General features: G+C 40.6%; 5 protein-coding genes across 7 annotated transcripts in view; 2 read left to right on the forward strand and 3 right to left on the reverse strand.

Moving 5' to 3' along the window:
• The window catches only part of IPP (intracisternal A particle-promoted polypeptide), a 20,656-nt gene extending 4,996 nt beyond the window's left edge, over positions 1–15,660 (reverse strand). Inside the window, exons 1-6 of the mRNA XM_016199270.2 lie at positions 15,096–15,660; positions 10,842–11,273; positions 8,232–8,387; positions 6,881–7,048; positions 2,359–2,496; positions 1,625–1,747 (exon numbers count right to left, since the gene is read on the reverse strand). Coding sequence (XP_016054756.1) covers positions 1,625–1,747; positions 2,359–2,496; positions 6,881–7,048; positions 8,232–8,387; positions 10,842–11,273; positions 15,096–15,387 — 1,309 coding nt within the window. The 5' untranslated portion in view covers positions 15,388–15,660. The remainder of the gene's footprint in view (positions 1–1,624; positions 1,748–2,358; positions 2,497–6,880; positions 7,049–8,231; positions 8,388–10,841; positions 11,274–15,095) is intronic.
• A 23,010-nt stretch (positions 15,661–38,670) lies between these two features.
• MAST2 (microtubule associated serine/threonine kinase 2) lies at positions 38,671–167,866 on the forward strand. Of its 3 annotated transcripts, XM_087820403.1 has the most exons (31): positions 38,671–38,934; positions 52,238–52,385; positions 56,558–56,700; positions 86,967–86,998; positions 107,951–108,145; positions 133,325–133,416; positions 138,080–138,155; positions 140,757–140,777; positions 142,328–142,406; positions 145,231–145,385; positions 146,835–146,910; positions 148,300–148,509; positions 153,135–153,236; positions 155,420–155,552; positions 156,377–156,438; positions 156,697–156,782; positions 157,247–157,455; positions 158,462–158,600; positions 160,422–160,554; positions 161,338–161,503; positions 162,065–162,166; positions 162,351–162,473; positions 162,650–162,759; positions 163,128–163,282; positions 163,511–163,794; positions 163,902–164,096; positions 164,543–164,769; positions 164,926–165,048; positions 165,483–165,619; positions 165,758–165,963; positions 166,268–167,866. In XM_087820403.1, exons 1-31 carry the CDS (start codon positions 38,755–38,757, stop codon positions 167,734–167,736), a joined length of 5,568 nt encoding a protein of 1,855 aa, XP_087676529.1. In that variant the 5' UTR covers positions 38,671–38,754; the 3' UTR covers positions 167,737–167,866. The 3 variants fall into 3 exon arrangements, with proteins under 3 accessions (XP_087676529.1, XP_016054757.1, XP_016054759.1); XM_016199271.2 differs by lacking the exon at positions 107,951–108,145 and having other exon boundaries at positions 38,673–38,934; positions 166,268–167,864; XM_016199273.2 differs by lacking the exons at positions 107,951–108,145; positions 140,757–140,777 and having other exon boundaries at positions 38,674–38,934; positions 166,268–167,864.
• A 4,253-nt stretch (positions 167,867–172,119) lies between these two features.
• Positions 172,120–236,500, reverse strand: PIK3R3 (phosphoinositide-3-kinase regulatory subunit 3). The gene is made up of 10 exons (XM_016199275.2): positions 235,688–236,500; positions 209,258–209,366; positions 207,328–207,426; positions 199,788–199,968; positions 198,956–199,081; positions 192,006–192,148; positions 189,200–189,376; positions 182,365–182,439; positions 181,766–181,936; positions 172,120–175,868 (listed from the first exon to the last, which is right to left on the reverse strand). The coding sequence occupies exons 1-10, from the start codon at positions 235,791–235,793 to the stop codon at positions 175,670–175,672; spliced, it is 1,386 nt and encodes a 461-aa protein (XP_016054761.2). The 5' UTR covers positions 235,794–236,500; the 3' UTR covers positions 172,120–175,669.
• A 32,267-nt stretch (positions 236,501–268,767) lies between these two features.
• On the reverse strand, positions 268,768–269,340 carry P3R3URF (PIK3R3 upstream open reading frame). The gene is made up of 2 exons (XM_087820404.1): positions 269,097–269,340; positions 268,768–268,811 (listed from the first exon to the last, which is right to left on the reverse strand). Exons 1-2 carry the CDS (start codon positions 269,338–269,340, stop codon positions 268,768–268,770), a joined length of 288 nt encoding a protein of 95 aa, XP_087676530.1.
• A 3,121-nt stretch (positions 269,341–272,461) lies between these two features.
• Positions 272,462–277,173, forward strand: TSPAN1 (tetraspanin 1). Its single transcript, XM_087820851.1, has 8 exons — positions 272,462–272,556; positions 272,987–273,051; positions 275,628–275,834; positions 276,034–276,108; positions 276,225–276,323; positions 276,404–276,559; positions 276,664–276,747; positions 276,935–277,173. Exons 2-8 carry the CDS (start codon positions 272,995–272,997, stop codon positions 276,980–276,982), a joined length of 726 nt encoding a protein of 241 aa, XP_087676977.1. The 5' UTR covers positions 272,462–272,556; positions 272,987–272,994; the 3' UTR covers positions 276,983–277,173.
• The last annotated feature ends 533 nt before the right edge of the window (positions 277,174–277,706 follow it).

Consider the following 277,706-nt stretch of genomic DNA (forward strand, 5'->3'; position numbering starts at 1 on the left):
TGGCTAGATTAAGATATCAGATCAATCACTGGAGTACATCAAAATGTTATTCACAGAGAGTTTACATTTGATTGAAGAGTTTTTTACATTTGATTGAAACTAATGGTTTTGACAATCTACAATTATTTTTGAGTGCCCAGTTTCTCATGTTCCAAAGTGAGGAGTTATAGGTTATAGCATTTTAAGAAATGTGAGCTAAATGTTGATAAACTTGGGTTCTAGCTCCAGCTATGCCAATAACCAGCTCTGAGAAGGGACAACTCACAATCTTCCTAATCTTTAGCTTCCTCATTTATAAATAAGGGGGTTGAAGTTGATAATCTCCAAGATGCCTCTTTAGCTCTATGATTTTAGATGGGAAGATAAAAATAATAAATATAAAACAGCTAGAGAACATTATAATATTAAATAATAGAATATAGTCTGCACCACGTAATTGGAACATTTAAATGTTAGTGGAAATCTGAGAAAGTACTCACAAAGCAAGAAGAGCTTGAGCTGGGAACAAAGCAGGTTGAGTTGTCATATAACAATGGGCAGACTGCTTCCTACTCTGCAGGTACATATAAATTTGCTCTCCAACTCTGGACAGAGAATCAGGTTTTATTTGACAGTGCTTACTACCTCTCAGGATATAGAAGACAATTAAAATAATGTCTGTACACCATTTTAATACTCAGTACAACATTTTTCAAATCTATCACAGCATTATATTTTGTGTGGACTGAATAACAGTGTAGTCTGTAAAAAAAACTCTGAAGAATGCCCTGGCTGCTGTGGCTCACTGGTTAGAGAGTCCGTTCAGCAAAAGGTCTCGGGTTTGATTCCCAGGCAAAGGCACGAACCTGGGTTGCATGTTTGATCCCCCTCCCCGGTCAGAGCACGTTCAGGAGGCAACCAATCAATGTGTCTCTCACATTGATGTTTCTTTCTCTCCCCTCCCTCCCTTCCACTCTCTCTAAAAAAAATCAATGGAAAAAATATCCTCAGGTGAGGATTAAAAAGTAGTAATAAAAACAAACAAAAAAAACACTGAAGAAGCCTATAAGAAAGGACTGTGAAGACTGTTTTTGATTCTCTATCTACTTAGAAATACTTACTAAGGCTTCATGGGAGGCAAAATAACAATAAAGAATGACATTTTAAATGCTTATTTTGCCTATCTGGAATTTTAAACTCTAGCTTTGTTTATTTTGGGGGGGGGGGAATAGATTATTTTGACAATACAGAAATAAAGAAAAAAGAAATTAAAAGATGTAAGAGGTTAAAAGCAGAACTTCTATACTGTTAATCACTTAATACTAACAAACATAAAATAATATACATTTGTGCAAATAAAGCCTCAAGCTCAGTTTTTATATTTTTTCAAGAAAAAAAATTTTTTTAAATATGTCTTTATTGATTTCAGAGAGAGGAAGGGAGAGGGAGAGAGAGAGAGAAGCATCAATGATGAGAGAGTCTGATCGGCTGCCTCCCGCATGCACTGGACTGGGGATCTGGCTCGCAACCCAGACATGTGCCCTGACCGGGAAATCAAACCGCGATCTCCTGGATCCTAGGATGATGCTCAACCGCTGAGCCATGCCCAGCTGGGCCCAAGAAAAATATTTTATACAGCAATTACCTTGCATTTCACAACAGCCAAAGTAGTAACGTGACATAGCCATATTGCCAACTACTTCCCATTTATTTTCATCAGGATCAAATCGTTCAATGGTGTTCCCTATCTCAGCTCCAACCCATCCACCTGTAACCAAACAGAAAAAAGTTATGTCTGGGATAAAGGAATCTTATTTATCAAAAACACCTTAGAAAACATCTAATCTGACAACTTCATATTATGGATGGTTATCATATGGAACAGAGGGGCTATCTGTCCAAGATCACACGAAAAGTTAGAAACTGACAGTGAGTAGAACTCGTATCTTTCAACTCTCTGCCTATTTTCAACTAGAGGTTTAAAATAAAACAAAAACTTTAACGTATTGCATAGGAAATTTGGTATTTTGCAAAATTATCTTTTGAAAAAACTTCTGCATATTTAGAATGCTTATAACTAATCATGAGATTTAACTATCAGCTAAAGTGCTTCACTTGACATTTCATCTATATTTTATCTCCATCTCTTTCTAAGAACTCCACATGTGACAATATTCCCCAAGTAATAATATTTTAAGAATAAGAATTTATATCACTTCTCGGCCTTTTGGCTAAGATCAAGTGTAGTAAGAATAAGAATTTATAAAGCTGAAAGGATCCAAGTTTCTCATGGGAGGGAAGGAAAATTTCTAAAGTAATCAGAATCTGACTAAGAATTTAAATAATATTAGATATCCTTAAATTAGACAGCATAATTACCCAAAGCATAGATAGCTCCATAACACACACACACTCCCAAGCCACAGCGGGGGTGATTCATTGAAGCTACAGTTGTCCACTGTTTAGTAACTGGATCATAGCATTCAGTACAGTCAAAAATCATTGAATCTTTTTCACCTGAGTTAAATAAAAGGGGCACATATGAGGAGGTTTAGTAATGCCAATAGCCTAGAACCATAATACAATATTCAGTAGCATTCCATGTTGTCAGAAATTCAACTATTATGTCTGATTTTATACTATTTATTAAAATTCATTTGCCCAGCAAATGTTAATTTGAAATCATAGCACTATACCATTTAGTATAGTCCATTTAATGAAGTAATGACTCAATTTTCTTTCTTTTTTAAAATTTTTACTATTTCTTATTATCTATTTCTAATTCTACCACCCAAACAATCCACGTAATTTGCATTTTGACACTTGTAAAATTTGAGTTTTAATAAAATCCTTATCTAGCAACAAACAGAAAGTAATGTAATTTAAAAAGATATCACTTAAAATAAAACTTAAATATACTATACCTAGGAGTAAACCTAATTAAAGATTGTTTAAGACCTCTATGTTTAAAATTTATAAACTTTATATAGATAAAGTTTTAAATTAAGGAATATCTAAATAAATGAAGAAATGTATCATCTTCATGAATTAGAAGAGTCAATGTAAAGATGATTATCCCCAAACTGATTTATAGATATAATACAATCCCAATTTTTTTAAAAAACCTTTTTTATTATGTTACACTTAACACAACATAAAATTTACTGTCTTAACCATTTTTAAGTTTACAGTTCAGTAATGTTAAACACATTCATACTGTTGTGCAGCCATCACAACCATCCATCCCCAAACTCTTTTCATCTTATCAAACTGAAACCCTATACCCCATTTTCCCCTCCCCAAGCCCCTGGCAATCACCATTACACTTTATGATTTTGACTATTCTAAGTACCTCAAATAAATGGACTCATACAGGATTATTTTAAAAAATAAACTGATTCTAAAATTTATATGGAAAGTACAAAAGGGCCTAAAATAGGCAAGCAGTCCCAGAAAATGAGAAACTGCTCTATCAGATAAGCTTATTAGACTTAAACAGAGCTATAGTAATTAAGATAGGGATAGACAAGGAGACCAATGGAACAGAAAAGAAATCTAGATACAGATTCATGCATATGTAAGACATATGACATGACAGTTTGTACTACATAGCAGTGTGGAAAGAAAAGTTTTTTTTATGCTAGGATAATTGGTTTATCTATATGGTGGTGGTGGGGAAATAAAACTGGTTCCCTACTCATACTAATCATAAAAACTAATTCCAGGTAGATTAGACATAAATATAAATGGAAAAGCCATAATTTTTAGAAAGCAGTAAAGGTTTATATCCTCATGACTTTGGAGTAGGTAAAGATTTCTTTAAAGAGGTACAAGAGCCCTAGCCAATCTGGCTTAGTGGTTAGAGTGTCGGCCCTTGGACTGAAGGGTCCCACGCTGGATTCTGGCCAAGGGCATGTACCTCGGTTGCAGGCTCCATCCCTGGCCCCCTTCAAGGTGTGTGCGGGAGGCAACCAATCTATGTGTCTCTCTCACATCCATGTTTCTCCCCTGCTGAAAAGCAATGGAAAAAAATAACCTTGGGTGAGGATTTAAAAAAAAGGGAGGTTACGAGAAACACTAACCATAAAGGGAAAAAAATAGTAGAGTTGGCTACATTAAAATTAAAGGTATTTGATTATCAAAAGATACCATAAAGCCCAGCCGGGCATGGCTCAGCAGTTAAGCGTAGGCCTAGGATCCGGGAGATCGCTGTTCGATTCCCGGTCAGGGCACATGCCTGGGTTGCGGCTTGATCCCCAGTCGGGGGGCGTGCAGGAGGCAGCGGATCAATGACTCATCATTGATGTTTCTATCTCTCTCTCTCCCTCTCCCTTCCTCTCTCTGAAATCAATAAAGACATATTTAAAAAAAACACACAAAACCATAAAAAGCCCTGGCTGGTATGGCTTAGGTTGGCTGGAGCATCCTCCTGTGCACCGAGAGGTTGCCTTATCTAAGTTGTGGCTTTGATTCCCTGTGGGGGCACGAAGAGGAGGTGGTCAATCGATGTTTCATACATCGATGTTTCTCTCTCTCTCTCTCTCCCTTCCCCCTTCTCTAAAACCAGTAAAAACATATCCTTGGGTGAGGACTAAAAAACAAAAAGAGATACCATAAAAAGAGTGAAAGGTGAAGCAGCAGAGTAGGAAAGATATTTGCAGCACATGTAACTTTTATGAGGGCGTAGAATCCTAGATTCAAAACTCTTATTGTGCAAAAAAGAGTTAACATAGCAGGCCTGAGACTGCCTATCCTTAGAAAGGCTTGCTTTGCAAGGATGACCCTTGGCTGGAGTCTGGGAACGTGGTTAGTAAACAGTGCTCTACAGTGATATAAAAATTTTCCCTAAGTGATGAGTGGCTTTTTGCAGTGATGAAAATGTTCTGAAATTAATGGTGATGGTTGTACAACTTTGTGAATATACTAAAAAACACTGAACTGTATCCTCTATTGGGGGGAGAGGAGGAACCTTTTTTCTGCCAAGGGCCATTTGGGTATTTGTAACATCATTCACCGGCTATACAAAATTATCAACTTAAAAATTAGCCTGCTATATTTGGTCAAATGTTTAATTAACTCACCACTAACGTGATGGCTGGAATTGTTTCTCTTTGGTGAGGCCTTGGCAGGGCCAGACCAAATGATTTCAAGGGTCATATATGGCCTGTGGGCCAGATGTTCCCCACCCCTGCAAATAGTGAATGTTATGGTATGTGAATTATAAATCAATTTTTTAAAATAGTATTTACAGCCCTGGTCAGTGTGGTTCAGTTGGCTGGAGAATCGTCCCATGCACTGAAAGGTAGAGGGTTTGATTCCCCGTCAGACACATACCCAGGTTGTGGGTTCCATCCATCCCCACTGGTCAGGGCACGTACAGGAGGCAACTGATTGATGTTTCTCTGTTACATCGATGTTTCTCTCTCTCTTCCTCTCCCTTCTCTCTAAAATCAATAAAAACATATCCTCGGGTAAGGGTTTAAAAAAAAGAAAGAAAGAAATAGTATTTAGAAATTTAACCCAGATATGTATGTATCTAGGAGGAAGTAAACTAAACTATGGTATAGTTATAGTACGTGTTATTTTTATTTTCTTTTTATATGCTTTGGTTTCAGCAAAATTTTCTACAACAAACCTGAATGACTTTAATAATAAAATTATTTAAAAATTTTTATATTAAGGAATATCTTAAGATACCATTATTAGTATTAATAATAGCTAGTAGTCACAGCATTTTTGAAGAGCACCCATAAATACTTCCGTGGCATCAAAAAAGAAGATACATATATATGCAAATGTCATATGGCACACTGTGACCCTAGGTTAAACAGGAGAATTCATGCAATGAAACTATCTGCAATTGCCAAAATGTACACTAAAAAAAAACTATTAGAATTCTAGTCAAAGATTATATAGAATTATGGACTTTATGCTGTCAAAGTTATTGCCTAAAATTCCAATTTCTTTGTTGGGATTTTCAGATATACCATGAGATTTACTGATTTAATGAAGTTCTTGAGTGCTAATTATGTTCTTTCCAAAGGATAAATAAACATAAAATATTCCCTATATCTCTCTTATTTTATTTTATTATTATTATTTTTAAATGTATCTTTATTGATTTCAGAGAAAGGAAAGGAAAGGGAGAAAGAGAGATAGAAACATCAATGATGAGAGAGTCATTTATTGAGCCCGCAACCCGGGCATGTGCCCTGACTGGGAATCAAACCCCGATCGCCTGGATCCTAGGTCGACGCTCAACCGCTGAGCTATGCTCGGCTGGGCCCTATATCTCTCTTATTTTAAACTGACAGTATCATAGTCAGAAAATAATAAAAAATTTTTGATATACAACTGTTAGTTTTTTATACTAACCCACAGAAATAAAGAAAAAAGATCAGTTGTAAGGGTTAGAGATGGTCCACCTTGGTCTGTTGCTATATAAACAAATTATCCAAAAGTAAATATTGATATTAAAAGTATTACCCAGCCTTGGCTGGGTAGCTAGGTTGGTTAGAGTATTGTCCCAATATGCCCAGGTTGCAGGTTTGATCCTCAGTCAGGACACATACAAGAATCAACCAAGGAATGCATAAATAAGAGGAACAACAAATTGATGTTTCTCTCTCTCTCTCTCAAAATCAACAAAAAACACACACAACAAAACACCAAACCTAAGTATTCTGCCTTGTGATAAATCACAGTATCCCTCTGGTCTGAAATATTCAATATCTTGTGTTTCTTTTTTCTTTCTTTCATTCATTTATTCAGTAAATATTTACTAAGCATAACTGTATCTATGTATACCCCATAGTACCTCACAATATTTATAAGGCATATAATAATTCAGCCAACTTATAGCTAGAGATTAATAAGGGAAATAAGGCATTTTCATCATTACCTCCAATAGCGTAAACCATTCCTCCCAGAACTGCTACTCCCAGCCCACATCGAGCCTGATGAAGTGAGGATACAGTGGTCCAGTACTGGCTAAAGGTGTCAAAACGTTCTACACAGCTGAGGGCTCTGCTATCACTCCAACGACCACCCTGCAACCGAGTATATCCACCTGAGCAAAGAAAGGAAAAGAACACAGCAAATCCTTTACCGCTAAATATGGAAATGGTAGTAAGGAGAAAAATCTAGCCCTCTAGGTCTAGACATTCAGTTTAACTATTTCATAGCAAGAAATAAATGCTTTAGAGCCTGCCATATATACATATATTGTTCTTAAATGTGCCAAGTCCTGAAAGATTATGCCTTAAATAAAATGAGTTAACCACAATGTTCTACTACCTGGTCTCGGTTATAATAGAATATTAGATAAAACATAAATATAGGAGCTGACTATCTGTCTAGTTAAAAAGTTTCATTATGACTTCTATTAGTGTCTCTTTCAATTAAAAATAGTGAGTTGAAATTCGGGTTTTGACTGCACATCTAATCACTGAAAAAGTTTATAGCATGCACTCGAAAAATACATATTTATATATCATAGCACGCATAAAGTTATACATATTATTATATACATATAAATTATACAGAATGTTTGTATGTAAATTATATTATCTATATAAGTCTAGGCAATCTGTCAATATATATATATATCAAATATTGATAAGGTTTAATGCTTTTCAAAATAGCATTAAAAAAAGAGGTTTTAATATGTTCATCTGATATGCCTATGGGTTATCCTGTACATCCACACTTTGGAGACCACTGGTTCCTGTCATCCCTAATGACCATCTAAGACACTGAATAGTTAATATTTTTGAGGTTTATTTTCCTTATTTTTCACTAGAATTCAAATTTTCAACTTTTAAAGTAAAATTTCTTTAGTCAGCTAATGACAATAATTGAGTAATCTAAGAACTCAAAGCTTTAGATCACAGAATAACAGATGTCAAATAAGTAGCTATTTTATTTTTAGATGTGTTCACTGTATTATATAACCACAATTTAAAAATCTGTAGCCTGTATGTAAAATTAAATATATCTATTTGACACACCTGAATATTCTGACATGTATAATAAGAACAAAATATTAAAAAGTTTTGGTACTGAAAATAAAGATAACTTCTATTACTTTTTAAAAGGTTCTCACCTATAGTGTATTACAGAATTGTACACCTGAAACCTTTTTAATTTTATTAACCAATGTCACCCCAATAAAATCAATTTAAAAAAAGAAAGATAAATAAATAAATAAATAAATAAATAAATAAATAAATAAATAAATGAAAGGTTCTGACCTACTGCATATAGGTACTTCCTTGCTTTCTTCCGAGGTCGAACCTTAGATGTCTGCATAAAACTACAAAACTTGCTCTCTTTGGGAGATTTGCACACCTCACAATATTCTTTCAAAAGTGTTTGCAATGCAACACGAAGATTAAAATCAGATACTCCTAAAGCAATGTTTAAAAGATAATGTTTAATCAACTTTTAAATAACATTGAAAAGACATGCTTACATAAAGATAAAACACATTTAACAATAAAAAAATTAAAACTCATCAAACAATGGTGTTTATTTCCTAGAATAGCAAGTATTATTTTTCTCATTGCTACTAAAAAATGTACTTTCCTGCCCAGCCGGCGTGGCTCAGCAGTTGAGCATCAGCCTATGATCCAGGACATCGAGGTTTGTTCGATTTTCAGTCAGGGCACATGCCCGGGTTTCGGATTCGATCCCCAGTGGGGGGCATGCAGGAGGCAGCCAATTGATGACTCTCTCATCACTGATGTTTCTAACTCTCTCTCCTTCTTCCCTCCTCTCTCTGAAATCAATAAAGATATATACAAATATATATAAATATATTTTCCTTAAATCAAAGATTTTTAAAAATATGCTCATAGTTGGTTAGAACATCATCCCTATACGTCAAGGTTTCAAGTTCAATTCCAGGTCAGGGCACATACAAGAATCAACTAAAGAATGCATAAATAAGTGGAACAACAAATCGGTGTTTTTCTTTTTAATATGTTTTTTTATTCATTTTTTTTAGAGAGAGAGGAAAGGAGGGGGGGGAGAGAGAGAGACATAGTTGTGTGAGAGAAATATGGATTGGCTGCATCCTGCAAACACCCTGGCCGGGGATCAAACCAGAAACCTGGGCATGTGCCCTGACCAGGAATCGAACCTGTGACCTTTTGGTGCACAGGATGATACGCAACCAACTGAGCCACACCATCCGGGGCACAAATCGATGTTTCTTTCTCTTTCTTTCTCTCTCTCTCCCCCCTCTTTTTCTCTCCCCTTTCTAAAGTCAATCAATAATTTAAAAAAATATATATGCTTCACAATAGGGAATTTTTAAATATATGTAGTATGAGGATTTCTCAATAAAGATGGCAAGGTGAAACAGGATCACAATTATCTAACAAAATGAAAATAAAATAAAGTAGCCCAAAGTTCTATACATACAACCTAATAACAAAGGGATATAAAATTATGTCATAAACTTTAAAAAATGTTAAAGCAAGAAACAGAAGATTCATTGGGATAAGGTCCATTTCCTAAAAAGACTTTGAGCATGACTGGGTAGGTTGTTCCTGCTCAAGAGTACTTAGTTGAGACGGTGAACTGGGGATAAAGTCAACCTGTATCCTACCTGGCAAGCTCTAAGATCCCCTAAAAGGGCACTATTTTCAAATGTGCACAAAGGCCCCATATATGCTTGCAAGGGACTGTCTCCTAGGCTTGTCCCTACATCCCAGAAGCAATATTAAGAAAAGGTCACTAGCAAAATCTTGAGAATTCTTACTAATAACTAATATTTGGAGAGAGGTAGAAAGAAGTCAAACTGAGAAGTCAAAGCACAAAACCATTAAAAGGAAAATCCCTTAAAGGACCATCAGTAAAAATAGAGAGGATCACCAGGGTTTGCCATCTAAGAGAGCACATTGCTAGCCAAAGTCTATGTGAGATACTTCCTTGGCTGTGTTAAGTAGGTCCTGACATAAGATCAATATTAGGATCTCATAAGGGAGAGCTCAGAGCCCAGGTCCCTAAGGAAGGAGCTCAGCCTTAACAAATCTCTATTCTTCTACCACCCTCAGACCTTAGGCTAGAAAGAAGTGGTGAGAACACAACACATAGCTCTCACGTTTTAGATGGGAGAACAAAGTAGTTAAACTAAGGTAGAGAGGGTGCCAAGGAGAATCAGCTCTTACATTATTTATAATTTACTCACATCCTAAAGTTTCAGGGCAGGACAAGAACAAAAACTTCAAATCTTGAAACTAGGTCTAAAGTAGTTTTAAAAAATAAATTGAAATATTATCATTTTTCTGATATAAAGTATCAGAAAAGTATATTCACAGAAGTGAATATACAGAAAAAGTATATTTTTTATACTATGGTGAAAAGTATTTGCAAAGTTTAGAACCTAAAGATGATTCAAAGGATACTTAGGAGCTATGATATCCTATCAATATAACATTTATTTTATAATGAGAGGACTTGCAGGATTTATTGAGCTTTGGTTCTGTTTTTAGCGTATGCATTTTCCTCAAATGTTAGGTTTTGCTGACTTTTTAAAAGCAACGAGGGAATTTTACACTGAAATAATTAGTACTGCCAAAAATAGCAGTATTTTAGCTCAGTCAGTAATTTTATCTATAACTCTCATCTCCATTAGTACTTAATCTCAAGAAAGGTACATAAGGATTTTATTAACATAAAGGCAGAAATATGGAAATACAACTGTCTTCCCACAGAAACAAAAGTCTGTATCTTGCATACAGTAATCATTCAATAAATGTCTGCTATGGAACTGAAAAATAAAAACACAATCACATTTCAAACAGAGAAAAAGCCACTGGATAATTAAGTGACTAGTTTGATATGCAACAAATTACCTTCTATGTACTTTAAAAGCCTCTGAGGAGGTAATAAAGGAAATCGAATTGGGTCTAGCACTTCCACCACGTATTTTTTTCTCTTTGCCAGATCTTTGAGAATCCACTGCATTGCAGCTAAGAAGACCTGGTATTCGTCCTCAATGCTAAGCTCTTCACTTCGCAAAATTTTTATCAACTGATCTTTTGTAAGTGCCAGGAACTCTTCCCCACTCTGAACCTCCAAGAAATGGACATGAATGTAGTTTTCTGTGAATTCCAAAAGATCGTGGCAGGCAATTTGCTCAGAGAACTGAAAGATCCCAATGCAGTTCAGTGGGTCAATTTGTCCTTTCAGAAAAGCACAGCAGAGATTAACAACTTCAGTCAACTGTAGCATGTCAGCTGCCACAATCAACTCCTGGACATTATTCACTCCCATGTTCACTACGCCTAGGGAAACAGGGAAACAAACAACCAGTACAGTAAATTAAAAACAAGCATTATATTTGATTCCACTAATAGCTAAGTAAAAGGCAACAAAGGATTTGTAGAAAGGGCACAAAACTTAAAATTATAAAGATACAGAACATTTATAGAACACTTACAATGAACCAGACATAGCATTAATTGCTTTATACATTCATTTAGCCCTGACTACAACCCCATATCGTTTTTAATTTTTATTTTATTAAGAAAACAGAATCATCAACAATAAAGATAAATTAAAAAAAGAAAACAGAATGAGAAAGTTTAAGTAACTTGTCCTCAAATCACACAGTTAAGTGAGTTGCGGGTAGAGATTGACACCAAAGTCCATGCTTTTAACATAAGGCTATATGCATCTAACAAACATTTACTTAGGCAATGGGGAAGGTAAGACAGAGTCTCTATCTTCAATTATGATAAAGTACCATACAGGTGTTAATTTCAATATTAGGTATAACCCAGAGTCTATAACATATGAGAAGTTATTAATATTTAACATCTAAGTAACTATATATACCACTCTCTTTCCAGAGGGCTTCACTTTTATATATTTACATAGGGACTTTGGGAGGACATCAAATAGTCAATTATATTTAAAAAGAAAAAGAACACACTATAATTCTCCTTCCTAATAAGGATAAACTCTCCATTCCGTTTTATACTTTCCCTTTATCCCTTTTATCTCCATTTACTCCCACTAAACTATTTGTCTAAAGTTTGTATTCCCAATTTGATTTATAAAGTCTGTTGGGGCAAGCCTTCCCCCTTAAGTATTCCCAATGCCTAGCACACACTAGGTGCTAAAAAAAATTGTTTTAAATGAATGAATGGTCAAAGAGATTATGGTGAGAGGAAGAATATAGCTTGTTGAACGCAAACAGGGGTTTTTCCCCAAGTATAAGAAATGTAATCCACCATGGGAGTAAATGGTAGTGGCTTCAGAGAAAATGGAAATAAAACATACTTGAATAAAATGAGAACTCACTGCAAACTTGGAGAAAATAAAGATCATGGGTTATGATTTAAGGGAGCTGAATGATTGCTACTGAATAATGCCAAGAGTTACGTCAGAGTAATAAGCCCTCCAACTTAATAAGCCTTTATAGATTACAAAAAGTACTTTTACATTTATTAAAATTTATCTCATTTAACCTTCACATGTATTATAAACTGCTACTATCCCCAATTTACAATAAGGAAAATGAGGGTCCTACAAGCTCATTTCTATTTTGTAAACACCTCATCTGCATTACTGAGAAAACTCTATAAAGGCAGAGGCCATGCCTGTCTTGTTTACTTCATACCCCTAGTGCCTAGCTCAAAAAGTATTCATAAATATCTGTTGAAAGAATGAATGAATAATTTATTAAAGTTAAATGAATTGCCTTGTATCACATAGCTAATGAGTGTCAGAGCTAGATCACAAACCCAGGTCATTTGATTCTAAGTGAAGTGCGTAACAACCTAAGGTGAGAAATATCTGTTAAGACCTATTAGAATTGTGAATGATTAATAAAAAATGCACAGATAAGTCCAAAGGAGAGATGAACAGAATAACAGGTTTTGTTGCCCTCACATCTCCAAACAAGGAAATGCTATTACAATGAATCAAAGAACATGTTTTTTTTTAAAAAAATTAATTGTAAAGACTACAAAGTTCCCTGACCAAATACATAACCAAAATTCATTTTCATCTTTACTAACAGAATGTTGACTTTGCTATGAGTGGCAACTGTGGCCAGCTAAATATTACATTTCTTAGCCTCCCTTTGCAGATAGAGGTGAATTTTTGACTGAGTTTGGCCAACAGGATAATAGGTAGCAGTTATTGGGTAGGGTTACCAGAAAAGCTTAAAAAGAGGATAGACTCAGCTGACAGGCTCTTTTCCCTTTCCTCCTTCCTGCTTCCACTGGCTGGAGTTCAGTGATCATGATATTACAGGCTACAAACTCTAGATGGTGGAACAAAATGTTGCAAGAATAATGGAGTACTAATGACATCATGAAGCCACTATACCAGCCTTGGAATTACTATGGATTCATTTTTGTGGAAAAATAAACTTCTATCTTGTTAAGCCACCTTATATCTTTTACTAGCAGCCAAATATTGTTCTTAACTATATACCAGTTTTAGCGTTAAATGTCAACATTGTACAATGTTATTTCCCCCTTGATATGCTCAGTACCTTTTATTTCTCTGGGTTTTACCACTTTTTTATTTCTAATAGTACTAATCACCAGCAACATGGTAATGATGCCATGAACATTCTCTTTCACTAAATATCTCTTCCTGCTACTATCAGACACCGGAGGCAGAGTAGACAGTTTGTGGCAATTCTTCTGTTTTTATGTAGTTCAACACTAATTCCACTGGATTAATCTGTGTTAATTTCTACTTTGCAAATATGAGAAGCAAGGGTATTTATGAAGCAATTTTCAGCTCGCACAAGTCATTTAGAAAAGTGAGATCAAGAACCTCAAAATGTTAATTTGTACATTAGCCAATAGGCAGAGCTGCACTGCTTTCAGTAGATAAAAGAATCATTTTTACAATCTTCCAATTAAGAGATATTTTTCTGGCTCGGCTGGCATGGCTCAGTGGTTGAGCATCAACCTATGAACCGGGTCATGGTTCGATTCCAGGTCAGGGCACATGCTGGGGTTGTGGGCTCGATCCCCAGTGGGGGGCATGCTGGAGGCAGCTGATCAATGACTCTCATCATTGATGTTTCTATCTCTCTCTCCTCTCCCTTCCTCTCTCTGAAATCAATAAATAAAATAATTTTAAAAGTTATTTTTCTGAAATTTCTCAAAAAGGAATATGAAGCAACGTAAAAAAGTTAGTTTTTGTTATTTTCCAGGTTTAAATATGATACGTTAAATAAGCAACACTTATCATCTCCTCAAAGGAGAGCATAGTGTATTCTCAAAAGTAGACCAAACAGTCTTTGTTTTCAATTTTTTTTTCCTGATTATAAGAGTAATATGTATTCACTACAGAAAAAACTTTAAGGCAGAAAAGTACAAAAATGAGTATGAAAATCACACATACTTTTCCCATATACATACACTATTAACACTTTATTATATTTCTTCCAAATAGCTTTTCCATGTGTATTTATTTGTTACATATCATATAAGATTAAAACTTTTTATATAGGTTGTATGTGGATTTTCTAGTATCATTAAAACTCTTTGAAAACACTTTAAAAGTAAGTTTTGATTAAAATAATACATGTTGATTATGACATTTTGAGGGGAAAACAGAAAAAAAGGGAAGAATAAGAATCGTTCATATTCCATCATCTAGAGGTAAACAGCAATATTTTGGTCTTTTCCCTGTGCACAAGTACACACAATGATTTTTTAAAAACAAAATTGAGGTGATTTATATGCAGATTTTCTTCATTTAATATATTGCAAACATTCTTCCATGACAGTATATATTTAAATCATTTGTGAGATTTTAAAATATCCCATTATGTATATGTACCATAATTAACTATGTAACCTACTGAGGGACAATGAGATTGTATTCAATTATATACTATTATAAATAATGTTACAATAAATGTCTGGTCCATAAATGTTTGCCTGTATCACTAATTAGTTCCTTAGTATTCCTAGAAAAGGAACACAGGGTCAAAAGATATGAACTTTCCAAAGGTTCATAATAATAAATTGTCAAATTACTTTCCATATAAGTCAGATCAATTTATATTTCCATAGCAGTACATGAGTGATTACATCATTCTTCACTTAAAGCTACAAACTCACTTAACATACCTGTGTAAATGAAATCTAGAAGTATTCGAAATATTCCGGCTTCAATTCCTAGAATCTGTACAACATCTTTTGAGGACTCTTTCATTCCTCCAGTGAACAAAGCTGCAAAGTAAGGACTACTGGCAGCCAGAACCAGCCGATGAACTTTAAAAATTTCCTCCCCAACTTGTAGCTGTACATCACAGAAATGCTGTCCACTCCTCATTTTATTGATCTGGGCCAAGATGAGTTGGGCATGTTTATCTGATGAAAAAGGACTATCGCCAGCCTTGGGACAGCCCTCATTAGCCATGATGATGATAAATTAATTTAAAGGACTGCTGCCCATAATCTGGTCCTCCCCTAAAAAACAAAACAGAAAGAGACTGAACAACATATTTTTGAGTTTAACATGTCTTTTATTCACATACATATGAAACATTCCCTATCCTCAAGGAGCTTACAATCTACTTGGGGACATAAAACACACATGAAACAAATAAGAACTAAACTGTGTGGTACCATTCCGAGGGTTTCAGAGAAGGAAATAAGTAATGGGCTCTGAAAAAATTGAAGGACACTTTACAGGAGAAACGGGACCTGAACTGGATACTGAAAGATAATGAGGAGAGGGCATTAGCCCTTCTGGGTGGAGTAAATAAGGAGAGGCACAAAGGAAGACAAAAACTTTTGAACACTGCAGTAAGGAAACACACACTGCAGCCACAATGAACTTTCAAAAAACCAACTGGGTGCCCTAGCAGGTTTGGCCTGGGGACTGAAGGGTCCAGGGTTCGATCCCAGCCAAGGGCACATACACCATTTGTGGGCTCCATCCCCGGCCCTGGTTGAGGCGTGTGCAGGAGGCAACCAGTCGATGTATCTCTCTCACATCCATGTTTCTATCTCTTTCCCTTCCACTTTCTCTGAAAAGCAGTGGAAAAAAGAAAAAAGCAATTGTGATCAGGGCAACTGTTTGCTTAGAATCCTTCAACTTGTACATTTCCTTTAGCACACAAAGCCTTCCAATCTCACCTCTGACTACCTATCCAGTCCTATCTCCTATACTCCTCTTTGAACTTATTAGGCCAACAAAACCTAATGATTTGCAGTTCTCTAAAAGTGACTTTCATGGCATCCTTCCATGCCTTTTCCTTCTGGACCTTTGTTATAATCAAGACTGTTCAAGTAGAATTTCCTTCAGGAACTCTTCCCTGTTACTCTTTTCTCTGGGTGGGGTGCTCACGCTAAGCCTACCTACTTTATAACCTATATCACACTCTATGTTGTCAGACACTCTATCATCCTACTCCCTACTTTTTCTCTCTCTCTGAAAGTTCCTTGAAAGACAGCCCCTTAGAAGGAGGGACTATCTTTCATAGCTATAGCACAAGAATCTAACATATATTAGGTTTTCAAGTGTTTGTAAAATGAATGAGTACAGTGAGAAATAACAATAGCTTTGTTACTAGGTTGTTTTAGTATAACTCTGATAGCTTTTCCACACAGTCAACTGTAATTCTCACAATAATTAAGAGGCTGGAAGAAAAAGATACCGTTATTCAAAATGAGAGAGGGGGAAAGTTTCCCAAGGACACAGTGCTTACTCTAAAAAATCCTGGGCTCTTCCCACCATATCACATGCATAGGAGTAATTACACCAGGTTATAGAGAAACCCAAGCACAGAAATTTGGACCCGAGCTCTTATAGGTTCATCAAGAGTAAACATAACATCTCAAAACTGTTATCTGAGCCTTCAGGGGGATAAGTCAAGTCCTGAAACGCAGCCTTTCAGCTTCAACAGTGAGAATCAAAGATATAAACCCAAGTTACTTTTTGAATAAAGAAAGCATGTAATTCAGTAATATAAGAGATAAGGTGATAAAACACCGGGGAAATCTAAGATGACTAAGGTTTTGTAATTAAGGCTGACAGGAACAGACTGGCAGGAATGGTGTGGGCTGATGTTAGAAAAAAGTGGTTAAGTCTATAGCATTCAAACTTATCAAAGTAAAATAACTAAGCTGACTATCATGATTATCTAGGAATTAACTTGCTGAGAAATTTGATCGAGAAGTTAATAAGGCGGCTGCTAAAACTTCACATCAGCATCTACAGAATGTCAATATATTACATTACTGGCATAAAAAAGCAAACACTGTATTTGTCTCTACACAGAAATTTGACCTGCAGATATTATTTATTAAACAAGACCTGGCTATAAAGCTTCATTCTGTTTTAGATTTCTTCCTGTCAGTAGATTTTGGACCCCGGTGGTTTAATTACAAGGGACCTTCAAGGCATCGAGCGCAGCCACTGGCTAAAACGTTGCCTCTTGCTACTACGCGTTCACTAACTATCCACCGACTCTGGTAGCAGACACCAGATATCCTAATCTATTACCAAGCTTCTTAGAAACTGCTGATACTACCAGCAGTGTACTTCATTCCGAAAGGCGCAGGTGGTGTGAGCGCTTTTGCGCAGGGAAAGGTCCTAATTCCGGGACACTGCACAGGGAAGTGAAGAGAGGGGCATCCAGAGTCACAGGCAGATTATTAGGAAACGGTGGAGCAGCCCGGAGAAAGTAAAAAAAGACCTAAGTTTGGTGGCCTTGAAAAGCACGAAGCTGCTTCTGCAAAAGGTGTCAGAAAGAATCCCAGGCCGAGCAAGCGTCAAAACAAACAAAACCACGAGGCTCTTGGCGCTTGACCTGGAGTTGCCCGCGAGCTGCTGCGACCCTGAAGGCGGATAAACATGCCGCCGCTACCGAAGCGGCGGGCAAGGCATCTCGGGCCTGGGGAGAGCAGTCTGGCCCGGGGCTGGGCCTGCGGATTCCCCAGCGGCGGCCGGGAGCGGAGCGGATCCGACGAGGCTCCGGTGAGGGCGAAAACACTTGGAGTAGCGGAGGCACGCCTTAGCGGCGGGAGGAAACCCTGTTGCAGAGGATCCTCTCTTTCTCCTCCTCAGGGGTCCCGAGAGCCGGGAGAGGCCTGGAGGAAATCCCCAACCCCGTCCTAGACGCACCCGGGACGCAGGCCCTCCTTACCCGCCGCTTCCCCTTCCCGCCGGCGCCCGCTCAGGCTGTGCGCGCGCAGTCGCGACCAGCAGCGCACGGAGGGGGCGGGGGAAACCCTGCGCCCGTGACGAGGCCGGGGGTGGTGCCTGGGCCGGGCGGCCTGCGGAGGGCAGGAGGCGAGGCCTGACGGGGTGAAGCGGCCCTCTCGCTCTGGGCCTGCCCCGGCCGGGTCCGCGCGTGCGCTGTGCTCGTCTGCTCGCGGGTAGCGACCCCTGCTGGTGTAGCGCTGCTGCGGTCCCAGGGCTAGTGCCTGGTTCCTCGCGTCGCGAGCCCTCCAGCGGCAAGCCTGTGGGGCTTGGCCGGCTCTCCCTCTGCGCTCCACGGACGCTCTCTCCATTCTTGTGGCATCCAAGGCAGCCAGCGAAGCCCAGTGCCAAGGAAAGACAGACGAACATCCAGCAAGTCGCTTCTAATCTTTTTTTTTTTACTTTATTTTATTATTATTTTTTTAAATATATCTTTGTTGATTTCAGAGAGAGGAAAGGAGAGGGAGGGAGAGAGAGAGAAACATGGATGATGAGAGAGTCATTGATCGGCTGCCCAGCCCGCAACTGGGGCATGTGCCCTGACTGGGAATCAAACCCTGATCGCCTGGATCCTAGGTCAGTGCTTAACCGCTGAGCCACGCCCAGCCGGGCTACTTTATTTTTTATTGAAATGTAATGGACACATAACAGACTCGTTTCAGGTGCACAACGTAATGATGTGATATTTGTAGCGTCTCTGTTATTAACCATTCACTATGACCATTTTCTGTGTCTGCCTGATTGACCCCGGCACTGCGAATGGATGTCTCCTTGGAGGAAAGGGAGAACTCAAAATGCCCGGTTCTTGTCACTGTAGAGCCTCCTATGTCACATTAGTGGCTTTCAAACTTTTTGATCCCCAGCCCACAGTGAACAAAAACATTCTACATCAAACCCAATACCACACATGCATGTATATAAATGAATATGCCTGAAACAAAAACTTCACAAAAAAAATTTTTTTTCAATTACAGTTTACATTCAATATTATTTTGTAATACCAGGTGTACAGCATACTGGTTAGACAATCATGCACTTTAAACACAGTGGTCCCTGGGCGATATTTCAAGTACCCCCCTGGCATTATACATAGTTACTAACAATATTATTGACTATATTCACAAAACTGTATACTTACTACCAGCAATACACTAAATTTCTACTTCTTCATTTTGGTTGCATTATGAAAAAAATGCTAAAAAGGGACCCATTGTCAGGAAAAAATGTCAAAGACTTGGAAATGAGTGAAAGAGATTGCTGGGTTGGCGTTAAGGTTAGGGTTAGCCCTTTCAGTGTAAGGCCAGGCATTGTCTAGCAGAAGCTGGTCCCTATCCATAGGGACCTCTGACTTCCTATTGACTAAGCTATTTTACAAGCAAATTGATAGTTAAAATAATTCTTGTCCAATCTGTAGAAAAGATACCCCAAAACATTACATTATATTGACCTATAGGATATTAAACCACTTTCACCTCTCTTAGCAAATTCATACAACATTCCTGTAATATTTTCTGGCTCCCTCATTAATTAATAAGATAAACAATGTTTTGACATGTGTCTATTTTATATTTCTATGGGAGTCATGCTTTTACCTTTCAGAAAATTATACTTTAGCACCACTAAAATTAATTTCACAATCTACTATTGGATTGCATTCAGCATGTTGAAAACCTGTGCTTTAGAGTATATACCTAAATTACTGAAATATACTGTATGTGCATCTTCAATTTCACCAGAAAATACGTCTTTTCCAAACTCTTTGTTCCAATTTACATTCCTGCATTGAATAAGAGCTCTCTTATTCCACATCCTTGCCAACACTTAATATTGTTACTGAAAAGGGAACCTGGTCCTGAGCAGATCTGCCTAAGGCCTGGCCAGTAGTGTGTGGGTTTTTGACTTCGTGCAAGAGAGATTTCACAGTACGAGTCCTGGTGAATTTTAGAGGTTGTTTATTAAAGCTGGGACAGTGAAACAAGAAAGGGCTGGGAAATGAGCCTAGCCTGGTCTACTTTGGCTCACTAAGAAGTCAGAGAAAAGGGGCCTTGGGGACAGGTTCAGGAGGGTTGTCAGGGATAAACCATCACTGCCCATTGCTGCCCTGGTTGCAAGTCTCGTGGGGTTCCTTAGAGTTTAGGAGATGCATGCCTATCGGGTAAGAAGGGGTAGGGGGAGGCGTGGGTGTGCTCTTGGGAGAGAGAGCTCAAGCTGAGCCTTCATTTTGGGTTTTATTTTATTTTTTAATTTTTATTTCTTTATTTTTAAATATCTATTGATTTCAGAGAGAGGAAAGGAGAGGGAGCCAGAGAGATAGAAACATCAATGATGAGGGTCACTGATCGAGCCTGCAACCCGGGCATGTGCCCTGACCGGGAATCAAACCCCGATCGCCTGGATCCTAGGCTGACGCTCAGCCGCTGAGCCACACCCGGCCGGGCTTGGGTTTTATTTTTTAAAGACTGGTCATTTGGGGAGGTCTTAGGGGAGGATCTCAGTAGAATATTCATCAGCTTTATGCTAATATATCAAAATGAGGCTTATTCTCTTAACTTCATCTGTCCTTGGGTGTGGTCAGCAAATGACACTAATTGGATTTTTGCTATCTCCCTCTAGTAGGGTGATTTAAGCTATTTACCCTCTGGTTGGGGAGGAGAAGTACAAACCATTTACTCTTAAATGTCCTTGGTTTAGGGAAGATAGGATTTACTAGATGGCTGCAAACTGCTGTTTAATTATCTCTTAGTTTCCCTATTCTGTTTGTCCTGGCTTACTGGCCTATCTCAATATTGCCAGATGTTTCAATTTTGTATAACCTGGTAACTGTAAAGTGGCATTTCATTTAAAAAATAATTTACATTCCCTTGCCTGGCCAGGCGTGGCTCAGCGGTTAAGCATCGGCCTAGGATCCAGGCGATCAGGGTTCGATTCCCGGTCAGGGCACATACCCGGTTGAGGGTTTGATCAGTGACTCTCTCCTCATTGATGTTTCTGTCTCTCTCTCTCCCTCTCCTTTCCTCTCTCTGAAATCAATAAAGATATATTTAAAAATAAATAAATAAATAATTTACATTCCCGTTTATTAATGAGATCAGTTGCTATGGACTGAATTGTGTTCCCTCAAATTTGTATGTTGAAGGCCTATCCCCCAGTGTGATGATACCTGGATGGGGCCCTCATGATGAATTAGTGCCCTTATAAGAAGAGATGCCTGCATTTTCACCAAGATGGTGATGAAAGCAAAGAAGGAAGCCCCTGCCCTTCCCAAAGCCTAAGCCAAAGCAAAGGCTTTGAAGGCAAAGAAAGCAGTGCTGAGAGTCGTTCACAGCAACAAAAAAAGATCAGCATATCACCCACCTTCCAATGGCTGAAGACACTGCAGCTCTAAAGGCAGCCTAAATATCCTTGGAAGAGCACCCCCAGGAGAAATAAGCTTGACCACTACGCCATTATAAAGTTCCCCCTGGCTACCAAGTCAGCCATGAAGAAGATAGAAGACAACAATACACTTGTGTTAATTGTGGATATCAAGGCCAATAAGCACCAGAACAGGCTGTGAAGAAGCTCTATGACATTGATGTGAACCAAGGTCAACGCCCCCATCAGGCTTGATGGAGAGAAGGCACATGTTCGACCGGCTCCTGACTATGATGCTTTGGATATTGCCAACAAAACTGGAATCATCTAACCTGAGTTCAGCTGGCTAATTCTAAATATAAAAATTTTACACTGTAAGAAAAAGAAGAGATGCCTGAAAGCTTGCGCTCTGTCTCTCTATTTCTCCCTCCTCCTGTCCCCACCCTATACACGAAGGAGAGGTCCTGTGTGCCCACAGGGAGATTATGACTGCCTACAAACCAAGAGAGAAGCCTCAAATGAAACCTACCTTGCCAGCACCTTGAGCTTGGACTTCCCAACTTCCAGAACTGTGAGAAAATGTGTTGTTTAAGTGACTCAGTCTATGGTACTTTGTTATGGCAGTCCAATTTGACTAATACACAACCCAATTCAGTTTCTTTTTTTGAAAAATGGCTATTCATGTCTTTTGCCCATTTTTCTATTGAATTTTTAATTTTTATTGATTTATAGGAAGTTTTTAATTATATGTGTTGCCAGTGTTTTCTTCCAATTTGAGCAAATCATACATCTGGTAGGGGGCTTATATCTAGAATATATAAAGAATGCTTACAACTAGAAAACAAAACAAAACAAATAACCCAATTTTAAAATGGGCAAAAGTCAACAATCATAAATCATGTTGATAGTTTGTACTTGACATAAGGTGATGAAAATGGCACTTTACCTCTGTGATCTTCTTCCCCAGATTCCACAACCCCAATCTAATTATGAAAAACATTCCAGACAAATTCCAATAAAGGGGCATCCTGCAAAATACCTGATGAGTACTCCTCAAAACTCTTATGGCCATTGAAAACAAGGAAAGTCTAAGTAATTGTCACAGCCTAAGAAAACCTGACAACTAAATGTAATATTGTATTCTGGACGCTATCCTGGAGCAGAAAAAAGACATTAGGTAAAAATTAAGAAACTATAAAAAACTATGGAATTTAGTTCATAATATTTCAGTATTAGTTCATTAATTATAAAAAATTTACCATACTTTCTCTCTCATCAATGTTTCTCTCTTTTTCTATCTCTCTCCCACCCATCCTCTCTCTCTCAAATCAATACAAACATATTTTTTAAAAAGTACCGCCCGGCCGGGCGTGGCTCAGCAGTTGAGCATCAACCTAGGATCCAAGAGATCGAGGTTCAATTCCCGGTCAGGGTACATGCGGGCTCAATACCCAATGGCTCTCTCATCATTGATGTTTCTATCTCTCTTTCTCTCTCCCCCCTTTTTTCCTCTCTCTGAAATCAATAAAGATATATTAAAAAATAGAAATAATAAATAAATAATAAATAAATAAAAGTACCATACTAATGTAAAATGTTAATAATAGGGGAAATTGAGTGCTGGGTATATGGGAACTCTCTGTTCTGTCTTCCAATTTTTTTGGTGTAATTCTAAATCTGTTCTAAAAATATAGTCTATTTTTTTTTTAATGAGCAAAGGATTTGATTTTACATTCCCCAAGGGAGATCTACAAATGGCAAATAAGCACATGAAAATATGCCCAATATCATTAGTCATTGGAGAAATGGAAATCAAAGCTATAAGAAGATAGTATTTCACACCCACTAAGCTGGCTAAAATTTAAAAAAGATAGATAATAGCAAGTGTTGGAATCAGCTATTTCTCCATAGAGTTCTAGATGTTATAGGTGGAAGTGGAGTTCTTGGGGTGCCACAGGGAAAAGAATTTCCTGAGGCCCCCATGGGAGGATGGGGTTTTGTGGAAAGCTTTATTGATGATGTAAAATGAAGGGAGTTCCCCTCCGAGGTCCCATCTCTGTCTCACCATGGAAGAAGTCCAATCTTGTCTTCAGCAGGGATAGAATTAAGGTTACTGCCCCAAATTTCTGTTCCATGTTGAAGTCCTGTCCAGTCGAGCATCTGGCTAGCTTAACTTGTGTTCCCAGTTGCAGTCCATTGTATGTGGGGTAGATGGGCCATGCAACTGCTTCAGGCCACATAGCTATGGAGAGAAAACAGGCAAGCACATGGGCACGAGAGGCAAGAGCAGAAGAGAGAGGAAAATCTTTGTCCAGAGATTTTACCCTTCCAAGATTTTGTGCACTTGCAATGGCTCCACCTTCCTAGCCAGTGATCCTTTTTCTCACACTGGACTGAAAGGCAAACACACCTTCCCTACGTCACCCTGACTTCACTGTGCTCCCATCCACCCTACCCTTTGTTTGACTCCCTCCTCCAGTGATCTGCAGGGAATGGCCTGGTGGTTCCCTGGGGAGTGTGAAGCTGCCCAGATGACCATGCTTATAATATCTGACTCTCCCTTTGCTCTCTTGCTTTATTAATATTAATAAAGTAGCTAATTACAATGATACATATATGCTTTTATTTTTAAAGATCTAATTGGCTTTATTCAACAATTTATGAAACATGAAGCAGGTGCTTCCTAATGGGAAATGGTATTTAGAGATCAAATCTGGACGCCAGAGGGAGCTAACTGCTACTGGGTTAGACCATACATCATTTTTAAAATGATTCTGAGTTGTTAGTAGTATATGGTTTGGATAATATCACTGTTTTCCTTGGAAGGTTATGTTAAAGACTAGAGAATGGAGACTTTCTAATTAAGCAATCTGTTTTACAATGAAATAGGCTAAATTTATTAATCAGAAGCTCACTATTGTTTGTTTTTCTTTTTTCTTTCTTTTTCATTTCTCCTGAGAAATAATAGTTTGGGTAGGAAATAAGGAGTAGGAAAGAAAGATGGTTTGATAAAAGAGCCAGCTTTTAGGTTTGAACAGAAAAAAATTTTTTGTAGAATTATCAGAGGCAGAGACAAAACAGAATTTTTTATATTTGCCAAAGAAATATGTAGCTCTGAAATGCAGAAGAGATAGAAAACAATGCAGTGGTTCCTTAAATGCAGTGGTTATGGAAGAAAAGGAGTGTCTGCAAATTATATGAAGTACCTACTGCTTCTTTTTGGTGCCCAGCCCAGAAGTGCTCCATTGTTTTGCAGTCACAGTATTTACTAATTTGGCAAGCAAGTCAACAGAGAATCAAAGGATAAGTAAAGTAGCTTGTTTACATATCAGAAGAGAACTGACCTCAAAGTTCACAGTTCACCATTGTCCTTAATTCCCTCAAAACTTAGAACTTCTTGAATGTTTGTTGAGGACTACTTTGCATCTAAAACATGTGTTGGTTTTGACCTTTATCTAATACTCACGACTTTATTTTGGTTAAGAGAAGTAAGGTGAATGCTGGCTGGACATCTTGTGATCTGGATTAAATTTCCTCTAGGGGTCAGTTTCAGGGCTTCCAGGAGTTGGGTTTAGTCAGAGAATCACACCTCAAACAGGATGTTTTTCCAACTGGGTCTTTTTTCACAAAGTACTTTTCAAAGACAATTGCTTATTTCAAAGGCAGTAGTTTTCAACCTTGGCTGCTCATTAGAATCACCTGAAGAGTTTTTAAAACAATACTATGCCTAACCCCCAGAGATGCTGATTAAATTGGCTTGGGGTGGGGCATAGTCTTCTTATGTTCTGAACATTCCCTAGGTGATTCTAATATGCGGCTAAGGATGAGAACCACTCTTCTAAATAGAGTGAAAAACTTGAAGGCTTTTGGGTTTTTTAAAAACAAAGGTGGTTTTGATAAAAGGACAAAATAAGGTATACATAGAGGACAGTATATTCCAAACAGTTTGATTATATACCCCATCAGTAAAATATTTTAAATGCCTTCCAAATATATGTATATTTATTTTTGTGTAAATTATATATAACACAAACTATAAAATTAAAAGATGATATAAATATGACATAAACAATACTTCTAAATTAGTTTTTATTTTGCCCGGCCGGTGTGGCTCAGTTGGTTTAGTGTCTTCCGGTGCATCAGGAGGTCACCAGTTTGATTCCTGGTCAGGGCACATGCCGGAGTTGCAGGCTTGATCCTCAGTGAGGGGCGTGCAGGAGGCAGCTGATCGATGTTCCTTTCTCATCAGTGTTTCTCTCTCTCACTCTCCCTTTCTCTCTCTGAAATCAATACATATTAAAATTTTTAAAAATAGTTTTTATTTTACTTTTAATGGTATAAAAAGCCCTTTTACTTTTTTCTATTGAGAAGCAATGGGACAGAATAGTCTTTATTCTTCTTAAATATCTTGTAAAACAGTAATTCGAAGATCTAGTTGTAGCTTTAATTCATTTCTATGCTTGATTTAATGGATATTATAGTTTAAAAATATAATTCAGAAAAATTCCATGAGTCCTTTCAGTCCTGACACTAAAAAATGTGAATCACTAACAGTATTAGCTAGCTATTGCTGTGTAGCAATAATAGCATGAACTTAGTGGCCTGAAACAACACACATTTATTATCTTGGAGCCTCAGAGAATCAGGAATCTGGCCATGGCTTAGTTGGATCCTCTGCTTCAGGGTTTCCCAAAGTTATTATCAACTAGTTTACCGAGGCTGCCATCTCATCCGAGACTCAACTGGGTAAGAATTTGCTCCCAAGCTCACCTGGTTGTTAGCAGTATTCAGTTCCTCAGCTACTAGATTGAGGGTGTCTCTTTCTTGCTGGCTGTCAACAGGAGGCTACCCTCAGCTCTGCAAGGTGTCCTTCTTTATTTGGTAGCTTACAACATGGCAGCTTTTTTCTTCCAATCTAGAAGAGGAGAAACAGGTTCTCCTAGCAAGATAGTTAAATCTTATGTAATATAATCACATACAGATAACCACATACATACAGCCACCTTTGTTGTATTCTGTTGTTTAGAATCAAGTCACAAGTCTCATACATTCTAAGAGAAGGGGCCACATAAGGTAGTGAACACTAAGAGGTCCTCACCCTGGATCATGAATCTGTCCACCACACTAATTAAACACCTAAATACATAAATGAAGGAGGGAAAAGGGAAAACTATTTTTCATAGTAATAGGCCAACTAAAAAATGTAGAAGGGATGATAGTCAGGAAATCACTATTTTCAACCATCATGGCAATAGATAATATAAATAAAAATAATCAACAGATGCTAAAACCATTGAATAAAAATATGTTGGAGAACAGAATATTTACATAATCTCAAAGTGTCTCCTCATAGACTTTTGCTTCCAACCATAATTTACTCTTCAGCATAAAACATCTAAAAGTTTAGACAAAATATTTGAAACAATACTTTTCAGATGTTGGAAAACAGGCAGACAAGAGAGTGATCTTTGAGAGAAGGGAAACAAATGAGGTGAGCCCTGTAATTACCCCAGTTTACTGCATGGAGAGATTTTCCTGCTACAGTTCAAGGAGGGAGAACTCAGAGTCCGGCATTCTCTGAGTTCAGAGAATGTTGAGAGCTTGAAGAGGCTAAGGTGGAATTTGCAGGCTAAAGTATCAGAGAGGAGAGAGAGCACTTTGCAGATCTTTAGAAGATTGCCCTCACATCTTCATCTGGGTACTGATCAGTACATGTGTGTAAGAAAACATTCCAAGCCTTGGGAAGATAGGTGGAAAAATCCTGGTCTCACATAGGCTGGAAACATTGTATGTTTCTAAGAGCCAGAGTAGGTCATCAGATAGAGTAATGCTTCAGTTGTATAGCAAAATTATCAATAGACTAAAAGCTGTTCTGGTCATACCTACTAAATCTTAAAAGTAAGCCTTGAAAGAGTCAAACAGTTTTTTGAAACAAAACTCAAGAATATTTACAGAAATACAAAAATATCCAGTACCCAACAATTGACAAAGTAAGGCATCCAATAAAAATTATCAGTTATGCAAAGAATATAAACTATGATGAGAAAAATCAATCAGTAGACAACAGATCTAGAAATGACATAGATGATAGAATTAATAGACAAGGACATTAAAATTATTTTAACCACATTTCATATGTTCAAAAAGGTAGAAGGAAGCAGCATGAGCATGTTAAACAGAAACATGGAAGATATAAGAAGCCCCAAATAAAACTTCCAGAGGCAAAAAATAAAATAAAATAATGAAATGAAAAATACATTGGATGGGAATAACAGCAGATTAGATATTGCAGATCAGTTAACCTGAAGACATAACAAGAGAGCCTGGCTGGGCATGGCTCAGCGGTTGAGCATTGACTTAGGATCCAGGAGATTGCAGTTCGGTTCGATTCCGGTCAGGGCATATGCCTGGGTTGCGGGCTCATCCCCATTTAGGGGTGTGCAGGAGGCAGCTAATCAATGACTCTAATCATTGATGTTTCGATCTCTCCCCTTCTTCTTTCCTCTCTCTGAAATCAATAAAGACATATTAAAAAAAAAAAAAAAAGGCATAACAAGAGAAACTAACCAAAATGAAATATATAGAGAAAAAAGACTGGAAAAATAATGGCCAGAAGCACAAGTTGGAACTCACAAGGATGGAGTGAAACCTGTGTCAGTTCTCATCGTCTCTGACCTTGATGGCATGTGTATCCTGCAGAAGTTTTGAACAATACTATCAACAAACTTGACCTAATTGACACTTATATAACTCTATACTCAGAATAGATATTGTTTTCAAATGAACATAGAACATTTACCAAGATAGACTATGAGACATTCTGCTCCCAGGTTCCCTCTATCCCAGTTCATACAGGGTTCCCTGGGTGAATTGGCAGGAAAAGCATCATGTGGCAGAGCTGAGGACCTTGTGTGCTTGAAGGCAAAAAGGTTCTTGGGTTTTATAGGGCCTAATGAAGTGGACCCTTATTTTTCCAGGGGCCTCTACAATATATATCTCCAGGAAGGGAGCACTGAAGAGACCAATTTAGGAAAGGAAACAGAAGAGAGATACTTTTCTGGCTTTGGAGTCAGACAAACCTGAATTGCAGTTCTAGATGTGTCACTAACCAGTTATATGACCACAGGAAAATTACTTAACCTCTAAACTTACATCACTTCATCTATAAAATGCATATGACAATGTCCCCAAAGGGCCCATATGAGGCTCAAATAAGATAATACAGTTAAAGGGCTTCATAAACTATTTGTCCCTGTGCAAACACACGCCATTGTTATTGTGAGGATGATTGCTTCCTGTATGGCCAAAGTGGCTAGTGGATTTCCTGCACATGGAGCATGCATCTGCTCAGACTCTGGCTGCTGTGTTGGGTCCCAGGGAAGCCAAGCTGAATTTCCGCCTTCATCCAGTTTCTTTTGTAACTTGGCCCTGCTTCAGCTTGGGCTGGCACTGAACAGGGACTGTTCAGGAAGTTCTGCCTGGCCAATCTGGGCCTCCTAAGATAAGGGGTTGGAAAAATCATTATCTGGATCCAGTATATCAGAGAAAAGGACTTCTCAGTTCTTGTGTCTTGGCTCCAGTTTTTGAGCTGCCCCATCCCACTCCTGTCCTTACCTTTTTCTGCTTTCTGTTTCTGTCCCTGCTCCCCCCTGCTCATGCTCATAGATGTGCTTCTGGCCAGGGCTGTGCCTGGCTGAACCATCAATCATCTATTTAGCTCACCACCCACCCAGTCTCTTTGCAGCTGGCCCCAAGAGTAAGGGCTGCTTGAATAATTTGCCTCTCTCTTTTCCCCACAGATTCAGGATTACAAGGCAGCTTTAAAGGAGAGACTTACTGGGCTTGGTGCAAGTTGCAGAGGAAAAGAGGGCAATATTGATACTTCCCCTCAATCCCCACAGATTGACACACATGCCCTTAAACATGCACACTCTAACATGTACACATTCTACATGTATATTATGGATATACACAGAGACATGCATACTGATGTCATTACACACACACATGCACAAATACACACTGACACAAATACCTTAGATCAGAAGGTTTATATGGGGTAGGAAAAGTGATTGGCTCTGATTCTCTTTTACTCCCCAAAGTCTGAGACAGACAAGTAAAAACTTTTTTTTTTTTTTAAATATATCTTTATTGATTTCAGAGAGGGAGAGAGGGAGAGAGATAGAAACGTCAATGATGAGAGAGTCATTGATCGAGCCTGCAACCCGGCCATGTGCCCTGACTGGGGATCGAATCCCGATCGCCTGGATCCTAGGTCGATGCTCAACCGCTGAGCCACACCCGGCCTGGCAGACAAGTGAAAACTTTACGTAAAGAAGGACTCGGAATTCTGAGAGATGTGCCCTTTCTGTCTTTGATGACCCATTTCATTGGCTGAGACCACAAAAGTAACAAAAGTTGCCTTGTATTGAATGCGCTTCTGTGTTCAGTACTGCCTTCGCCCCTTCGTATATGCCATCTCATGGAATCTTACCGCAGCTCTATGCACCCAGAATATTCTAGGCCTCACCAGAATATGGGATTAAAAGAAGTCATCTTAATATTAATGTCCAGTCACAGTGGTGCTTGGCCCTCATTTGCTATGCAGGACCTTAGTGCCCCTCAAAAGTCTCCCCATTTATTCTAAGGAATACTCAGAGGCATCTCGTAGGAATTGAGAGAAAATCGTTTATACTCTTATGCTCCAGGCATCTCTTCAAGGAGCCTTCCCATTGTTTGGCACCCTCCACCAGAATTCTCCAGCAGGCATAGGCATCCTCCACCTCTGGCCTTGCCACTGTAGTTTGTAGTAGAGAAGGGGAAAGAAGGGAATTATCAGCTCCCTAATTTGTCACTAGGGTCACAAAGCTTCTTCAAGTCTGCCCCAAGTCTCACAAAGATTTTATGCACGACATGCTCCAGCCCTTTTGTAGCAGATGCTGTTGGTACCCTGCCTTTACCCCCTGGGCCTTAAGTACTCACTAACAAACTGCCATCTGCCTGCATCTGCATCTCTTTGCCTGAAGGTCACTCAGTCCAGCTTTGTGGTAGACTGTATGTGCAGTGACAAAGATGGTGATGGAGGGAATTAATATCCCCTGGAGCAGTTCTCAACCAATGACTGATGGGAATTGGTATATAATGTGTGTGTGTGTGTGTGTGTGTACCCCAGTTCCTCACCCTGGACATGGGATAACTCTGAGCCCTGTATTCTACATAATTTCCCACAATTTCTCTATGGGATTAAGTTCCAGTCACCTATAGTGATAGCTGGTTTGGTAACTTGTTCTTTATTGACCTCCTTCCCTTGCTTTTCTCACTCCTCACTTCCCTGCTAGTGTTTCCTATACCACTTAATAAACTACTTGCTCTTGAATCCTTGTGTCAGGGTCTGTTTCCAGGGGAATTCAAAGTAAGGCACCCATTCTCCAAGGAGACATCAGTCCCTCTGGCATTATCTGTCTCCTCTTAGCCTGCCCGAGGCTGGCTGGTCTGCAGAGTTTCCATCTTCTGGACACTGGAGTGATTATGACTTTCCAAACTTGCTGCTTCTATCAAATTACCTATTTTATTAATACAGCATATAATTCCAATTTATCTATAAGCAATAGAGACTTACGCAAGATGAGGTCTCAATCATATGTCTAGTTTTCCTTTCTTGGTCCAGCCTCTTTACCAGCTCTGCATACAATGGCTTCTGAGTATGTAAGAGGCTACTCTGGCTACTTCCTTTGCCTTGCCTGCAGGTTTATCTCAGTTTCCCCTCACTATCACTGACCAAATGCCTGGATTTTCTAAGCAAAGCTGCAACTGGCTCAGCATTTTTGCCTATTTTGCTTTTCATCCCAAGGCTTTTGGGAAAACTTTACATGAAGATTACAGAATAATCTTTTGTACTCTTTTTTAAAATATGTATTTTTATTGATTTCAGAGAGATGAAGGGAGAGAGAGAGAGAAAGAAACATCAATGATGAGAGAGAGTCATTGATTGGCTGCCTCCTGCACTCACCTGCTGGGGATCGTGCCCTGACCTGGAATCAAACCGTGATCTCCTGGATCATAGGTCAATGCTCAACTGCTGAGCCACGCCAGCTGGGCAATCTTTTCTACTCATAAGCTTTCTACAGGTTGAAGGTTTCACCCTAGAAGACATGGTTGGTCAACTAGTGCTATTTGTGTTCCTGTCACACACATAGCAGGGGCAGGCTTGAGAGTTCACACTGAGTTCTGGAGAGATACTAGAGAGTGCTCTATGCCCCATTTAAAAGCACCTGAGACCTTTTAACTCTTATCAGTTGGTTATTACTCAGAATGTATTGTGGCTGAGGAGTGGCTTACTCTAGCCTGGGGAAACTGAGTTTATCACTTTCCCTGACAACAGAACAGAGTAGAGATGAGGAAGCCCAGGGGACTATTTCTTTGGCTTTACTAAGAAACCATAGTTCTCAGAGGTGCCCTTGAGCAGTTTACCTTGCTATTGGGCCTATGTTGCTATTACCGCTGTTGCTAAGTTATAAAGAAAATCACAAACTGCCTGGATAGCTGGTGAGGTGAGAACATTCACCTTTGGGCCAAGGTACAAGCTGAGCACAAATGTGTACCTGTTTGAAGTCAGTTATATTCCATTTCCAGAAAAAAGCATAGCCATATTTTTTCAAAGTTCCCAAATGTTCAGATAGGTCTATTTATTTGATTGAAAAAAATGTCCTATATATTTTTGTGACTGAATCATACAGGGGCACTTAGAAACCACACCTGGTAAGTCACACCTGCTTTGTTGAGTGCTCTGCAGACCTGGGGATTCAGGAAGAGCCTGAAAGGACTCAAAAGAAAGCTTCCTCTGGTCAGGTTGACATCTGTTGATTTAACCCCCTGCTGGTCTTCTAGTCTTAAGTTTTTAAGGTGCCCAGCATTGTCCTGGTACATAGCAGGTATTTAATAAATTATTTTTGAAGGAATGGATGAAGAAATTTCAATAACAAGTCTCTTTTAGAAAGTGAGTGAAGCTGGGCCAGTGTGGCTCAGTGGTTGAGCACTGACCTATGATCCAGGAGATCGAGGTTCCATTCCCAGTCAGGGCACATGCCCAGTGGGGGGCATGCAGGAGGCAGCTGATCAATGACTCCCTCTCATCCTTGATGTTTCTGTTTCTCCCCCTTCCTCTCTCTGAAATCAATAAAGACATATTTAATAAATAAATAAATAAATAATAAATAAATAAATAAGTGAGTGAAGAAAATGGCTAGAGGAGGAGTGAGTTCAAAAGTCAAGTCATCATTTAGTGAAGGAGGACTAGGAATTAAGTAGGACAAAAAAAATGGGGCGTGACTGTGTTTTGGTCTCAAAACAACCCCAGTTGCTTGGGGACTGATATGGATTCTGCCTGGACCTGAAACTTCTTATCTGAAGACCTAGTAGTGGGAGAAGTTTCACCCAGATGCGCTGACTATTCAGTTCTCTGCATTATTTCAGACCAGGCCCAGTATTCAACACTTGGCTAAAGAGGCATGTTCTCTCTCAACCAGAAAGCTGAGAAGGCCTCTTAAGAGTTTTACTTCATCCCCTCAGGGCACAAGAAGGCAGTCATTACACTGCAGTGTTAGAGGAAAGGCTCCCAAGGCAGACAATTGCTCCAATACTTTTTAGCCCTGGTAACTAAGGCTGTTGGCTGTCCAGCATACTTTTCTTTCTTTTTTTAAAAAAAAAATTATTATTTATTTATTTCAGAGAAGAATAGAATTCTTTTATGATGGCAGATAACATTTTACTTAATTTGGGTTTAAAAAAATTAGTGTTGCCCTAGCCAGTTTGGCTCCTTGTTTAGAGTGTCAGCCCATGGAGTAAAGAGTCCTGAGTTCGATTTTGGCCAAGAGCACATGCCTCAGTTGTAGGCTCGATCCCCAGCCCCAGTCGGGGCTCATGTGGGAGGCAACCAATGGATGTATCTCTCTCACATTGATGTTTCTCTCTTTCTCTTTCTTCCACTCTTCCAGAAAAGCAATGGAAAAAATATCCTCCAGTGAGGATTAAAAAAAAAAAAAAAGTGTTTTCTATCATCACATAAATTGCAAATGTTGATCTGTGACACAAGCCTAACAAAAACGGCAGCAAGCCAGATTTGGCCTGTGGTCTGTAGTTTGCCAACTTATGGCCTAATGTCTGAAGTCTATATTCTGAAACTTGGTATTCAAAGGGTTTCCAAGATTCACTTACTGCCTTTTCCCTCTATATTTCTTACTATTTCTATTCACATGCTGCACTAGTGAAAGTAAAATACTTACCATTCACTATAAACCACCTGCATTTCCCAAGTCCACTCCTTTGTTCATGCTGTTCCATCTATGATTTCTCAACATCAAAATAGTTCAAGGTTCTGTACAAATGGCATCTCCTTCCTGAGATGTTTCCTGAACCTATAGCTAGAATTGATCCTTTCTTCCTTTGAATCCTCGTAGAACAAGCGTTGCCTATTTCTGATCACTTGTACAATATTTTGTTTCTTATACTGGACTCTCAGATCCTTGACCCTAGGCAAGTATCATGTCTAGTTCATTTTTGTGTCTCCCTCAGGATATAGCATGAACGGACATTCAACAGATTATAGAATTTATGATTGAATACTGAGGGAGAATGATTCATATTAGGGGAGAGAGCCTACCCTCTGGGATTCCATAGAAAAACTATGTAGAAAAACTCCCATCTAACTCGCTGCTCCAGGAATTCTTTAGTCTCAGTGTTCTCCTTTCTTGTCCTTTGATGGATGATTGTGTGGAATTAATTCTCATGGTTTATTTAACACTATTTAGGTTAACCCGTCAGGGTCTAGTCAGAGAAACAGAGCCCATGCCAGTAACTAAATAGAGGGAATTTAATACAGGGAACTAGTTACAAATAGGTTGGAAGTGAAACAGGGGTTGGGGAAACAACTCAGAAATCAGCAACAGCAGGAGACTTCTACCACCCCTAGGCTGGAGAATCAGAGGAAGAGGTGGTGTTAACAGAGACGATGAGCTGGGACCACTCAGTGGGAACTGAAACCATAGAAGGAAGGACTGCCCTGTGGAAGCTGAGAGAGGGAGGAAGGGACTGGTGAAACCTGGAACCATGGGAAAGACACAGCCAATGTTGGAGATGCTGCCTGAAGCAGACTCCCCAATATCCGTCCCATTAACTGAAAGTAACCAGGTTAGGAAACTTTAGAAATATAACTAGCATGAGTTAATCCCCTGCAAGCTAGGGCAAAATAGAGAAGGGGCAAAACATGGATCTGAGACTAGCACAATTAATAATGGCTGAAGTTTACAAAGATGTCCCAAGTCTATTAAAATTTAAAAAAATCTAACCTCAAAATTATAAAACTTTATTTTTTATTGATTTCAGAGAGAGGAAGGGAGAGGGAGAGAGATAGAAACATCAATGATGAGAGAGTCATTGATCAACTGCCTTCTGCACCCCCTGCTGAGGATCGAGCCCCAACCCGAGGCATGTGCCCTAACTGGGAATTAAACCTCTGTCTCCTGGGTCATAGGTTGATGTACAAATGCTGAGCCACATTGGCCAGGCACAAAATTATAAAACTTTAACAACAAAAATATAAGTGTCAGTGTCAAATGGATTTTCTTATTTTATTTGCCATTGATTACTATCATTTATTTTTAATTTAATTTTTATTTTTTGATACTCACCTGAGGGTAAGTTTTTATTTATTTGAGAGAGAGAGAAACAGAAACATCAATGTGAGTGAGCAACATCAATCGGTTGCCTCACTCCGACCGGGGATGGAACCCACAACCTAGGTATGTGTCCTGACTGGGAATTGAAGCTGCAAGCTTTTGGTATATGGAAGGGTATTCTAACTAACTGAGCCACCTGGCCGTGGCAAGGTATGTACTTTTTTTAAAAAATTTTTTATTTCAGAGAGGAATGGAGAGGGAGGAAGAGATAGAAACATCAATGATGAAAGAGTCATTGATCGGCTGCCTCCTGCACGCCCCCTACCGAGGATGGAGCCCAAAACCCGGGCATGTGCCCTGACCAGGAATCCAGCCTCGATCTCCTGGATCCTGGGTTGATGCTCAACAGCTGAGCCACAATGGCCAGGCCTTCTTTTTTCTTTTTTTAATCTTCTTTTTTTTTAATCCTCACCTGAGGATATCTTTTCCATTGCTTTTCAGGGAGAGTGGGAGAGAAAAAGAGAGAAACATTGATGTGGGAGAGACACATCAATTGGTTGCTTCCTGCAGGTGCCCCAACTGGGCCAGGGATTGAGCCAGCAACCGAGGTACTTGCCCTTGGCTGAAATTGAACCCTGGACACTTCAGCCCATGGGCCAATGCTCTAACCACTGAGCCAAATCAGCTAGGGCAAGACTTTCTGATAATATGATCTGAGGGACCTGAGTGGCTAACTAGAAAAAAGAAAAGTGATGTGATCACATTTATATTCTAAGATTATGAAACTGTTTATATTAGTTATACATCTAAATACTGGTTGGTAGCTCTCAGTTCTGAGCTCTAAATCAATTTAATCAATAGTTCACTGAACATAATCTCCTTTATACTTCTCCTTCCTTGTTCCCTATTTCAGTTACCCAAGTCAGAAACTTGGAAATCATTCTCGAGTCTTTTCTTTCCCTCCACCCAGATGCAGACAACAGGTCCTATTTTTACTTCTGAGTCTCTCTAAAATCTATCTTTCTTCCATCATCACTATCACTTTGGTAATACTTGCTATCACTTGTCTCCCAGATAATTGTAATATCCTCCTTTTTTTTTTTTTTTTTTTTGAGAGAGAGAGAGAGGGAGAGAGAAACATCTATGGGTTGCCTCCTGTACGTGCCCCGACCAGGGATTGAACCTGAAACCTGGGTATGTGCCCAGACTGGGAATCAACCCGAGACCCTTCTGGTGCATGGGAACAAAGCTCCAACCAATTGAGCAGTAACAAGCCACACCAGCCAGGGCTGTACTATCCTCCTAATATGCATAGGATTTACTAGTGGAATGGATATGACATGAGAAAGAGAAGACACAGGGTCATTCTGAGGTTTTGGCCTGAGCAACTGGAAAAAAAAAAAAAAAGGGCTTGTCATTTATTAAACTGAGGAAGAAGGGATAAGAGTGGATTCAGGCCAGACTGTGTCACATGGCCATCTCTGACTGGTGAGAGGCTGAGAAAGTAAGTATCTGGCTGTATTTGTTTTCTAGTCTTGTGTAATAAATTACCACAAACTTATCAGTTTAAATTAACACACGCTTATCTTACAGTTTCTGTGGATCAAGAGTCCAGGTATGGCTGGGCTATGTTCTTACCAGGAGAACCATCTGTTTCCAAGCTCACTCAGGTTGTTGGCAGAATTAATTTCTTTATGGTTGTAGAACTTAGCACTTTGGGTTTTTTTCCTTTTTTTTTTTTTTCTGGCTCTTAGACCAGAGGCTGCCCCTAGCTCCTAGAGATTGCCTGATATTTCCTGCCACACGGACCTCTCCATAGGCAGTTCAGAACATGGTATCTCGCTTCTTCAAGGCCATTAGGAGAGTGAATCTGTTAACAAGACAGAATCTCATATAATGTAATTTAATCAGGGAGTGATATCACACCACCTTTGCTATATATTCTATTGCCTGTGTAGGCTCCAGTATATGGCAGACCTTGATTTGAATCCTGGCCTTGAACTTAGCTGTATCATAGCATATTATGTAACTTGAGCCTCAGTTTCCTCAACTGTAAATTGGAAAGAACACAACTTACCTCTTTAAAAATTTTTCATTGATTGAATTTTTTAATAAGAGAGAGAGGAAAGGAGAGAGAGAAAGATTTGTTGTTCTGCTTATTTATACATTTATTGGTTGCTTCTTGTATGTGCCCTGACTGGGGATCGAACTCTGCAGCCTTAGTGTATCAGAGCACAACTTACCTCTTGTTTGCATATGTGTGAATTGAATGCACGGTGTCTATAGGTCCAGTAGGCACTCTATAATGTTAGCTATTTTTATTTTTCAGAAAGGGTTCAGGGAGGAGGCCCAGGAAAAATGGGTGCAGCCTTCAGGGAAAAAATTGTGGTCAAGTCAAAAGAGGGAAAAATACAACCTTGTGGCAGACTTGCTGAAGCCAGAAGGAGGACGCCAGACAGTGCAGATCTACACAGATCTACAGCCACGTTGCTGAGCCGATGAGTCACTGGAAGTGACAGGCCAGGCTCCTCAGGCCACAGCTGCACTGGCTGTGGCCAGGCTGGACTGGGTTATAACATGATGACTTCATTGTCACTGGGGAATCATGGGAATCATTCCGGAAACCTTTTTGTCCTCCCCTTTCCCCAGAAGGAATCCATCCCGTCTTCCTCTTTTTTGGGACTTTGCACACCGTCTTACTTTCTGGAAGCAGCAGGAAACAATGGAAAGGGACATAAAAGCCAGAATTTGGGTCCTGCCTAATTTGTTCACTGATTTGCACAGCGCTAGTCACTTCACCTCAGTCCTCTTATCAGTAACATGAGAATGAGCAGCCCTGCCTCCAAAGTGTGATGTGAAGATTAGGTGACAGTGCACGTTCAACAAAAAAGGCATGCATTAGTATTTTATTAATTCGCTGTATATTTTTGACTCCTTCCTGCTCTTGGTCCCTCTTCCCATAGTTCCTTGAAGACAGACACTCATCAGTTCTAATTCATTTTTGGATCTCTACCGCTTACCTTGGCCGAGCACACATTTTTATGAATGGATGAATGGAAGAATCAATGAATGTCTGCAGCCGCAGTTGCACGCCGGGAGCCCCGCCCCCTTCCGCTCTCCCCACTACAGAGAGGGGCCACGGGCGGGTCTCTCGCGACCGTTCGCCGGCGCGTGCGCGGGAGACCGCGCGCGGCCAGTGGTGGCGGGCCCGCTCCCCGTGCGCGCGCGCCAGGGGAAGGGAGGGGCGGGGCCCGGCCGGAGGCGGGCGGGCGCGCTGCTGGCTATAGAGCCGGCGGCGACGGTGGCGGGTGGCCGGCTGAACGCGTGCTGGGTGGGAGAAAAAGAGGCGGCGGCGATGCTGTCTCCTCCGTGACGAGCGCCGGAAGGGCCCCAGGAAGCGCGGAGGAGCTGCGAGCTGGGGTCGGTGGCCTCGGGCGTCCGCCGGGCCATGGTGGCTGCGGGCGGTGGTTGGCGCGGCAGCGCTGCGGCCCGGAGCTGTGCGGGGCCGGGACAGTCGCGGCGCTGACGCCCGCGGGGCCCAGGCGCAGATATGAAGCGGAGCCGCTGCCGCGACCGACCTCAGCAGCCGCTGCCGGCAGTCCGCGGGGAGGATGGGGCTCAGCGGGCGTCCGAGCTGCCCCAGTCCCTGCCCCCGCGCCGGCGAGCGCCTCCCGGGAGGCAGCGACTGGAGGAACGGACCGGGCCCACGGGGCCTGAGGTCAAGGAGCAGGTAGGGAGTAGGGAAAGGATGGAGGGAAAGGATGGAGGGGGAGCCTGAATGGGAGCTGTGGGGGAGGGGGATCTCCGGCGGGAAGACAAGCTAGGGCATTTGAGGGGTGGGGACTGAGTAGTTCCGCTGGAGGAATGGGAGGTCTGGAGAGGCAGAGAAATGGGGAGTGGAGAAGTGGAAGTGATGGCCAGGTTGAATGAGAAATGGGGGGCGTAGGGGGATGAAAGAATGGTCCTATGGGCGTTTGTTCAGGGGTTCTGGATGGGAAGAAGCTACACTGGAGTGTGAGCTGGGAGTAAATGCACTGCAAGTAGGCTTACTGAAGGGGTATGGAGGAGTTACCTAGGGAGGTCAACAGTATAAGGTAGGGAAACTCAATATTAAGTAGTAAGTGTTATCCTATTTCTTAGAGACTGACTGTCTTGACAGGTATAAAAACGGATGTTATTCCTAAGCATTCTCTGGTTTGGTCATCATTATAGTCTTGTAGGAGTGTGTTTAGAACCATTTCTCAAGTTCTCTTCAGTAACGATCTATTTCACGAGAAAGCACTTTTTTAAAACACCCGCATGTGTGCAATTCGAAGCCCAATGTTGTGAACAGGGAATTCATAGATATAGGCTCTGCCTTCTAGGAGTTTTCCACTGACAACGTCTTGATGGGAAAACACGGAAAGCAGTGAAAAAATATTCATGGAGTTTCTGAATGACAGGATGTGTTTATATAATTTATTAATCAAGTGTAGGTGAAATTAGAAGTAGGGGTTAAAGGTCAGTTTTATCAGGGAGAAGTTGTCACTAGTAGATGTAGGAAGTTCAGTAAAAGGAGACTGTGGTTTTTGATCTTGTGGGATTTGCAGAAAAAGGTTCTGTAATGAACTCTAGTGACAGCTTTCCTTTTGCACTCGAGATCCTAGTGACTTCATCTTTGAGCCTTTCAAGACTTCTATTAGGTTTCCTGCCTCTTTCCCATCAGTTAAATAAGTATTTTCCTGAGACACCATTCCTTATATAGTTTCAGTGATACACATGCTAGCACTTGGATTTTCCCCCTTTTTGTTCTTTTACCTTTTGTTCTCCACCCAGCTCTGAGCAGACTGCACCATCGGCTGTCTCTGCCCTTGCTTTTCAGGCCACTGAGCATTGTCCTATTGCTGTAATTTCCCCCATCGTCCTTGCTTTTCATATTTTCTGCAGTACCTATTTGGAACTTTAAAAATGTATTTAAAGCTCAGATCCTTTCCTTACTCAATTTACCTGGTCCAGTTGACCATTGCATGCTTCACTATAGAGTTCAAGGTTACTTGATTTTCTTTCTTTATATCAGGATTTCTGTGTTCGTTCATCCTTTGCTTCAGTCTCAGAGAAAAGTATTCCTCCTCCTCTCTGAGGCTAATCCCTCTATGTTCTTGATTTCATCCCATCTCATTTGCCCTTGTTATGTATGTTATTTTCTCTTTGTCTTAAACCTCAAATAAAAACAAAACAACACAGTTTTCCTGAATTGTGTAACCTACCTAAGCTACTTTGTTATCTCTTCTTTGCTCCACCAGCCACCTACTTGAAAAATGGGTCAGCTTCCTCACCTTGTGTACATCTCTCATATTATGCTTTGGTTCCTGCACTTAAACTCTCCCAAAACTGATGTCTTCAAGGTCACCAATAACTGTATATGTTTTTATTTTTTTATTGAGGTGTGACTTAAATACAAATCAAAGGTTCATTCAGCCAATGAATTTTTACAGGACAGATATACTCATTCGACCACTACTTAGTTAAAAATGTAGGACATTATTAGTACCCTAGAACCCTCCTCCAAAGGTAACTACTTTCCCAACCTCCATCACCATGGATTAGTTTTGCCTGTTTTTGAGCTTCATATAAATGGAACCATACAGTTTGTACTCTTTTGTGATTAGATTCTTTCATTCAAATCATGTTTGTGAGATCCATCTATGTTGTTGCTTGTGGAAATAGTTGGTTCTTTTTCATCACTGTATAGTTTTCCATTGTGTGAATGTACCATGATGGATACTAAAATGTCTTTTGAAATTAAAAAATAATGCGTGGCTACTTGTGAAAAGTTTTTATTGTGAAAGAATTACACAGAGAGATATGTAATAGTTTCACAAACCTTTGAATGATTAAATCCGATAGTCTTCCCATAGTCCTTATGCTCTCTGGCCTCTGTGACCTATTTGTCACTATTGACCGCATGTTCCTTCTTGATTATTTTCTTTTGTCATAATATGCATTCCACTTCTATTTGTCTGACTGCTTCCTGTGTGTCTTTTTTTGTTTTCTTTTCCTGCCCCCTAAATGTTCCTCGGGGATATGTTTTCCGTCCTTAGTTCTTTCCTTAATTGTACTCTGTTTCTTAGTGGGCTTCCCTATTTGTGGCAGGTTCTTAGGATGTGGAACAAGGGTCTATGGCCCCCTTTATTCATGGCATTGTGTCACAGAATCTTCTTGTAGAGTGATGAGTGTCTAGCCCTTAGCTGTACGTTTCCATTTCTGTGCTTAATGTTTCCATCATAGACTTTAAGCATTTGTGATCTTAACATTTGTGATTTTTATAATTTGATAGTGTCTTTGTAAGTCCATAACTTATAATTATTTGATTTTGGACAGGTAAAATTTCAGTTGTATGTGTTAGAGGCTGGATGGATTCCATTCATTCAGAGAGTAAGAGCCTAGCTGAACAACAAGCATTCACTTTTCACAAATGACTTTGTTCTCCATTTCTCATGACATGGAGAAATGCTTGTTATACTTTATACTATGCTGATATTTAGGAATAAAGTTCTGAACAGGATGCAGGATTTGGATCTCTAGAAGGTCAGTGGCTTACTGTATCATTAAAATACAATCTGTTATTTCTCCTTTGAAATGTGCTTTTCCTGTGTCTTTTCTTTGTTTTGTCATCAAACTTGAAATTGTTTCCAGGGTCTTTGACTTTTCCTTCTCCCTTAATGCCCTTATCCAGGCTCTGCCTAGTCTACCTTCATGACGTCTTTCAAATCTTTACTCTCACTGTCATCACCTTAATTCAGAATTTATAAACTTTTGTCTTGCTTGTTGTAATACCTCAACTGAATTTCTTGGGTTTTAGGAAAAAAACTTCTTTTAACCTCTAATTTATTCTGCATTCTGTTGAAAAAAAAAAATAGAACTCATTGCCTCCCTGAGTTCCAGTGATAAATATTTATTAGATAGATCATTTCATTTCTTTTTCTTTTTTCTTTTTAAAAATATCTTTATTGATTTCAGAGAGAGGAAAGGAGAGGGAGAGAGAGAGATAGAAACATCAAGGATGAGAGAGTCATTGATCGAGCCCGCAACCCGGGCATGTGCCCTGACCGGGAATCTAACCCTGATCGCCTGGATCCTAGGTCGACGCTCAACCGCTGAGCCACGCCTGGCACGGCTCATTTCATTTCTTTATCTTAAGAAACCTTCATTAACTTAATACCCATAGAATAAAGTCTGAAGAGCTTGGCATTCAAGGTCTACTTTGATACTTAGCATTTAAAAAAAAAATTTTTTTTTTAAGAAGAATCAGAGTTAGATGCCCCTTCTCTTAGTTCCCAAGGCTTAGTTTTGCTTCCATTGTTGCATATATACAAATTGTCCTATCTCTCTCTCAGGCCAGACTGCTTCATTTACTGTTGCATACCTAAGCCTAGTATTGTATTTGAAACATAGTTATTAGTCTGAATATTTATTAGAAACATCCATATGTGCTGGTGCTTGAAATAGGATATTTGCTCAACGAATGTCCTAACTGGTTGTCAGTCTCTCATCAGAGAAAAAACTCCCCAGAGGCTGTCTTAATCATTATTGTATCCTATGTCTTTAGTGTTTTAACTGCTATGTAATGGGTAGTCAGTAAATATTTGTTTATTGCTAGGTGCTTTATATATTTATTTTTATTAATCATCTGTCTGAAAAGCTCTTCTCTGCCTCTGCCCATTAAAATTCTATTCAAACTTCCAGGCCTAACTCAAATGTCACAGAAACTATTCTGAGAAGTTTTTATTTTTTATTTTTATGTGGGATCCTAAGAGGATCTTTGATTGGGCTTCAGTACATTTGTGAATCTTCTGAAATTACAATTCTCAAAATTCCATGAAACAAAAAGTGAAAACTTGGGTTCTATGAGATTAAATAAAATAATGATTAGAAAGCACATAGTAGATAGGTACTTAAATATTCTCATTTCATTTTTTCTATAACACATTGTTTTATCTATTCCTCAGTATATAGTAGGTTCTAAATAAATATTTGCTGAATGAACGGATAAATGAACCAATGTTTTAGCACTTTTGTCCTTCTGTATTTATTTTATATATTTCATTTCTGCTTTTAAGTTATAAATTATTGAGGGTAGGAATTGTATCATAATTTTATTTTTTAAAATATACCTTTATTGCCTGGCCAGGCGTGGCTCAGCGGTTGAGCGTCAACCTAAGACCCAGGCGATCGGGGTTTGATTCCTGGTTAGGGCACATGCCTGGGTTGTGGGCTAGGCAGCCAATCAATGAGTCTCTCATCATTGATGTTTCTCTCTCTCTCTCTCTCCCTCTCCTTGCCTCTCTCTGAAATCAATAAAGGTATATTTAAAAAAATAAAATAAAATATACCTTTATTGATTTCAGTGAGGAAGGGAGAGGGAGAGCGAGAGAAACATTAATGATGAGAGAGTCGTCATTGGTCGCCTGCCTCCTGCATGCCCCTGACTGGGGATCTAGCCCTCAACCAAGACATGTGCCCTGACCAAGAATCGAACCTTGATCTCCTGGATCCTAGGTCGATGCTCAACCACTGAACCATGTCCGGCCGGGCTGTATCATCATTTTATTTACCATAATGTATAGTCAAGGGCTTTGCTCACAATAGATGCTAATAAGTAATTATTTATTGAAGGAAGAGAAAAATTGAATATTTTGGATTTGAGTGATTGGGGTAATAATGGTACTATGATAGAAACAGAGAAGTAAAGGAAATGAGACATTTTTTGAAGATGGAGGAAGGTGGAATTCAATTTTAGTTCCTAGAATTTTCTCAGCACCATTGAGAAATTTTCAAAATTATTTTCATGGAAATCAGTACCATCTCATTATTTATTCTTTAGTACTAAATAAAAGGGTAATAAATAGGGGAGCAGAATGGTCTTAACTTGTGTTTTAGCTTGATTACCCTGGCAGTTGTATGGGGGATAGAATGTAGGACATGGTGGTTGAAACATGGCATTTGAGAATTCTTCTAAGTTTTCAATAGAGAAAGTTTATTAGCCTTCCCCCCCCCCTCTTATCCAGAAGTAATATGGGTAAGGGTCAGCTCCTGAAAACCTATTAGCTTGGGAAGATTTTATTTTATTTTTTGTCTTTATAGTTATCAGTATTAAGCATAATAATTTTTTAAAAAAAATTATCTTTATTCTTAAAAATATTACAGATGTCCCCGTTTTTCCCCATTCACCCCATCCACCCTGCACCCCCCCCCCCCCCGCCCCAGGCCTTCATCACACTATTGTCTGTGTCCATGGGTTATGCATATAAGTCTATAGATTCTTTAGTTAATCTCTTCCCACCCCCACCTTCCCTCTGAGATTCATCCGTCTGTTCCATGCTTCTATGTCACTGAATCAATTTTGTTCATCAGTTTATTATGTTCTTTAGATTCCACATATAAGTGATATCATATGATATTTGTCTTCCTCTGCCTGGCTTATTTTGCTTACTCTAGGTCCATTCATACTGTCCCAAAGGGTACGAGATCTTTCTTCTTTACAGCTGCGTAGTATTCCATGGTGTAAATGCCCCACAGCTTTTTTATCCACTCATCTACTGATGGGCACTTGGGCTGTTTCCAAATCTTAGCTATTGTAAATTGCATTGCTATGAACATAGATGGGGTGCATATATTCTTTCTGATTAGGGGAAGATTTGATTTAATCAAGGGTACTGGGAGCAGACAGCCTGGGATGGTTGAAGCAGGTTGTACAATGTTTGTTCCCTGATGAGGGTAGGACACATCTGTTTACAGAGTTTTCCCATCTTTGTTCTACTGGATGCCCCTTAGCCTAAGATCAACTTAAATGCTTTTCCACTAGTTACTGATGGTGACTTATAGTCAGGACTATCAGAGGCAGCCAAATACTGCAATCAGTATAGTTCCTTCATTGCTGCTCTTAGTTGCTATATGGTTCTCTGCTAAATTTGCTACCTAGCTTTGTACTTTCTTCGTGAAATCCCTATTGTACCTTGGTTATTACTTTTCTTCAGGAGGTGTTGGTTGTTTTTCATCATTAATATACATACTTGGGATTCCAAAGGGGTTGAAAACTGGGGTTGTTGGAGCAAGGGCTAGCTACCCCTGGGGGAAGAGGAAAAGTCCTCACGGAAGAGCAGAGGCTAGCCTGTTGGGAGTAAAGGCTTACATGTAATGCATTGTTAGTGAGATATATATATATATATACACACACACACACACACACATATAAATAAATAAATAAATATATTTTAAATATACCTTTTATTGATTTCAGAGAGAGGAGGAGAGAGAATTGAAACATCAATGATGAGAGAGTCATTAATTGGCTGCCTCCTGCACCCCCCCGACTGGGGATCGGGCCCGCAACCCGGGCATGTGCCCTGGCTGGGAATCTAACCTCGATCTCCTGGATCCTAGGTCAATGCTCAAGCACTGAGTCACGCCTGGCCGGGTAGTGAGACATATTTGACAACTTTTTTTCTTAACATTGTACCTCATTTTAATTCCCAAAAACTGTTTCCTTTTCTCAGTGCTATAATCATGTAAAAGTCTCCTATTTCTATTTTGGTTGCCCACCCCCACTCCACCCCACCTCCCACTACCCCACCCTCCATTCCCCCTCTCCCATGGTATTTTGCACCTAGCAAGATCAGTCAGTATCACCCTGTAAAAGCTTAAATCAGAGTTTGTCACCAACCCCTACTAAAAACTCTACAGTGGCTTTCCATCACAGTTTAGATAAGAATCCAAAGTGCTTGCTTTGTCCTCTAAGATTCTACATGATCTGCCTTTTGGCCTTCTCAAACCTCATTTCCTTCCACTCTTCTTGTTCATTGAGCTCTAGTCACACTGGCTGCCTTGATAGTCTCCAAGTATATTAAGTATGTTCCCGCATACGTAAATTAAAAAAATTATTATTTGAGGACTTCTACACTTCGTAGTTTTTTCTACCTGAGATGTTCTTTTTCCAAATCATACATATATGATGTATACACACACACACACACGTATGTATATATATGTGGCTGGCTTCCTCATTTTATTTAGGTCTCTGTCCAGATATCACATCCTCATAGAGGCCTTACTTGACCAGTTTAAAGTAACACTCTTAGTTATTCCTTCTCTTTAGTCACCTGTTAATGTCACATATTTGTTGTTTATTGTCATTATTCCACAGTGGAATATATGGTTCGTGAGGGGAGGAATTTGGGTTTGCTTTTCTCACTGCTATATCTTCAGTTTCTAGGATTGTATATAGAAGGTTCTAAATAGATACTTCTGCGTGAATGTATAGTGATTAAGATTGAGTCCTTCTGTAACTTAAAATTCCAACTCTGTGACCTGAGGCAAGTTACTTAAGTTTTCTAAGCCTCAATTATTCCACATAGATTATAATAGAGATAATATTATTACCTATTTCATAGGGTTATTGTGAGGATTTAATAAATTAATCCATGTAAAACACTTATTACAAAGCCTGATACCAAGAAATGCTCAATAATGGTCAATTATCATATTAAAAATTAAAAAAAATTTTTTTAATCCTCACCAGAGGATATTTTTTCTATTGCTTTTAGAGAGAGTGGAAAGGGGAGAGAGAGAGAAACATCAATGTGAGAGAAACACATTGATTGGTTGCCTCCCGTACACGCCCTGACCAGGGCGGTAGATCCAGCCTGCAGCTGAGGTACATGCCCTTGACCGGAATGGAACATGAGACCCTTCAGTCCTTGGGCCCACACTCTAACCACTGAGCCAAACCTGCCAGTGCTAGTTATCATATTTTAAAGGTACATGTACAGAATGTATGAAATAGAGTTCATATTTTTTAGTGTTCCTATCTGCTTTTAAAAAGAAATATAATAGAAAATGATACGTATTGACCTTTATTTTGTGAGTGTTATCAAACTGTTCTTTTACTTTGTTCAGCTTAAAAAGGAGGCTTTAATTTGTACATTTTTCCCTTTAGGGAAACTTTTATGGATTTTTTTAATTCAGTAACTGGTTTAGAAGATAGTATAGTCTCCCTAGGTTTTAGAATGTAATTAAGAATAAACTCGGGCCAAGGAGACCACATTTTAAAATTCTGTGGTATTTTAGTTGTGCCAACTTTAATGTAGCAGTACTTCCCACCAGTGGATCTGAGCAGCAGACGCACAAATCCTTTAACTCTTAGTTTGTTGGAGATTAACAAGCCACATAGTTTCTGTGCCTATATTTCAGCAAAGCAAAGGTAACATAGTAATATTAGATCTTCTAATTTTCATGACAATTTGAGACCTTTAGGGATATTTTTAAAAGTAGAGTTTAGAACTAATATTTAGCCTGGCCAGCATGGCTCAATGGTTGGGCGTTAATCCATCAACCAGGAGATCATGGTTTGATTCCTGGTCAGGGTACATATCCGGGTTCCAGGCTTGATCCCCAGTGGGGGGCATGCAGGAGGCAGCTGATCAGTGACTCTCATCATGTTTCTCTCTCTCCCTCTTCCCACTCTCTCTGAAATCAATAAAAACACATTAAAAAAGAAAAAAGAAATAACATTTAAAAAAAATTCCTTAAGTTATTTCAGAGGTGTGATACCCAGATGATTTTGTTCAGGTGACTCAGGAATAGCTGAGCCTTGTCTTTGACTAGTAAGAGAAAGGGACATTTTATTACTAGCTCTAATGCTAGTAGTCTTTTATATTAAAGAATATAGTTGCTGTAACAGATCCATTCAAAAGAACCCAGACTAATGGAGGCTCTAATATGTTCTACACATGCTTCCACATGGGAGGTTTTGATGGCCAGGTCTGGAAATGGCTTAATCACTTCCCCCATATTCCATTGCCAGAATTCAATCACAGGGCCATGCCTAACTGCTAGAGGGCTGGGAAATATCTAGATTGTGCCCAGGAGGAAGGCGAATCATGTTTGGTCAGTATCTAGCTAGTTCCTACCACTGAGCTCAAACCCCAGGGTAGCCCTCAGCTAGAACTATGTAGAAATCCTCCTATTTTGTGTATGCACAGTCTGTTACCATAGTTTCCTTTCATTCCTAGTAGGGCCACAGAGTTTTGAGTAATAACCATTTTGAATGCAAGTAAGTAAAGGCCTTTCCCCAAGAAAGCTAATATGGAAAAGCTTGTTTTCCTCTGTCTGCTGAGGTCTCTGGCAATCCCCATGCTCCTTCAGGTCTTGGTGGCTAGTGAGAACTCTCCCTTAGGCTTTTTTCACTTTGTCAGTCCAGCCATGTGGAAGAGGGAAAAAGCCAGAAGGCAGCGATAGAGATGCCAGAGAGAAAAGTGACTGTATCTTAGCTCTTCTCAATTTGACAGACTCCTAGAAGGAAGTGTGGCCCTAGGGAAGCCCACCTCCACATGTGCTTTGACTTTTAAAATACAGGAAAATACACTTAACATAAAATTTACTATTAGTGACATTTAGTACTTCACATATTGTGCAACCATCAACCATGATCTAGTTTCAGAACATTCACATCACCCAAGAAGGAAATCTCGTATCCAATAAGTAGTAATTCCCCATTTCTTTTTTCCTCCAGTTCCTGGCAACCATTAATCTGTTTTCTGTTGCTATGGACTCTGGACATTTCATATAAATGGAATCATACAATATGTGGCTTTTTATGTCTGGCATCTTTCACTTAGCATACTGGTTTAGCATACAAATACCCACATTGTGGCATATATCAGTACTTTATTTCTTTTCATGGCTGAGTAATATTCTGTTGCATGGATATACCACATTTTGTTTATCCAGTCATCAGTTGATGGGTATTTGGGTTGTTTCTACCTTTAGGTGATTGGGATAGTGCTGCTATGAACATTTGTGTACGAGTTTTTTTTGTTTTGTTTTAAATCCTCACCAGAGGATATTTTTTCCATTGCTTTTCAGATGGGGGGCGGCGGGGAGACATCGATGTGAGGGAGACACATTGACTGGTTGCCTCTCCCATGCACCCCGACCAGGGCTGGGGATCGAGCCTGCAACCGAGGTATGTGCCCTTGGCCGAAATCAAACCCAGGACCCTTCAGTTCACAGGTTGACGCTCTAACCACTGAGCCAAACCAGCCAGGGCTGTGTACAATTTTTTGTTCTAACACCTGTTTTTAATTTTTTTGTTTTTATATATATAAAAGAGTGGAATTGCTGGATCATATGGTAATTCTGTGTTTAAGTTTTTGAGAAACTGCCAAACTGTTTTCCTAGGTGAATGTACCGTTTTAACACTCCCACCAGCAATGTAGGGAGGGTTCCGGTTTGTCCATGACCTTGCTAACACTTGTTATTTTCCTTTTTTTAAATGTATCTTTATTGATTTCAGTGAGAAAGAGAGAGGGAGAGAGAGTTGAAACATCAATGATGAGAGAGTTGTCATTGATCGGCTGCCTTCTGCATGCCCCCTACTGGGGATGGAGCCCGCAACCCCGGGCATGTGCCCTGACCGCCTCCTGGATCCTAGGTTGATGCTCAACTGCTGAGCCACGCCCAGCTGGGCTATTTTCCATTTTTAAAAAAAGATATTTTTATTGATTTTTTTTAGAGAGAGAGGAAGGGAGACAGAGAGAGAGAAACATTGATGAGAGAACAAAACATTGATTGGAATTGAACCAGCGACCTTTCTGTGCACAGGAAGACGCCCAACCAACTGAGCCACACCCACCAAGGCTCTTTTCCATTTTTAAAAAATGATAGCCAATGGGGTGGAGCGGGTCACTGGGGAGAAAAAAGGACATCTGTAATATTTTAAACAATAATAAAAAAAAATAAAAATAAAAAAAATGCTAGCCATTCTAGCAGGTGTAGATATCTCATTGTGCTTTTTTTTTTTTTAAATGTTTCTCTTTCATTGGTGTTTCTATATCTGTCCCCCTCCCTTCCCCTCTCTCTCAAACTCAATAAAAACATTAAAAAAAAAAAAAAGGCATGACTTGCTTTGACATTTCCTTTCCATATTCTGGCTTCTTTTCTTTGGTATGTTATGATAGGGAATAGGAAGATTGGAAAGGATATGACTTTCTCTTTATTGGTGCTGATCTAATTTGCTATTGGTGGTTGTTTCTTTTCTGGCTAAGACTAATTGTTCATCCATCCAGTGTAGCAGTCATCAGTCAAGTGCTGGTTCTCTCATGGGATGGAACCTTTCCCTCTCTGTATTACCTTCATGTAGGGTATTACTTCAGCTTGTTATCATCCAAGACCTTCTCATTTTCCTCTACCCAAATTTTCTTGCTGGGGGTGTTGCCTCTGTGAGTGGCTACCCATTTTTGGTGGGTTACTGCATTAGTGCCCAAACCCTGCTTCCATCCATGGTTTCATTTTGATGCATAGTACTATTTCTTCCTTGACACACCATATAGTGGGAATATAGGCTGCCCCCCTTGCTGCCTTCTCTTTTTGCATTAACTGCTGCTTTCAATTCTCCTTTCTTCCTGCTCACATCGATTGTTTTAGTGATACAGTGCCTAAATATCCCCATTTATCCTTTTATCCATTTGCTATCAATTAAAAAATACTTTGCTTTCAATTCTCCTTTCTTCCTGCTCACATCGATTGTTTTAGTGATACAGTGCCTAAATATCCCCATTTATCCTTTTATCCATTTGCTATCAATTAAAAAATACTTTTTCTTCTCTCGTTATTTTTCATCATCAATTTCACTCTTTTCGTTTTGCTTGGGTATTTGTAAATTATTTTGTGGATAGCCACCACCAACCGTATTAGTATTTTCCCATGTTTGTGAACCGACTAATCACTAAAACCCACTAAAAGCCCTTGGAGGGCTTTTAAAAAATTTTTTCTCAAGGAGGTAGGCATTTTTCCATTTCCCCCCCTGTGGCTTTTATTTATTATTGTTTAAGTCTTATTTGTTTAATCCTCACCCGAGGATATGTTTCTAATGATTTTAGAGGGAGAGGAAGGGAGAGGGGCAGAGAGAAAGAGAAACATCGATGTGAGAGAGGAACATGTATCAGTTGCCTCCTGCATGCACCCCAACCAGGGATCAAACCTGCAACCTGGGTATGTGCTCTCACCAGGAATCGAACCCGTGACACTACTGTGCACAGACCACACTCCAACCAACTGAGCCACACTGGCCGGGGCTCCCTGTGGCTTTTAGTATTGCCATGGTACCATTTACTTAAGTCCTGTTTTTCAAATGACTGGTAACATAGATTTCAGTTATCTCTCCTTATGCTTCTCATTTTGTCTTAGTACTTTCTAGGTCAGTTTGATGTGCTACTTACCTTGTTTATTTTAGCTTACATCATTGAAATATAAAAGATTTGCCTCATTTTCCTTAGTTTGTTTCAAAATAGTTTCTCATTTAATGCTGTTGTTAGTTAGATGGGGTTGCTTCAGAACATCGGAGTCTTGATATGTTGGACACTTTACTGAGTAAGGAGGAAGAGGTATTGGGATGGAATGGGATGGGCTAGACTAAAGGCCAAGAGGAGGCACTATCAATGTTTCATATTGTCTGTATTTTCTTCATAGTACTTTATACTTTTTCATTGAAAGCATGTATTTAGCTCCTATTACAGACATGTAAAGAAAGCTCTAAGCTTTATTTTAGCATTAATTGAATGCTGGAGGTGTTTCTAACTTTGTATAATGGGTAAAGGAAGGCTTGTTATTCATGATTTTTTTAAAAACTGAAAAAAACAAAACTGCAAAAGGTTTTTCTTTACTGGATAGAGGAAGAATGTGAATAAAAGGAGAAAAGTAAATCAACAACTAGATGTGTACTTATTATGAATAATATATCTTATCAAAATGTCTTATCATCTTGTGAGTCTCCTCTATTTTTTTGTTTGAGATTTTATGATCAATGTCCCACATCCTTCATAGCATACCCAAACAGCTTTTACTAAGAAATATGTTTCTGACTTTATTGAGCAGGAAATATAAGATGTTGGCACTTTTTAACTATAATGAATATTGTAGAGATGTTTAATATGAAGTTCTTAGACACTTCCAGAAAAGACATTAAAGACTTATGTTTTACTTTTTTCTCTTTGAAGGATGTGATACCTGGACTTAGTCCCCTGCTCTTCAGGAAGCTCAGTAATCCTGACATATATCCATCCACTGGAAAAGCTAAACTTCAACGACAACTTAGTCAGGATGACTGTAAGTTACGGAAAGGAAGCCTGGCCAGTTCTTTGTCAGGTAAGTATCTAATTTTGTTTAAGAAATATGGGACTGTGTTGTCAATATTTAAAAGTATACCAACTGAATTGGCATCTTGACAGCTTCTTCTCTGGTGGTAGTTTTGTATAGAGCACTTATGGCTAAGGCTGTCTTCCTTTTTTTTACTACTTCCTCATGACATCTCTGAACACTAACCTCCTGAACCTGCTAGTATTTCTTGGTTGACCACTATCACTGGTTATTTCCTTTCAGTCTGATTTTTGCTCTCTGCTTAATCCTATAGACTTTACATCCTTTTCTTCTTTTGATTTCCCCCCCATTTTGAAAACCCATTCTAGTGCCCATAGTGTCTTCACCCCTTTTCCATTGAAAAGTTAAAAAATTCAAGGAGAAAAAAATTATACAAGGAAGTCATGGTCCAAATAGGAAGCAATTACAATGTGACATAATTTTAAGCAATCAATAGAGTATGAAAAAAAATCCATGTGACCCCTGCTAAAAATATTAGATCAGTAGAGATGAAAATATAATCTGTGGCCTAAGAGTTAAATACTTGTCAACTACTTTTTATTTTTGTCCCTTTTCAGGGCTATTTCCTTGGATTTATCTTCTCATTCTTCTACTGAAATTTTTATTTTGTCAGAGAGCCATTTCTTGTTTAATTTTTTTTGTAGCATTCTGCTCTTCTTTTAATGATATGTTTATCTTCTAATTGTCTATGAGTAAATAGATTTTTGATTTTTGAATTAAAACCTTTCTTTTTAAGTTTTCTTTTGTTTATGAATCAACACTTTTTCTTTTGAGGCCCTAAAAACCAGAATCCATTGCTTTGCTCTGTGATGCTATAACTTTTGTATCCTGTGAGGCAGTGGCCTGGCTACTGGGTGGTACAATGTGGGACTGTGGTTATTTTTGACCTGTTTATAGATTTTCAGTTAATCTGATTTCAGCCTTATGTCTTACTTTATGTCCTTTTATGTATCTTGCATTTCTGAGCATTGAACTTATCTGAGATTTTGCAGGGCAGCCTGATACCCCATTTAACTGCAACCTCCTCTATGCTTATTATACCTTGTGTCTTTCTTTACCCAGTTCCATTGGTTATGATTCACCTACTTTAGATTTTTCCAACAATAATTTGTTCATCCCCTCAAGTCTTTCTCTCTTTCTCTTTCTCTTACATTTGCTTATTTATTTTATTTCTTTATTCTTATTTTAGTGGAGTTTTCTGGGGGACAAAAGATAAAAAAGTATGTGCTCAGTCAGCCATCTTTAACTGGGAATATTTTATATAATAGCCTCTTGAATCATTATAAGAATATTAAATAGAATTAAAAAAATTTTCCCCCTGAATTATTTGTTTCTAAAGCGCCGCTTGCTTCATTTGTACATATTGTTGCTTCTGTTTTATGTTGTTTTCCTCAAAATTTTGGGAATTCTTAATACACTCTAAGCCCTGACTAGTATATGTTCTAATGGGTATCTTCTGCAGTTGTGTAAGCTGCTTTCGCCAGCAGGCCTTTATTTTGAAGAGAGATAGAAATATGATACTAGCCTTTGTATATATGGATAGGTAGCAAACTACCTTTCCTTTAGAATATATAGACGAGGAGTAGGCAGATCATCTGGAGAGCTTGGCAACATTTGCAGAAGGAAGGAAAGAAGGCAGGCAGGCTCTACTCTGGGCTTATGGAAGTTTTGAGTAGAGTACCATTATTATTATTTCGTGTGTGGAGGGTTTTATGGAAAAAACTCTTCCCTCCCCCCCATTTATACATTTATTTTCTTCTCTCGCCTAATTGCCTTTGAACAAAGCTCTTTCTCGTTTTCAATAGGCACACTTCTAGAATTTCCCTATTAAGCATCACACAGGCTTTTGGAGTAAGATAAGTTTTATCAGGTTAGGAATCTTGACTCCCTGCAATTTTAGCAAATGCCATTTTAGCACTATAGGGAGATTATGTAATTTTTGAGATTAATTGTAAATATTCTCAATGTATTTTTTTTTTTTTTAATTCTCACCCGAGGATATTTTTTCCATTGCTTTTCACAGAAAGAGGAAGGGGGAGAGAGAGAAAGAGAGAGAGAGACACATCGATTGGTTGCACACGTACCCTGACTGGTCCGTGGCCAGGGATGGAGCCTGCACCTGAGGTACATGCCCTTGGCTGGAATCGAACCCAGGACCCTTCAGCCCACAGGCTGACACTCCAACCACTAGCTTTGGAGATAGATTCATTGAATACCATAATAGTTCCTGGACCTACTAACTGTGTGACCTTGGGCAAATAACAGCATGTACTTTGTAAGGCTATTATCAATAGTCTATGTTTCTGCATGTTCTGCAGTGTATTTACATAAATATCCAGATAATTTTCCTTTGTGTGAATGCCTAGGCACTGAGCCTCCTTTTCAGTCACCCTTTGGGAAAGAGGCTGTGGGAGAAAGGGAAAAGTCCTTAATCTTTACTTTCTTCTTTTTCCCTTCCTCCAAACCACTCCATTATATTTAAATACATTTAAAACTTTTTATAAAATATATACAATCTTTTATTTTAAAAATAAAAAATGGGATCATATGCTACATACTTTCTGCTTTTTTCACTCATCAGGAACTGTTGAACATTTTTCTCTTTAAAAGAGAAAAGTTTCTTTTGATTTCAGAGAAGGGAGAGGGAGTGATAGAAACATCATTGATGAGAGAGTCATTGATTGGCTCCCTCCTGCACCCCCCCCCTCACAGGGGGATTGAGCCCGCAACCCGGGCAAAGGCCCTGACCGGGAATCAAACCATGACCTACCTCCTGGTTCATAGGTCCACACTCAACCACTGAGCCACACCAGCCAGGCAAACATTTTTCTCTTGACTACATGTTGAGCTGCTTTATTATTTTTACTGGGTTTAATATTTCATTATGTAAAGATGTTATAATTTCTTTAACTTGTAATGAACACATTTCTAATTTTATTGTGGTGAGAATCACTAAGATGAACATTCTGGTCTATAATTGTTTTTTGTCTTTATACTGCATTTCTATAAGTGGAGTGCTGGGTCCAGACATATTCAAATAAAAATTTTTATAAGTTTTGCTAAATTGCCCTCCAAATAATTTGCGTCACATTTTGTTTGCAATAAAAAAGTATGTAGTAGAAAGACCAAAACCAAACCTTTTTTTGCTTATATGTGTGTGTGTATATAAAATATATCTTTATTGATTTCAGAGAAAGAGAGAGGGAGAGAGAGAGATAGAAACATCAGTGATGAGAGAGTCGTCATTGATTGGCTGCCTCCTGCACGCCCCCGACTGGGGATTGAGCCCGCAACCCGGGCATGTGCCCTGATTGGGAATCGAACCGAGATCTCCTGGATCCTAGGTTGACACTCAGCTGCTGAGCCATGCCCAGCTGGGCTCTTTTGCTTATATTTTTATTGTAGTGGGTAGTTCCATGATGAATAAGATTTTGCCAGAAAGAGGAAGTGTTTCCAAGTGAATTGGGTGATCAAGATAAAGCCAGGTCAGGAAGATATCTTGGATTTATGGAGGATCCTGTTAGTATTTTAAAAGTTTGGTTTAATCCTTTAAATAGTAGAGAGTCTTTAGAAGTTTTTAAGGAAGGGAATAACATGACCACATTTGTTTTGGTTAGATCACTACCAGCAATGTGAACACTGGTGTGAATGAAGAGATTGAAATGAGAGCTGTATCTCAATTAGAAAGTCACTGCAGCTCTAGATAGTCTTTATTAAGTGACTTTCTTGTAGTCTTTCAGTGGGATTAAGGTAGTCAGTCCTGGCTGAACACATGGAGCCTTGCAAGAGCAGTATAGATTCAGTGTTTGTCTTCTGGGAAACTAAGGGCCAAACTTGTCTAGGAGACTCTTTCTACTCCATTCATGTTGCATTGAGTTGGTGAGAAGCTAAGTAAGATGGAAGAGACTGGAAAACTCCTAGCCTGCTAGGTCAGGTCTCAGGGTGGTGGGTAGGGGATGGCATGGTGGTGGATATTAAATAGTTCAGTATTTCATTTGGAATTTTCACCGCCAAGATATTTGGAATTTTTAAAGGGCTACAGATTCTGAAATGGATATGGAGGAACTTTTTTTGGCTCAATGTACTTTTGTCCACTTGATATCATTGTATTTTTCATTAAGAAATAATTACAGGTGTTTTTCTAAACCTTGTCTTTGAAGGTAAGCAGCTGCTCCCCTTGTCAAGCAGTGTACATAGCAGTGTGGGACAGGCAACTTGGCAATCTTCAGGAGAAGCATCAAACCTTGTTCGAATGAGGAACCAGTCCCTTGGACAGTCTGCACCTTCTCTTACTGCTGGCTTGGTAAGTGTTAATAAAGCTGGTCCCTTGCTTTATGAATAAATCCTTGATTGTCATTTGTCATTGCCACATTTATTGTTTTCCTTTTTAGGATTTGGGTAGTTTAATTTCTCAGAGAAGAGAAAAAGAATGGAATTTAATTGAATATATTCTGATTGTTTTCTTATACTGTCACCGATACTAATTATGTACTGAGAATTATGAAAAAGATTTAGTAAGAAGTGAGGGTTCTCAGCCCCACACTAGGCTTCCCAGCCCAGGGTTCCAGTGCCAAGAAGAGAAGTCCCCATATCTTCTGGCTGTTAAAACTAGCAGGGATTGTTGCTGAGTGAGATGGGGGGCTCCTGGAGTCCCAGGTGTTCCTCTTAAAGACCTCTTAAAGAAGACTTACTTGGACTCACTCCCTCTGAGCTCCAGTGCTGAGGCAGCAGCTTGAAACGCACCAGGGAAATACGGGAACTGAATTGTCTGGCATCAGGGTGAGAGCTGGAGGGGCAGCTTTCTCCTAGACAGAAGTGCTGGCAGAGGCCCCTGTTCCTTTTCTGAGCCCTCCCCCCCACAGACCCATCAGGCAGGAGCCATAGATGAGTCTCCATCCACCTAGCTGTCATTGTTCGTTCAGCTCTGGTGATTCCCAGAGCCCCCACCCCACCCGACTTTCGGGTCCACCCAAGTTGTTTCCAGTGGCTTTTCCATACTATGACCTGCCTTGGTTCATGCTTCAGACCTACCTAAAATTTCTCTAACAAGCAGCATCTGGCCTCAGTGTGCCTCATACCTCTTGCTAAGTGGCCCCAGGCCTGGCACTAGTGGCAGCTGGCCTTGGTTCGCAGCTTACCCTCTCCTGGACTCCTCCAAACCCAAAGAGGCCTAAACTAAGACACATCATAATTAAAATGCTAAAGATTAAAGACAGAGAGAATCTTAAAAGCAGCAAGAGAAAAGCAGTTGGTTACCTAGAAGGGAGCTCCCATAAGACTGTCAGCTGATTTTTCAACAGAAGCTTTGCAGGCCAGAAGGGATTGGCAAGAACTATTCAAAGTGATGAAAAGCAAGGACCCACAACCAAGATTACCCAGTAAAGGTACCATTTAGAATTGAAGGAAATATAAGTGGCTCCCCATACAAAAAAAAGCTAAAGGAGTTTACCACCAAACTAGTATTACATGAAATGTTAAAGGGTCTTTAAGAAGAAAAGAAGGGCCTGCCGTCCTGGCTCAGTGGTTGAGCATTGACCCATGAACCAGGAGGTCGCTTTTTGATTTCTGCTTGGGGCACATGCCTAGGTTTCGGGCTTGATCCCCAGTGGGGAGTGTGCAGGAAGCAGCCAATCAATGACTCTCTCATTGATATTTCTATCTCTCCCTCTCACTTCCTCTCTCTGAAATCAATTACATTTTTTTAAAAAAAAGAAAAAAGATATGAACAATAAAATGTCAGTAAGTATACATCTATTAACAACAGTGCACAAAATAAACAGATAAGCAGAACAGAAACAGATTTCATAGATACAGAAAATATTTTGATAGTTGCCAGATGGGATGGGGGTTGGGGTCATGGGTGAAAAAGGTGAAGGGATTAAGAATTACAAATTGGTAGTTACAGAACAGTCACAGGGATGTAAAGTACAGTATAGGAAATATAGTCAATAATATTGTAATAAATGTGTGGTGTCAGGTGAGTATGAGATTTATTGAGGTGATCACATAGTAAGTTATATGATGTCTAATCACTGGGTTGTATACCTGAAACTAACATAATATTGTATGTCACTGTAATTGTAAAATAAAAAATTAAAGTAGCCCGGCCAGGCGTGGCTCTGCGGTTAAGCGTTGACCTAGGATCCAGGTGATCTGGGTTCGATTCCCGGTCAGGGCACATGCCCGGGTTGCGTGCTCGATCAATGACTCTCATCCTTGATGTTTCTATCTCTTTCTCTCCCTCTCCTTTCCTCTCTTTGAAATCAATATATATTAAAAAAAATAAAATAAAACAAAATTCTTTTGTTTGTCCTTTTGTTGTTCAGTTGTAAGAGTCCTTTATTCTTGATACTAGACCCTTATCAGATATATGATTTGCAAATGTTCTTTTCATTCTGTGTCTTTTCACTTTCGTCTGTCCTTTGATATATAACATTTTTGAAGAAGTCAAATTTATATATTTTTTTCTTTTGTTGCTTATGCTTTTGGTCTCAGATTTAAGAATTCATTGCCAGATAATAGGTCAGGAAGATTTACCCCTATGCTTTCTACTATGAGTTTTATGGTTTTAGCTCATATATTTACTTCACTGATCCATTTTGAGTTAATTTTTGTATTTGGTTTGAAGTAGGGGGTCCAGATTCATTCTTTTGCATGTGGGTATCCATTTGTTGTATTCTTTTAAGAGTTAGAAATAGATATCTGGCCCTGGCCAGTGTGACTCAGTGGTTGGAGCATCAGCCTACGCACCAAAGGGTCTTGGGTTTGATTTCTAGTCAAGGGCACATACCTGGGTTGCAGGTTTAGTCCCTAGCTCTGGTTGGGGTGCATGGGGGCGGGAACTAATTGATGTTTCCCTCCCCTCCCCTCCCTTCCCCTCCTCCCTTCCACTCTCTAAAAAAAATATCAATGGGAAAATATCCTCTGGTGAGGATTAACAAGGAAAAAAAGAAAAAGGAAGTAATAGACATCTGGAGTAAAGGATATCGGTTTTAGAACTATAGGGATTAGGAAACTTGATTAAAGACGGAAGAAAATGCAGAGAATGAAAAGGAATGTAGGGAAGCATGAAAAATTTATATGTGAAAGGGCAAATAGTACAAGATAGTGAAGTATTCAACTTAGTAAGAATTTTAGGAGTTTCTATTAAGTCCATTCACTGCCTATTAACTTGAGAATTGCTGCACTTTCCACTCTTCTTTTTTGTAAGAGGAACATAGTTTTAAAGCCACCTAGTGTCTTTTCAAAGGTATGAGAGTAATGTTTCATAAGAGATTTTAAAATAAAAAGTTTGGAGAGTCATGAGATTGAACAGGCTGTTAGCAGCCTAGTTGTTTATTCTCAAGATAATTTAAAAAAAAAATTTTTTTTAAAAATATATCTTGATTGATTTCAGGGAAAGGAAGGGAGAGGGAGAGAGAGAAAGAGATAGAAACATCAATGATGAGAGTCGTCATTGATTGGCTGTCTCTTGCATGCCCCTGACTGGGGATCGATCCTGCAACCTGGATATGTGCCCTGACTGGAAATTGAACCGCAATCTCCTGGATCCTAGGTCGGTGCTCAACCGCTGAGCCATGCCCCGGCCGGGCTGGCTATATTTATTGATAATTTTTTAAACTGTTCAGATACTGAGGATTTCGGGATTACATATAAGGAGAGTTTTACTTGGTTCTTATTACATAAAAATTTCTCTGTAAGTTGAAAAGAATTTTTGTTCTGTGTGCAAATAAAAATGAAAATACAAATGATTTTATTCCACATATTAGGGTCCTGGCAAGAAACAGAACAGATAAGTTAGGAGCTTATAATAAAGGGATATGGGTAGAGTATAGTGAAATGGGAACATACCCATAGTACCTTCTGCTTAATAATAACTTGTTATTACCTAGTGTTGAAGAAAGGATGAAAAGAGGAAGTGATGCTTGGAACTTGGGAGACAAAAGGGGCTGTGTGTAGAAGACAGCCTGACGATTGATATGACTTGTGGTAGTGGGATGCAGCCAGCCTAACATGATCCAGCAGGGACCAACCAAGGAGAATAAATTGTCCCCGACACACTCCCTTACCTTTTCTTTCTGTGATCTCCTGCTGGTGCTACCTATTGGTTGAACCCATCTAGACAGTAGTGGGCAGGGGAATCTGTGGATGTAGGTCATAATGATACTGCAGTTTGAGGTACAAGGGATGATCTGTAAGGGCAAGTAGGTAATATCCTGTACATACTGTAAGTTTTTTAAATATTGAGCTTATTTATATATAGTTTTGATTATGAATTTATGTTAAATTATATTACAGATTTGGTCAAAGCATTGCTAATTTTTTCGTAAACCTATTTTTGAGATTACTTCACCCCAGAAACCATTTCTTGTAGTTCTGAAATTCTGTTATTCCAGTTTTCTGGCTCATTAAATTATGTGTAAATACAGCATTTACTGTACCTTAATTTAAAATTTGTATATATAAAATACAAGTTAAAGTTCTTTTAGAAAACAAGATAGATAGCAAATAGTTATTCTGTAAGCTTTATATTTAATAATTCTGTGTTGTTTTTTTAAATTTTATTGATTGATTTTGAGAGAGAGAAACATTGATTTGTTGTTCTGCTTATTTATGCATTCATTGGTTGGTTCTTGTATGTGCCCTGACCAGGTATCGAACCCAAAACCTGGGCATATAGGGACTACGCTCTTAACCAACTGAGTTATCTGACCAGGGCTTAATAATTCTGTTTTCAAGTGGGAAATCAAAGTGCTTGATATGACTCTCTTAGAATCTGGTATGGAATTATATATATTGTTCCTTTTGAATAGATTGTCCTGGTCAATTCTCTGTATCTTTTAAGATCCAGATCAATGATTTCCTTTGTTGAGAAGAATTGTATGACTCCCCCATCCTTATCAGAGTTGTTTAACCTTATTCATACACAGTTAAAACCTCCTACAACTTTTATTACTATATATAGGTAGTAGACTCCAAGAGCGTGAATGAAGATTAAGAGTGCTTAAACCAGTTCCCACCATTACAAGATGCATTACCTTGGACAAATTACTTAACTTCTCTATAACTCTTTCCTTCTTTGTAAAATGGGAATAAAAATATCTAAAGTATTACTCTCCTTTTGTTTTAAGTAGTAAATGAATTTGTATATGTAAAATTCTTGGTACATAGTAAACTCTAATAAATATTAGGTGATAATATTATTATTATGTACATTCTTTTGTCATCTCCTAGTCTTTGAGCACTTGTTTCTCTTTACTCTTGGATTCCAGTGCATAGCACAATGCATAACATGTAGTGGGTTCTCTGTAAACATTTGCAAAATGAATTGGTTTTGAGTGTTCTGATATCCTTGTTCCTTTAACATTTAATCTCTAAATTCCTGGATAACTATTTTACTGTAAGAGTTATGAAGAGTGTTTTCAAAGATCTCTCTATGGTAACATCTCTCTCTTTTTGTTCTCATAGGGTTAGTATTTGCAAAAATTTGCTGGGAATCTTGGTAGAAGATCCCTTCCATCACTAGATTATAGGCTTCTTGATAGCAATAGCAAAGTTTCTTGCAAAATTGTCCTCCCTATTGCTGCTTTTAAGATTCTCTCTTTGTCTTTAACCTTTGCCATTTTAATTATGATGTGTCTTGGTATGGGCCTCTTTGGATTCGTTTTGTTTGGGACTCTCTGCACTTCCTGGGCTTGTGTGTGCTTTTTCCTTCACCAGGTTAGGGAAGATTTCAGTCATTATTTCTTCAAATAGGTTCTTAATACCTTGCTTTCTTCTCCTTGTGGTACCCCTATGATTCGGGTGTTATTACACTTGCTGTTGTCCCAGACGCCCCTTAAACTGTCTTCATTTTTCTAAAATTATTTTTTCTTTTTGCTGCCCTGATTGGATGTTTTCTGCTATCTTGTCTTCCAAAGTGCTGACTCGATCTTCTGTTTCATCTAATCTGCTGTTAATTCCTTTTAGTGTATACTTTATTTCAGATATTGTATTTTTTATTTCTGACTTTTTTTATTTATGGTTATTATGTCCTTTTTTATGCTTACTATCTCTTTGTTTAAGTTCTGTTGAATTCATTCGTTCGCTAAGTTCCTTGAGCATTCTTATAACCATTGTTTTGAACTCTGTATCTGGAATTACTTGCCTCCATTTCATTTAATTTTTTTTCTGAGCATTTCTCCTGTTCTTTTATTTGGGGGCATGTTATTTGGGCTGCCTCTCTGTATTTGTTTCTGTGTATTAGGTAAATCTGCTGTGCTCCCAGTCTTGGTATGATGGCCTTATGTAGTAGGTGTCTTGTGGAGCTTAGTGGCATAGTTTCCCTGATCACTTGAGCTAGGTGCTCCAGGAATGTCCCTTGTGTGGGTTATGTGAACCCTCCTGTTGTAGTTGAGTCTTGATTGTTGTTGGCCCATCTGTGGGTGGGGTTGACCCTTGTGCTGGTTGACTATAAGGATTGACCCTGACCACAGTGTAGGAGCTACTGTATAGGGGTCGATCCCATGAAGTGGAATTTGCCCGGTCAGGGTCTGGTGCCTGCTGAGAGCTCCCTTTGGGTGTGCTTCTTGTGGAGCTAATTGGTTGGGGCTCTGATGTGGTCTGAACCCCACCACCAGGTGTGTTGGTTCTGGGGCCTCTTGGGAGGGATTCCAGTGCAGGTCAGTGTAAGGTTCTGCCTGTGACCATCCCTGGGCTACCTGTTCGGAGATGCAGAGTGATCCACAGTTTATGGCTTCCTCTGCAGGACCTAGGTGTGCATGGAAGGGGCCAAGTTGTGCACCAAGCCTGGCTTCTACCAGTATTGAGTCTGGGGTTGGTCAGCAAAAGGCTCAAGGCACTCCCAACAAGACTTGCCTCTACCTGTTGGCTGCCTGTTAGGCTCAGCCACTAAAAGAGCCTCTGGCGGTATATGAGTTACGTGAGGCAGGTTCTCAGTGAGTCACCAGGTAAGGTGAGTGGTGTTCACCAGGTTGATATAGATTCAAACTTGGTGTTAGTGCTGGGCCTGAGGCCACTCAGCAAAAGTCTCAGGGTACACTGAGGTCAGCCACCCCCTTGCCTTTGGACCTTTGCAATGGGGTGGGGTCTCAGTGAGTCATCAGAGTGAGGCTAGTAGAGTTCATCAAGCTAAAACACATTAAGATTTGACTGTGTGGAGGGAGGGCTCTGCATAGGATTGGTGGCGCCAGTCAGGGTGTGTGGGGGCAGGGAATGGCCCTCACCCTAGAACCACTCCACTCAGTCTCTCCCTGTGTGTCTCTGACACCCCCTGAGTCTGTCCAGATCTCCTTAAGAGCCTTCCAGGAAAGACTGGGCAGTGAGCCCAGGCTGGCTGCAGCTAGCTGATTCCTCTGCAGGGTGCAAGCTTGGCAGCATGGCCCACAGGGAGTCAGGAGTATGGGGCTAGTACATCTCCCTAGGTTGATGCTCTATGGAAGGGGTTCTTGACCCAGGAAAGATGGCATGTGTGGGTGGTGCAGGAGAAGGACTCAACACAGGGACATGGGCAGCTGTCCCTCCAGCCCTCTCCCAAAGGCTGCACAACCCAATCTCTCTCTGTATGACTCCAGTTCGCTCTGAGCTACTGTCCCTCTGCCGGAGGCCAGGGTCTGTGCACCGAAATGAGATTTTATGCACTGGCCCTATAAAAGGGCGCCTGGGTTTCTCACAATCTCTTGTCTCACCCTGGCAGATGGAATCCCTGCTGATTTTCATAGCCAGATGTTTGTGAGCTCTGCTTCCCAGCACTGGTGCTCTGGGCAACCCAGTATGGTGTTGAGATCCCTCGCTCCTAAGGGAGTGGACCCCTGCAATTGAGATACTCCTTCCGGGTTCTGAACTGCCGCACATGGGTGTGGGGCTCGCCCTTTCTATCAGTCTTGACGTGGCTGCTTCTGTATGTCCTTAATTATAAGATTTCTCTTTAGCTAGTTTTCAGTTGGTTATTCAGGTTGATTGTTCTATAAGTTAGTTGTAATTCCAATTTGGTCCTGGGAGGGGTCGAGTGTAACTTCCATCTACTCCCCCCGCCATCTTGGTTCCTCTTTCTCCTATGTTTTCTTATAATCATTTTATAGTTTTTAATTTTTCACTGAAATCCATGATTCATTTTTGAATTTTTGTATATGGTGTGAGGTGCAGGTTGGACTGCTTGATTACTTAATTGATTGATTAATCTTATTTATGGATGTCCAGTGCAGTTTTTTGAAAGGTCTGTCCTTTATTGAATTGCTTTTACACTTTTGTAAAAAATAAATAGGTCATATTTGTATGGGTCTATTTCTGTGTTCTATATTCTGTTTCATTGATCTGTAGGACTGTCTCAGAGTAAGTTTGTTTATGTCAACAAAAAGTTTTTCTAGAATTTTGATAGGAGTTGCATTAAACCTATAGATAAGTTTTGGGAGAATTGGTAGTTTTACTGTCTTAGTCTTCTAACCCATTAATACAGTGTGTCTCTCTGTTTATTTAGATCTTCTTTGTTTTCTTTAATCAGCATTTTGTAATTTTCAGCATACATATTTTGAGAATGTATACCTGAGTATTTAATTTCCTTGTATTTTCATACTTCTTGACAGGAGCAATCTTAGTCGCTCAGCTTTCATAATTTATTTCAAGTGGAGCTGAAAATTAAGAGAGATCAAATGGAAAAAAAAGTGAGCTGAAACCCTTTTTTGTGATTGTAAATGGTATTATTGTATTTTATATTTTAGTGTCTACATGTTTGTTTCTAGTATATAAGAATACTGTTGATTTTGAGCATTGGTCTATTATCTTGTGAACTCGTCAAACTCACTTACTAGTTTAGGAGTTTTTTGTAGGTTCTTTGAGATTTTCTACATGTCATCCATGTCATCTTCAAATAGGACAGTTTTGTGTCTTCAGTCTATATGCCTTTTATATCTTTTTCTTACCTTATTCATCTGGCTAGGACTTAGTTATTTTAAATACTGAATTTTTGTTCTGGTAGTGATGACTTCATGATCCTAATTTGGGCCTAGCAATGCTGGTTGCACTCACTTTATTCCTTTACATGATAAACAAACCAAGGTAAGCACAATGAGAAAATTAACTTTTATTACAAACTAAGTCCTGAAGGAAGTCTCTGAGGGGCATTTTCACTAAGCCTGTCACAGTCACTGCATATGACATTTTATGCAGCGCAAAGCACAGAACCTGGAATCTCTGCGATTCATGGTGAGTCATTCTCAAATAGTCTTATTAACACCAAATTAATGGATAGTAGAGAAGCTGATGAAATTGTTCTACTCATTCTTTCTGGGACAAGAAACCCTCCCCCATCTGTTCTCTAGAAAGCTGCATGTTCTAGCAGAAACATGAGTTTAAGTTCCTGCAATTTCTGAGCAGGTTACGTGCTTCTTGGGTCCTAATTTACCCAGTTATAAAATAAGGCATTTCAGCTAAATTATCACATCGTTTATAAATCAAGTTTATTTGAAGGAGGATTCAGTGTGAACTATTAGGGTAATTTTTCTTATTAGTCCATATGTGTAAACCCTTCCCTTCTTGACTGCTGTTTTTACTAACCTCCTAATTATCCCTCCCCTTTTATGGTAGGTACTGTCATCAGGCATAAGTCTTCCTACTCCTCTCAACTCTTGCCATTATCTTTATTGTCTTTATCTTCAGCAACCATTGCGGATCTTCCTAATATCCTGACATCACAGTTACTTGGCCTCATCATCATTTCTAGTCCACTCAAGCACCCACTTTAGGACCATACTCTGACATCCTCACCCTCCCTAAAATCATAATGCTGGATAACTTCCTTACTACAACTTGATAGGCTTTTAGCTCCCTCATTTAGTTATTCTTAAAATATACCAGTTCTTAGGCTTATCAGCACTTCTATTGATCCTAATTTCTTTCTTTTTTTAAAATTTATCTTCATTGTTAAAGTATTACAGATATCCCTCTTTTATCCCTTCCACCTCCCATCCATGCCTCCCTCCCCAGGCCTTCACCACACTATTGTCTATGTCCATGGGTTATGCATATATGCATATAAGTTCTTTGATTAATTTCTCCCCACCGACCCCCCCCTTTCCCTCTGAGATTTGTCAGTCTGTTCCATGCTTCTGTGTCTCTGGATCTGTTTCATTCGTTAGATTTTAAATATAAGTGAGAACATAAAAAACTGAATCAGGAAGAATCAGAAAACCTGAATAGGTTTTTTAATCTTTCCTCCCTTTTTAGATTAGATTCCATGGTCCATTCACTCTTTAACTCTTTAGTTAATGTTACAATCTTTTTCCCCATTTTTTGTCAATCCATCTGGTAAATATTTATAGGAATCTTTTGCCTTTGTGTTAGTGTAGTCTACTGAAGAAAGCCACACATGGAGCAGATTGGTGGCACCATAAAATTATGATGAATAATGTCAGCCAGTCCTCAAGATTGCTTGCCAGTTGTACTTGAATTATCTCACCCTGTTCTCTACATTTTGTTTCAAATTTTCTTTGACCTTCTCAAATCTCCAATCTCTTTGCTCTCTCCTGATTTCCTTATTTCACAGAGAAAATAGCTATAATTTGGAGATGTTTTTAGATTTTTTACCATTAAAGTTACAGATATTTTGTTTCCTATACCCACTTTTCTTCTATAATGGAAGAAATAGTTGTCCTCCTATCTCTGTTCATGCTTGGAATCCCATCCATTTATTTTCAAGAATAACTTTTTTGGGGGCAGAAATTTGGCTGTGAAGGATAGAGAAGAGTTAAGTGGAAGCTGGAAGAGATGTCTAGATTTGCCATCTTTATTTCCTCATCTTCTTATCCTGCAACCCACTGCAGTTGCCCTTCTGCTGCTATTACCCATCTACCCCTGAAACTGTTCTTACCAAGGGCACCAGTGACTTCCAAGTCAGTAAATTCAAGAGTGTTGTTTGATGATGGGTCTCTTGGCATCATTTGTTACTGTTCAGCCTTTCCCGAACACTCTTTTCTTGGCTTCTTTAATGGCATTCACAGTCTTTATTTTCCTCTTACCTCTATGGTTACTCGTCTTTAGTAACCTGCAATTTAATTAGTATTTATAAATATTTTAATATTAAAAATAAAGGTTTTTTTAGAGAGAAGAATGCAAAATTTGTATGAATTTTAAGAATAAAACATGAGGCCTTAAAGAAACCAGATTGTGGCAGGAAATTTTGGGCAGGGTGCATACTTTGTCATTAGAGGTATTGAAAAAGGTTAAGAAGCATTGATGTATGTTGTTTAAGATGGATGATTGTATCCCTGTTTAATTACAAAGAATATGAGATGGAGATGGATGGGATGTGTTCAGGAAACAGTGCATTGTTCTTTCTCATTGGAAAGCTAAGGTTACACTAAGGTAGTAGTGGATATGAAATCTGTTGTTTCCATGTTAGGGGATGCTTTGAATGTCAAGAGGAGGAGTTTCCTTTTTTTTTAACCTCATTTTTTTTTAGTGAGGACTGGTTGAAGATTTTTAAGCTGTGTATACTTTAGGTAAGGAAGACTGTCTAGACCAAGGGCTGATAGATCGTATAGTATTAGTTTCAGTGACCAGATGACACTTTCATTAGAAGCCTTTTTTGTAGATTTCCCCTTGTAATGAATTGAGCCAACTTTGACACTCCTTTAGCACTTTGTTATACTTTTCACATTGTATCATAATTACATTTTTGCATTTGGCTTTCCCATTGAATTTGAGCTCTTCTAGAATAGAATTAAATTATTAGTTTATGGGTAATTTTAATCTTGGTAATTTTTCCCCATGCCCGTCTTATTGCTTGGCATAATAAATTATACCTGAATTAGTAAATGAATGGAGAGTTTGAATTATGAATTGCTGGTCTGAATAGTTTATCAGAATGTACCATGTATATTTCCACAAGGATGAATGGATTAGAGGCTCACTCCTACTTCCTCTCTGCTGATGAATATATGTATTTTTCAGTTAGTTAATACAATCTTTTGATAGAGAGGTTCTATAGCTTTAAAAACCTGTGACTTTGCAGACACTCATATAGTGGATAGCACACCCTATGCAAATAAGCTGTCTCTTCAGGTCTTATGTTTGTTTTCCCCATGGACATAATCCAGCTGTTAGTTGTTTAAAGCAGCAGATGGAAAGAGTCCATGGAGATGTGGATTTATTAGCTCTCACAATGAAAGACCATACTGGTTATGTTAAGGATTAGAAGTTTTTTTGCTGAATGAACGGGAGATGGATCCTGCTTTCTGTGCTATTTTCAGCAATGTGGCTAGCTCTTGTGACTAAGTCAGCTGTAAGACCAGAAAAAGATTTTGTAAATAGACCTTCATTTAAGCCCCAGACTGTTGGTACAGCTGCCATAATTATAAGAGGGGCAGCTTTTCCTCCTCGTTAGATGCAGACTGAATCCATTCTATAGTTATTGCTATATTTATTCCTAGGAGTGTATAACAACAGCCTGATTCAGGGTGCTTTATGTGTACCTTTATTTCTCAAATTAGGAAATTTGGATTAATATCTCTTGAAATCCTTCAGTGAGTGCATAATTTATAATATGTTGTATAATTTGGAGAACAACAATTGTAAATTGGTAGGTAATGTGTTCCTAAAAATACAGTGCTGCCTTTGCTAACAATTTTTTTTACTGTGACTCATTAGAAAAATCACCAACTTTCCTCACTTTCCTCCTGTCTTTACTAGGATTCTGGTGATTACTATAGAATTGGAAAGTTTAAAACATTGCTTTTGGAGCATTTAAATGACAAAATCATATCATGAGAGCTAACCTTTCACTCTTGAGCTCTAAAAAAAATTTGTTTTAAGTTATAAATTAAGAGATTAGAAGCATCTTTAAATTTGGCAGCCAGTCAGCAAAGAAATGATTCTGAGATTATTAAAGCCTGGGTAAAACTAGACTTTTCTATTCCATGCTGTGTCCTTTTAGAAGTCTGATGGAATGGGGAGCTTTTCCTGTGACAGTACTGCCAGCAATGAATAGATGAGTGAATTCGTCCATGCTCAGAGCTCACCACATATGTACTAGCCCCCTCCAGACATAAAAGAGCAGGGGAGCAGACCTTAGCAGTGATCTAAGCTTCTGAAGAAAGAGGCTTTCGTGATTGTCCAAGAAGTGAAGAACAGCGCATCTAGAGATAAAGAAACAAAAGAGCCTGTGACAGTATCGAAAGAATCTGACATTTGCTTTGTCTGTACAAAGGATGAAAGGAATTTTGCCGACTTAGTCAAAACAATAACGGGTTTTATATCAGCCTAAGCCTAAAATACAGGCATCAGAATATGTTTTTCTTTGTATTTCTGAAGAATTGTTACCTTTTTAAAAACATGGGGAGTGGTTTTGTTTTTGGAAAGGAAAACGTGACATGGATTTTATAAGCTTAGTAGCCGTAGGTGGAGACTCTCTTGTTTTGTTTGTCAAATCTTTTTAATAAGCAGTGAAGTCTGGATATCAAAGGTTGGAATTTTTTTTGAACCTTTGTCCTTTTCTTGGTACTTCAGATATTTTCAACCAGAGGGGTATGTATGGAAAAGAAAAACAAATATGAAATATTTTCCCCAGTTTTGGTGGTGATTCCGATGAGATCTGTCTATACTGCTGTGAAGAAAGACGTGGCACTGATGTGAGGCAGTGATTGTCTACTCACGCTGAACTGAGAGAACTGGTTTAGTGGAGCGGTAGTTAGTGGGCACAGCATGGAGACTGGGATTGATTGTTTGCCTCCTTACCCAGCAGTAAGCAAGTAGTAACTAGTAGTTGACTGTTTGGGGAGTGGCTTTTTTTTGTCTGATATCTATTATGGATGATTCCAGTATTCTACGAAGGAGAGGGTTACAGGTGAGTAACAGAGTCTTTTTACTGATCTCCTTCCTCTGAGTGTCTTTTGAAAATATACTAAACAGATTGCTTCAATTTTATTTTATTTATTTGAAGCAGGGTAGTATGCCACTAAGTTCTTTATTCCATCATGTATAGTTGTAATTAGAAAAATTGTTTAAGATCTTTCTACTTTGATAGAAAAAAATGCTGCTTGGGCTTACTGACATTATATTAAGTGATTGGAGCAATTAAATCAGATGTGTGCTGGATGCGACCCTAATTTTGGATAGCAGACATTACTGTTGGCAGATTGTTTATAGTAAACAATGTTTTTAGTAAACATTCTGTTCCTGACCACTGTGCCTTTCTCTCCATTTTGCCCCTCTTAATTGACATATATGTGTAATGTATGTTTGACTCTACACAGTTTTAAGAACTTTTCTAAATTATCACTGCATGCAGATGTACATACAGTAGAGCCCTATATAATAGCCATATATCTGACACTTGTTTCGGAAGCCTTCCCCTTAAGTCTTGGGTAATCTGGCATAGGAAAAGGTAAGTAAGATACAACAATGAAGGGGAAAATGGAGAGGATGATAGGCAATCTTCAGCTGAATTTTAATGAATGCCCTTAGCACTGAAAGAATGCACACCACAATCCTCTTAAGTTTGATCATTAATTTTTTCATACTTTGTAAAGTAGATCATCCCATTTTAGTCTTATTAATTAAGACGAAGCAAACTTTATTTAGTCCATCATTGAATGTTTTAAGGATTGGCATAATGAAGCTTTCAGTATAAAACAATCCCCTGTAATGAAATGTACCTATTTCTTTTGTTTTTACTTTGTTTGATATTTGTAAAGCACTTTTTTTTTTTGTACAAAGCACCTAGGGTCTTTTTAATGATCATGAATTAATATTGTTTTGGTTTCTTTAAAGTGTTAAAGAAAATGTATAGGATTGGTAGTTGTTATTATTATCATCATTACTTGTGCTTCTTATTAATAGCATTGTAACCATTCAGAGTCCACTGAGAACACTCACTGAGTTCAGCAGTTGTTCATTATGACCAGGCTTTAAAAGTTAATGCCTTATTTTTAATTTTTATTTTTTTAATTGAATTTAGAAAGAGAGGAAGGGAGAGGGATAGAAACATCGATTGGCTGCCTCCTGCATGCCCCCCACCAGGGCCTGAGCCGCAACCCTGGCATGTGCCCTGACTGGGAATCAAACCAGCATCCTTTCGGCTTATGGGTTGATGCTCAACCACGGAGCTACACCACCTGGGCATTAATACCTTATTTTAATTTCTTATGTTGGTTGGTTCAGTTAAGATGTGTCAATTGACTTCTTAGGATTTTGAGAAGTATTTATAAAGTATTCAGAAGATCTCTAATAAATAGTGATGTATGTTCAAGTAGCTTTTTAAAAATGGTTGGCTTTGTAAGCACATTTAATGCATTGCCTCTTTATATCTTTATTTCTCTTTCAGATGCTAGGATTCAGAAAGGGAATCCTATTTGTTAAATGGGAGTATTTTCACTTATTGTTCCTGTTTTGTGTTAAATCAATTATTTTCTCCTGTGTACTGAATCAGTCTCCAGTATCTGCTACCCTGTTTACTGATGCCCTTCCTCTGAGTCTTTGTTTCTATCTAACAGGAATTCCAAATTGCAGATTACATAGCACTGGAGGGTATTTTTCTACCACTTCCTTTTCCCCCTCTTTATTACTTTAAAGTTTATTCTCCAGAAGATTGCATTGGAACGTTCTGAAATAGAAGTAATGTTTGAAAAACAGCAGTTTAGGTTGTTTGTTTTAAATAGGTAACTTATAATGTAAAACTTTAAAAGTTAGTTTTAGATTTATGTCCATAAACACACAAAAACGAAAGTGTACCAGTGGTACAGGTAATCTGCTGGGTAACTTCATATTAGAAGATGAAAATCCAATGAGATGTTTGGGCTTCAATAACTGCTTTTTGGTGAGGTGGACTTCCTCATAGTTTTCCAGAAAATCAGCCAAGAAACAACCTACTTTGACTCTCCAACCTTTTTTTTTTTTAAATCTTTACCTGAGGGCATTTTTTCCATTGTTTTTTCAGAGAGTGGAAGGAAGAGAGAGAGGGAGGGAGGGAGAAACATCGATGTGAGAGAGACACATTGATTGGTTGCCTCCCACACATGCCCCAACCAGGGCTGGGGATTGAACCTGCAATCCAGATACTCTCCCTTGGCGAGAATTGAATCCAGGACCCTTCAGTCATGGGCTGATGCTCTAAAGACTGAGCCAAACTGGCTGGGGCGACCTTCCAACTTTCTTTGCCAGGTTTCCTGGGAGGTAGCAGTATAGTATATAATGCATTTATTGTATCCTACATTGCTAGGCTATAGTTTTCATTTAGTCATCATGACATTGATACCAACTATAGTATTGTCTGGATTTTCAAGTGCAGATAATTTTAAAGAAGGAACAGAAGATTGGTTCAGATTATAGCTCTGCCATATTCTAGCCATATAACCATGGCCAGATTTTGAAAAACTCAATGCTTTCCCTTCTATATTCCACTGTCATGTTGAGAGTACACTATAGAGGTAAGGGCTGCAGCAGGAAGACCAGTTATGAGACTGTTGTGATAAAAGAGGCAAAAAGATGTAATGGATGGAGGGGGTGATAGCAGTGGAGGTGGTGGGGGATTTTCTGATTGGTCATTTTTTTTAGATATGTGAAGCTCAGTAACTTCCTTAGGGACAGACAACTTGTAAGTGGCTGGGCTAGGTGTATAGGTTAGGATACTCTGAACTGAAACAGAAAACTTGACTTTGAGTAATTTAAGTATTAAGGGAGTGTATTGACTTAAAATATGGAAAGAGTTTGGGTGAGTTTCAGACTTGGGTAATCTAGTGTCTTTTGCTCAGCTTCTCTGCTCTGTGTATTGGCTTCATTCTCAAGTTGGCTTCTTACTTACTAGAAAAAAAAGCTGTAGTGGTTTCATCCTGCATGGTCACACACTATAGCATCTGGGAGATTATGTATGAGCATCTTTCTTTTAAACTAGAGCAGCCTCCCTTCTTTGTAGGATTTGACATTGTTTCACATGAAGAGAAGTTCTGGTTTGGGTCTTCCTTATGGTTAAAAATGGACTCTCATCCTACTGCTAGTTTTGGAGCATCGCCAGTGAGAGATTTTTGAAGTTGAAGTTCCTTGTGAATAGAAGAAGGCACTTTTATATTTGCCTTATTTCCCAATCAACTTTATGGGAGGTGATTTTATTTAACTTTGAAAGGTCAAATGATTAGCCACAATAAACAAATTTTTATTATCTACTCTCTTGGTGCTATCATTTTCACATTAAGTATTTACCCATAAGGCAGACACAGTAATCAGTTTTCATTGTACGGAGAACCCAGTTTCCCAGGTTCTGAATTGAGAATATTTGTTATTCTCATAAAATTATTGCTCTCAGGAGAATTGTGTAGTGTTTCTTACCTCTTTTATTGCCTTTGATGTTCAAAAATGAGAGTACTTAAAGTGCCATTGTTCAGGGATACTTAATTATTTTGGAGAACATATGACAACATAATGCATGTTGGGAAGCATTATTGTTGATAAAAATTTCTTGAATTTTTTTTTTTAAACCTCACCTGATATGTTAATTGATTTTAGAGAGAGAGGAAGGGGGAGAGAGAGAGAGAAAGAGAGACAGAAACATCAACCTGCAACCTAGGTATGTGCCCTGCCTGGGAATCAAACCTGTAACCTTTTTGGTGTATGGGTCAGTGCTCCAACCAATTGAGCTGCCAGGCCCGAGCTGGAATTTTTTTTTTTTAGTCCTCACCTGAAGGTATTTTTTCCATTGCTTTTCAGAGAGAGTGGAAAGGAGGGAGAGAGGGAGAGCGAGAGAGAGAAACATTGATATGAGAGATACACACTGATTGGTTGCCTCCCACACGCACCCTGACATAGCCTGTGACCAAGGTACGTGCCCTTGGCCTGAATTGTACCCAGGACCCTTCGGTCTGAGGGCTGATGCTCTAACCACTGAGCCAAACCGGCCAGGCCTGGAATTTTTTTATTTTGAAAATGACTATCCTAATAAATTATGATCATCATACAAAATGTAATTCAGTTTAGACTTTAGCCCTTAAAAGCAAAATCTTTAAGAACCAGCCGTAGTCCAGCTGGGCATGGCTCAGTGGTTGAGCATCGACCTTGGATCCAGGGGATCGTGGTTCGATTCCCGGTCAGGGCACATGCCTGGGTTGCAGGCTCGATCCCCAGTTGGGGGCGTGCAGGAGGCAGCCGATCAATGACAACTCACTCATCATTGATGTTTCTATCTCTCTCTCCCCCTCTCCCTTCCTCTCTCTGAAATCAACAAAATATATTTAAAAAAATAAATAAATAAAAGATGATGAAATTGTAACCTAATAATTTCCTTCTGATGTTCTAAATTTCGTGCGGTTTTTTTGAGGGAAGTTTGATAAAAGTCAAGAAAACTTGCAATTTGTACTCACCAGTCCTTAGTACCACTGAATATTTTCATGTCAGTAAATTAGATAGCTTTGAAAATTGAATGATTTATTTTATCTGTGTTCCTCTTCTTTTTCCTTTGTTTCATATATTCCTATTCTATGTTATAGCCACTCAGGACTTTTGCTTTTTTGTTTATTTTTAATTTTTATTTTGTTAATCCTCACCCAAGGATATTTTCCCCCCATTGCTTTTCAGAGAGAGAGAGAGAGGGAGAAGGGATGGGGGGGAGAAACATGGATGTAAGAAAGACATATAGATTGGTTGCTTCCTGCACGTACCCTGCCTGGCTGGGATTGAACCTACAACTCAGACATGTGCCCTTGAGTGGGAATTGAACCCATGACTCTTTGGTAAGAGGGCTGATACTCTAACCACCAAGCCACACCGACCAGGGCAGTTTACTAGTTTTCTTTCTCAGTATTTCTTTTTGAGTCTTGGGCTTTATTTTTGGAATCAATTTTCTTTTCCCTAAAGTATATCATTTAGACATTCTTTTAGCATAGGTATGTTGGTAGCAAATGCGTATGTTTATTTAAATGTTATTATTTTGCCTTTGATCTTGAAAGATAGTTTGTATAGGTACACAATTTTAGTTGATAGTCATTTTCTTTCACACTTTGTACATATTATTTAGCTATCTTTTGGTTTCCATCATTGAGAAACATATTGCCACTCTAACTGTCATTACTTCAAAGGTTTATGGATCTTATCTGGCTCTGAAGATTTTTTTGTAGTTGGTGTTTTTCAGTATTACTATCATTTACATGGTCTGGATTTTTAAAAAATTAATCCTTAGGGTACATTGTGCTTCTTCTAAATGTCTATTCATTTCTATTGTTTAATTTTGGAAATTTCTTAGCCATTATTAAAATATTGTAATTTCTTCATTTACTTTTTGCTTTCTGGGACTTAAATTAGACATACGTTGAACGGAAGTGTTAGATACAAAAGAGTATATACTGTATATTCAATGTAAAGAAAATGCCAAAACAGCAAAACTGATCAATAAAGTTAGAAATCAAGATGGTTTTCGGGGGGGAGGGGTGTGTGTGTCATAGGTACAAGTTCTGTATCCAGTTTTTCAGTGGAAGGGGGGGCATGAGAATGCTTCTAGGTTGATGGTAATATTCATTTTTTAAAAATCTGCCTGTTGGTTGGTTACACTGGTGTGTTCAGTTTTTGAGTTGTATGCTATGTGTACTTTCCTGTATTTATATTGTATTTTAATAAATAGTTAAATATATTTGTTTTCTTTTACTCAGTGGAACACTGAAGTACAGGTTGGTTTTGTCATTAGTACTGTATTTCAATAAAGAGTTAAATATATTTTTCTCTTTTTACTCAGTGAGACACTGAAGTACAGGATGGTATTGTCATTGGCAGTAGATTCTGAGTGGGCCCTAGAATGCTGTTCTGCACCCCTATTCTCACCCCAGGCAGTTACGTATGTTAGTCACACTTTATGTGTTTAATTACAAGTTCTGTAAAGAAATATCCAGTTTTTCAGTGGTGGAGAATGCCTTTTTCTCCCCACTTGATTTTAAATTCTTCATTCACTTCCAGTGGAATGTAAGGTTGAGTTATATTTCTTGGAGCTTGTTAATTTCCTTCTCTGGGAAGAGTGCTGCTACTGCAATGGAAGAAGAATGAATAAATGAGTTAATGAATGAATGAATATGAGTGAGAATTTAAGTAGAAAGTGTGAGAGAGACTCAGGGAGGGAGCTGCCTCAGGCAGAGACAGCTTTGACCCACAGTCATCTCCATGCTGGTGACTATTGATATAAAGGACAAACATCAGCCTTGTGACTCTTGGCTTGCATATTTATTTGTGGGGGTAGTGGTTTCTGCCTTTGAACACTTGGCCTTTGTCTTCTCTTGGGAAATATTTTATGAGTTTAGTCATTGTGAATAATGAGTAATGCACATATATAGACAGTGATTCCCCCTGTGAACACCATCTCATTTTGTATGGAATACTTTTAGAAGTTTGCTTTGTGGATAAGTGAAAGGGAGCGAGTGGTTATTTTTCTAGAATTTAATATGTACAGCTCCTTTGCCACTTCAGAATATAATTCAAAAATTTTTATTTTGTTCATTGTAGCCAGACATTACTTTAAGCTCTTTGGGAAATAACATCTTTGGCAGGGAGTATTAAAGTTTGTCAGTTGGAGGGATCCAAAATAGTAAAATTTTAGAGACGCTAAGCAATATATTCTTGAGTTTTTTTAGGGCTAGAGTTAGTTTTTAGAGAGTAGCACCTCATGAATTAGCTTTAGAGCCTTGCACAGGCAGGTCTGATTAGAAAAATGCAACTCCTTAGTATTAATGATAATCCAAACCTTCAAACCTTAAGCTTTTTTTTGGGCAGTTTTTTTAAAGACTACTTTTTTTTTTTTAGAACAGTTTTAGCTTTGCAACAAAAATGAGAGGAAGGCACAGAGATTTCCCATGTGCCCTCTGCCTCCACACATAAATTGCCTCCCCCTTTATCAACATCACTCACCAAAATGGTACGTTTTTTACCAACGATGACCCTATATTGACACATTATTATAACCCAAAAAGTTAATAGTTTACCTTAGGGTTCACTCTTGGTGTTACATATTTTGTGGGTTTGGACAAATATATAATGACATATATTTCATCATTATAATACAGAGTATTTTCATTGCCCTAAAAATCCTCTGTGCTCTGCCTGTTCACCTCCACCTCCCCCACCCCTGGCAACCACTGATTTTTTTACTATGTTCATGGTTTTGTCTTTTCCAGAAGGTCATATAGTTTGAGTTATATGATATGTTGCTCTTTCAGATTTGCTTTTTTCATTTATTTACCTTTCTTCCATGGCTTTTCATGGCTTGATGGTTCATTTCTTTTTAGTGCTCAGTAATACTCCATTCTCTTGGTATACCACAGTTTATCTATCTGTTCACCTACTGAAGGACATCTTGGTTGCATTCCAAGTTTTCGCAATTATGAGTAAAGTTGCTATAAACACTCATTACAGATTTTTGTGTGGACATAAGTTTTTAGTTTCTTTGGGTAAATACCAAGGATTACAGTTTCTGCACCCTATGTTTAGTTTTGGGAGAAACTGCCAGACTGTTTTCCCAGGTGGCTGTACTATGTTGCATTCCTACCGGCAGTGTATGAGAGTTCCTGTTGCTTCACACCCTCCCAGCATTTGGTGGTGTCAGTGTTCTAGGTTTTGACCATTCTTACAGGTGTGTAGTGGTATCATTATTATTTCGTGGTGTGGAGCATCGCTTTATATGAGAACCTTAAGCTTTTAAATATATTTGCTTATTCTAGCCTGGGGTAACTTTTTTTTTTAATCCTTACCCAAGGATATGTTTATTGATTCCAGAGAGAGAGGGAGAGAGAAACGTCACTTGGTTGCCTCCTGTATGCACCTTGACCCAGATGGAACCCACAGCTTAGGTACGTGTCCTGACAGGGAACTGAACCTGCAACCTTTTGGTGTACGGAATGATGCTCCGACCAACGGAGCCACCTGGCCAGGGCCCTTGGAGTAATTTTTATGAGATAGGCAAAGTAGGTATTTTTGTTTCAAGGTGTGCAGATAAGAAAAATGAGATTTAGAAAGGTTTAATGACTGACCAAGATTTTATGAGCAAAGTATGTAGTAGAACTGTGTTTAAGTGTTTTTCTGACTCTTGAACTCTGAGTATTTTATATCATGTAGAAATAGCCTGTTAGGTCTACTGCAATTGAAAAATTAATTTGTTTATTTTTATTTTTATTTTTAAATTTTATTATTGTTTAAAATATTACAGAAAAATTAATTTTAAAATATCCTGTTAGTATCATTCAAACTCAAATGAGAACATGTCATTTGTGTCACAATGTATAGAATAATATACTTTTACATACATTATTTTATTTGACCTTTACAAGCACTAGAGCTAAGCGTTATGGGTAGGTGAAATCCCAGGCCACAAAAATTATATATTATTGAGCCATAACATGAACCTAGCTTTCTAAACTTCAAATTTTGTTTGCCTTCCCATGTTTCTTAGTATTATTGTACAATAAATACTCCATTCTTGGAACCTGTTCTCAAGATGACGATGTGAATTTAATGAAACAAGCAAATAGAACAAGAAGAGTGAAATACATTAGAGTTTCATGGGTGAGCCATAGCTGCATATACACTGATTTTCCCCTTGGCTCCTTACCTCAAGATAGACTAACACTCAAGTGTGAATAAATGGAGCTAACACACTATAATGCCCAGAGGAGTAGTAATGGTTCATTTGCTACATGGAAAGGGAGGTTTTTGTGCATTCCAGCAGATTTATTTGCTGCCAGAGCTGAGGAGGTACTTGTTTTTAGAGATAATGGTTGTTTTAAGGCCAGTTAGTAAATGGCATTAAAGTAGATATCTTTGGTAAGTAATGTTTTTCTCTCCTGAAAGCATTTTTACTTTTTTAATCCTTACCCAAGGGTATATTTTTATTCATTTTTTTTTAAGAGAGGAAGGGAGAAAGAGAAACATTGATGTGAGAGCGAAACATCGTACATGCCCTGACCAGGATCGAACTCACAGCTTAGGTATGTGCCCTGCTCAGGAATTAAGCCCGAAGTCTTTTGGTGTACGGTATGATACTTGAACCAACTGAGCCACCTGGCCAGGGCCTGAAAGCATTTAAAAAAAAAAAAATCACTGGGAAAAAAAAAATCACTGGAATAGCTAGCTACCAGCCAGAAGACTGTCAGTAAGTAAGTGACAGAGTATGTCCTTTCTCCAGTAAAGCCTCTTTTGCTCACCTAATTGCAGTTGACAGTTGTCATCAATGTTAACTCCCTGTTGTTAGCCTTAATGATGATAGTGATATCAGTAAGTACCATTTACTTACTTGACTGATACATTGATTTACTCATAAAATATTCATTTGATACCTACTAGATCAGGTATTGTGCTGGATGCTAGGAATGTCATTCTGAGCAAGACTGACCTCTTCTCCTCCAAGCTAACAATCAGTCTCAGAAAACAGACAATTAAGCAACTAATTACAGTCAAGAGTTGGAATTATATAGGGAAGGCTGGGGAAACTGTGTAGGGGAATCTTCCCAGAGGAAAGCTAAGGTCCAACAATATATAAAAGAGATATAGAAAAGAATTTCAGGGGGAGAGAACAACAGGTATGAAGACCTGTAGATGAGTGTGAGTATTGCATGTCTAAGGGATCAGACTACAAGACTGGAGAATTGTGTAAACGATCCTGAAGAGGTAGGCGGTAGCAGCCAGTACCTTGTAGGCTACAGAAAGGATTTTAGATTTTATTCATTGATGAGTTTTTTTGTTGTTGTTTTTTTAACATATTTTTATTGATTTCAGAGAGAGGAAAGGAGGGGGAGAGAGAGAGATAGAGACATCAATGATGAGAGAGTCATTGATCGAGCCCACAACCTGAGCATGTGCCCTGACCGGGAATCGAACCCCGATCACTTGGATTCAGGTCGACGCTCAACCGCTGAGCCACGTCTGGCCGGGCTGACGAGTTTTAAGAAGAGGAATGACCCAATTTAAAAAAGATCTTTTTGACTGCAGTGTTTGATTTATTAAATTCACAGTGTTACCTAGAAAGCAGATATTAATTACATGATATTTACATTACATAACATTAAAAGTTAAGGTGAACAAAGTTAAATTAAAAGGAGACCAATTAGGAGGATGTTACAGGATGATGCTGGCTTGGACTTGGGGACATGTTAGTGGAGATAAAGTGAAATTGATGACTAAAGATAGATATTTCGAAGGTAGACTGGTAGGGCTTGATGAGTAATTGGACGTGTAGGGTGAGAGAAAAGTGAATAATCAAGAATGACTCGGGATTTGGTGGGATTGTCACTGAAATGGAAAGCAGGAGGAGCACGACTGAGTAGAGATAAGTTGAGTATTTTAGTCGTGGTAAGGACAAGGTAGTTGTACATAAACCTATAGAGCTTAGGAGAGAGATCTGGGATGGAGATACAAATTTGGGAGTCATCTGTTAAATGTGTGAAGAGAGGAGAGTTCTAGGCAGAGCTTTAAGGACAATCAACATTTAAGGGTCCAAGGTGGTAAAGGAAGAGCCTGCAATGGTGTTTGAGTAGTATTTTCAGAGATAAGAGGAAAAACGAGAATGTGGTTTCAAGGAAAGAAGTCTTTCAAGACAGAAGAATGAATGATACTATCAGATGCTGCTGAGCTTTCAAGAAGAAAGAAATGATGGACTAAAAATGCAGTGGAGGTTCTTTACATAGAGACGATTGGTAACCTGGCAAGAATGGTTTTAACAGGGTGGTAAGATCTGGGGATACTTGGAGTGTGTTGAAAAATGAATAGAATGAGAATTTGGAGATAGGGAGTGTAGACAACTCGTTCAAGAATTGTGGCTGGGAAGAATTGGGAAGGGAAAAAGAAATGATAAGGCAGTGTTAGTAGGAGGATGTGTAATAAGGGGAAAAAATTTCCCCATATCTCAGTGTGGGATAGATTTGAATATGTTCAAAATGCTAATTGGAAGCTAATGGAAGATTGTGAAGGATATGGAGAATCGAAGGATAACTAGTATATCCTAGAAGGCTGAGCGGGACAGGCTTCACCTGATGTTGTAATGTATTGTCCGATATTACCGTCCTAGTTTCTAAGAGAAAGTGATGAGTCAGAGAATTTAGTTATTTTCCTAAATGAGATTGCTCTTAACCTCAGCCAAACTTTCTGATTATGTAGCTTTCCTCCTCAACCTGCTATGAATATTCCCTGGGAAAGGGAGGATTAGGAAATCGTTGTTACTTGGAGTACCTTTATCTGATTGGAGACCACTTCTTGTTCCACTTTGCCTTAGGCCTGCCTTTATGGTACCAGAGAACTTGGCACAGAACATATACTGATCTGGAGCCCTGGGCATCCATCTTGCAAATGCGGGCTTTTGTGTAGGTGCAAGGAATGGGTAAGGAAGTCTGAAGGGATGGATTTCCATGAATGCATTTCTGTGCCTATAAAGGGTTTCAGAGAGGGTCACATATGCATTTTATAGACGTTTTGTTTATTATTATTGCCTCTAAATATCCACCATGTTACCCATTTAAATTCTTTAAGAATCTAAAACTGTCATGTAGATTCAGAGAATATTTTCAGTTTTATATAGGTTGTTTCAGAAAGTAGAAAAAGAGGAAATACTCCCCTTGCACATTTTATGAGGATAGTATAACCATGACGCCAAAACTGATAAGGATTATTTGAGAAAAGAAAGTACATAGGCCAGTTTTACTTATTAATATAGATGCAAAAATGCAAAAAACTGCCCAGCCGGGCGTGGCTTAGCGGTTGAGCATCGACCTAGGATCCAGGCGATCAGGGTTCGATTCCCGGTCAGGGCACATGCCCGGGTTGCGGGCTCGATCAATGACTCTCTCATCATTGAGGTTTCTCTCTCTCTCTCTTCCTCTCTCTGAAATCAATAAAAAAATATATATATTAAAAAAAATTCTAAAAACCTCCAGAGCTACATGATTTTATTAAAAACTATAATATTTAAGGAAAACAACACCAACCTTATACAAACTCTTTGAGAAAATAGAGGAGGAAGGAACGCTTCTCAGCTACATTTAGGAGGCCAGTATAATTGTGATACCAAAATCTGACAAATGCAATTATAATAAAAGAAAACTAGAGTTCATTATCCCTCATGAAGATAGGTGCAAAAATTATTAATAAAGTATTAGCAAAACAAACCTAGCAACATATTTGACAAAGTTGTGTTTAACTCAGAAATGCTAGTGTTAGAAAATCAGTTACTGTAATTTACCACATTAGTGGAACAGAGGAGAGCTATATAATCCTCTCAGTATATCCAGAGAAGGTACTTGACAAAATCAATACCCATTCATAGTAAAAACTATAAACAAATTAGGAATAGGGAACTTTATCAATTTGATAAAAATATTTATGGAACATCCACAGCTAATATCATATTTAGTGGTTATTGAACTCTCTGTGATAAGATAAGAAACAGCTAAGGATGTCTACCACAGACAATCCTAGAAAGTGGAAAGAAGCAAAATACTATTCATTGAGACCATGGTTATTTTTATAGAAAAATTGTATGTAATCTATAAAACATTACAACTAGTATTGAATTTAGCAAAGTTGCGGGGTACACAGTTCAATATATAAAAATGAATTGCAGCCCTGGCTGGGTGGCTCAGTTGGTTGGAGTGTCATCCCATACACCAAAACGGTTGTGGGTTCAATTCCTGGTCAGGGCACATACCTAGGTTGCAGGTTCAATCTCTGGTCATGGTGTGTTCCTAGAGCCAACCGACCGATGTTTCTCTCTCACACTGATGTCTCTCCCCCCGCCTTCTCTCTCTAAAAATCAATGAACATGTCCTCAGGTGAGGATTAAAAAATAATGGATTGCATTTCTGTATTAAAGCAAGCAGTTGGAAAGGGAAATAAAATTTATTTATAATAGCTTCAAAAATATCTAGTTAGGCCCGGCCGGGCGTGGCTCAGCGGTTGAGCGTTGACTTAGGATCCAGGCGATCGGGGGTTTGATTCCCAGTCAGGGCACATGCCCGGGTTGCGGGCTGCAGCCAATCAATCACTCTCTTATCACTGATGTTTCTCTCTCTCCCCCTCTCCTTTCCTCTCTCTGAAATCAAGAAAGATATATTTAAAAGAAAAAAAAAAAAATCTAGTTAGGGATAAGCTTAACAGAAGAAGTGTACAATCTTTTTATTGAAAAACTATAAAACATTGTTTAGAGCAATTAAAAAGTAGATCTAAGTAAATGGAGCAATACTATGTTTAAAGATTGGAAAACTAAATATTAAAATATCATTTCTTTTCAAATTGGTGTATAATCTGGCAGGCATTTTTGGTAAAAATTAATAATCTGATTCTAAAATTTATATGGCAGTGTGAAGAATTTAGAGTACCCAAAACAATCTTGAAAAAGAAGAATAAAGTTAAAGGACTGCATGGTCTGAGTTCAATACTTAATATAAAGCTACAGAATCAAGAAAGTGTGGTGCTGGCATAGAGTGGAAAAAGAGATAAGTAACAGTGTAGCCGATAGCCCAGAAATAGCCAATTCTATTATAATTTGATTTTCAGCAAAGGTACGAAAGCCATCTGTTGAGGAGATAGTGTTTACAATGAATGGTGCTGGAATAAGTTGATAGCCATGTGAAAAAAGAACCATAATTCCATCTTACAAAATTAATTCAAATGGATCGATCATAGACCTAAACATAAAAGCTAAAATAATAAAGCTTCTAGAAATAAAATAATGGAAAATGTTTTTGTGCCCTTGGCATGGGCAGGGGTTTCTTAGATAAAGATACTGAAAATATTAACCATTAAAAAATATTTACAAATTGATTATCAAAATTAAAAACTTTTGTTCATCAATAGATAGATATTACTAATAACTTCAGTTGTCAGGCCACAGACTGGGAGAAAATATTTATCAAAGATATCTGTCAGAAGACTTGTATGTAGCATATATGACAGACTAGTACAACTCAATAATAAAAGAAATCATTTGGTCTGGCCCTGCCAAGCCCTCACCAAAGAGAAGCAGTTCCAGCCATCACATTAGGGGTGAGTTAGTTAAATGTTTGACCAAATATAGCAGGCTAATTTTTAAGCTGATAATTTTGTATGGCCCTTGAATAATGTTACAAATATGCAAATTGCCCTTGGCAGGAAAAAGGTTCCCCACCCCTGCTTTAGAGTTTTCATATTTACTGTGGCTATCATACATTTCACTACAGAAATTTTAATGTGTTTAATGTATTTTGTTGTTGCCCTAGTCTTTGTGGGGCAAAAAATATATATAATATATATAATATATATAATACATATAACAACACATGTAATATTGTATATTCTATAATATATAATATGTATATGCTATTATTTTAATACACTCCCCCAACAAATTTCAATTTCTAAAATATGACTAAATCTAAGATTTTTGTTTAAAAGAGTGTAAGTATATGTCTGTGGAGATAGTGGCAAATGCTTGTATTCTGGATGTATTTTAAAGTTAGAGCCATTTAAAATCCTGATGAATGGGGTGTGGGGTATGTGAAAAACAGAGGAGTCCAGACATCCAGAGTTTTGGTCTGAACAACCAGAAGAATACAGTCACCATCATCTGAAGTGGGAAAAGGCTGTAGATGGTCAGTTTTGGTGGAAAGAACAAGTTCAGTTTGGGGCGTGTTGGATTTGAAATTTGAGTATGTTATTAGTTATAATTAGTCAGGAGTTTGTGAGACAGGTCTGGGAAGAACTCTTACAGAATGTTGGAGGGGAGGGTAAATTGGTGCAATTTGGGGGAGCAATTTCTGATAATTTATGACTCAGCAGTTCCACATCTAGTGTATACTCCTAAGAAACCTTTTTTAAAAAAATATATGCTCATGAGATTAAATATAAGCATGTTTATAGGAGCATTATTTTGATGGAGAAGAAAAACATGGAAAGAAAATTAAGTTTCCGTTTACTGGAGAACGGGTAAATAAATATTAGCGTATTTATAGATTGTATGATTGTATTGAAGATGAATGAACTAAAGTGAAATGCAGTTCACCCTGATCAACACAGGTTTGAATTACATGGGTCCACTTATATGTGGATTTTTCCTAGTAAATATACAGTTGGCCTCTGTATCCCTGGGTTTTGCATCTGTGGATTCAACCAACTACGGATTCAACCAACTGTGATGGAAAACAGTATTTTCTATCCATGGGGATCCGTGGATATGGAGGGCTGACTGTATGCATTGTTCTATGTCATTTTATATAAGGGACTTGAGCATCCTCGGATTTTGGTATCCATGGAAAGTCCTGGAACTAACCTCCTATGTATACTGAAGAACAACTGTAAATTTTGGGGCGAGTCAGAAGTTATCCTCGGATTTTTGACTGTGGTTGGTTCCCCTAATCCCCGCTTTGTTCAGGGGTCAAGTGTACATCCACATAGGTGAATCTCCCCAATTATAATGTTGATAGATGTCAGCAGATGAACATACACACTTTGAAACTGTGTATATGTAAGTTTATTTTTATTTTTTTTAATACATTTTTATTGATTTCAGAGAGAGGAAGGGAGAGGCGGAGAGAGATAGAAACATCAGTGATGAGAGTCATTGATTGGCTGCCTCCTGTATGCCCCCTAATGGGGTTCAAGCCCGAAACCCAAGCATGTGCCCTGATGGGGAATTGAACCATGATTCCTAGATCCTAGGTCGATGCTCAATCACTGAGCAATGCTAGCCGGGCTGTATGTAATTTTAAAAAAATACTTATAATTAATGAATATATATGTAATAAAATATGACACATATGGAAAAGATAAACAAAAATTAAGAATAGTTGTTAAGCCTGGCCAGGCGTGACTCAGTGGTTGAGCATCGACCTAGGATCCAGGAGATTGAGGTTCGATTCCCAGTCAGGGCACATGCCTGGCTTGGGGGCTCGATCCTCAGTTGGGCCTGGCTTGGGGGCTCGATCCTCAGTTGGGGGTGTGCAAGAGGCAGCCAAAGAATGACTCTCTCTCACTGATGTTTCTATTGCTCTCTCTCGCTCTCCCTTCCTCTCTCTGATATCAATAAAGATATATTTTTAAAAAAGCATTAAAAAAAAATAGTTGTTAAGTGGGGGCTGGTGGGAGGTGGGACTTGATAGATTTGGAAAGCAAGCCACAGGGGCGCCAACTATTTTTGTAAGGATTCTTTCTCATGCCAGTGGTACATGTAGTCATGTCTTTGTTATATTATTTTCTGTACATATTTATTTGTATAAAATATCTTCTAATTAAAAAATAAATCTCATTTCATTCCTTTTATATCCCTGATGCTAATGGCATGAATCCTTTACAATTCATCAGCAGTTAATGGCTGGCCTAAGGAGTGCCTGGAAATCTACACTGGCGAGATGGTTCCATCTAGTGGGGAAAGTGTCGCAAGTATTCTAAGAGACATTCCTTTGGGGAAGGAAGAATAAAGAGGTGATACTTAAATTTCACTAAACTTTAAGAGACAAAGGAAAAGATTATCATTTAGATATATGTAGTCCTTGCCATTATTAAGATAATACTATAGGTCTCCTAGGACATTTAGTGCAGACCTATAGGACTTAGATGGGTCCTTTTTTCTGTCTAACATGTTTGTGTTTTATTTTTCAGAAGGAGTTGAGCCTTCCAAGAAGAGGCAGCTTGTAAGTAGATGATTATTACTATTATGGTTGTGATTATGGCTATAATCTCCTTCTTGGAAATCCCTCCTGGGGACTGTTCTTAGTATTAAATAGAGGAATCCCATTCATGAATATACTTTTTTTCCTGTGGATTCCTATCTTGGCCAGGGAAGCTGATGGGCCAATCAACTTCCCTTGCTAAGTCATTTACCCCTCTCCTCATCCCTCCCCACCCCAAGTTTACATTCTCTGTCTCAATTTTTTAATGGCATTTGAGGAAAGCTGCAGCTTAAATATCCATCACAGTCCTATACTTGTGTTTTGGGATTTACTGAGTTTTAGTAAACTCAAGCTTTTTGAGAATGTTAAAATGGAAACTCTTGGCATCTACATCTGTCCCATAACATGGTACTAGGGCAGAGTCCAACTTTTCTGACAGGTTGGGGCAAGGGCAGCAGCTAAGTTTGGGGACAGGGTTGGCATAAGTCTTTCTTTCACCCATCTGTTCTATTCTGACTTCAGGGCTAGTGAATTATCTTTGTTCCTAGATTTTAATTTCTTATATTTTCTTGGCCTGCTTTTTCTCTAAGAATTCTGTTGGTGTAGTACTTCAAATTTAGGAATCATCTAGAACAACAGCTCTCAACCTTTTTCATCTCATGGCACACATAAATTAATTACTAAAATTCTACAGCACACCAAAAAATATACTTTTTGCTGATCTGATAAAAAATAGGTATAATTTTGACTCATTTACATTGGACGGCTGTCAATTAGCTTTGTAAACAGACAAATCACTTCATCTCATTAAAGCTCAGTTCCCTTATCTATATAATGAAGGTCATGATACCAGTTTTTCTTTTTCTTAAAGCTTTTAGAATAATGGATCATTTAATATATGTGAAGTGCTTCATTTCCTATAGTTTTGCCCTAGGGTGTGTTATTTTTAGAATTCTTATAAACATATTGGGTTAAATTTGGATACATTTTATTAAGAGCCACATTTCTTTCTATAAATTTAGTTGTAGCAGTTGTTCTCAATTCTAGGTTTGCAAGTGTCCTGAGTTTTCTAGAAACTGGGCAAGGATGCTACCAGGATTCTTAATAGAGTGATACATCGGGTAGGTGTATACATAACTGAAAGGGAGTGGCTCATGTTCAGTAAATATTTGTACTTGGTCACTTTCCTACTATTTTGGGCTTTTTGTTTTCTTGTTTTTTGGTTCCCTCTATTTGGAAGTTCTCTGAGATTTGCCTTTGCTTAAGATTAGGTGAAATGAATTAAGGCCTGAGGCAAGTAGCTTCCTCCAGGAATTTGTGCTTTCAGTGAACGGAATTTGCTGAGAAAAAGGAGGAGAAGGAAGAAAGAAATCTTGTGAAAATGATTTTTATTTCAAACTGAAGGAATTATTGGGTAATTTTAGTTTTCAACTAGAGGAATCTCTTTGTCATTTTAGTGGTATCTAAAGTCATGCCTACTCTAACTGCTTTAAATATTTAATTAATAAGGATCAGAAATACTTTTTACTAAGTAACACATTTAATAAGTAACACATTTAAACAATTGATCATTCCGTAAATACACATTAATACCTATTATGTGTTGGACACTAAGTTCTTAGGTTATAAGATTCAATTAGACATATTCCTTTATTTTGAAGACTTTTAGTTAAGCAAGCCAGAAGTTCCTCAGTATAAATAATAATTTTTAAATCTTTAATATTGGAGAAGTAGAAAACGTTTTATTCTGGAAGAAAGCCACGAAACCTGTATACTAATCTAGGCTTTGCCACTAACAAGCCCTGTGTGGTTTCAACAGGAACTATCATTTCTAGGCCTGAATTGCCTCATTGTAAAATTATCTCTGTGCCTAGTCATCTCCCAAAATAATTGAAGCTCCATGGTACCTGTTTGCATATTGCTGGGCACGTCTTTGTGGGGACTGTGCAGTAGGAGGCAAAGTACAGCTTAGCATTTGCAGTAGAGAGGCCAGGAAGGTAAGAGCCACAAAGCGTAAGATATTTGAATAAGTTTAGTACTTTAAAAAGTTAGTAGTAAGTATGGAGAAACTGATGTTAATAAAACAAGTGACTTACCTTTTGCTCCATTGTTTCTTGTAGCCTAGTCTAAAAAGTTGTAAAAGTTATTATAATTATCATCTGAGTCTTGGTCAGAAGGAGAAGGGTGTTACTTATATCCCTTTTTGCTTCTGTCCCAGGTGGCTCTTGCAAAAGCAGATGCTGCTGTATGCCCATTCCAGATATAAAGGCCCATTTCCTTTGGTATATTCTCTCTAGTATACTTTATGGGCACAGATAAATTTGGGGTTTGCAGCTAGTTTGTTCTTGTCTTTTGAGAATCAGGTTCAGTTAATTAGAATAATTTTGAAAATACCTGAATGATATAAAACAAATGAAACTTAGTAATTTGGAGGCTCTCAATTGTTACACTTTTCCATGTAATATGGCAGTTGCATTAAAATGGACAGTACTCAGTAATGGAGTTCTAGATATATGTGATATCTTGGCATTATACAAAAGACATACTCTTCCATCCAACAAGTACGTGATTCCTTCAGTATCTCCAAATTGGTAAGTGGAAGTATAGCACAGAAATGAAGAGCTTTGGCTTGAGAGTCAGGCAGACCTGGATGTCAGTCTTGTCACTACCATTTTGGTAAAGCGAGTTACTGTATTTTTGTTCATCTTTTTGCTTCCATTCATTTGTTCAAATTAATCTCTCCATCCATGTATCCATCATACTATATTTATTCAGTCCTTGTTATGTTTAGGCACTATCCTAGGTACTGGAGTTACAGTAGTGTTTAAGCAGACAAAGTTCCTGCTCTCATGGAGCTTCCATGACAAAAACATACATGGTATTGAGTGATATGAAGAAAAATAAAGCCAGATAAGATATATGAGGGTATGTATTTTTGTGGGGCAGTGTTGAAATTTTAAATTGTGTTGTGTAGGAATTTTTTCATTAAGGTGATATTTGAACAGAGAACAGTGGTCTGGAAGGAGTGATGCTGATATATATAGCAAGAGCATTTCAGGTAGAGGGTACAAACAGCATGTGCTAAAGGTCCTGAGGTAAGAGCATGCTTGGCATGTTGGAGGACAACAAGGAGGCTGGGTTGACTGTTGGTGAGGGAACAGTGGGGTTGGGGTTAGTGGGGAGGGACATAGAAGAATATGAGGCAGGGGCTGGATTCTGTAATGTCTTGTAGGCCACAAAATAGACTTTATATTTTACACTGATTGGGACAGAAAGTTAGTGGGTAGTTTTAAGCCGAGAGATGATGTAATCTGTTATAATGTGTGTGCTTTTTGGGGAAGGGCAATTTGTTCTCTTCAGATATAATTCACATATCATATAATCACCTGGTAAGAGTATACAGTTCAGTAGTTTTTAGTGTATTCACAGGGTTTTACAACCATTATCACTGTCTTAATTCACAACATTTCATTACCCAAAAAGAAACCCCTTATTCACTAGCAGTCATTCTCCATTCCACACTCCTCTGGTCCCTGGTAACCACTAATCTACTTTCTGTCTTAATAGATTTGCCACTTTTGGACATTACATGCAAATGGAATTATATAATATGTGGCCTCATGTGTCTGGCTTTTTTCAGTTCATGTAATTTTTTCAGGGTTCATCCATATTTTAGCATGAATCAATACTTCGTTCCTTTTCAAGGCTAAATAATATTCATTGTATGTATGTACAAGTATCTGTTTGAGTTCCTGCTTTCAATTATTTTGCGTAGATACCTACAAGTAGAATTTTTGGATTGTATGGAAATTCTATGTTTAACTTTCTGGGGAATCACCATACTGCTTTCCATATCACCTGCACCATTTTACATTCCCACCAGCAATATTTCAGGGTTCCGGTTTTTCCACATCCTAGCCAACACTTTTTATTGTTCATTTTTTAAATAACATCCATCTTAATAGATGTGAAGTGGTATCTCATTGTGGTTTTAATTTGTGTTTTCCTAATTACTAGTATGATGAGCCTCTTTTCATATGCTTATTGGTAATTTGTAAAAATCAAGTCCTTTGCCCATTTTTGAATTGGGTTGTTTATTTTTGTTGTTTAGTTGTTGAAGTTCTTTATATATTCTGGGATATTAAACTCTTATCAGATATATGATTTGCATATATTTTCTCCCATTTTGGGGATTGTGTTTAATTATCTTGATATAGTGTCCTTGATACACAAAAGATTTTAATTTTGATGAAGTCTATTTTTGTTGGTGTTGCCTGTGCTTTTGGTCATAGCCTAGAAATCATTGCCAAATCCAGTGTCATAAAGACTTCCTATGTTTTCTTTTACGATTAAAAAAAAAAAAAAAATATATATATATATATATATTTATATATGTATATTTTTATTGATTTCAGAGAGAGGAAGGGAGAGAGGGAGAGATAGAAACAGCAATAATGAGAGAGAGTCATTGATCGGCTGCCTCCTGCATGCCTCCTACTGGGGATCGAGCCCACAACCTGGGCATGTGCCCTGACTGGGCATTTGAACCATGATCTCCTGGTTCATGGGTCGACACTCAACCACTGAGCCACGCCAGCTGGGCTGTTTTACAAGTTTTATAGTTTTAGCTCTTAACGTTTGGGTCTTTGATCCATTTTGAGTTAATTTTTGTTTATGGTTTAAGGTAAATACCTAACTTTATTCTTTTGTATATGAGAATCTAGTTTTCCCAGGACCATTTGTTGAAAAGACTGTCCTTACACCATTGAATGATCTTGACACCCTTCTCAAAAATATTTGACCACATATGTGAACCTTTATTTTGGGGCTCTCTATTTTGTTCTGTTGGTCTATATGTTTGTCCTTCTGTTTGTACCACAGTTTTGGTTACAGTAGCTTTTTACTAAGTTTTGAAATCAGGAGGTGTGAAATCAAAGTACCAACTTCGTTTTTCAAGATTGTTTTGACTATTGAGGGTCCATTGTGATTCCTGAATGTTAGAGTGAGTTTCTCTAGTTCTGCAAAAAAAACATTGTTGGGATTTTGATAGAAATTGTATTGAATTTGTAGATAATTTTGGATAATATTGTCATCTTAATGATATTAAATCTTCCAATCCATGAACATGGGATATTTCTTTTAGAAATGCTTTGTAATCTTCAGTGTATAGGTCTTTTAACCTCATTAGTTAAATTTATTTCTAAACATTTTACTCTTTATGATGCTATTATAAATGGAATTGTTTCATAAATTATTTTTGCACTGTTCATTGTTAGTGTATAGAAATGCAAATAATTTGTTGTTGTTGTTGGTTTGTATTCCACAGCTTTAATGAATTTGTTTCTTGTGGTTTTGACTTTCATTTCACTAATGACTAATGATGTTGAGAATCTTTTCATGTATACTTGTTGGCTATTTGCATATCTTCTTTGGAGAGATGTCTTCAAGTTCTTTGGCCATATTTTTAATTTATTTGTCTTTTCATTTTTGATTTAAGGGAATACTTTATATATTCTGTATTAGACCCTTATCAGGTATATGATTTGCAAATATTTTTTCCTGTTCTGTGGATTGCTGTTTCACTTTCCTGATAGTGACCTTTGATGCACAAAAGTTTGCAATTTTGGTGAAATCCAGTTTACCTGATTTTTCTTTAGTAGTGCTTTTGATATCATATCTAAGAAATCATTGCCTAATTCAAGGTCTGATTTGTTCCTGGGCCTTAATTTATAAAGGAAACTGAGTGATGACACAGAGAGGCCAATACTATTGAAAGAAGAATTTATTACTTACAATTTCCTCAAGAGAAGGTCCTGCCATGCAGGACCACATGGGGAAAGTACAAAAGATTGAGTCTGGAGGCAGAAATGAGCAAGGGGAAAACCTAAGCCTTAGAAAAGCCACAGATATTTATGGTTGGCTTTGATTACATTAGGGAAGAGACCAACTAAATTCCAACATGGGGAATGGGAACATCCAGGCCTGCAATGATAAGGGCTTTGTTGGGGCAAGTTGGTTATGAAAGTTTCTTTGGCTTGATTCATACCATTTATTTTAGATGTAGCTTCCTGAAATTAAATCATTTTCATTTTTAGAAAGCTATATCATGTTTAAACCCATCTGGATATTTTTTAACGCATTAAAAAACCTAGTCTAGAATATCAGACCTAGAGTAGTTGATAATCTTGTTGAAAGTGTAAACTGGTCTGGACTATGGAAAAGAATTGAAAGAAAATGAAGTCGTAAATCTATTGGTATTTGTTTGCCCAAGGTTTAGGAATATTGTGTTTAGCTTTTTCTCAATTGAAACAGTTCTGAATGGCTTCCCTAGGATTTTCTTGTTGTTTGTGAATTTCAGTACCAATACCTAGGCCCTACACATTTAGGGGCTCAGTATAAATAGTGTTTATGTTGCTAGTTACCCAGAAAGTTAAGTTTTTCTAATCACCTTAAGGTGATTCTCCTCATATTTCTTGAAATGCCTTTGCTTTATTTCTTTGAGGCTGTGAGCATTCAATGGAGATCAAGAATGGACTGTAGGAGTGAAAAGGTAGTTATAGCACCTGTTGTGTGTGTGTATGTGTGTGTGTGTGTGTGCGCACGCACGCATGCGCATGTGTATGCACAGGCTCACATATTGCTATTGGTAGCCTTTATTTTTAGAGTCCTTGGGGATAGTTATCCTTTTGCATTGTAGACTTACTAATTTGGGCAGTGGACTTGGACATCAGATATTAGATGAAAGTAAATGCCAGGTGCCTGCAGTGATAGGCAGTGGGCAGGGAGGAGTTCCTGGGGCTTAAGGATGTGATGTGTCAAACTTTGTCCCTGTGAAACTGACATATGAAACAGTGTCATGTACTTTCTCACTCTGATGCAACTTGATGGTATTTGCCTGGATAAATGCTTCTGGGGAATCTGCTAAAAAGAGATACCACCTGCTACACGTAGTAAATCCTTTGTGTGGTATTAGTGGTGCCTGATGCAGGGCTTTAGTTTCTCTGTAGACTTTGAAAATAAGTAAATTTTGGTACCTTTAAGGACTAGGAAGACCAGAACTGTAGCTTTGTGTTACATTTAATAGTCTTTTTTAAATTGGGCTTATATAGGAAATGATTTCACATAGGTTCTCCAGTGGGAAGGCAGGAGTTGGTAGAGAGATTGGCAGGGATGGAGCAATTGTCATCACTGATTTCCTAACAGGAACCATTTTGTTGTTAAAAATAAAAAGTATGTGGTTTATCAGTGAGCCAAAAGGATGTGAACACAAGATCTGAAAATTAAAAACCCTTGAAAGCCTGTTTTGTTACTCTTGTGTTGGGAATAGCTGCTGTTACGCCAATCACCCTCACATTTATATGTCTAGACCTCACAACTCCCAATTTATTATACTCTACTTGGATGTCTGAGACATCGCAACTTTAGCATTTATAAAACTGGTCATTGTCTTTCTTGAAAACCTACTCCTCTCTTATTCTCTAGCTTATCCTTGAGATAGAAAACAGTTGTTCTTGTTACTTTCCTTTTCTTCACACCCCCAATTCCTTTCTATTCTACCTCTCAAATCTCTCTTACTTTCCTCTTCTGCTTTCTGCCTCCACTGGTATGTTCATATAGTCCAAGCCATTGTGATCTCTTGCCTCTGCTACTACTATAACTTCCTAACTGGTCTTTCTTTGTCTGACATTGCTTACTCCCAGTCCACCCATCAGTAGTCAGAAAAGGTTTTTTAAAGTGCATATTTGATTATTAACTGTTTATTTTTTTAAACTTGTTTAGTGAATAGTTGTATTACTCATTATATCACACATGAAAGTCACAGCATGGCTCATAAAACTATCCGCACAATCTGGCTTCTATCTTTGTTTACATATTTTGCACATTATGTTTTCTGCGCCTGAGATGTTTTTCCTCCCTCTATACCTGACTAGCTCCTACTTATCCATCAAATCTCAGCTTACGTCTCACTTCCTTATGAACAGCTTTTCTGACCTCACCAAGTACCTTGCTGTCCCTAGCCTACGCTGAGTTTCCCACAGTGCACCTTCATTAAACCCTGTACTTTTCCCTCATAGCTCTTATAGCAGTTGTAAATGATTATTTGCCTGTCTCCTCCCATTGGATGGTCTGTTAGTCTGCTTGGGCTGCCATAACAAAATGCCACAGGCAGGGTGGTTTAAACAACAGAAATTTATTTTCTCATAGTTCTCTGAAAGCTAGATGTTCAAGAACAAGGTGCCAGCACGGTCAGTTTCTGGATAGGGTTTTCTTCCTGGCTTGCAGATGGTCACCTTGTCAGTGTTTGCTCACATGGGGGGGGGGGTGAGAGAGAGGGAGAGGGAGAGGGAGAAAGAAGGGGCGGAGAGAGAGGGGGAGAGAGAGAATGAATATCTTCTTTTTATAAGGCCACCAGTCCTATCAGATTAGGGCCCCACTCTTATGACCTCATTTAACCGTCATTACCTCTTAAATACCCTATCTTCAAATACAGTCTCATTTGGGGTTAGGGCTTCAACATATGAATTTTGGGAGGACACAGTTCAGTAGCAGATGGTAAGCTCCATGAAGTCAGTACTATGTTGTGTGGTACAATATTCTGTCCCTAGGGCCTCCTATAGAGCGTATCACCTAGTAGGCAATCACTTAGACAATCACTTTCTAACATTTGTGTGGCTTGGAACAAGAATACAAATGGAGTTATAAATGTTTAAGAGTTTTTAAATAAAACTAACAAACTGTAAAATAAAATATATTGTATGAATGTAAAATAAAAGATCCTCCTGATTTGAGAAGTATAGTTTCATAATAAATTAAAAAAATATGTGTAAAGCTATTTACTTAAAAAAATAAACCTGTTAAATATTTTATTTAACTCAGTATTAATACAAGCACCAGGCTAATATTGCAGGCAGTTCATAGGAGAAGGAAAGAAGCACAAATTTATATCTGATAAAGAAGTGTTGAAATAAATGGCTACACAACCTTATTTATTTTTTTTAATTGGGAGAAGGGAAGTCAGTTGAGCCTCTGCTCTACAAAATGTATTTGCCTATTGGTAGACAAGAACTATTTTGCATTGCTATCAGCTTTCTATAACTTACAGTTGTAAAATAAAGGCAATAAAAGACTAGAATCAATTAATGTATTCTTTAAATAATAATACATAGTTTTCCATCAAGAAGATTATCTCTTTTTTTGCTTATAACAAGTTTCCTTACAGTCTCTCCGACCCTTTTGATCTAAAGCAATCTCAAATACTATTCTTCATTACAAAACAAGTTTGGTTTTAAGTTTGGCCTGGTTATTTACATAAGGGTAGCAATAATGTTAATTTACCATATAGGCCTTCTTTTTTTAATATATCTTTATTGATTTCAGAGAGGAAGGGAGAGGGAGAAAGAGATAGAAACATCAATGATGAGTCATCGATCAGCTGCCTCCTGCACACCCCCTACTGGGGATCGAGCCCGTAACCTGGGCATGTGCCCTGACTGGGAGTTGAACCTTGATCTCCTGGACCCTAGGTCCATGCTCAACCACTGGACCATGCCCGGCTGGGCTAAATGTGAAAGGTTTGATGAGAGTTCATAGCAAGAATAATGCAACTAACAAGGGAATTAGGTTTCTGTGGCATGCAAAACAAGAATAATAAAAGCAATTCAAAAAAGTTTAGAAAATGTCTCTTAAGAGTAGTTCTTTTCTGATTTGTAAAACATGGATGGACATAATTTTTACAGAGAAAAACCCTTTATATAACATAATAATCTTACAGCGTAGTGCACATAACAAGAACATACCAAGACTACTAAGGATATCAAGTAAAAAGATTCAGTGATTCTACAGTAAGTTCTAGACATCTGTATTTTTGTAGAACTCCATTGGCCTAAAAGATGCTAGATTCAAATTTTAGAAGTAAGGTTGTTGCTAAGTAAGCATTTTAAATAATAACTGAAATTAAGACTGAAAACACTAAGTTATTAATTTCCTAAAATCTGGCAAAACACCATCAGGATTCGTAAACAGAAACATGGGTAACAAGGGCATTGACAAATCTCTAGGAATTTCCCATAAATTACACAGTTTCTAGAATATCTATATTAATAGCATTTTGCTTATACAAATTTAAACTGGGGAAGGCTTAGCACCTTTTCCGATTTGATAACTTTCCCCATGAAACTCATCAATAGTAAAATATCAAGTAAACTTAACTATTTCTAGCACCTCTCTAACATTGCGAAAGAACACTTTTTATGGTTTTGCCAGGGATGCTCTGGGATATCTCAAAGATAGTTTTAGGTAGTAAAAATATACTGAACATTTTATTTTACTGTTTTCTATATTTAGGACCTGATTTTGAGAAGGCAAAACTTCGGAGAGTTGTCAGTGGAAACACTTAGATAGGAATGTTGGTGTTTGAGAAACGACACCTGGTTGCTTAACCAAGGTGACAATAAAACATTTAAAACTAAACAAAAGGTAACATTTTGAATAACCACAGTTTTTAAATGAGGAACCTTTGTTTGTTTTCTTAAATAATTAAGGACATAAACAGCATAAAGCAAAGAAAATTATTCTAGTAAGACATAAAATATTTGCTATCTGGGCATATTACACAGTAATAAAAAAACCTTTACTGTTGTAGGCAAAGACAGTAAACAGTAAACCAAGGAAACTGGCCCATCAAAATTGAGCAAACTTTGCTAAGATTTTAACCAAGATTTTAAACTAAGATTTATAGCTTTTCAGACTTGTGGCATGGTATTGTTAACCATGGGAAAAATCACTTTCCAGAGTTTCATTCTTTGTTGTTCTTTTTCTGGACTTATACTTTACTTGAGGACAGTTCTTAGGGGGCCATCAAGGTTAGATTAAGTTTTCTAATAATAATAAGATGATATTAACATGCAATGCATTTATCATTGCAATCTTCAAATGAATCAATAAATAAGCATTTAAAAATGTCTCAGACCACCCAGCCAATTCCAGTCAACCTATTGAACCATAAAGTTAATAAGAGTTTTTTGAGGCATTAAGTTTTGGGATTATTTGTTACAGTAGTGTTTTAGACTGAATGTTTGTGTCCTCCCAAAGCTCCTAACTTGTGCTCGCTTCGGCAGCACATATACCAAAGCTCCTAACTTGAAGACCCACTGTTACTGGCGTTAGGGTTCTCAGGTTCTCCAAGATAGAAATCAAGAGGAAATCTCCGAGAAATTTCCAGACAGGTTTTATTAAGCTTATGCTTGAGTGCAAGAGACACAGTCCCAAGAGAAACAAGGTTTGGGGCTGCTCCTCCAACAGTTTGAGGGAGAGAGGCTTTTATTGTCAAGGGAGTGGAGGGCTCATACAAACTTTGAGTGGAGAGTGAAATTTTCCACATGGGGGTTGGAGAAGCAAATAGAAGGGAGATAAAATTCTGCAATATTTTTGAGCAGGGAGTAGAGTGGTAGTGACATTTTTGTGGTGGGCTTATCTGGTTTCTTCTGGCCATTTGGCATCCTTGAGGTCTTAGTGAGGGGTTGGCAGAGTGGTGCCAGCTCTGCTGTTTTTCTTATTCGGTGTCCTTGGGATCCTGGGCCAAGGTCTCTATTGCTGTCTCATTACCCCCCAATCTGATAGTGTTTGGAGTGGGGCCTTTGGGAGATAATTAGATTTAGATGAAGTCCTGATGGTGGGGTATCCATGATCAAATTAGGTCCTTATATGAAGAAGAGAGAGTAGATCATGAGCCTTCTCTCTCTCTCTCTCTCTCTCTCTTCCCATTCCTCTCCTTCTTTCTCTCTGCCTTGAGGGCCTAGTGAGAAGATGACCATCCGCAACCCAGTGGGCCCTCACAAGGAACCAGTTGTACTGGTATAATCTTATTAGACTCTCCAGCCTCCAGAACTGTGAGAAATAAATGTATGTTGTTTAAGCCAATAAAAAAATTTTGTTTCTATTTGTAGTACAATTATCATGGGTATTATAACCCATGGAAATAAGCTTTTTGGGGTCCTCAACTATCACCACAATCAATATATAGAATATTTTTATTATCCCAAAATATTCCTTGTGTAGTTTTGCAGTCAATTCTTCTTTTACCTCTTGGCCTTAGGCAACCATTGATCTGCTTTATGGCCCTATAAGTTACTTTTGCCTGTGGAAAACTTTCATATATGTGAAAATCATACAGTATCTACTCTTTTGTATTTGGCTTTTTTCATGTTTCAGAACTCCTGTTCACTTAATACTTAGTATTTCCTGGGGGAATATACCACTATTTGTTTGATGGATATTTGGGTGGTTTCCAGTTTTTAGCTATTATGAATAAAATTGCTATGACCATTCATGTGCAAGCTTTTTATGGATATATGTTTTCATTTCTCTTGGGTACATACCTGGAGTGTTCAGACCATAAAAACAGCATCTCAGTCATTGCTACCACCAATGGGAGTAACTTATCAGCCATAAACCTAAAATAAAACCCGATTATATAGAGGACAATTAAAGTTAGAAAAGTTAGAGAATAGTAAACTTCAGATACGCCTCTGGGAGCCAACTTCAGATCGCCACTTCAGATTTACTACTGGAAACCTGGGCAGCCCACATGAAGTGCACTTCCCTCATGTGGCTCTGTGAGGTGAATCCACTGGGCATTTTGATGGAGGACTTCCAACACTGTTTAACAGGCTATTTTCCAAAAAAGATAAAATCATGGCTGTCATCCAGATATAAATGGAAAACATTTAAAAATTAACAAAAACCTCATCCTTGATAAGGGAACCATAGATGTTACAACTAGTCATCATAAAGATAACAATTGAATTAATACTGCAACCATCTAGTAGATGTTCATCTGTTCGAACAACAAAGTAAAGGCAAATAATTCTTAAGTTATTAAAATGTCCATATATTTGAGGAGCTTTTTATTTCAGCAAAATTACTGTTGTAATCAAGATTTCTTATAAATTGTGTTATTTTATGTGAATTATATCTCAAAACTGGGGAAAAGGAATATAAAATGTGTTGTTATTTTATATTATATACATTGAAATGGATATTTTAAATATACTATCTTAAATAAAATATATTAAAATTTAAAAAATTGTTATTTTTACAATGCCAAATTAACAAACTTTCTTTTTTCTTATTTTTTAATAAGAGAACATTTAGTAAGTCACAGAGGTAGAAAAAGTAATTCCTAAAAGAAATGGGCTTAGGAAACAAGTTATAGAGGCAAAGGAAGAGCCCTTGGAGCTTGGGAGTTAGGAAGCTTAATAGTAATGTGCCTGGGGGGAGGGGAAAGGGAAAGGGAAAGTCCTAGCGTGCTTCTAGCACAAACCTTCTTGAGTCATTTTATTTCTTAGATTTAAAAATAAAGTTAAGAGCCCTGACTGGGCAGCTCAGCTGGGTAGCTTAGCTCGTCCTGATACGCCAGGGTTGCAGGTTCGATCTCTGGTCAGGGCACATACAAGAAGCAACCAATGAATGCATAAATAAGTGGAACAACAAATCAGTGTTTCTCTCCCCGCCCCCTCAAATCAATCAATAAATAAAAAATTTAAAGTAACTTATTTTTAAGTTCTGTTTAAAGGATACTTGTTTTGCTGAAGCAGTAGAAATTGGAATTGGTAAAAAAATCTTAAAGCAATACATAGATTTAGAATTGACCCATTAATTTCACACATCAAACTTTGTAATGGAGTCTCATGATAAATTGTTGTCACAGAGATATTACACAGTATTTTAATGTTATTTTACAAATTGCTATCTGCATTATCTAGGGCCATGTAATATTTTTTCAGATCATCTTTAATCTTTTCAGTGTTGGGATATTTTAAAGAAAACCAAACATAGTATATTCAACTAAACCTTAATTTGTAATGGTCCTAAAATAGTTTATAGAAATCAGTTTGGGATTATTTGTTGGTGAATCTTCTTCATAGTTGTGTATGATAAACATACTCTAAGGTGGCCCCCATACAGCCGCCTCCTCCTGGTGTTCAAACTTTTATGTAATCCTAGTCCCCTTGAATGTGGGCAGTACCTGTGACTTGTTTCTAACCAATAGAACATAGTAAAGATGATGGGGTATCAGTCCTGTGACTGTGTTATGGTATAAGATGTTTTCTAGTTATAAGTAGACTCACCGTGGAGACTAGTGGCCTGATGAAGTAGGCAGCCCATTTTGGAAAAGCCTATGTGGCAAGGAACTATGGTAGCTCTAGGAGCTGAAGATGTCTTCCAGTCCATATCCAGGAAGATCCTGAGGATACTCACAAGAGTTTTTCTCCAGCACCTTCAGACATAGCTGAGACAGTGCAGGAAGACTTGAGGACATTTTCCTAGACATCTGTGACCAGTAAGAACCTTTCACCCAGTGGAGCTATTCTAGTTACTGGGATACCACCTCAAGTTGTTCAAGTACCAGCTTTTCAGCCTTGCCCAGAATCTAAGCCTGAATCTCGAATTCCACTGCAGAGGACTCAGAGAGATCAAAGAGTTTGAGAACAAATAAATATTCCTCCCCAGAGGGAATCAAGACCACTCCTTGAGGCAAGATCAGCAAGGTGATGTTGAACCCTGAAGAATTGTGGGACAGCCTGACAGTCATCAACTCTTCATTGGCAATGTGCCCCATGAGGTGGACAAATCAGAGCTTAAAATTTCTTTCTTTCAAACAATTCTTTTTTTTCTTCTTCAGTCAAAATTATTTAAATAAGCTAAATTTAAAAATTGTGATTTCTAGATATATCTAAGTGCATATTTTTATAAAAACAAATTGTAATTTTAGTAATTGTTCAACCATCAGTATAAAAAATTGTCTTTGGCCTTACGTATGTCTAACCCTGTACATAAATACATTTATTAGTAATACAAATTCTGTAATTCTGCAAAATGTTCCTCAGCTGCCATGTGATCTGTTATGAATACTGAGCTAAATTATCAGTATCTTTAGAACCATGAATTGGAACAGAAAGAAATCACGTAAATGGATGTTTGGCTGTACTTGGAAACAGTACTTGTATTAGCCAAGAAATCTGTTACATTCATGTTAACCTGGAAGGAAGGAATTGACAGGTTAATTTTTCCTTCTGCTTACTTCTAAGACTCTGTGCTGCTCGAATAATTTATAATTTCAGACAGAGTTTTTCTGAAGTTTGCATTTTCACAATTCATGACTGTAATCTGACATGGTTGCTTTTTAAAAAAAATATGTCTTTATTGATTTCAGAGAGAGGAAGGGAGAGGGAGAGAGAGAAAGAGAAACATCAATGATGAGAGAGTCACTGATTGGCTGCCTCCTGCACGCCCCCACTGGGGATGGAGCCCTCATCCTGGGCATGTGCCCTGATCGGGAATCAAACCCCGATCGCCTGGATCCTAGGTCGATGCTCAACCGCTGAGCCACACCCGGCCGGGCTAGGGTTTCACTTTGCCAGTGCAGAATGCCAGCAAGTGACAGAGGCCACCTCATCTCTTTAATGAATTTATTTTCTTGTATTTGTGTAATTTGCAGCACCTCTAAAGTGAGAAGCCCATGGTAGAGGCTCTGAATGTGATAATACAGTCAACAAATAGTTGCATGAATGAATAAGAAAAGGTGGATGTTTTATTTGCCATACTGTAAGTTGTCACCAGGGAAATGTTAAGCTTTCCTAGTGCTGACAAAGCCACAGGAATATTGACACAAGTGGATTTTAATGACAGTAAGAGTGATATCTTCCTTGGGTCAGATGAAGGTCATAAGGTGTGACTCTCATTCTCTAAAAATCAAGCAAATATTTTCTGACTTTAGCATTATTTAAGGAGATCCATGCTCTTCCTCCTCTCCAGTTTATTATTGCAGAGCAGGCTCGAGAGAAATCCATTTGCTATGGATTCAGGGTCTTCAACCGAAAGGCATTATAGCACAGCAGTTTATAACACTGATTCTAGAGATGACTTTGATTCACCACCTTAGCTGAAGATAGGATTTAAAAGAATATAATGTGAATAGTAATAGCACATATATCATAGGGGCTGTGATGAGGACTACCTGGGTATTGTGTGTAGAGTGCTTAGTAAGTACTTATAAATGTTGGTTGCTGTTATGTTGTTGTTGCTGCCATTTTGTAGCCTGGGCTTGGGTATTAAAGAACTGGAGAATATTGAGTAGAAACTTAGGGCCCTGCCTTAACTGTGCAGCCTTAGCTTGGGATGGGGGTAAACCTGCACTGGTCTCTTAGTTGTGGGAGTGTGGACTTCGGTGACCAACCCTGATAATCATCACAAGACTTTCCCAGAGTGGGATGCAGTACTTGTTGAGAGGTGCTAGATTTCTGAGAGAGCATTTTTATTTTCATTAGGACTTGTAGAGAATAGGGGATTCTGAAATAGGAGCTGTGAGAGGCTAGTGACTGGGTCGGCACATGGAGAAAAGTGAGTGTCTAGAGCTACTAGGTAGGGTGAGTTTCTTGGGTAGTTAGAACAGTGGCTTTCAAATTTTTTAGACTGACTATGACCCTTGATAGCAAATAGACTTTACATTTTAACCCATCACATGTGTTTGCACTTGTATATTTATACGTATTTCAGTAACAGATGTTACAAACACAAATTTCACAAATGATTCTTACCCTTACTATGTGTGAAGCACTCTGATATCTTTTTTCTATTCTATTTCATTCTGTTCCTCTTTAAAGAAAATGTTGGTCCTGACTTCCTAAATTGACTTCATGACTCACTAAAGAGTTGTGACATGCAATTGAAGAAGCATTGGTTGGAGTATGAATTAATCCTTTGAATGTTACCCTAGAAAAACAATTTGACGTACTTTGTCATCTGGATGAATGAGAAAAGCCCATTATAATTGGCACGTGTTCTGAAGCAGGGGCCTGAGGCTTTTGCTTACTGTTGGTTTCCTTAGCTGTCAGTGTTTAGCTGGACAGTTTACTTGATCACTTGGCTCTTCTCTTCATGCCAGGCTGTTTCCATCAGATGGTTTCTTCCGTGTTTGGGCTTATCTCCTTTAGATTGAGAGCTAGCTCCTGGAGGGCAAGGCCTATAATAATAGCTAACAGTTCTATAGCACTTTCTCTGTGCTAGGCACTTCTCTGTGTCACATATATTAATCTTTACCACAATCTATATACTAGGTACCTTAATTATTTTCATTCTACAGGTGGGGAAACTGAAGCATACAGAAGTTAGTTAGCTTACCCTTAGAATTCTTCTGCAGCTTACCTCAGTATCTTTTGTAATATCTGCCATGTATATGATTTCATTAATAGTTCCTGAATGAATTTAAGTAGTTTCTGGGCTTATTTTCTTAACTTTCTCTGTGGCTTTTCCTCACTACAAGGTTATTCAAGTGATTAGAGAGTGGTAGAAATTGAATAGAAAACGGCTCAGAACTTTGTCTAAAGAAGGGATACAGAGTTTACTTAAATTGATCAGATTCAGAATTTGAATAATGATTATGCTTTAAGCCCTAACCTTAAGGCTCTGTCATCTTCCGCAGGCCTGGGTTTGAGAGCGAATAATGTTGCAGAAATGCCACATATCCTTAGCTCATTAACTTAATGATTTGGGATCCATAATATGCTGTCTTCCTCTCCCCTGCCTGCTGCAACAGCTGTTCTGGCCTGGCCCATGCCTCCTGAGTTAATAGTATTTCTGTCACAGGGTGAGTTTTCAAGTTGGTATGTATAGTTTCTGCCAGCATGTTCTCTGCTGCCAGGCCTCAGACTTGGAGGTTGCAGCTGATTTGTGGGGGAGGGAGTTTGGTGCTTGTTACTGAGGAGGAACAGGGTGCTCTCTGGAGCTCTGATTTGTTACAGGCTGAGTGTGAATGATGTCAAGCAGATCAGAGGACGGACAGCTGATTCATTTGGGATCTGGAACTCCTCACTCTCACCGCTGCTTCCTGGGCTCTTAGGTCTTTAGGGGGGAGGTCCTGAATATTATGTTTTTGAAGAAAAGTGCTTTAATTTTTCTCTTAATTTTGAGAAGCCCTTGTTGGCTTATAGACTGCATACCCCTTGTGTGAGAGAACTTCCTGCCAAGACTCCAGTGTGAGAGGGCAAAAGCTTGAGTAGCCAGGAAAATGATGAAACGGAGGAGAGAGAGACTGGGAGCACCATGCCTGCGGATTCAGTAAGGAGGCTGGGGTCTCTGAGTGGAAACTGCAGTTGTTAGGAAAATAATGCCAAGTAATAGATCTTCATTTACTTGGGTAAAGACTCTGCTTTGGAGATGTCTTTCAGCAAGCGGACTGAGCTGGCTTCATAAATTCAAGGTCAAAATAGTGGTCCCTGGCAGAGGCATGTGGGGTTTCTAATTCTGAAAATTGAGTTAGATGTCATTTTAGGGGTTCTTAGGTACTTGGGGAACTGGGGTAACAATGAGGATTGATTGTTTTGTTTTTATTCCTGCCTTGAAAGCAGATGTTTAAAGTTAGTGTCAAAGCTGCAAATACAAGCCCCATGAATGTGAAAAACAAATGGAAATGAAAGCATCTCCTTTGATTAGAGAGGTTATTGTACTTCTGCCCTGGCCTGTCAGCTAAAGACATCAGATCTGCCTTTGCAGATCCAAGCCTGAGTCCTTTAGGGTGTGACCTAAATTTTATTTCTGTGTTGGCCAATATAGAAATGTATTTAGGCGAGTATTTCAAAGCTGGGGAATGGAAGAACCCTTTCACCTCAGGGTATCTTTTCCAAGAGCTGCTCAGGCTTATTTAACAAAGTGCTGAGTGATTTGATCAGGAAATTGGGGAACCAGGGACAGAAGTGTCCTAGAATCCGTTCCACCTCAGTGATCTGTCTTGAACTGCCTTTGCGTAACTCACAGGGCAGAGGGAGTGCACTTTTATTCCCCTGAATGTTAGAGCTTACCCAGAGATAGCATGGCGTACTCAAATAGACAGGCTTCTTCAGTGGGCTTCCTTTGGGTCATTACTCTTCCATGTTTGGATGCTCATTAATTGAATTAATGATTCTACCAGACTTTGGAAAATCAGACTTGTTTGAAGTATATAAGGATTGGCATACAGTTGACCCTTGAACAACATGGGTTTGAACTGCCTGGGTCTCCTTATATGTGGATTTTTTTCAATAAGTACTGTAAAGGTATTTTATCTTCCTTAATAATATTTTCTTTTCTCAAGCTTACTTTATTGTCAGAATACAGTATAATACATATACAAAATATGTGCTAATTGACTATTTATATTATTTGTAAGGCTTCCTTCTAGTCAATAGCAGATATTAGTAATTAAGCTTTTGGGGAGTCAAAGTTATACACGGATTTTTGACTGCATGAGAGGTTGGTGCCCTTAATCCCACATTGTTTAAGGTTCAACTGTATTTTAAAGAAATGGTTTAATCCCATATTAAGACTAAAAAGTTTAAGACTATGAAAAAGAAGCTTTAGCAACTAAAGTGTCATTTAAAGATGACTTAACAAAATTGAAAATTTTTATTTGAGTTTGTAGTTTAAGAAAGCATAAGTGGTCAAAAACCATTTTCTCCAAATATTGGTACACTGGTATATGGTAATCATTGTATCTTTTTTAGTGACTTTGAATTTAGGTTAGGAAAATTCTCCTTGAGGATCTAGTAAATAGTTTATTAATCACTTTAACTTTTTCAAACAATCCTTTTTAGACTCTTGCCAGCCCCAGTGTATAACCAGTTTACAGAGTGGTAATTAGGAGCAAAAGGAGGTTTGGTTTGGGTTAGACTTTTTTTGTAATCCTAATTTTCTGTTCATAAAAATGGCTAAAACCTCATTTTATGTGATAAGATTTAAGTCTCCAAAATTTTGAATAAGCAGTAGTATTCAGTTTAACAAGAACTAAATGTCTTATTATATGTCCTAATTAGCTCTAGTTTACATATATATTAGGGAGCTTATTTTTGAAATAGTTCTTTAGAAAAGTGAAAATTCTTGAAGTCAGAAATTCATATTTTTACTTATAATTTAAAAAAATATGTTGAGTTTATGGAAATTTGGACATCCCTGTAATTTTAAATAGTTGTCTGTCCTCTGCTTTCCTATACTATTATATCCTCATATTGTGTACTTATCTGAGAAATATGCTGGAGACAGCTAGAGGGATAGGAAGGTAAAGATTTCCTTTGAATATATGTAATTAAACACAAGTAGCATGTTGCATAACTATATCCAAACAGTCAGCAATAACAATACAGGAAACTAACATTTTTAAACAGATCAGGTGCTTATGTGGTATTAAGGTGTTTTTTTTTTTGATCTTGGAAATAAAATATTGTAGTTTAATATGGTATTTGTATAGAAAGCCATGCGGCTTCTATAGCAAATTAAATGCTGTGAATCTGTCAATAATTTGTCATCATCTTTGGCATATCTGTCAATGATCAACAAAGTAGAAATCTATATTTACCATCTGTTTTCAGTCTAATCTTATTTACTTAATAGTTTTCATTAGCATTTAACACATCAAGATGGTTAGATTGTTTTTAGAGGGAAAAATTAACCTGGAAAATGAAACTTTAAGTAGAAGCAATTTTTATTATACAGAGTTGTGACATTATTTGATATATACTCATTAGGCAAAAATTAGCTACATAAGTTGGTGGTGTTGTAGATACAATCTAATAATTTATAAACTGTTGAGAATGTTTTATAGAAATAAACATTTCTCTAGGAAGTTTTAGTCATTGCACACAAAATATCACCTATTGCTTGCTAATTGATGAGTTGTAGTAAATTTGCAGTGTTTCCCAGAAGTAAATTCTAAATACTTTGAATACCTAAAGCTTGAGTTTTTCCGTTAAATTTTGTAGATTAAATTTTAGTCTCAATGGTCATTCTATGCCGACATTGGTACTGAGGTATGATATTTGAGAATGATTTTTGACTACTTACTTTTCTTAAGTCTCTTGCCTAAATTAACCCACTTTGAAGATGTTTCTTTTTGGTTAAAAGTGATCACTGACCTTGTTTTTTTCTACTATGGTACCTTGTCAGAATCTCTTCTTTTTGCCGAGGATCAGAAGTAAACCAGCACATGTTTTCACCCACATCGGTTCCAGCCCTGTCCCTCATTAAAGTTCCATATAGTGCTGATTGTGCTCTGGCTGCTTCTCCTCTGGCTTTTTTCCTGAACCCACAAGCCCATAGCAATCCTGGCAGTCCCTGTTCCAGCCGCCCACTGCAGTGGAGGTAAGAAACCTGCTGTGGTGTGAATGTTGGCCTGGGTGATTGCTTCCGGCCTAATAGGTAAAACCCATACCTTTCTCCTTAATAATGAGGAGAAACTGAATAAAAGTCATGGCCTTGTCACAGAGAAGGATAAAAGGAATTTCACAGATCTCTGCTCAGCATTTCAGGAGAAAGTAGGGTATCTAGTAGTTAGATAGATGCGTGCCCATCCTAACTGTGATCACCCCGTTGGGGAAATGAGGAACTAGCAAAGGACAGACTGAAAAGGAATAATAACTCTTCAGAAAGTAGAAGAACTAACAGAGAGGTATGTTGGAAGCCAATTGAAAACAATTTTCAAGATGGAAGGTACGATCTATCAATAGATATGTTAAGCTTTTTGTTAGAAAAAAAAAGTAACCTGGAAAATGAAAAGTTTAAGTAGAAGCACAACTTATACAGACTTAAGTGAGATTATTTGATATCTGTCCCATGCAAAGTACCAGTTTAATAATATGGCAAGATGATTTTACCTTGTTTACTAGATTTGTTTGTATTTCTTTAAAGCTCCTTGAATTTTGTTTTGGGATACAGTTAAATTATTTGGAAATAGCCCTGGCCTGTGTGGCTCATCGGTTGGAGTGTCATCTGTGTACCGAAAGGTTGCCAGTTCGATTCCCTGTAGGGCACATGTGTAGGTTTCAGGTTTGATACCGGGGGGTGGAGGGGTTGGGGGGTATGGGAGGCAACTGATAAATGTTTCTCTCACATAGATGTCCCCCCCCTTCTCCTCTCTCTAAAATCAGTAAAAATTTATCCTCAGGTGGGGATTAAAAAATATATATTTGGAAATAGTTTGATGTTTTTAGGGATTACTTTTAGGCTTTGTTAGTGGGCCCAGAGCAACATTTGGGGATACATTTTTCTTAATATTGAGGCAGTACTTTCTGAGTACTCTACCCGATGCCCCTGCGTTATGTTTTTTCCACTCAGACTGGTGTGAACATGATCTATTCCTGGCCCTGTGTGAGCTCTGGGAAGTGTACCACCTGCTGATTTTCTTGGATAGTTTCCTTACCCACATGCATTGATTGGTACTCAGCTGAAAACTTGAGAGGAACCCCTTGCTGAGCTCTCTCCGTATAGTCCTCTCTCTGGTTCTCTGCCTTCCAAATTCTAGCCACCTTAGCCTCCCCAAATTCTTAATTCTGTCTCCTCAACTCATGGAGACTGCTGGGCACTTTTTGGATACCCCTTTCTAGTGTTGCATCCTAGAAATGTTCTCTAATGTTAGGAATGACTTTGGGTCAATTTTAAGGCTTACTCTCTATATTAACTTTTTATGCAATGTCTAAAAACTGTTGTTTCGCATGTTTCTGTTTTTGTAGTTTTTAAGGCACTAGGGTAAACCTGGTCTCTGTTTCCCCATCATGGCAGGCGGCAGAAATCCAATATACCTAATGTTTTGAAATCATGCTTCTGTCATCAGAAGTAAGGATTGCGTCATGAGATTATTGGTTGACTGATTCACATGTTAGATAAACCTAGTAAAAACAGGACGGACTCTTTGTTTCACCTGGTTTAGTCAAGAAAAGTCAAGAAATGAAACAACAAAAGAATAAGAATAGGTAACTTTTGCTGAGCATTTACTGTGCACTAAGCATTTTTCTAAATGGTTTATATGTGTTGAAATTAATCCTTAAAATACCCTGATAAGGTGATAATACAAGTCCATTTTAGTGGTTAAGTGCATAATCCAAATAAATCTATTTTATTGCTGAAGACATTGTGATGCAGAGAGGTTCAGGAAATTATAAGCAGTAGAAACTGTCATTCAGTCCCACAGAATCTTACTTCAATGTCTGTGGTTTTAACCTCTCTGCTGTAATGTTTCTGATGAAACATGTGCTGTTGTGTATTTAGTTATTAAGTGAACAAACTCTGAGGACTTAATGGCTCCCAGGTACCATTATAAGCATTTAAAAATTTGTAGGTCATTTAGTCCTCACGCCAATTCTGTGAGGTAAGTATTATTGTAATGCTCATTTTGCAGATGAGGAAACGGGAACAGAGCAATTAAAGAAATTACTCAAGATTACACAGCTGGTAAATGGCAGAACTGGGGTTAAAACCTCGGGCAGCCTGGCTCCAGAGATCATATTCTTAACAACTATAGAGTTCTGCTTCCCATATAATATACTCCTTTATGTAATATAGTATTGTCTGAACTGAAATAATTTTGCAGCCCCAAGTCTTTTCCCAAGGTGAAATATTCATAACATTCTTTAATAAATCCCCCTATACTGGGGTTGCGAATTGGTATTTCACAGTCCATTGTCACTTCTAGGCCATTACCTTTATGTCTGCTTTTAAAGTTATTCTTCTTTTAGGCTTATGACATTTCATTTTATCCTTTATCCTGGTTCATTGCTGTCCTCCACTAACTTAGTTTTGTTTAGTGTTCACATTCAGAGTCTAGGACAGAATTAGTTTAGTGAACACAGTGATGAACCTAAATTCTATAAAATCCTTACCATGTACATGTGCCTATGGAATATTGCTGTTATTAAGCAATTGAGCAAGTGTTAAGGGACAGGAAAAGAAACATGCTTTCAGGAAATAACATGAATAGTGAAGAACTAAAAATCGCTACTGGCAATAGTGAGTTTGACCTCTATTTGCAAATAGACAGGGAACTAGGAAGACACTGCCACCTTACAGTGGCCATATTTGGATGCCTTTTATCCCCATGGAGTATAATTCCTCCCAAAGTTGGGAGGATTTGCAGCAAGAAGTCCTTTTTAGAGTGATGTCTGAATTGGAAGGGTTCTAGCTCTAGCTGACTCCCTACTGATTAGTTTACAGTGGTAACTAAAGTTAAACATGTTAATCCAACATGACTGGTGTCCTTATAAGTAGAGGGGATTAGAACACAGACACAGGGAGAAGACAGCTATTGAGAAGCCAGGTGGGAGGCCTCAGAAGAAATTATCCCTGCAGACACCTTCTAGCCTACAGAACTGCGGGGAAGAAATGTCTGTTGTTTTAGCCATCTAGTCTGTGGCAGCCCTAGGAAACTAATAGAGCTATTGAGGCTTTTGGTTGCATTCCCCCAAAGGGCTAGAAAACAGTGTCCCATTGCATGGTAATTAGAACCGCCCTGCTCAGAATGTTAACCCTCTTTGTTGACCACCTTAATGATGTGCTTAGGGCCTTACAAATTGTTGCCTATAATATTTTGTAGGACAGTCAGGACACAGTTTTAAATGATGCCCACGCTAACTCTGTACTACATTTCTGTTTGTTCCTTGATGAGAAGGGATGGGTCTGTTATATAATATGACAGGCCTTGGTGCTAGCTCGTAAGTGTCTCGAATGGGTATTGTATTAGAAAAAACTCAGTTCTCCTCTTTCTCTAGGAGGAAAACCTAGTGTTTCCCTGCTGTGTGTTTCCTTTACTTACTAACACAGAACCTTTTACTTCTGACACTTCTAGTCACGGAATGTGTGGAGGTTTTTTTACCCTACACCAAGCAATTCTCTGTGACACCAGCCGAGTGTCCTACAATTTAGCTTGATTCTAATACTGTCTGCCTAAAGATAGCGCCAGATCCCACAGGTTAAGGGTCAAGTTCCACAGAACTGCTGCCACCATACTTCAGATGCCAATTACAAGTACTGCATCCCCAGGTTACCCACAGCTTCTGTCCAATTTGGTTACAAATCAGAGGTTCTCACAACCCCCTCTTCAGGTTCAATTAATTTGCTAGAGCAGCTCACAGAATTTAGGGAAACAGTTTACCAGTTTATTAACTGATATGATAAAGGATACAAATGAACAGCTAGATGACAAGGTACATAGGGCAAGGTCTGGGAGGCTCCTGAGTGCAGGAGCTTCTGTCCCGTGGAGGGGGTGGTGGTGTCATCCTTCCATGGATGTGCTCACCAACCCCATACTATTGGGGTTTTATGGAAGCTGCTTCATGTAGGCATGACTACTTATTAACTCTCTTTCTAGCTTCTCTCCCCTCTCTGGAGAATAGGAGGGGAATGCTGAAAATTCCAAGCTTTTAATTATGGCTTGGTCTTTCTGGTGACCAGCCTCTATCCAAGAGCCATTGAAGAGCCCACCATAGTAGACAGAAGATGCTCTTACTGTTCTTATTACTTAGGATTTTACAAGGGTTTTAGGATCCCTGGATCAGGAACCTGGGAGGGGTGTGTATGAATTTATATATTCCTATTATCTCATAGGTATGATCAACCTTGAGAGCCATAGTAAATATGATTGTGATTTGGGTTGCATTAATTAACCTCTAACCATTAGTTTACTTGTACAGGCCTATTGATTGTCACTCAGACATGAGTATTACATTGTTGGCATCATACTCTTTGAAGGAGTGCTAGATGTGGTCTGTGGTGTAACTGATGTCCCTGGAGAGAGAGGAGGCAGTTATGTCACTGGCTATTCACTGGCCTGACTTTTTAGGCCTCCTGGGAATAGAATTTTGGTATTGACAGCTTTCTGGAACATACAATGGCTTAGGATTTGAATCAGTTTTGAATTGCAGTAGACTTCGTCAGACCTAAAGTAGGAGGATTTGCAGCAAGAAGTCCTTTTTAGAGTGATACCGGTATTGGAAGGGTTCTAGCTCTAGCCAACTCTCGATTGATTAGGAATTACTTTCATACAATGTCCAGCAAAAAGCTATTCATTCTTTACTTGAACATCTTTAGCAATGAGAAGTTCACTGCTGAGGTTTGCAGCCAGTACTAATTCAGCCCTCTTGTCCCCCCTGTGTCACGTGTGTGAGAGGCTTTCTGAAGACTTTTATGGCAAAGGGCAGGTGTTCCTTTGGGCCCTCTCCAAAATTAGGCAGCCCTTCAAATCCCTTTTTAGTAGTGTTAAGATTGCTTCTTGCCAAAGAGAAAACACTATTTTCATTTTACTAACACCTGCTTTTCTTGTCTATTTTTAAACAACTGCTTTTCTCTATTTTTAAAATAGTTCTTTATTTTTCAATTACAGTTGACATACAATATTGTATTAGTTTCAGGTGTATAAACCAATGATTGGACATTATATAACTTACTGAATGATCACTCCAATAAATCTAGTACCCATCTGATACCATACATAGTTATTACAATATTATTGACTATATTCCCTATGCTCTACTTTACATCTCTGTGTATATTCTGTAACTACTAATTTGTACTTCTTAATTCCTTCACCTTTTTCCCTCATTCCCCCCAACTTTTCTCCCATCTTTTGAAATCCCAGCATCCCAATCCCCCTACCATCTAGCAACCACCAGTTCTCTGTCTGTGAGTGTGTTTGTTTTGTTTGTTCATTTATTTGTTCTTTAGATTCTACATATCAGTGAAATCATGTGGTATTTGTTTTTCTCTGACTGACTTATTTCACTGATCACAGTACCTTCTAGTTCCAGCCATCCTGTCGAAAATGGTAAGATTTCATTCTTTTTATGGCTGAGTAATATTCCATTGTTTATATGTACCACAGCTTTTTAATCTACTCGTTTGTTGATGGGCACTTCGTTTGGTTGCTTCTATAGCTTGGATATTGTAAATAATGCTGTGATGAACATAGGAGTGTATATGTTCTCTCAAATTAGTGTTTTGGGTTTCTTTGGATATATACCCAGAAGTAGAATTGCTGGGTCATACGGCAGTTCCATTTTTAATTTTTTGAGGAACCTTCATACTGTTTCCCATAGAGGCTGCGCCAGTCTGCGTTCCCACCATCAGTGCACTAGGGTTCCCTTTTCTCCACATCCTCGCCAGTACTTGTCATTTGTGGATTTATTGATGACAGCCATTCTGACAGGTGTGAGGTGATACCTCATTGTGGTTAAACAACTGCTTTTCAAAGTAATTCTAAAAGAGGAACGTCTCCAGAACTTGTTCTTATCCTGGCCCTGTTGTAGGCAAATTACTTCACTTCTTTTTGCCTCAGTTTTTTACATCATTAAAATGAGGATTCAAGATTGCTGTAAAATTATTCGGAATACTCTCCAGGCTGCTGTAATAGTTATTTTACTGCTGGCTTTATTGGAAAATTCACATGTTGCTGATTCTCACACTACATTTTGCTTTCATTCATTTTCCTTTGCTGCCATAAGTTTTCCCATAGTCTTATTTTCCCCTGGAGAGCTGTAGGTCTCACTTATCATTATGCCCTGCCCAGGGAAGCTTTGTTATCGCCTGTGAAAGAGGCAGTGGCACTGTGTGCCCTCTTGTCCCCTCGCAGTTTCACTAATGGTTGCTGATGAAAACTGGCCTGTTGGAGTTCATTAGGACATGGAGTAAAATGAGCAACACCCTGAAATACATCCACTCTGTTACCTCTGCTCCCATTATTTTAAAGCAAATCCCAAACTTTGTTATTTTATTTTGTAAATATTTCAGTTTGTATCTCCGAGGGTGAGGACCCTTGAAAAACATAGGCATATTATCATTATCACACCTAAAACTAATAATTTACCAATATCATCAAATATCTAGTCAGCATTCAAATGTTTTTTTAGATGGATTTTTTGAATCAGTATTCAAACTATGCCAACACAGTTCATTTGGTTACTGTCTCTTAAGAGGGTGACAATGTTATTTATTATCTAAGTGAAGAAATTATTGATCATGAAAGGGGATTCTATTAACAATTCTACTGGGATAACAAGTATAAACCTGCATTGTCATGGACAAATTGGGATGCCTGGTCACCCTACTTTTAAGTTTTTTAAAATCTAAGTTTTCCCACCTTCTTTTTTCCCCCTTCTTGCATTTCGTTCGTTGAAGAAACTGAGTTGTTTGTCCTTGTAGACTTTTCTACAATCTGGATCATGCTGTTGCATCCTGAGAGGTTATTTAACATGTTGTTATGACCCCTATATTTTTTGTAAACTGAGGTTTTGATCTGATTCTGGTTTGATTTGGGGGCCTGGGAAGAATACCTTAATAGCTGTCAGGAAGCAGGTCAGGTCTCTCCTTTGTTGTAATAGTAGTGGCCATTGATAATCATCACCTAGATCCCTTATTTTATTAGGAGCTTACAAAAAGGGTGTTACTTCTATTCCCTTTCCACTTATTAGCTATAATACTTACACAAAGGGAATTTCCCCCTCATTATTTGTTACCCTGAGGCACAGTGAGGTACCCTTACTCTTGAGTCAACTCAGCTAAACTGTTTTTCCTAGGCCTTCAACCAGTTCCTTGGGCAGTGTTTCATACTTGCTAACTTCTACTTTGTAATAAAGATTGTTTGCCCAGAGGAGTGCAACAGGATATATATATTTGTGTGGGGGGGGTGGGGGTGGAAAGTGCTTAAGAGCCTTGGAACTTGCCATTTAAGTCATTGCTAACTGAATGATCAGCTGGGGAAAACCTTGGCTTGTCTCTTGGCTCAGTAGTAATCATCCTGGGGCACTGTATTATGTAGACTCTTGTTACCTAGATAGGAGCTCTGAGAGGTGAGAGTGGATCCAGACTGCAGGAGCCCAGCTTTTCAGGAAACCCCAAAGATAAGTGTTATTTAGTAATGTTTCTGTAGGAGGGCCTTTTGTAGCAGCTTCTCTTTCATGCCTCTGGATGCTACAGGAGGAGGAGGGGTCAGTGCTGACCCTAATTGTCTCTGGCTAGGGCCAGTCCCTTCTCTGATTTTGTAGGTTTGGGCTAGAAAGTCCTGCTGTTGAGGAACTAGCACACTGGGGAAGAGTCAGAGACACAAGTAATTTTCAACAATAGATCTTTGGCATAGGAAGATTAATTATCATTGTGTATCTCAGGATAAATGCCTAGAATCAGGTTGCTGAGTGAGAGGATAAATGTGTATGTAGTTTTATTAGTTATTGTTCAATTTCCCTCCATAGTGGTTATATCATTTTTCATTTCCGCCAGCAGTGTAAGGGAACGTCTATTTGCTCACAGTTTTGCCAACAGAATGTATTATTCAGCTTTTGAATTTTTGCCAATTCGATAGGTAGAAATGGTATCTCAGAGTAGCTAACTAAAAGTCATAATAAAATGTTTCTTAAGGATGCATTTATTTCCCAACCTTATGTGGAGGGAATTAGCTTTCCTGTCCTAGGAAATGCATCCATCCATTAGTTCAGCTGTATACTAGGCTCTGTTATCTGGAGAATAGGCCCAGTTGTCAATAGGAAAGGTCCCAGCATGTGGTGGAGAGAGAATGCTTATTTTCCAGTAAGCTTTTAGCCTTATAAATCACTTTTGTTGCAGCCATTCCCAGAACTTTTTAGATGACTGCTCTGGACTTTAAAAAATTTTTTTTCAAGACTGCAAGAATAGTTCAAAGACACCCCCTGCCCAAACCAGTGGTCAGCAAACTACAGCCCATGGGCCAGATGCAGCCTGCATGCAGCTTGTGTTTGTATAACCCATGAGCTAAAAATGGATTTTACTTTTTTTTCTTCTCAGTATTATTTTGTATTAGTTTCAGGTGTACAGCATAGTGGTTAGACAATCATATACTTTACACAGTGATTCCCCCCGATATTTTCAGTACCCACCTGGGACCATACATAGCTATTATAATGTTATTGACTGTATTCCCTATGCTGTACTTTTACATCCCCCTAACTATTTTATAACTACCAATTTGTACTTCTTAATGGATTTTACATTTTAAAGGGATCTTTAAAAAAAAATAAAACAAGGACTATGTGGCAGAGATCATATATGGCCCACAAACCCTAAAATATTTATTATCTGGTCCTTTATAGAGTTTGTCAACCCTTGCCCTAATCCATTTGAGAATCAGTTCCTAACATGATATCCCATCACTCCAGAATACTTCAGTGTGTACTTCCTACAGAGACATTTTCATAACTGTGATACAGCCACTAAAATTAGGAAATTAGTATTGATAAATAGCATCATCTAATCCACATGCTTAATTCATATTTCACTACATGTCCCAGTAATGGCTTTTATAACAAAAGGATCTAATCCAGAATTATGTGTTACAATTTAATTGTTACTTCTTTTTGTCTCCTTCAGTTTGGAACAATTCTGTAGCCTTTTCTCAAATTCTATGACCTGACACTTTTGAAAATTACAGGCCAGTTATTTGATAGGACGTCCTTCAGTTTGGGTTTGTCTGATATTTCCTCAGGATTAGATTCAGATTATGCATTGTTAGGGAGGGAAAACTTGTCCTCTACCCTCCTTAGTTCAGTATCTGGGGGCCTATGAATTAAACTAACAAAATACAGATTAACAAGAGAAAAGGCATACAATTTTTATTAATATTTACATGCATGGGAGTTCACAGAAAAGAAATGAAACTCAAAGAAGGTGGTTAAATGTGGAAGCTTATATATCCTTTCACAAAGGAAAGAGGGTTTGGGCTTGAAGGAACGATAAATTGTGGGGAAGTAACTGGGAAATAATATGGGGGAATTTAATGGAAGATAAAGGCTATTTTAGTAAGGTCTGAAAAGGTTATGGAAATGTATCAAAGGTTATGCAAGTGTATCGTAGCTTTTCTCTCTCATATATATATAGAGAGATATCGTTTTCAAAAGGAAATTTGCCTGGTTTTAGGCAGATAAAAGGAAGGACAGAGCTCATCCTGCATCTGTTCATTTTCAGTTGCCTACAGCTTAAAATAAATGCTTTTGCCAAAGTATTTATTTTGGGATGGCATATTCTGATCCCCTTCAGCCTCTTTGGCAGGAATATAACAAAAGGATGGTGTGTTCTTCTCATTGCATTCTGTTAAGTGATACAGGCTTTTATTTTATCTCATTACTGTGATGTTAACCTTGATCACTTGATTAAGATGTGTCTGCTAGGTTTCCCTGCTAGTTTCCCCTTTGTAATTAAGTGTTTTGAAGGAAGGGTCTTGAGATTATGCAACTACCCCATTCATCATCAAATTTTAACCCACTATTTTTAGCACCCATTGATATTCCTTTGCTGAGTTTTTACACTATGCTGGTTGCCAAATGGTATTTTGCTAATTCCATCATTCTTTCTGCACTCATCAGTTGGCATTGCACTTTAAGGAACAGCTTTCTCTTCTCTATTAATTTTTTTCACTTATTATATCAGCATGAATTCAATGGGCTCTTAAAATCATTATATATTTTGATGTTCGAATTGTATCATACTTTGTCAAGGGCAGTCGCTTCATCCTGGCTTCTGTGTCTTTTTTACAGTCTCCATCATTTTTGAAAATTTTCTAACTTTCTGGCCTGATAAAATGTTCCTGACTTGTTTATTTTGTACCCTCCCTTGTCCTAGCCTTCAAATTAGCCATTTCCCCAAGGAACATGGTTCCTTTTAATGGAAAATGGTATTTAAAAGCTAAGATATAGATGGTAGGCATGATTGCTGATCTTTGGGTTCACTGTTCCCAGAGAATGTATACATGTAACACACACGTATCTTTTTAAATTTCTTGATCTCTTTATATTGAAACCTATAAGCTAGCGTTTATACCTCTACTTTGAATTCGAGTTCATTTTTGTTTTTTCCATTTCCACATTTGTAACTTTCTTTGGTAATGAAAAGCCTGATTCCCAATATCCTCGATATATTTACTTATTTGATCATTTCTGTATGTAGTCAGTATCCCTTTGCAATCACTGACCTCCTATGTATTTGCCCTCCTCACCTTGCTGGGTCTCCAGTACCCCATGCCAAACTGAAACCACTGTTCTCTCAAAGCAGACGACCTCCTTCCCCCCATCAATCTCTGACATCCCATGCCAGGTGCCTTCCTTCCCTTCTTCCCCCAATCATTTGACTGTCATTGTCATCATCTAATGGCTTCTAGACTGAATTATTCAGGAGGGAAGGGGAGGAGGCGGCATTTGTAAGTCCACTAAGTACATCAGGTGCAGCCTCAGGGACCTGCATAATTTTTAAAAAATAACTTTACTGAGATATACTTTACATATTATACATTTTGCAAGTTGTTAATTATTCAATGATTTTTACTAAATTTATAAAATTGTGCAATCATCATCATAATCTAAATTTAGAACACTTCCATAATCCAAAAAGTTTCCTTGTGCCCATTTTGCAGTTAATCCTACTTTTTCTCCTAGCCTTAGGCAACCACTGATCTCCTTTTTGGCTGTGTACATTTACCATTTCTGAACATTTCATATAAATTGAATCATATACTTTGTTGCTTTTTGTTTCTAGCTTTCTTTAGCATGATGTTTTTTGAGGTTTATCCATATTGTAGCACACATCAGTAGTTCATTCCTTTTTATTGCTGAATAATGTTTCATTGTTTTGATAGACCACATTTTGTTAGTCCATTCACTAGTTAATGGACATTTGGATTGTTTCCAGTTTGGGACTATTATGAGTAAATGTTGCTGTGAACATTTACATACATGTCATTGTATGAACATATGTTTTCATTTCTCTTGGACAGAGTCCTAGGAATGGAATTGTCTTGTATGATAAATTTAATCATAAAAAGTTTACTTTTCTGTACTAGCTGTATCATTTTCTATTTCCTCCAGCAATATTTGAGGGATCATTTTTCTATACCCTCACACACACTAGTTATTCTGTCTTCTTGATTATAGCCATTCTAGTGGGTTTGTAGTGGTAGCGCATTGTGGTTTTTACTTGCGTTTCCCTACTAACCAATGATTTAAGCATCTTACCATTTTATTGTTAGCCATTTGTATATCTTCTCTGGTAGACTGTCTATTCAAATATTATGTCTATTTAAAAATTGATTCTGAGTTTTGAGGTTCTTTTCTTTTTTGTATATGACATCCATTTGTTCCAGCATAATTTGTTTAAAAGGCTATCAGCTTGTCAGTGTCTGTGAAAGAGCCCAGTGGAATTTTGATAAGGATTGCTTTAATTTATAGATCAATTTTGGGTGTGAGGGGGTTGTCACCTGGATGATATTGAGTCTTCCAATCCATGAACATGGACTGTCTTTCTATTTAGCCTTTCTTTAATTTTTCTCATTAGTATTTTATAGTTTTCACTGTACTGGTCTTACGCTTCTTTTGTTAAATTTATTCCTAAGTATTCTGTTCTTTCTAATGCTCTTGCAAGTAGAATTATTTTCTTAACTTAATTTTTGGATTGTATGTTGCTACTACATAGAAATATAGTTGGTGTGTGTATATATATATTTAGTAGTTTTAAATTTTTTCTTGAGATTTTCTACACACAGGGTCATTTTATCTGTGAATAATAACTTCTTCCTTTCTAATCTGGATGCTATTTATTTTATTATTATTATTTTTATTGCACTGGCAAGAACCTCCAGTACAGTGTTGAATAGAAGTGGCAGAAGCAGACATCCTTGCCTTGTTCCTTCTTAGGGACAAATTAAAATATGTTAGTTGTAGGGTTTTCATAGATGCCCTTTTATCAGGTTGAGGATGTTTCCATAACTGTTTCTAGTTTGTTGAGAGACTTTATTATCAATGTGTGGTGGACTTTTGTTACATGTGTTTTCTGCATTTATCGATATGATCATGTACTTTTTTTCTTTATTCTATAAATCTGGTATAATATGTATATTTATAAAGAAAATGGACCTATAATTTTCTTAAGGTGGTATCTGGCTTTGAATCAAATTTATACTAATGTCATAAAATAACTTAGGCATCTTTTCTTTTTATTCCATTTTCCAGAACTACTTTATAAGACAAGGATTACTTGTTCCTTGAAAATTTGTTAGTAACAATAACTAGAATTATTGTAATAATAATTATTGTGATGACAGGAATAGTAGTTATTGTATTTTTCAACCTGCTCATTTGCAGTTAGTACTTTTCCTCCGTAAAGCTACCTGGCTCATGGTGGGAGTGGCATGGAGATTTGTTCCAAGCGTTCCCGGTATATTAAATCTATGGTGGTACCGACACTGGCATTTAAGCTTTAGGCCTACGTTTGTTTCTTTTCATTGTAAATTGTGATTGTTGCAAGATCATGTTGCTAATGCTTTTAGGTTTGGCTGTTATAATCTACTAGGAGTTGAATCGTGCTTCCCTTGCGTTGTTGGTGGTCTTTTCTGCTATAGCACAGTAAAGGATTTGGGATTGGCCAGTGTAGAGATAATCTGTACCTCTTTAATTTTTGTCTGGATCAAGAGACTTCTTTGAGACTGCTGTGCCTTGGAGTTGGTGGTGGTGATGGTAGTCAAGATGGTCATGACTAAAGAATTTGATGAGAGCATAGTCTTTGCTGAGTCTCTGCTATAGCAGGTCTCCTCTCCAGTATTTGTGGCTATGTCAGAGTTTTGCTCCAATCCCTGGAGGAGATATTTTCTTTCTTTTTTCCAGCTTTATTGAGGTATAGTTGACATATAACATTGTGCCATGTTATATACATGTGTGATGTGATGGTTTGATACACATGTATATTGTGAAATGTTTGCCACAATAAGGTTAGTTAACACATCATTCACTTCACGTAATTACCATTTTGGTGTTCTTATCCTTGTTATGGTGAGAACATTAAAGCTCTACTCTCATAGCACCTTTCAAGTACAGCAGGTCCTTGAGCCATGTTGTTTTTTCGAGATTATCTAGGAACTTAACTCTTGTTTATATCAATTAACGTGTGGTAAATTGGTTTCATTATGTCATTTTGCTTGAAGTCACAGAATCAATGATGTAAAGTGAGGGCTTACTGTATACAATGCAGTATGGCTGACTATAGTTACCATGTAGTACATTAGATCCTTGCCTAGGGTAGTTCTTGATGTCCTATCTGTCCACTGTTTTTCCCCCGCCCTCCCCCATTTTGAGGTTATACAAAATGCCCTTGTTTTTCTGGATACTTGCCTTCTGAATCATCATAGGATAGAGCTCCACATTAAGAAAGTCCCAGGGCAAAGATAATGTAAATTCCATTAGGCTTTCAAAAAAAAAAAAAAAAGTTAGTACCTTATTGTGGCTTAGGGCAAGCTACCTAGCCTCTCTGTGCTTCAGCTTCCTTGTCTGTACACAGGGGGTAGTAATAGTACCTGCTTCATAGAGAGTGAGGCAGTATATGTAATGCTTCAAATAGTTCCCAGTGAGCACTTAATAAATATTAGCTATTATGATTATTGCTTTAAATTCTTAAATTCAGTAGACTGTGAGAAAAATTTCAATGGATCCAAATCTAAGAGAAAAAACAACACCTGACCTGTGAAAACCAGTGTTAGAACTTCCAAGAAAGGCGGCCAGGGAGGATGTGTATTAGCCTTGATGTCCACGACAAGGGAAAAGGGATAATGCCTTGGGCTTCTCTCAGGTAGGGGTACCATACTTTAGGGTAGGGTAGAATTGAGACTCCACATAAAATTAGGACCCTCAAAGGACTTTACCCTCTGTGAAGGAATGGACTAGGGAAACAGTTTACCGACTGGATGAAAAGAAGTTTTTTAGCCTCATCTGGGTTTTAAGTACGGCTCTTAGTAATAAAGAAAAAAGCCTACCTATTGGAATGATCACTTTGTAAGTTATATAAATGTCTAATCACTATGTTGTACACCTGAAACTAATATAATATTGTATGTCAACTGAAACTGAAAAAGAAAAGATATTCACATACAAAAAAAAGAAAAAGAAAAGCAAATCTTCCTTGAGAATGTTTTTAACTCTAGGTCTTTATTTAACTGAATTTGGGGCCTGGAGTTTATACTATTTGTGTAGTCTAGGAGCTGATTCTGGGCAGGTAATAGCCCTGACACATCTGACAGAAACAAATTAAAAATTTATTTTAAATAACATACCCTCAAATCAGGTAGCTCAAGATTCCCATAAATAAAGCTGGACTGAAGGTGAGTTCACAGTACAAAATTATAGACCATACAAGGAAACATTTCAGCATAAGTGAAAATGAATAGAAAGTTGAAACTGTAAGATTAGACTCTTAAGAACTTCAGAGAGTAATATTATGGATAAAGACTATTTAAAATGATTTAAAATATAAAAGAAGGAAACAAAAATGAGAGAAAAGACATATATTTAATTTTTAAAGACCAGGCATATTTGGAAAAAATGCCAGTTACACTCAATATTATTGCATCATTGAATTTGAAAACCCAACAGTTAGGTTAAATAGTAGATAAAGCTGTGGACAAAATTTGTAACATTTTATCTGGAGTGCAGCACAGAGATAAAAGGATGTAAAACATGAATGAGAGCTAAGAAATATGAAAGATACAATAATATGGTCCAACAGAATGTAGAGAAATGGGAGTGAGGCAATATTCATAAAGATAATGACTAACACCTTCCAGAATTGATTAGAAACAAACAAAATAATATCATGAAACACGACAAGTAAAAATAAATCCCCCTCTATATATATTGCAGTAAAATTGCAGAACCATAAAAAAGGCCTTAAAGGGAAGTTAGAGAACCCTCAAGAATTCACAAAAGCTGAAAGAGTTCTAATAAATGAACTCAGCAAGGGAGTTCGCCTAAGAACATTGAAACTTAGGTTCACACGAATGCACAAATATGTATAGCACCATCATTTATAGTAGCCCCCAACTATAAACAACCCACATCCCCATCAACCGATGACTAGATAAAATGTGATATATTCGCACAATAGAAAATTATTCCGCCTTAAAGATGTGAAGTACTGATAAATAATGCAACATGGGTGAACCTTGAAAACATTATGCTATATGAAAGAAGCCAGACATGCAAGGCTACATAATGAATATATGATTCCATTTCCATGAAATATTCAGAATAGGCAAATCTATAGAGACAGAAAGTATATTGGTGGTTGCCTGGGGGAAAGGGGGAGTGACTACTTACCCGTACAGGCATTCTCTTTGAGGTGGTGAAAATGTTCTGGAATTAGATAGCAGTGATGGTTGCACAGCCTTGTGAGTGTATTAAAAACCACTGAATTGGCTCTGGCAAAGTGGCTCAGTTGGTTGGAGTGTCATCCTGTACACGGAAAGTTTGCAGTATCGATCCCTGTCAGGGTGTGGGGAGGCAACTGATGGATGTCTCTGTCTCTCTCTGTTTCCCTCCCTCCCTCTCTTTAAAAAAAATCAATAAAAATATATTCTCGGGTGAGTATTAAAAAATAAAACTTTGCCTGGCCAGCATGGCTCAGTGGTTGAGCATTGATCCAGGAGATCAAGGTTCGACTCCCAGTCAGGGCACATGCCCTGGTTGTGGGCTTGATCCCCAATAGGGGGTGTGCAGGAGGCAGCCAGTCAATGACTCTCATCATTGATGTTTCTATCTCTCTCCCACTCCCTGCCCCTCTCTGAAATCAATAAAGACATATTTTAAAAAAATAAAAATAAAACCTTGAATTGTATACTTCAAAAGGTTGAATTCTTTGGTATGTGAATTATATCTAAAAAATTTAAGAAGTTATAGTGGAAAAAAAACCCACCAGAAGGTAAAGAAAAATAACTTAAAAGGAACAACAATCCTAAGAGCAAGCTCCTCAACGGCAATAATAGGAGCAATAATACAATGGAATAATATTTTTAAGGAATTAAGAAAGAAGTTATTTTTAACAAGATGCTGTGGAATTCTATACAGCAGGCCTTTGATTAATGTTTTGTTCAACACCCTTTGGCATAGTTTTGATGAGATGCCTTGGAACTTAATTCTTGTTTATATCAATTAGCCATTGGTAAAGTTGGTTCCATCATACGTCATTTTGCCCCAGCTCTAAGAACCTATTGATGGCTTTAAGCGAGGACTTACTATATCTGCTAAATTATCATTGGAAGTCAGTGAGCAAAGTAAAGATATTTTCAGACAAATGTTAAATTGAGGTTTGTCACTATCAGATTTTCACTGAAATAATTGCTAAGGGATATAGTTGAGAAAGAAAGCAGAAAGGTATTAGATCCAAGAGGGAATGCTGAGCAGAGAAATTGGGAAATATATGAGTAAATCTAAGGAAGCAATTATTGCATAGAACAATAATAATTACTAATTTGGCCATATGAAGGCAAGATAGACCTGAAATGCTGGACCACAATGACGTATATTTAGAAGGAGTGGGGGACAATTGGAGTTAGGATCTTTTAATTTTGTTCAGAAGGACAGTTGTGATGCTGGTTAATCTTAGACAAGAGTACCTGTTAAAACTTTAATAATAACTACTTTTTAAAAAAGAATAAGCCCAGCCAGGCGTGGCTCAGCAGTTGAGCGTCGACCTAGGATCCAGGCGATCGGGGTTCGATTCCCGGTCAGGGCACATGCCTGGGTTGTGCACTCAATCCCCAGTCGGGGGCCTGCAGGAGGCAGCCAATCAGTGACTCATCATTGATGTTTCTCTCTTCCTCTCCTTTCCTCTCTCTGAAATCAATAAAGATATATTTAAAAAAAGAGAGAGAGAGAATAAAGCAGTGTATAATTTCCAAACTAATGGAATGGGTTAAAAATTACTTGATTAATCCAAAGAGACCTGCCATCCAGAAAAAAAGAAGAAAGGTAGAGTAAGGGCATTTGGGGGAGAGCAGGACACAGTATTGTATAATGAAATTGGGAAGGTGACATTTAAATAAAGTCTTGAAGGAGGTGTGGGGATTTTTGCCATTGTATAGCTGAGGGAAAGACTTTCCAGGTAGAGGAAATAATTAGTGCATGGTCCTAGTAGCTAGATATGTCAATGTGAAATTAGCAGCCATTCTGGAAGGTTTGGGGCAGATAAGTGAAATCATCTGATTTATGCTTTAAAAAGTATCACTGTTGCCCGGCCGGGCGTGGCTCAGCAGTTGAGCATCGACCTAGGATCCAGGAGATGGTGGTTCGATTCTTGCCCAGATTGTGGGCTCGATCCCCAGTTGGGGGCATGCGGGAGGTGTCAGGTCAATGACAACTCTCTCATCGTTGATGTTTCAACTCTCTCCCTCTCCTTTCCTCTCTCTGAAGTCAATAAAGATATATTTTTTAAAAAAAAAGGATCATGCTTGTTCTGAGAAGAGACTGGGAATAGGAAACAGTCAACTAGAGGGACTATTTAGGAGGCTTTTAATCCAGGCAAGAGATAAATAATGGGTTTATCTTCAAACAGCACTCTTAATTGACTAAAAGAAAATGTATTTTCTCCTACTCTAGTTTCTCAGTCTTTACAGGGTCATCAACTTGGTTGCTACTCTGAAATATATCTGGAAGTGCTTGACCTTAAATTGCCCCAGATTCTTCTCTATTTCATTGATCATACTTAATGAAACAGAAATGGTTTTTTCCTCATTCTAAATTCTGAAAGGAACTAATCAAGTGCTAGCTAATTGTGAAGTGCTCAAGTTCCTAGGAGCAGCTGGACTCCTGGGATTGGGAGATTGGAGAAGCTTCAGGGATTTGCACCATGCATCCTACTCCATACCCTATACTGTGTCAGGCTAGGAAGCAGACTTCTCAGGTAAAATTATGGCCGCCCCTTAATTTAGATTTTCTGAGTACTTGCTAGTTACTGAAGGGAGGGATTTTGAAGGCTGGGAACCCTCCAAATATGGCCACACTTCACTAGTATCACAGATATGGCACAGTGTACCTTGGTCCTTGTTCCAATATCCACTGAGATGACCATGGTAAAGATGTAAAAAGGTGAAATGCCAGACCTAGCTCTGAGTGCCCAAGTGACTGGGATAGTACAGTAGTCTGCCCTTATCTGCAGTTTTGCTTTCTGCACTTTCAGTTACCCACAGTCCACCATGGCCTAAAAACATTAAGTGGAAAATTCTAGAGAGAAGCAATTCATAAATTTTAAATTGTGCACCTTTTTGAGTAGTGTGACGAAATCTTGCACTCTCTGGCTTCGTCTTGCCCAGGAATGAATCATCCCTTTGTCCAGCATATCCCCACTGTATACATTACCTGCCTATTCGCTTAATAGGTGGCTCAGTTATTAGGATTGACTGTCACTATCACAGTGCTTGTGTTCAGGTAACCCTTATTTTATTTAATAATGACCCTTTTTTTTTACACTATACTGTAAAATGTACCTTTTATTACAATATATTGTTATAATTGTTCTATTTTATAATTAGTTGTTAATCTTTTATCATCCCTAATTTATGAATTAAACTTTATCATAGGTATGTATGTATAGGACAAATCACATTGTATATAGGGTTTGGTACTATCTGCGGTTTCAGGCATCCACTGGAGATCTGGGAGGTGTCCCTGCAGATCAGAGGAGACTGCTGTATTGGGCGGCAGTCTGGTTTAACCAAAAGGCAGTCGAGGATCAACTCAGGGGGCTTCCAGGTTACCTCCCATCAGCTGAGGGTTAGTGTGCCTGACTCTGTAAACATCCAATACTTTCATCTTACTGGGGAAAAACAATTAAGACTTTTTATCTTCTGGGATCCTGGGGAAATGGCCAGTCTGGACAAATTAGCCAGTTCCTAGTTTTGGATCTCAGCTGAGTCATGGCATCTGTACTGGGGTTCCTGACCTTTTTTTCCCCTGGCAGCTGTTGCTGATTTGCCAAGTGAGATTATGTGTACCTTCATAAAAGGCATGTGGCCCAGACATTTGATCCTTCAGTGTTTTGAATTGTATTTTAAATTTTAAATAAGATCATGGCAAATGAAATTAGTATCAATTATCTGTCCCTGCAGTTCTAAGAGGTCTTTATTTCTATACACAAGGACTTTAGACATAATGGTTTGATATGCCTTACATGTGCCAGGTGTACAGGTATCCTCTTTTATTTTCATCCTGTAACAAATCATGCTCATCCATGCGTTCATTCATTTAACAAATATTTATCGGGAGCCTATCATGTGCCAGGCAGTGTTCCACATATTGAGGAATACAGCAGTAAACAAAGCGTGCACAAGCCCTTGTCCTTGTAGAATTTAGATTCTCATGGGAAGAGGGACAGCAAACAAAATGAATGTGCAAAATATATACTGTAAGGAGTGGTAAGTGCTGTGGATAAAAATATCTCCGGAAAGGGGGGTAAGAGAGTTTGAGAGACGGTTAAAATTTTAAGTAGAATGATCGGGGAAATTTGTTGAGAAGATTGTACTTGAGCAAAAACCTGATGGAGATAAGGAGCAAGCCATGAGGCTATCTGCGGGAAATACAGGCAAAGGAAATAACATTTTTAAAGGCCCTGAGGCAGCAGCATCTTGACATATTCTGAGAAAAGTAAAAAGTGTAGCTGGAGTAGAGTAAGGGAAAGAGAGAGTAGAGATCTGGACCCTGAAAAGTCTTGTATGCTCTTGTAAGAACACTGACTTTTACTCTCAGTGAGACAGGGAACATTTTAAGCAGAGAAGTGACTTTGATATTACTTACATTTAAAAAAATTTGCAACTGTGTTAAGGTATGATTGAATTATATAATAGAATGTATATGTTTAAAGCATCTGTGAAAACATGAGCACAGTCAAGATCATGAACATATCTGTAACTCCCAGAAGATTCCTAATGCCTCTTTATAATCCCTCCCCACCTCTTGTCTGGCAGCCACTAATCTGCTGTTTGTCGCTGTAGATTAGTTAGCATTTTCTTGAATTTTATATAAATGGAGTTGTTCAGAATGTGCTCTTTTATGTTTGGCTTCTTGCTTTCAGCATAATTATTTTGAGATTCATCCATTGTGTGAATCAGTAGTTATTCCTTTTTATTGCTCAGTAGAATTCCATTGTATGGATATATTATAATTTGTTTATCATTCACCTGTTAGTGAACATTTGAGGTAGTTTCTAGTTTTTAGTTGTCACAGAGTATAAACAGCATATTGTTGGGTCCTGTTACTTTATCCACTCTGATAAGCTCTGCCTTAATTGAATATGCATTTAGAGCATTTACATTTATATTTTATGTGATTAGTGGTATAATTGTGTTATTTTAATTTTTACTCACTGATTTTAGAGAAAGAGAGAGAAACATCGATTTATTGTTCCACTTACTTATGCATTTATTGGTTGCTTCTTGCATTTGACCTGACCAGAAATCGAAATTGAACCTGCAACCTTGGTGTATCAAGATAACGCTCTAACCAGCTGAGCTACCTGGCCAGGGCTGGTGTAATTGGGTTTTAACCTATTATCTTGCTATTTGTTTTCTGTTTGGTTCAACTGTACTTGTTCTCCCTTTGTTATATTTCTGCCTTCTTTTGAAATTATTATTATTATGTTTTTTATTTTTTTTAGAGACAGAGGAAGGGAAGAGAGAGAGAGAGACAGAGACATTGATATGAGAGAGAAACAGGAATCAGTTGCCTCCTGTATGCGCCCTGACCGGGGATTGAACATGCAACCTAGGTATGTGCCCTGACTGGGAATCAAACCTGCAGCCTTTTGGTGCATGGGATGATGCTCCGGCCAACCCGGCCACCTGGCCAGGGCTTGAGGATTGCCTTTAAGCTTTGTTAGGTGGGATCAAAGTAACATTTGGGACTAATTTTTCCTTGCTGCTGTCTTGTAAATTATCAGGTTTTCCCCCTCTGGTTGGTGGAAACACAAACTATTCCCCACCTTGTGTGAGCACCAGGGAAAATTCCGCCTGTTACTTTTCTTGGTATTTTCCTCAACTGGTAAGGAGGGAGGAAATACCTGTTGAGGGAAGTAGTGTGAGCCATAATGTACAGATGTCTTTGAGGTACTTTCCTCAACTCAGGGAGATTGCAAGGCTCTGTGTGGGTCACCTCCCTGTGCTATTGCTGGGAAATCTTTCCAGATAGTAAATTCAGGCAGTCCTGGGACTCACCTTGTTTGTTTCCCTTTCCTTTTTTCCCCCTCTTTCCTTTCTTAAATTTTACTATTTTTATTTTATTTATTTATTTATTTATTTATTTATTTATTTATTTATTTATTATTTATTTTTAATTGATTACAGAGTGAGGAAGGGGGGGGAGAGAGAGAGAGAGAGAGAAACATCAATGATGAGAGTCATTGATCAGCTGCCTCCTGCATGTCCCCTGCTGGAGATCAAGCCCACAACCTGGGCATGTGCCCTGACCGGGAATCGAACCAGGATTTCCTGGATCATAGGTCGATGCCATGCCAGCTGGGCTGTTTCCCTTTTCTTAGTGTTCACTGTTCTGCATTGCTTGTTGTCCAATGCCTGAAAATTGTTTCTTTTGTTTTGCCCAGCTTCCTAGTTGTATAACATGAGAGGGTAAATCTATTCCTTGTTACTTCATCATGGTTGGAAGTGGAAATCTTTCCTGATTTATATTTTAAAGGGTGTTTGTTGAGAATAGGTTATAGGGGAACAGAAGTAGAAGCAAGAATAGCAGTGAGGAAGCTATTTTAGATAAGAGGTGATGATGGCTTGGTCCAAGGGGTAGTGGTGGAAAAGTGAGAAATGATCAGACTTTGAATATATTTTAATGTTAAAGCAAACAAGATTTACGATGAATTGATATATAAAAGAATGAGAGAAGTCTAGAATGACACCTAAGGTTTATGTTATCTTCATTGTGTATTTGAGAACACAAAAGCATAAGAATTTATGAGACTTGCTCAAAGTGAAACAGCCAGTCTCAAACTCAGATCTAATTACAAAGCCCTGTTCTACTGTACTCCATTGACACAGAGACTGTGAGTAGTATAAACCACAAGTACTAAAGGAGTTCAAAGAACGGAAAGATATCTTCCTGCTTGAAGGAATAAAGGAGAATTCACACAAAAACTCATTTGAGCTCATGGTTCCTAAAGAATGGGTAGAATTTGGTAAGGAGGGAGGAAATACCTGTTGAGGGAAGTGGTGTGAGCCATAATAATAAGCTTTCCAAAGGTCAGTGTGGTTTCATATATACATCCTATAAAATTTTTAATGTTCAAAACTTAAGGGCCTAGAGTCATTCTTTTTGGTATATTTGTATCTTATTTGTTCTTAGAACAACTCTAAATAAGGATAGGTGTGCTTCTTTATAAGACAACACAAAAGATAAACCCTTACCCAAGAACCTTCACTAAGAAAAAGTGATTTTTTACAGTCGGATTGATTTGAATGGCCATGAAAAACAGTTTGAATTATATTCGAACTGTGATGGGAAGCCACTGGAGGTTTTAAGAAAGAATTCACATGATCTCATCTATGGTTTTAAAAATACTACTCTGGCTGATGGCAAAGAATAGACTGGTGGGGGCAGGGGGCGGGCAGGAAGAACCAAAGTGGAAAGATCATTCAGAAAACGTTTATAGACTTGAACCCGGGGGTAATGAGAAGTGTTTGGACTCAGCCTATATTTTAAAGGTATAATCCGCAGAACTTGCTGGTTGTTTTGGGTGTTGGTGTGAAGTAAAAAGAAAAATCAACAGTGACTCATAGGTTTTTGCCTCGCTTCTGGATGAATGGTGGTGCCATGTAATGAGATAAATACAACTTAGGGAAGAGTAGCATGTTCTAGAGGGAAATTCAAGAGCTCTGTTTTGGAAATGTTAAGTTTGAGATGCCTTTTAGACATCCAGTTGGAGATGTTAATAGACGTTTGGATATGTGCGTGTTGGAGTCAGGAGAGACAGAATTAGCAGTAATAAGCTGGATATCATCAGCATCATAGATTTAAAGCTATGAAACTGGAAAAATAATTTAGGGAATGAATATAGGGAGTGAAGAAAAGATATTTCAGATCTGAACATTAGAGTACTAAATGATTTAGAGCTCAGGAGGAGAAGGAACTAGCAAAGGAGAGTGAAAAATGAGCAGCTGGTGAGATGGGAGGAAAAGTATTATGTTCTAGAAACTAAATGAAGTATCTCAGGAAGAGTTACACAGATATTAGATTGAATGAAAGAAGCCACACACACACAAAATGCATAATTCATAATTCTACTTATAGGAAGTTCAGCAAAACAAAATTAATATATGGTGATAGAAGAAAGGGGTTGGGGGACAAGGAGTTGACAGGAAAGGGGCACATGGGTGGGAACTTTCTGGGGTAGTGGAGGTATCCTCTCTCATTTGGTGTGTTGTTTTATGGATGTGTATAATTGTTAAGGCTCATTGAACAGAACACTTAAGATCTGTATATCTTAGAAAAGGGGTTAAAACTGTCAAATGATGCTGAGAAATTACATGAGGACTGAGAATTGACTTGTCAGTGGGGACCTTGAAAACTGTAAGCTTTTTTTTGAAGATCATGTAGTAGAGAGACACTGTTGAATTAGAGAATAGAAGTCTTGGACATTTGATGGCGACTGAGGTAATGAGGGCTGCTTATGATTAGATTAGTTCTGATGGTTTCTTGGGGAAAGATACTTATCATTTCTCATCATAATCTTGTTCTTGAAATTGATCTTAATCCTTCCAGTGGTTTCTCATCACATTTCCCATAGCTCTATGACAGTCTGCCAGCCCTACAGAGTCTGGCTGTGGCCTACCCCTTAGCTTCTATAACCTACTTCTTGTCCTGTCATTCTCTCCTGCCGCCCATTTCACTTCTTTGCGATTTCTTGAACATTTTCTTTCTCTCTTTCATCATAGTACTATTCACTCCAGTTTGAGGATAGAGACTTTCTCTTCTTCCCTCTACTGTTTACCTTCTGGCACCTAGAACAGTGCCTGGTGCATAGATGTTCAGTAAATATTTGCTTGAATGAAGATAAATGGCAAGCTTCCCTAATGCCTTTAAAAGATGGGCTGACTTTCAAATAACTGTATTTTAGTAGTGGGTATAGCACAAACCAGGTTTCCATCACGATTTGGTTTTCTCCAACCACAAGAAAAAGCCTGAGGCATTAACATGTAATGGAAAACCAACTTTATAAAAGGAACTCAGGCCTGTTTTGAAATTTATGGTGAGGTGAGAATATTACTTAATTCATGGATTAAGCAATTAAAAAAATAACTTCATAGATCAAGTTAATAGTTCTGTTTTTATTGCCAGAACATTCATTTTTATGAGGTATGAGAACATTTATGACTTGTGATTTTTGTTTTCTAAATCAAATTTGCAATGATTATTCTTCATAGATAGCATTTAAGAAATGATTGTTACCTTTAGGGAGCTCCTTGTGTTTGCTTGGAAAGCAGAAGCTAAAATGGCAGTGGCAGTGGCAATGCAAAGTAAAAGTTAAAACTGACAGAAGTTACTCCAAGGTGGAACATGGTGAATTATGAAATCTCACTGGTGCAAATGGTAATTGTTAACCCAGTTTAAAACAATATACTGCTCAGCCCATGGAACGGTGTCATTCCTTTGTTCCTCAATAGCCATTCAAGGTCCCTGGGCCCATGGCATGGCCCTGTTATAACTAACATTTGTGTTTTCATTGTAGTTGTCGGACAAGTAACCGCAAGAGTTTGATTGTGACCTCTAGCACATCACCTACACTACCACGGCCGCACTCACCACTCCATGGACACACAGGTGAGTACTTGAAGGTTAAGAAAGGTGGAATGGCCCGGCGTGGCTCAGCGGTTGAGCGTCGACCTAGGATCCAGGCGATTGGGGTTCGATTCCTGGTCAGGGCACATGCCCAGTTGCGGGCTCGATCAATGACTCTCTCATCATTGATGTTTCTATCTCTCTCCCTCTCCTTTCCTCTCTCTGAAATCAGTAAAGATATATTAAAAAAAAAAGGTGGAATGAAATATGCCCAATTTCTTTCCTACGTCTCACTTTGTGCAATTCACATGACATTGTCACTTCAGTTTGCTGACTGAAGCATACAGAGCTCATGAGCATGCTTTCTGTGGGAGAATGTGTTCTGTCTGTTTTTGACTTAGTTGTTTCTTTCCTTGACTGTCCACATTTCTTTCGGTCTTGTGCTTGTTTATCTTGGGACTCAGTGTGTACTCTGGGCCACAGCCTCTGTTCTCGCGTGTTAAGAGTGTATTATGGCTCCAATTATCTGGAGCCATGTGATAAGAGCTCCATTAACATTTTGTCCTACCATGCCCAAATATTAAAGCTCACAGTGATGATTTCCTGCCTCATGGGATTTCTGATAACTTTCCCTCTGTTAGAACAGGAGTCAACAAAAATGAGAGAAGTATTTGTTTCATGGTGACACTGATTTCACATACTGGAATTGAAGCAAATGATCTCATGCATTCAGACTCTGTTTCATATGGCCTCCTCCAGACAATAGGAGGACTGATTTACTTGCCTCTGGCTGGGAAATATATAAAAATCATGAGGCAGAAGACCTCATTTGAGTTAGCCATGTATTTTGCTCTAGACATGAATCCTTGTGTCCCAGAAGAGCCAGATGAGGTGACTCAGCTTTGTTGAAAGGGGTGCTGCACTGCTATACTATTCATTGCTACACTTTTTACACTGGAAGTTCCAGATCAAGGGGTAGTGGAAATGGAGCAGGCTTGAAACCATAGAAAGCCATTCAGAACTTGCTGCCTGGGTTTGGTAAGCAGTGGGCCTTGTCTGTCTTTGGGCAATAAAAGAATACCAAGTAGTGAAACAGTCATCATGAAGCCAAATAAGACAGGTATGTTCTACTTGGGTTTGTCTCTTTGCTCACAGTTTTTTGTGTCTTTGGAGGGAGAAAGTGAGAGTGCATGTGGAGTAGTTGTTTGAGTACTGTGAGAGTCTAGTGATTCTGAAATTGGTCTTTGTCCTTGACAGAGGGTCTCACTTTACTGGGCCCAGATCCAGCTATTTAGTGTGCTCATGGCCCTTCTCCAAGAATCAGTTAAACTCTCAAACACTAACTTTTACATTAGAGGACACTACCAAGAGCACAGAGTATGTGTGTGTGGGGGCAGCCCAGGGAATTTAAGACATGCTTGGCCTTTAAAGCAAAGATCTCATTGCGCTTAGGTAGTTTCCCCCATAAAATTGACTGGGTTATACATTAGCTCAGATAGCACATTCTACCCTGGAACTTTGTAAAAACTCAGCATATATCTGACCTGGCCTTTTCATCATATAGAAGTAAATTTAGCACATCTAGACCTTGTTCCAACTGTAATGTGAGTACTGGGCAGTAATTACTACTCACTGCTCCTCTCTAAGATGATTATCTCTCTATTTAGATTCCTGGCAGTTAGGGTTTAGGACTAAATCTCCCCTTCTCGCCTGGCTGGGCATGGCTCAGTGGTTGAGCTGACCTAGGTTGAGCTGGACCTAGGATCCAGGAGATTACTGGTCAGGGCATTTGCCCGGGTTGTGGGCTCGATCCCCAGTATGGGGCATGCAGGAGGCAGCCGATCAGTGACTCTCATCATTGATGTTTCAACTGTCTCTTTCCCCCTCTCCCTTCCTCTCTGAAATCAATAAAGATATATTTAAAAAACAAACAAAGAATTAAATCGTCCCTTCTCAAGTGGCTAGGGAAAGCCATCATTGATTGAGGACATCATTAGACCTTTCGGCCTGCCTGGGTCTGTGGACTCTAGCTTTGACTTAATATCTGTAAAATGCTCAGTTACCATCATCATAAATGTTAGCTATCATTATTATCTCTCCTCAAATCACTGCAAAAAACCCAGGTGGATATCATTATATGTATCTACCATTATATTATGCAGATAGTTTCACTGTCCTAAATATTCTCTGTGCTCTGCCTACTCATCCCTCCTTTGCCCAAGCCTTGGCAACCACTAATCTTTTCACTGTCTCTATAGTTTTGCCTTTTCCAGAATGCCATATAGTAGTTGGAATCATATAGTATAGTATAGTATAGCCTTTTTGGGTTGGTTTATTTCACTTATTAATATGCATTCCTCCATGTCTTATCATGGCTTCATAGTTCATTTTCTTTTCAGCACTGTATAATATTCCATTGTCTGGATGTAACAGTTTATCCACTCACCTAGTAAAAGATATCTTGATGACTTCTAAGTTTTGGAAATTATGAAGAAAGCTGATGTAAACATCTATGTGCCGATTTTTGTGTGGACTTAATTTTCAGTACAATTGGGAAAATACCAAGGAACATGATTGCTGGATCATATGGTTAAGGGTATGTTTAGTTTTGAAAGAAACTGCTAAATAGTGTTCCAAAGTGACTGTACCATTTTATATTACTACCAGCAACAAATGAGCATTCCTGTTGTTCTACATCTTCACCTGCATTTGGTGCTGCCAGTGTTTTGGAATTTGGCCATTCTGATAGGTTTGTAGTGGTATCTGCTTGTTTCAATTTACATATCTCTAATGATGTTGGACATCTTTTCATATGCTTACTTGCCATCTGTTTTTTTTATTTTTTAAAATTATTTATTAGTTTTAGAAAGAGAGAGAGAAGGAAACATCGATTTGTTGTTACATTATTTACTTATGCATTCATTGGTTGCTCCTTGTATGTGCCCTGACCTGAGATCAAACCCGCATCCTTGGTGTGGGATGTCCACACATTGGAATGACGCTTTAACCAACTGACAACTGAGCTACCAGCTAGGGCTATGTATACCATCTTTGCAGCTATTTTCCTGTTAGTGTTAATTATATGGGACATATGTATGTTCTATTAATCCCTAGCTTTACTGTGAGCACCTGGAAGATTCCTCATATTCTACCCTCTAACCAGTACCACACCTGGTCCTTGGAAGGCCAGTCATTGTAGGAAAGTCATGTCCAGGATTTCCTTGAGGTTTTAGCTGAGTAATTTTGGGAACCAATAAAGGGCATCTACCTTTACATGTCAAGGATCAAATTGAGGATATGTGTTAGTCCGTGAGGTGACACTATTGAAAAGAGTAGAGATTTTTTTTTTAAGGCCTTGATAATTCTGAGGAGGCCTTATCCTTGTTAAGTCTTGGCTAACAAAACAACGACTCCAAATCACTTCTCTTGCACCATGGTGGCTTGTGCTAGCCAGGAGATAGAAATAGATCATAGGACATAGGCCTGATCATAGGACATAGGCCTAGATCCACAGAATGGAAAATCCGGAGTTGGTACTAGGTTGAGAGCAGATCTGCTTCAAAGGTTGTGCACTGAGGGTCCCAGTTAAGGGGATGAGTGAAAGCTGAAAATGACTCTTCCTAATTAGTTCTCCCAAAGAGAGTGCCTTTATATAATTGATACAGAGTTGCTACATAGGATTGTTGGGCATTGTTTGAGAGACTGGTTTTTCCTGGATCGTTACAGAAAAACATTAAGTGCTCCCAGACTCTGTTGGATGGAGATAATGGGAAACAATTGGGCAGCTTCATGGCACCTTGGGACATCTATATCCTTTACAGGAAACAGACTGTCGAGTTGAGCACAGAAATGAGAATGTGGACAGGGACTGGCTGAGTGGTCAGCACATCATGGAGGATGGCCTTTTGAATAGAGACACATTGTAGCTTCTGCCAGCTAGGGACTCTTGATAACCAGCCCCCAGCTGGAAGTTAGACCAGAGAAGCATAGCAGGCTTAGGTTGGAGAACTATTGTGACTAGTGCAAAGGGAAGCACACAGTTCTGTTCAAAGCTTCTGAGCTGTAGTTAGCAAGTTACAGGGGACTTGTAATTAATGTGAAAATTAATAAGGAAATGCGGGTAATGCCTACACCGTGAGGAGGTTGAGCATGCTTTGCAAACTTGGGGGCCTTGTGTATGGGCTATTTTAAAGAACGCTGCTATCCTAAGTCCTCACCTGAGAACTTCAGTTTCCTTGAAGCACACATATTTCTGGGTTAGCCCCTTGGATGCAGGGTGCAGAGATATATGTGCAAGAGGCTTTTGGACCAGGAGTGCTGTTGCCCTTTGAGAAATGTTTGAGCATTTGGCCATTCCATCTGTAGTGAATGAGTTCTTCAAGCCTTTGGAAAGTTGGGTTAACTCAACTAGGCATATTGGAACCCGAGGTGTTCCTAGGAGGGCAGGAAATTGGCAAGTTGCTGCTGGATCTAGAATGGATGTCTGGGAGACAGCGATGTCTAAAGACAACTAGGGTACAAGGGAGAAACCTCTGGGCCGCCACACTTTTACAGAGAGAGAATCATTAAACTAATGGTGGGCCTGAAAAAATAACCATATGTGCTAATTGCCAATGCTAGGGGAAGATTTCTTCCCTAAAGGTTTTCTCAACCCCCCTCAGAAGCAAACCTCACAAAATGTTTATTTTCCTTTCCCCATCCGCAGGTAACAGTCCTTTGGACAGCCCCCGGAATTTCTCTCCAAATGCACCTGCTCACTTTTCCTTTGTTCCTGCCCGTAGGTAAGTGGATAGAAAACCTCCTATGTGACTAGCATGTGTGGCACTTGCACGAACGTCAGTTAATGTCAGCTTCCTCCTTTGAGGCACTGCTCTTCCAAGTGTGTTACCTTGGGCTACCAACCACCAAAACTCTTTCCTTGCTTTCCTCACCTGGATTCAAGTTTTGCTTTCTATATGTTCTAGGTATTTGCATTTGAATGTTTGAATGGGCAAGTAGATATTAGGTATGGATTTATTTTTATAATTCTAAGCACAAGTCCCTGGTTTCCTGAAGAGTGTGTTCCAAAACATTAATTATACTCTCTATTGAGAGCTATTCCTAGCATGATCAATGAGAAAGACAATGGGCTCTTTTCCCAGGAGGACCCACAGTTCTGTTTTTACTCCTCTAACTCAGCCAGTTCCAAGGAGCTGGAAGAGGCCTTATATGCCTCCTCTCCTTGGGGATAAAGAGACTACCACATCTTCACTTACCCTCCCATTCATTTAGAAAGATTTGGTGCATTACTGAGCCATCCTTATATTCCTCCTCACATTTCAAGTCCCTGGAACTGATGTAAATTTATCTCTGGCACATGGTAGCAATCCTGACAGCTCAGCCCATTGCCAGGTGTTACCTGGTTTCTGGAGAAATACTAAGCTGACAGAAATGAGTCCATCCCATCTACATACCAAGGCTCCATATACAAATAATTTACTTTTCAGAACATTTTCTAAAATTATTTCTTGGCAGAGTTCATGTTCTTTGATTTTATTTTTTATTTTAAAAATATTCTTGGTTAGAATCAGTCTCTGACATGAAGACCTCCAGAAAAGCTTAGCTTCAGATTTGGAAAAATAACCATGTGTGTTAAACAGGTTTAATGAATAGAGAATGATGTATACAACTTGACCCAGAATTTTATACTTAGAATGTTTTTAAAAGAGATAGCAGAAAAAGAGCAGATTCCTTGAAATAGCATTAATTCACCACTCAAAGGACAACTCAGAAGCAACCTACCCCCTTCCTCTTTAGGAGTTTGTGTATCTGAAAAGACATGGATGGTTGGGAGAAGCTTGATGCCTGACTTGGGTTCCCCTTCTGACCCAGTTGCCTTATTCTGAACAAATATTATCTGAGTATAGCTCAAGGACTCATCTCTCCTATCCTGTGTAACTTCTAATTAGTTAACCGAGGATCCAGGTAGGAACACTTAACAGTAGAGGAATGTGCTATATTGGTGCATTTGTTTTCCAGCCCAGCTGGAAGGTCTTACTTATTCCAGACTTCCTGCCTTGACTGTGTGTGAACTGTAGCCTCAGATTAGGTATGAGCTGGGAGAGCAAGGCCTGTGACTGATCTCTGTAAATGTCATTGAGTCATTTCCCATTCATTCAGTAAATATTTACTGAGCACCTAGTATGCCTAGGCAGTATGCCGATACTTAGTTATATAGTGGTAGCAAAATCGACATAACCCCCACTTTCTTGAAACTTAGTAGAGTCTGTGTAGTCCTTATTCCCTTTGTAAGGAATGCTGTTCCCTCAGCATTCCTTAACTCATCCTTGTCTTTCACTTCTCATCTTAAATGTCAACTCCTCAGAGAGGCCTTCCTTAACCATGCACTTAAAGGAGCCCCCTCGTCATTCTCCATCAAATCGTCCATTTTTATTTTCAAGCTAGTACTTTTCAATACCTGATATTTTCTTATTTGCTTGTTTTCTATTTCCCCTCCACCAGAATCAAAGTCCCTTTAATAGAGATTCCTTAATATGTTGCAAACCGTGTATCCTGAAATGAGCGCTCAGTCAGTGCTCTTGATGAATGGGCAATGAACAAGCAAACAGACAAACACATAGTTAAGAACTGTGACAGGTACCGTGAAGGGAAAGAGCATGATGCTGCATGAGAGTGTAGGACGGGAACGGGGCTGGAGAATCTCTACTGGTTGGTCATCATGTAAGGCCTCTCCGGAGGACTGACTTTTCAGCCAAGACCTGAAGGATAGGAAGGAGCCTGCATGCTGGGAATGATGGTGCAGGCATGCCGACCGTTCCAGGCAGGCGGAATAGCACATTCCATTGGTGCCCTTGTACCTGCTTCATTCCCTGGGCTGTCGGAGTAGGATCAGCTATGGGGCTTTGGGTCCTAGTATTACCGCTCAGATCCCAACGGGTCTGTGCTAGGTGGCATGAAGTTTGAGTCATATGCAGGGAACATGGAACCCTGGGCTGTCCCCTTATAAGGGATACTAGGAAAAGCAGCTGGGTATTGGTGGGGGTGGGGAGGAGCATTTCAACCCTGACAAACAAAGTACTTAGGAATTGTGTTTCCTAGATTACTGAGGTCAGGCTTGAGCCTTACAGGTCATATTAGTTTGGAATATCACACACAAAAAAGATTTAATGACATGCTGAGGATAGGTCCATCAGTCCTACAATTTTATTTCAAACTACACAAGTTTCTAAACAGAAGGTAGTCCTACAATTTTATTTCAAACTACACAAGTTTCTAAACAGAAGGTTTGCCTTTACTAAGCTTGACCAAATGCCAGAGGCCAAACAGATCAGTCTCTCTGGTTCCCTTTGATTCTCACTATAATGTATGTCTTTTCACTACAGCCATGGCCACAGAGCAGACAGGTAATAGCGGATGTGATGGGGCAAGGGGCTGGGAAACTGCTATGCATGGCCAGACAAAATCGTTTTGTGCTTGGTGACAACTGGTGTGCTGAGTCTTCTCTGACTGTGGGTAGAAACATTTCACCTTTCATAACTAGCACAGAGGCCCTAAGAGAGCCCCTCTAGCTGCTGGAACCAAGGCTCAGAGCTCAGATGCTTGGAGGCAGGAATTGCTAAATAGTTGAAAGCGTCTGAGCCTAGAGACAAGTCACCCTCATTCCCACAACTTTCCTTCGTCATCCAGTGAGATGACCAGGCAGGGGAAATGAAGGCATCCTATAGTGACATTTCTTTCTGACTCTGGTGTTCCCTGCTCTTCAGTTTACAGAAAAATGGTTGTCATGCAATTGGTTTCTATTTCTAACTAAAGGAGGAAAAGTCACCTTGAAAAAGTGTACTTGATAAAGGTTTGGGAAATCCCTCCCCTAGTTAGACTAGTCCCATCTTTACTGAGCTGTTTTCCTGGAACTGATTTGCTTTCTTGTGTAGAGCTCCCAGGACCCAACAAAGAGGTTAGAAAGAACATCGTTTTGAGCAGTCTTCTGGACATTTCTATGCCTCAGAGACTAGGTTCCAGCAGAATGGCTGCCTGGGTGGCATGGAGTTTGAGTCATGTGCATGTGGCATGGAACCCTGGGCTGTCCCCTTACAGAAAGTAGTAGGAAAAGCTGCCAGGTATTGGTGAGGGTGGGGAGGAGGGCTTCAAAAGGAGAAGCCCTAGCAAGGGTGATTCTTATTTTTCATTCCTCCTCTCCCTTTCTCCCTCCACCCCTCTTAACTGTGAAGCCTGGAACAAATCACCCAAATCTGGGTGTCTTAGTGTTTTCTCTGAAGACTGAGGTTATTGACCTTAACTTATAAAGGTCTTCCATTGCTAATGTCCTAAGGTTCTGTGGGTAGCAGCAAAGAAGTTTTTCTTCAACTTCAACCAGAGCAGGCTATACCCCCAGTCTCCACAAGAACAAACACTTGTATTACCGTACATCCACAGTCCAGGAAAGAATTAATTGTTTGTGTTATTAAAGCTTCAGACCAGATACCTGCTTTTTTTTCCAAAAAAACACAACACAGCAAAGCACATTACTGTGGTTCTCTATGGTGAGAGCTTAAGGGTGCATCCCCCCAAGAGCAGCAGGAAGCCTGCCTCTAAAACCTCATGAACAGCCAAGGCTGTGCCAGTGCATTCCTGTTTCATAAGTTATTGTCACTCTTTGGCAAATATTTTCCAAGACTGGTTTTGTGGGTCCCACTGATCCTAACTAGCCTTTGACTATTAGCCATCGATTGGAGTCATGAATTCCTTTTTAGTCAGAGATGTCTGTCTTTACAGCGGAAAACACACAATAGGCCATGTAGGAGAGAGACAAGAGAGCATGTCCTGGACTAAGCAGTGCTGTCTTAAGACAAGGAAGTGAACCAACTGCCCAAAACAATGCTGATGGAAAGACAGGCAGGTCCTAAGCTTAGGGTGGGGTCCCATAGAAACTGCCTAATAGTCTTTTCTTACATAGGACTGATGGACGGCGCTGGTCTTTGGCCTCTTTACCTTCTTCCGGCTATGGAACCAACACTCCTAGCTCTACTGTCTCAGTAAGTAGCCAAATCCGTGGCTGTACTTCCTTCATCCTTAGGAAACACTTCCCTGAGTTATTGGTCTCTGTCCCTACAGTGTTACAAAGTGGTTCTCAACTTTTCCTCTAAAGCCAAACACAAAGAGGTTGCTTAGGGATGAGGTTGAATGGGGTAGAGGCTGGTGGCCCTTTACAGCCATAGCCAGATCCATTTAAAAATAAAAATGCCTGCCCTGGCTGGTGTGGCTCAGTTGGTAGAAGTCACCAATTCATACCCCAGACAAGGCACTTGCCCAGGTTGTGGGCTCTATCCCCAGTAGGGGACATGCAGGAGGCAGCTGATCCATGTTTTTCTCTCTCCCCCTCTCCCTTCTTCTCTCTCTAAAATTCATAAAAAACATATTTAAAACAAACAAACAATTTAATTTAATTAAATAAAAATCAAAAGCCTTTGGAAAGAATTAGTCAGCATGCTCTCTGGGCATCATTTATTCCTAGTGGAATCAGAGGAGGGCTTGAAGAAGGAGTTTTGCTAATGAGGCCAGGCAGTAGGGCTCCTAAGCATGGTTTCCCACTAAGAGCAGATAACCCCTTAGATGTCCCAAAGGCCTGATAAACCCTCCTCCTCCCTTTTTGCTTTTTCCTTTCAAAAAAGAAGGGAAGGATAATTATTATTTGATATTTAAATTTGATGTGTCTCAGCAAAAAAAGCTGGGTCCATCCCTAAAATTTCTTAATTATGTTTCTTTTAGAGAACTTTTTAGCCTAAAACACAACAGATGTCCTAATTGCTACTATGCACAATTAATCCTAAAATGAGTCTTCCTCATTAAGCAACTCTTAATTGAAGTAACGATGACAGGGTTGGCAAATTTTTTTTTGTAAAGGGCCAAGTAGTAAGTATTTTAGGCTTTGTAGGCCATGTAAAATCAGGCCATAGACTGGATGACCTTTTCTCCTTGTCTTCCACCATTCTTCAGGTCTTCTCAGTTTGTCTATATTCAGGAATGCCAAGCAGGTAAAAGGAGTATCATTTCCTCCCTTGACGTTGATATTACTCTTAAATTAATCTAAAGATCTCATTGGTCTTTTGGCAGCTGTTAAGCTTCAGACCTTTCCTTATTAAACACCCCTTTCCCCATAATTTTTTATAACAGATTATAAAAAATGAAAGTTGCCCGGCCAGGTGTGGCTCAGCAGTTGAGCATCGACCTAGGATCCAGGAGATTGTGGCTTGATTCCTGCTCAGGGCACATGCCAGGGTTGCAGGCTCAATCCCCAGTCAGGGGCCTGCAGGAGGCAGCCGATCAATAACTCTCTCATCATTGATGTTTTTATCTCTCTCTCTCCCTCTTCCTTTCCTCTCTCTGAAATCAATAAAGATATATTTAAAAAAACACACTGATAAAGTATCCCAATAAAATAAATTAGAGCAATGGGTTGAGTCTATTAAAATTTACTAAACAGAATATATACATATTTAATATATATGACTCCTACCTTGGGTCTAAAAGAATAATCCGTTGCCTCCCGCATGTGCCCTGACCAGGAATTAAACCCACCACCTTTTGGTGTACTGGACGATGCTCCAGCCAACTGAGCCACGCTGGCCAGGGCCAGTGTTTTCAGGTCAAATCTAATCTTTTAGAAATCTAAAAGTAATCCAGATCTAAAAGTCATTTTCTTCCCTACTAGATTTTTTTTGCCTACTGATGTCCCTAGAGTTTGGGCACAGCCTTCATAGCCTCAGCAAAGCCAATTGTCCTCTGGATAACAGCCAAAAGGAAACATTGCTGAACTGCCCCAAGGGCTCTGCCAAGGTTGTGGAAGGAAAACTTAAGGGAATATCATTTATAGCCTGGGTGTGCAAATTTCCTAAGCCAGAAAGCATGATTTATTAATTACTTGCCATTCCAACTAGCCAGAAGCTTCACTGAGGGCAAAGGCTCCATGTAGAAGAATTTTTTTTTTTTATTAAATATATCTTTATTGATTTCAGAGAGAGGAAAGAAGAGCGAGAGAGAGAGAGAGATAGAAACATCAATGATGAGAGAGTCATTGATCAAGCCCGCAACCCAGGCATGTGCCCTGACCGGGAATCAAACCCCAATCGCCTGGATCCTAGGTCAACGCTCAACCGCTGAGCCACGCCCGGCCGGGCTAGAAGAATTTTTTTAAGATTTTTTTTCTGCTTCTGTAATTTTTATTTTTTTATTTTTTGTTGTTGACAGTATTACAGATGTCCCCCAATTTTCCCCTCCTTAGCCCCCCTCCTCCCAGTCCTTGCCCCACCTCAGGCCCTCACCACATATTGTCTGTGTCCATTGGTTATGCATAGATGTATATAAGATCTTTGGTTAATCTCTTCCTGTCTCCCTAAGATTTTTATTTTTAATTGACTTTTAGAGAGGAAAGGAGAGGGAGAGAGAGAAACATTGATCCATGTCAAACCAGTAACCTTTCAGTGCATGGGACTACTATGCTCAATCAACTGAGCCACACTGGCCAGGGCAGAAGAACCTGCTTTTTGCCACCTAAAGAGGCTCGCTAGCTAGTTAAGGTGCTCTCACATCACATGACAAGTTCTAACTTGCTGCAAGGCTTGGGAAGCACTCTGATGTCTTGGCTTTCTCAGGAGGCTTTCTCAGGATTGAGGGTCTGAAGGGGTAGAGATGAACAGGATCATGAACAGTGGAGGCTAAAGGCAGCAATGGAAAAAATGCCTACTTTGGGTTGACTTTGGGTTTACATTGACTGGGAAGTCCCTTCCTTTTTCAGTTCTTCGTTCCTGGACTGCCCTTAGATGTGTCTTTAATGCTGTATTTTAATATTTTCCCCCCTAGTCATCATGCTCCTCACAGGAAAAGTTGCACCAGTTGCCCTTCCAGCCTACTGCTGATGAGCTGCACTTTTTGACGAAGCATTTCAGCACAGAGAGTGTACCAGACGAGGAGGGAAGGCAGTCCCCAGCCATGCGGCCCCGTTCCCGCAGCCTCAGGTGAGGGGTGCTCTGCTCACTGAGCCCCAGGACCTGTGGAGCCCAGCTTATTTGCACAGCACAGGAGTCAGCAAACTTATTCTATAAAGGGCAAGATAGTAAATAATTTAGGTCTTGTAGGCCATACAATCTCTATGTCAGCTATTTAAATCTGCTGTTGTAGTGTGAAAACATCCTCAGACATTACGTAAACTTTATTTACAAAAACAGGCAGTGGGCCAGAATTAGTCTTTGGGCCATAGTTCATCAACCCCTGGCTTAACACATTGATACAGCCCAAAGTGAAGTGAATCTCAAGCTTTCTGGCGTGGGTACAGCTCAGCTCACCACCCCTAGAGGTACCTATTGATGCTGTCAAGTGGTCCCCCTCTTTCTCCCTTTGAAAGTAGTTAGCAGTAGAAATGTACTTTAGAGTCCATTCAGTAAAAGGAGAGTAATAGTATCCATTCTGATGGTTACCTGGATGCAGATCCCAGAGGCCCATAGTTTATGAACTAAGCCAGCTAAAAAAGTTGCTGCTGAAGACCCTGTGGCTGAATTGGGAAAAAAGCCCACTTCAGAAGCAGAGTTAAATGTCCATCTGACTCTGTCTCATTTCCCTGAATGACCTGAGCTCATCAAACCAAACCTTAACGGCTGATTTATCTTAGATCTGTGAATTCCTTAGATTAATTGGCTCTTCTCAAAATGCCAGGTTAAAGGAAGAGGGTATAAATTAAAATGAGCATGGCTTTTAAAATGAGTATGCTATTGAATTTATTGGGATGACATTGGTTAATAAAATTATATAGGTCTCAAGTGTACAGTTCTGTAGTACATCATCTGTATATTGTATTGTTTGAAAATAAGCATGACTTTAATGACTGAGCTCAGCTTCCCAAGGTCTCTGGGAAATAAATTGGCTAATATTCAGGGTGGGGACCCAGAGGAGCAGTGCTTCCCAGGAAGAATCTGCTCAGGTAATGGTGGCACTGTGAGTGTTAGGGAGTGAGCTGGGCCAGACCATAGACTAGTTTAAGTTCAGGGATTGATGAAGATGGCTGGGACTGTAGTGCAAAGGATCAAAAATACAAATGAGTGAACGTGGAGTGTGGATCCCAGTGAAGAAGACCCAGAGAGCCCTGTTCTGGGGGAGGTCACCCTAGGAAAGCCACCAGGAGACTCAGGACTGGTCTCCTCCTTTGCAGGCCTTTTCAGGCCCTGGCAGAGGTCTTGTAAATGCCAAGCTTCTTATAGGAAGGTAGCCTAGCTCCAGATGACATCATTTTGAGCTGAACAAGGTGCACTAGCAGCTCCAGGAATAAGGAAGGTTCTGGAACTCAGCACTCACTAAGGTGGGAGTGTGGGGGTACTGGGGACAGTGGGAGTGCAGGGGTTCTGGGGATGACCATCTTTTTTCTCTCAAGTTCCATGGCACTAAAATAACACAATTGTTTCTTTCTTATTCAGTCCTGGACGTTCCCCAGTTTCCTTTGACAGTGAAATAATAATGATGAATCATGTATACAAAGAAAGATTCCCCAAGGTAAGGATCCATTTTAAAGGACACTGGTAATGCCTCTGAGGATGGCTGCCTACAGCCAGCGCCAATGGGAAGACTGGGGTGAGGGATGGAGTGCTGTTTCCAGAGATAATCAAGAAGAAGAGCAGAAAGGCACCAAAAGGAGGAGAGGATACGAGCACAAGGGCTTCCAGCATGCCGGGGAGGAGGAAGGCGCAGAGAACTATGAGTTTCGGGATTGTACTTGTAGGACCTCTATTTCCCCACTCCCCAGAGGGAAATGTCAGAAAGGAATTCCACCATGTATTAGTGGGGAAGGAAGGGACTGGAGACCTTATTTCTCACTGTGCACATCACGATCTATAAGTCAGGGTTCCCCCAGAATGGGATTTGCACTGAGAGCACTTTTGTTCATGCACATTTCATGTGCAGCCCCACTGCTGGGCACCAGGGAGCACAGACAGGTATGCTGGACTGGGGAAGTTGGCCAGAGAGAGCAAGAATGTGGGAGACAGATCTCAAGAGTTGCTTACTCATATTTGCATTTGTGTTTTCAAGTCAGAAAATGCTGAGGGAGGAAAGTAGGTTACTATCCTGAGATAGTTGAGAAATAGTCTTCCCAGCTCTGCAGTTTGGCTATAAACCTCCTTGTATGTGGACCTAGGACCCTGCTTCCCATTTGCATTTCTTTTTGAACATCACATGCCTGTACTCTCTGACCTGTCCTGAAGATGGGCCCTGTTCCTGCAGAGCACAGCCAGCTCTGTCTGCCAGAGCTAGGGCACTGCTGTAGGCTCCTGGTCCATGATAGCAGGGAGCGGGCATCCTCAGCCTCCTCCAACCTCTGTTTAGACCTCCCTGGGTCCTAAGGTCAAGTGATAAATCAAATTTTCTCTGACTTGAAGGAGTTCCCAGTTCAGAAGGTTTAGAAACCATCAGTGTCCATTCACTAAGTGTATATGGTTGAGAGGTCCTGTAGAAGCACAGAGAAAAGAAACCCCTAGTTTGCCTGAAGGAATCAGAAACTTCCCAGAGGAGAGATGATGCTTGAAATGAGATTAGAAGGAATAATAGTAGTTTGCCAGGCAGGCTTGGCAGAGTGAAAAAGCTACACACAGGAAACGGCATACTAAAGGACAGCAAACACTCCAGTGTCCTTAGAGCAAGAGAGCATGCCCACCAAGGAGTGTGCAGAGATGGACAAGGCCAGGTGAGAGAGGAATTTGATTATAATGTTTTGACTTGCTTTGAAGGCAGTCTTCTCATTTCTCCAGTCATCAGGTGCCCCAATTACAACATCAGAAAATAAGAATCACAGAGCCCATCCTTAGACTATTACTGGGTCCTTCAGGCTTAGCCTCAGCCAAGCAAGAACTAGAAGGGAAGTGTCACTTTTCCTATTTTTATTCCCAGGCCACTGCACAAATGGAAGAACGCCTGGCAGAGTTCATTTCCTCCAACACTCCGGACAGTGTGCTGCCCTTGGCAGATGGAGCCTTGAGCTTTATTCATCATCAAGTGATCGAGATGGCCCGAGATTGCCTGGATAAATCTCGAAGTGGCCTCATTACATCACAGTACTTCTACGAACTTCAAGAGAATTTAGGGAAACTTCTGCAAGATGTGAGTGTCCTTGTGCTGTGGTAGTGGATTAGTAGTTCCAAGCTAAGATTAAGGCATTAGTGGGGTTCCCAGTCTTCCCAGCCTGCTGCCACCTCCTTGCTAGTGTGCAGGACCCACCCCCAAGTGTCGTCTTGATGGACTTGGGTTCCTCCTCAATCCCCTGCAATACTGAGAAAGCCTGTTAGATACCAGAAGATCTCAGTTCTGTGTGCCCTTTCTCCTCTAATTCCAATTACTCTACCTGCGGCACCAACATTGGTAGTATTCATAAGTATTTGACTAGGAGATTTGTAACTCAAAGCCAAAATGTGGCCCCAGTGGCGGTGGGTAGCTCTCTTCTAGTAGAAATATTGGTGTAAGCAGAGCATTCAGATTGTTTCTCCTCAGCCAAGGGAAAGTAGGCTCAAGGCTTGCACTATGGGTTTATCTATTATACTTGCAGGGTAAGAAGTTCTTTAGTGGAGACTTTAGTGTTTAGAGACTTGATCTCCCCAGTGTGAAGTCTCTGGGGGGCTAAAGGTAAAGTAACCCAGAGGTGGTCAAGACCAGAGCGGACACTGAGTTCTTAACCACTGCTCCGTGCTCCACTGCTCGCTTGCCTGTTGCCTCTCCAGTAAGGTGGGCAGATGCCTTCCCACTCAGTTCACAGTTGCCCCATGTTACACCATTAGTCCAGTTTCAGTGAGAGGAGATGCGCCCCTATCCTCAGGGCTCTTCAGGTCAGTGGAGTATTTCCCAGTGTGGACCCCATTTCCCTCCTGGCCTTGCTCTGGTATAGACCAGCTGAGCTGAGAACCCCGGGGTAGTGATCAAACAGAGCTTCAGTGTATCAATCTAGAAATCAGGAGCAGGGAATTTTTTTTAAAGTGTAGGAAACAGTTGAAAGGATGACTAAAGATGATCATAATTATTGCTATCAAATATTGGAAGATTTCTCACATATAATAGGTAGCTGATTGTTCTCTGTCCCTTAAAAGGCATACTAGCCCAGTGAGCAAGAGTTACAGTGAGAAAGGTTCTGAGTTAATAGATGAGAAAGTACTTCTACAAAAATATTTTCTTCTGATTTCAAAAGAATACTTAAATCTAAACATTGTATAAATATGACCTTAGAAAACTAAAGTCTCATGAAAATCATTGGCAGCTGTTCAAGATTTGTTCCTGTTCAAGAATAACTTTCTAACAGTTCTCCAGTAGTGGAGAGGAATCAGGGATTTACGGCATCAGGTAAAGGATCAACATAGGGAGACTTCCAAGGTTGCTTGTACATCTACGGTTGATCTGAAATGCTACCTTCAGAGCCCTGCCCAAAACCTTCAGGCATTTTCCATCATCGCCCCTGGGCGTCCATTTTTTGGTGCAGTAGGAAGAGCCCTGAAAGTGGAGCCAGTGTATCTATCATCTGTTCCCTAATTTGCTAGGCCCTGGGAATGCAGAACAAGTTCAGTGCAGGTTCTAGCTCAATGAATTTGCTGGTGACTGGGGTTACAGCCCCCTCAACATGTACTTACAGTAAAACGAAGTCAGTGTGGTTGATGAGGGGAGTTCTGAGCACAGAGGAGGGTGCAGTGATGCTACGTGGAGAGCTCAGGAAAAGCTGAGTCCTGATGAGTAAGTAGGAATTCACTAGGCGAGGACACAGTATAAACAGCCTCTCAGAGGTGTAAAGGAACCTGGTACATTCCAGGAGCTGCAGATAAAGTAGTTTGGCATGAGCAAAGGGAAGGGTACCTGCAGGGCAGAGTTACAGATGAATTTGAAGAGTTAGACGGGGGTGGGGAGGCAGCAGAGCTTGAAGGGCCTTGTGAGGAGCTTAGAGTTTAACATGAAGGCAGTAGGGAATCACTGGATGCTTTTAAATTGAAAAATGACATAAGATTTAGGTTTAAAATAATAAAAATTGCTATCATTTTGAATACTTAATATCACTAGACACTACATTATCTCATTTAATTATCCAACTTAATCTTCACAAGAATACTGTAAGGAAAGTACTATTATTATTCCCTAAATCTGCAGATGAGGAAAACGAAGGTTTAAGGGACTAAGTCAACCCAAGGTAACTCATTTCCCTTTTTTTAATTAAATTATTTTTATTGCTAAGTTAACTGACAAATGTTAGAGAAATTCACTATTACTATTAAAAGGCAGAAAGCTTGGTACATACTGTTTAGGAATTGCTGCCACTCACATAACTGTTTAGATTTTATTCGGAGGTTAACAGAAAGAGGAGGCTTGCACTTAAGCTAATGATTAACACAATGTAATATTTTAAACTAGAATTTTTAAACCACTCCAAGGTAACTCATTTCTTAAGTAACAGAGCTATACCCCAAACCCAGGTTTGACTTATTGCAGAACTTAAGATCATACATTTTCAAACACTTAGTCAAAAAACATTGACTGACATCTGCTGTGTAAGAGGCACTATGCTAGGCTTAGCATGTGAGGGAAGAAACAAAGAAGACAGCTTTCAATTCACAGGCCCTACAGGGTAGCTGTGGAAGCACAACTAATTACAGGTAATGCGACAGGGCCTTGTGGTCGGAGCAAACAGCTGGGAGAACATAGAGAAGGGAGCAGTTACTGCTTGTTCTTCTTGGGGGGGTGGGGGACTTAGATGAGGCTTCACAGAGTTGATATTTGAGCTAAGTCTTGAAAGAATAAACAAGATTTCACCAAGTGCCCAGCCTCTCTTTTTATCTCATAGCTAATATTTTCCATATGGTCCTCATTTGCTGGTTTTCTTTCCTTACAGCCCGTTCACCGCTCAGCCTTCCACCTTCTACTTTCCCTTCCCGCCATTCCACTAAAACTGTTTCAGGCAGAAATCACCAAGGAACTAATTGGCCAGTTGCCAAAGCCTATGACTACTTTCAGCTCTCATCTTTCTTCACCTCTCTGCAGAACATTACACAGTGAATACCTCTCCTTAACCCCCCCACTGGTTGTCATGACCCTGTTCTCCCCAGTCTTGCAGACTTGCTGTCCCTTCACAAGTTCCTTCTCTTAAATGCGATATTCCACAGGGCACCATCCTGAGCGTCCATTCCCCTCTTTCTCTTCTTCACACTCTCCCACTCCATGGCTTCAGTTGTCACCCACATGCCGAGGACTCCCACCTATGGCCTCTTCTCCCCCTTCACCCGAGCTCCAGATCAGTGCTCCAGATGGTTAGTATTCTCCAGTTGCGAGTAATAGAAACCCAACTCAGAGTAGTTCAAGTAGAAAAGGAAACTAGTTATAAAAGGGGTGGAACATTGAAGATAGAAATGCAGCCAGGCCGTAGGAAGGGACCAGAACTAGAAGCCAGAACCTCTGAAAGCCCAGGAAGCAGTCATCCTCCTCTCATCTCTCTTTTGCTCTGTGCTTCTGTTTCTTTATCTCCTTGGTAGATGTGGCCATCCCTTTTCACTCAAGAGTAGATTATGTAGTTCTGCCACACTAATAGTAATGGCTGTCTTTCCATGCATTTTTAAATTCCTAGGAAAGTAATCCACACTGGTCAGCTATTGGATGTGGGGAGGAAGGTGAAACAACGCAATACAAATGTGGCTCCTAGAAGGCAGAACAGTTTCCATAACAAAGAGAAAGGCTCCTGGCTGAGCAAATACCCAAGAAAGTACCTGTTAGAGGCACTGCAAACTCTGCAAGTCCAAAACAGAACTTATATTTCCTATTTCATTTATGGGTTCACTGAAATTCCTCTAAAATTGTAGTTGCAGTTACCTTCTGTTCCTGCTCATCCACCTTCAGATCTACTCAGTCATCTACCTCCAAAGTGGTAGATGAAATGGCCCTAATCTATCCATTTCTCTTCATTCTTACTGCCTGAATTTATGCCTTTTTCATCTGCATTATTGCAATAGCCTGTTAATGGGCTTTCCTGCTTTCAGGCTTGCCCTCTTTAGTGCACCATTCCATTCACACTCCAGCCAGAGTGGTCTTTCTAAAACACCTATGTGGCTTGGCCAGTGTGGCTCAGGGTTAGAGCACTGCCCACCCCCTCCCTGCATGGAAGGGTCCTGGGTTCCATTCTCAGTCAAGGGCATGTACTTGGCTGCAGTACCTGGGTTGCAGGTTCAATCCCCAGCCCCAGTCAATGTGTCTCTCTCACATTGTTTCTCTCTCTCTCTCTCTCAACCCCTCTCCCCCCCCCCTTCTCTAAAAATCAATGGGAAAAAATATACTCAGGTGAGGATTAACAAAAATAACAATAAAAATAAAACACCTGTCTGGTCACATCACTCTCCTGCTTGGAAGTCTGTCTATTCCTGACAGTGTGTCTGGGGTGGAAAGTGAACATCAGTGAAGGTTCTATTGAGAGTTACCCCTTAAGCTGGCGTCTGGAGGGTAAGCAAAGCTTGTTAATGGAGGAGCAGGTAACGCAGTGTGTCTGTGTGCCATTCCTTGGTGTCACGTAGGCTTCTAAGGCTCACATGGTTCCAACAAGCCGCCTGTTCACTCTCACAGCCCACTGGCCTTCGCTGTGTTCTTTGCTTTGCAGAGCTCTCCTTACCACCAAATTGTTTCTCCCTTTAGTGTAGCTCTGCCCAGCCCAGTCCTCCTTAGCTCAACCACTCTGGGCCAGTGGATTGCTTAAGCAGCCTTTGTCTTCTCTACAGGCTCATGAGCGCTCAGAGAGTTCAGAAGTGGCTTTTGTGATGCAGCTGGTGAAAAAGCTGATGATCGTCATTGCCCGCCCAGCTCGCCTCCTGGAATGCCTGGTGAGTGGACTCCCGGAAAGTTTAGTAGGGGATGGAGAGGTGGGAGTGGGGCTATAGAGGAATATTCTGCTGTCAGCAAAACTAGTGGCACCCACTGCCATTTCTGCTGCGGAAGTCCATTTTTAAATATGATATGCAAGCATTGGGGGACCAAATGAGTTCTTTTGAGGAAAACTGGATGGTCCTGAGGGGTGTGGCAGGGAGAGGTACTAGTCTGGCCCAGCCCTACACTGAGCAGGCCTGGGTCAGTGGGGGCCTTAGGGATGAGGAACACAGGCCAGTTTTGTTTGCACAAGCTGAGTCATTTCGTCGTTCAGCAGTGCTCGACTGAGTACCTTGATGCTGGACGGTGGAGATGCAGACATAAGACCAGCAGAGTTCCTGATCCTAAGAGGCTTCCTCTGTTGTGGAGTTAGATTTAGTCTTTTAGTGCCTTAGGGATAAGGCCTGGAGACATATAAATAATAATTATGGTATTTCAAGAAGTTGCAACTGAGGCAAGCATGAGGCACAGCGGGAACATGGTAAAGAGGTGCTCCGGTCCTCCATGGGGTGGGCATTCAGTGAAAGGTCCCGGGGGGCATGAAGCTTACTCAGCAACTTGAAGATGATTGCATTGGCCAGGTAAGGGTAAGGGGCACCGAGCACAGGGTGTGTTTGAAGAACTGGTGAGGGGTTAACCTGGAAGGTTGTCCGCACAAGATCATGGAGAGTGCTGGCTTCTTGGCTCAGGAGTTTGCATTTACCTTTAAGGCCACTTGAAGCCATCAGAAAGTTTAGGTAAGAATGTGACCGTCAGATTACTTTTTCAACTACGTTTATAAAGGTGTAATTTACATAAAATGGAACCTATTCCTTTTGAGTATATAGTTAATGAGTTTTAACTGGGGCAATCACTGCCACCAGTGAGATACCATTTCTTTCACCTCAGAAAGTTTCCTCCTGTCCCTTTGCAGTCAGTCCCCTCCCACTTCCAAGCAACCACTCATCTGCTCTCTTCCACTATGGATCAGCTTGCCTTTTGCACAGTTTCATATAAATGCAATCATATAGTATGTTCTGACTTCTCTCACTAGCACAGTTTTTGGGGATTCCTAAATGTGGTTGCAGGTGTCAGTAATTGGTTCCTATTTGCTTCTGAGTAATATTCCATTAGATTTACTCCTGAGAAAGATTACTCTGGCTGCAATACAGATAGTGAATTAGAAGAGAGGACAGGATGAACCAGGGAGTGCAGAGTCACTTAAAACAGTTCAGGTGAGAGAGAGGAGTGGCCTGAACTAGGACAGTGATAGAACAGAGAAGGGCATTTCTGAGGGACACGTTCTGACTACAGGGACTGAGGAAGAATACAAAATTAAAAGGACTCCCAAGTCTGGCTCAGATTGTATCCAGGTAGATAGTGCCGTAGCTCTAAACTAGAGACCAGAAGTGAAGAAAGCAGTGGAAGCAGTGGCGAAGCAGAAGACCTCTCCCTCAAGAACATGAGTCCATGGTTAACCAGTTGGAGTCAGGCCTGGGTTTGAATGCTGGCTTTGGGTTCCTTCGTACCTCTGTGACCATGGACCAGTCAGTTCCTCTCTGTGAGCCTTCATTTCCTCTCCGAGGTCACAGGAGTGTTACCAGGGTTTAGCCCAGAGTGTGACACTTACTAGGCACTTAGTAAATGAGTATGTGCTCCATTACTATGTGCTCCATACAGACAAGGACTGCTCTGCCCTGATACCCATGGCTCGTTAGCCCCTAGCACACAGGAAGTGCTCAGTAAATAGCTGAAGGCATGCGTGCATCGCCAGGGCTGTGAGCCATAACTGAGAGTGCCAGGATTGCTGCTGTGGACACTGAGTGTGTGGACACACCAGACAGTGCCATCTGGCTGGTGGAAGGCTTTGGACCAGGTGAATAGGCTGAGCTCTTTTGAAAGCAACAGCTCTGGTTCTTGTTGCTGGGGAGACAGCTTATGCTTCGGATGTCCAATCTGGAAGTGCCCTATAAGAGAGTTTTGTCCCTACTCACCTGATCCCTGAATCATGATGTTTCTTGAGTATTCAGGGGTAGGGGTGTCCCATCTCAAAGGGAAAGTCTTCCTGTTCATCCTGTGCTGGGTGTAGGCTATAAAATCAGGGAGGCCAACAGCCTCCACTGTGGCTCTCACCATCGACTACCTCTTTCCCCTGGTACAGGAGTTTGACCCTGAAGAGTTCTACCACCTGTTGGAAGCAGCTGAGGGCCACGCCAAAGAGGGACAAGGGATTAAATGTGACATTCCCCGCTACATCATTAGCCAACTGGGCCTCACACGGGATCCCCTAGAGGGTGAGCACGCTGCCTGGTGGCTGCAGAAAGGCCCCACAGCTAACCAGCTCTTAGAGCAGGGAAACTACTTGGAGAAGAGGCTTAGCTTGGGCATGGACATGGCACAGCATTGGGGGCCTCAGGGCTATAGGAGGAATCCTGTGTCCTCTGTCACAAAATAGCCCCTCCTTCAGAATTGTTCACATCTGCCTGATAGAGCCCAACCTGGACTGCCTTGGACTTAGCCGGATTGGATTTAGAGCCAAAGGTCAAAAGAGGTCAACAACAAAAGGACCACAGTCCCATTTTCAAATTGCTCACCTTCTCTGCATGCTCACCTCTCCTGCTGCCACCTTACAAGTCCTTCTGTGTCTTTGGGGTGGTCCCAGCTCAGAGTTACAGAAGCTGATTCTCCATTCTTCGGGGGTTCCCACTGAGTCCCTGCATGAACTGTGGCTTGCACGTCCCTGGTCAGTGGTCATCCTGCCTTCCCTGCTTCCCATCCCCATCTGTAGAGCCATCTTAGCCAGCAGGATGGGGACCGATAAGCCCAGCTTTACGCCCTGTTTTCCAGCAGTTGTCCCAAGTTTTAGGGTAGCTTTATAAAATTTGCCAGGCCTTATAAATGGCACTGGGCTTCTAGAAATAGGAGTGGCAGCATTACTGGCAAACAAGTTCAAGAGCTGTGACTATACCGAGGAGAGGTGCAGGACCAATCTGCATCCCAGACTCATGCAGAAAGCATTAATGCCTCCCCTACACGCACCTGCCATGTGATAAGCGTGGACTGCCCAGATGCCTGACAGTGCCACGCACACTCTTCTGTGTCCTTGCTTTGTTTCTAGAAATGGCCCAGTTGAGCAGTTATGACAGTCCTGATACTCCAGAGACTGATGATTCAGTCGAGGTAAGATGCTGAGCTCCTGCCCCAGTCCTGGAGCCTGGGCCCGTGAAGCAAGGAGCTGTGTGTTCTCTTGACTAGAACATCTAGAGGAGGCGGATGGGGGTTGTATACATTGCCTGAGACGTCATTCAGCTCCTGGGGGAGACCGGGCAGGAGGCCACAGCAGGGCTAGGAGCTGAGCTAATGATGGGGCCATAGCTTCCCTAAACTTATGGGCCCTGAGAAGCATGCCTGCCTCTTGCCTTTTCCCTTGTCTTCCAGGGCCGTGGGGCATCTCTGACATCTAAAAAGACACCCTGTGAAGAAGACTTTGAAACCATTAAGCTCATCAGCAATGGCGCCTACGGGTAAAGGCAGGGGTCAGGGTGTGGCTGGGACTGCAGCTAAGTCAGCCCTTGGGCTCTTCCTTCCCGAAGGAAGTATATGATACCCAATCCCTGGGCAGCAGATGCCTCAGGATGGACCCTCTCTCTCCCCAGATCCTCCTGGAGGGGCAAGAGTTCAGTTTCCTCTGGCATCTGAGTATTGTTCTTCCCTCAGGCGATTCCCACACACCTCTCGGTAGCACTCCTCTCACTGAGCTATGGGGAAGGGTTGAGCTGTGTCCCTAGGACTTGGTATCTCAGGAAATTGAGGAGCTCTATGGGCAGGGGGCCCAGGTCCTTCTCATTGATAACACAGCCCTGCTTCTTTGTTCTACACATTTATAAGGCGTAAGAGGAGGCAGTTTGGCCACCCCGAGTCTGGGTGGTGGAGGGCACAGCTCAGGCGCTGTGGGTCTGTGGGGGACTGAGTGCGCTGTGTTTCCCAGGGCCGTGTTCCTGGTGCGGCACAAGTCTACCCGGCAGCGCTTTGCCATGAAGAAGATCAACAAGCAGAACCTGATCCTGCGCAATCAGATCCAGCAGGCCTTCGTGGAGCGCGACATACTGACTTTTGCTGAGAACCCCTTTGTGGTCAGCATGTTCTGCTCCTTTGAGACCAAGCGCCACCTCTGCATGGTGATGGAGTATGTTGAAGGTACTCAGGGAAAGGTGGTCTGGCATGGAGGCCAAGGCACAATCTGAGACTTAGCCCTGAGCTGGGACCAATAGCTTACATAGTGATAAAGTTTCAAGGCCCAGCTTCCCTGTCTCTTTAACATTGGTTTCTGCCTTAGGATCTCAGCCCATTTGGCTACAGTGGGCACACGGCTCCCTGCCCCTCACAGGGAAGGCTTCTGCAGCAATAGCTGCCATGAGACTGCCCATGTCTGGTGTAATGAGTGGCACTCTGGGACAGGATGTGTCAGCCTGGCAGCTATAGAATCCTTTACCCCAAAGCCTGCACAACCTCTCCTGTGGACCAGGCAGGAGCAAATGAGGTAGCAAAGCCACAAAAGCCTAGGGTTGGATGCTGGGAGGACTGCATGTGGGTCCTCAGAAGTCAGGAAAGCCATTGCCCTGGCTGATGGCTTGTGAAAGGGGTGCCCCCTAAGGACACACAAAATACTCTTGGGATGGAGCAGAAGAGCATCACGTGCAGCTGCTTGGCCGGTGGCCTGCCCTCTCCCCTTCTCACTGCTGTGTACAGCTTCCAAAGGTATTTTGCCTAAGTCTTGAAGCTGAACAAAACTCCCCTTTTAATTAGTAGGGAGTTTACAGTTACCTCACTCAGCAAATAAAGGACAGCCATCAGGAAGAAAATAAATGAGCAATGCTAAAGTGTCAACCAGATGTGTTTTCAATATACAGGATTCCCATCCTAAAATAACATAGTCCTATCTCTACAAATCAACCTACAGGCACAGAGGCCTGGATTCCTTCCCTCTCTGGCCTGAACAGTGGCCTAAATGGCCATTCTCCTGACCTCCTGCTTCCCTCCACTCTGTCTCACCCTGTGCCAACAACAGAGGGGCTAGAATCACAGTCTCTAGCACCAGTGTCTTCCAGGAGGCTGTCTCCTCTGGAGACTTAGACACTGTAAACCTGAGACCATTGAGAGCAGAGAACTGGATCCTTCCTTCATGGTGGCACCCTTGTTGCAGGAGGAGACTGTGCCACTCTGCTGAAGAACATTGGGGCCCTGCCTGTGGACATGTCGCGTCTATACTTTGCGGAAACTGTGCTAGCCCTGGAGTACTTACACAACTATGGCATCGTGCACCGTGACCTCAAGCCTGACAAGTACGCCTAGTCTCTGGGTCCCTTGTTCCAAGTTCTCCGTCTTGGGTCTCTAGATAAATGGAGGCAGACAGAGCATGTTTGAATCTATACTAAATTGGCTTCTAGGAAACAGTGGTCATGTGGGTATCCTTCTATGCCCAGTACCCTACCCCTGGTCACCTAAATGCAAAGACCATTGCCAGCAAGGTCTGGCAGAGGCACTGTAAGGCTTTGGTGACATGTAAGAGTTACTGATGAATGCCACTCAAGAAGCCAAGCAGGAACAAAAGAATCAACATATATAATAGATGGCTGAACAAGTGTTCTGACGTTTACTGACATCTACTCTGTGCCAAGCACGATATTATGGGCTATAAAATAGTCCTTGGTCTAGTGTGGGAGACAGAAATATCAGTATACAGGCTGTTTCTTGGAAGGCATTAGTCAATTGGGAAAAGGTGGGAGGAGCTTTCCAAAGCTGGGGAGTGGGATTTGCAGAGTCACACAGGTGTGACCTGTTCAGGAACAACAAATAATGCGGCTGAAGCGAGATTGTTGGTTAGTCAGAGTAATAAGAGAGAAGGCCAGAGAGATAGGCAGGAATTAGATCATCAAGGGCCTTTTTGTTAGGTTTGGTTTTATTTTAAAGGGTTCTAGAGGTCTTTGAAGAGCCTATGAACCAAAGGTGTGAAAGAATGACACACCCAGATTTTGGGTTTAGATTTGGAAGATCACTTTGTCAGTGGAAAGAGATGGTGAGACTGTTGCGGTAGACCAGGCCAAAACAGTGCTTGCACCTGAACTGTTAGGATGGATAAGAGGGGACAGTGGTGGGGAGTAGAAAGGAAGCGATAAGGTTGTGGTGGGAGTGCAGAGAGAAGTGAGAGAGCAGGAGTCTGGGATATTGTCCAGGTTTCTAGCCTGGGACTGGTGCATGGCGATAAGCCTCTGAAGTGGAAAGTGGCATTGACATTAGGCAGACCTACATTGAGGTGACCACTCGTTAACTCTGTGAGCTTGAGTCTGTGAAACCTCTCTGAGCCTCACGTTCCTCCTCTTGAAAATGGAGATAATACCTACTTCCATTGTATTAGTTACTCTGTAAGACCTTTCAGGAGCCAAAATATTTTTACAAACAATCAACAAAGTGCTTATCACAGAGCTCAATAAGTAACAGAAGTTATGCTTTTCACTGAGAAGAGGGCCAGTTAGGAAGCATGGCTTTGTTTCGGACAGGTTGAGTTTATGGTGCCTGTAAGACATCTGGGCAGTCAGTAGACATGGAGCTGCAGAAGTCAGGACCAGAGATACTGATTTGGGAATCATGGAATAAAGGGGTGGCAGGGAGCAGCTTTCACACAAAGTGAAATGGCTCAGGCAGTGTGTGAAGGGAGAGGAAAGAGACACTTCTTTGTGAGATCTGATTTCTAGTTTCTCCCAACCAACCCGCCTTCTAAGACCCACCTCGGACATGGAACAAGGGTATGTGCCCCTGAGTCTAGGGTACTGTGAGTCACCCAGGTGAGGAGAGGGGACTGGGAATGGCTATAGCCTTATGATGAGGCTCCCTCAGTGGAAGAAAGTGTTCTTTAGCTGGGGATGCCTGCCCCCAGTATGGAGTACAGTGAGGGCAGTAAACAGAAGTGGGTTGGGGGAACAGGCGAGGAGCAGGTTGTGTGTGCAGAATGCAGCACTCACAAAGCCAGAGCTGTCTATTTCTTCACGGCTCCGGCTCCCTGTTGAAGCTACCCTGCTGTGTCCCACCTTAGCCCTGTAGAAGTCTGAGTGAGAAAATCTGGCATATACTAAAATTAGCATTCTTCTGTTTCTCTGATTTCCCAGCCTCCTGATTACATCCATGGGGCACATCAAGCTCACTGACTTTGGCCTTTCTAAAATTGGCCTCATGAGCCTGACGACAAACTTATATGAGGGCCACATTGAAAAGGATGCCCGGGAGTTCCTGGATAAGCAGGTAAGGAAGGATGGTTGAGACTTTGGGGCTTGAATTCCAGGCCTCAGAATAAGGACTGGGAGCCGCATGGTTACCCTGTAGACACATGTTAGGACTGGGAGTTCCTATCTTTCTTATCTTTTGATTCCAGGGAGGCACTGAGATAGGTAGCACATTTAGGAAATAGGGTGGACCACGAGAATTATATAGTCATAAAACCCCAAATCATCTTCCTCCTCAGAGTTAGGAGAAAATAGGGCATGTAACCATTGACTCCCAGAGACTGGTATGAGGTCTGTTCTGAACCGCCCTGGCCTCAGTCAAGAGCTAGGCTCCTAGAGCTGTTGTTCTTGGCACACAGCTCCAAATTTCCACTGGGCTGTGGCCCAGCTTCTTGAGCCTAGCCTCTGGACGTTCCCTGCTCTGACACTCTAGGTTGTTACTGTTCACAAGTCCCTGTAATAGTCATATGACTGTAGGGTCTGCTCTTTGGGAGACTGGAGGGCAGAAGCCAATTGTGGGGTGGGGCCCAGAGATGCCAGAAGGAGGTGTTGAGGGATCAAGGAGTGGTGATCCCAGGCTAGAAGATGTTTTGGGTAATTAGGAGACACATCAACTCGCCCCACCAAACAGTTCCAACTCTGGTACCCTGGTTGATCTTGCTCATTAACCAAAGGTAGCTGAGTCTTTAGTCTTTATTCAGAGACTTTTTTACCCCAAAGGTGGGAACATCCCCCCCCCTCCAGCTGTCATGCCAGTAGGCTGCCTCAGGATGCTGAGCCGGCCTGGCTTCTCTGTGCCCAGGTATGCGGGACTCCGGAGTACATTGCACCCGAGGTGATTCTGCGTCAGGGCTATGGGAAGCCAGTGGACTGGTGGGCCATGGGCATAATCCTGTATGAGTTCCTGGTGGGTTGCGTCCCTTTCTTTGGAGACACTCCGGAGGAGCTCTTTGGGCAAGTGATCAGTGGTAGGTACCATCGCCCTGGCCCATGGGGAGGCAGAGTCTGGATCCACAAATATGATTTACACATGCAACTGTGACTCTTATGCCTTCTTTTCTAAGTTCATGTGTGTGTGATGGTATACTTGCCTCTTAGATGTGTGTGCACAGGCACACTCTGTGTGTCACCTGGGTCTTCTTGTTTATGCTCATGCACCCCCCATATGTACATGAGTGTTGTCTCTGTGCATATCCTGTGAGTGGGAGTTTTGTGTGGGAGTGTACAGGTGTCTGGAGAGTAAAGGCCGGGGGAGCTGGAGCTTCAGGACAGGGAAGTCACGGCTTTGCTGTGCCCACCCTGGATCTGAGAGCAAGCCGTGCTCTAGGGTGTGTGCTCCAGGAGGACTGGAATATATGGTACTTAAGGAATTGGGGTCCCAGGCTAGCTTTCAGGGGTCTTGGCTGAGCCCTTTATGCCTCCCTACCCTTATCCTCTCTGAGGACCATCTTCTCCATCTCCCACTCTGCCCACAACTTCTGAGACCCTTCTGTAGCCCACTCCTTTTCTCACCCCCAATGACCTTTCAGATGAGATTGTGTGGCCTGAGGGGGATGATGCATTGCCACCAGATGCCCAGGACCTCACCTCTAAACTGCTCCACCAGAACCCTCTGGAGAGACTGGGCACAGGTAGGACAGGCCCCACTAATCTTCCTCACCACTTGGAAGAGGGAGGAGGGAGGCTGAGTCCGTGCAACCAGGAGGGTCAGGCTTCAAGTGTGGGCAGTGGCTCTGCATCCGGAAATTCCACTGCTCCCTCTGGGCAGAAGAGCTTGGAAAGTCTGGACTCCACCCTGCTCACCCCATCCCATAGGCAGTGCCTGTGAGGTGAAGCAGCACCCATTCTTCACCGGCCTGGACTGGACAGGACTCCTTCGCCAGAAGGCTGAATTTATTCCCCAACTGGAGTCAGAGGATGATACCAGCTACTTTGACAGTAAGGCCACCGATGGGGCGGGAGGAGTAGGGCTTCCACCTGTTTTTTCAGAAACACCTGTGCACCCTGAACCTGGCACTGGGAGAGCAACTTCTCCAGGCCCTTCTGAGGTTTGTTAGAGTCAAAAGGAGGCCACCACCAGTGGCCTCTGAAGGGGTCTGTCGTGTTTGACCCAGCCCGCTCAGATCGATACCAGCACGTGGACTCCGAGGAGGAGGAGGAAGTGAGTGAAGATGGCTGCCTCGAGATCCGCCAGTTCTCTTCCTGCTCTCCCAGATTCAGCAAGGTACCACTGAGGCAGGCCCACGCTGGGGAGAGCAGGCTGGAGGATTGGGAGAAGGGGACCTGTTAAGGGATATGCCTAGGGCAGGCTGGGGGAGGAGGTGATGGGGCTACCTCAAGAAAAAGAGGAGGAAAGGCTGGGCCTGCATAGGACAGATACTTCTAGAACCACTCCAGCCTTGACATATAAGATACCAGGGGTGAGGCCAGGTGAGTCCAGTGGAATCGCTGTTTCCTTAAACATTCAATGATATGTGTAGGGGAGGGGAGGGGAGAACTGGTTCAGATTCCTGGTTTCAGGTGCAAGGATACTTTTTGCTCCTCAGGTGAGTCTGTTGGAGCCCGTCCCCAGCACGTCTTCTGTGCCCACAGGTGTACAGTAGCATGGAGCGGCTGTCACTGCTTGAGGAGCGCCGGACACCACCCCCTACTAAGCGCAGCCTGAGTGAGGAGAAGGAAGACCGCTCAGATGGCCTGGCAGGGCTCAAGGGTCGGGACCGAAGCTGGGTGATTGGCTCCCCTGAGATGTGAGCACCCAGAGTTCACCCAGAGTGGGCAGCACAGCCATCCATCAGTTGTTACAGATTATGGGCGAGATTCAGATGCTGGGGAGGAGTGCTGGTGGCAATGAAGGGGCATTCACAAGAACGGCTCCTCAGGAATGTCTGAGAAGAGTTCTGTGAGACCCTAAGGAAACCTGGGTTGGAGGAGGGAGACCACCAGAGCCATCTCACTGTAGGCCTTGTGTCTCGCAGATTGCGGAAGCGGCTGTCGGTGTCTGAGTCATCCCACACGGAAAGTGACTCAAGCCCTCCACTAACAGTGCGACGTCACTGCTCAGGCCTCCTGGACATGCCCCGCTTCCCTGAGGGCCCTGAGGAGGCTCCCAGCACCCCCAGGAGGCATCAGCAGGAGGGCATATGGCTTCTGACACCTCTGTCTGCAGAAGGGTTGTCTGGGCCTATCCGTGAACGGCCAGTGGAGCAGCAGCTGAAGGTGGATGAGGAGCCTATTGGCCAGAGCAGTGGTTCTAGTCCAGGTGTGGCCCGGCAGGTGGCCAAAGGGCCAAGCTAGACGATATTGCAGGGAGGCAGGGAGGGGAGGCTCAGCTGCATTGCAGGTCTCATTGCTCATTTGGGCCCACAGCCATGGAGACCCGAGGCCGTGGGACCCCACAGCTGGCTGAGGGAGCCACAGCCAAGGCCATCAGTGACCTGGCAGTGCGCAGGGCCCGCCACCGGCTGCTCTCTGGGGACTCTGTAGAAAAGCGCACTGCTCGCCCCATCAACAAAGTGATCAAGTCTGCCTCAGCCACAGCCCTGTCCCTCCTCATTCCTGCAGGTGAGGCCCTGGGGAACTAGGATAAAGCTCACAGGAAGGGCCTTGGAATCTCTTTGGGCCTGTGGCAGGAGTCTGCACAGGGCTGGTGTGTCTGTGCGTTGCATGTTGAGGAGCAGGTACCTGAGAGACTGTGTGTCACTGCTGTCCCTTTACTATGAAACTAGAGATCTCTAGTTTAAATATGTATGAAGAGCTTATATGGTCCCTGGTACATATAAGCAAGCACTCAGTAAATGCCAGCTGCCATTCCCCATCACCTGCTGGGGTCTGAGGCTTTGGGTACAGGAGGGGGCTTTGCTGCTTAGAGGCTGTGGGAAAGGCATACCTGGGCTCAGGCACTGTCTCTGACTACAGCTGTGTGGGATCAACAGCCTAGGCAGGGCGCTGGTCTGGGAATAAGACCAGGCCAGGGTCCCCGACCCACTAAGTCCTGGTTTCTCCTCCAGAACACCACACCTGCTCTCCGTTGGCCAGCCCCATGTCCCCACATTCCCAGTCATCTAACCCATCATCCAGGGACTCTTCTCCAAGCAGGGACTTCTTACCAGCCCTCAGCAACCCAAGGACCCCCATCATCATTCACCGAGCTGGCAAGAAGTATGGCTTCACCCTGCGGGCCATCCGTGTCTACATGGGTGACTCGGACGTCTACACTGTGCACCACATGGTGTGGGTATGTCTTGCCATGCAGACCTGTTGTCTCCCAGCTTCTTCACTTCTCCACCTTCCCCTGACTAGGGCCAGCCTGTCCCTGCCCCTGCCCCTGCCCCTACTACCCTCAGGAGCCATGCTCAGGCTCTAGGCTGAGAACTGTTCTCTCCCTGGGCAGCACGTGGAGGATGGAGGTCCAGCCAGTGAGGCGGGGCTTCGTCAGGGTGACCTCATCACTCATGTCAACGGGGAGCCTGTGCATGGGCTGGTGCACACAGAGGTGGTGGAGCTAATCCTGAAGGTTAGTGCTGGGTATGCTGCCTGCTGTGGCTGGCCCGAGCCTTGCGAGTCTGTGAGGGGAGTGGGAGAGTCGAGCACACGTACACCTGGCACTCACCGAGGACAGACGCACGTACACACAAAGCTTGGGTATGGCCATAGCAGTGAGTTCTCATTGGAAGGCAGCACCCTCACTGACCAAGGCCTGGGGATACTCCTAAGCTGTGGGTAGGATTGGCGAGCAGGACAGGTAAGCCTCTTTACCTCCACAACCCAAACCACTTGGGCTCCAGTCAGAGCCATTTGCTAACCTGTGAAGAGAGAAGACAGGGCTGTGGTTGAGACATGCTGATACAGAGACAGAGGCTAGCGCTGTGGTCTAGCCATGCCCAGGGGTAGAGGTTGGGTCAAGAATATGGTCACCTCCTTAGCCTAGGCTCATGTTCTGTTCCCCAGAGTGGAAACAAGGTGTCTATTTCAACAACTCCCCTGGAGAACACATCCATTAAAGTGGGGCCAGCTCGGAGGGGCAGCTACAAGGCCAAGATGGCCCGAAGGAGCAAGCGGAGCAGGGGCAAAGATGGGCAAGAAAGGTGAGCCAGACTTGGCCCAAGGGTCTGCTCTGAGCCAGTTTATGGTGCTATTGTGTGCTGGGGGCCTTGGCCCTGAGCCCAGTGTATGCTGTGTCCTGTGCACCAAGGCAGACAGCCTTCGGACTCTTGTCTCTGCAGCAGAAAAAGGAGCTCCCTGTTCAGGAAGATCACCAAGCAGGCATCCCTGCTCCACACCAGCCGCAGCCTCTCTTCCCTTAACCGCTCCTTGTCATCAGGGGAGAGCGGGCCAGGCTCTCCCACACACAGCCACAGCCACAGCCACAGCCTTTCCCCCCGATCTCCCACTCAGGGCTACCGGGTGACCCCTGATGCTGTGCATTCAGGTAGGAAGGGCTCCCTGCATATTGCAGAGACAACCCTGGGAGGTAGGAAAGTGCCTGGGCCCTCTCTAGTTCTCATGGGTTCTACTCTGAAACTTTCATTCAACCCACTCCCTGAAAGATCCAACAGTCTTGGGGAGATGGTGATAGGGGTGGAGGGTGACTTCATCTCCATAGCCCGGGCTCTGGTTCAGTGGTGGGGTAACCTTGATGAACCTGGGACATTCCAGAGCTCAGCCCTGCCTTGCCCCTCAGTCATTTCTAACAGCTAACATTGCTCTCTCTGCCTTTGTTTGTTTGTGCAAAGTGGCAGGGAATTCGTCACAGAGCAGCTCGCCCAGCTCCAGCGTGCCCAGCTCTCCAGCTGGCTCTGGGCATACACGGCCCAGCTCCCTCCACGGTCTGGCACCCAAGCTCCAACGGCAGTACCGCTCTCCACGGCGCAAGTCAGCAGGCAGCATCCCACTGTCACCACTGGCCCACACCCCTTCTCCACCACCAGCAGCTTCGCCCCAACGCTCCCCATCACCCCTTTCTGGCCATGGAATCCAGGCCCTCCCCACCAAGCTTCACTTGTCGCCTCCCCTAGGCAGGCAACTCTCACGGCCCAAGAGTGCGGAGCCTCCCCGCTCACCACTACTTAAGAGGGTGCAGTCAGCTGAGAAACTGGCAGCTGCACTTGCCGCTTCTGAGAAGAAGCTAGCCACTTCTCGAAAGCATAGCCTTGACCTGCCCCACCCTGAGCTAAAGAAAGAACTGCCACCCAGGGAAGTCAGTCCTCTGGAGGTAGTTGGGACCAGGAGTGTGCTGTCTGGGAAGGGAGCACTGCCAGGGAAGGGGGTGCTGCAGCCTGCTCCCTCACGAGCTCTAGGCACCCTCCGACAGGACCGGGCTGAGCGGCGAGAGTCACTGCAGAAACAGGAAGCCATCCGTGAGGTTGACTCTTCAGAGGATGACACTGACGAGGGGCCTGAGAACAGCCAAGGTGTGCAGGAGCCAAGCTTGGTACCTAACCCAGAAGTGGGCCAGGATCCGCCCCTCAGAGGAGCAGGAGAGGGTGAGAAAGAAGATGCCTTCTTGCCCAGGGACCCCAGAATGGAGGGCCCTGGTGACCCCCAGAGGAGGCTTGGGATTCCACAAGCCTTTGAGGAGGCTGCCAGCTCCTTGTCACCAGTTCCCAGCCTGGGTAGGGCTGGACCCACAGACCCCATGCCCCCTGAAGGCTGCTTGAAGGCCCAGCTCCTCCACACCCGGGCACTAACAGCACTTTGTCCCAGCTCTTCAGGACTTATCCCCACCAGTTGCCCCACTGCCTCCTCCACCTCTGGAGAGCCAGGCCCATGGTCCTGGAAGTTTCTTATTGAGGGTCCAGAGGGGGCATCCTCAAGCAGAAAGGCAACAATGGAAGGTGGGTTAGTCAGCTCCCAGGATTTGAAAGCCACAACTCCAGCCCACCCTGAGAACCTGTATCCTAGGCAGGAGGGGAAGTCATGGCCACCCAACGCCCCTGGGCTGGCCCACCAACCTTGTGAGCTTTCCAGCCAAAGCTGGCGATGGGAGCCTGAGTGTGCACAAATAGAGAAAGGGGAGCCAGCCCTGGGCATCACCAAAGTGCCTGATGCCTCAGGTAACAGGAGGCAGAATGTTCCAAGCAGAAGCTGCCCCCTCACCCACGAGCCAGGGCCCAGCCTGCTCCAAAGGGGCCGAGACCCAGGAGACCGTCACAAGCATCAGGACTTGGCATCGGCAACTGATGAGCTATTAAAGCAAACATAGCCATTGTATACCATTTGTTGCACTCAGACCTGTGTAATACATGCTCTTGGAAACCATCTTTATGTCTTTTGCTTACTTCTTTCCTTCCGTCAACACAGATGTAACTCAAGGTCCTATGTTGCTGCTGATAATAAATAAGTTTCCACTGTCAGGGGAGGGGCATCTAATCTAGCTTGGCTTCTGAGATTATGACATCTGAGCTCAAATCTGAGGGATAGGTAATAGGTAGTAGTTTGCTGGGTTAGAAGAGTAGGAATTAATGTAAGAAAGGATGTCCAAGCAGAGAGTATAGCACTTAACCATATACCTGGTATATTCAAGGAACCGAAAATAATTCATAGTGGAAATGGGCCTAGTGAGTTAGGCAAGTGTCATAACTAATGGTCTTCCAGGAGTTTAGACTTTCTGTAGGTGATGAGAAACTCAAGCAACTAATATTCCTGCTTTATAGATAAGGGAACTCAGGTTTGCAGACATTAGTAAGATCATATCTCAGGCAGAGCTAGTATTAGAACCTAGGTCTCCCTTGATTCCAGAACCCACATATATATCCCAAATTGGAATGCCTCTTAGCCAGAAAATGAGGGAAAAAGGTGGAGGGAGGCGAAGAGTTGAACTTGGTACTTGGGGGACATCCAGAAAGTAACTGGATGTATGGGTCTGGAACTCAGCAGAGGAATCTGGAGTGATGACAGAAAATTGAGAGCCATCAATGCATCAATAATGATACACAGGATCATTGAGCACAAGCTTTTAAGGCAAAGAAAGACTTAGAAGCAGCCACCAGAAGAGAATCATAAAATATGAGAGAGAAAAGTGTTTTAAAATGGGTGAAGTTACTTGGTAAAATGCTGGAAGGCCAGGTGGGATGAAAATAAGAGAACTGCCTTCTGTGTTTAGTAATAAGTCATTAATGTTTATAGCCAGTGAGCCCTTTCTGGGCTATTGTCAGGTAGGCCTCTGCACTGGAGATGGATGTTGCTGAGTGCAACTGCACTGGGTAGTGGTGTCAAAGGGAGAGGGAGCCCATCTGTGGGACCACCCTTGGAAGTCAGGAGATGGCCTAGGAGCAGGGAGAAGGGCTGTGGTGGAGTGCCAAGGCTAGAAGAGGGCCTCCAGGTGATGAACTTGTGAAAGTGCTGCCTTGCACTAATTGTCCCCAAATCCAATGCCTAGGTCCAAAGGTGAGGCATCAAGAGGCATGGAAACTGGAAAATGCCTCTGGGTCACTGGCTTGGGTACTTCAAGCACACCGCAGCTCTTGGTGGAAGGCTGTGGCCGCCAGAGGGCGTGCTCTGCCTACGTGGCAGAGCCCACAAGTGGGACATCTGGCCCTTCAGCCTTCAGGTCCCCTCTTGAACTCACTTCCTCCAGGCATTCATTGATAGCTGACCCCCTGTACTGGACGCTGGGAATAAAACTGGTTGCTTGGGGGAGCCCACCCCCTGTGTATATCAGGATCTGGTTAGAAGTACCATATCACAGGTGAAGGGGCTGGGCAGGCACATCTTGCGGCAGCTCATGAGAGGGAGGAACTGCCCCCTTAGGGGTTTGGAAATGGCAGAAGAGGAGGGTTGGAGGAGTAGGCACAGAGATGCTAAGCATCCTGTAATGCACAGGGCAAGTGCCAGTGGGGCAGTTGAGAAACTGCCAGATTAGCCTGAGGGGAGTGAGGAGTTTCTGAGAGGTAACCACAGGGAACTGGTATAATCAGACTTATGTTTTAGGAAGATCACTAGCTGCAGTACAGGGAGGTCCAAGTGAAGCAGCAGACCAGGAGGAAAATGTAGTGACCCGTTATGGTCTGAACTAGGACAACAGTGAGGTTTCCCAGGAGGGAAAGCATAGGGAGCTGGTCACAATTGTCAGCAAGTAGATGGTAATTAAAGGCATAGGAGTAGATGGGGACTGTACAGAGAATAGGTACAAAAGGAAAAGGCCCAAGACATTGGGAATAACCCAAGGGGAGGAAGCCAGTGAACAGTAAAGTGGGGAACTGGATCCTGAGCTTGGGAGAAGTCAAACCATTTTAAGAATTTTGTAATCCTAATAGCAATGGAAAGTTATTTGTTTTATATAGGTTCAGACTTGTACTTTAAAAAGACAACTCCAGTTGCTATAATGACAGTGGATTTGAGGGGGGCAAGAATGGAAGATGGGAGGGCTTCCAGTATGAAGGTTAGAGATAGTAGTGAAGGTGAAGTGGTGTCTTCGATACTTAGAAAGTAAACTTGGTATGTGGGTTTTATGTAGACATGAAGCAGAGGAAGTACCAAGAATAATGACTACATTTCTGACTTACATAAGTAGATGAATTATATATTCCATTCACTGAAATGTGAAATAACAGAAGAGAAACAGGACGAGGTGGTGACCCTGCATTCAATATGCTGAATATGAGATGTACCTCCTAGTAGAGGTCTGAGCAGGAGAAACAAAGTAGGATAAATTAGCCTAGAGATGGTAGGTGAATTCATGGATATGGACAAAACTGCCAGGGGAAGAGGCATAACTGAGAAGGCAGCAGGAGAAGTCCAGGAGAATTAAACAGATGTAGAAGGAAAACTAGATGAGTGAGTCGTCATGGAGCCAATGGGAGAGTTTTTCATGGGGAGGTCAACAGTGATGGTTATTGAAGACCATGGAGAGCAGTCTCAGGAAATGGCAGAAACTATTAAAATGCTTAAGGAGGTGAGGCAATAAAGATAAATTTAGAGTTTTTTCAGAAGGTTTGGCTTTGAAGAGGAAAAAAGAGATAAGGAAAGGAATATAGGGTTGAAGAAGTGGAGAGATATCCAATCAAGTTTTGGGGCTTTTTTCCTACACCATATACTTCGTTATATTGATGAAAAAATAAGTATGCAGTATTTTCTAAATTACATGAAACAGTTCATTGACTATTATGATTCTGTTACATTATTCTGACATATAATTTGTTTTGGACTGAAAATTCATTTTTGCTATTTTTCTTTTAAACGTGGTCATCCTTGTTCTCTTTAAAAAGTACCATTCTCCCACTTTCGGTCATCCTTGTGGAACAGGCAAATCACAAGGCCTGTCTCCCATTAGGAGCACAGTCTAGGCTGAGCCATTGCGCTGCACTCACCATGGATATACAAAACAAGCAAGTAGTACCTGAAAACACCATCTATCCTTAGTGGAGCTGTCAAAGGCTGAGTCTGGCACTTCTGGAGGCCATTTGTCCACCTGGAGGAGAGAGCCTACACTCAAAATGAAACCAAGGGTGAGCTGGCACAGCAGAGATGGAGGGACATGTGGTGCTTAGGATAACTGAGGCCCATAATCAGACTTTTCCATTTACATTAGCCAATAAAGGCCAAATACCCAGCCACGTTCAAATGTCAATGGATGATCCAACTGAGATGAAACAACAGTGAAAGAATTGATAACTGATCATGGGAGATTCCTGAGAATGTGGAAGGAAAACAGAATCAGAGGGCTACTTTTTGTAATTTAATAGGTGGGAGGGAGAGGAGTTGTGGAGACAGGTTTGTAGGTTTGGTGGTAAAAAGGTAAGGGAATTCATAACCAAGCATATTGTTTTCTCTGTAAACAAAAAGTTTGCAGTACCTGTGGGATGGAGAAGTCCTCAGTGGAAATATCCAGCCAGCAGGTGAGTACAGAAGAGAGGACTGGACTGAAGATAGGAATTTGAGAGTCCTATGTAGAGTAGGAACAACTCTTGGGATTTGGGGAAATCATCCATAGTTCCTAGCAGTGGCCTTGGGGGTGCTATGTAGCTAACATGTAGTGAGGGAAGAAGGTCATTTAGAACAAGGAAACTATTCCCCTACCTGATCTTATTTGTAATTCAGTGCACATCTGTGGGGCCTGAGAGACATGGATAACTGCAATGCTCTATGCAAGCAGAAGTCGTCACTTTTTGTTGATTATGTTTCCAATACACAGGAATCTCAACAAAGTGCCATGGCAGGAGGGTGACAAGGTCCTGGAGCAACAAGCAGACAGACTGTAAGGCTAAGCCCATTTCCCCTCCTCCAGAATAGAATGTGGAAACACTTTTATTTCTAGGCAGAAAGATGCGATGAGAATCAATAAACTGGGCTTTCTAATAGGAATGGGGTGAGGAGGAAATGGCTCTGATTTAACTTTCTCAGGATTAGTTTCTGAGTCTCCCTGTGTCCTGTGTCTGGCAGACAGGATTCTGGTATCGTACCTGTTAGGGTTGCTTCCTCTTCAGGGATAGAAGAGAGCCTCTGGTGGTCCCAGTTCAGTCCCAGGACCAATCTTTTGGTGCTCACGGGAGAGAAGGAAGTTTCAGGGCTTTTCAACATCCTAGTCCTCTTCCCCTTGTTCCCAGCCCCAAACCACCCCTCTCCATAGCACAAGGACAAAAAAAGGTACTTTATTGCAATGTCTTTATTGCATTACTGGAGCAAGTTGGTCAAACAGTCCCCTCTTGGGGAAGGTAAAAAACAAAAAGACCAAAAAGTATCTCCCCACCTTCCCCCCACCCTCCCCTACAACTGCACAGCAATGTCTGAACACATCTGGTGACAAGAACAATTTGCAAAAGTGGTCTAGGATCTACATTATGAACTGTCCCAACACAAGACATATAGTTGGCTTCCTTGTGAATCAGATATTTTTACGTAAACTACATGAATTTTTTTGACTACATCAAAGACAACAGAATAGGTTTTTCACAAGTAACAACAGGGCACCAAAGTCACATGCTGGAATTTGTAAGGAAACAAGGTTGTCACAAGTGGCTGGAGCTGGAGCAAGGCTGAGCAGTTGGCAGCAGAGGGCCCAGCTGCTTTGAGGCCACTAAAGCCTCACAGAGGACCACTCTGGAGTCTTAACTGACAAGAGACCAACTTGAAAACCAGGAATTGCCCAGATGCAATTCTTGGCCCAAGAGGACCCAGGAGGCTAGTTCCTGGCAGCAAGAAGAGACCCATGGAAGACACCACATTGGCTCTCATAAAAAGCTTCCCCAGAGCGCATGAGGCCCAAAGTAAATGGAAGGTCCCATCAGGGCTTGGAGATGAGATGGGGTATTTGGAATGAGGAGAGTATTTGGAAGTCTTCAACCTTGGCCAAATCAGTGGTAAGGACACAGCTACCAAGTAGAGGCCTGAGCCATGGCCAAGGTTTAGCATCTATGGCCAGGTGGAGATAGAGCACTGTTTTGTGATGAAAGCTCCACCTGGGATAGGCCTAGGACCTGTGTCCAGCCAGCCTCAAGCTGCTTTCACGTTGGTAGCTGGCTTCTCTAGCCAGGAAAACAATGGGCCACTCTGGTCTTGTTCTGTTTACCCTCTGCCTCAGTGAGAATGCAGTTAAGATGCTGTGAGAGAGAATACCAGGGCCCAGATCATGGGACAGGACACAGAACTAGACTCAGATGGAGGCCAAGGCTTGCTGCCAAGACCACAGAGTAAAGGAGCAGCATACTACCCCTCTGAGTGATTAGTAGACTGGTCCCTATGCCATTTCCACTGACTCACGATCAAGCAAAATCATGGCAACTAGTCAGAAAAGATACTTTTCAGCTTCTCAAATGATCCCTAGGTCTTAGTCCCCACAAAGCAACAAATTCGAGAATGAAAAACAGGAAAGAAACAAAAAGTGAAGGAATGTAGAACTAAAAAAGAGCAGCCCTTCTCCACAAGCCAGCCCAAGTGTAGATAACAAATGACGCCAGCTCTCTCCCTCCATACCCTTAATGTCTGCCTGACAGGAGCAACGCACAGCTCAACCTTACGGGTGTGTATCCTTACCCCCATTTTCATTTAAGACATTCAGAACACTAAATTTTAGTACCAGAAAGGAGGGGTTCCTTGCGCCCAATCCTGAGCATCTAATGGCATAAGCAGGTCCAACACCAGGTGCACGGCTACCCAGGTGTGCCTAGCAGCAACTAGCCTGCCATTACTCAATAAAACGTTCAGCAGGATTTCAATCTGGCAATTTGGGGAAGGGATTTACAGCTCGTTGACTATCAGTTAAGGGCTTAAGTCAGAACAGTGACACGGGGGGGTGAGGTGTTCATTTTTGTCAGCCTCACTCAATCCTGAAACTGCAGTATAACCAGGGAAAAGGCAAAGATGTGCCCTTTCCTTCCTATTCTCACTGTTAATAACAAAGTTTTTCCAAAACTTTTCATCTATGTCTAATTTCTATGTCATGGTCCATTCTAGACCCTGTCACCAAGATAAGTGTTCAGGAAAAGCAGTATTTATTTATTTCATCCCAAAAACTAGAGCTTTCCTAGCTATAAGCCTTATGTACCAAGACCCACATATTGGCTTGCGTAGCTCAGTTAGGATGCCTGACTGCACAGCTTTGGGCTCAAACAGCTGACTCACTCTGAGCCTATTATGGTTCCAGGATTGGCTCAGAGGCAGCTGAACTCTATTTGTTAAATGAGTGTTGACTGATGGGGGAGGGCATAATGGAGGTAGGAGGACATGCCTGCCTCCAACTCCACTTGCCCAGCTCCACTCAGCCGGAAGGCTTAAACCACGTGGTGCAGAAGATCCTGGCCTAAAATCAGGACAGTCTGTGCACATCATCTTAATGGCAGGATCACAAAAAGGCATAGAGAAAAGCTTCCAGATGGTTTCTACTAACAGTCTGAACTCCAAACCATCCTTTCATCTCCTTAAAAATATTTCAGAAACCACTGTATGGAAGCACATGGGTAATGTGGTATGACCCTGCCCTGGACATCAGAGCCCCTGGGTCTGTGATGTACTGAGGTCCCTGACCACAATCTGGCTCCCTTCCTGCTACAGCCTTAGCAACCTGTGTATGCCCCGAAGCCCTACCCAGCACAGGACAGGGATGAGTAATTAACCAGGTTCACTGTTTCTGCAGAGCCTTTAAACTTGGGGAAGCACATATAAGAATGTTGTTCTATATCATTATTTGGTATATCAAGCCATCTAAAAGCACTGGATTGCACCTCTTCTTTACTCATACAAACAAGTTACAAAGGTTTCAAACAACAGATCATTCTTTAGGCTAAGGAAACACCACACAAGCACCAACTTCATTTTATGATTCAAAGCTCACCATGCCCACAAAAAGAACACTATTCCTCACCTCTGAGAAACAAGGGCAGGGCAGAGGGATTACAATGACCAATTTTAGTGTTTGCTAAAACTAACAAATTCTAGCTTTCCTTTTATTTTCAAGTTTTGGTACAGAAGTGTGCATTCAGACATGAGTGCTGCCTTCTTCCATCAGACCTTAGTCTGGCAACAAACATTGTTTTGCTGGGATCAATTTGGTTTCTAAACAGCGCTTCTTTAGAGGGAGGAGCTATGAGACGCTGACACCTAAATTATGTTGGTTAAGAAATACAGGACCTTCAGTTGAAGGGTTTTTACCCCCTTAACTGAGAGTCTGTAGATGAAATCCCAAGCCTCCCAGTTTTACTTTGGTTGTCTTTTTCACCGAATGCCATTCTACCACAGAACCAAACAGCCTTCTCTTTGGGAGGAAGTTAAGAGAGACTGCCAGATCAAAACACAACTCCCCGCAGAGCCACACCCCAACAGCATTCTCAGAGTTGAAGACCCAAGGAGGACATGGACTCTTCAGAAACTTGCAGATACAAACCCCCCCCCTAAACCTAATGTGTTCTGTTGAGGGTGCATGGCTGAAAAAACAACAACAAATAACCAATGAAACAGAATTCCCAAAAAAACAACATCTGCTTCCAGCTTCCTATGCTAGTGCAGCAGCACAGCTGGGTCCCAGAGAACCTTGGGCCCCTTACGCTCCCATCCTGGCCGGCTGCTGCTCGGCCTCTCCACTTCACATTCACAGAATCACTTCTTGTGCAAAACAAGCAGTCTACGTAGAAAGAATGCCCTCATAGTCTAATAAAAACTGTAGAAAAAAATGCTAGAGAGCCACCTCTCTTCCCACTCCCTCTTTATCTGCAGAATGAGGGCATCTGTGCATGGACAGGATAGGCAAGCCTGACGTTGAGGGAGTCGTTGTGCTGAACGAGGGATGTCTGCTGGTAGTGGAGCACCAGCTCCTTCAGTGAGCTGTACAGGTTGTAGGGCTCTGCAAAGCCATAGCCCCGGGCAGTGCTGTAGATCACACAATGCTTCACTTCCCCATCGGCACTAGAAGATACAACACACACGCCATGGAATTAGGGCAAAAATAATAAATGATCAGAAGTCTGAAAGCAATTATTCTATAGAGGAGCAGAAATGTTTTGTCAACCAAGTTTGTAAAATGTCACATCCATGTGTGTCCCCCTCACTCCCTTATAGACCTGTCACAGAGATACCCTTGGTCTCCTACCAAGACCTGGTAAAGCTAAAATGGATGGCCCCATTTAATCATTCAACTCTGGATCTTCATTAGGTAAGAATACTGGACAGGGGCAGAACAAACCAAAATAAATTTTTTTAGTGTATAGTTTTTTAGAATATTCACAAGGTAGTGCAACAATCACCATCTAATTCTAGAATATTTTCATCACCCTAAAAAGAAACCATGTAGCAATTACTCTGTATTCCTCCCTTCCCCCCTGGCAACTAACCTACCTTCTGTCTCTATGGATTTGCCTATTCTGGACATTTCATATAAATGGAATCATATAATATCACACAACTTTTTGTGCCTGGCTTTCAGTCAGCACACCATTTTCAAAGCCTCCCATGTTATAGCATGTATTGGTACTTCATTTTTTCTTGTGGCTGAATAATATTCCATTGTGTGGATATCCCACATTTTGTTTATCCATTCATCAACTGACGGACACTTGGCTTGTTTCCATTTTTTGGCTATTATGAATAATGCCAAATATAATGCTCTGAACATTTGTGTATGAGTTTTGTATGGACATATATGTTCAGTTCTCTTGGACATATACCTAGGAGTGGAACTGCTAAGTCATATGGTTTAGCTTTGTGAGGAACTGCCAAACTGTTCCCCAAAATGGTTGTGCCTTTTCACTTTCCCACCAGCAGTGTAAGAGGATCCAATTTCTCCACATCCTTACCAAAACTTGTTATTGTCCATCCTTTTTATTTTATAGTCATCTTAGTGGCATCTCATTGTGGTTTTGATTTGCAGTTTCCTAATGGCTACTGATATAGAGCATCCTTTCATATGCTTATTGACCACTTACATATCTTCTTTAGAAAAATGTCTATTTAAGTCCTTTGCCCATTTTTAAATCGGGGCATTTGTCTTTTTATTAAGAGTTCTTTATGTATTAGAAAATATTCGCTTAATAGATATATGATTTCCAAGTATTTTTTCCCATTCTGTGGGTTGTCTTATCACTTTCTTGATAGTGCCCTTTGATGCAAAAAGTTTTTAATTATGGTGAAATACAATTTATCTCTTTTTCCTTTTAGTGTTTGTGCTTTGCGTATGTAAGAAACTACTGCTTAACCCAAAGTCACAAAGATTTATGCCTATGCTTTCTCCTAAGTGTTTTATACTTGTAACTTTTACATTTAGGTCTATAATCCATTTTGAGTCAAATTTTGTATATGGTGTGAGGTAGGGGTCCAACTTCATTCTTTTGATTGTGGCTCACCAGTTGTCACAACATCATGTGTTGAAATGACTATTTTTCTCCCCACTGAATGGTCTTAAAACCCTTGTTGAAAACCAACTGATCATAAATGTAAGAATTTCTTTACTCTCAATTCTGTTCACTGATCTGTATGTTTATCCTTATGTTAGTACCTCACAATTTTGATTACTATAGCTTTGTTGTAAGTTTTGAAATCAGGAAGTATACTTCAATTTTTTCTCTTATTTCAAGATTAGTTTAGCTGTTCTGGATCCCTTGCATTTTTACATGAATTTTAGGGCCTTGTTAATTTCTGCAAAAATCCAGCTGGGATTTTTGAAAGAGACTACATTGAACATGTAGACCAATTTGGGGAGTACTGACATCTAAACAATATTAAGTCTTCTGTCTATGAACACTGGATGTCTTTCCACTTTAGATCTTCTTTAAGTTCTTTCAGTGATGTTTTATAGTTTCCACTGTACAGCTCTTGTACTTCTCTTGTTTTAATCCTAGGTATTTTATAATTTTTGATGTTATTATAAATAGTGTGTCTTCTTCATTTCATTTTCAGATTGTTCATTTCTATCATATAGAAATACAACTGATTTTTGTATCCTAATCTTTTCACCTGCAACCCTGATGAGCTCATTTATTTCATTCCTTTCCAATCTGGATGCCTTTTATTTCCTTTTCTTGCCTAACTGCCCTAGCTAGAACTTTCTGTACAATGGTGATTAGAAGTGGTGAGAGCATATTTCCTTGTCTTCTTCCTGATCTTAGGGAAAAGCATTCGGTCTTTCACCATTAAGTATGACATTAGCTATGAGTTTTTCACAGATAATCCTTTATCAGGTTGAGGAGGTGCCCACCTATTCCTAGTTTGTTCAGAGTTTTTTAAAATAAAAGTTGTTGAATTTTGTCAAAGCTTTTTGAGTCTACAGAAATAACCATGCAATTTTTGTCCTTTATTTTATTAACATGTTCTATTGCATTGATTGGTTCATGTTGATCCACCCTTGCATTCCTGGGATGAATCCTACTACATTTACCTATAGTTTTGTTTTCTTGTGATAACTTTGTCTGGGTTTTGGTATAAGGGTAATATTACTCTTGTAAAATGAGTTGGGAAGTGTTCTCTCCTCTTCGATTTTTTGTCAGAGTTTGTGTTGTGTTAATTCTTTAAAAAATATTTGGTAGCCTGTCCGGGCATGGCTCAGCAGTTGAGCGTCGACCTAGGATCCAGGAGATCAGGGTTCGATACCCGGTCAGGGCACATGCCCGGGTTGTGGGCTGCAGCTGATCAACGACTCTCATCATTGATGTTTCTATCTCTCTCTCTCCCTTCCTTTCTCTGAAATCAATAAAGATATATTTTAAATAAATAAATAAATAAATAAATAAATAAATAAATAAATAATAAAATAAAATAAAATTAAATTAAATTAAAAATATTTGGTAGGCTTCACCAGTGAAGCCAACAGGGCCAGGGCTTTTCTTTGTGGATAGTTGTTGTTGTTGTTTTTTAAATTAATACTTCAATTTCTTTACTTGTTATAGTTTTCTTCAGGTTTTCTATTTCTTCTTAAGTCAGTTTTGGTAGTTTGTGTGCTTCTAGGAATTTGTCCATTTCATCTAGGTTATTTAATTTGTTGGCATATAATTGTTTTATAGTATTCCCTCATCATCTTTTTAAATTTCTGTAAGGACTACAAGTAATGTCTCCTCTTTCTTCCAGATTTTAGTAATTTGTGTCTCGTGTGTGTGTGTGTGTGACTCTAGCTAGAGGTTGTCAATTTTGTTCACCCAACTTTTGGTTTCATTGATTTTCTCAATTGTTTTCTATTCTCTATTTCATTTACTTTCATACTAATCTTTATTATTCCTTTCCTTCTGCTTGTGTGGGCTTAGTTTGCCCTTTTGTTTTTTTGTGGGTTTTTTTTTTTTTTTTTTTTAGTTTCTTAAGGTAGAAGAAGGTTAGGTTATTAATTTGAGATTTTTAATATAAATGTTTACAGTTATAAATTTCCCTCTTAGCACTGCTTTCGCTGTATTCCATAAATTTTGATATGTTGTTTGTTTTTACTCACCTCAAAGTATTTTATAATTATTTTTTGTCCACTGGTAATTTAGGAACGTGTTTACTGTCCACATTTGTGAATTTCCAAAATTTCCTTCTGTTTTTGATTTCTGATTTATTTCCATTGTGGTTAGAGAAGATATTTTGTATGATTTTTATACTTTTAAATTTATTGAGACTTGCGGTCTAACCTGTGGTCTATCCTGGATAATGTTTCATGTGCACTTGAGAAGAATATGTACTCGGATATTAAGTGGGATGTTCTAAACATGTCTGTTAGGTCTAGCTGTTTTATAGCATTGTTCAAGTCTTCTGTTTCCTTCTTCATCTATCTAGTTGTTCTATCTCTAATCAAATTTTGGATCCCAAATGGCAACAGCAGTAAGGATCACAAGTGCTCACTGCCTGATTCCCTCACCTAGTGGAATATATGTATTTGGCTGCAGGTTTTCAGCCTCAGAAGGCTGTAAAGTTAAACAATTTATTCTGAGGCCTTTTTACGATGTCATTAATAGAAATTAAAGTGGAAAAACAAAGTAGTTCCATGTCTTCACTTCCTACTACATGATAATTTTAATTTTGCTATGAGGATCTCCTTAAAAACTGAACTAATTCATATCCCTACTTCATCAAATGTCTTAAACATATTGGAGATCACTGTAGGCAGGCTTTCTGTAGCCAGAGTGGCTAGCAAACAAGTGGAAGTCTTTATGATGCCAGACTCTTTTGCTTCCAAAAATCTTCAATATGTACTCCAATTTGATACATGACTGTAGCTGGATTTAAAAGGCAAAGGAAATCCACACTGCTGTGGACTTCAGTCTGGTCAAATCTGTGGCTAAAGAAAGGAGGAAAAGAATACAGCTCCCTAAGATATTCAAGCTGCTCCTTGGTCTCCCTGGATTTATGTGAGCCACCCAATGACCTGGGTGTTATTACCTTGGGGTTATTACCTTCCTTCTTTTTATTGTTCTTAAAAGATCTCAAATCCTGCAAGAACCATCCCCTCCTGCCATTTCCATTCACATAACTTGAGCAGTCCAAGTTTCAGAGAAACGAAATATTTTTCAAGTAGCTCTCTCTTTGGAAAACAGTAATCCAATGTACTTTTCAACTCCTCCATTTCCTGCCCATTATTCATCCTTTCAAAGTCCATCTCAAATGCCACCTCTTCCACAAAACCTCCCAATCCTCTCTTTGTCCACCAGAATTAACAGTTCTTCATGTGCACACACAACTAATGATACCTATTTCACAGTGATTCTATTTTTTCTTGGATATTTAATTGTGAAATGAAGTGGTGTACAATAGGAAAATGTGGGCTTTGAAACCAGGTAAACTTGGATTCAAACTCTGACTCAATGACAGAGGTAGACCACTGAAGACAAAGTGATCATGTAAAGCACTGAGCACTCTGTTGATGAGTGTCTTTGTTTATCCTCACCATTCTGCCCTTTTTGAGGGGAAAATCATTTGGTCATCTTTGCTTGCCTTCTGCCATGTCCATCAGTAGCATCATTATCACAATAATATAGTAGACAACGTTTACTTATTATGTGCCAGCAGTAATCAAAGCACATTACATTACATATATTAACTCATTAAATACTTACAAAACCTTCAAGTAGATATTATTATCTACTTCAAGTAGATATTATTATTATCCTTATTTTACAGATAAGGAAACTGGGCAAAGAAAAGTTAAGTAACTTACCCTACGTCACACATCTGGTAAGGAGCAGAGTCAGGATATGAATCCAGTACATCTGGCACCAAAGCTTGCTCTCATAATCATCATACTAAACCTCTACTCTAAGTATAGTCTTTGTCAATGAAGAAATTTGCCTTTCTAAGGAATATACATAACACTTAGGCAAAACATGACCAACGCATGATTAGTTGCTCTCAGAATTTCACTTTCCATTAAAAGGAAAACAGACTTTTCCAAACAAAGGCATAAGATGATCTTACAGAAAACACCCAACATTTTCTATCACTACCCCAACAGAATACTATTTAAGTACAAAATTTAGATAGAGTTTTTTTCTGAAGTAAAAACAGTTCTATTTCATCAAGCCTTCCTAAATCTGACAATGAAGACCAAGTTAGGCATGTGGGAGACTACTAAAGAATTAAGTGATCTTTTCAATGGAAAAATCTCACATTACTTTTTACAAATACCTGAAATCCAATAGCAACGCTGTAGGGCCTAATCTACTTACCATTTAAATTAAATCCCCAAAATGATTTCAGATATCATTTCTCCTAAAGCAACTGTTTTCTTTATATTAATAGTCTAAGCCATGGGCCCTCATTACTTGCACCTGAACTAATTTTATGAGAGATTGATTTTCTCTTAATCAACGCAGAAGTTTTCAAAAGGTCATACTCCCAGGAAGACTTACACCACAGAGCAAGCATAACATCCTTTCTTGCTACTCTCGCGAATTAAGAATGCACCATCAGGTTTCCCATAAAGCAAGTCCTCTGCTTGTACTCGATTGATATCTTCAACAAACCAGGTTTTCTCATCATAATGGGGCAGGTTTTCATCTTCATCATTGATAAAATAGGTCCTAAAAATTAAATGTTAAAATATTATTCTAACAGTCAGGTTACTTATATCTAAAAGCAAATTTACAAATAAAAGTCTCTTCTAAATCTTTAACCATAAAATGAAAAAATGAAACTAGTGAGTTGGATGCTTTTTAACAACTTCATTACTTATTATGGTACAGAAAACACAAAATTCACATGTCTCATACAACAAGCTGACACATGGATGTCTGAATGACCAATGCTTTTGTTTCATGTGGTTTAGCAGGTGTCTGAACTCAAATGCTGATAGCATACTCTACAAAATTCAATTCAAAAGAGGAGTGAAGTTCTTGATTCAGTGTCCTCAAATGACAATGAGACGCAACATTTAGCCTGTATAAAGGCGGCCCAGGTCTGAAATATTGGGAACAAAACCCTCTGACAGAGAGGTACAGGGGGAACTTACTCATCAGCATCCTCATTCTTGATTCCTAGCCAGGCATTTAGGCGTTTCTGTCTCACTCCTTTGTGATTGAGCCATCTGCCAGAGGGAAGACACCAGTGTGAGTATCTGTGCAAACTCTGCCTGGACAAAGTAGACACATCCAAGCCAACCAAACTTCCTGAGTCTGGGAACCTCTTATTTTCCCCAATTTCACTGAGAGTGGCCAGAGATTTCCCTAAACTAGGCTTTCCATTACTTTTCCTTCAACTTTCTGCAAAAAGGCAGAAACACAAAGAACTACCTGAAATGAGACGCTTCCCTCACTTTGCATTTTCCTTTTCTAAAAGGTTTTTACCACCGCAAGCATACACATACTTACACTCAAACACAGTGGGACACATATTGCTGAAATCATCAGTTAGGTCAGTATGGTGTCACACATTTACAATCTCCACTAAGCCAGAGGACTCAATTCCTGTGTGGTCTCTACATTGAGTTTAAAATTCTAAAACAGAATTTCACGGTCTGTTTTTGCACCTAAGCAAGCCACAAGAAATTCAGGGTGGCAATCTGAGTGATTAATACAAATTTACTTCATCACCAGGCAAATCATAGTATTCTAAAATACAGCAACATTTTAAAAATTTATTTTAGCGAGAGAGAGGAAAGGAGAGTGAGAAAAAGAAACATCAATTTGTTGTTCCACTCATTTATGCATTCACTGGTTGATTCTTGTGTGTCCTCTGACCGGAGATCAAACCCACAACATTGGTGTATCTGGATGACACGCTAACCAACTGAGCTATCTGGCCAGGAAAATACAGCAACATTTTAGATGTAAAATGATATAAACCATTGAGATGGCTGATGGTCTAAAACTTGAGTGGACTATAAAAACTCTTTCATTGCCGTCCCCCAACCAGGCTCCTGATCATTCAGGTCTCATCATAAACACCATTCCTCATTACCCCAACTAAGGCAATCCCTCAGTCGCTCTCAGTATTTTATCATCTTCATAACACTTGCCTGGAATTGTTTTGTATTTTCACTTGTGTTAATGTTTGTCTTGTGGACCAAAAAGGGGCCACATACTAAACCTGACAAGTTCAGGAGAGGCCTACACGGAGGCCTTACAAACTCAGAGACCTAAAGTAACCACAGTTAACTATCCTCCTATACCCACTTATGTAAAAGTATGTGTCTGTTTGTTTGTTTTTATCCAATCCCAGGAACTGATTAGCTTTTGAAAACGACTTTGAGCCAGGTCAGCGTGGCTCAGCGGTCGAGCATCGACCTATGATCCAAGAGATCGAGGTTCAATTCTCAGTCAGGGCACATGCCCAGGTTGTAGGCTCGACCCACAGGGAATGTGCAGGAGGCAGCCAATCAATGACTCTCTCATCACTGATGTTTCTATCTCTCTCTCCCCTTTCCCTTCCTCTCTCTGAAATCAATACTTTTTTTTTTTTTTAAAAAGACTTTGAAAAAGCTCAAGTGACTTTAGTACGTCAATTCATATTTATCTAATTATTACTGAGTAATGCCTAGGTCACTCCTAAAGACAGTATATTCTAGAGGAAAAAGCTGAGGCCTAAAAATAAAAAGACCTAATGTTAGCCTAGGTAGTTAGATATTAATAAAGAGAAGAGAGCAAAATTGGCTAAGCTTAATTAGGTCAGAAACTACAGCTTCACACACTCCAGGAGATAACCATATTGCCCAACCGAGGGGATTAACACTCTTCCCTCTCCCTCCCCAAATAGGGAGGAAGGACCTGTTCTCCAATCTTCTCAGGGTACAATTGGTCCACTCGCAGGGACTGGGGGGGCAGTGCTGGAGGAATAAACAATAAAGGGGAAATTCCTCTGCAGGGCAAATGCCCAATAGAAGCCAGGATGGTGATCATAATGGGGCATGGGGCGGTGTCTAATCTGGGAAAAAGACCAGACTGGGTAGGGGGAGGACAAGCCAGTGAAGCACTGGAAAAGAGGCTGGTCAGTTTGAAATCTGGAGGTAATATAATCAAAGCTTAACAAAGGGCATTTGTTTGCCCATTTGGTCCTGCGCTCGTGCACTTTCGTGCTCCCAGCAGTCTCCCTCCATAGCAGACATGCATTCCTAGCAGCCATGGAAGCCCAAGCACGGCTCCAAGTACACCTGGCTGCAAGGGCTCCAGGCAGCTTGAAGCAGCCCAGTGCAGCAGGGAACAGAGACTAAGCTAGCCCAACGGGGACAGAAACTGAACTGGACTAAGCTGTGGCATGGACTGAACTAATGGCACAAATTTTTCTGGATCCTGACCCTTCTTCTGGGCTTGATGGAGACAAGGCTGGACTTCTTCCACAGCAGGATGGAGCTGAACCACCTGGCCATGGATGAGACACAGACTCCGGACACCTGGGGACAGTCTTTTGTGCCTGTTCCAACTTCAATAAACCTTACCACTAGGTCTCATCCTCTCATGCTTGGTCCCCAGAATGCTTTTCTCACGATTCTGCAGAAGGACCCCATTTCCACCAGCAACATCAACAATCAGTTCTCAACCTACTAATTGTGTGGTTTTGACCAACCTCTACTTATGCCTCAGTATTCTCTTCTAAAAAACAGGAAAAATACTACTCCCATAGTTAATTTACACTGAAGTTACCTTAAGAAAAACAAGAGAAAAAATAGCTGGTGTTAGTACGGCTTCACCTAGTCCCCAACCCAGCAAGTAGGAAAATAATGTATGTGTATATAGTATCCTTTCTGAAAGTCTAATTCTCCTTACAACCCTAAGAGAAAAAGACCTGTGTTTCAGTCGGAGGAAGAGAATTAAACTAGGCAGTCCCTGAGAGAGGGGAATACAAAAAAATAACCTGAAGCTGAAGCACAAGTCCTGGAGAATTCATGCTTCCCTAGAGCCTGGCTACATCATGAGATGGGTAAAGGAAAAGGTGCCCCCCATGCACCAGGCAACTTGGATGGAGGACAGGAGGTTTTAAGATGCAGAGTCTGTTGGTGGCCAATAAGGAGATCTCTGTGAGGAGCAGCTCTAAATTTCCTGGAACAGCAGTATTTAACCACATGGCAGAATCCAATGGTTAGGGGCAGAGGAAGCACCCAATGATAGCAGTGATGGGGACAAGGGGCTTTTGCTCCACTCGTTTCCTGCAGTACTTCATGATGACATTCTTATATAATCCAAGTGTGTGTGTATGTGTAGGAAGTAGGAAGAGTCCTAACCATAACTGAGATAAAATACTTTTCATATAGCCAGGCAAGTGGAAATGTGGAAGAAACTGGTTTTAATAAGAAAAAGAGGAATATAACTTGTCTTATACCAAATTTTATCAACAACTTCACACTCCCCACATAAAAATGAGATAATACATGACATTTTGAAATGAAAAAATCAGTTTTAAAAATTTTAAGTTAAGAGATAAATTAAGGAGTGATTCACTACTTAGAAAAAAACAACAACCAGACCATCACTGGTGGAAATGTAAAATAGTGCAGTCACTTTGGAAAAGTCTGCCAGTTCCTCAATTAAGCACAATAACAATATGACCCAGCAATTTGATTCCTCAGCATATACTCAGGAGAACTGAAAACATGTCCATACAAAACTTGTACACCAATGGTCAGAGCAGCATTATTCATAATAGCCTAAACTTAGAAATAACAGTTGATGAATAGTTAAATAAAATTTAGTATATTCATACAATGGAATATTATTTGACCATAAAAAGGAATGAAGTGCTGACACATGCTACATATGGATGAACCTTAAAAACATCATGCTTGCGCCCGGCCGGGCGTGGCTCAGCGGCTGAGCGTCGACCTGGGATCCAGGCAATCAGGGTTCGATTCCTGGTCAGGGCACATGCCCGGGTTGTGGGCTGCAGCCGATCAATGACTCTCTCATCATTGGTGTTTCTGCCTCTCTCTCTCCCTCTCCTTCCCTCTCTCTGAAATCAATAAAGATATTTTTTTTTTTAAAAAAACACATCATGCTTGGGGAGGGGGAAGGAACAGGGTGGAACGGGTCACTGGGGAGAAAAAGGGACATCTATAATATTTTAAACAATAATAAAACTTAAAAAACAAAAAAAGCAAAAACAAAAAAATACCCCATCATGCTGAATGAAAAAAGCTACTCCCAAAAGACTACACATTATATGATTTCATTTATATGAAATGTCCAGAAGAGGCAACAGAGACAGAAAATAGTGGTTGTTTAGGGCTGAAGGGAATAGGGTGATAGTGGGATGATAGGTGAAGGATTCATGGTTTCTTTTTGGTATAATGAAAATGTTCCAAAATTGATTATGGTGGATGGTTGCACATATCTGTGGATATGATAAAAATATTACATCATACATTTTGAAACAGGTGAACTGTATGGGATGTAAACTATATCTCAATAAAATTGTTTTAAAATAGAACATATCACCCTCCACAGAACTCCTTTTTTTTTTTTTTAAAATATATCTTTATTGATTTCAGAGAGAGGAAGGGAGAGGGGAAGAGAGAGAGATAGAAACATCAATGATGAGAGAATCATTGATCAAGCCCACAACCCAGGCATGTGCCCTGACCGGGAATCAAACCCCGATCACCCGGATCCTAGCTCAACACTCAACCGCTAAGCCACGCCCAGCCGGGCCAGAACTCCTTTAGTTGCAAACTCCCCTAGTACATATTACTCAAAACTCATCATTAATGCACCTGTATTGTTATGGTAAGTTATTCTTTATTTTGAATTTATGAATTTAGGTTTATGAATACCAAGAAAAGTGAATGGTAATCGAATTGCAAATAAACCAAATTCCATTTTTAAAAAATGAATTTTAAACGGTTTTATATTTAAGATAATTTTTATTCTATGTTTAAGAAATGAAATTCTGTATTTAAGCATTCAAGAATATCCTAGAGCCCAGCAGGGTGTGGCTCAGCAGTTGAGCATCAACCTAGGATCCAGGGGATCACGGTTCGATTCCTGGTCAGGGCACATGCCCAGGTTGTGGGCTTGATCCCCAGTTGGGGGCATGCAGGAGGCAGCCGATCAATGACGACTCTCTCATCATTGATGTTTCTATCTCTCTCTCTCCCTCTCCCTTCCTCTCTCTGAAATCAATAAAGATATATGTACAAAAAAATATATATCCTAGAAACAGTACACTGGGATTTCAGCAGAGAATCTCATAAAATCCTTGTAGGCTACGCAGTGGGAAGTCAGGGAAATGTGCACACCCAAAGAGGGCCTGATGAACTAATGACAAGCTCTAGTTGGGTACTACAGAATCCCAACCTATTCCAACTTCAAAACAGGGCCAAAGCGAGATCATACCCAGTATCATGCAGCAATGCTTATATGTAGCACGCATTTTACAACCAGTCTCCTTCAACACTGACTAGACAATTTCAGCTTTGGAACACATCCAGCCCACCACACCCAGTACTGTCTTTGTTAGAAAATCAAAGTATGGACTATGGATCACTGGACTACCCTCTCAGAAGCAACCCTTCCGAAAGAGGTAAGGGATGTCCGTGTCTCAAACATCCTAACTGTCTTCACTAGCAGGTCATGGCTTATCATCCATGATGTTATCTAAACTCTCTTTTATATTTAGCTTATTTATCTCATTAAAGGAACCTTGAAGGTCTATTTTGCCACACTTATTCATGCCCCTTGGAATGGTGCATTTCTTAATATCTCATTGCTTTCCAGTCAAAGAAGTGCTTCCATTCATTCCTTTGATCAATGGCAAAGACTTCTTGGGCATTTCCTTAGCTTCACTATGTGACCAGAACCATAAAAGTATTCCAAAAGCAGACACACCCTGATTTTAGACAACAGCATCTTCTTGCCTTATTTCCAAAGCTCTTCTGTATGCTATGTGTATTTGCTTGACGTTTTTGGAGCCGCAACAGCAAACTGAAATGATCTCTCGAGGGGAGTGTTACTAAAAACTACTCGGCATAGTGTAGTTGTAACTGTTTGCCCCTAAAACAATCACCTTAAGTTTCCCTCTACTGAAACAACAGCCACTGGTCCAACTTCTAAGCTTGTTTTATCCCTTCTCTCCCTTTCTCACACAAAGGAAGCCTGATGTCTATGGAAAACACAGTCAGAGGTCTTTACTCTGTCTTCTGCCAGGAGTTTGAATTGAGTTGTTTTGCATGCGTGAAACCCATAAACATATTTCCTAACAGTCCATTCATTACCTAGAACTAAACTTAATATATTTTCCTTTCTCATGGATTTTCTCTTTGAAGCAATCATTTGTCCTAAAAAACTAATCTGCACAATTTGTTCTGATAATATGTCTTTCAATCCATATTTGGATAATATCCCTATACCTAGCTAAATCATATAGTTTTCCATAATATTAAAAAATTAGGTTTTACTCTTCAGATCAAATTATCTTTCATGCTTGCCATGGACACATTTCTATTACTTAAATACAGAATTTCATTTATTAAATGTAAAAATCCTTTAATAGATTGTTCTATTAAGTGTACTTGCATGTGCCTATGAGGGATAATTTCCATTTCTGTGGTTCTAATATGTAACCAAAGATTCTGGTTTTTGTGTTTTAGGCAAACATTACTCTGTACTTTTTAAGCTACATCACCTTGCTCATGCCACAGCCACCCTCTGAGATTTCCAAGGCATTTGTACGAATTAAGAGTCCTACGTTGCCCCCACACATTCACTTTAGGTTAACTTTGGTGCCCCTACTACTAACAGGAATACTTTCCTACATTCTTACTGGCCATTTCTCAATTACAAATCTACCTCTTAACATTTCTAGTGCCAGCAATAATCTGGTGCTGGTGGTTCCCCCACACACAGGCCCACACTACTCACACAAGATGTTGATCACGGATCTTGCGCAGCTGGATCAGGTCAGGTTTGATACTGTTCATTTTTTTATCTATTTCCCGGTTGTCCAAAGCTTGTTTCTTCAAATCCTGCTCTAGGCGCATTTTGCTATCATGAATCTCACCCAGACGTGATTTCAATTTGTCATAATTCATCATAATTCTGTGAAAATATTTGACATATTAAGGCTAAAATAGGAACCAAGCAGAAGCATTCTACAGTGGGAGCAGAGTCCTAATATCTTAAGTGTGGTCGACATCTGCTGTTTTTTGCTGGCCCATGTCCATTCCCATTCTTCTGGTAATAGCACCCTGATGTTCCCTGTAGTAGGGGTTCCCTGCCCCCATCTCAGATTCACAGGTGAACATCCACACAACCCAGCCTGGCCAATAAAAGTATTCCATCCCATCCTGTCCATGCCCTTAGGCCACAGTGACTGGTTCTAGAATTGGAGTAATACCCAAACTGACTCAATGAGAGTCAATTCCAGGATTTTTGCTAGAACTCTTGTAAAGAGATTCTCTTTCCACTGGGATTGCTAAATTATGAATATGTATTTAATTCTAGGGACTCCCAGCTGCTATTCTGTCATCTCATAGGGAAAGCCTGCCTGAGGATGAAGCTGACACAGAGAAAAATGGAACCAAAAGACAGAGAATGAGAGAGGATCCTGATTACCTTGTTTGGGCTTTGGATCGAGCTATAATTGAACAGGTAAAGCTATATAGATGATATCAAGAGATAACACAATATAGCAATTAAGAGCAATGGCTTTGCAGTCAGCCTGCCTAAGTGTGAATCTCTGGCCTGCCACTTACTGTATGACTATGGGCAAGTTACTTAAATTCTCTGAGCCTTCATTTCCTCTTCTGTTTAAAATGGGTACTTAAATAGTACCTACTTCATACCTTGGCCAGGTGGCTCAGTGGGTTGGAGCATCATCCTGTACACCAAAAGGCTGTGGGTTCAATTCCCAATCGGGGCAAGTATGGGAGGCAACCAATCAGTGTTTCTCTCACATCGATGTTTCTCTCTGTCTCTCTCCCTTTCTCTCTAAAAATCAATAAAAATATATCCTTAGGTGAGGATTTAAAAAAAAGAGATTACGGCTGATAATCCCTCTCTCAAAAAAAAAAATAGTACCTACTTCACTGGGTTACTGTGTAAATTAAATGTGATAATATACATGAAAGGACTAAACAATGCCTGGTACATCTTCGTAAGTACTCAGCAGCTGATGGCTATAAGCTTTTCCAGCATACAGTTTTGCTGTGCTCTGAACCCTTAAGGCAACAATTGTCCACACTACTCATCATTCAATATGCAGTTTTATATTACTATTAAAATGTCATCATGTTACTTTACCTCCAATTTCAACTAAACTACAAGTTCTTGTCTATTTCTTCATTATTAATAATTGCCATTTATTGACAGCATATGCCAAGATACACTCACACACACAAACATGCCTTCCTGTATTACGAATGTGTGTGTGTATGTGTGAGAGAGAGAGAGAGAGAGAGAGAGAGAGAGAGAGACTTAACCCACATAGCATTTCAACAAGATATTATCCACAGTTTATGGAAGAGGAAACAGGCTCACAGAGCGAAGGAACTCATCCAAGGTCACACAGCTAGTAAACATTCAACCCAGAACCCAAGCCCATGGTTTTCGTATTAAGCTATTCTGCCTAACAGCACTTAGCCCTATTCTTTTGCACACAGAAGTTCACTAGCACTTTGGTGCTAACATGAGAAATAACTTTGCTTTACCCTTGCATAGGATTCATTTTTGTTTGTTATCCACTTCTTCTCTCCTCAACCCACTGTTATCTGGCTCAGTCTTCCAATATTCCACTAAATTTGCTTTGAAAAAGGCTTACAATATCCTTTGGTTGCCAGATCCAATACCTCCCATGCTGCTCATTCTCCCCGTATAATCTCATTCTTAGCATCTATCGTCACCTGCACACTTATGCCTCCCAAATCCTTCCTGTACCAAGTTCCAAATTCAACAGTCTTTCAGACAACTCCATTGGCTTCTCACAGGAACCTCAACCCTAAACTCTCCTCATACTCTCTACTTAGGTGGATAACACCATCCCTTTGTCACTCATATTCCTTAGTCCCTAGGAATAATCTTTGACTCATCCCACACCTATCATTCCTAGTCAGGCCTCAAGTCCTCAGCATCCATTAACTCCACCTCCTTTCCTGCCATTGTTCTGGTTCAGGCCCTCACCATCTTTTATCCTGATGACCACAAAGACTGCAGCCACCTGCAACAGTCAGGCTGCTCTTCCTGCCCATGGTCTTGTTCCACCTCCGATTTATTCTCAGACTGCTGCTGTTGATTTTCAGTTCAACAAGTATTCAATGAGCACCACTATGTACGCTCTGGCACCATAACAAGTGCTGTAACTATCAGGAAAATAAGCCAACATCCTTACTTTCAACAAGCTCACAGTTTAGTGAGTGGGATATTCCACAAATGTTACAGTAGGAATTGGGACCAGATATTGTAGGGGCAAGGCCAGTCTCAGGAAGATTTTTCTAGAAAAAGTCATGTCTAAACTGAGTCTTAAAGGGTGAACAAGAGTTAACACTTAGGAGGCTGGAGAAAGAATGAGGAAAAGAGGAGGTTGAATTTGGTACCATTGGTGGAAACAGCAAGTATTTCCATATGGAAGGACTGTGAAGTTTGAGGGGTAAAAGCAAACACAACAGAGATAATTGGGAAAGAAAAGACGTCTTGTCTCACTGATGTACTTGCAGGTATTAGGTAGATTTACCGTTCAATTTCCTTTTCATTTCCCTCCCTGCGAAATCGCTCAATATATTCTTTGCGATATTGTTCTTGCGTGTGACACTGCTCTTCAAATATTTTAATTGTTTCATTAAAGGCTTCAATTGCAGTCCGCTTCATCTGTATTTCCTATAGGAGAGAAAAAGAAAAGACATACACTTTATTATCTTTATTTTATTTTGTAACTTTGTTACAATTCCATGTAAGACTGAATTCAAAAGGATAAACCAGGGATTTTCATCTCATCCACACATAGACTAATTACTAAAATTTTCTGCTGATCTGACAAAAAGATAGGTATAATTTGACAGCTATCGTTGTGTTGGCTGTTGTCTTTTTTTTTTTTAATCCTTACCTGAGGACATTTTTTCCACTGCTTTTCAGAGAGACAGGGAGGGAGGGAGGGAGGGAGGGAGGGAGGGAGGGAGGGAGGAACATCAATGTAAGAGAGACACATCGATTGGTTGCCTCCTGCATGCGCCCCGACGGGGGCCAGGAATCGAGCCTGCAACCGAAGTATGTGCCCTTGGCCAGAATCGAACCTGGGACTCTTCAGTTTGCAGGCCAAGGCTCTAACCACTGAACCAAACCCGCCAGGGCTGTTGTCATTTTTTTATTTGATAATCTAAGGGAAAAGGGGTCAGTTCCCCTGACTAAATAGTCAGGTATTGCATGTTTTAACAATTCCTGTGGTACATCAGTTAAAAATCCCTGGGCTAAAACAAGACCCTTTATGTAACTCCTACCCTTATTACTTATATGCAAAATGCATCATTCAAACTCTAAAATAAAAGAAAAAGAACTATTACCTGAAATATAGCTGAGAACCACAAAAAGGCCTCTGAGTTGCTAAGAGGGATTAACCCTGAACACCCCAAAGACAAGGACGAAGTTCTGCCTTTGCACCTATTGTAGTGCTGACCCCCAAAAGGTGCTGAAGGAGTGAATGGATAGAACAGAGGAGTCCATGCACCAATGTGCAAAGCCTTATTCCCAGAAGAACCCTATAAAGTCTATTTATTCTTACTTTCTTTTTTTTCTTTTTTAAAAATATATCTTTATTGATTTCAGAGAGAGGACAGGAGAGGGAGAGAGAGCTAGAAACATCAATGATGATAGAGTCACTGATCGAGCCCGCAACCCAGGCATGTGCCCTGACCGGGAATCAAACCCCCGATCACCTGGATCCTAGGTCGATGCTCAACTGCTGAGCCACGCCCGGCCGGGCATTTTTTTTGTTAATCCTCACCTGCGGATATTTTTCCCCACTGCTTTTCAGATAGAATGGGAGGGAGGGAGTGGGAGAAATATCAATGAGAGAGAGAGAGAGAGAGAGAGATACATCAACTGGATGCCTCGCACACGCACCCTGACCTGGGGCTGGGAGCGAACCCGCAACCAAGGTACATGCCCTTGACCAGGAATCGAACCCATGATCCTTCAGTCCACAGGCTGACACTCTAACCACTTAGCTACACTGGCCAGGGCATATTCTTACTTTGAATTCTAAAGTATGTAGTTTTCAAAACAGAGTCATCAGTAGATTAATCTGATTAGAAGCAGAAAATGAAAAGGAGAAGAACAGCTGCTAACATCAGATGCAGAATAAGATGTAAAACTAAAAACTTCATAAAACAAAAGCCCAGCAGGCTAAGCCATTCAGCACTAGGGCAAGAAGTCCTACACATTTCCATGAGCTTTGTGGGTAGGATTTGTAGACTTCAGCGTCTGAATCATGATTCCCCTAAAACCTTCAAAGAAGATTAGATTTTGTTCAATTTACTTTAGAAAGTCAAGAAATATGTATAAAGGTCTAGGAAGATTACTATCCTGAATGTTTACAATTTTTAAAGTTTTGGTGTTCATGAGATAATTCCTCAACTATCCAGCACGAATTTCAACAAATAATTATTGAAAATCCACTATACAGAAAGTACCATGTGGTGATAAAGAGATTCATAAAACATGGAGCCTACCCTTTCTGGATTTGGACTACACAGGTGAAAAAGATTTCTGCCCTCTGCTAGGTTTTGTTTCATGTGGTGGTAAAGGAAATCAAGTGGGGTGAATCAGTTACTTACTCCTTCACAGAGGCTTCATGGAGAAGTCCACGTTTGAGCCACATTTTAAAGAACTGGGGTAGGGGAAAATGCAGCATCACACATAGATGGCATGGCATGGTATGTACATGAAATAATAGGGGATGTTCAGGGATGAGCAACTGTTCAGTAGGGTTGGAACATAAGGGGACTGGCTGATGAGGGGAGCTCAAACCCTTATGATGTTCCATATAATTTGAGGTTTATATCATACGTATCTCAAATAGCACTTATTGAAATGCCCATATCTAAATATTTAGCTACAAATTCTACACTCTGAAATTATAGTGGAGGGTCTTGGTTTCCTTGCAAGGTTAGAAATTACCTACAAAGCTCTGGCCCTATATCTTCAAAGAAAACACCAGTAATTTAGACTTTACTAACACTGGCTTATGTGTTGGTAGATAGGACAGCAAACGGGAAAGTATTTGATATCACTGCCCAAGCAGCCGCTCCTCGTAAACAATGCCACTATACCTACCACCAAAACTATACACCTACCTAGATCTACACGCCATCCTTCTTCCTCTTCCCTTTACCTACCTGTGCTCTGCGTCTCACCTCTTCTTCCTTTCTCAGGTACTTCCTCCGTCACATCAGCCACTCCCTCCTCTTACATCATTAACTCTCCCGGTCTAATGGTTCCTTCTCATCAACACACGAACAAGTTCTAGTTACACCACTCTGAAATAAAACCCCTAACCCTAAATTCTCTCCCAGTCACAGTTAAGCTTCTTGAAAGAGCTGTTTATATGACTGTCTCTCTTTCCTCATCTCTCATTCACACTCCAACTCACTCTGTTTTGGCTTCTGTACTCACCATTCCACAGACACTGATCCTCCGAGGTCACCAATGACCTCATTGCCAAATTCCTGTCTCTTATCCCAATCTATCACTAAGTCCTACTGCTTTTCCTCCTAATTATATGTAATCCAGATGTCAAATATCCCCACATACAGTCTATTCTCAACCTGTGCCAACTCTGACTTAGGAAACACCACCTCTTTCCCATTCTCTAGGAAGAATTCACTTACATCAAAGCAATCTAGACTTTATCTAAGATTTCATAGAAACACAAAGGAAGTCTGTAAACTTATAAACACTACTATAACACAAGGAGGTCTATAACACTTATAAACAGAGGATGTCAATTCTTTAATCTCTCTTTAACACACTGTCCCAGCACATCTCCTGTACTACTAATCACTGTCTCTCTCTCTCGCTTCCCCCACCTCCCAAAGCTTTAAGCCTCCATGGATTTCTGTGCTTGGCCCCATCGCAAGTCCTGCTCTGAATTCTCACATAGAGAAATTCAGCCCTCTTCTAGCTTCGACCTACTAGTGGCTTTTTGGTTGCCTCCATCTCCCCCCCATACCCAGCTCTCCAACCAGGGATTCCAAGTCCAGAACCTGGTCTCATATCAGCTACTCAGAACTCATACTCTGCTGTAAAATCCCCAATATTACTAAGTATGTTTGCAGCATGTGGCGCTTTCTCTGCTTTCTCCAACCATGACAGAAAGCAGAAATGAGGCTCTATACAAGCCAAAGCCACATGCAACAGCGGCCATTTTCCTTGCCTCTATTCACAGGAGGGTTAGCCCTCCCCTAGACTCCACTTCACACCGTAAGTCTGACTCCATCCCCTTGCCAAGGGTGGAGTGCTTTTGGTTCATTATCTTGCATAAATTCATTCAACAAATAATTCAACACTAACTATATGCCAGGTATTATCTGAAGTGTTCAGGATATATAAGTGAACAAGCTAAGATTTCTGCCCTCTTGAAACTTATAGTTTAGGGGATTATACAGACAATAAATAACAGGCATGATAAGTAAATAAATTACATAGTTTGTTAGAAGGTAAGAAGTGTTATGGAAAAAAAGGAAAGTAGAGTGGGAAAGGAAGGTTGGAATGTGAGTTGCAATTTTAAATAAAGTTGTCAGGTATGCCTTACTTTGATGTCAACATTTGAGGAAAGACTTGAAGGAGGTGAAGGGGTTAGTGAGGTGACTATTTGGGGCTAGGGGGATGTGTTTAAGGCAGTGCAAACACACGAAGGTAGGAAGCAGGTCTAGTATATTAAAGGTACAGCAAGGAGGCCGGTGGGGCTGGAGCACAGCAAAGAAGAGTATTTAATAAAAGAGGTCCAAGAGGAAAAGGAGCACAGATGATAGTGGGCATTATAGAAACAACTCTGGCTTTCAGTCTGTGTAAAATATGGAACCAGAGCTGAGTCTCAAACAAAGGAGTGCTGTGATCTTACCTCTGTTTTACAAGTATCATCTAACTGGGGCAGGGGAACATGGATAAGGAAAGGAAGCCCAGCTAGGAGGTTTCTGTGCTAAATCAAGGCAAGGCAAGAAATGATAGTGCCTTAGTTCAAGGTATTAGCAATGAATGTGGTGAGAAAGGGTTGAATTCTGGGCATATTCTAAAGGCAAAGTCAACAGGAATTCCTGATAGATTGGATGCAAGGTATAGCAGAAAGGATCTACTAGGATGACTTCAAGAATTTCAGCCTGAGTAAGAAGTATATGATTTCTCTCAACTGAAATGGGAAAGGCAAAGGGTAGAAGAGTCTTGAGGTGAAATAACAGGGTTCAGTTTTGGACATATTAAGTTTGAGATATCTACTAAGCATCCAAGTGAAGCTGTTGAATAGGCAGTTGGACATATGAGTCTAGAGTTAAGAGAAGTTAGAAGGACCAGAGATATGTTTGGGAGTTACTGGCATATAGATGACATGTAAAGCCATGAGATTGTTTGAAATTACCAGAAAGTAAATGAGTAACTAGAAAAGAGAAGGCGCCCTGGCCTGGTAGTTCAGTTGGTTAGAGTTGTCCTGATATACTAAGGTTGCAGGTTCGATCCCAGGTCAGGGCACATACAAGAAACAACCAATGAATGCCTAAATAAATGGAACAACAAACCGATGCTTTTTTCCTCTCTCTCCCCCCTGCCTCCCTAAATAAAGAAGACTAGAATACATTTGCGGGGGGAGGGGGGGAGAAAGAGAGAGAGAGGGGGAGAGAAGACGACCAAGGTCAAAAAGGAGAAATCAACAAAGAAGATTGAAAAGGAACAATGAAGGAGGTCCAAATCTCAGTTGCCTCTACTTATTTCCAGATCTGAAAGTTCCATTTATGGTTATTATTATGGATTCCTGTTCCACCTCTGATCTATAGAAATACTCATATTGGTTTTGTATATAGCCATGTGCTTTCAATGTTTATCATTATTAGTGGGAGATATAAGGTAAGTGCATAAAACAAACGCACAGCTTAACAAATTATTATAAAATGAACACCCGCTACCATCACCCCAGAAATTCCCTGTGCACCCTTTCTGGATCACAACTCTCTGCTTCTTCCCATTCCACCTCCCCTGCCTTGGTGGTAACACTATCCTTTATGATGATCATTTCCTTATGATTCCTTATGGTTTTACCACTTTATGTTCTCATCCAAAATAAAAAAGTTCACATCTGCCAGGTTTGTACATTTTATGAACAGACTCATATTATATGTGTACTTTTGCATTTTTTGTTCAATATTCTTTGTGAGATTAAACATAGTGTTGTATGTGGCCCTTACTATATTTGTGTAAATATATACACATAACACAATAAGTACAATGCTCACTGTATTTAACAAATATTGTCAGAGTGCTTCAAACTTTTGAAGAAGAGGGCCTCATCTCTCCTTCTGTGTTTCTGGAGTCAAGCATAGTATCATGTCTAGACCAGGTACTCAGTACGTGCCTCTGGATGGTTATATTGACCTTTGTAACCAGATGCTTTGTCTCTCTCTCTCTCACACACACACACACTCAAATATCGTTGGGGTTGCCATTATCTCCATCTTAACAGATGGGAATGTGAAACACAGAATCTCTCAAGGGACAAAAGCAATTTTTAACATAACCAGGGTTAGAAAATAAATCTCCTGAATTCTAATTCAGTTTATTTTATATATTTTAAGAAGTAACACATGTAAACGGAAAAAAAAGTCAAACAATATAAAAGAATATAGAGTAAAGAGTAAGTTTTCTTACTGCCTTAATTATCTTACCCAGAGGATATATCAGTTTTTGTCCAGAGACTTTGAGTACATATTAACATGTGTACATATATCACCCTTTACCCTCTTTCTTTTTTTAACCATAAATGACAGTATATCACATATTTTTCTATAGCTTCCTTTTTTTTTTATTTACTATCTCTTAGAAATCACTCCAAATCAGTAAATATAGACCTCCCTCACACTTTTTGATGGTTATAGAAGACTTTTTCTGCCTCCCCTGCAGGTAGTTGTGATCTGTAGCTACGTCTAGTCTAGCCAGTGGGAGGAAAATGGAAGCAGTGTGTGTTTCCCAAGTAACCTTAAAAATAGGGAACATTCCTTTTTTTCTCTTTCCTAGTCTTTCTTCCTGTTTGCAAGAATATGGTTATTATGGCTGATATTGGAATAAGCCAACTTCCACAGATAGCAAAGCATCAAGACGGAAGAACCCTAGGCCCTAATTACTGTGGAGTTGCCATAAAACCCCTCAACTGCCTACACAGAAAAATAAATTTCTATCTGAAGCCTTTGTTATTTTATTTTTTTGTCACTTGGAGTCAAATCTTATTCTAGTTAATACTAACTAATATAAAATATATCCTTGACCAATAAAAAAGTTATTAATGAATGAGAGAGGAACTTGTATCATCAAAGTCTCAAAAAGGCTATTTAAGATATTAAAACAGCTAAAGTTTGTCGGGTGAATTAAAGAAAATCTGATGTAACTGTAATGTTGAATACTTATTGGCCTAAATAATAAAAATATACTAACCTGGGATGTTCTGGTATATTCTTCATATAGCCTGTCATACTCTTTACTCTTTTCCTGATACTGAGAATGGTACTCCTGCAGTTTTTTACCTACTGCATCAATATTATCTTCTTTTACCAACTGATCCTGTGCAGGTAAACAAAAGAAGTCAAGAATGACAACAATTCTGACATGAATTTTCACATCTATTTATTTTTAAATTGTAATTTCTACTGTAAGTTTAAGCCACTGGATTAGTATCAAGCATGCAAAAGCACTAAACCCTTTTGTTAACACTAAGATCAGTCTTTCTATCACAGCAAAATATTTAATACTTTAAAAATTAAGAAATAGCCCTGGCCTGTGTGGCTCAGTGGTTAGAGCATCGGCCCATGTACCAAAGGGTTTCAGGTTCCATCCCTGGCCTTCTCAGGCATGTGAAGGAGGCAACCAATCTTGATGTGTCTCCCTCATATCGATCTTTCTCTTTCTCTCTCTCTCTTCCTTCCTTCCTCCCTCCCTCCCACTCTCTCTAAAAAACAACAACACAACAAACCAAAAACCAAATCAATGGAAAAAATATCCTCAGGTGAGGATTAACAACAACAAAAATTAAGAAATAAAGTATAAATAGAAAACATAAATGAAAGTATTTTTTATATAAAATTAATAAATACATGCAACAAGTTATTAATAGTTGTCACAAAATAAGTTCTAAAATTCTTAAATCTTCAGTAGAAAATTTTAAATGAACTAGATTTTTTTTAAACTGATAAGCCTGGTAAATTATAATCAAATAATCATGTTAAGTAATGACTTGCTGAATAGCTATCAAGAACTTGTGTGATCATACCTGTTGGTATTTGGACACTGGGTACATCAGCTTCACATCAAGTTTGGGATTGTACTGAGCAAGAGATTCATGATGATAGTGGTTAATGAGCTCCACCACAGAATTAAATGTCAGAGGGTCAGAAAAGCCATATTTACCATCTCGATGATAGATCTTTATTAACTTATTATTGCCTCCTTTCCTGTGAACAACAAGACAACCACTATAGATTTCCTCCCCAAATTCTACTGAAGTACTGCTTTCATATGAAGATATGAAAGCTTGATGTCACATAATAAACAAGTTTTATTATGTTGAGGCTGTAACAGATGAATAGACATATATAATTATGTGTGTAAAAGTATATATAATGTCATGTTATTTTTACAACTATTTCTTTCGTCTATAAATATCTTGCTTACTAAAGGCCAACATACCTATATAGCATTCAGTATCAACAAATCTGGCAAAAATAATCACTTAAGAAAAACACTATAAGTATCTTTCCCCCCCCACCCCCCGAATGAATTATATTTCTAGCTCTCCTGAACTTTAGATAAGCACAGCTAAACAGAAGAGGTCCAAGGTCTAGGCCCTGGGGTACGCCAGTGTTTAGTGGTCAGGCAGATGAGGAAGAACCAGCAAAGGAAACCAAAAGAGAGCAATTAATGAAATGAAAGGAGAACTAAGAGTGTGTTACCTTAAAAAATATTTATTTATTTATTTATTTATTTATTTATTTATTTATTTCTAAAAACAATTTTTTAAAAAGCATTTCAACAAAGAGGAAATAATCAACTAGGTAAATGTCTTGGAGCTTGACAAAGTACAGATCACTAAGTGATCTTGATAAAATGGTTTCAGTGGAAGGGTAAGGATGAGTGCCTGACTGGAACGGATTAAAGGGAATGAAAGAAGAAGAAAAAGAATGCCTATAAACAACTGTCTTGAAAAATATTGCTGTAAATAAGAGCAGGGAAATAGCTGGAAAGAGATATAGGGTCAAGGAAGTTTTCTTTATTATTCTTAAATGGGAGCCTGTAAAGCATATTTATATGCTAATGGAATGACTCAGTAGAGAGACAAAAACTGTTGATCCAGAAAAAAAGGACAAGATAATTCCCTGGGCAGTGTCCCTGAATAGATCAGAGATGGGATCCAGTCCACAAGTAGAGAGGTAGATCCTGGACAAGAGCGTGAAGAGTCAGCCTCCCACTGGAACAGGAGAAAGGCAGTCTCCACATTCAGGTGCAACTATGTCGATAGCTGTGGCATTAGGAACATAAGGAAGTTAGATCTCTTCTGACAGCTTCCATGTTTTCAGTAACAGGAAGCAACTTCTTTAATTAAAAGGGAGATGTGTTATTGATTTGAAGAGAAAAAAAAGAACACATGAAATTATGATCTAGGAAAGTGGGAGAGCAAATGGATTTTGAAAATGCAGAAAATCATCTGGACAGTACTAAAATCCTGCTTAAGATTAGTAGTCACAAATTTAATGCAAGACCAGTCAGCATGGTGTATTTTTCTTGAAATTTAGCTGTCCAGGTATAGGCAAGGAATAGACAGGGTTGAATTTACAAATGTTGGAATATAGTTAAGCAACTACAATGGAGGGAAAGCAAGTTCGTTGAGGATCTATTCACAAGGATAATTTTAACAGTGGACCACAGACTCTTAAGCAGAGAAGGAGGGGAGTGAAGCTATGAAGTATTTGAGGAATGGTGAATTTTTAATTATATGTCTCTCTCCCTCACTACAACCTTCCTGAACAGAGAACCATGATATTCCCTCTTGAACCCTAGCACCTGGCCCAATGCCTAGCATAGAGCTGATTCCTAAAGATGTTAACTATCCAGATTTTCTACAATGAACACTATTTACTGACTTTAAAAGTGGACATTGAATTGAAAAACCTCTACTTGCTCACCACCTACTCACTCCAGTGTGATTTTACTCTCATTTCTCTCACTTGAAGGTCATCAATGACTCTGACCAAATAGACTCTACTCCAGGCTCTACCCCAGGCTCAGATTCTTTGCAGTGATTGAAATTTCTACTCTCCCTTCCTTCTTCCCCTTCCCACACCCAATATCCTTCTTAATATTTCACTCTCCCATGACTTCTACGACACCACTCTTTTCTCGCAACCTCTTAGACTGCTCTTTCTTTGCTTCCTTCCTGGTTCTAATCACAGTCATTCCCCAAAAAGAATTTGCCTTCAGCCTCTACCCTTTTTCGTTCTCTGAGGTCCTTAAAATCGCATTTATTCTAGGTAGATGATACTGAATCTTTTTCTGGCCCTATACTCTCTTCTAGGTATCTTCTATACATCTGGATATATTCTAGATACATTTTTTACCTAGAAGTTCTGGAGCAGCTAAAAATCAGTATCTTTCCCAATTCCCCAGTAAAACACTGCTCCTGACAGTGTTTCCTATTTCTATAAATGGAATATTCATTCTACGCCCAGCAGGCTCAAACCACAGTCACCTTCAACTCCCTCTCAACCTCATACCTATTCTATTATCAAATCCCTTCTGCTCTTAGCTCCCCACTGCCTTACTTTGACTCAAGTCCTTTCTTAAAGCCACTATCCCAGGTATAGCGTGTTCAGTCTTTAGATCATGACATTCCCCTTGTTAAAACCCTGTATTGGTGGTGGTGTTTTTTTGCACTTAGAAATAAAATTCAAAGTCCTTACCATGGTTCATTAGGCTCTCTGCATCTGGCTTCGTCCCACTTTCAGCTTCATCCCCTACCACTCTGTGGTCACACTGTAAGCCAGCCACAGTGGTCTGTGTATTCATTGGATCTACCAAATCTTCCCAAAATCAGTGTCTTTGCACTTTCTGTTCCTTCTCCCTGGAATGCTTTTCTGGCTGGATCTTTCTAATCCTTCAGTTTTCAGAGGTCATACCCTTATAAAGGTCCTCCTTTTCAAAACTATCTTAAATTCCCTTTCCCCATATTCTCTATCACATAACCCTATGCATTCCCTATTTAGCACTTTGTAACTGTGAAATTACCTCATTTCTTTTTTATGTGTTTATTGAATCTCCCCCACCTCTGAACATAAACACTCTAGATAAGAGACCATGTCTGGCTTGTTCATCATTTCCTTTTCCTAGAGCAGTACCTATTAACACTGTGGGCACTTAATAAATATTATATGATTAAAGACTAAATCCTTGCCCAGCTGGTATAGCTAGGCAGTTGAGCATCGACCTATGATCCAGGAGATCGTGGTTCAATTCCCGGTCAGGGCACATGCCCGGGTTGCAGGCTCGATCTCTAGTTGGGGGCATGCAGGAGGCAGCCTATCAATAACTCTCATCATTGATGTTTCTATCTCTCTCTCCCTCTCCCTTCCTCTCTCTGAAATCAATAAAGACATATTTTAAAAAAAAGAAGAAGAAATCCTCTTCTGGATCACCATTATCTCTCAATTCTTAACAGTCTGAGCATATAATTTCTGTGCTGAAAAAATGCAATGGTTCCCTCTGCCTATCTACGATATTAAATACGAACTCCAAATTTTGGAATTCAAGTCCCTCTTCAACATGACCCTTTTCTAACCTTCTATCCCCCCTACCACTTTTTCCTCTTTACAAACTCTACCCACTAACCAAATGGGACCGCATCTCACAGAACAGGACTCTAGTTTCTCGCCTCCACATCTTTTTCCTATTGTCACCCAATCCTGCAACCCTCCTCCCACTTTCTACATATCCAAACCTAATCCCTTCTTCAAAATACATTGCAAATGCAATTTCTTCCATGAAGGACAGATTTCTATATTTTCTCAACAAGTTATCTCTTGCCCTCTTTTAAGCCCTCAAAGCACATTGTTTGTACTCTCCTGTTATTGTAAGTTTAATTCAAAGCCGTTTTCTTATTACCTTTACCCTCACTAGACTGTCTTCCTTGAAACAAAAGTTTTAGCTCATTGTTTGATCTTCTGCAGAGAAACTAGTACTGAGCTATGAGAATTTACTAAATTGAATTAAGACCAGCACTTTTCTGCCTAGCAAAATCTGTCAAGGCTCAGTTCAATTTTCATTTCCTCTGAGAAATCTCTTTTTCTTTCTCTCACTTATTCCTTCCTTCAAGTATTTATTGAGTACCTACTATATGTCAGACCTTGTGCTAGATACATGAAAATTTTAAAACATTCTTTGCCAATGTCCACCAACCAATGAACAAAACGTAGTATATACATACAACAGAATATTATTCAGCCTTAAAAAGGAAGAAACTTCTGACATATGCTATAACATGTATGAAACTTAAAGACCTTATTTGACATTAAATAAGCCAGACACAAGAGGATAAATACTGTATGATTCTACTTATATTAGAAATAGTCAAATTCAGAGACAGAAAGTAGAACAACAGTTACCAGGGGCTGGGAAAAGGAAAATGGGGAGAACTCTAATGTAACATAATGTAACATTTAGATACTGCATTAAGGTAGAGTATAAATGTGCCTCTCCCATTCCACCATTACACATCTAGATTATGAATTCTTGAGAGAAAAACCATGCCTTATTCATGTGATAATCCTGGCCCTAGCACAATATCCAGCAGAAAGATAACCTTATTTTAAACAATAAAATGGGCTGCCTCAAAAGGAATATGCTAGCTCCCTATGACTGAATGATCACTTGGAAGCTCAATAATGGCCCTTTCTGAAAAATGCTACGCAGAGAATTCCTACATCTGGAGAAACCCAGATGAACCAGGGAATATTAACGATCCCTTCCAGCTGTAGGTCTCTAACATAAGAATTCTCATGGTGGCCCTAGACTAGAAAGCAATAAGTGGGACCCCACAATGGTCTTTGTTTCTGAAGAGCACTGCAACTTTAGATAAGTTACATAGCTTTTGCAGGCTCTTTTCCTCATCCCCAAAATATAAAAATTGTTGCTTTTAATGAGTTGTAATTAGGAATCTACCCATTGTAAAAAAGCACCTTAGTGTAGGATTAAAACCACTTTCCAGATAAATAAGGACATTCATTCATTTAATAACTATCTATTAGGCATCTATTATCTAATGCCTATCCATTATTACACACTAATCTAGACTCTGGGGATATAGTAATGATTAATCAAAGTCCTTAATCTTAGAGAACTTAAATTTTTGTGGGGTGATATAGACAAGATGGGAGAGAAGATGAAAACAGTGAGCAGCCCACACAGAGAAGTAAATTGAGGCAATAAACATCCTTGGTTGGCTACTTTGGATTGAGTGATTAGGGAAGATCTGAAGAGGTGACATGTATTTACAGATTTGATGACAAAAAGGAACCAATTATGCAATGATCAGAAAGAACAGCTACTGCAAACAGCAGATAGAACAGCTATTGCAAAGGCCCTGAGACAAGAATAAGCATCACTTGTCTGAGCATCACTTGAAAGGCTAGTGGGGTCAAATGTAATGGATAGAGAGAATGACAAGAAATGAGGTGTAAGAAGGAGACCAATCCCAGGTCAAATAGAGTTTTGTAAGTTAGAATGAAATCCAAATTCTTTACCTTAGATGCAGTAGAGAAACTTAAAGAATTTTAAGCAAAGGAGTAATTAGACTCATATCTTAAAATGATCACTCTGGTTGCTGTGTAGAAAATGGGTCAACAGGAGTGGGGAAGATTAGCAGTTATAAGATGCTGGGAGGCCTGTTGGAGGTGACTACAAAAGATCAAGCAAGATGATAGTGGCTTAGATTTAGATGGCAGAGAAGTGTGAAGAGATTACGAATATAGATTTAAAGGTAGAGTTGGCAGGACTTGTTTAATGATGAATTGGATGTGAGGGTGAGAGAAAGAGAGGGGAAAAGGCTCGTGGCTTGAGTAACTGTAGAGATGGTGGTTCTATTTCTTAAAAAAGTAAAGACTTGAAGAAAAACAGTTTGGGTAGGGGAAACTGGGTTTGAAATAAAAAATTCTGCATTGACCATGTTAAAATTAGTATATCCACTAGTTATGTGGTGACAAAGCCAATAAGACAACTAGATATATGCATCTGGAGTTCTGAAGGTCAGAGCTGGAGATAAGGTTTATGAATCATCACTGCATAATTGTTTATTAAAACCAGGGGACAGGACAAACTTTGCCGTGGGAGAATGAATACAGAGAAGAGGAGGCTTCGTCCAGGAACACTTAACACCTTGCTGACCGGCTATTTCGAGCCAGAACTCGCCCGTGCAGCTGGCTACTTTTCCACTGTTTTAAAACTCTACATTGCTTTCAGACCTTAAAATTACTTAAAGTAATGTAAGTGCCGACACAAATTATCTCATGACCGGTCAGCAACATTCAGACACGGAAACACAAGTATACTCATGACCAGTCAGCAAGGTATTCATTTAGATATTGACTAAAGGAGTGGCATAGAACTGGGGGGGGGGAATCAAAAGAGCATGATATCACGACAGTCAAGACGATAAACTGTTTCTAGGAAGAAGTGTCTATGACTAATGCTGCTAAGAGGTCAGGCAAGGTAAGAAGAGAGAAGTGGCCGTTGGTTTAGCAGTCCCTGTAGAGTGATAAGACAGAAGCCTGAATCGAGTGAGAAAAAACTGTTTTGAATCAATGTAGAACACTGATTATTCCTCAGCACAACTGCAGTCCTAAGGTATTAACTTCTTAATGTCCTTACCAGAAACTAATATAGTGATTCCAAATTTCTAGCATAAAATATGGGATTATTTTCCTTAAAGATATTAGGATGGAAAGGCAGCTAAGAGCCAGATAAACCTGGATTTGAACCCGTCCTCTGCCACTTACTAGTTATGTGTCCTTAGGCAACTTTCTTAACCAAGTTAAGCTTCAGTTACTTCATCTATAAAATGGAAATATTAATACCTATACCTCATGAGGCTGTGAGAAATATATAAGACATTACATGTAAAATGCTTAGTACAAGGAAGTTGTTATCATTGCAGTTGTTATTATTCTTTTCTTTAGATAGTCCCTTCATAAAAAAAAAAAAAAAAAAATCACAAGACTTTATTGTAATTAGACTATTTTAATTGTTAAAATTAAATGTGGGAATATCTAAAACAGTTTTCCTAACCTTTTAAAATATATGTCCCATCTTTGTAAATATACCCACATGGACAGCATGATATAGACTGCGAATTGTTATCTTCTACATATCATCATCAGCCCAAATAAGGCTGAATTTTTAACTCTGAAGTCTGCATTAAGGAAGACAATAGGGTTATTAGAGGGGTGGATTCCCAATATATCATGAACCTTAGGCTGTGCACATGACTTCTACTTCACTCATAAGGTCAACAGTATACATCTTATTTCCTTGCATTTAAGCTTTTTCACTTTATTGCTACATAAAAACAAAAATTATCATTTTTATAAGACATTTAAATATTTAATGTATAGAAAAAGGATAGTTAGCCAAACAACTAAAAATTATGTATCTAGATTAAATTAAAATATGAAAAATGTGTAAAGATTTAAACAAAATACAGAAATGTCTGTATACCAGAAATAAATAATGCTAGTAGAACACTAACCAAAATGCTGAAAAATACTCACCGTAAAGTCAAAGTATAATCTCCCTGCATTTTTGTTGAGGCATCTCTGACCAAGAAGGTACCATCTGGCATGTCCCTTAATTTGTCATTTACCTCCTCCCTGAAGAATTACAGGAAAAATGAGAAAAGAAAAAAAAAGGCGTCATTTGTTCTGTTCACATGTTATTACTAAGGCTACTTGGGAGGTGGGTACGTCTAAGGTTATAGAATCGTGCGGCCTTCAGATGTCATTTAGTTCTTCCCCCTAGGTATGTTCATTCTGTTTTGATTTTCAGTGTTATGCAATCTAAGGAAGGGCTGTTTACTTCTTAAACTTTTCCAGATTTCAACTGTCTACAAGGGATAGTGTTGCCCTTAAACCTTTAGGGATTCCTTAGGCAGGTCTGAACTTGTAGAGTTTCAGGAAAAACCAGCAACTGTTTAGAAAGGTTATAGTTAAGCAACAATGTCAGCTGTGTGTCTCATCAAAGAGGGGGGAAATTCACTAAATTCACAATCTTTCAATATAATGTCCTCTGATATGAATTTATACTGATAACAAATTCCTCTGCAAAGCTGGTGTGGGACTTTAAGAAACAACTAGGACACTCAAAGGAAATGGCAGGACATAAAAGACCCTTGAAGTATAGAACCACAGGGTCTTAAAATATAAACTTAAATGGTAATTAAATATAATAGATCCTTTTATTGTACAATGCTAAATTAAAATTTTTCTGATAATTTTAATATAAAATATATTTTCTTCAAAAAATTAAATATAGAATTACCATATGACCTAGAAATTCTACTTCTGAGTATATAGCCAAAATAAATGAAAGCAGGGACTTGAGCATTAATACACTAATGTTCATAGCAGCATTATTCACTAGCCAAAAGCTGGAAACAATCCAAATATTCATCAAAGACAAATGTCCAGATAAGTAAGTAAATATATATTAAATGGAATATTGTTCAGCTTTAAAAAGGAAGTAAGTTCTGACACATGCTACAGCGTGGATGAACCTTGGAGATATTGCTATAGTAGTCAAATTCATAGAAACAGAAAGTAGGATGGTGGTTACCAAGGAGGGGCTGGGGAGAATAGGAGGAAAGGGGAGTCAGTGTATCATTAATGGGTACAGAGTTTCACTTTGGGAAGATGAAATAGTTCCAGAGATGAATGGTGGTGATGGGTGAACAACAATGTAAATGTACTTTATGCCACTGACCTGTACATTTAAAGATGGTTAAAATGGTAAGGAAAAGAAGAAAGGAATCAGTGCAACTTTGATAATGGGAGAGAATGGACAAGCATATTGAGGGATACAGCATCAACCTGAAACCTGAGTTGGCAGAAATGTGTAGTGCTTTTTAAAAACAAGAAAATACAATATTCAAATTTTTAAAATATATATAGTGTGTGTGTGTGTATATACCTTCTCTAGATTCAAAATTTTCCAAAACCACATTTTATTCAAAGAGAAATCTGTCCTAGAGTCCTGTTTCCCAAAATGAGGTGTGTGAAGAGTGCACCAAAATCACTTGGGGAGCTTGTTAAATACAGATTCCTGGGCCCCACCCAATTGATTCTTGCCCACATAAAGATTGTGGAACCACTGCCTTAGAGACCAAAGGTAAGGAAAATTAAATACCTATAAGTAACTTTTATCCTAAAACATGTGTAACTATCTTAAGAGTATGTATCATTTATTCAGAAATCTATCACCAATACAGTATTAAAAGTAAAATCACACCCATAATTTAAAGACTTTCTTGTCACTTTTTTTTTTGTGGGAAGAAAAGCATTTAGAAACTTTTGAAATGTTCTCACACAATCTCTTAAATGGTAATCTTTAAAAGACAACCGATGGGATATTAAAATCTTTTAACTACTAATTCTCAAAAATGATTTTTTTAAAAACTGTATTCAATTATAATAACATTCTAATTACCTTGAAATATCCCCCCAGTACCATTCTGCATCCTGAAGAGAAACAGAACTGTCCTTCAGTCCATTTGTAACAGGTGAAGTCATTGGCTTAGGTGGCTTTGGTGGAAGAGCTGGAAGAGAAATGAATATTGTTTTGTAGATGTAAATTATCATTTGTTTTCTAATTTCCTCAGTCAGGAATCGCCCACTAAGATTCAAATAATTATAAATCAAATTGTGTTATTTTACATTAAATCTTTTCATTTCTAAATATATTTTTATATAAGGGAGAGGGAGGGAGAGAGAGACATTGATATGAGAGAGAAACATCAATTGGTTGCCTCCCACACACACTCCAATCTGGGTATGTGTCCTGACTGGGAATCGAACTGGCAACCTTTCAGTGCATGGGATGACACTCAACCAACTCAGCCACACAGGCCAGGGTTTACATTAAATCTTAAACATTCGCCCAACCAGCCCAGTTCAATGGTTGACAGTCCATCTATGAACCAGAAGGTCATGGTTCGATTCCTGGTCAGGGCACATGCCCAGGGTTGCAGGCTCAATCTTGCAGGAGGCAGCCAATCAATGACTCTCTTTCATCACTGATGTTTCTCCCTCTCCCTTCCTCTTTCTGAAATCAATAAAAACATATTTTTAAAAAAATCTAAAACATTAGCCAAAAAAAATCCTTTTAGAACTATACCAACAATTGCCTGAAAAGTGAAAACTTCAAACTATTTGGGGCTCTTCCCTTCCTATTTTTTTAATTTAGTTTTTATTTTAAAATTACAGTTGACATAGAATATTATATTAGTTTCATGTGTACAGCCCCATGATTAGACATTTATGTAACTTATGAAGTGATCACCCCAATAAATATAGTACCCATCTGACACCATATATAGTTATTACAATATTATTGACTATATTCCCTATGCTTTACATCCCCATGACTATTCGGTAAGTACCAATTTGTACTTCTAAATCCCTTCACTTTTTCCACCCATCTCTCCAACCCCTCTCCCACCTGGCAACCATCAAAATGTTCTCTGTATCTATGAGGCTGCTTCTGTTCTGTTTCTTTTTAAATTCCACATGTAAGTGAAATATCTGGCATTTGTCCTTCTCGGACTTATTTCACTCAGCACAATACCCTCTAGATCCATCCATGTTGTCACAGATGGCAATATTTCATTCTTTTTCATGGCTGAGTCATATTCTATCATATACATGCATCACTTCTTCTTTATCCATTCACCTATTGATGAACACTTAGGTTGCTTCTATATCTTGGCTATTGCAAATAACGCTGCAATAAACATACAGATGTGCATATCTTCTTGATTTAGCGTTTTGGGTTTCTTGAGAGAAATATCCAGAAATGGAGTTGCTGGGTCCTTCTTTGTCTCTTGTTGTAGCCTTTGTTTTAAAGTCTATTTTGTTTGGCCCTGGCCCAGGTAGCTCACTGGATTGTAGCATGGTCCCAAAGAGCCAGGGTTCGGGGTTCAATCTCCGGTCAGGGCACATAGAAGAATCAACCAATGAATGCATAAATAAGTGAAACAACAAATTGATGTCTCTCTCTCTCCGCTCTTTCTTTATTTCTCTAAAAAAATCAAGCAAATTAAAACAAATTTTTTGAGTCTTTTTTTTATCTGGGTTAAGTACTGCTACATAAGCTTTTTATTTTGTTTTGTTTCCATTTTCATATCTTTTTCCACTCCTTTACTTTCAGTCTGTGTGTGGCTTTTGATCTGAAGTGAGTTTCTAGTAGACAGCATATGAAAGGTTCTTGTTTTGTTATCCATTCAGCCACCATATATGTCTTTTGATTGGAGCATTTAATCCATTTGCATTTAAAGTAACTGTTGATAGATACATAACTATTGCCATCTTTTTTTTCTGTTTTATTTTTATTTTTAAAGAAGAGCCTTTAACATTTCTTGTGATACTGGTGTGGTGGTGATAAGCTCCCTTAGCTTTTTCTTGTCTGGGAAACTCTTCATCTGTCCTTTGATTCTAAATGATAGCTTTGCTGGGTAATCTTGTAGGTTTTTGCTTTTCATCACTTTGAATATTTTGTGTCAATCCCATCTGGCCAACAAAGTTTCTGTTGAGAAATCAGCTGACAGTCTTATGGAAGTGCCTTTGTAGGTAACTAACTGGTCTTATCTTGCTGCTTTTAAAGTTCTCTATCTTTAACCTCTGGTATTTTAATTATGAGGTGTCTTGATGTGGGCTCATCTTGTTTGGGACTCTCTACACTTCCTGGGCTTATACATCTATTTCCTTCACCATGTTAGGGAAGTTTTCCAACATTATTTTTTCAAGTAGGTTTTTAATTTCTTGCTCTCTCTCTTCTCCTTTCCGTACCCACATGATAAGAATGTTGGTTCACTTGAAGTTGTCCTAGAAGCTCCTTACACTATTCTCATTTTTTTATTCTTTTTTCTTTTTGCCGTTCTGATTGGTGGTTTTCTGCTTCCTTATATTCCAAACCACTGATGTGATTCTCTACTTCATGTACTCTACTGTTGATTCCCTGTAAATTATTCTTCATTTACAAAATTGTTTGTGGTAAAGGTTACAGAGCTCTGTGAATACACTAAAAACTATTGAATTATACACACACATTAAGTGGGTGAATTCTATGGTATGTAAATTATATCTCAATAAAGCTGTTATTAAAAAAACAAATTTCAGACTTCTGAAATTATTAGATTGAGGAGAGCTTGCTATAATCCATACTTTTTTTCTAAGTGGATACTTATTTGTACCTGTCTTGTTTGAAAAAGATTTGATGTGGCTTATTAAAGTACCTACAGTTGGAACTCCAATTTTGCAAAATTTAGCATTCTTCTAGTTATCCACTTATAAAGATTTACAGTTGAAACTTATGCTATACAAAGCACTGTGTTATAGTTATGAAACGTACAAAGACAAGGTGTTCCCAGCATTCAAAAGAACAAATCTAGAAGGAATGATATATAGAAACATCTAACCATAATACTCAGCAGAATGAGATAAATACTATAATAAAGGTAAAAGCAAAGTGTAATGGAAACCTAGCAAAAGAAGCAATTGATCCCCTCCTGTGGAAACTTTAAGTTCAAACACTAAGCTTCTCAAACCTAGTCCTTACTGAACTGAGTGCCATGACCAGCAGGTCCCAATAAGAACCAATCTGCCTCCTTGAATCAGCAGGTGGGTTACAACCTAATCACCAAAAGGAGTCACAAAGACTTGCTGTTGTCTATAAACCTTCTCTGCAGGAGCTCTAAACGGAATTGAGTTGACCAGGCTATGTGGGGAAGCTGCTACTTATGGATAATGATAGTTCACTGATAGCTCTACCACCAACAAATATATAATGACCATTTCACTTCTATTTCATTGGGCTTCTCACAGCCTCCTTGTACCTTGCTTTTTCTCATCTGAAGAAATATAAGAATGAAATATGATTACAAAGCAATTCCTACATAAAGCTGCTAAAAGAACACAATCATAATGAAGAGCTGAAATGAATGCAATACTGGACTTATTTCTACATTCTTATCTATCATCACTCCATACATATATTAAATAAATATTTTTTAAAAACCTCTCCTATGTTCTAAAAGCTAGAAATACAGCAATAAACTAAATAGACACAGTCCCTATACTTAAAGACTTTATAATCCAGAAGGGTAAATTTCAAGATAATTCATTATTCCTAAAATCATGGGTATGTTCAAATTTAGCTCAACTGAACTTGCCTGTGTCTTCAAAGTGTTTTTGTGTTCTCTGGTAGCTGATTCCCCTCCCCATGTAAATTATAAAATTTACTGGACAAAAGTAAATTAAAAATTTACCTTAAATAACCTTCTAGTTACATGGAGATAAGCAGATTTATCCTTATATGTCACTTCCAACTATGATATTGTAAATAAAGGTAAAAAAAAAAAATTCCAAATCACATATATATTAAGTATGTTCAGTAAAACATATTGAGGAAAAGCTAATTAGGGTACATTAATTACCTTTCAATTCTTTGACAAAGTAGTTCTTGCATAGGCACTGCAATGTTGAGTGATGAGTTAAATGCACCTAAGTACATACCTTTCTAAATAAGTATCCATAAATGCCTAGTACTTTTATTTCTATTTAGTATACAATGAAAAGTATTTCTCTTCCCCTTTTGAGAACTATAGTGCAAGTTTTTAATATTAGCAATACACAAAGATATTTTAAAGTCAATTTTAATATGTGCATATATGAACAAATATATACACATAAAGACATCAGGTAGACTACACAAACTGTTAACAATATACAAAACAGGGATGCGGGAACAGCACAGGAGAGCACTTTCTTTACCTGTGTATGTATGGTTTCTTATGTATGTTTTAACAACAAAAAAACAGAAATAATAGGTTATAAGTAAATTTTCATTTTAATTTATTTTCTGACTTTTTAAAAAACTTTCAAAAATTCACTTTGATTTTTTTAACTAAAGAAAGTATTTAGGAACTGAGGCACTATAAAAAATTAATTCTTGGTCGTAATCTACAAATAATCTACAAACACTACATGAAAGTACTGTATTAAATGTACAGAAGTTGATAACTGTAGTGCACTGTGGTATGTAAAGAAATGTTCCTATTCTTAGGAAATACATATTGAGGTATTTAGGGGTTAAGGGCCAGGATGAATGTAACTTATTTTCAAATAATTCAGAAAAACTGGAATATTATTTTACATAAAGAAAGAGCATGAGTGATAAAGCAAATGAAATAACATGTTAACAGGAGAACCTGAGTAAAGGACATATTGGGTGTCCTTCGTATTCTTATTTTTGCATCTTTTCTGTAAGTTTGAAATTATTTCCAAATAAAATATTTAATTTTTTTAAGAATAAAAATTAGGTACTTATTAAAACCAGGGAGGAATGACAGATTTCAGCCCTCACAGTCTATGCTGCAATTTGACTTTATGAAGGATGATTTTAAATCAAAAATGAAAGAAAAGCTAAAAGAATATTAGAACATATGTCTCCAGTGTGTGCTGGGGGGAAAAAATGAGGCACATATAGTTATATAACAAAGTCAGAGACCTTCAAGCCTTTTGATTCCATTAAATACCACAAAAACCAGGGGCCAGCTATCTTTCCCCCATTTCAGGATCAAGTCCCCCCCCCCCATTTCTATAATTTTATTTCAAGAATGCTATATAAATGGAATAATACATTATGTGACCTTTTGGACTTGACTTTTATTTTTTTCACTCAGTATAATTCCCTTGAGATTCCATTCCAAGTTATTCCATGTATCAATCATTTGTTCCTTCTTATTGCTATGTCAAGTTTTAATCAACATTCTGTCAAAATCCTGACCAAAGACTATCCTACTGTAACCCAAACATACAGTACAGTGCCTGGTACATATACAATAAATGTGTTCATTCAACAAGTACTGACTGAGAACCTACTATTCTAGGCCTTTGTATCTTCCATTCATAAAGTGGTGCTAAGGTTGTACCTATATCCTATAAGGATTAAATGAGTTAATATGTGTAAACTTAAAATAGCATATGAGAAATAGCAATGAATAAATATCAGCTGCCAGCTTTGGTGCTAGGATAGATGCCAAAGATAGTAATAAGACAGACAGTCCAGTAGGCAATTCAAATAAGTAAAACATACAATACTATATTGTGATTAAACGCAGTAAAGAGAAAGTATTTTTTCTTTTTCAATTACAGTTTACATTCAATATTATTTTGTATTAGTTTCAGGTGTACAACATAGTGGTTAGACAATCATATACTTTACAAAGTGGTCCCCCTCTACATTTTAAGTACCCACTGACACTATACACAGATATTGCAATATTATTGACAGTATTCCCTATGCTGTACTTTACATCCCCATGACTATTTTGTGATTACCAATCTGTATTTCTTTTTTTTTTCTTCTAATATATTTTTATTGATTTTAGAGAGAGGAGGGAGAAGGAGGGAGAAATAGAAACATCAACGATGAGAGAGAGTCATTGATCGGCTGCCTCCTGCACACCCCTTGCTGGGGATCGAGCCTGCAACCCGGGCATATGCCCTGACCAGGAATCGAACTACAATCTCCTGGATCATAAATCAAAGCTGAACCACTGAGCCACAGGCTGGGCCCAATCTTTATTTCTTAATCCCTTCACCTTTTTCACCCACTCCCCCAATCCCTCTCTCCACTGGAAACCATCAGTCTGCTCTCTATATCTACGAGTCTTTCTGTTTTGTATGCTCATTTATTTTGCTCTTTAGATTCCACACATAAGTGAAATCACATGGTATCTGTCTTTCTCTATCTGACTTATTAAAGAGAAAGTATTTTTAAAGTATATTTTAAAAGGTGAATGTTATGGTAAATGCCTATATCTTAATTTTTTTTTAAATAGAGAGAGACAAAGAATAGGGTGCCATGGAGCACAAAATAGGGCACTAAATCTGGAGTCAAGGAAGACAAGACATATAGTATCCCAAACTAAAGGAACAGCAGGTATTTAAAACAGAGGATGGGAGGCAGGGGTGGGTGGGAGGGTGGAGGGAGAGACCGACCAAGAGAGAATTAAAAGAAATGCCTAGCACATGGGGAGTATGAGGTGGGGAAAAGCGGAAGTTCATTTTAGCTACCTGTCATCTCCTGTGTAATCACCCCAATATTGCTCTGAGCTGCCTCCCCAGCAAACCATCTTATTGCTAATCCTTTCATTATATCCTCTGGAGCTTCCTCCCTAATCATTCTCCGTACATTCTAATTAAATAAACTATTTTATAATTTCGATAACTTCCCAGAAAGTATTTTGTTCCCACTTCTCAGCCTTCTCTGAAATCTGGCTCTTCATGAAGGTCATTGCTAACCTTGCAGCCTTCTCTCTTAAAAGGCTGCTCATTTTCCTCAGGGCCTCTGGGCCTCTGTTCCTCCTTAGCTCTGAGATTTCCTAGGACCTCTTTTCCTTCATCCACACCTTAAAACTTTTATTCCCCTGGCACTCTTTTTATTCTGTTCTCCCATCTATTCCCATAACTTCAAATAATACCTACACTCTGCTCCCAAAGTAGTATTTCTAACTACAGAGACTTTTCTAAATTTCTGATTGTCCAAAAGAAGATACCCAATATGTGTCAAGCACTATAGCAGGCACAGTGAATTAATGTGGTTATAAATCACCCAGGAATCTTGTAAAATACAGAATATGGTTTGCTAGGTATGACCTGGGGCCTGGAATTCCGCATTTCGCACAAGCTTCCAGGTGATGCCAATGCTGCTGGTCGAAACTGAGTGGCAAGGAGCTTACAGCTGTCTCTCTTTGAAAAGCTCTGATGGGGTTAAAAAAAAAAAAATGCAAGTAGAGTACAGTAGCTAAAATACATAAAATACAGTAGATTAAATATATGTGATTCTTCACTCCCTCTATAAATCACTCCAAATTGGCAATATATTTTTAAAGGTATGAACACATAGTAGCAAAGAGATCAGAGGAGGAAACAACAGCAACAAAACTTTACTACAGGAAAAGTAACCAGATGAATCTGACCTGGTGGAGTGCAAAAACTGAAACCTAAGCCTGAAGAGAGCAAGTCCAGTAAAAAAGCAACCTGATTCACACTGCAGTACTCTGGAAAAACCAAGAATTGGAGGCACAATGCATCTCTGAAGAGAGGATTGAGGATGGAGCTGAAAATAAGAGGATTGGCTGAAAGTCTACATAGAAGGCACAGTTCTCCCCCCAACCCCAAGCAACCGGGCAACTACCCCTCCCCCACCCAGACAAAGACCAACTGTCAACTCGTCAGTCCAGAGAAGCAATTACAGAGGCATTTGGACTCAGGGAACACTAAACACAGCTGAGGCTAGGGGTAAGTCCCTAATTGAAAAGAGAATTAAGGAGAAGTCTACTAAATAGGTAAATGTCCCAACCCCCTCCCCCACCTCAGTTCTCTGAACCCTGAGCCACCAACCTTGTACCCCTAGGCAGAATTTAGGGAGATTCTCTGGAGAAACTGACAAGACCCCCAAAAGACCTAAAAATACAGATATTTTGTGGTTACCAATGAAAAAGAGATTCATGCCCAGCCGGTGTGGTTTAGGGGTTGAGAGTCAACTCATGAACCAAGAAAGAGGTCAAGGTTCGATTCCTGGTCATGGCACATGCCCTCGTTGGGGCTCTATCCCCAATAGGGGTATGCAGGAGGCAGCCAATGGGTGTTTCTCTCTCGTCAATGTTTCTATCTCTCTATCCTACTCCCTTTCTCTCTCTCTAAAATCAATAAAAACATTAAAAATAGAAAAATCAATTTTTTAAAAATTAAAAAAAGAGATTCATTATGTTACCACCTTTCAGCGAAGGCCTCTAGTTAACACGTCCTGCCCGCTTACATGGGCCTTCCAATTAGCTTTTTTTTTAATTGATGAGAGAGAGAGATTTTGTTCCACTTATTTATGCATTCATGCTTGATTCGTTTGTGCCCCAACAGGGGATTGAACCCCCAACCTCGGTGTATCAGGGATGACACTCTAACTGAGCTACTCAGCCAAGGCTCCAATTAGCTTTTTAATACCTCATTCTTGAATAAAACGTAAGCCTTTAAAAAGGAAAGAAATTCTAACACATGATACAACATGGACGAACTTTTAACACATGTCTTCATGAAGACATTAAAACCTTGAAGAAATAAGCCAGGCACTAAAGGAAAATATTTATGGTTTCTCTTATATAAGGTTCTGAAAGTAGTCAAATTCAGAGACTGAAAACAGAATGATGGGTGCCATGGGCTGGGGGGTGAGGAGGAGAGGAAAATGGGGAGTTAGTGTTTAATGGGTACATGATTTCAATTAGGTAAGATGAAAAAGTTCAACAATGTAAATACACTTAATGCCTCAAAACTATGCTTAAAAGTGGTTAAAATTATAAATTCTATGTTATGTATATTTATCACAATTAAACTACAAAAGAACAAACTACAAGACATTTGAAGAAAGCCATCAACTTCAAACATAAGCATCAGTATACATAAAATACAGGGAACAGAATAACGAGTTAAATGACATCATGAGGAAACAACCAGGCAAATCTGGAATATAGGGCATTCAACAAGACAGGTGATTTGGACTCTTCTAAAGTCAATATTTTAAAAAATAGTCATTATCATTTTAAAAAGTGACTAGAGGCTATTCTAGAAAACAGACAAAAGCAACATTCAATGTCAATTTTAGTGGGATTTTTATTCAGAAGCAGAGTTATATAAATTAATTATGGATTATGGAGGCAATTTGGAGAATTTCAATATGTATTAGATACTAAAATTATTATTAATAAATGTCTAGTAAATGTTATACACCTGAAACTAACTACTACTGTGTGTCAACTATAAATTTAAAATAAATTATTTAAATGTTTTAAAAAAACATTAAAGAAGCAGCCCAAAACAAACAAAAAAAGGAAACAGGAGTAAGCAAAGAATTCAAGGAAAACTTCACAGATACATTTTTAAAAAGCATAATATCCTCGGAAATGTAAAAGGAGATACTGCATCTATGAAACACAAACTAGATCTATAATAAAGTAGCATTAAAGAAAATGAGCCCTGCCCTGGCCAGGTGAGTAAGTTGGTTGTGGGTTTGATTCCCGGTCAGGGTACCTACCTAGGTTGTGGGTGCATATGGGAGGCAACCCATTGATGTTTCTCTCTCACATGGATGTTTCTCTCTCTCTCTCCCTTCCCCTCTCTCTAAAAATCAGTAAAGAACAAGAGCCATTATATATTAAAATTATAATAGAGGTTCTTAAAAATAGCATCAATTGACAAACTAGCAGATAAATTTGAGAAAATCTCCCAGAAGTGGAACAAAAGAGAAAGTACTGAAAATAGAAGATAAGAGATTCTGAGGACTGAATTAACAGAAGTTTCTGAAAGCAGAAAAAGAAAATATTTAAAATAAATAAGAATAAGAAAAAATTTTCAGAAATGAAGGGCATACATTTCCAGAATGAAAGTGCCACACAATGTATTCAAAGTATGCCACAATGAATAAAAAAGACTCACATCAAGGCACATCTATGTGGAATTTCACATCAGGGATAAAGAGAAGGTCCTAAAATCCATCTATTACAAGGGGGTTAAAAAGACTGGTCGCAAAGGACTAAGACCTGGAATATCTTTAGATTCCCCAACAGCAACACTAGAACTAATGATACTGGAGAAAAACCTTCCAATCCTGAGGAAAAATGATATTTCAACCTAAAATTATATATCAAATTATCATTATGTATATATGAGGGTAGAATTAATATTTTCAGTCATACAAAGTCTCAAACAACTTAACTCTTAGGAAGCTCCTGAAGGATGCTTCTACCAAAATGAAGAAATAAACCTAGGAAAAAAGATGGTGTAGGATTCAGGAAAATAGAAGCCAACACAGGAGAGAAGCAAAGGCAATCCCCAGGATAATGGTGACTGGATGCACCAGGATGACAGTAAAAAGAATACTGCTTCTTAGCATTGCTTACAAACACATATATAAAAGTGAAACAATTTTTTAGACCTATCATTTTCGCAGATTACTAATCATTGGTGAATGAAAGCTACTGGTCTAAAATAAAATCTGGCTTGGCCATAACCTAGCAATATAACTTTGGACAAGCCTCTTAATCGCTCTTGTATGCTTACCTATAAAATGTTTGATTACATCATAATAGTCCCTCCTAGCTCTATTTTTTATGAGCCCTTGTATTTGGCCACCAAAGAGAGATAGCAGACTATGCAGATTTCATTGGCATACCAGAAATTTCATTAAGACTTTACTGGGTACTGCCTGGCTGTGTGGCTCAGTGATTGTCGACCTACGAGCCAAGAGGTCATGGTTCAATTCCCACTCAGGGTACATGACTGGGTTGTGGGCTGAATCCCCAGTAGGGGGTGTGCAGGAGGCAGCCAATCAATGATTCTCTTTCATAATTAATGTTTCTATCTCTTTCTCCCTCTCCCTTCCTCTCCCTAAAATCAATAAAAACATATTTCAAAAAACAAAAACAAAAAAAGTTATTGCCCTGGCCAGCGTGGCTCAGTAGTTAGAGCATCGGCCTGGAGACCAGAGTCACAGATTCGATACCTGGGTTGTGGGTTCGATCACCGCCCTGGTCAGGGTGCATGTGGGAGGCAACCAATCAATGTGTCTCTCTCACATTAATGTTCCTCTTCCTCTCTCTCTCCCCTCCCATTCTTCCCTTCTACTCTAACAAAAAAAAAAAACCCAAAAAAAAATCAATGGGAAAAATATTCTCTGGTGAGGATTAACAACAAAAAAAGCTTTACTGGGTACCATGAGTCATAGTCCCAATTGGTAAGCTAAATGCAATTATGAAGAAGACCACAATGTATTCTGGGTATTCATAAAAAGAATAACCAGTTCAGCCAGGCGTGGGGTTGAGCATCAACCTGGGATCCAGGAGGTCAGGGCACATGTCCGAGTTGTGGCTTGTTCTCCAGTTGGGGGCGTGCAGGAGGCAGCCAATCAATGATGATTCTCTAATCATTGATGTTTCTATCTCTCTCTCTCCCTCCCTCTCCCTTCCTCTCTCTGAAATCAATAAAGATATTTTTAAAAAAAGAACCAGAAGCAAAAGAAAAAATAGCATTAATATTTTTTAAAGTGAACTACAGAAGAAAACTGAAATTAGATGTTTGGGGTGGTATGAATAGCAAAACAGAAGAGGGAACACTTTTCAGCTCATTGTATAAGCCAGTATTACCCTGATACCAATACCAGAAAAAAGACAACACAACGAAAACTACAGATCAATATCCCTTAGGAACACAGACACAAAAATCCTCAACAAAATACTAACAAGCCAACTCCAGTAACACTTAGGATGCAAGGTTGGTTCAACAAAACAAAAATCAATCAATGTAATACACCATATTAATAGGATAAAGGTTTGATCATCACAATAGATGCAGGAAAAAAATCTGACAAAATCAAACACCCTTTCATGAAAAAAACACTCAACAAATTAGGAATATAAGGGAATTTTCCTAACCCGACAATGGGCATCTAGAAAACCCACAGCTAACATTATATTTAATGGTGAAAGACTACAAAGATGTTTTCTATTTCCACTTCTACTCAACACTATACTGGAGGTTCTAGCCAGTACAATTGAAAAAAAAAAAAAAAAAAGGCATTCAGATTAAAAAGAAGTAAAACTATTTCCATCTCTGTCTGCATATAGGAAACTATAAGGACTGCACACATGAAAAAACTATTAGAGCTAATAAACAAGCTCAGCAAGATTTCAAAAAACAAGATCAATATACAAAAAGCAATTGAATTTCTATACACTAGCAATGAGCAATCCAAAAATGATATTAGGAAACCAATTCTATTTACAATAGCCCCCACAGAGAATAAAATATTGAACAGACATTTCAGCAAAGAATATATACAAATGTCTAATAAGCACATAAAAAAAAAGCTTGCCTGGCCAGGCATGGCTCAGCAGTTGAGGGTCGAACTAGGATCCAGGTGATCAGGGTTTGATTCCTGGTCAGGGCACATGCCCAGGTTGCAGGCTCGATCCCTAGTCAGGAGCATGCAGGAGGCAGCCAATCAATGACTCTCTCATCATTGATGTTTCTCTCTCTCTCTCCTTCTCCTTTCCTCTCTCTGAAATCAATAAAGATATATTTTTTTAAAAAAGAAAAAGCTCAATATCATTAGTCATTAGGGAAATGCAAATCAAAAACACAATGAGATACCACTTCACACCCAATAGGATGCCTGTAATAAAAATGACATAATAAGAGTTGTCGAGGATGCAGAAAAAATGGAACCTTCATACATTGCTGGCAAGGATGTAAAGTCTTGAAGCCACTGTGGAAAACAGTTTGTCAGTTACTGAAACAGTTAAACAGGGTTATCATGACATAGCAGTTCCACTCCTAGCTATACACATCCAAGAGAACTAAAAATACATGTCCAGCAAAAACTTGTGCATGAATGTTCACAGCATCATTCTTCCTAATAGCTAAAAAATGAAAACAACCCAAGTATCCATCAACTGAAGAATGGATATACAAATGTGGTACATCCATAAAGTGGAATATTATTTGGCCATAAAGAGAAATTAAGTACAGCAGGTCCTTGAATGACATCATTTTGTTATAACACTGAGAAAAAATCGATTCTCAGCCAGGGCCACTGTCTGTGCGGAGTTTGCATGTTCTCCCCAGGTTTTCTCCAGGTACTCGTTTCCTCCCACATCCCAAAAATGTGCACATGAGGTGAACTGGCGTGTCTAAATTGTCCCCAGTCTGAGAGAGAAAGAGTATGTGTAAGTGTACCCTTCGATGGAGTGGCATCCTATCCAGGGCTGGCTCCCATGATGTGCCCTGAACTGCCAGGATGGGCTCCAGCCACCTGCAACCCTGAACTGCAATAAGCAAGTTGGAAAATAATTATCTTGTTTTTATTAATCTTTGTTCAATGTATGTATAGCTCATATTTATTTCAATGTTTAATATTAAAAGTGTTTTGGGTTGATCGTAAAACCATGACAGCTACTAAGTGACTAACAGGTGGGTAGCAGCATACACAGCATGGATGTGCTGGACAAAGGGATAATTCCTGTCTGGGTGGGACAAAGTGAGACACAATGAGATTTGATCACGTCACTCAGAACTGTGCAAAATTTAATACTTCTGGAATTTTGCATTTAATATTTCTAACCACAATTGACCATGGGTAAACAAACAGTGGAAATTAAAACTGCAGATAAGGGAGTACTACTATATTATCCTAAAAAAGTCCTTATTTTTACCCATTTCAGCTCAGCATGAAAGAGCTAAATCTTTGGTTTCAGTAGCCTTTTAATCGTTTCTAAAGAACTACTTTCTCCAATTAACCATAGTAAAAATATTTAAATATAAATGACTATGTAAGGGAGAAAAGAACGATAGGTAGGTAGGTAAGTAGGTAGGTAGGTAGGTAGACAGATACATGATAGACACACACACAGATTTATACTTGTATTTGAAACCTGTTTTTTTTTAATCCTCACCTGAGGATATTTTTTCCATTGCTTTTCAGAGAGAGTGGAAGGGAGAGAGAGAAACATTGATGTGAGAGAGACACAGTGATTGGTTACACATGTGCCTTAACAGGGCCAGTAAGAACCCTGGGCTGGAATCAAACCTGGGATCCTTCAGTCCCCAGGCCGATGTTCTAACCACTGAGCAACTGGCTAGGACTGAAGCCTAGTCTAAATGGCCCACCAAGGAGTTCATGACTCAACTTGCAAAGTTAGTTGGAAGCCATTATTTCTTCCATTATTTCTAAAGCAGTCTCAAGTGTGATATACTATAGATCTGGAAATTATGTTGAGTTCCTTTATGACATCTATGATAGCCTTGGTCTTTCCATTAGAAATGATATACCAAACTATCATAGAGAACCTCTTTTTTATATATAACCTTTATTGATTTCAGAGAGAGGAAGGGAGAGGGAGAGAGATAAACACATCAATGATGAGAGAGTCATTGACAGGCTGCCTCCTGCACGGCCCCCCACTGGGGATCAAGCCAGCAACCAGGGCATGTGCCCTAACCTGGAATCGAACTGCAATTGCCTGGACCATAGGTCAATGCTCAACCGCTGAGCCACTCCAGACAGGCAGAACCTTTTTTTAAATGTGAAAAAAGTAAACTAAAGAGACCCAAAAAAAAAAAACTATCCTACCCATCCTTCATAGTCCAAATATCATCACCTCCAAAGTCTTTGTTCCAACCTAGCCCACAACACCCCTTACTCCTGAACTTCTAAAACACTTGATGGTATCACTCTTTTGATATTTAGTTATCTATTGCTCATATAATTATTCTCCTCTAAGTCTGTTTTCTTAACTGAAAAATGAAAATTAGAGCAATGTTTAAAGAAAATATTAAGATTATATATATAAAACAATGCCTGACATAGTAACTAACCAATAAGTACTATAATAGTTATCTCTTTACCATTTACCAAATTTATGACTCTCAACAAGTCATCTTTGCTAAATTTCATTTTCTTCACCTGTAAAGTGAGATAATTCCTGTCAAATTATTATCTATGTGCAAATAGAGGTGACCAATATTCTTTGATTTTGAAAGTATTTTTTCATCATTATGCCTAGAATATTACAGTTGATCATTACTAAACCTTTGTACAACATGGCACTTTTATTATCTTAACATTATAAAATAAGCATTTATCAACTCCTTATAAACATAAATTTTAAGAGCTGCAAAACAGTTTTTGATATGAATGTATCATAATTTACTTAACTATTCCCTCCACGTTGGGCATCAACCACTCTCTTGTCAATATCTCCACCCAGCTCCTTGTTGTTCTTTTGCCACACCAGCCAGTAAATCTCTCAACCATGAGGAATCAATCTAACAACCTGCTTCCTCTGATCCCATACCACAATTGCTGAGTTCGGTAAAGAAATCACAACAAACTGGGAATTTGTGCCACTACAAATTTATAAGTCCTTCATCTTAACTGAAATTAACTATCCTATTAGTAATTCATCTATATGCCTTTGATCAGTAGCCTTTCCTATCCCACACAGTGACCAGTGGCTACTCGATATCTCAAGCCAAACACTCTATATACCTCTTCTCTCACAATTGCCCTCTACCAGAAAAAAGAAATCTGATCTCACCCAATTTTCCAACCTACATTCTCTTCAAACCCATCTTCTCCCTTATTTGTTAGACAAAGGTATCCCTCCCTCTTCCCTGGGGTAATAATCCCTCCTAACCTCCCAACTCATCACCACCTTTTTCATCAAATTACACACACCCATATATTCAACTTTATCTCTACTTTATAATCTCCACCAAAACATTACACATGTTCAATTCTTTTATCATTAAAAAAAAATCTGGGCCTAGCCAGTTTGGCTCAGTGGTTAGAGCGTCGGCCTGTGGACGAAAGGGTCCTAGGCTCAATTCTGGTCTGGTCAACGGCACGTACCTTGGCTGCAGTACCTTGGCTGCAGCCTCGATCCCCAGTCCTGGTTGGGGCAAGTAGGAGAGGCAACCAATCGATGTGTCTGTCTGTCTAGCTCTCTCTCCCCACCCCTTCCTCCCATCTACTCTCTCTGAAAAGCAATGGGAAAAATATCCTCGGGTGAGGATTAAAAAAAATGTTTCTCGGATTCTACATCTCTCTCTAGCTACCTCTCACGCTTCACAGCAAGTTTTCTAAGACTGGGCTATACTTTTAGACTCTATTTTTTCACCTCCCATTCCCTCTTCAATCTATTATAATTTGATTTCTACCCCATTCACATACATATACATCTTGTTAGTGTCTTCTCAATAACAAAATCCAGCCGAAATTTTTCTGTCTTTATTGTACATAATAACCACTTTAAGTTTTATACTGTTAGCCACTTTTTCCTTCTTGAAATTCTGTCCCTGGGCTTCCCAAAGACCAATTTCCTTGTTCTTTTCCTACCTTCCTTGCGTCTTTTGAATTTTGAATCTAATCGTATTGGTTTAGCATATTATGTTTCAAGAGTTCTCCACTACCTATAGCATAAAGTCCAAATTTAAGCATGGTGTATAAGGCTATTCACGGTCTGGTTCCTCCTTACTCTTCTATGCTCATTTCCTATTACTTCCCCACAGGCACCTTTCACCCTAGCCACACCAAAACACCTGCAGATCAACCTTACACAAAACACTTTCTCATGCCTTTGTACATATGGTTCCCTGTACCTCACAGAATGCCCAGTCCTCCCTCTCCCCCAACCCCTCATTATCCAGCTACTTTTTTAAACACTCAGGTCATGTATAGTTTTTTCTTTCCCTCACATCTTTAGGCCTGGTTAAGCACTACCTCCTCTTTGTTTCCACGGTGAGTTCCTCAACCTTCTGATATAAAGCGTATTCATTATAGTTTAGCTGTTGCCCTGTCTGCACTAAAACTGTGAGCTCGTTGAGGGCACATATTTTCTTATCTTTGTAGCTCTAGTGCTGAGTGTCTCACAGATAGAAGGCACTCAATAAATATTTGTTGAATTAATGCATGAAATGATCAGCATTTAGGCTTACCATAGAGAGGAAGGAAAGATCTAAGAATAATTATGCTGAAAGAACAGCAGTGGAATTTTACTGAAGACAGAAAAAAAACAAAAAAGGTCAGCCTGGAGACAGAAACAAATTTTTGAAATTTCCCATAGAAAAAGGTAAAATGAGTCATAGAAAAAGAATGATCAACCACATTAGCTACAAATATTAACCCATACTTGTCTTATCCCAAAATCTTACCCATTCTGATCTTCAAGTCAAACACACACTAGTCAGGTAGCTTCTGGTAAGCGAGATGTGCAGCTGCCTCTAGCAAAACCTCTAGCACAAGCCCCTCATCCTAACTTCACTAACATTTTCCTATCACTATATCACAAAAACACTGACCTTCAAGAAAAGTGAGTACTTGCTATACATCAGATACTAAGCTAAGTATTATTTCATTATACACAAATGTTTATTTGTATGTATATGTGTGTACATATTACATTTTATAATTCTTATAAAAATCTTTTTGAATTAAGTATTGCTACTCTTGCCCTGTCTGGGTAGCTCAGTTGATTAGAGTGTAGTCTGAATAAGCCAAGTTTGCAGGTTCAAGAACCAACCAATGAATACATCAATGAGTGGAACAACAAATTGATGTTTCTCCCCCATCTCTCTCTTTCTCAAATCAATAAAAACATATCCTCGGGTGGGGATTAAAACAAACAAACAATATTGCATACATCTACCTTTATAGCTTGATACTTTTTAAAAACAATGTTTTTATTGATTTTTGAGAGAAAGAGGAAGGGAGAGGGATAGAGAAATAGAAACATCGATGAGTGAGAAACATCATTGATCGGCTGCCTCTTGCACGCCTCCTACTGGGGATCGAGACTCCAACCCATATGCTGTGACCAGGAATCGAACCGTGACCTCCTGGTTCATAGGTCTACACTCAACCACTGAACCACATGGGCTGGGCTACATGTTGATACTTTTATTTCTACAGAACAGATTTCCAGAAGAGTACTTTTACTAGATAGTATTGCAAAACTTTCCAAAATGGCTGTAGCAATTCACATTTCTATCATTCAAAGCTTAACTCATGGCCTTAGCGGGTTTGGCTCAGTGGTCAGAGAGTCTCAAGTTTGATTCCAGCCAAGGGCACGTACCTTGGTTGCAGGCTGGTCCCCGGCCCTGGTCAGAGAGGGTTTGGAAGGTAACCAATCAATGTGTCTCTCACATCAATGTTTCTCTCCCTCTCTCTCCCTTCCACTCTCTCTGAAAAGCAATGGAAAAAATATCCTTGGGTGAGGATTAAAAAACAAATAAAAACAAAAAACCTAACTCATGAATCTCAAGAGTTAATTTTTGGGTATTAAATCTAACTCATAAATCTTAGGAGTTAATTTTCTTATAATTTATGTCCACTTGCTTTCAAAAAGAATGAGGCAGCTTACACATCTGGAAATTTAATATGACCTTAGCAACTAATACCCTGGGAGCAGTCAGGGTCCCACTGCAATCTCTCCCACACCTTTAGAAACTCAGTATCTGATATAATACCATCTGCTCTAGGTTCCAAACCTAGAAGCAGTAGAAGACACTCACCTTTCCTCTCATAGTAAAGCCTAAGAGAAAAGTACCCCTCCAAAAGAAGAAAACCTGGGCCACTTTACCTCTGTGTCATTTTGATTTAAGAGACTATATGAGACAAATCTGTCCTTCCTCCTTAAATTGCATCTCTTGGCTTATAGTACCACCATCTCCCAAGCCAGAAAACGAAAACTCATTCTAGATTCTTTCATTTTTCACAGGACAGTCTCTAATTCTACTTTTTAAACAACTCTCCTATTCATTCTCACTGCTACTACCTTAACTTAGGCTTTTTTTGCAGGGGGTGGGGCTTAGGGAGAAGAGGGTAGAGGTTTTATATTTCCATTTATTTTTTTTTTAAATGATTAGAGGATGAAGCAAAAATACAATCTCTGGTTACAAATATTAAGTGTGTATGCATGCCAAACTATGGATCAGTAGTTAAGATTGACTAATACAATGTCTCTGTTGCTAAAACAAAATTAAATTTATAGTGGAAATCTCCATGAGTCCGCCTGAATTTTGTGCACAGGGGTCTGCCCACCCATATTTTTTTTTAACCTTAGGCTTTCATAACATCTTTCATCTCTAGTGAAATAGCCTCCTAACCAGTTTCCCTTCTTTAATCCTGCTCTCCTCCAATCTATTTTTCACTTTGCAACCAACAAATCTTTACCCTACTTGAAACCAATTAGTCAGTGGCTTCCCAACTGCCCACAGGATAAAATCCAACTTCTAAGTGTAGCATTCAGGGCCTTTCATGATTTGGCCCTCACCTACCTCTCCAGACTCATGTACCACCACTTCCCATCACACACATTATGTTTCAACAAAACTGAATTACTTATAGTTCCCAAAATATACCAAGGTACTTTAACAACTGTGCATTTACCCAGGCTGTTACCATAGGGAATACTAAAAAATACTGTTTAGTCAATTGTCTAGTCTCTCTCTAAACTAGGGTTGGCATATTTAGCAGACCAAAATTCAGGACACCCAGTTAAATTTGAATATCAGATTAAATAATTTTTTAGTATAAGTATGTCCCAATTATTGCATGTGACATATTTACATGTATTTTATCTGGTAGCTCTACTCTAAATGCCCATGGTTGATCCCTAGGAATCAAAGGAGAGGCCCAGGTAAGTCTCAGTCATCTAGATGTGATAGCTGCTCTTATAGTTCATGACTACCAGGAGAAAGACTAAACCCAAAGTCCTGAACTAATTCCTACAACAGGTCTGAACCACCTGATTGTCCTTTTAAAATTAAGCAGACTTCTTTTAAAAGTCAAAACATGTTATACCCTCCATGGGAGGTAAGTGTGACAAAATAAAAAATGTCACTGTATGAGTATTCATAGCTACTTTTCTTTACTCCCTTTTTTCCTGGTCCTTATCATACAGATCAGAGTAATTAAACAGGCAAAGGTGAGAGTTTAAAGGGAAATGGGTACTCCTGGAAGAGAAACTAGTAAGTTTGAGAAGGGAAGGAAAGAAAAAGAATGAGACTGTACATGTTGCTATGAGAGAGGGTGAGAGAAAGAAGTTTGGATTTAACCATGCAAAGACACTGATCAAAAATGGAGAAATCAGGTTTTAAGTAGTATTACAATACCTTTTGGCCTTTTTGAAGGCTGGAATGAAGATTTAAATTGCTTTCCAACTTAATTTAAAATTTAGGCTGGTGTTTCCTCTGAATGGAATACAGGAGATATGTCACAAAGCATCCCAGGTTAATAATAATGAAAATAGTAGTAACAACAGATACCTGCTCTAAATGTCTTACATGTACTAACTCATATAATTCTCACAATAACCCTACAATGGGATTAATACTCTTCCTCCTGCTTTACAGATGAGGAAACTTTCCAAGGTCACAAGCTAAACGTAGACAGGGTTAGAACAGGAAATCCAAGTAACCTGAGTCTAAAGCTCTTAAACAGTGAGCAACACTTCCCTATTTTATAGTAATGTCTATCCTCAAGCACTTGAGCATTACACTAATAAGCAAAAATACATAAATATAATTATTCTAAAATACCAACAACTTCTGCCCGGCCGGGCGTGGCTCAGCGGTTGAGCATCGACCTAGGATCCAGGCGATCGGGGTTCGATTCCCGGTCAGGGCACATGCCCGGGTTTCGGGCTCGATCAATGACTCTCTCATCATTGATGTTTCTATCTCACTCTCTCCCTCTCCTGTCCTCTCTCTGAAATCAATAAAGATATATAATAAAATAAAATAAAATACCAACAACTTTTTATTATTATTGATTTCGAGAGAGAGGGAGAAACATCAACGATCATAGAGAGTCATTGATCGACTGTCCTCTGCAGGCCCCCCACTGGGGATTGAGTCCGAGACTAGGGCATGCAACCTGACCAGGAATCAAACCTCCATCTCCTGCATCATAGGTTGATGTTCAACTGCTGAGCCATGCCAGCTAGGCAAAAATACCAACAACTTTAATACATAAAGTAAAATGAAACATGTATGCCATGGCTTCCTTTGCATTAATTTCTTCTCCCCTTCATAGCCCACCATAGAAACTAAGAACTTTAAGATCATTTCCTTTTCAAAGTTACTTTTGAAAGTAAATTATAGTGCAGTATAGATTTATACAATAATGTTTTTAAAAGTAACTAATGAGTAAGACTTCATCAAGTAACATAACTAAGGCCACATATTACGCTGCTTTGCACCCAGATGTTAGAGATCAGAAATAGTAACACTTCAAAAAACAGAAAAATACATCAAAAATATATAAAATAGTTTTGGCATTATTTTAAAGGTTAAATCTTTACATTATTAAAGCATATAGAGAAATATAAAGCTAAAAATTAGAAAATAAAGTGACTAAGTTTAGAAATGACATGTTATATAACTGATAATAATAATATTCAGAATCCAACCACTTTTCACCACCTCCACAGCTCCCACCCTTGCCAAGCCACCATCATCCCTCAGCTCATTTACTGCAATAGCCTCCTAACCAGTTTCTCCACAACCACCTTTTCCTACTCTGCACCAGCAGCAGCCTGAATGATTCTTTTAAGCCAGGAATCATAATACATCATTGTTCAATACATTCGCCTGGCTTCTCATCTCAGTCAAGTTTTAAAAGCCAAAGTTTTTACATGGTCTTCCCCACCACCCACACCATTACTTGTCTTTATTTCTTACTACTATTTTTCCCTCATTCCACTCCAGCCACAGTTACCCCCTAGATGATCCCTGAATATATGACAGAGATGGTCCTGCCTCAGAGTAAGTCATCTGGTATTCCCTCTACTTGGCACACTTCCCTTCCCTCACACAGATGTGGAATAATTATGTTATCAATATGCTTTAAGATACAAGCTACGATGAACTGGGTACATACCATGTGCCAAATACCATGCTAGATATAGTGCATCTAATCCCCAGACAACTCTGAAAGGTAGGTATTAGCTCAGTTTTACAAAAGAGAAAATGGATGCTTAGAGAGGTTTAGTACAGCCATATAACCTTGGGCAGGGTAAGAAGCAAAGCCAGATTTGAAATCCATATCACCTGTTTCCAAAGCCTCTGTTCTTTCTGTTACACTCAGTCTGTATCCTTCTTTCATACCAATAAAAATTGTATGATATCACATAGATATATTTGTAATTATTTTTCTACCTACCTTGTTAAATATGGTGACCATAAACATGCCCAATCTTTTCTACATTATAATAATATAAAGGTATTCAGCATAAAAACAATGGTGAGAATAAATTTTAAAAGCATTATGCAATGGAGAATCACCGTACTTCTAACGAAACATGGTTATACTATAAATTATAATATAGTAAATAAAAGCAATGACTAATCTTTTTCAATAAAATGCAAAATAAATTGGCATGGCTTTTACATCATTTGATTATATTAACACTTGTCCCATACTACAATATCATTAAAAACTGACACCTAGCTTATAAAAGAAGTATCTTACCACACATAGAAGCATTTCTATAAGATGAACCCATCAAATGTTCAGAGTTATAAAGAATAATTCAACCACAGAAGTAGAATTCCCAACCTGTTAACAATAAGGGCCACACGGTGGCAGGTGACCTATTTCTTCAGCGTGTTTCTCCACAGATATTTTCCCCAACCACAGGACCAGTGTGCCAGTTCTCCACCAGAATGTTACTTAATCTAAATTTTACCAGGATGAAAATACCAAGTATGCTAGACTAAGTAAGTTAGTTTCCTGAAACAATCTTTTCATCTGACTTCAAAAAAGTCAGAAGATACTTCACTAGGTTGGAGGTCAAACTGTGTAGTCAGGTAACTTCTGGACTAGTAGTTCTCAAAGTGTAGTCTAGAGAACTCTGCAGGCACCCGAAGCCCGTTTCAGAGGTCCAAGAGGTCAAAAATACTTTCATAGTATTACTAAGATATTATTTGCCTTTGCACTCTCATTCTCTCACAACCGTACAGTGGAGCTTTCCAGAGGCTATGAACTGTGATATCTTAACAGACTGAATGCAGAAGCAGACATGGAAATTTCGATGTCTTCTACTATGCCTGGCATTAAAGTTACTTGCAAAAATATAAAACAATGCCACTCATCACTTTTAAAAAAATACATAGTTTTTTTTCATTAAAAAATTTGTTAACATTTAATACTTTATTATTTTTAAATGAATTAAATATTTTCTAAGTTCCTCATTTTTATTCTAATCCAGTAAATATCAATAGATATAATCAAACAGAAGGTCTTTGGGATGCTCAATAATTTGTAAGAGTATAAAATGGGTACTGAGACCAAAAAAATTGAGAACCGCTTTGTAGCCCTTCCTATATTTATGTTTTGCCAAACAAAGCATTTAATTTTCTAATTACTACTGAAGAGATGTTGCTGTCCTAAAGATAATTTCAGAAATTTGTCTTGATAAGAACAAAAAAAGTCCACAGTCAACCTTAAAAAGAATTGTATCCACTAATTTAAAAAAGAAATCAATGATTACATCTTCCCAAAATAAAAACAATAACAATGTTAAAACTAAAGTGCAAGCTAATAGGCCGCTATCAATAAGCTTTGGACATGAGAAGGGCTAGAAGAGAGGGATGTCTTCTAACAAAAGGGGTCAGGGAACATATATCTTGGTAAAGAAGGCATCTAACCTGGGCCCTAAACATATATAAGATTTCAACAAGTAACCACTGGGAATGAAAGGCATCACAGAAAAAGGAAAAAGCATACATTCAAGGAACAGCAAGTACAAAATAGCTTCCATAAAACTTGTGATGGACTCCAGCAGGAGAATAAACTGGAAAATTAGGTTGGAAGCAAAAACAGAGGGACTTATATGACAGGATAAGTAATCTGGGCTTTAGTCAGTAGGCAAAGGGAAGCAAGCCATTGGTAGGTTTTTAAAGTCATTGGAAGATTTACCATTGGAAGGTAAATTATCAGATGATACTTTAGTAATACTGTGGATTGGACAGAGTAGAAACAGGGACAACAGTTAGTGCACTATCATACCAATGCAGGCAGGAAATAATAAGAGCTTGATCTGGGTTAGAAGCTAGGAAAAAGACAGATACAGGACATGCTGCAACCTCTTCACTAATAATTTACTTAGTTTAAACATTTCAAAAACTTTATTACACAAAACAAGATTGGCATTCACATTACTTCCATTAAAAACCATTCACTTCATAGGCAGTATTTCAACACACTCAAGTGTGCTTCCTTTTTAAAAAGCTGTTAGGAATAACTAACAGTATTCTACATTAAGACTACAAAATGGGTAATAAAGAACACCATATGCATATTTTCAATATTCTAAATAGACTTTCAGTATGCAAAATTTCATTCAAGGATGAACATTTTAAACTCCAAAGTTTAATGTCATTAAATACACAAAGTTTGGATCAGAATTTTCTATACAACCCTGTAACACCCACATCACTATATAATAGTCAACTTTTCTTAAAATCATTTTTGGACAACTCAACTCAACTTGGCCAATATTCTTCTACAAGGCCCACATTTTTCAAACATTAGTGCCATCTTCATTTTTCTCCCCTCCTCCCCATTCACCTCTCCGCCCAACAAATTCCCTTTGTATGTCTGCAAGGCAAGACACAGTATGATTCTAAGGCAGTTTGGATATATAATTCTTATAATAACAGAAATCTAGAATTACTAATCTTACTTTTTACAGGAGAGGAACCAATGATGTACTAAATTTCTATTCACATGAATGACAAATGCATCTAATAGAAATTATGCTTTACTATTAGGGGTGAACAAAGGGGGAAATACACACAATAGGTGGGTGGCAAATCTTACAAACTTTATGAAAGACTGAAAAGCTGCATCTGGATTGCAGTCACAATTATAAAAGCAAATAATGAAGGCTCAAAAATGAAGGCAAAAGGAAAAAATTCGAAGTGATCATTAAGAGTGAAAAAGGTTGATTCAATATTGGTATATTTTTAATATAGCATCATTTAACTCTGTGACTAATTGAAAAAACACACAAAGAGGATAATTCACTGTTCATAAGGACAGGAAATAATTTCTGCATACATCCTATAATGCAGTTATAGTTCATTACATTTGCATGGTTTCAAACCCTTTCAAACGTTTCCAAAAATACATAGGCTTATAATAATTGAGACTCCCCAATGACATAATTTATTCGGTAGATATAGCTGTAACACATTTTTAAAAGACATAACAAATTCATGCTCAACAAAAATAGGGAGTCACAAAGGCCCTCACTTATTCAAAATAATTACATAAAGCATTATCCATAATTGCAAACAGGGTTTGAAAATCTGATAGCTAATAATTATAAAATGGGGTAGACTTTAAAGAAAAAAATTACCCAACTTTTCCATTTTCCCTTCCTTTTTCTTTCCTACCTCATACACAAAATGTCTGTAAGGATCTCAGACAAAGCTCTAAAGTAGAAATACAGTATATGTATACTTTACATTATATGTATCCGAGTCTATCATATATATATGTATGTCACATATATTCACATAAGAAACGTTCTTCCTTTTTTAAATGTAAGAATTGAGGTTACATTAAACCCTTTCCCATAAATTAAGTTAAATCACCACAAATTAAAGAGTAATAAAATATTGCACGTAGATGTCTCTGAGCGACTATATTTGGAAAAGGAAAACCTCACACTAAGGCCATGGCTGAATAAAAACGCCCAATCCCTGAAAATCACTAACCGGCATTTGGTTTCTGTAAGAGAAAACGGGGGTCTTAAAATGAATAATCACACTGGCAAGCCAGTTTCAGAAGTTAACGAAGGTAAAACAACGAACCAAATGAGACAAACGTATGAAATGACAAGCATTAAAGAATTCCCCCCAAAAGAAAGACTGACTGGGATATAACGCATGCATTGCAAGTAGAAGAATCTTTCATTGAAAAAGAAAAGGTGGGGGGAGAAGCGACAAAAACCTGAAGGCAAAAAAGTAAAAAAAAAAAAAAAAAAAAAAAAGGCCGGGTCTCTCCTCCCACCCCCACTCTGACCCCCACCCCCACCCTTGCAGGACAATAGGATCAGGGTCCTAACTGGAAACTTTAAACATGTAAACCAGCAGCAGTTTTACTGCAGCTTTAACTGCAAAATCGGCCCCATATCCCAAAGCTAGCGCACCCAGGAATAATTCTGCCCAGAAAACATCACCAAGGTCTTGTTAAACACAAATCAGACCCATCACAAAATTCTTTTTTTCTCCCCAGTACCTGGAGGATCCATTTCAATATAAAATATCAGTTCTGTCGAATAGGGCATCATCACTTCCCTCCAGTCTGCGTCATCGCGGTCCATACTCCACACGGTATTGTACATCGCGCTGTCAGGGGCAGGTCGTCAAGAAATATATAGAAAGCATATATTTTTTATCTGATATTTAAAAATATATATTTGTAAAAGTCCCACACGGAAATGTACTTCAGGGTTTCCAACAGCCAGTACAAGTCCAGGCAACTACCAGAACGAGGACGAGGTCCTCCACCTCTCTCCTCTACAATATCCAGCAAAATGCCCCCGAACTTTCAATCTACGGGCTTTGCTCGTCCGGGAGGTACAAAGAAGCTGGGGGGAGGAGGGGCCGGAAGGCAAAGGTGTTAAAAAGCGGCTTCCCCCAAACCCCTTTTACACAGTCGCTCTTCAAAGAGAAGAGCTCCCACCACCTCCAAATCTTCCCGCGGAAGCCACTTTTGTGTCCTCTGGTAAATGACGACTGAAGAAAAGAAAAAAATGCGCTGGGAGCAAGGTAGAGAAGTGACAAAGGAAGGCATAAAAAGGGGGCTGGGTATTGCATTCAAGTTTCGGGGTCCAACTGGTCTGCAGAGAGCGATCCCCTCAGGGGCTGGGACTCGGGCTCCGTCTGTTCGGGCTTGTAAACCAAGCTGCTGCAGCCTCGGGACCGGGGCCCGTTGGAGAGTCCAGTTAGCTCCGTTTGGCTGGGGGCTCCCGCCCGGCTGCAAGCAGCCTCGCCGGTGCCGGCTTCCCTCACGCTCTGCTCTGACTCCAGTCACTAGTTTCATTTTAACTGCACGGAGGGGGACACCCTTCCCCGCCTCCTTGCTCCCCCACTGAGAGGCACCCAACCACGCTAGGCAGGGGGACAGCCAGCATCACCACTGCCCCTCCGCTCTATCCAGCCTTGATATAGCGGGGAATTCTGTGAGGTGCCTGAGTAAGTGCTCTGAAAAATATCCTTCACCTTGGCTTTCACCTCTCCCCGCTGCTCTCTAGGCCTCAGCCCCTTCATCACCCATCCACTCTCCCCCCAGCCCCGATTAGAATGGTACGGTCCGGGCGCTGGCCGCACGCCAGGAGTCGGTGCCCGGAGCACGCGAGCCGGGCTGGGAGGGGAGGGGAGGGAGGAGCGAGAGGGGAAGAGAGGATAAAGTGGGTGGTGATTGGCTGATCCCGGTTGCCCGAGCCCGGAGCCTGCGTCTTTTGTCTGCCTCGCTCCAGCTAGGGAGCGGGAGACGGCTGCGCGCCCCAAGCGGGCCAATCAGGAGCCAGCCGGTGCCGGCCGGTGAGGCAGCGATTGGCCGGAGCTCAGTTACTAAGCGGGACAAAGGCAGAAGGAGGAAAGAAAAGAAGAGGAGGAGAAAAAAAAAAAAGAAGAAAGAAAGAAAGAAAGCGCAAACGGCCGTTACTGACAGGCTGGGCGAGCGCTTGGGGGGCTCAGGCTGCCCGGAGACAGGCGAGGCTCCGGCTGAGGCTCGGTCCGCCCGGGCGAGTGAGGAGAGGGGGAGGACCGGCTGGCGCGAGACGTCTCTGCCTCTGCCCCGAGATTGGCCGCGGGGGAGGGGAGCGGACGGAGAGGGGCTCTTGCTGTCACTTGGTGGGACTCGCGCTCTTCAGGTCCTTGGAAGTCCGGGGGCAGAGCCCCTCCCCACAGACCTCTTCACCCCCTATGCGAAGTTGTCAAATAAAGCAAAGGTCCCTAAACCCACTTGCCGGACGGTTACCGCTCAGTAAGAGGACTTGCCCGTGGTCCCCTGCGACCTTCTCCCCCAGCTGCCTGAGCCCAGTCCCGGCTCCTCCCCGGGCAATCAGGCATTTCGTGAGGAGGCATTTCTCGGTTCCTCTGCGCTTCCCACCCAAGGACTTTTGAACCCAAAGATAACTCCCCACACCCGAAATAGTGGGACGCCACAGCAGGCCCTCAGCTGGAGTGCTCAAGCCTGGAAAAAAAAGTGGCTTGGCATTACAGTGCGGGTAAGATTTCTGAGGTGAATCACAGGTGTTGGTACCCCTCGCCAAGAGGGCTCTATTCAGTTTCTCCGACAGACCCTCTTCCACATACACTCAGTCCCTCCCCGACCCCACTCCAAGCTTAAAACTGTGATAGGATTCAGTATGTAAACGCTGAATATTTCCGTGCATTTCAGAAACAGCTGATTAACTTGCTGGGGAACCCTGAATAGCCAAAAGCAGGTTTGTGTCCTGTGAAGGTTGTGCCTGGAATTGCCATTCTGCAGACCCTACAATACAGTCTTGGGAGGCCAAAAACTGCTCCATTTCCTCTTTACACAGGAGCAACAAAGCCCATTGTGTTTGAGTTGACAACCTGACTTAAGCCCTAGAGAAACCTCCTACCCTGAGTGGCTCTGCTATATTGATTCATGCCTGTGGAAGAGTTGCCACATTAAACCTCTACCTCTTAAAGTGGTTCTGCCCTCCTTAAAGGTTCTCGGAGTTGAGACAGTTCCTGGAAGCAGGTGCTCAAAATGTGTATGGACTGGATATAGAGTCATGGATTAAAAAGAGCCACTAGAATGAATGGACAGGGTTGAGCTGAAAAAACACATTAGGATTCTTATATGCTTGCTTTCTTATATTTCTAAACTCCAAATGTAATTCAGAAGCCAGATCAACTTTGGTAAAGGACATGTTGTTAATTTAAATGTTCTGAACCATTCCTCTAGGTAGAAGATGCTGGAAAATCAGCTCTAATCTGTGGCTGGCTTTCCAGCAGTCCCTTTAACTTCACTATATCTGGGAGCCGGAAGTACTTATATTTGATAACTCAAATCAGTCAAGGGCAAGTTGATTTATTTTTGTTCATGGGTGTCCCTGTGCATTCCCAAACAAAATGAAGGTGAAGAGAGGAAGTGTGGAAAAAATAATGGCTTTCAGATTTCCACAGCAGCTTTTGCCTGGACCACTTTTCATCATTTAGTGGTAAGGTTTCAATTTCTAATATACAGAGCAACCACCGAGGCTTTTCCCACAGCTATGACTTTGGGAGATGTAGTAAAGAAGCAGCACAGTATATAATCTGGTGCTCAAGACTGGCACATGGAATAAAACTGTGATTCAACCTTGCCACCTAAAATTGTATTGACACAACTGTCCAACAAATAAACCTTTGAATAGGAAACCTCTGAAGAATAACAGTGATGCAAGAGGCAATAATGAATCAAGGGGAAGCAAATTTCCTTAGAATGGGCTTGAACCCGTGCCCTGCCATGATGGGAAGTGCCTGTCATATGATGCTGGCCTTAGGTTCTTTCAGTTGAGAAATACAAGTGAGGTTCTGACTGTCACCAGATCGCCTCAGGCTCTTTGGCAAAAGTATTAGCTCTGGTGTCCTGGACCATTTCCATCCTGGAGAATTATATTTGGCCTGGGTGTGGATTAAATTCAGCTATAATAGCTCAAACTCGTGGGTCACAGCTTGCTACTTTGGAAGTTGTTTTCTTTTTTCCTTTTGCCTTCCTCCTTTCCTTTTTTCAATGTAAAGTAGTCTTTGGTAAATCACAAAATCTGTCTGGCTTCACTTATATATCTGTGAAATGGGAGATTGCCTTCAGATTTATGCAAGCTTCTTCATTTATTGTGAAACACACTGAGAATGGAAAAAAAATGCCACTTAAGTATTTAGAATTAATAGTTTCTTTCTATACCTCCAGATGGATAGGGTTGCCCTTCACTTTTCACCCTAGTATGGTCTTGCTATGAAACTGTTCCAATAAGATCCATTTCTCCTTTATTTCAGAGATGGCTGAAATATTTCTTCTGTGCACTGAATATAGGGTATGATCTCAGAGCTCTCTGTGCCAGCAGAATCAGCCTGGAATTCAGCCAAAAGTTCTTCATGATTAAAGGTGTCATCTGAGCATACAATAATTTTTTAAAGCCTTGCAAAATGGAAACATACTTTTGTTATTTTTTAAGGTCACTAGCTTTAACCTCAAGACTGACTTAACCTTTGGGGAAGGATCAATGGCCTCAATCTCCCTCTTTTTCCCCCTCTCTTATCCTTTCTTTGACCACTTGTCTTGTGTTAAGACCAAGTCCATGAGACTAAATAAACTCAATAAATAAGTTTCCAAGAAAACTCTACAAATTATCAGTTGCAGATTCAGGACCTCCCCAGCTGCCTGCCTTGTATAAGGTGGGGATATATCAAGTTTTGATGGAAAGATTTGCCTTTAGAATGTAAAAAGAACATTCTAGAAAGACATCTCACCTGGGAATTGATTATCATCTCTTGAGAAAGCAGTGTCTAAAATCATGATTTTTCCAGAATGGTATGCCTTTTACTTGGCATTTGCAATTTTTTTAACCTCACCTCTACGTATTTCTTAGAACTGTAAAACCATAAGAAGGTTCATCATATCAGCTTAAGGCACTGAGAAATTATGACATTAGATAAATGAGTGGTCTTCATAGAAGTGTCATTCCTCCAAATGCTAAATTTTTGGGCTTAGGGACACTGTTTGAGGGCTTCCTCAGACACATCAGAACATGATGTAGATCTTCTCTGCCTCACTCCACTTTGGGTCCTCCTTTAGCTTTAAGGTGTCACAAAAAAGCAGATCTTTCCCTCTAGTCTAACATGCCCCCCCCCCTTTTTAGTGTGTGCCCGTCCAACAACACAGGGGCCACCTGGATGGTATGTATGCCACTGCTGCAAGCTTCCCCTCCATTGAGGCAACAGCTTTCAGCTTTTTCTCTCACCAGGAGAGAGAAAGCAAATGAGATCCAAATGACAGGAACAATAGTCCAGGCTGTTTCACAAGGGCAGGGCACAAACAGGGCCGGCAGCTGTGAGCTCTATTACCTCATTTAATCTCCATCACCCTGAGGAGGAGGGTTGTATTTTTATTCTCATTTTACAGATGAGGACATTGAGACCCAGAGCAGTGAGGAGACTTGTTCAAAGTCATGCAGTCACTCAGTAGCAGAGCCAGGATTACAGCCCCAGTTCCAGACAGCCAGTTCAGTGCCTTTCCCACTACACCACACAGCTGGCTTCTCCTCTTCATTCGCTTAGCAAATGTTTATTAATGCTTCCAAACACTGAGGATACTAAGATGAGTAAGACAAAGTGCCTAACACTGAGTCCAGAGCCTTCAGAGCAGGCCAACCAAGGAATGAATAAATCCTAGGCACGGTACATGATAAATACTATAATAAAGAAACTGACGAAGTGCTGTGTGAGCCCCCAAAACAGTGATGATCTCTGCCCACATGCAGGTGAGTAAAGGCTTCCTAGAGGAGGTGACATTTGGGCTGCCCCAAACTTATGTGCACCTGCTTTAAACATGTGGTCTCTTCTCAATTTCCCCAATCCATATGATTAGCTCCAAGCTTGAAAAAGTTTCATTGAAAGCTGACCCAAAGATCAGGTCACCAAGGAGTTCCTCCTCATCTTTTTATTTTTATTTTTATTGTTTAAAATATTACAGATGTCCCTTTTTCTCCCCAATGACCCGTTCCACCCTGTTCCTTCCCCCTCCCCAGTCCCTCTCCCCACCATTGTCCATGTCCTTTGGTTGTGCATATATGCACATAAATTCTTTGGTTACTCTCTCCCCCTCCACGCACCCGCCCTCCTCCATCCCTCTGACATTCATCAGTCTCATCTATGCTTCCATGTCATTGAATTATTCTGTTCATTAGTTTATTAAGTTCTTTAGATTCCACGTATAAGCGAGATCATGTGATATTTGTCTTTCGCTGCCTGGCTTATTTCACTTAGCATAATATTCTCCAGGTCCATCCATACTGTCCCAAAGGGTACGAGATTCTTCTTCTTTACAGCTGCGTAGTATTCCATGGTGTAAATGTCCCACAGCTTTTTTATCCACTCATCTACTGATGGGCACTTGGGCTGTTTCCAGATCTTAGCTATTGTAAACTGTGCTGCTATGAACATCGGGGTACATGTATCCTTTCTGATGAATGTTTCAGGATTCTTAGGATACATTCCTAGGAGTGGAATCACCGGGTCAAACGGCAGCTCCATTTTTAATTTTTTGAGGAACCTCCATACTGTTTTCCATAGTGGCTGCACCAGTCTGCATTCCCACCAGCAGTGTACTAGGGTTCCCCTTTCTCCACACCCTCGCCAGCACATGTTTCCTCATCATCTTTAATCAGACTACAACAGCTTCCTCATCATCTCCATACTCTACACAGTTAGAAAGATGGCTCTAAATTAAAAATTTTAATATGCCACTCCTGTCCACAAACCCTGCAGTAATTCCATTTGCCTTTAGGATGTTTTCAGTCTCCTAGCCTGTCATTCAGGCTTTGATGATCTAGCCCCTGCCTGTCTCTCCAGTCTCTTCTTACACAGTTCTTCTTGTCACTCCTAAGACTAGCTATACTGAAGTACTGCAGTTCTCAGAACAGTAGAAAATTTCTCCTCCACACAACACACTCCACTATAAAGTGACAAACTCCCATTTGTGTGCATCTGATTTCCCTGACTGCTCATCCAGCCCCCTGTGTTGGCCTCTGTACAACCCTTCACACACCATGTTCAAAGTGTCTGTTTCTGGATCTGTCTCTCCCCCACCACTCTTGGGGGGGGAGTTCCCTCATGGGTGGAGAGCTGTGTACCCAAATCATCAGTGCCAGGCATCAGGCCTGACACACAGTGGGAGTGGGAGTGTTTTTTGAGAGAATAAACAAAAGTTGTAAGAAGAAACTAAACTCTCCAAGAAGGTTCTGGGGCAGTCTAAGTTCAGGTTACCCCGATAATATTTTCTGTAGGTCCTCAGCTGACTCCCATTTATTTGAAAGGACAAAAAGAAAATTTAAAAATTATATAGATTTTAGTTACATAACTGTGAAGGGCAGACAGTGACCCTTCTTTCCTACTGGCTGCCTCTAGGGTCTTTACCACAGACACTCAGTTCCGTTGCCCTTTTATTTTATCAGCTGTGAATTGTTTGCAAAATTCCAAGCAGCTTGTAAGAAATTCAGGAAAACTCAACAGCAAGAAGACAAGCTGGTTTCATTTTCCAGCCCAGCTCATTTCTGAAATGTAACACCATATAGGGCTTTAAAGTCTGCTCACTTCCTGTGGTCATTATTTCAATAGTTTGGAACAATTTGTAGTTCATGCCTCCTTTCCGGAATGTACAATAATCACCCTGTAATTCCACAGGTCTCAATCCTAAAAATTGTCTTACATGTTTCACTGTTAGAGGGCAAGTCAGTCCAGTTCTTGTACTGGAAAATTTTGGTTTAAAAAATAAAAATAAGCCCTAGCTGGGTTTGCTCAGTGGTTAGAGCATCAGCCTGTGGACTGAAGTCCTGGATTCCATTCCAGCCAAGGGCACGTACCTCGGTTGCAGGCTCAATCCCCAGTTCCGGTTGAGGCCTGAGCGAGAAGCAACCAGTCGATGTGTCTCTCTCACATTGATCTTCCTCTCTGTCTCTCTCTCTCTCTCCCCCTTCCACTCTCTCTGAAAAGCAATGGAAAAAATACTCTCCAGTGAGGATTTCAAATAATAATAAATAAATAAAACTAACTAACTAACTAACTAACTAACTAACTAATAGCATTATTCTTCACTTCTATGAACATTCTTTGTCTGGCAACTGGAATTTTCCCCCAAACCTTATCCTAGGACAGCCCTAGTCCTTGCCTATTACATGGGGGATCTGACTTATATTGTAAACCTTTGGCCCTGTTTCCTCTGCCTTCTATAAGAGTGTCCCCAGCCCCAATTCAAAAGTAGGCACTTTTTCTTATGCACTCTAATGTAGCAGAGAAAAAATCTGAACAGCCCTGGGACAAAGCCCTCCTAACTGCTAACTTGGTCAGAGCATTCAACACACAGCCAACTGACACTGAGGCCTTGGTAGCCTTGAAAACTCTTTGTCAGACTCAGAGATTCTGTTATCACTTCACCACATCTAGTACCCACCACTCAGAGCATCTCATTAGAGTACCCAACTAAGAACATACTTTCTCATGCTAGGGGTAGCCTTCCCTCCAAATACCCTCAACTTTGGGATCCTCATAAATCTCTAACTGAATGGCCTTTTCTTTCACCTATACCCAATAACTAGGCCAATGATTCTGGTGGAAGTTGGGGCTATTTTCATCTAGCAGCACTTCCAACCATATCCAACACTGAAACTCTGTTCCCTGGTATCTCCCTAGGACTACAGACTAGTTAACATCTTTAAAAATTTGAGTAAGGCTGTGTTCTCTTCCCTCCTGAAGACTTTGATGGGCTCTCTTTATATGCTCAGGGACCTAATAGAAGTTTACATAGCCTCTTCAATTTCAGGTTTTCTTTAGAATCATGCAGTTCATAAAGGCTTCTAGAAGTCTCCATCTACCTCTAATGTTATCTTGCTTATTGTCATAAACATTTTTATTGGCTTTATTTCTAATGATAGTGATGAGTCCATGGTACAGAAATAAACTTCAGTAAGATTCATAAAATTCCTAGATGAAATACCCCAAATAAATCCACATGTCCTCAGCCCCATTTGCCTGTACCAAAAGAGATTATTTTATAAACTTTTTATATCCAAGTCACTCTGTCATGAACACCCATTTCCCTACTTATAGGAATTAACACCACTTCAGTGTCTGTCAGCCATGTCTGCGAGTCTCTCTAGGACCTATTGAATCCTTGAGAATAAGTTCTTCAAAGGTTTGTCATACTTTTTCAGCTTCTGTGACAGATGACTCCCAGGAGCTTACCGTGTGTCCAATAGTGACCATAGGTAGCAACCCATTCAGGCCTCCAGGAGGGACAATGCATTCTGTGCTGGCTGTTCCCACCTCTGCTGGTGGGGCTGAAATCTGCCCCTTTGAGGCTGGCGTGACTTATAATTGTTGTCCTGATGCTACCGGCCTTCCTCCTTCTCTCCTTCTGGCTGTGTTAGTTTCCCAAGATGTGGGTTATACAGCCTTATTCATTCCTTGATGGCTTATTGGAATTGAATATGGATGTTGAGGAGGACGGAAGAATGAAGGATATCTGTGCTCCCCTCCAACTCACTTCTCACAGAGAGTGTACTATCACTACTTCACAATTATTTCATCATGTGTCTATTTTTCTCTGTAGACCACAAACTCCTTATTTACCACAGTGCATGACTTTTATTAGGCTCCTAGTCAATGCTCATTGACTGAGTGGAATACTATAATAATAGCTGTACATGCAAAGTACTCTGAGGCCACGGAGGAAGAAACAAGAAGTTACCCTGGAGAGGATGGCAAAAGCATCCTCTTAACACTAGATCTTGTAGGATAGGTAAGAATTCACCAGGCAGATGAGAAAAAGAGAGAGTAGAGACTGAACTGCTATAGTCCAACAAACAGTGTATCAAACTAGAAAATAGTTTATTCTATCATGTAACAGCCCAGAGAGTGGGCAGGTCGTCCGGGTGGGATAGGTGGTTCTACCCATATGCCCTGATAAAATTTAGGGAAATTCTCTTACTCAAAGGAAGGAGAGAATGGCTACTGCCACACATTCTGGCTTGAGGGATTAGACTATACAAAACTCAAATAAGAACAGAGAAGTTCAGAACACCTAGAAAGTGGAGTGTGAGGAGCAGAACAGAGCGGCAAATGAGGAGGAAGCACAGTGGAGGCATTGATTGCTAAGGTCCCCTCTCAGTTCATTCCCTTACCTCTCCCCACCACATCCACCAACATTCATTCACATTAGCTTTGGCCTTTCATCTGTCAGGATCAGATACGCTTCAGGGCCTTTGTGCCTGCTATCCCTCTGTCTATAATGTTCTTTATCCCAGGTCTTCACTATACTCTCCTCCTTCTCTTCATTCAGTTCTCAGCTCAGATGTTACCTCCTCAAAGTGGCCTTCCAGCCCTGGCTGGTGTGGCTCAGTTGATTGAGTGCCCTGAGCACTGAAAGCTCGAAAGTTCAATTCCCAGTCAGGGCACATACACAGGTTATGGGTTCAATCCCCAATTGGGGCATATGGGAGGCAACCAATTGATGTTTGTCTCTCACATCTCTTTCTCCCTCTCAAATCAATAAAAACATATTTTTTTAAATGTGGCCTTCCATGACAATGCTCTCCAAAGTAGACCCCTCCACTCAACCTTTATTGCAGTAACCTATTTTAATTTATTACTAACACTTATCACAATCTGAAATAATTTTACTTACTTTTTTTTTGTTTATTGACTATATCTCCAACTGGAAAGTAAATTCTATAAAGTCAGATATCTGATTTATATTTCTGTATAACCAATACCTGAAACACTGTTCCACAAATGTTTATTAAATGCACTTAGTTTAATTCCTTTGTTCTTTTTAATTGTGACTTAGAGAACCTATGGGATTTGCTCAAACCCACAAGTGTTTCAGTGTTTTTTCAGCATCCTCATACTATCTGAACCATCAACTCTGCCACCCTCCAACTTTGATCCAAGATTTTCACCAAAACATAAGTTTTGGGTTTTAAATAGTTTACAATCTTAATTGTGTTAAGCATGCCAGAATATTGATTAAACACATAATTGTTTCAAAAGAATTCAACTTTAAGAATTTTATTGCTCTGGCTAGGTAACTCAGTTGGTTGGAGCATCATACCAATACTCCAAGGTTGTCCCTGGTCAGGGCACATATAAGAATCAACCAATGGTCTGGCTGGGTGTGGCTCAGCAGTTGAGCATTGACCTAGGATGCAGGAGACTGGGGTTTGATTCCCCATCAGGGCACATGCCTGGGTTTCGGGCTTGATCCCCAGTCAGGGATGTGCTGGAGGCAGCCGATCAATGACTCTCTCATCATTGATGTTTCTATCTGTCTCTCCCTCTCCCTTCCCCTCTCTGAAATCAATAAAGATATATTTTTTAAAAAAGAAAGAAAAGAAAAAGAATTCTTTGCCTAACCCAAGGTCACAAAGATTTTCTCTTATGTTTTCTTCTAGAAGTTTTATAGTTTTAGATTTTATATTTAGGTCTATGATCCATTTTGAGTTAATTTTTGTATAAATTGTATGTGGTTTTTAAAGTTTGTGGGGTTTTTTTGGCATGTGGACATCTACTTGTTTCAGCACAATTTATTGAAAAGACTCTTTTTACCATTGAATTACCTTTACACTTTTGTCAAAACTCAATTGAACATATATGTGTGGAACTATCTCTGCATTCTCCATTCTGTTCCATTGATCTATATGTTTACGTTTTGCTAATATTGCACTGTTTAATCTCACATTTTAAATAAAAATCTTTTTTAATTAAAAAATATTGATTTTAGAGAAAGAGAGGAAGAGAAACATCAATTTGTTGTTTCACCCATCCATGCACTCATTGTTGATTCTTTTCTTTTTTAAAAAATATATCTTTATTGATTTCAAAGAGAGGGAGGAAGAGGGAGGGAGAGAAATAGAAACATCAATGATGAGGGAGTCATCCTTGATCGGCTGCCTCCTGCACACCCCCAACTGGGGGATCAAACCCCCAACCCGGACATGTGCCCTGACCGGGAATCAAACCCCAATCTCTTGGATCCTAGGTTGATGCTCAACCACTGAGCCCTGCCCGGCCAAGCTAGGCAAAGAATTCTTAGATATGACTTAAAAGCACAATTCATAAAAAAAAAAAAGGTAAAGTGTATACTTTCTCAAAATTAAAAACTTCTGCTTGTGAAAGATACTCTTAAGAGAATAAAAGAAAAGTTATGGACTGTAAGAAAATATTTGTAAATTACCTATCCAACATAGGACTTGTATCCAGAATGTATAAAGAATGTAGTAATAAGAAAACAAACCACCTCATTAAAATAGGCAGAAGATAAGATCACTTCACCAAAGAAGATATACAGATAGCATATAAAAAGATGCTCAACACCATTAATCATTAGGAAAATGCAAATTAAAACCACAATGAGACACCACTACATGTCTATTAGAATGGCCAAAAAACAAACACACAAACAAAACCCTGGCATTGCCAAGTAATGAGAATGTGAAGCAACTGGAGCTCTCATACATGACTGGTGGGAATTTAAATGGTACACCCACTTTGAAAAACAATTTGGCAGTTTATTATAAAACTAAACAGATAATTACCATATGATCCACAAATTCCACTCCTAGGTATTGACTACATAAAAGAAACGAAAATTTATGTTCACACAAAAACCTGCACACAAGTGTTCAAAGCAGCTTCATCCATAATCACAAAAAACTGTAAAAAACACAAATATTTTTTAACTGGTGAATGAATAAACTGTGGTATATCCATGTAATCAAATACTAATGATTCCTTTTTATTAAAAAAATGAATTACTGATACACTCAACAACATGAGTGAATTCCAAATGCGTTATGCTAAGTAAAAGAAATCAAACTTAAAAGGCTACATTCTGTATGATTCCATTTATGTTTTCTAGAAAAGATAAAATTATGAAACAGAAAACAGTGACTGCCCAGGATTGGGATGGAGAGAGGTGTTGACTACAAAGTGCAATATGAAGGACTTTTAAAAAAATAATAGAGCTGTTCTGTGTCTTGATTGTGGTGGTGAGCAAATGATTATATGTAATTGTCTAAACCAGTGGTGATTCTGCTCCCTAGGGGACATTTGGCAATGTTTAGAGACATTTTTACTCAACACAACTCAGAAAGATGATGCTATTGGCAGCTATTGGGTAGAGGCCAAGGGTGCTACTAAACATTCTACAATGCAACAGGACACCCCCCACAGCAAAGAATTATCTGGCCCCAAATGCCAATAGTGCCAAGGTTGAGAAACCCTAGTCTAAATCAGAGGTTAGAAAACTACAGCTCAAAGGTCAAATTCAGCCCATCACCTGTGTTTCTACAGCACACAAGCCAAGAATGGTTTTTATATTTTTAAGTGATTGGAGAAAAAAAATCAAAAGAATAATAATATTTTGCAAAAAGTATATACATTTGAATTTCAGTGTTCATAAATAAAGTCATGCTTATTCATTTATGTATTTATTATCTGTGGATGTTTTGGTGCTCCAAAGGCAAAGCTGAGCATCTATGACAGACTGTGTATCCATGAAGCCTAAACTATTTACTATCTAGCTCTTTACAGTTTAGTTTGCTAACCCATGGTCTAAGCCCATAGAAATGTTAACAAAAAAATAATAAATTTACTTATGTAAAATTTTGAAAGTGAATTTTTAAATGTGAAATTATAGATGCCTATACCAAGTTACTATGAGCTGTGCTAACACACTCATTTCTGAAAATGTACATGTTCTTTCTGTTTCTTCTTATAGAAGATAAATACATAGTGAATAATAAGAATTCAGCACTGACTGGGTTCTGATTTGAAAATTTCCTGGTTTAAAAAAAATCATATGTGACATCTATGACCGTGAAGAATCTCATTCAGTCTCCTGAACACAGGGACTGTCCTCCAGAGAAGACATCTGTGGTAAAGCAGTTAATACCCCATGCACTTGTCATCATATTAGTAACGGGGTCTGACTGTTCTGACTGTGACTGCCCTAGACTGAATGGGGTATTTATCACACTGTCTCGGACAAACCAGCCGACCATCATGCACACTGGCACAAGAGCATGTCAGTTAGCTCCTGTCCATTAGCCACTATCCACACACTTAAGCACTCTGGCCCTAGGGCTGCAATCACGTTATCAGTCCCCCCCAGACCCTGGAAACGTGATCTGGCATGAGCTCCCTGTCCCTCAGCTCCACTTGGACAAACTGTCAGTTAATTAGCTAATGTGGGCAAAAATGCTTGACATTGAAAAATGCTCAGCTGGGCTATTATGATAATCATCTGCTAGGCCCCCTCCCTTCAAGTCCCTCTACCCCAAAGTCCACCTCCTTGCTGTCTGTCAGTGGGAAAGCTCCATAGGTGACTGAGTAGTCACCCATGTTCAAGGCCAGACACACCCCCTCCTCAGCCTCCTGAAATTGATGCTATGGATTTAGCCAACTACTATCATAAACCAAGAAGTCTAGGATCTGGATTGACTTTCCTTTTTTGAAGGAATTGGCAGCATGGCAGATCTAGGGTTCTCCCAAATTATCAAATTTTAGATGATCTTTGATTTCTTTCTTTAGCCAGATAGACCATTTAGAAAGTAAAAAGGGCCTTTGAAAAGATGATGTGAGAATCTTAGCATTATTTGCTCCAAGTTTACAGAACTTTAAACCTGACATTCCTAGCGCCAAAACTCAATTCTCCATCTCTCAATTCAAGCTGCCTTGGGAGCCATGAGAAATCCCTGCTCAGAAAGCTGATCCCTGAAAGACAGAATGATGGTTAGCGTGCCTCAAGATGCTAAAGTTTCCTGTAGTTATCAAATGCCAAAACAGGAAGGTGCCCAGGGCAGGCACGTTACTCCTGTCCATCTCCTTTTTCTGAAAGGCATTGGAACTGGAAGGCATTGGAGTGGAACTGAAAATAGCTGAATCTCAATAGTCCAATTTCAGAAGATAACAGCATAATTCATTGTAACCATATTTGGGCAATCCTATATGTTCCCTGATGATCCTTAGAGAATAGTTAAAGCATCCTGTTTCTCCCTGCATCTCGATCATCTTTTCTCTCCATCTCCATTCCTAAGGCCTCATCAGTACTCACTAAGACAGCTGTTACAGCCTCCTCACTGGGTACCCCCAACCCTCTTGTTCCTGCTGACTCTAAGCTCTAAAGCCAGACAGATCATTTGAAAACACAACGGTGACCATATCACTCCCTGCCTAAAAATGTTTGATGGCTCTGTTATTTACAAAGTCCAAATTCGGTAACTTGACAATCAAGTCCCTTCAAAATCTTGTCCCCACTTCTCACCTTCTAACACACTATTCTTGTGCCATACCAGGCAATTTCCCCTTCCTCATCTGTGACTTGGGCATGCCAGCCTCTGTGACCATGCTCACACATTTTTCTTCCTCCTAGAATGCCCTCTCCACCTCATCTCCAAACATGAAAAGACTTTCCTCAAAGGTCAGTCCAAATGTCACCTTTTCCAGGAAGCCTTTTTATGAACTCACCTCTGAACTCCCAGAACACTTTACTAGTTAGTCTCTTGGTTGTGCTTTGCTTTATATGGTGGCTATTTGTACTCTCCCCCATGGGACAGTAGGCATCTTAAGAAAGCCCTGTAACCTAGTGTGTAGCATATAGTAGGTGTTCGTAACCATTAGTGACTGATGAACCAATTGCAGATTATAGGCTAACAAGAGCATAAATCAGGAAGAGAACTGGGATGGAGGAAGGAACACAAATCATTATTCAAAAAGAATTGTTGACAAGGTTGAAGACTTAGCTGTCATTTTAACAATAGCTCACAAGGCTTGGGCATTGCTCTAGGCATTATCACATTTACTCATCCCCTCCACTCTAGGACACAGGTACTATTATCAACATTTTTTATATGACAGAGGATTGGAGAGAGCAAACTCACTGTTACAGCCGCTGGCTTCCTTGTTAGCCTTTGAATACATCCCACATACTCCTACCTCAGAGCCTTTATAGTTGCTCTACCCTCTGCCTGAAACATTCCTCCCCCAAGTATAGGCAGAGCTTGTTTCCTCCCTTCTTGTAGGTCTCTGTTCAAATATCACCTTACCAATGAGGTCTCCTCTGTCTACCTTATATAAAATGGCAAATAACCACCATAGCATTCCAGATCCCTCTTATCTGCTTTATCTCCATAGCACTTACCTGTCATACTATGTATTTTATTTGTATATTTTCAGTCTCCTCCCACTAGATTATAAGTTCCATGGTCATACAGCTAGTCAGGGACAACTCCCAGATTCAAACCCAGATTCTGACTCCAAAGCCAGATGACAGTGTTACTACCATGTGGGACAAACTGAATAGGCTTGGTCAACATGGCCCTCAAAGGCAAATACCTTTGATGATGTAAAACCTTTAGGGGGGCTGATTTCATCTTAATATGAGTATAATCCAGTCATTAGCTAAGGTTCTCGCTGCCTCTTAAGAACCAGATAAGTCAAACCCTCTTTTCAAAGATCCCCCAAAACATTCCCAAAGATTATTGAAAATGATCAGGGCAATTACATTGTCCTAATCATGTCTGTCTCTGCATCTGTGTTTCCACTATCTGAATTTAGCTTATGGACTGCCTCACATCTCACATGTGTTATCCCTGGCCTGCCCCCGGTCCTCAACATTTTCTATAACTATGATACACATGCCAAAAATAATCACTTACCAGAAGGCTTTGTTATCAAACTTTACTGAAGATCCGTGGGACAGAAGGGACTTAGCATAACCACAGAAAACCCCTCAGATTTAGAATTAGGCATTCTTGTTCTTAAAAGCCTTTCTGCTACAATACCATATTATGTGAGTTTCCTTCCTCTTCTCCTTCTTTCTCTACAGCCCTCTCTTCCTGGCTCCCAAATTCTCAAAGGCAAAAACAAACAAAATACCCTTTATCTTCTTCAAACCTATTGGCTCTGTCCTGCCCCTAAACTCAGCTTTCTTTTTTAATCTTTATTGTTGAGAGTATTACACATGCCCCACCCTCTTTGTCCCCCCATTGCTGCCCTCCACCCAGATGCTGCCCAACCCCAGGCCTTCACCACTCTATTGTCTGCGTCCCTGGTATGCATATAAGTTCTTTGGTTAATCTCTTCCTGCTCCCCCTCCCCCTCTCCCTCTGAGATTTGTCAGTCTGTTCCATGTTTCTATGCCTCTGGTTCTACTTTATCAGTTTATTTTGTTCATTAGATTCCTTGTTCGTTTATTTTTAGATTCAATTGTTCATAGATATGTATTTATTGTCATTTTATTGTTCATATTTTTTAACCCTCCTCCTCCTCCTCCCCCTTCTTCTTCTTCGGGACCCTTTAACATTTAATATACTACTTATTTGGTGGTAATGAACTCCTTTAGCTTTTTCTTGTCTGGGAAGCTCTTTATCTACCTTCAATTCTAAATGATAGCTTTGCTGGGTAGAGTAATCTTGGTTGTAGGTGCTTGCTTTTCATCACTTTGAGTATTTCTTGCCACTCCCTTCTGGCCTGCAAGGTTTCTGTTGAGAAATCAGCTGACAGTCTTATGGGGGCTCTCTTGTAGGTAACTAACTGCTTTTCTCTTGCTGCTTTTCAGATTCTCTCTTTGGTCAGCCAGAGTGACTCAGAGGTTGAACATTGAACTATGATCCAGGAGACTGAGGAGGAGATCCAGGAGATAGGAAGCCTGCAGGAGGCAACCAATCAATGACTCTCTCTCATCACTGATGTTTCTCTCCCTCTCCCCCGTCCCTTCCTCTCTCTGAAATCAATTATATATATATATATGTGTGTGTGTGTGTACACATATATATACATATATATATACGTACACATATATATACACATACATATATACATACATATATATACACACACACACATATATATACATATATACACATATATATATATATATATATATATATATTTTTTTTATTCTCTTTGTCTTTAACCTTTGGCATTTTAACTATGATGTGTCTTGGTGTGGACCTCTTTGGGTTCATCTTGTTTGGGACTCTGCTTCCTGGACTTGTATGTCTATTTATTTCACCAGGTAAGGGAAGTTTTCTATCATTATTTTTTCAAATGGGTTTTCAATTCCTTGCTCTCTCTCTTCTCCTTCTGGCATTCCCATGATACAAATGTTGGTATGCTTAAAGTTGTCCCAGAAGCTCTTTACACTATCTTTATATATTTTTGGATTTTTTTTTTTTCTTTTTGCTGTTCTGATTGGGTGCTTTTTGCTTCCTCATATTCCATATCACTGATTTGATTCTTAGCACCCTCTACTCTACTGTTGATTACCTGTAAATTTTTCTTCAATTCAGTTAGTGTATCCTTCATTTCTGACTGGTCCCTTTTTTATGTCATTGATGTTCTCACTAAGTTTCTTGACGCTCTCACAAAGTTTCTTGAAGTTCTCATTAAGTTCCTTGAGCATCCTTATAACCATTTTGAACTCTGAATCTGGTAGTTTGCTTGCTTCCATTTCATTTAGTTCTTTTCTGGGGATTTCTTCTCTTTCATTTGCAACATGTTTCCTTGTCTCTGTATTTGGTGCTTCCCTGTGTTTGTTTCTATGTTAGGTAGAACTGCTTTGTCTCCTGGAATTGGTAGAGTGGCCTTGTGTAGTAGGTGTCCTATAGGGCCCAGTGGCTCAGCCTCCTAAGTCACCTGGGCTGGACACTCTAGGTGCGCCTGGGTGGACTGTGTGCACTGTCCTGTTCTGTTGTAGTTGAGCCTCGATTGCTTTTGGCATCACTGAGAGGGATTGAGCTCCATGCCAATTGTCTGTGTGGACCAGCTGCAACTACAAAGGAAGAGCTGCTGTGCAGGAGATGGCCCTAAGGAGCAGGTCTTGTTTCAGTGGGTCTTTGGTGCTCACCCAGTCTGCCCCTTGTGTGTGGTAGGGTTGTAAACCAGGTGCACTGGCTCTGGGGCCTCCAGAGAGGTACAAAGTCAGCTACTACCTGTGCCCTGCCTGGGGCCACCTGGCATGAGCTACAGAGCAATCTGCAGATAGCTGCTACTTGTGTTGGGCTTGGAGGTGCCCAGGAGAGACCAAGCTGGGAACCACACCAGGCTACTGCTAGTGCCAGGCCTGGGTCCCCTTATTGAAAGACATAGGGCATAATGAGGCCAGCTGCTGCTAGTTGGAGATATTTTAGTAGGGTCTGAAGCCTGAGCTAGAACAGGCCATTCATATGGAAAAACCACTGCAAACAGCTTGGGTGGGGATACAAATTGGATGGGGGCAGGGTCTCAGGGAGTCATCAAGGCGGGGTGAAGAGTGTTAGCCAGGTTGATGGAGACTTAGATATGCCCCCCAGTTCTTGGCCAAGTGCCAGACAATTAGTTTCTCCTTGTATGTCCCTGGGTCCTTCCAAGCTGCTGCCCCAGCACTGGAGCTCAGAGACAGTGAATCCAAGTAAGTCTGTGCACTGGCCCTTTTAGTGGAACTGTAAGGGACTCCAGCAACCTTCTGTGTCACTCAGCCAGAATTCCCATTGGTTTTTACAGATGAAAGTTATGGGGACTTCTCTTCTCAGCACTGGACCCCTAGGCTGAGGGGTCTGGTGTGGGGCTAGGACCCATTTCTCCTCATGGGAGGCCTCTGCAGCCAAGATAGCCCTCCCAAATAAAAAAACCCACAAGAAGGTGTTGGACCAGCCCATTGTGCGCCTCCACCTCTCCTATCAGTCTCAGTATGGCTTCTTCTTTAATTCTGTAGTTGTAGGACTTCCGTTCAGCTATATTTTAGGTGGTTCTGAATGATGGTTGGTCTGTGGTTTAGTTGTGATTTTGATGTGGTTGTGGGAGGGTGCGAATACTGCATTTACCTACACCAGCATCTTGACTGGAATCCCCCAGCTTTTTTTTAATTTTTATTTTTGACACTATTACAGATGTCCCCGTTTCTGCTCCCTTTGCCCACCTCCAGGCAGCCCCCCATCCCCTTCCTTCTAACCATCACCACACTGTTATCTGTGTCCATGGGTTATGCATATATGCTAAACTCAGCTTCTTTAACCTCTCCCTTTTATATAGCTGAGGATTTGACCAATATACTTGGATCATCAGATTAAATCACTCCCATCTTTTGTCTTATTTTCAAGCATGGGGGTTAGTTTTGTTCTTCCAGTTCATGAGAAGGAAAAGTGTTGAGTCTTCAAGGATGGGCCAGATTACCTCCAAAGGCAGTGAGTGCCTCATTCTTGGAATTATGCAAGTAGAGGCTGGACTGATAGCTGAATAAAAAACATGGAGATTTGTGAAGAAGATGGTAAAGATTCTTCAAACTTCAGAAGCTATGATTCTGTAACAATTCAGTCAGACACATTTGCCTTTTCTGAACACCATGCAAAACCACAGGACTTTTTCAAACTGCCTTTTTTTAAAAAGAGGGGAATTTGTTGCTGCATGTAAATGAAAAGTCAGGCAGCTCAATCCAGGAGCTCAAACAAAGTCTCCAAGTATATATCGTCTCCATTTCTTGGCACTGCTTAACTAGGGTTGACTTCTGTCATAGGTGGGCTTTTCTCAAGTTCCAAAAACAGCCACCAGCCAACTCCAAGCCCACACTCTTTAGCTTTACTCTTCCTATCCACAGCGCCCTAACAGGAGAGAGTTCTATCCCAGTTGTTCCAGAAAAAGGCTTTCATTGTCTCACTTGGGTGAAATGCCCATCACTAAACCAAATCACTGTGAGGATTGGCCGGGCCAGTATCTGGAATTATGGGATGGGGCAGGCCCACTTGAGCCACATGGACCAAAGAAAAATTGGGATACTGTAACCAAAAAAAAAAGAGAGAGAGAGAGAATTCCAGGCAAGTAAAAACAATAGATGTCCACAATAATGGCCAAACCCAATCAACTTAGTAAAGAAGACAGTCTGATCAGTAGAGGAACTTGGTCAGATTAAACCAAATCATTGACCTAGTAGACCCCTGCCACTCTGGCCTCCAAGTAACTACTCAGCACCAAAAAAATTAGATTCCATTTTTTGCTTATCAATTAGCAAGCATTTTTTTAAATGTTAATAGTGCTATGCCATAAGACAGGTACATTTCTATCAGGATGATGGAGTGGAATTGGCACAACCTTTCTGGAAAGCATTTTGGCAATACATATCAAGATCCTTAAAAAATATTTTGATCCTCTTGACCCAGGAATTCCACTTCCAGAAAAATCTGTAAGAAAATAATCCAAAATATATATGCACAAAGATTTTTATCACAGCATTTTTATAATAGCAAAAACATGAATGAATGAATGAATGAATGAGTGAATGAATCTATATATCTAAGGATAAACAATTGGTAAAATAAAATATGGTAACTCCATGTAGTAGAAAACTATGCAGCCATTAAATTTTTATTTATTGATTGATTTTTAGAAAGAGAGGTGGGGGGGAGAGAGAGAGAGGGGGGGGAGAGAGAGAGAAACATCAATTTGTTGTTCCACTTACTTATGCATTTATTGCTTGCTTCATGTATGTGCCCTGACCGGAAATCCAGCTGACAACCTTGATGTATCAGGACAAAGCTCTAACCAACAGAGCTACCCAGCCAAGACAAAAAAAATTTTAAAGAATTTTAAATGATATGGGATAGTTCTTATAATTTTGTTGAATTAGAAAACAAGATACAAAGTTGCCTATGCAGTATATTAACCATGTAAAAGAAAACCACATGTGCACAGAAATTTAAAAAATATATAAAATGTTAGTGTTTATCTCTTAATGGATGTTATATATATATAATATATATTATATTTTATATAAAGTACTTGCTTGTACTTTTCATAATGAACAAATATTAAACTTTTAAAAAAATACATCTTTATTGATTTCAGAGAGAGGAAGGGAGAGGAAGAGAGATAGAAATATCAATGATGAGAGGGTCATTGACTGGCTCCCTTCTGCACACCCCCTACTGGGGATCAAGCCCTTAACCTGGGCATGTGCCCTGGCCGGGAATTGAACTGTGATCTCTTGAATCATAGGCCGATGTTCAACTGCTGAGCCACGCTGGCCAGGCTAAACTTTTTTTTAAGTTACCCTTTCTGAGCTCCCAAGAATTTGGGCACCACCTTACCATGTCAGTCTGCCTCAGCCATTTGAACACTTAGGGAAAAACACTTGGTGGATGACAGATAAAGGTTAGCAACATTTTTTGTGACTTACAGCTTTTCCCCAGTCATCCACAGAAAGATCAGTTTTTCTTGTAATTGCCAGTCCTCTCTTAGAAAGAATTCATCACTTTATCACATGATGCCTTTTTTAAAAGTAAAACAAAACCTGAGAACAGAGCTTAAACTTGTGCTGAACCCAGATATGAAAATGAATAGGCACTAGGCTTCCAGCTTCCAGCTTCCAGCGAAGAGCCAATGCCAAAGGGATGCTCGGGCTGATGACGGATGCCAGAGACTGATGTAGAGGAGCCTTCCTTTCAGGCCTAAAATGTCTGCAAGAATTCCAGCCTGCCACTCTTTGGATTCTGTGGACACATTCTGCCTAGAGGCCCCTCAGATGACAAGGTCACCCTCACTGCAGGCAATGGTTGATTGCCAATGATTGCTGGCTGAGAAGACAGAAAACAAGATTATGCTTCTATGATGACACAAATGGCACCACCTCCAGGAAGCTTTCCCTGCCTTTTTCCTTGAACCTACCTCCCCTCCAGATTGCATTTCTCCCCCAAGGAATCATGGCCCTGGTGCTTTCCCTGTCCCTCTTAGAGCAAATGTTACCCTTGATGTTGTGGTAGCTGGTACTATGAGAAGACATCACACAGACCTTTGTTCACATCATGGCTCTGCCTTTCAATTCCTGAGTCTCAGTTTCCTCAGCTGTAAAATGGAAACAGTAATCTCAGCAGCACAGAGCACTGCCCCCCTCCTGGGACTCTCTTTGGGAACAATCTGACAACCAATCCTCAAGCTCCTATAACATGATTGTGCCCAAAGAAACCACCTGGCAGCTCATAACCACAAAAGAACACTCACTGGGCCCAGCCCAGTGGTGGCAACCCCCACTCCCAACTCCCTACCCAAACCTCCAGCCAGCCGCAGCCAGGGAACAGCCAGCCAGCAATGCCTAATGATACCTCTCCCATCTTCTGGACAGAGTAATTGCCAGGTGGGATGACAGGACACCAATTATTGAGGGTCTGTCCAGAGGTGTGGTCACAGGCATGTCCAAAATTGAACTCAGCTTCCCCTCAAATGTCTTACTCTTCCCACTCCCTGTCTCAGAGACCCAAGTTGAAAATCAAGATACAATCCTCAAAACTCCCTCTCACTTATGTCTCCCATTCAATCCATCACCAAGTCTTGTCATTTCTACCTGTCAGATCCATCCATTTCTTTTTTTTTTTTAATCCTGTCCTGAGGATATGTTTTAATTTATTTTATTGTATTTTATTTCATTTTAGAGAGGAAGAGAGGGGGAGAGAAACATCCATTGGTTGTCTGGACCAGGGATAGAACCTGAAACCTGGGTATGTGCCGTGACTGGAATTCAACCCAAGACCCTTTGGTGTATGAACCAACTGAGCCACACTGGCCAGGGTAGATCCATCCATTTCTTTCCATCCCAAGGTTGCTGCTGTTCATGCCACTATCCTCCTCCTCACAGGTCTCCTTGCCTTCACAGAGCCCCACAGGGAGCTTATCTCCCCCTGTAGCTGCTGAAAAGCCCTCAACTGCTCTCAGTGAGAAAACCAGCCTCAGTCACTTAAGCCCCCTACCTTGCCCCAGTCTGGCCCCAGCTTCCAGTTCTGACCTCATCACTCTCCACTGCCTGCCTCCCGCCTTATAGTTTTCCCAGATTCACTGTCCTGTTTCTCACCTGTTTTTGCTCATGTTATTCCCTGTCAGCAACACGCTTCCCTTCCTCCCTTTTCCACTGACTAGTTCCTACTTGTATTTTAAGACTTAGCTCAGATTTCCACTCTTCCAGAGACTTTTTGTTCCCTGCCCCCCCCAAACTAGTCTAAGTGTTCTCATTGCTGCCACTTCCTGAGCACTGTTCCAAGCACCTTTGATGCTTAACTCATTTAATCTTCACAACAAACCCTGTGCCTAGGCTCCCTTATTATTTTACAGAAAGAAAACTGAGGCTTGTAGAAGTTAAAGCAAAATTTCCAAGACCAAATTTAGCAGCCCTGAATCGGATGTTTACTTTTTTTTTAATTCAAAGAGCTGTACTGTCCTTTTCTGATTACAAAAGTACCAAGAAAAAGTAAACATCTCTTTTGTCAGTGCACTGAATACCTTTGGTTCGGTATGCAGTAAGCACTCAATAAATGCCATCTCCCCATGCTGATATGTGCATGCTGATTCGGATAGCATTTTATATAAGCTGGAGCCCTGGGAAGTGCTCGGAGCACTCCCACTCCTGTATGTCTTCTCCCCCTCCATCTGACCAGGCTCTCCGGCCTCTGAGAGGTAACTCCACCTTGGAATCCCTGGAAGACAGAGCAGGGATCAGTGGAATTCGTTCTTAGTGCCCAAACCATGGCTGTACAGAGACCAAGCAAGGCACCCAGCCCCCGCTCAGGCTTGGGGCAGCCCCTCCTAGGCCTGGGGGTTCTCCTCGTCCTTCAACCTACCCTCTCCAGACCTAAACCTTCAGATCTCTCTTCTAAAACCTGAGGCCTGGACCTTGAGAGGAGGGTTCCACCTGCCCAAGGTGCCCTCCATTTCCCACACCCAGAGTCGGACTCTGTCACTCCCACTCTTCCTCTAGGGACAGTCTTCCAGACCACGGCTTCTGGCTCTCCACGCGCACGGTTGTTAATTACAGCCCAGCCCTTACCCAGTCCCGGGACTCCCACCTCCACCCCGGCCCCCCACCTGGCCCTGAGGTCCACAGCCACAGGATCGGCCAGCTGGGAAAGCATCCCTCCCCTCTCCCCAGGCCCCGCCCCTCACACCACACCCCTCCCTTCCCCCCACCCCATCCCGCCCCCCACCCCTCGGTGTTCAAGGCCCTGGTGCCCTTGGGTCAGAGCTGGAGGAGGCACTTCCAGCCAAGTGCTGGCGCCGGACGTCGTGCTTTAAGGAAAGAACACCCCCGAGAATAAATCCGGAGCGGATTTGCTTGCAAAACCGAGGACGTCTCCTTCCTGTCCCGGCCCAGTGGCAGGTTTATGAGCAACGGTGGAGTGAGAAGAAAGCTGCATCTCCTCCCCTCGGCTGGGCCTGGGTCCTGTTGAGGGAGGTGGGATAGAGGCTTTACGTGCATGTATGTGTCTTGGATTAAAGGAAATAGCTGGGCCGGATGGTGAGAGTCCAGCAGCCTCCACCTCTACTGTTAGGAATCTCCCAGCCACAGACTCTTCAGGTCCCCACACCAACCGCCTGTTGGGCCCTTGGATCCCTGAGTCCTGCACCTCTGTGACTATTATGTGCTTACAGAGCACAGACAGTTCTGACCTCAAGTCCTAGCCCTGGCTTATCCTATTGCCCATCAGACTTCCCCTCCAGCCACACGGGCCAGCCTGGCAGGGCAATTCATTGGTTCCACATAGCAAATCACTGACCCCCCTTGCTTAGGCTGTTTCTCAGCCAGCAGTCTTTTACCCCTTTGCATCAGCTAAAATGTTGTCCCTTCTTCAAGCCCAGCTTGGAAACCACCTGTGCATCTCTTGTGAAGCCTATAGGGTTCTGTGTGCCGGCCTCTCTAAGCTCCCAGTGTACAAAGCATGAACCTCTCTTTTAGTCCTGACATCTCTCTTGGTGTACCTACCAAGTCTGTTTTCACTGTTAGGATGCAAGCTCTCAAGAGCAAGAACCAGGACAGATTCAACTCTGTGTCCTCAGTGCCAAGAGGAGTACCTGGCAATTGATAGGGACAGCAGTGGCCGCTGTGTGCTCTTTGGCAAGTGCTGTTTCCTTTCCGGACTTCAAAGTCCTCCCTCAACACTTACTGCAAAGAATCGGAATGAGATGACCCCCAGGGTTGCCTCCAGACTTGACCTTCTGAGCCAATGACTTCCTGGCTCCTGGCTCCTATGATGACCTTGGTCAGGAGTACGTCCGAAATCCTTCCACCTCCTTTAAGTCAGTTAACTGAGGCAATTGTGCAAGGTTGCTGAGGTTTAGGGATCCAGCTCCAACTGGGGGGTGCGGGGGCTAGCCCGTCCCAGAAAGTGAAGAAGCCCCCATTCACAGCGCCTCCCCAACACACACACACACACACACACACACACACACACACGATCTCCAGGAGCAGTGGCAGCAGCCCCTCAACCCCCACACTCTACTCCTCTACTCCAACCTTCTCACACCCGACCCAGCCTAGCTATCTCCAAACTCGGCTGAAAATACCCCTTCCCTTCCCTTCCCTTCCCTTCCCTTCCCTTCCCTTCCCTTCCCTTCCCTTCCCTTCCCTTCCCTTCCCTTCCCTTCCCTTCCCTTCCCTTCCCTTCCCTTCCCTTCCCTTCCCTTCCCTTCCCTTCCCTTCCCTTCCCTTCCCTTCCCTTCCCTTCCCTTCCCTTCCCTTCCCTTCCCTTCCCTTCCCTTCCCTTCCCTTCCCTTCCTTTCCCCCCTTCCCCCCTTCCCCCCCCCCTTCCCCCCTTCTTCCCTTCTTCCCTTCTTCCTTTCCTTTCTTTCTCTCTTTCTCTCTTTCTCTCTTTCTCTCTCTCTCTCTCTCTCTCTCTTTCTTTTCTTTCTTTCTACAGCACACTGTCAGCCCCTACTGCACACTTCCCAAAATGGAACTCATCTCATCTCAGGGCTGACCACATGGACCTCTTCTCCGTGAAACTCTCATCCTTGGTTATTTTACCTATTGAAGCCACATGAAATAATGCTAATCTGAAACTACAGCCCTCAGATTAAGACAAACCTGGTTAAGATTCCAGTTCTGTTCTAGCTGAATGATCTTAGGCATGTTAAGAGGAATGATTTTAAGCACATTATTTATCCTTCCTGAGCCTCAGTTCCTTCATCTCTAAAATGGGAAGGATGATTTATATAAACAGAGCATTGTTGGGCATTATGTAAAATTTATGAAAACACCTGTCACAGGCACCGACACATACAGGGTGGGGCAAAAGTAGGTTTACGTTGTGAGTACTCAAAACACAGTTAATAAAGCTACTGCAGTAATCATAACCTGCATGTCTTTTTCCATACAAGCAACTGTAAATCTATTTTTGCCCCACCCTCTATAGGGTGTCAAATGTGAGCATTATTTCTATTTCCTAGTCCTTGTATTCTCCCCTGAAGCAGCCTGACACTTTCTCTGGAAGCTGAGAATGGCGACAACTGAAGTTAGAACTGATCTGGACAAAACCAGGACTGTAAAATACTAAAAGCTGCACTTAGGACCCAATTATAGACTTCAAAAAAGAACAAAGGAGGTTAGAGGCCTAGAGAGGGACAGCATTTGCCAAGGTCACACAGCAGATGTAAGCAGGTAGAACAGCAGGCAAGCAGGGAGAGAGAGGCAAAGGAGGGTGTGGAGAAAAGTCGGGACTGAGGTATTGAGCTGAATCCAAGGACAAGCAGCCGAGCAAGAGGATCTCCAGCTGACATTGCCCCAGTCCCCATGCCCAGCAGGGCTTGGCATTTGTCTCTCTCTAGAGCTGTTCCTTCTGAGTTCCTGAGTTTGCAGTATTTTCCCAGAAATGCTAGGTAAATATCCCTGTTGTTTCCTGAGTAAACAACCCCATAATCAGACAAGGGTCTCCATACAAAGTGCTGCCTCAAAGTTGGCTCCTTCTGTAAAGATGCTCCACTCTAGGCACCACCCCAGACAGATTCCCTTCACAAGGTTCCCTCCCAGGGTCTTGCTGGGGACTCTGAACCCCACCCAACGGGGTGGCTTTGGTGTATACCATGTTGCTCAAGGCTCAGCATACTCTTTGGAGAAAGTCTGTTCCTCCCAGCAGCCCCAAGGTTTATGGACTCTTCTGTTTTGTACCTTTTCTTCCCTCAAAAGCCAGACATGGGTTGTCTTTTTTTTTAAAAAAAAAAGAACATGATTATATTTAATCCACAACTACGGTACAACCAAAAAGTAAAACAGCACAGTAAATAATAACAAAAAACATGGTATTTCATTTGCAATGCATGAGAAATGGTTAACATCTTTAGTCATAAACAAGCTTAGAAACCAGTAACAGAGACACTATAATCCAAGGAAACTGAAAAAAAAGAAAGTGAAATACAAATGACAATTAAAGATTAAGTATATAGGATGATTGCGCTGATGTGAGAGTACTTTCTCTGCAATATCAGGCTGACATCTAATCTTTTTCAGTTTTAAACAGTTGTACATTTTGAACTCTCATAACCAAACACTGGGAGACAGATTGATGACAAGTTTCTACAATTAGGGTGAAAGCTAGTTTTGAATCAAAATATAAATTTTGAGCATCCTTAGCCCTAGCAATTCCAATTCACTGAAATTATTTCAAAATGAGTTATATAAAAGCATGTTTAATGCAGAGAAAATATGTAGCCAATATATGCATCCTAAAACACTATTTGCCTATCAATTTATCAACACAATCCAAAAAGATGTGCACAAAACTCATTAGCAGTAGATAATAGCATAAGGAGTAGAGTCAAAACTGTGATACTATATATGGGGCCAGGTGTGTACCAGAAATATTGAGGGAACAAGTACTTTGTAAATATAGGATTGTCCACTATGCGGTACATGGGTTGTCATTTTAATGTGATAAGGAGTCTTACTAACCTTTGAAAATGTCCCTGCCAGGTGTGGCTCAGCGGTTGAGCATTGACCTAGGATCCAGGAGATCACGGTTCGATTCCCAGTCAGGGCACATGCCTGGGTTGCGGGCTCGATCCCCAGTTGGGGGCCTGCAGGAGGCAGCCGATCAATGACAACTCTCTCATCATTGGTGTTTTTCTATCTCTCTTTCCCTTCCTCTCTCTGAAATTAGTAAAGATATATTTTTTAATTTCCCTTTATTAAAAAAAAGAAAGAAAGAAAATGTCCTGGGCTGATGTTAACCCCAATCACAGGAAAGCTAGAGGCATTGGGCCCAGTGTATTATGTTACTTGACTTTTTCCTTACGTTATGTTTTCTTTGTTTATATAGCTCCCCTCTCTCTATCCCCACCTGCCATCCAACTCCCCTCATCCTCAGGAACCAGGACTGTGTCCACATGGAGGAGGTCTGTCTTCTTTTTGGTTGATTACAGATTTGCTGCCTCACCCTAAGCTCCTGTGTCCTAGGCTCTCTGCCTCCTCCTTAGTGTTCACGTATGAACTCCTTTGCCTGTCACCAATGGGAATCCTCTGGTTTAGACATCCACCTAAAGACAGAGGTTTCACTAATTTACTTCTCAAAACTTCCAGTTCAAGGATACTCTAAACTTGTGATTTAGGACTCAGTGATGCCAGAATTCTGCATTTCTAAGATTCTGTAACTCAGATTTCATAGTGCTAGAATTCTGTGATGCTAAGATTCCATGACTATGGATTGTACGCATCTAGAATTTTATGATTTTTGTGTTTCATGAATTTGTCATTGACATAGTGACAATAGCCAGTACCCACTTGGCTGGGGTTTTTGTGATTGCTATCCAGAGGAGGCAAGTCTTGGCTCTGGGCTCACTTCTCTGAATTCACTAAGAGCAGAGGAAGGAGATGGCTGGATAGGTGAAGGGTAGCAATTCCACCTCCCCTGGATCTCCATCGGTAGGATATGCCCAGGGCAGCCCAGTGCTTGGCTCCAGCACTCAGTCTGTCCACCTTTCCCCAAGCCCCACATTAAGGCTCCATTATCTGAGGGTAGCAGGAAAAGCAGGCTCCTTTGCGGCCCTTCCACCCAACTGCCTTTCCTTCCTGGCCTGCCCCATGCTCCAGAGAAAGTTTACAGAGAGCCTGACCTGGCCAAATGGGCAGAGGGGCAGGTAGGATTAAGCACTGGGCAGGGAGCCAGTGGAGGAGATATGAGAGATTCCCTAGGGAGCTATGCAGTTTTCTCTGAAGGTGAGGAAGGAACAGAGGCCGGAAGTGGGGGTGTGGGCACTGCTAAGGGTGGGGTGACCGGTATTACATTGTGGGGCTGGAGCTGGGCTTCCGGCCATTGACGGATTGGTGACATGTGACCTCCAGCCTGGCGCCCTGGGGGCTGTGCAGTTGAGCCCCTACCCTTTGACTCAGGTTCCTGTGCCCCAGTCAGACTCCCAGGAAAACCCAGGGTGGGGGTGGGGGGCAGGAGTCAGTGGTGGAAAACCTGATCCTCCAGGGCTCCTTCCTGGGAGGCTCAGTGAGGCCAAGAAAGGGGGCAGGATTTTCCAAGGATCACATCAGGGTTTGGGGCAGAACAAGGACTGGAACTTAGGGCTCCTACCTCCAGTTCTGAGCTGTTCCCCTCAAATTCCATAGGATCCCAGTATTACATACGGCTCCCACAATGGTTTGGCCAGACTCTGGGCTAGAGGAGGGGCCTGCTCCAAGCCACCTCCCCAGAGCTGTCTGGACCCCACCTCCAGCTCTGAGGGCTTGGTTGAAGCCGCCAAACACAACTTTCCCCTTGGCTGCCTAGACTGGCTGGAGCCAGAAACCCTCCTCCAGCCATGGACCTTTCAGGCCACCATCCCCCTCCCCCTCCTTTTCTACTCCCACCTCCCGCCCTTCCTACCCCTGTGCCACCTCCACTTGCTACGCCACCTGCCTGCCATCTCCCGGGGCTGCTGGCTGGTGCTGGGCTGCGTGGTCTAGTGCTGTTGCTCTCTAGGCCTCAGTTGTGTTTCTTTTTTAAATCCAGCATTTTTCTTAAAATTGTCATGAAATATACATGACATAAAATATACCATTTTAGCAATTTTTACGTGTCCAGTCCAGTAACATTAAGTATATTCACATTATTGTGCAACTACCACCAGCATCCGTCTCCAGACCAAAACTCTGTACCCATTAAATAATAACTCTCCATTCCTCCCTCCCCCCAGCCCCTGCAACCACCATTTTACTTTATGTCTCTACGGCTTTGACTACTCTGGTGGGCCTCTCTCATCTACAGATCAACTGTGGGGACGTTCCAGAGAAAAGGGCGATGTGAATAACAGTGGGCCACCTCTTGGCTGGTGGGTTGGCGCAGTGTTGGGAGCGCAGCCTGGGTTGTGAGAAGGAAGCCCTGTTTTGGAATTCTGGAGGTGTGGCAGTTAGGGTGAAAGGTGCAAGGGAAGGGAGTCTGCTCCTCTGGTTTTAGGTGGTCTCTATGGGGGACTGAAAGAAACAGAGAACATCATCCCAGACTAAGTCCCCTTGTTCCCAGTGTTCAGAGCCCTCGCCACAATTTAGTGCAGTGCTTTGGTGATCTGTTTAATGTCTGTCTCCCATGGAGCTGTAACTCTCACCAGGAAGAACTCCCACTGTCTTGCTCACTGCTTTATCTCCAGAACTTGGCACCCTCCCTGGCACATAGCAGGCACTACTGACTGAGACACAGTTTCAGATTGAAAAGCAGAAGCAGAGGCCCTCCAGGGGCTGGAGACCAGCCAGGTCAGCTCACCTAACCCAGGTCCCTGCTCCAAGCTGCCACGCAGCCCAGGCTTTCTCCTCTAGCCTGGGAGCCCAGTATTCTCAGCCTCCAGGGAGCTCTGGCCGGGTGGGAGAGAGTGAGCTGTACCGAGTTATCCAAGGGGTCACCTAGACTGGAGTGGTGGGTGCCCTCTGGCTGCTGTTGTCTCTCTCTGGGAGCCTGGACAGGGAGGAGAGGTGGGAGCCTGGTGGGGGAAGGGCAGTGGAGGAGCCAGCATTGCAGAGGGAGCTAAAAATAGCCAGAAGAGATGATGTCATCAGGTTCCCACAGCTCAGCACCCCCTCACTCACACACATACACACTCTCACAGACATAGATACACACAGACACAAGTGTGGGCATGCACACACACACGCGCGCGCACACTCACACACTTATATAGGGGAGGGAGGCTTCTGGGTCCCAGGGCAGCAGGGACAGGGAAGTCTGGTGAGTGTGTCTGCATGTATGTATGTGTCTGTGTGCATGAGTTTGACTGCATTTGTCTGGGTACATGCATGTTTATGTCTGTGTGTGCTCATTTGTAGGCATGTGCATGTGTTACATGTGTCATTTGGGGAGGTCTATGTGTATTAGTATCTGTGCATATCTGTTTATAGGCATGTACTTGCCTGCACATGCATTTGTTACATTGTGCGCCTGTGAATCCACTTATATTTACATGTCTGCATGTGTTCATGGATTATATGATGTGTCTTTATATGTGTGGGCCCCCTGTAAGCCTTGGGCAGTAGCCCAGCCACCTTTCATCTCTGATTGAAGTTCAGCACTGCTCACCCCCCCAAATACCCTAAGGAAACTCATCGCCCACTCTGCACTGTCTGGACATGATGTGTCAGGGAATTCTCTCAGGGTCCCTTTTCTAGCAAGCTTTGGAGTAGATGGACACAGACACACTATTTTCTCCCCGCAGGCTTCCTGAACGCCAGGGGCCAGGCCAAAGGTTTCAGCCCTCAGGGAAGGGAGCCTTGGAACTGGAGTCAGATTTAGGGACATTGAGACACACACTAACCTGTGCATAAAGTGACACATTAGAGACAAGGTCCCTTACAATGTTTCCTGCCACTGAGACACAATACCATGGAGACACACCCCACAGAAACCCAGTTACACACAATAACACATGGGCACACACTCAGAAATCCAATGGAAAATCCCCAGGCCAGAAAGCTTAGCACCCTCCCTCTTTCTGGACTCAAGCTCAGCCTTGCCCCACCCCCAAAGGCCTGGCTCAGCTGTTTTCCTGTCCTGGAAAATACTGACCTCAGAGAGTGGAGTGACTCGGGGGCTGAAGGTGGTACACCCTTCTCAGAAGCAACCCTTTCCTTGTTCAGGCTGCCCCCACCCCCCTCCTGACCTTCATCCCTCTTAGCTGATGCCTCTCTCTGGTACACCCATACTCTCACGAACACACCTTAACACTCACAGACGGCCACAGAGGTGCATTCAATTGCCAGGGCGTACTCAGTCACAGTCCACTTATATACCCATTGTTCTGTTCTCTCACACACACTCTCAGACACACACGCCAGCAGCTACACCTACACACTGACCATCCCAGGCACACAGAGCCACATACACCACACTCAAATACACACAGGGTTACACTCAAGCAGTGATCTCTTTCATCCTACCCTTTTCTGATCTGTGCCTTGTCTTCCTCCCCAGGGACCTGAGCCCCTATAGGTTCCAAGTTGCCTATGGAGATCCTTTTCCTTGTGCAGAAGGGAGTGCAAGGCAGGAAGGTCCTTACCTCATAGGGCATATCAAAAGCTGAAGCCAAATATGGGGAGATGGAGTGTGTTGCTGACCTTGTCCTGTCCTGCCACTGTCTAACTCTGATCCCTGCTGCTGCCACTGAAGCCTGTCCCAACCCTCAGACCCTGCAGAGTCAGCTGGAAGTACCTCAGCACGGAATAGGCAGTTGGAGCGGAAATGATTGTATTTGGCTGCTATTCACCACCCATGGCCCCTAGAAGACACAGGTCCGGAGCCAGCCAAGCTTCTGGACTAGTTCTGGGCATTTCTAGAGGATCAGAAAGCTGCCAGGTTGACAGAGGCGTCTGAGAACTGAGGAGAGGAAGGAGAGGGAAGAGTGTGAGGAAGGCAACAGTCCTAGAAGCGCCACTGCTCTTAGATTCACCCACTTTCCCAAGCCCTCCACTTCCAGCCAATATAAGCTCCATTAAGGCTCTCAGCCTTTAGGATGCCTGCCATCAAGACCCCACCACACCTTTGGGGTGATATTTCACAGGGCATGTGTCCCCTTGAGTGCCTATGCAGGGCTAAGGTTGAGAAAACTTCAGTGGCCCTGTTTTTCCAACCCCCCATCCTGGCTCAGGGCCCTTAGCTAACCTTGCAGTGGAAGGATCCACACACTGGTGGTGACAGTGTGGGTGTTGTTGATATCCCTGGCCATGGTGGCAAGATTGGTGGCTGCAGTGGTGGCAGTTGGGCTTTGGGGTTTCTGCCGGTACCTTCTGCGGCTACACTTGAACATCTTTGGAAACCTGGGCCGAGGCCAGCCCATACCTGGTCTGCGGTAGGGGGAACGTAAGCCCTGGGGCCGAGGGGCACGGACAAGCTGAAAAGGCCCCATGGCCACAGAGAGCTTCTGTAGTGTGCCTGAGGGCTGCTGGCCAGGGCAGCTGAAGTCTTTATGACATACAGAGTCTGTATATGGGTGGGGCTCTTTATTACAGTTCCTGGTCCCTGGGCCCCTCCCCATAGGTCAGGTTCTCTTACATTCTCTCCATGGGCCAGTCCAGCCAGAAAACCTCAGCTCAGCCCCTTGGGAAAAAGGAACTCCGAGTAGGAGAAAATCACTCCTTTACTTTTTCACTCATCCACATTAACAATATTAACAATTTTTATTGAGCATTTACTATGTGCCAGATATGGTACCAAGTACTTTACAAACATTATCTCATTTAATACTACAATAACCCTACAGGAGATTCTATAATTATTCTCATTTCATATATGATTGACTCTTGTTATTGATGGTAGTTATGTTCTAATAAAGTCACCACTACGAACATTGAATTAGCAAATACTGAGCCAATGCTCCTAGAAGAAATACAGGGTGAGATTCCTACCAGGTCATAACATTTTCATCAATTGATTGATCAGTACATCACCTAGTTTTATGTGTTTTTCTGTTTAAAGACACCTAACTTAAAAATTATTGTTGACTCATTAACATTGAACTCATAGCCAATAGCACTATAACTCATACCTGAATGAAGTTCAGATAACACACGCATTTCCTCTGTAAGGCACATCACAACCCTCTTGTGCTTAGCAACATTAGACAGCACTTCAGCATTATGTTGGTGACCATTTAAACAGCAAAAGCCCCAAAATGCAAAAAATGTGACACTAAATAGACCACAAAAAGAGCACTTGTTCACATTATAATAGCTGAAATGAGAAGACAGTGTGTTCTCTTGTTCAGCTTTAGCTGAGAGCGTGCAAGTTGGGCAACTCAAATTTTTGCAGCTCTGCACATGTCCATGAATAACCACAAAAGGGCCATAAATATTGGTTTGGGGTTACAAATAAATTTTAATGAGTAGGTAAATTCACAAATATGTAATTTGTGCATGATGAAGATTGATCATATAAGAAAATTGAGGTTCAGGTGAAGTCACACAATCAGAGGCAGGCAGGGGTTCAAATCCATCATGGCCAAAGTCCAAAGCCTGGACATTTAACTCTTGTTATCCTGCATTCATTCATTCATTCGTTCATTCAATCATTCAGGAAATGTTCACTAACAACTTCATGTGTGCAGGACGCTGGGGACATAGATTAATGTGACCTGGTTCCAATTCTTCCTGAGATGAAAGAGAAAGCCATGTGGATGATCTGTGCAGATGGAGAAATAGCTAGGTCCCCAGAGGATGTAAGATGTTCCAACCCTGGGTGTATGTCTTTTCTTGTAGGAGACTAACGGCAATGGCTCTGCCAGGCCCGCACTGAGTTCTTGTGGAACTTTGGACTTGCCCCTTTTCTCTCTGCACCTCAGCACCCTCTCCCTTTCCCTCTTATTCCATCTTTACGCCCCCTTCCCTGCCTCCACCTTTTCTCTTTTCCCTCAGGAGCCAGCTGGGAGACTGAGGGGCTCTCCACACCACATTCAAAGTCCCCACACCCCCTGCTCTTCCAGCTTCCACTCTTGCCATCCTCAGTCTCAGAAACTGACCCTGTCCCCATAAACTTCTAGCCACTATACCTATAAACCCACCTGCCCTCGGCCATTCTCTTATTCAAATCCCAGACCCAGGTTTCTTTCCCTGCTCTTTCTGGAAGCCAGCTCCTCCTGCCTTTTTAGAGATTCCATCAGTGTAGACAGTCTATTTGGTGGTTAAAATGTAGATTCCAGCACCAGACTGGCTGGGTTAAATCCTGACTCTGCCACTTATTAGCTCTGTGATAATGGCAAGAACTTAACCTTTCTGTGCCTGTTTCCCCATTTTTAAAAAGGAGATAAGAGAATCTATCTCATAGGATTGTTGTGAAGGGGGAAAAAAGACTTACTATATATGTAATGCATTTAAAAACATGATCTGTACAAATATTGTGTTGTCAGTTTCCACTCTCTCTCCAGTCTCTTCAGCTTCCCCCTCCCACTATGAAAATAAATTTTAAAATCCACTTTGTCCATGCCATACCCCCTCTGGCTGGGACTTTTCCCATTCTGACCTTCTTAGTCTGTGGCCACTTATGCCCCAGAGTAGAGAGAAAAATCTCTTTTTAAAACCCTATAACAATCTTGTTATACAGACTAGGAATCAGAAGCTTAAAACCAAGTCTGAGAAATACCCCCTAGGGTCACACAGCTAATAAGCAACAGAACCAAAATTTGAGCACCTGGCCTGCGTGATTCAAAAGCCAGAATTGCCCCAGCCCCTCGCCATCAGGGATGCTGGGATGGGAAGTGGTACAGCCTCCTCTGAGGATGACCGAAGATGGTGGGCATTAGGAGACTTACAACTGGGCAGTGCCACTTTTGTGGGCCCATAGGGCCACCTGCTGGCAGAAATGGGAGGGGCATACATAGAGCGCTAAGATGGGAAGGGGGGGAAATGAGAAAAGGGTGGGGAGGGAGAAGAGTGAGGAGAGATGAAGGGAGGAGGGAGATGGGGAATTTGAAGTTTTGTGGTGGGAAAAGGAGTAGAGGCTGTTTACTACTTAAAGGAGGGAGCAGAAGCAGCCAAACCTTGGTCACTTCCTTGAAAGTGTGTGTGTGTGTGTGTGTGTGTGTGTGTGTGTGTGTGTGTGCCCATGAGCACCAGTAGGTGTTTCTGTATGTATCTGTATGTAAATATCTAGATGGCAACTTGGGCAGATGTGTATGCCTGTGAGCATGTAGGGTATGTACGAATGTATCCGTAGATACAGGGTAAGAAGCATAGGTGCACTGTTTGTTGACTGTTGTGGGTGGCACTCAGAAGTTCTGGGGCAGTAGTCCCAGATTTCTCTCCCTTCTCAGATCAGGAGGGGCGTTGCCCAAGTTTTGCTGTTGCCAGGCAGAGGCCTGCTGCTCCCGCGGCTGTGGGGATGGATCTCCAGGCAGCAGGGGGCAGCAGGTGCAAGAGAAGGCCCATGGGCTGGGGTGGAGCGGGCAGGCGGGCGGGCAGAAGGGAGCCTTTAAAACACCTGCCCCACCTGCAGGTGAGCAGTGGTGTGTGAGAGCCAGCTCCGTGTCTCCCTGCCTGCCCACTCAGTGGCAGTTCTCTGGAGCTGTCTGTCCCCTCTGGAGCCTCAGCAGATCTTTCTTTCAGAAGTCGCTACCAAGAGTCCTGAACAGGTGGGTGATGGCGTAGGGTATAGATTATGCTATGAAGGGAACTCAATCTGAAAGCAAGTCTGGGGAGCCGGAAGGACCATGGGGAGGGTCCTGGAGGAGTCTGCGCTTGGTTTGGGGAGGGGTCAAGGATACATAGGTGCCAGGGAAGGGCATGGAGTGACCTATAGTGTGGAAGTTGGGCTTGGGTGCCAGTGGATGAACCCGAGGTGTTAAGATCTCAGAGTGTCAGGTGCTGGTAGAGGGTCTGGGCAGTAGAAAGGTAGGAATGTCAAGGTGGGAACTGGGAAAAGTCCTGAGGTGTTGGAGTCCAGATGCAGGGGAAGGTTGATGATATATGGGTTCAGGATTTTGGAGTCTGGTATGTCAGGGTTCAGTGCCAGGGCCAGGAGTTGCAGGGGGAGGTCCTAACTCATACATGTCTGCCTCCCAGGAGCCACCATGCAGTGCTACAGCTTCATTAAGACCATGATGATCTTGTTCAATTTTCTCATCTTTGTAAGTATGGGGTTTGTGAGCTCTTTGGGTCTCCCTGCAGGAGTGGGTCACAATCTGAGCAGAGCGCAAGCTGAGAAATAGGAGACTGCTGTGCCCAGACTCTCTGGCTAGTTTCCTTTTATGATGAGGTGCAGAAGTCTCTCCAAATGCTGAGCCCCCTCAGCAGCAGCCTGGATGACAGATAAGCAGCAGCCTGGATGATACATAAGTTGGAATAGAGAAACTTGGGGGTCCCCTCCCTTCCAGGAAACTTCAGCCCAGACTTAGGACAGGGCAGGCTAACAGGAACAATTCTCCCCTTTTAATAAGCATTGGGGCCCAGAGAGGGGAAGGGATTTTCCCTAAGTCACCTAATGTGGGAGGAAATTCGGTCACCTCTGTATGATGGGGAGCTGAAAGAAGGTCCAGGGACCGTATAGCAGAAGGTCTGCCTCAGGCAGCCCTATTCATTTATCATACCTTAATAGCCTAAGAGTCAATGCTGAGTGCTGGGGTGACAGGTGAGCAAGCTCCTTCTCTGCCCTGGAGCAGGCCAGGTGGGCAGACAGTCGCAATGTATTATTTCTGGCATTAGCAAGGGGCTATGGGAGCCCATAGGAGGGGCTTGAAGTCCAGCTGGTCAGAGAAGACTTCCTGGAGGAAATAGCAGAGGCTGGGGATTTGCCCTGCGTCAGGGAGTTTGTAAAGGGCGCAGAAAGGCCCAGAGGCAGTAAAATCTGATATTGCTCAGAAAACCAGGAACAGAAGGGGTAGGGCATGTTTCAGAAAGCTGAGCAATGAGGTGTAAACCCTGGAGATGGTGGTGGAGATGGGGAGAAATATACAAAGTAAACAAAGGAGAAAGCCCTCAGACGGTGGCCGAGGGATGCAGGAAGGGGCAAGGGAGACAGAGATCTTGGAGGTGATGCCCATGTCTCTGGCATGAGCAACCCAAACCAGGGGATGTCCCACAGGCAGCTTAGAGTTGCAGCTCAGGTGGGAACTGGACATGGGTATTTGAAAGTCATGTGCCCATAGGTGATCATTGAAGCCATGCAGTGGGTGAGAACAGTCAGAGAGAGTGAACCTTGAGGAAGGAGTAAGTGGAGAAATGGCCACCAGGAAGCAGAAGGAGAAAGAGCAATGGGAGGAAAACAAGGAGAGCCAGACAGAGGTCAAGGAGGTTTTGGCATGAAGTGTCTACCAGATTTAGCACAGGATGTCACCAGAGACCTTGGAGCCAAATTACAGTGGGTTAGAGTGAGTAAAAGGTGAGGAAGTGGAGACAGGAAGTGTTGATGAGTTTGGAGAAATTGGCCTGGGGTGACTAAAACACTCTGATTCCAGTGTGGGCTGTCTTGGGCTTCCTTTGGCTTTTAGGAACTAGTCTTTATCCATGTATCCAGAGACAACAGGATCCCAGTGATTTGGACAGTAAAGGCTCTGGCCGGAGAGGGTTAAAGGCAAATCCGGTTTGGTTTCTGGCCTCTGTTGCCCAGCCTTGCCAGGCTGGGCAGAGCAGGGCAGGCCTCAGACTCCTTGAAATATGACCCTGCAGGCTGAAAGCCCAGCTTTTTGTCCTTGGGCAAACATACCTGGAATCCAGCCACAGTCTGCCTCTTCGTTCCTGGTTCTAGCCTCAGTTTCTACAGCTGGAAAGTAGGGACTGGGCCCCAAGGTGGTGTCACGATGATTTACCCACCGAAGCTCTGGATCAGCTTTAAGATCTTTAGGGAACTGGGCAGTGCCCTTCTCCCCAGTCTGGGCCTCAGGGTCCCTTCTGAGGTTTGGGGCTGAGCTAGAGAGCCTCTAAGAGCTCTGGCTGTATTCCGCCTCAGTCTCTACAAGGAGAGGTCTAGGCTGGATGAAGGGCAAGCCTGGAGCCTAACCTTGGAAGGGAGCCAAATGGGGCCTCAGGGTAAGTGTCCCTTCTCAGCACCTTCCTCTCCAAGGTTGGGAGTAGGTGTAAACCTCAGCCCCGCCTTCATTACCATGGTAACTGTTGAGCCTGCTCAATGCTACCACTCCCCTGTTTCCACCTATCAGAGCACCCATAGCCTGGGGAGGAAATGGGGTGGGGTGGGTGCTTACTGGCTTGTTTTCACTCCCAGTTTGCAGCAGGACCCTGGCATCGGTGAAAGTCTTACCCCCCCTCCCCCCGGGATATTTTAGGAATTTCTGATACCATTTATATCTGCTTAGGTGTACAGCCTGGTGCTGGCTATGGGTATCCCAGCTCCCATCCTTCTGGCCCTACAGGATGTTTTTCCTTCCCATAGGATGAGTTTTTAGCCCTAGCCGGTGCGCAGTGGTTAGAGCATCTGCCTATAGACTGAAGGGTCCTGGGTTTGATTCTGGCCAAGGACAACCAATTGATGTGTCTCTCTCATGTCAATGTTTCTCTTCCTTCCACTCTGTCTCTGAAAAGCAATGGAAAAAATGTCCTCGGGTGAGAATTAAAAAAAAAAAAAAGAGGGATGAGATTTTAGACTCAGCCAATAAAAAGTCAAGTTTCTTATCTCCCATCTTCGGGACTCAACTGTGTGGTAGGGAACTGCTTGCCAGCACTGTTTCAAGGTCTGTTTCTCTGTCCCCAGCTGTGTGGTGTGGCCCTGTTGGCAGTGGGGATCTGGGTGTCAGTCGATGGGCCATCCTTCCTGAAGACCTTTGGGCCGCTGTCGTCCAGTGCCATGCAGTTTGTCAACGTGGGCTACTTCCTCATCGCAGCTGGTGCTGTGCTCTTTGCTCTTGGTTTCCTGGGCTGCTACGGCGCTCACACTGAGAACAAGTGTGCCCTCTTGATGGTGTGTCAAACCCAGCTCCAGACCCATAACCAAAGCTCGGGGTCCCCTCACTCTAGACACCAAGCCCTGGGGATCCCCAAACCCTTTTCTGGACTCCAAGGGCCTCAGCAAAGGGGCTCCTGTCTCGCTTTTATGGGGGTGGGTTAGGGCAAGAGGGACTGTTTCTCCCTAAAATTCAGACCCCCCGTTTCCCACTCAGTTCTTCTTCATCCTGCTCCTCATCTTCATCGCTGAGGTTGCAGCTGCTGTGGTCGCCTTGGTGTATACCTCAATGGTGAGGACTGAGGATGGGGCAAGGGGGTAAGACAGGGCAAAGGCCTGGAAGTGGGCTGTGGCCTGCGAATGGCCATCTTCCCTATCAGGCCCTAAACACCGGCCTGCTCCACCCAGGCTGAGCACTTCCTGACGTTGCTGGTAGTGGACACCATCAAGAAGGACTACGGTTCCCAGAAAGACTTTACCCAAGTGTGGAACAGCACCATGGAAGGGGTAAGGTGGGCCGGGGGAGGTTTTGGAGTGGGGAGAAAGAAGCAAGGCCCCACTGACCACCCTCCCCTCCTTGTCCCCAGCTCAAGTGCTGTGGCTTCAACAACTACACGGATTTTGAAGACTCTCCCTACCTCACAAAGAACAATGTCTTTCCTCCATACTGTTGCTCTGATGATGTCAATGGCACAGTCACGGAACCCTGCACCAGGAAGAGGGCAGAGGAAAAACCCGTACAGGTGTGGGCTGGCATGGAAGGTTGGGGCTGCTTTAACGGCCTCAGAGTGCTGAAGGAGGGTGGGAGGCAGGTACTGACTATAGATGCTCTTTTCCCTTCTCCAAGGGTTGCTTCAAACAGCTTCTGAGTAACATCCGAACCAATGCAGTCACTGTGGGTGGTGTGGCAGCTGGAATTGGTGGTTTGGAGGTAAGGGGGTTAGAAGGTTGGAGCAGGATATCCCCACTGGAACAGAGCTGCTTGACCCATCTCTGAGGCCTCTCTAGAGAAGCCAGAATTATAACAGAGTTTTATGTAAGGGGTCTGGAGGGCAGGGGACTAAAGCTTAAGGATCGTGATCACTTCCCCTCATCTTTCCCTATTACTTCCCTACCAGTTGGCTGCCATGATTGTGTCCATGTATCTGTACTGCAATTTGAAATAAATCTGCTTCTGCTTCCGCCACTGCTGCTACCACACAGGACTGAGAAGAAGCACCCTGGCACTGCCAAGAGACCATGGTCAGGGTGGCAACAAGATCTGACAGTGTCATTTGGGGCAGAATGAGGCCACATAGGAACCACTCCTCAGGCTGGGCTTGACTTTGCCTTCCGTTGATTGGGTTGGGGCCCTTCTGTTCCAAATCCAGTTCTAGGGTAGCCAGTTCTCCTGCCCATGTCTCCAGTCTGTCTCTTAAACCCTTAATACCCCTTCATGCCAACAGGAGCTCTTGGTGACCCAGTACTCCACTGGGGAGTAAGGCACCCTATATCCTGAGCATATGCTAAATTAGGAGTAACCCAGCGGATGTGAAGGCACTTCAGAATTCATAAACCAATTAAAATGTTTCCATTGGGACTCTTTTCATGCGTATCCTTGGGGAGAGGGACCCATCTTGCCTAAACTGGTCTCAGGTTCCTGTGGGGCTGGAGACTCAGAAGGCCACTGGAAAAGTAGCAGAAGTAGGGTGGACGTGGGCGGCTATTTCTTCGCTCCATTTGGATTCCAGGCCTGGGAGGGAGTGTAACAGGGATGTATGACACAGAGGGCACTGAGGGAGGAAGTGGGGGCTGGGCCAGTCTCCCTTCCTATAATGTGGGAGGACTTTGGCCTGAAACTAACTACTCATTCCTGGGTAGGGGCACTGGACCAGAAAGCTATTAAAATAA

Source organism: Miniopterus natalensis, chromosome 9 (assembly GCF_054644295.1).
Source record: "Miniopterus natalensis isolate mMinNat1 chromosome 9, mMinNat1.hap1, whole genome shotgun sequence".
NCBI lineage: Eukaryota > Metazoa > Chordata > Mammalia > Chiroptera > Miniopteridae > Miniopterus > Miniopterus natalensis.

What these genes read in the sequence shown, in the direction of transcription:
- MAST2 (XM_087820403.1), top strand. Translation starts at nt 38,755, where the DNA reads ATGAAGCGGAGCCGCTGCCGCGACCGACCTCAGCAGCCGCTGCCGGCA. An exon ending in CATGGCCACAGAGCAGACAG is followed by an intron (nt 140,778 to 142,327) that starts GTAATAGCGGAT and finishes TTTCTTACATAG; the next exon opens with GACTGATGGACGGCGCTGGT. An exon ending in GCTCTCCCAGATTCAGCAAG is followed by an intron (nt 162,760 to 163,127) that starts GTACCACTGAGG and finishes CTGTGCCCACAG; the next exon opens with GTGTACAGTAGCATGGAGCG.
- PIK3R3 (XM_016199275.2), bottom strand. Translation starts at nt 235,793, where the DNA reads ATGTACAATACCGTGTGGAGTATGGACCGCGATGACGCAGACTGGAGG. An exon ending in AATATACCAGAACATCCCAG is followed by an intron (nt 192,149 to 198,955) that starts GTTAGTATATTT and finishes TCTCTCCTATAG; the next exon opens with GAAATACAGATGAAGCGGAC. An exon ending in ATCCGTGATCAACATCTTGT is followed by an intron (nt 182,440 to 189,199) that starts GTGAGTAGTGTG and finishes TCCCTCTGGCAG; the next exon opens with ATGGCTCAATCACAAAGGAG.
- P3R3URF (XM_087820404.1), bottom strand. Translation starts at nt 269,340, where the DNA reads ATGGGGCCTTTTCAGCTTGTCCGTGCCCCTCGGCCCCAGGGCTTACGT. An exon ending in GTGGATCCTTCCACTGCAAG is followed by an intron (nt 268,812 to 269,096) that starts GTTAGCTAAGGG and finishes TCCTCTCCTCAG; the next exon opens with TTCTCAGACGCCTCTGTCAA.
- TSPAN1 (XM_087820851.1), top strand. Translation starts at nt 272,995, where the DNA reads ATGCAGTGCTACAGCTTCATTAAGACCATGATGATCTTGTTCAATTTT. An exon ending in GGAACAGCACCATGGAAGGG is followed by an intron (nt 276,324 to 276,403) that starts GTAAGGTGGGCC and finishes CCTTGTCCCCAG; the next exon opens with CTCAAGTGCTGTGGCTTCAA. An exon ending in CAGAGGAAAAACCCGTACAG is followed by an intron (nt 276,560 to 276,663) that starts GTGTGGGCTGGC and finishes CCCTTCTCCAAG; the next exon opens with GGTTGCTTCAAACAGCTTCT.